The following is a 279,737-nucleotide window of genomic DNA, read 5'->3' on the forward strand; positions in this document are numbered from 1 at the left end:
ACAGATGGAGAATTAACATTTTCTTGTTAATAGGCCTTTTTTTGACTTTTATATTTTGCCATATTTTGACTGTATTTTACGTGCATTTTCTTATAATAAACGTGTTTGCATTGAGACTGCTGTGTGTCAAGCCAATATTTGTACAACCGCTACAAGGCCTCTTGCACTGTTGAAAAACCAACCCGCACTTCCCCCCCAGGTTTACAGTATCACAGGCTTTGTCTGTGAAACAGGTTTATCTCCATGAAACATTCCACCCCCATCCCAACAATTAGTACAGTGATTACAGTAGGTAGCAGTCCACACACAAATGTGAGACAATGGACTTTGATTCACACAGGTTTTCACACAGCTAAACACAACAGTTAAAAACAAGAACACATAAATAGACAAATAAATAGATAAATAAATAAATAAATAAATAACCTTAAATTTGAGCTGGTTCGTTGTCTGTGTGTTTCAAATGAAACTATACGCTATTATAGGCTATTGCTTTAATGGAATGCGGGAGTGCAGTGTGTTAGCTACTAAAATACTTTATTCTGTTCTAGCTTTTTTTTTTTTGGGGGGGGGGGGGGGTGCTGCTGCTGTGTGTTTAGAAGACAATTTTTATGTTGACATTTTCTCAGTTTCTGTTTTCTAATTTTACCAGGCTAATTTATTTTAATTTTTGTGTGTGAAATGATGAAGGTTTTCCCAATGTCCCACTGGGTTGTGTTTTTGCAAATAAAGTGTTGTACGGAAACAAGCTTGTTTCTTTTATTTCTGTTTATTATAGTAACATTTTTATTTGTCTTATATGGCTATTATTAGGAGGGGGGGGTTGATTAAATTTTATGAAGTCGTTGCGGTGCTGTTTGGCTGCCCGGCCTGGCACTGCTGCGAATGCGCATTCACAAACATGTCATGTCGGAGTCAGGCGCGACATAAACTGCAGGCTAGTAGGCTGCTCAGTTAAAAACAACAATAAATATGCTGGTCGGTTACTTATTTTATTTACCCTTCTATATTTTAGAAGCATATTTTTATGTTTACATTTTCTCAGTTTCTGGGATAGTCGGACAAGTGAACATGAAGGAAGAGTAGAGACTTATGGAACCCTGACTGAAGACGTTTGTTTATTCATGTAGCCTAATTAAAAACATTTTCAATGATAGCCTGAGGTGTCTGACTGCTGAATGTAGCCTATTAAAGGCCTTTGGCCTAACTGCAAAGTGCAAACTCAGCAAGCAACAATAAATTAAACAAATAGCCTATAGCAGCATTATTGGGCACCTAAGTAAATACATGCACTGTCTGGCATGCCTAGAATGTCTCTAGAACGTGAAATTAAATAACTTGAAAACTAATAAATGAAGAATCACTTGTAAAAAAATTTTTTAATAAAGTGGCTGGCTGCTCGGTTCTGCCCGTTTTCGTTTAGCATTTATTTGCGTCGGGACTTCACTGCATTGAACTGCTCCGCTGCATGTGCAAAGTTGAAGGCCTCCAAACCCTTTCCACAACTTGCGATCTGCATCAGCCTTGTGACTTCTGCGGGTGGAATGTTTCACCCCTATTAGACCCTACCTGTCTATTGTCTCATGTGGCCAACCTATTGAAATGTAAATAAAGGAACGGGGGCAGTCCCGATGAGAATAGGCCTACAGTAGCCTATATTACAATAGGCTATATATAAAATCTGTGGCTTTCAAGGCTGGTGTGAAAGAGCCTACATAACCAGAGTAGGCCTATATTGTTTGATAAAAATATGTTTTCAGACAATGGGCACGGCGCGCGCGCGCGCACACATACACACACACACACACACACACACACACACACACACACACACACACACACACACACACACACACACACACACACACACACACACACACACACACACAGCTCCCCTACGAGAACCGCAGGCTCTGCGCACGCTGTGCCTGCTGAGCGACATGACGGGCGGCCAGCGTGGCCGAGAACCAGATGACAAATAAATAAAGTAGCTACTCTCACCTCTTGATTAAGGTGTAGGCTATGGGAGTTATTTATTTTATTTATAAAGGATACATGTACAAAGGATACATGTACAAAGGATACTGTTGGCAGAGTACATGAAACATTCCACCCCCCATCGCAAGTGATTTTATTCTGCATGTAGAATATTCAGCAGGAATGCACAAATGTCACACAAAGGAATAATAATAATAATAATTATGACGTGATAAGATCATTCATTTTAGCACCGCGCGCTCCGCTCTCTTCAATGAGGAAATGGAAATCCAGACCTTGTAGAAAAGTGTCGATTTTCGGGGTTAGGGTTGAAAGTAATTCTCTCTCTTTTCAGAGGCACACAATTACTCACATAAGACCCTACATTTAATAGTTAATTTAATAGTTAGTTTGTGGATTTGGTTTCCAGGGACTTTAATCATCAAGGGGAGACAAAACACGATTGATTTCGTAGGCTGAGAGCGAGAGCCTCCCTGCTTGCTGCATATACTGTACTGTAGGTAGTTGTGCACTGCCGCCCCCTAGTGTCCCACTTTGATACCACATACTAACGGCAAACAGAATTAACGCCGCGTTGCGGTAAAAGACGCTTATTGATCCGTCTACCACTGTAACTGCTCCCCCATTAGTCAACTGCTCCCCCATTAGCGTCTGGGGGGAGGTTAGGTTTAGGCGTGGGGGGTGGGAGAGGTTAGGTTTAGGCATGGGGGTGGGAGAGGTTAGGGTTAGGGTCTGGGGGAGGTTAGGTTTAGGCATGGGGGGTGGGAGAGGTTAGGTTTAGGGTTAGGGTCTGGGAGAGGTTAGCTCCTCCAGACCCTAATGGGGGAGCAGTTGACTAATGGGGGAGCACTTAGGCTAATGGGGGAGCAGTTAGGCTAATGGGGGAGCAGTTGCCATAAGCGTCAAAGATTACTTCCATGGGTTTGCATTGAGTTTAGTCGGAAAGCCCAAGTCGTTTCATGTGTCGCTCAAGGGTACCATGTTAGTAACAAGCGACGCACAAGGGACGGGACAAAGCGTCAATATGCTACTCGCTCGGAGTGAGAATGGGTTGAAATAAAGCATCCTTCACCCGCTCGGCCAAACACACTCTTGTCAAGATGACCATCCTGCCCATCTTTGACTATGGCGACACCATCTACAGAATCGCTTCCCAGACCGCCCTTAGGAAACTTGACATGCTCCATCACTCTGCCATCCGTTTTGCCACTAGTGCACCCTTTACCACTCATCACTGTGACCTCTACAATCTGGTCGACTGGACATCTCTTCACACCAGACGGTCTCTTCACTGGCTCCAGCTCATCTATAAAACTATTCTTGGCAAAACTCCTCTCTACCTTAAACACGATTTTTAAACACGATTTCAGACGGCAGCCCGTCTTTATTGTCAAACGAACACTACAACACATGCATGCGGCCACAACACACACTTATGCTGACGGTGGCCGGTGAAATATGTCCTCTGCATTTGACCCATCCAGGCTTGTCCTTTCCTCCGGGGGGCAGGCCAGGAGCAGTGGTCGCTTTTTCTTTCCAGCGCCCGGGGACCATCATTGGACCATCATTGGACCAACTTCAGATGTTGTCATCACTGGTCGGATGACGATCTTCTGCATGTTTTTAGTGGGGGGTTACCGGTATGTACGGAGGAACCCCCTGGGGGGTACGGGGAGAACATGCAAACTCCACACAGAAAGCCCTTTTGACGAGATAGCCCACCTGGGCAGTAGGCACTGAAGATATGGGGGGGTCACAACTCCAGCGCCCACAGCGTCCCAGGCGAGAATCGAACTCAGGACCTTCTAGCTGTGAGGCGACAGCGCTACCGACTGCGCCACCGTACCCCATACCTCTCCTCCCTTCTGCACTTCTCCACTTCCGACTACAACTTAAGGTCCAGCAACTTCATCAGACTCACCATTCCCAAAGTCTGCATCGTCTTTTCTTCAGCAAACGACTGGAACATCCTACAAAACACCCTCAAACTCACTGTCCTCATATCCCTCACTGCTTTTAAGCAAATTCTGCAACAGATCGTAGTCGACTGTTGTACCTGCTGACGGCCTCCCACCCGCACACATACCCCCCACAGTCCCTTCTCCTCTCCCCTTCCCCGCCCCTTTCCCTTTCTCCTCCTCTCTTTCTCTCTCTCTCTCTCTCTCTCTCTCTCTCTTATTATTATTATTGTAATTTGGACTTGTATTATAACATGCTCCTTGCTGCTACTGTAATTTTAACTTGTATGTATATAACCTTGTTTTTATTTTAGCCTCCCACCCCCCTTCCCTCAAAAGGCCATTGCTTTTTGTCAGGCTGCTTTTGTATATAAGAATTTGTTCTTACTTGCTCGCCTGGGTAAATAAAGGTTAAAAAAAAAAAATAATAATAATAATAAGTTCAGTGTTTATGCCTGTGTTGCTTGCTGTCTGTTGTAGTGTAAAATGATCTAAAGGAAGAGCAGGTGGTTACATGAAAGTGAGTGAGAAAAGGAGAAGATACTGAATAGCGACATCACAACAGTATAATCCTAATGTTAATTTAAAATTAAATATTCCTCTAAATATGGCTAAAAGACGTCAAATTTTCTTCGCCGGTGCCCTAGCGGGCAACGCCCACAGTCCCTTCCTTGCAGCACCCCCTACTCAATTGAATTGTACTTCCAGCACAGCTGGACCCAAGACATTCAAATTCCGGTACACCATCGATAATATCATCAGTGACATCATCACCCCCCTGGGGGTTTCCTATAGGAACCCCACACCATAACATGCAATATCCTGGTTGCTGATGTGGTGCCTCCTCTGGTCGTTAAGGGTGCCTGTTCGGAGGGAGGGGAACTCGTTGGAATAGTGTGATCCTCCCACGTGCTATGTCCTACCGGTGAAGCTTCCCCTGTCAGGTGAAAAGAAGCAGCTGGCTAACTGCCCATGTCTCGGAGGAAGCATGGAGCCAGTTTCGGCTCTCCCCAGATCGGCAGAGGGTGGAGCAGCAACCAGGATAAATAAATTAAAATTAGCACTAATGGGGGATACAAATGGGATAAAAAAAATCAGGGGGGAAGGGGGGGGGGATAAATAAAATAAAATAAAATATGACTTTATGTTTCGAATTCTGTAAAAAAAATAAAAAATCAGGCGACCTATTTGAATTCTAGGCGACCCTAAGGTTGGGAACCACGTTGCGATAGATCATGAGATCCTTCTTTATAGGCTGCAAAAATGGGTTGGTCTCTCAGCCACAGCCCTTAACTGGTTCAGAACTGATCTCCACGGCCGTGAATACTGTGTCTTGATCAATGAAATTTCCTCAATGGGAGTCAGCAGTCCTTGTGGTGTCCCTCAGGGATCAATCTTAGGACCCGTCCTATTTAATTTATACTTATTTTCCGCAAATTTAATCTTTACTTTCATTGTTATGCGGATGACACGCAAAGTGACACTCATAGAAGTGCTGACCAGCTGGTTACTGAGCTAACGTTAGCTGCTCCTAAATGCTAACGTTAGTTAGATACTCACTAGCTAATCAACCTGCTGCTTTCCAATGAAACACAAACAACTGAATGTGAGTGGTAGGCTAATGTTACTTGTTTAAAATATGGCTGTTTGGCAGCTGCATGCGACAATTACTGTACTGAAAAACACACACCAAATAGCAAGTGAAGTCAAAGCAGATGTATTTTTTATCCATGTACTATTCATACTGCATGGTTCAAATAAACAATTTGATACTATTTCCAATGTTTGCTGTGCAAAAAGAATTAAACGCAGGTAAGTAAGTAAGTAAGTAAGTAAGTAAAAGTTTATTTATATAGCACTATTCAAGACCATGGTCACAAAGTGCTGTACAATAGAAATACAACATTATTTCAACATGATACAGTACAGTATGAAAAGTACAACAGAATTACAACAAAACAATTTAAAGTGCAGTGTAATCACACCACAGGGACAGAGAAAGCAGCAGAAAAAAGGTGTGTTTTTAGGTGCCTTTTAGAACTGAGGTGGAATTTCTGACGGCAGCGGGAAGCCTGTTCCAGAGTTTGGGGGCCACCGCAGAGAAGGCAAGGTCACCTTTCATTGTCAAATGTGTCCTAGGGACAGAGAGAAGCCCCAGGTTTGATGATCTAAGGGATCTTGCTGGTGTGTGGGGGATTAGCAGGTCGCTAATATAGCTAGGGGCCAGGCCATGTAAGGCCTTGTAAGTAATTAAAAGTATTTTAAAATCAATTCAAAATTTGATGGGTAACCAGTGTAGAGAGGCCAAGACGGGAGTAATGTGGGAGCGGCGTGAAGTCCTGGTGAGCACCCTTGCTGCTGCATTTTGCGCAATCTGCAGGCGATTCAGAGAAGTTTGGGAGAGACAAGTAAATAAGGAATTACAATAGTCAAGGCGGGTAGAAATAAAAGCATGTATAAGCTTTTCCATATCATGGGATTGTAGAATCGGGCGGAGTTTTCGAATGTTCCTTAGCTGAAAATAGCATGCCTGAACCACGGAGTTAAGATGTTTGTCAAATTTTAGGTGTGAATTGAATATGACTCCGAGGTTTCTGGAATGAGAGGTGATGTTACTGGCTAGAGGACCGAGATGTTGACTGATAGAATTGGGCTTATGGTTGGGAGTAATGATGAGGACTTCAGTTTTGTCCGAGTTCAGCTGGAGGAAGTTATGGGCCATCCATGATTGAATAGCGGATAGGCAGTCTTGCAATAGATTGAGGTTATTTTGATGGTTATTTTTAACAGAGATGTACAGCTGTGTGTCGTCTGCGTAACAATGGTAGGAGATATTAAAACTGTGAATTATGTGGCCCAGGGGGAGCATATATAGGCCAAATAAGATAGGCCCCAAAATTGAACCTTGGGTCATCCCACAGGTCAGTGAGGCATTTGAAGACACATGCTCACCAATCGCAACATTAACATTTCTGTCAGACAAGTATGACCTGAAGTCCCAAATAGACAGCGGGTCTGGCTACACATTTTGGTAAATAAACGCCCGGGCTACTATTTATATATATATATATGTATATAAAAAAACTAATATTGAAACTAATACAAACAGAACTAAAACATGTTAAACATGTTTTTAATAATAAAAACTAAAGTGACATGTGCAAACCCACTCTAGAAACTAAGTCAAACTGAACTAAACTAAATTCAAAACAAACGTGTGTGTGTGTGTGTGTGTGTGTGTGTGTGTGTGTGTGTGTGTGTGTGTGTGTGTGTGTGTGTGTGTGTGTGTGTGCGTGCGCGCGTGCGTGCGTGTGCTGTCCCAGTGGCATCAGGGAATAGAAGAGGTGATTGTTTGGAGCCTGGAGTCTCAGGAGTCAAACACCGACTGGTGTCACGCAGCCGCCATCACTCTACTGTCTATTGTTACACTGACACACACACACACACACACACATACACACACACACACACACACACACACACACACACACTGTCTATGTGTGTGTGGTGTGTCCGGTGTTTGGTTTGCGGTATTCTCTCTCTTCATCCATCCGCTGAGCCATGTCCGCTTGCTCAGTGGAGCAGAAGAGAGAAAGGCAGAGAGAGAGAGAGAGAGAGAGAGAGAGACATAGAGAGAGAGAGAGAGAGAGAGAGAGAGAGAGAGAGAGAGAGAGAGAGAGAGAGAGAGAGAGAGAGAGATATTGAATTCATTGAGAGAAAATAAATTGAAAAAGAAAGAGGTAACTAGAGAGATGGATAGAATCCTCTTGTGTCCAATTTGCTTTATCACATGGCGGCCATATTTGTGGTTGATTCAAGATTCAAGTATGCACGTGTGAAATTATTATGCTGTAGGCTCCGTTACAGACAAGGTACAGTAGGTAAATAGGTGCAAAATTAGAGCAAACACAATCACAACAATGAAACGAAACGAAACAGTTTACGGCAGCTTCTACGGCAGCCGCTGCCTGCCATAAACGGTTCCGTCTGCAGGCGTACAGGCCATTCTGTGCTGAGGCTTTTACATCCCTGATAACTTCTACTAATTTATAATATTTTACAAGTTCTCATTACAGTCTATGCTCGGAAGCAGGAGGATATTTTTCTTTAGAAAAATTTGAGATTCAGCGTTATATTTGAGATTCAGCATTATATTTTGTGGTTATGGCCGAACTGGCTGGTCATAATGGAATAAACACATGTCAACCTTGGAATTTCGGGATATGAAAGGATTCAAAGCAGACGCTGAATCTTCCTTCTAGACAGGATGTAAAAGCCTATGGTATTTATGAAATACATTGTGAGACGTGGTTCTACAATTTACATTATATGCGACAAAAAAAGGTAACGCTAGCTAGCTAATCATGTAGCTAATGTGTTTGCTAACTGTTTTTCAGCTCTCGACCACTGTCAACACAAGCTCCATACAGTTATCCGCTGTTCCTGTTTTATCCAGCATTGAAACAGACTCCGACCGAGATAGGTATGCCTTTTATTATTATTATTATATTATTTGCAATAAGACTATAGCCTATAGCTCCCACTTTCCCTCACATCACACACACAGTATGCAGTTATTAACAACAGTGCTTCTCAAACTTTCTCATGTCAAGGAACCTCAGTCTAAACTGAAAACAAAATATAGACCACAGACCCCATTTGATAAGATTTTGTCCCAGCTGAAGATTTTTGCTTTTAGGGATGTTGTATTAGCCTACAGAAAGTGTAGGCTATGAAACCCATGGCCAAAATTGAATTCTGAAAATACACTAGAACGGGCTAAATTTGCTAAAGCAAATTTGATTGTGTTTGCTGCGGCGCGACGCTCCGCCCCCCTTGCAATGCCCCTGCCCTCGACCCCACCTTTCCATCCAGTATAAATACAGCCCCAATCGCCAATGTGTAGCTAGGACGTCAGGCGGTTCCAAGGGTGTACTAACTGGTTGCTAGGGTGTTTTTGGCTGATTGCTAGGACATTTGTAGATCATTGCTAGGGTGTACTAGTTGTGGGTGGGAAATGGGCGGGCCTATGTGAGTAGAAATGGGAGGAGCCAAGGAAACCAGGGCAGAAAGAATTGTGATCTTAGAAGCTATAGGTTCCAAAGATATGGACCAAAATGTAAAGAGGGCAGCTATAGCGCCACCATGAGGCCAATCGGCCATAGTAGAAGAGTAGTCTATGAGGCTATGTACCCAATTTGGGAACAGTCGCTCTTATGTTTTGTGAGATACAGGTACTTAATTTTGCTATAGCACCCCCTATAGGTGAAATGACACAATTTATTTGTATCAGCTCAGAGTACATACGTGCACACCTGGACCAAGTTTGGTTCGCACCGGACAATGTGGTCCGGATTTATGGCAATTTTTGTGAAATAGGCCCACACCGTAGCGATTATATCGCAACGGTGTGGGCCTATTTCACAAAAACGGCTTTTGGACAAAATTCAAAATGGCGAAAAATCTAGTTAGACGGAAATGGGTGGGGCCTATATCAGCAGATGCGGAATGACCCAAGGACTCCAGAGAAAAAAATAACTTTGATTGTAGACGCTACGGTTCAAAAGCTATTGACCAAGAGGTAAAGAGGGCTGTTATAGCGCCACCTAGTCGTCAACTACTGTAATTTCTCCACCCATAGTAAAAGGCGACTGTGAACCTACCTATCAAGTTTAGTAGTTGCAGGTCTTAAGTTTGGTAGCTGCAAGGTTTCTGAGTTACACATAATTTAATGCGAAAGATTTTGAAAGCCCATTCAAGTGAATGGGGGGAAAAATCACACATTATCGTGAATATTGTGAAAACCATGCAACAAAACTCTTAGCAAAGTCTGAGCACACATGTCATCAATGAGCCACACGTTTTGATGGGTCACATGTCTCTGTAGTGTGAAAACTGTAGGAGAAATGGCAAACACAACTTTTGACCAGAAGAAAGGAGAAGTTTGAGAGATTCCAAAGATTGTGCTTGCTTATCAGCAAGCACAATAATTATTCCCCTTTTTTGTTGGGGACCCCTGAAATCCCCTAAAGGACCCATGCTTTACAGGAGATCTAAGAATCTTCTTCAATAGAACTACCAAAACAAAACTTTTATCATACCACCTTACATTATTTCACCTAAGTTGCCTAAGTTTAAGCTCAAATATAGCCTTCTTCGGCTGTGTCATTTCGGGTTCAACTGCTCCACAGCGCAAGATGTCGGTTTGGTGCTCAGTGGTGCGAGGGTGTACTGCAGTTTACAATTTAGAGCATCGGCTGCGCTTCCTTGAATATCGTGGATATAACACTCGATCCAGTTGCTGCAGTCCTTTTTTTAAAATCCTGTGTAGGCCTATACATTCATCTGCCCATTTATCGATGTGGTCAAATGAAATTGGTGTGACAGAACTCAAACTTTTGGTCTCCTGCTCCATGTTCAGACAGAGATGAGAGTCTCGTTGCGTTCCCAACCAGCGGGTGACGTCATTCCAAGATGGCCGCGCTGTGAATATGGTCTATGCCATCATCAATCAGCATAACATTGGGGAGGCATATGATAACTTCAAATGTTTTTCTTATTCGAAAGTCAAGGTAGACTATTTACAGTATTTGTAAGCTCCAAATCCTCTTATTTCACTCAATGGCTTTTGTGCCCTAAAAAATGCGTGACACCGAAGGCCAAATGGGCTTGCCCCTAAAATGACTCAACTTTGAGGATTCGGACTCTGGGGGGTGTGACCCTGGTGCCCTGGGGGGGTGACCCTGGTGCCCTAGGGGTGTGACCCTGGTGCCCTGGGGGTGTAACCCTGCGGGCCCTAGAGGGTTAACCCCGGTGCCCTGGGGGCTGACTCTGGCACCCTAGAGGGTGTAACCCCGGCGCCCTGGGGGGTGACTCCGGCACCCTGGGGGATGTGACCCCGGCACCCTGGGGGTGTGACCCCGGCGCCCTGGGGGGGTGTAACCCCAGCACCCTGGGGGTGTGACCCCGGCACCCTGGGGGTGTGACCCCGGCACCCTGGGGGTGTGACCCCAGCACCCTGGGTAAATTCCTGCCCTTCCTAACATCATGGACACCTACTGTAATCATCTCTCCTTACTAAATTAGCTCTTTCAGTCCTCAACTCTCCACTCTGCTGCCTGCAGGCTCCAGGCTGCAGAAAAGGGAACCAACACAACTCTAAATATGTACCAGGTCAGAGGGGAGCTTCACTTCAACTTTTTGGAGGAAACAGACAGACCTCACACACACACATACGCACACAAACACACACACACACACACACACACACACACACACACACACACACACACACACACACACACACACACAGAATCACACATTGACACATACACATGCACACGGGCGTGCACTTCCATCCACAGTGATGCTCTGTCTTGACTGAACCCAGATCACTCCGGTTCAGTCCCTGTGTGTGTGTGTGTGTGTGTGTGTGTGTGTGTGTGTGTGTGTGTCTGTGTGTGTGTGTGTGTGTGTGTGTGTGTGTTTGTGTGTTTGTGTGTGTGTGTGTGTGTGTGTGTGTGTGTGTGTGTGTGTGTGTGTGTGTGTGTGTTTGTGTGGCCAGTAACAATCCAGCGATTCTCTCTGCTGCACAAAAGAACAAAATGCCTCCTGTTCAATGGAGAGAATCACACAACGGTGTGTGTGTGTGTGTGTGTGTGTGTGTGTGTGTGTGTGTGTGTGTGTGTGTGTGTGTGTGTGTGTGTGTGTGTGTGTGTCTGTGTTTTCAGCTCAGTTAGTTGTCGGTGGATTTTTAAATTACATCGTTTTGCTGAGTCAAAATACGTTCTTCTCAGAACAACACAAACAAACTGTTTGACTCCTGGGGAGATTTGTAGACTAGCACATGCTTCCCCCGATACATGTGCAGTCGCCAGCCCCTTCTTTTCACATGACAGCGCCACATTCGTCAAATTGTTACATCTTCAAAGATGTGGTCCTCTCTCACACGCCCCACTGCCGAGACACTCATCCACGCCTTCATCTCCTCCCGTCTCAATTATTGTAAATCGCTCCTCCACGGCATCAAGGCAAGCATCATCAACAGACTCCAACTGGTCCAGAAGGCAGCCGCCCAACTTCTCACCCACATCAAATCTTGGCACCACCTCACCCGAGTTTTAAAAGAACTTCACTGGCTTCCCGTCTCATCCCCGATCAACTAAACTCCTCATCATCACATACAAAGCCCTTCATCAACTGGGCCCGCCATATCTCACCGACCTCCTTTCCCCCTCACAACCCTCCCGATCCCTCAGATCCACCTCAGCCGGCCTTCTCTCCACTCCCAAGTCCAACAAACCTCTGCAACTCGGTGGACAGTCTTCTCCCGGGCAGCTCCCAGGCTCTGGAACTTCCTCCCCCAAGATATCAGAGACTCTGTGTCCCTCACAGTCTTTCAATCCCAACTCAAGACCCATGTCTTCTCCAATGCTATCTCTTAGCACCCCCTGCCCCCATCCATCTTTCTGTGTTGTCTGTCCATCATTTGTCTCTCTGTAGTCTCACTAACGCTGCCCCTCAGTGTTAAACGACTTTGGGCCCTATCGTCGCACCCGCGCTAATTAGCGCTGGTCGGTAGTGCAATTGGAGGTATGCCCAAGTCGTCTGCTATTCAACGTGGCCTGCAAAATGCAAAGTGCATGCCAAAATGGGCGTGCTTAAGTACCTGCGCAGGCAAGAATTATGCACAGGTGTGGCTTGTATCTGCGACGATAGGGCCCTTTGTTCTAGAAAAGCTATATAAATGCCATGTACTATTATTATTATTATTAAGTCGGACAGCTATGTTTAGCTACTGTTATGATCATGTAATGTTACAACCAGTTTAATGGTGCAAAAGTCAAGTATAACTTCTTACGTTTCTAGCGGTATATCGTCTTAATCATTTACTTTAGATTCGTCTTTACCAGACTCGGGAAAAGGACGCTATCGCCGTTTATTTAGCATTGCGCTAGGCTGGCCCTGAGTCGGACACCTGACATCATGCTAACGTATAATGCAATTAAGGCATTAACAATCAATTCTCAAGCGTGTCAGACCGGATGTGAGCGACTCAGGATACACGTATGTTACTTTTTTTAGTAATGGTGAGTGAGAACAGTGCAATACCTCAGCAGGCTTGGGGTCTGGAAGGAGTCAGTGGAATGACACGAATGTGTGGATTGCCCCACCCACTCTGCGCTCTGATTGGTGGAACAAACAACATCACTGTTCAGCAACGACCTTGCGATGACCTCACCGTTCTGAAAGGTCAAATGAACATTTAGATTCCGGTCAGCCCAGCTCAGTGTCTCAGCTGACTGGCTGTTTGTCTTTTTGTCTAATGGAATGAAAAGACAATGAGCCAACAAAAAGACAAAAGGACAAAAGGAGAACAAACATCTGACTGTCTGTCTGACTGTCTCTTTCCTGTGTGTGTGTGTGTGTGTGTGTGTGTGTGTGTGTGTGTGTGTGTGTGTGTGTGTGTGTGTGTGTGTGTGTGTGTGTGTGTGTGTGTGTGTGTGTGTGTGTGTGAGGGTGTGTGTGTGTGTGTGTGTGTGTGTGTGTGTGTGTGTGTGTGTGTGTGTGTGTGTGTGTGTGTGTGTGTGTGTGTGTGTGGTGTGTGTGTGTGGGTGTGTGTGTGTGTGTGTCCAGAGCATTATGGGATAGATTCTGTATGGGGTATGGCTGGCTTTCAACATTTTCAAACAACTTTATTCATCCCACAAGGGGCAATTAGTTCGGCTTGTTTTTTGTTGTAATAGTTAGGAATGCTCAGATTGATTGGCCAGCGATCGGAATCGGCCAATTTTCAGCCTAAATCTGAGATCAGAGAATTCTTTATATGTGGTGATTGCCAAAACGAGGAATTTGACTCGTTTTACGTAGGGAAACAGCACTTTCACCAGCTTGGCTTGCTCTCTCTGGATGCTAGGGCAGTTCAACTGCAGCTGGTCCGCAACACAATATGGTCCACAACAGGGCCCCTGAGTGTCTTAAGAATCATTTCCAGAGGAGTGGTGACACTCATGCTCACCACACAAGAGCCAGCTGTTACTGCCTAGTGTGTGTCTACTATGTCTTGGTACTTTTTATATAATTTGATATATTTTATGTAATTTGATCACTTTCAGTATTTTAATATTGTGAATTACTTTGCAGTTTCTATAGTTTCATCATTGATTCCAAGTACCTATGCCTGATCTTTGTTGTTTTGTCTTGTCTGTCAAAGACGCGTTATTTCGAATCGCACATAGGCTCTGCAATAACCATGCCCTGTGCCCGCCTACGCAGCAGTCAAGCGCCGGGATTGGCCAGGTGCCCATGCTCACGTGAGCCAATGGGACGATGATTTATTGACAAGCTCCAGGTGCGCTAGAAGCACACTGACAAGGCCTCAGCCTGCATGCAGCTCGGCGTGCTGCTGCCAACATGATTTCGGTAAAAGGGTAAATGAACAATGTTTTAACTAATTTTTCTTCATCAAAACTTCTTAGCAAAACTAACACAGTTAGATTGTTCTTATAGCGCAACTTTTTTCATCTCGTCTTAATCTGATATTTGAGGCAATAATGATCTTTCTCCTCAGAAAGCCCTGTGAGAAAATCCCATCAACCTGCATCAACCCCAAGAGTAATATCTCTGGTTTTCTTGTTTTGAAGGTCTGCTTTGAATACATAAATTAGCCATTTTCACTTCCCACCTAATTCACCCATTCAGTTTGTGACCATAATTCATTTCAATGTCCGCTCTCAAGAGCAATTCAGTTGGTTAATGAAATCGCTGTCCGCTCTCAAGAGCTATTCAGTTGGTTAATGAAATCGCTGGGCTGCGAGCCCTGCAGTGTTTGTGAGCATGGGCACCTGGCCAATCCCAGCGCTTGACTGCTGCGTAGGCGGGAACAGGGCGTGGTTATTGCGGAGCCTATGTGCGATTCGAAATAATGCGTCAAAGACCAAGGACCACAATGGAAATAGTGTTTTTAACCTTGATGGCATTTCTGAGATGCGTGTCCTCTGTTTTCTTTTTTGTGTTTTCTTTTTTTAACTTTTTTTAGCAGCCTGGCAGTGTTTAGAACCTGAAGGGATGGCAGGTTGCACCTAGCCTGGGTAAACCCAGCCTTCAATGTGACGTCACAGGCTATGCCTGATAGCACATAGAGGTCACATGGAGGATGGGTTTACCCAGGCTAGGCTGCACCCAGCCAACTTTTCAACTCGGTGAATGATGCGGTCGCACTAGGTCGCACTTGAAAATGAGATCTAGGTCTCAAGGTGATTCACCTGTATGAATAAAGGTTAAATAAAAAATAAAATAAATGCGCTGCTCCAGCACCAGCATACCAGATGGTGATGGAGGAGGTGGCGATGGACTGGATGGTGGAGGTGTAGAAAAGTGCCAATTTGGAACCTTGAACTTCCTCAGCCGCCGAAGAAAGTACATCCTCTGTTGTGCCTTCTTGGTGAGAGCTTTAATGTTCGACTCCCATTTCAAGTCCCGGCTGATTGTTGAGCTCAGGAAGCGAAATCACCCAGAGTGATGGGAGGAAGGTGGGGCTGTGTTCCTCCCAGGGGTGGACTGGGACTGAAATTCAACCCTGGAGTTGTAGATGAAGAGGCCTTTTTCCGAGCGAGCAAAGGGCGCCAGGCCAGCCGCCAGGATCGCGCCCTTCGTGCGCTTTGCAATAATTTGAACACAGTTTTTTGTGCTATCTAGAGAATCTGATGATGCCGAATGCCTTCAAGACACTTTAAAATGTTGTGCTGATGCCTGCTTCTTCAGTAGGCACACCACCACTGCACCGAATCCCGTGTTTCCCACAGGATTTGAAGAGATTGTGGTGGGTGGACCCCACAGTGTGAGGCTCACACCTAGGGAGGTCCAGGGGGGGCTGTGCCCCCCGAAAGAAGAGCAAAATGAAAGATATATGAAGAACTACACACATCACATTAATATCCTCTTTACTATGCTGTGGCTTTACAATGATGATCTTTTTTTTGTCTCCCTACTGTATTTATTCTGCATTTCCAAGGGAAAACTCAAGTACACGGGTAACATTTGCACAGGTAGTGCATAGGTTAGATTTGGAAAGTAGTGGGGACATTTAGCAGGGGATTTTAAAGTAAAATGCATCAATCTGGTGCACTTTGAGAGCAAAATGAAGACGCTAGATCTATGAAGAACTACATATCACATTAATTATTAGGCCTATGCTGTGATTTTACAATGATCAAAACTTTTTTGTCTCCTTATATATTCTGCATACAGAATTCAGTCAATTCTCTCTCACTCTTAATTATGAACATTCACATATACAAAAACAAAGACTGAACCGACATATATCTTTGGAGGATTCTCTCCATTTATTTAATGACCAAACACAGCAGCACAGCAGGGAAATCAATGTACAACCTTAGTTATACTGCACTGTAGCTTATATATTCAGAATATCAGAACCACACATGCGCCTATCCCAACGGCAGAAGAACAGCGTAACAGTCCGGCACAGCTGATAAATCAGAGGTGCCAAAATTATTTCGTATGAAGAAGCTAAAATTAATCGGGATGGAGAGCAGTGAGCCAAAAATAAATGTTACATGAAATTACATTAGATTCAAATGTATTATAATTTATAGACAATTTATGTTCTAAATCTAAAATAAATTCTCAAAATAATAAAAACTTTTGGAACTTTTATTAAAAACTTCCAATGTGCCGAATGCTATATTTGAGCTGTGTAGCCGAATGCTATGTATGAGCGATGGTTGGTTACGTAATTTTTTTTTTTTTTTTTTTTTTTTTTTGCGGCCCGGCCCCCTGGCGGCCATTCTGGACATGTCCAGAATCTCCCTATGGCCAGTCCGCCCCTGGTTCCTCCTGTAGTCCACAACCATCTCCACTGTCTTTTGAGCATTGAGCTCCATGTTGTTTTGAGTGCACCAAGCAAATTTCAGGACCTTGAAAGACTGATGGCTGGAGGCGCAGCTGTTGGTGTACAGTGTTTGTTTATTATTGCTTGTTAGTGGTGTTTGTTTTGTTTTGTTTTGTGTGTGTGTGTGTGTGTGTGTGTGTGTGTGTGTGTGTGTGTGTGTGTGTGTGTGTGTGTGTGTGTGTGTGTGCGTGTGCGTGCGTGCGTGTGCGCGTGCGTGTGTGTGCGTGTGTGTGTGTGTGTGTGTCTGTGTGGCAGAGTACATCTCAGTTGAATTGGGTTTGATTCAGCAGAGTGAAATTGCTCAACGGGGATTCTTAATGTGACACACAGACAGACATTGCATCAGTGCTCAGCTCACGTAGGATGACAGCAGCTTAGAGTCTGAACAGAAAACTGAGGACAAAACTTCTCTCTCTCCTCATCCTCTCCGCTCCTCTTTCACCTCTCCCCTCCTATGATGCTTTTCCAGAGGTGGAATCTAATTAATTACAAGTACACATATCGCTGTAATTTAGTACCTTTTTTGTGTACTTGTACTTTTTTGAGTAATTTTTTTACTTTTACAAAAATGATGGTTGTGAGGTTACAGTGACCTTCAACTTTGACGTTTGACCACCAAAATCTAATCTCTTCATTATTGAGTCGACTTGGACATTTGAGCCAAATTTGATGCAATACCGTCAAAGGCGTTCCTGAGATGTCGTGTTAACAAACATCGGACGGACGGATGGACGGATGGACGGACGGACGGACGGACGGACGGACAGACGGACCACCCAAAATCATAACGCTCCAGCCCAGCGGAGGCATAAAAACTTTTAATAGATGTTCATACAGCTCACCCACTGCCTGCAAGACAACGGCACGTATCGAGTTTTAAACAGCAGGCAGATAGCACAACTCTCTCTCTCGTAACGGGACAAGCCCGTCTTTTATTGTCACACGAACACCACAATACATGCATGCGGCCACAACACACTCATTCTGACGGTGGCCGGTGAAAAGTGTCCTCTGCATTTAACCCATCCAGGCATGTCCTTTCCTCCGAGGGGCAGGCCAGGAGCAGTGGTCGCTTTCTCGTACAGCGCCCGGGGACCAACTTCGGATGTTGTCGTCACTGGTCGGATGACGATGACGATCTGATCTTCTGCATGTCTTTAGTGGGGGGGGCATATACGGAGGAACCCCCTGGGGGAGCACGGGGAGAACATGCAAACTCCACACAGAGAGAAAGGCCCTTACGACGAGATACCCCACCTGGGCAGTAGGCACTGAAGATATGGGGGGGAACACAACCACAGCGCCCACAGTGTCCCATGCGAGAATCGAACTCAGGACCTTCTGACTGTGAGGCGACAGCTCTACCACTGAACACTGAACTCGTCACCAACTCCAAGATCCACAGAGTAGTGGATGGAAACGTGCAGAATTTTGTGTTTCCTTTTGCCGATTTCCTGAAAATTCAGTTCAAACTTGCGATACACTTGGATGGAAACGCAACTAGAGAGAGAGACAGTCTGGGTTGAATCCAGACCTCCGTGTTTTCTGAAAGAAGCTTGGACTGAGCCCCCCCCCCTCTGCCTGGTGTCTTTGTCTCTGTCCTTGGCGTCTGGACCAAGTCCTCTGAGCCTCATTCAATAGGAAAGAATAGCAGATTGTCTTCATTAAGGAGGCCTTGTTTCAGGAAGTCCAGAGAGAGAGAGAGAGAGAGAGAGAGAGTGGGTGAAGCAGAATGTTAAGGCGAGGGGGAGTCTTTTGTCTCCGGTGTTTTCCGCCCGGCGACAGCAGATTCATATTCAAATGGAGCTTCTGAATGGACCGTTCACACCTCAGAAAACACACACACACACACACACACACACACACACACACACACACACACACACACACACACACACACACACACACACACACACTGAGCCGGACAGAACGCCCGCCCCCCCCCCCCATGATTAAGGCTAATTACAAAGAGCAGTGACACTGAGAGAAAGGCGCCCCGTCCAGAGTGATGTCATGCAGGAAGAGAGGAGGGCCAATTTTTTTTTACTCTAGATTTGAAAATAAAGCAGCCTGTAAACCCTGTAAAGCAGTGGTTCCCAACATGGGGTCTAGGGAAACCCCAGGCATCCTTGAGGGGGTTCCAGGGTGCCCCAAAAAGTGTTAATTTTCACCATTATTTTTTCAGTTACAAGAAATGAACACATGAGAATGTATAAGTGGTGAAAGTAAAATGTTGTCCATGTGGCGTTAAATCATTAATGTGATTAATTGATTGTCGATTAATCATTAACATCCCCCTAAAATATGGTTCATGTAAGCAAAATCACATTTAATAATCAAATTATCATATTATATAATTACCTGGAAATTATCATGTCACAATACCACTGAAAGATGACAGGCGATAGTACTGAATTATTGCCCAGGTATCCATAGGAAACATACCAATTTCAAATTAAGAGTTGCTCAAATGCCTTTGAAATCTCTATAATGCAAAAAATTGTCTTTGTACCCCACCTAGTGGGAAGCAGGGGAATAGCTTTTTTCCCCCAATAGTTGTATAGCTTTTTATTTCCCCCGTAAGGATTTGAGTGAGTGAGTGAGTGAGTGAGTGAGTGAGTGAGTGAGTGCGTGCGTGCGTGCGTGCGTGTGTGTGTGTGTGTGTTTTGGCTACATGTACACACACACACACACACACACACACACACACACACACACACACACACACACACACACACACGCACACAGCATTTTTGTTGAAATTATTTATTTCATTGGCCTGCAGGGGTCCATAATATTTAGGAGAAGATTCAAGAGATTCAAGATTTTTATTGTCACTCCGTAGTACAAGTACACATGTGAAATTCTTATGCTGTGGGCTCTGTTACAGACAAGGTGCAGTAGGTAAATAGTGCAAAATCACAGCAAACAGCAAATAGCACACAATCTCAACAACAACAATAGGGCAATGTAGTTAAATAAGGCAAACAATGTAAACAGTATTAAATGTATTAAAATAGAATAAGATGGAATAAATATAAAAAGTGTCCAAATGTGCAAATAAGTGTGCAAATGACAATAATCCAGGTGTTTGTGTTGTTTATTGAGGAGCCTCCTAGCCTGCGGAAAGAAACTTTCCCACAGTCTGCAGACGGTTTGTGCGTGCTTTCTGGACCCTGTATCTTCTCCCTGAGGGCAACAGGGAGAACAGGCTGTTGTGGGGGTGGTTTGTGTCCTTGATGATCTTCCGGGAATCCTGAGGCACAGCTGATTGTACAGTTCCTGCAGTTTTGGCAGCTGACATCCTGTCACGTGCTGGGCCACACGCCTCACCCTTCTCAGCACCTTGCGGTCCATGGTGGTACAGTTCCCATACCAGGTAGTGAAACAGCCAGTCAGCAGGCTCTCAATGGTGCCTCTGTAGAAGTCCCTGAGGATTTTGGGCCTCAGGCCAAATTTCTTTAAGCGTCTGAGTCCGTATAGTCGCTCATCAGAAATCAGGGAATGCATGCATGTAGCTAAATATCATTTGCCAAACATGAGAAAATGTCTGAAGTTGGTGGTGGTTGGTAAAAGCTATGATTTTGAAGCCTTAGGTCCAGGATACTAACATCAAATTAAAAAATTCATGATTTTTGTGGTTAATTTGAAAGAGATGGAGGGAAGAGTTACATTTTTTATCAGTCTGAGAATCAGAAGAATCAGAATTATTTTTATTTAATAATAATAATAATAATAATAATAATAATAATAATACATTTATCTTATATAGCGCTTTTCTAAATACTCAAAGTCGCTTTACAGAACACACATAATTAAATACTTTAATTTGATACATTCATGAAAGGTGGGGACAGTAGGTAGGGTGGAGTGAGGTTAGGAGGAGAAGGCAAGGTTGAAGAGGTGGGTTGAAGAGGGCCTGTTTGAAGGATGTTATGGACTTTGATTGATGGATGTGGATGGATGGGGAGAGTGTTCCAGAGGGTGGGTGTGGCAACTGAGAAGGCCCTGTCGCCCCAGGTCCGGAGCTTGGTCCTGGGGATCGTCAAGCAGTTGGTGTCTCCGGACCTGAGGCTGCGGGTGGGGACGTGGCGGGGGAGGAGATCAGAGACGTAGGGGGGGGGCCAGGTTGTTGAGGGCTTTGTAGGTGGTGAGTAGAATTGTGTAGTTGATCCGGTATTTGACTGGGAGCCAGTGGAGGTTGTGGAGGACGGGAGTGATGTGGTCTCGGCGGCGGGTGGAGGTGAGGAGGCGGGCAGCGGAGTTCTGGACGTATTGGAGTTGATGATTGTTGATGATTTTGTGGGGGGAACCATAGAGGATGCTATTGCAGTAGTCGAGTCTGGATGTGATGAGGGCATGGATGAAAGTTTCAGCAGCGGGGAGGGATAGGGAGGGGCGGAGGCGGGCAATGTTCCGGAGGTGAAAGAAAGCAGTTTTGGTGATATGATTTGCATGGGGGAGGAGGGAGAGGGTGGGATCGAGGATGAGAGCGAGGTTGCGGACCTAGGCGGAGGGGGTGATAATGGAGCCGTCGATGGTGAGAGAGAAGTTCTGAGCAGAGCGGGTGAGGGACTTGGGGCCAATGATAAGAAATTCAGATTTATTGCAGTTGAGTTTGAGAAAGTTCTTTTGCATCCAGGTTTTTATGTCACTGAGGCAGGCAGAGAGGGTGGAGTGGGTGGGTGGGGTGATGGTTTTAGAGGACAGGTAAAGTTGAGTGTCATCGGTATAGCAATGGAAACGGAGGCTGTGATGGCGGAGGATCTGACCGAGGGGAAGGATGTAGAGGATGAAGAGTAGGGGACCGAGTACTGAACCTTGGGGGACACCGTGAGTGACGGAGGCAGTGGAGGATTTGCAGTTGTTGGTGGAGATGAATTGGTGACGGTCGGTATTTGCCAAGTGTGGAGAGAATTTAGAAGTTGTAATACCTCCCCCTAGACATAGGGGGCCCTATTTGCTGCTCAAACTGCTCTCTGTCATAGGACCATAGACTGTACATATAAATCTGGACTACATGAGCGTGACGTCACCCATTGGGTTTTGATGGAATGAAATGAGGCTTGAATCCCCGCTTCCTGCTCATCATTGATTGGTTGAATGGATTAATTCTACACGGAAGTACGGGGAGAGAGGGCTGTTAAAACACTAGTAGAAGAAGAAGAAGGAGGAGGGGGCGGCTGCCCCTAGCGGCTGCCGGGGGAGTTTCAGAATTTGTCTCACAGGCTTGAATGACTGCCATCTTGTTCGCTTCTGTTTGCTAGCTTGCTCGCTGGTTGGCTGGTTGCAGTGGTGAAATGGTCCAGGACAACAAATATAATAACTTTTAGTCCGAAGGTATGGGCGAGTAGGAGTCCAGCCAGCCGACCACCGTCTTGTCCGGGGCCTGGCCAAGAGACCATGGTGTGGTGTGAGCCTCCAGCCTGCTAGCTGCTGCTAACCCTCCACAAGGTAAACTGCTATTATACTTATTATATCTCTGGGCAAACTCTAAACTTTATAACTGAGGTGGATTTGATCGCGCAGTTGATGCTCTGCTATGTTGGACTGTTTGAGTGATGCTCATGTTTGTAAGCTAATGCTAGCTCGATTAGCATCGTGCGCTAACGTGTGAGCAAGGGGGTGAGCACCGTTGCTATAGCCTACTTTAACTGAAATTTGGTGGCGTTATGTTATAGTAATTAATATAACACGGTGTCGTTTGTTTCTTCAAGGGATGGCCGCCGGAGTACCATGGTGGAGCAGGAACAGCACAACACAACAGAGGCACATTGTCCCCTGGTCAAATTATTTGTGAAAATGAATGCTACGTTTTGATTCCCATGTGCATATTACTGTGAGAATATTGCTGATCATCAGTTGTTCAACCTAAGATATTGCAATAACATAAGCCAAATGCTGACAGATTTGAGACTTTTGATAGATTTACTTTGAACCATTTGGTATGTATCTGCCACTGTGCTTTTGTCAATAAACATTGCCAACAAAGAACCTTGTTGTGTAGGCTATGTACTGTAAATCATGTACCCGAATATACCGCAAATATCATAGAACGAGCCCATTATAGTTGTCTGGTCAGAGCAGGCAGGTTGTTAATAACATGTGATATAAAGATATTTGATGTCGAGTGAACCAGCTTGGACCAAATGACCAGGAAGAAGAATGAAGATGGAGAACCAACCGTCTGCTTCAAATCAACAAATGATTTATATATATTGAAATATGTGTAATTATCTGTAACAATTCGACATACACAAAGGCTACACCATGCAACATATTTTGATATAATTCAAACTTAAAGAATGGTTAATTTTCCACCATGGTAGGCTGCACTGCTGTGAAATGGTTACCTATATTTGTATCAAGTGTTGCTTGGTAGATTATCTATATATGCCTAATTTACCAGAAGACATATTCGTGCAAGACTTTAGGCTATGTTGAGTTCTATCGATCTGATAAAGTATGTTTTAAAATAAGGATGACAAATTGCTGAGCTTGGCGGATGCCTCAAGACAAGTGTGTATCATTTTTAAATGTCCAATACCATACAGAAAAGCAAATTGAACAAACGACCAACAGCATTCAAGTCTGCAAAAACTTGTGATGTTATGTCACGTTAACATATAACCTTATGACGCTTTGTATAACATATGGGCAGACCATTTAACGTTAGGCTACGTTAGATAACGTTAAATGGTCCGCCATGTTATGAGCGTCACGTTACATGTATGCCATCTATACAGTTATGTGTCTACTAACACTATTAAAATATCATAAAGTAACGCTATTTTCTGATAATTTGCTAAAGTATGACTTGCTATCTGCTAGCATTGTTTGCTAGGTTTTCTTATTCGTGTACTTTCCGCAGACTAGATGCCTTGCGGCACATTGCTGCCTCTAACGGGCGGAAGTATTACTGTTCCACATTTTCCTCGAAATGGGGCTATAATTAAAGAAAACTGAGGCCTTGAGAGCATGAATTGTTTTTTCAGACCATAAACTCATTTGTAAAGTGTTTATTTAAGACATAGACCGAGAGATAAGTTGCCTCGTTTCCCATAGAGTTGAATGGATGTTCCCGCGGGAGTGCTACACAGGCTGCGCCCCCCACTGGCCATTTGAGAGTATGCAACTTCCGCATCGGCCTCAAAAAGAGAGGGTCTGTGATGGGGACTGCATAGGACTTAATTTGTAAGGCTATAAAAGCATGTGGGTGGGGGGAGTTCGTGGTCAATCCCCATAGACAGGACAGGACAGGAGATGGGGGTTGAACCACAGAGCTCTGTGTTACCTTTTTGGCTTTCGGCAGCTTCTCGGCTCCAGACCGTAGTCAGGAACGCGCTGACATATCAATGACTTGGCTCGTGTCAAAGGGGTTAGCCGGTAACCAGCTGCATCCGGACCTCCACTGATGGAACAGAGACTCACGAGATGAGGCGAGGAGTAGCTTTGTGAACACACGAGGCTTTATTTCCATTTATCAGCCTTACTGTACGACAGTTAATCTGGACCCACTTCTACTGGCTACTGTTATTGTAGAGCTACTCGTAGCATGGGCTTCACAGTGCTGCTTCAGACCTAGCGTTAGCTTGTTCTTCATGCTGGACTCATACATACACACACACGTCCTTCTCTCTTGGACGGAGATCTCAACAAACTCCCACAGTGGTACGTCACACACACAAGTCACACCTACAGTATAGTTCTTAAAGGGGCCAGGCCAAGCCTGCAACACTACCCCCACTCTGAATAATTAGTTATCCCATAACATTACTTCAGCACACAGTTACATTCTATCTAGGATGGCATTAGAACATCGTTACACTAAAACATTCCCCATAAAACCCATAATTCCCACAGTCCTTGAAGGGGTCCTCCTGTGGAAAGCAGGTGAAGGCAGAGAGGCAATGTTGATAACATGTCCCTGAAAACTCACATCCTTTATGTAACACCTAAACAGATCTTCAAAAGAGGGTGAAATACGGTTTGCTCGGATCTTGTGTGACATTGCTCTTAAATATATGACTTTGACATGGTATTGAAATTAGGCAGTTACTCAAAAATACAAAAAGCACTCTATACAATATGTAGCTCGAAGGTATCCAGATACTCATCAAAACAGTCAACTAACTAAAGTGGGCCAGTGTAAACTCTAAATAAAGTGCACAGAACATGTACACCAATAAACATTACATTTCTTTTCTCTTTCTTTTTCACATTTCAGGAACTCTTTTTATTCTATTTTATCTTAGTGCATTTTTCTGGAAGTCTTTTGTTTTATGAACTATTTTCTCTCTGAGCAGGGCAGCGCTCGGCTTACACCCTGTCAGGCTAGATTACCCATTCAGTTCTTGCCCAGCGAACAACAAGTTGCTGAAACATGTCCGGTGTCAGGATGATCTGAGGTGGGGTCCCAGCTACTTCTCCATCGGTCTCCTGGTCCCCGGGGGACTCTGGCTCCTTGACTTTCTCCAGAACTGGGGCCTCCACTGGAGCGGCTGCCTGCCGACTCTCGCCTTGCTCTCCTGCACCAGGGTGGGGTGCCCTGCGGTACCGGGGCCGGAATCTGCGGCGCGGTGGCCTCGGCTGGTCGCTCCCTGCTACTCCATTTCTCTGCTCCCCAACTTCACACTCCTGCCGTGGTCTGTGGGGCCTCCGCTGTATGGGCCTCTTCCCTCTCTCTTTGATAGTCTTTATCCTTATAATCCCTGCGCTCTCCAAGGTGGGGCCCTGGCCTTCAGTGGCCCTGTCCTGATCACCGGCCCAGGGGATGCGAGGAAAGAACTGTTGACGGAAATGGCGTTTGTTGGGTGCGTAGTGGCTGCCTTTGACCGGAACACCGCCAGGCCCGGTCACGTTGACCGCCTCTGAGCCCTTGGCTGCTTCAGCCACGTCGAACTCTACGACCTCCCCGTCCCCCACACTGCGGAGGGACTTTCTGGGATTGTTCTTTTTGATGGCGGTCTGATGAACAAACACATCCTCCCCGGTGTCATGTCTGTTGATGAAGCCATATCCGTCACGCACATTGAACCATTTCACCGTCCCTTGAACTCTGGCTGTTGTTTTGGTTGACGGGGAGAGGGGCAGTTTCTCTGTATGTGTCCCACGCCAGAGCAGTTGTGACAAACAACCTCCCCCCAGTTCATTTTTACATGTTTGTTCTTCTTCGGTCGCCACTGCTGCTGCTGCTGAACCTTTGGCGCTGAACCTTTCCGGCGGGTCGATATGACAAACGGCTACTCCCACTGGCTCCTTCCATGCCAGCGCGTTAGCGCTCTCACACGCCGTGACTGTCCCGACTCCCGGTTCGGTATAACTCTGTTGAAACGGCTGCATCCGCCGTGTGACTGCTCTGGCAGCCCTTCTGGTGGTTTCATATCGGTGTGCTATTTCGTGGCTTTTGGCCAAGGTGCGCGGCCGATCCTCTAGTAGCCTGTGCACCATCTCAGCCAGAGCGTATGTGAAGATCTCCACTTTGATGGCGTCCTGCTCTGGCTCCGCCCGGTCAGCAGTGTTGGGGCTAACTCATTACAAAAGTAACATATTACATGTAATATATTACTTTTAACAGTAACTCGGTAATATAACTTATTACTTATAGGATTTCAGTAATATTATACCAGTTACTTTGTCAAGTAACTCAAGTTACAAATTGAGTTACATTTTATTAAATTAAAGCACATGTTTAAAAAAGATGCAATCATTTCCTAATCAAACTGTGTGTTTTTATGCAAATAACCACTACAGATGACAATAAGAAAGGAAAAGAATAACATTTAGAATTTTGGATTGTTTACACTGACTTCAAGGCGGTTGAAATTATTTTTCGGGATGTTCCGGGCGGGCGATGTCATTCTACTGCTGCCGTTGCTTTGGTAAAAGTAATGCAAAAGTAGTGTAATAAGTAACGAGTTACTCTACACAAAAAGTAATATTGTAAAGTAACTTATTACTTTCAAATGAAAGTAACTAGTAATATGTAGTATATTACATTTTGAAAGTAACTTGCCCAACACTGCCGGTCAGCATACACGATGGAAACCTTCTCATAGATATCGTCTCTTAAGGTGTGCAACGCCTCGCCCTGTCCTCTGACCCTCTGTCTGAGTTCGATGCCGATTGCTGCAGCATGCTCAGAACACGGTCCATAGGCGGCGTCTATTTCACTCACAATTCGCTGGTAACTCCATTGAGCAGAGCCGGAGTTTTTATGGATGATTGCGCCCGCTGCACCAGTGAGGCTGAAACTAAGCTGCACGGCCATGGTCTTCTCGGACCAGTGGTTTCCCTCTGCACAGTTTTCAAACTGGTATAGGAACTTTCTCGGGGGGGGTGGGGAGTGCGCTTAGGGGGACTCAAGGGAGTGCAGGGAGCTGAATTCTGTGCAATTTGGCATAGCGCCACCTACTGGCAACACAAAAAGCGCTTTATCTCATCCATTCATCTGATCGACTTCAAACTTCAAACTCTGGGAGTGCGCTTAGGGGGACTCAACGGAGTGCAGGGAACTGAATTCCGTGCAATTTGGCATAGCACCACCTACTGGCAACACAAAAAGCGGTTTATCTCGATAGCCCTTCATCTGATCGACTTCAACCTTGGAGAGTGTGCTGCGGGGAACCTGACATAGAGCAGTGCCAAATTTTGTGCAATTCGGCACAGCGCCACCTACTGGCAACACAAAAAGTGGTTTATCTTGAGAACCGTTCATCCGATTGACTTCAAACTTGGGGAGTGTGCTCATGGGAACTCAAAGTAAGGTGTATTGTCACTAATTTATGATTTCCTGAGTCGCTTGTCCAGCCTGTGTGTGTGTGTGTGTGTGTGTGTGTGAGAGAGAGAGAGAGAGAGAGACAGAGAGAGAGAGAGTGTGTGTGTGTGTGTGTGTGTGTGTGTGTGTCTTTCGCTCTCTCACTGCAAGAGGGGAAACAGAGTATTGGTACAATATGGACAATATGAAACAGAGTGGACTCCCTTCAGTTCACCCTCTGTCTGAAACGCTCTGTTTTAGTCTTCTGCGTTTTGCTATGGCAGGGAACTTTAGTCTTATTTTGCGTTTTGCTGCGGCAGCAGAGATTTTCATCCACCATTTATTTTCCCATACACATTTCGTAAAATGCGTATACAAATAGTTTTACTGGTTCAAACCAAACGGTACAGATATATTTAGAAACAGGAGAGATTGCATAACATTTCACTGGGACCAAAACGTTAAAAAAAATGCGGGTTTAAAGAAAATATTTTTTCGATGTTGTTTCTTTAAGTTTTGGTCTGAGTGCAATTAGGGGTGTGCCACCTTAAGGTCTCATTATGCTTTCCGCATCAGCGAGGAACGCGAGTGTCCGCGCGGAAAAGTGACGTCAAATCAGCAGACACGCCCCTCCGCAAGGCTCCGTGCGGACGGTTTTCGACCGTCCGTGCGCCCGCCGAATTTTGTAACTACGCGGACGCGGACGGGCGGACAAAGTGGAGTTTTCAAGATTCGCGCTCAATTCCGCCTGCAGAAACCCACACAGAGTATACAAGCTCCACACGTTTCCTCGTCGGATTCCGTGTCTCTCATTTCCGTGCGGCCGGCCAAAGCGTCAAGCATAATCCAGGCTTTAGGCACCTCACGATTCGATTCGATTACGATTAAGGGTGGTACGATTAGATTATTAAACGATTATTACGATTATTACGATTAATCACGATTTTCGATGCATCTTTTTCACCAAACAGGATTTTTTTTAAGCAAGGTATATTTGTCAGTATCCATTAATTAAAGTAAACAAACAAATGTACCTCCATTATCTTCAGTTGCGACTGAAGTCCACGCATCACATGTTACAGCCACCCTGCATGCTTTCTTCAGTGATTCCAGTTTCCAGTACTTCGGTTTTGGTCTCGTTTTACAGTTAAGGAACTGCTTTCCGGGCGAAATACCGTATTTTTTGCAAATAAAGCAAAAAAAAAATTGCAAAAAAAAAAAAAAAAAAAAAAATTGCAAATTTTTGCAAATCGATAATCGAACATTGTGAATCGATTTTAATCATCACGTGACTCATCGCGTTGCATCTAAAAAACGATTAATCGGCACACCCCTAAGTGCAATGTTCTATGGTCTCTCTCGATTATAGCGTTAGCTGAACCGTTTGGTTTGAACAAGTAAAACTACTTTTATAAGCATTTTACGAAATGTCTATGGGGAAATAAATGGCAGATGGAAATCTCTGGTACAGTGCTGAAGCAGGAAGCTAACTACAATATCTATCATCTGTCTGTCTGTCTGTCTATCTATCTATCTATCTAACAGAAACAGACATGTGATCTCTGCTTTGGCTACTAAATTTGGTAGTTGTAAAACAATTAGCGTTATATCAACGAGCAAGGGATTGTCAAACGATCATCAATGACAAACGTGACTTGGACGTAACAAGCAAGCTATCAATTGATATATCAACATCCCCCTAGCTGTCAACAGCTCCGCTAGGCCCGGCCTGCGCCGAGGCATTTCCTTCGGCGGCTGGCCGAGCAGGGATTCTCTTACCGTGGCCTGCCCGGGGAGCTTCAGACTAATCAATATCGTCACATTCAAGCCACAACTGAACAAAATAACAGCTAATGTAGCTAGTTAGCTAACTTCCCAAATGCTTGTGACTATAAGCGGGCCTCTCCTAGCAAAGGCGACCAAACAAAAATGAAGACTTGGAGAAGTCAGCAAGTTGGACTAATGTTACAAGTTCTGAAAATGTGTGCCTTCGTCATTCCAGCTATTAACGCGATATCGGTTGTTCATTATGTCTATGAAAGGCAGCTGTGCTATTTTCTTATTTTTTATTTTTTTTATTTAGAAAGTTTCATCTATAAAGGCTAGTTAGGCAATGTTTGTACCTGACATGTTTCGACTGCTGTTCCTGCAGTCTTCATCAGAGGTGTCACGTGATGTTGGTGTGACGTCATCTATGGCGTGGTTATATGGAATTTTTTCTCATCCCACCTGAAGTGATGGGATGACCGTGCCCCCTGGCGTGTGCTGCTAGGCTAACATATAGCAAGTGCTAACGTTACTTAGCTGGTAAGTAACGTTAGCGCTTCCCAGCAGCACATTGGTACACAACCGATGCTGGAATGAGACACACATTTTCAGAACTTACCACTTCAGTCCTACATCCTGGTTCACTTCCAAGTCGTCTCCTTGTTTTTGCGGTCTGGAATCCGTTATTCCATGAGACTACTGTTGTGTTAGTGTTAGTCCCAGACAGCCAGGTTGGAGAGAGCCTGGTGACGCGGGGTTAGGTTGGCAAGGCAACAAGAAAACTCATTGACTTTAAACGACTGGACACTGCTTACAGCTAACGCTACAGCTTTTAACCAGGACTTCTATCAGGAAATACTAGATACTCAGATAAACACAAATAAAGTGAAAGGCAGATACGGCCGAGACGAGTGGAAACTAGCAGCGTTACTGTCGGCAGTGTACTGGAGCAATGTCAAAACAGGGAAGGGAGGGGCGGATGGACGGGTGAAGGCTAGGGCGCGCGCGCGCGGCCGGCCCAGGCTATGCTTGGCATCACCAGGGTAACAAGTCCTACCTGACGTCACCTAGGACTATGGCTCTCGCACAAATCCATCTCCTCTTGTCTACGAGACTTCATGGGAGGGAGGGGGGGGGGGGGGGGGGGGGGTGGGGGTTCATGGGGGTAACATTCAAACACCTTCACCTATTTATTTGAAGCTTAGCCCATGTTTGATATGACCACCCAAAATTGTAACAACATATATATGATACAAAATTAAGAAATGCATAATATGGCCCCTTTAACATTTCTCACATAGTTAGTGAATATCAGAAGGTTTATTTCAGATGTGGAGGAAAATCTGATTTGAAACAACAAATAAATAAAAACTGCTTGCACACTGCAGGTCTCCTTTTAAAATTGTATTGCACCAAACCGAGTTGAGTGACGTTTCGAGCAAAACACCTTCTGTTTTACCTGGTCACTAGTGATGTATGTCACAGGAAGTGTAAACACAATAGACCAAATCACCGTGACGTCACCATGTAAACAAATTTACTTCCGGGTACCACTTGGGGAAGGCGGCAGGTTTAAATGTGCGTGTTGTCATATAAATGCTGTCAAACCCTCTCGTTGTTTTCGGCCGACTACTTTCAATTTAAATGGTTAAACGGTTGGTAAACATGCTTGTCCGACGTATCTAGCCTTTCTTCTGTGTTTGTTTTATGTAGTGTTAGCTAGCTAATAACGTTTGTTTGTCTGTCAAACTCGCTGTTTTTTTGCAGACTTGTTAACGTTACAGACAGAGCTACTAACCTCGCGTCATCAAGTCTACTCTGGTCTGGTCCAACAGGTAAATTAGCTAGTCTGGTCTCCACTAACGTTAGTGAAAGTGTTGTTATGAATGATATTAACTCATTAAGTGCCATAGACGACCTAACTCGTCTTACATAATCCAGCGCTTAAGTGCCAAGGACGGACTAACTCGTCTTACATAAAGATTTTTTTTTTTTGACGGTGGGACATCAATCAACCCCTTTTACATCTTCGAGATAACTATTTGGAGCAAGAGCATGTGTGTAATCTATTTTACCGACCACTAAGTGGCGACAGAGACCGAGAGAAGTCACAGCCACGGGACCCAAAAGCCACAAAAGCAGCCGCCTCCCGCGGAAATGGCTTGGCGATTTTACAGTCAGAAGCCCGGACACACACACACAGAACGGACAGAGATCCCTTCCCCCCAGAGCCGCGCAGCAACGCGCGAACACACACACACACACACACACACACACACACACACACACACACACACACACACACACACCGCGGGAGCAAGCCAGCCATTCAAGGAAATGGCGACGCGATTTTACAGTAATCCATTTCAGACTCGTCTTGCCCGACAGGCAGACAGGCAGGCAGGCAGCAGCAACGCGCTTCTGACACGCCCGCTGTTAGGAGGAAGGAGGAGAAGACACACGGAGGGAGGAGTTTGAATGAGAGGGGTGTTTCCTGTTGTTATGGAGGAAATTACTGTTCAAAACTATTGTTTAGAATGTCTGACGGGATTACTGATGCCAAAAATGAATGGTTAAAGTGACTGTTTCACAAAAAGCCATTTATCTCTGAATAAATTTCCAGACGCTGAAACCATGCTGTACTCAACGGCTAATATCTACATAACTACTAACTCTGCAAACTAACTCTTTTAGACAGAGAAAGCACACATTCTATTAGTTATTTTTAGATGATTGATGTTCATGAATTCTTAACAGAAAAGAATCCTCGGCTGTTCTAAAATGAGCCAGAATCATCAAAAACACCCCTGGCACAACTTACCTACAGGAATGAAAACATGGCTGGCATTCAATGTGTTAAACAACAACACAACAGGGACGAACCATTTTTGTCTTCTTTGTCTGTTTTTGTCTTCAACACGTCAGTTTGTGCCGTCCACTGCCATTATAATGTGTGGACCCAGGGGTACCCGGAAGTAAATGTAAACATCCCCGCTGATTTGGTCTATAGGAAGTATTGGAACATAAGGTGAGAATAGCCTTGTGTGTGTGAGTAATTCACTGATGATGTCATTTATGACATCACAGTGGGACAGACAGGGAAACACTGAGGCCCAGCTCCCATTTATCCACCTTAAAAAATGTGGATGCCAAAAATGCCAAAAATGAATGCCAAAAATAAGGTGGATACCACCTTATTTTTGGCGGCCATTTTTGCCTGATCTGCTGATGGGTGCTTCTTCCGGTGTGATCCTCCCAGCCTTGTTGCTGACAGCTTGACACCCGTCTGGGCGAACGGAGCAAATCACTAATCAGGTCCAGCTTGGCAAAAATCTCGTCGATAAATATCCCTTTAAGAGCGCAGTGCATTCATGGGTAATCGCCTGCTGTGGCCAATATTAACCATTTCGAGTAACACTGTTTCCATACGGATCACCGGCGTTAGTTTGTTGTTTATAACGTGGCTATATTCATAACGTTTTCTATCTCGGATACGTTATTTCGAATCGCACATAGGTTACGCCAAACCCCACATATGTTACGCCTCGAATCCCACATAAGTTACCCTAAAACGCACATACTTTACGCCTCGAATCGCACATAGGTTACGCTAAAACCACCACCGCAAAGCGTGTGGGTTTCAGGACGAAACAGACTCGAGCCACTATACGTCATCTTAAGAGCACAATATTCCTGGAATGCAAGTTTACCTAAACAGTTACATGTCCTCTGCATTCTACATAAAATTAAGATATTACGGGTTGTTTTATTTTGTATGTTACATACTTATTGACCAAGTTATGTTCAATTCAGCCAGGGTACAAGAGACTGAGTGTAGGTGGCCATCTTTTCAAATCAAGTAGAATACATTAGGAAATGGCAAGCTGCAGCAATAGTCACGTTAAACCGGACCTTGTACGCACAATTATTTTTTACAGTGGGGCATTCAAAAATAAGGTGGATATACTGATGATGATGATGAACAATAAAAAAAAAAGTCTAAACAGGAAAGGGGCGTGACTTTGGTACCAAAACAAATGACGTCCACTCAGCTGTGACGTCGTAATTTCCGGTCCCAACAGATAGAGGAAAGAAAGATGGCGGCCGAGTCAGACCGAGAAAGAGAGCCTCCGACCGCTCTGAGCGACGCAGACTTCCTCAGCTTCTCTGCTAAAGACACGGCCGAGGTAAGCACAAGCAGCGCAGCTTAGCTTGACTCGCTCATGTCTGTGTGTGACACCGAGCTGCTGTCAAGCTTTAGCAGCGAGTTAACAGCAGCTAGCCTAGTTGCTAACTAACGGGTTAGATTTGACAGGCAGAAAGCTGCCGTGCTGCTCAGACACTGACACACAATTAAAGTGTTATTATCTGTCTGACATGACATCGAGCAAACCCCTTTACAGGAGCTAGCCTTATGTTAGCTTCGCTTAGCCGTGAGTTTAGGCGGACACATCTGACATACAACAAACAGCAGCTAGCCTTAGCTTAGCTGTTATTATCTATCTGACATCCAGCTGTTATGGAAAGGGAGCTCCTTTAGCCAACCTGTGTCACCATAATACCCAGAGTGCCTTGTGGCACCGAAAAGAAGATAACGTTAGGTGTGTTTACGTTTACGATGGAAAGTGAAGGGAAATGTTTTCTGATAATTAGATCAGTCACCTACAGTTTCCTAAATGCTATTGTAGCATTGTCAGGAACGAGGCGAGAGTCAGGATCTAGTCACCGCACTTTATTCTTTATCACACACAGGTCCGGGGCTACTGTCAGCCGTAGCCCACGCCAAAACAACCCCACAACACACACCAAAACCCCTGCTAGCTTCCTCCTAGCTTCTCCGCTCTTCCCACACACAACCTTCCCTCTCAGGTTCCACACACCAACTCTCCGAGCTGTCCCCCGCTCTCACAGCTCCCCTCCCCCCAGCCAATCACAGGTGAATCCCTCTCTCACCCCCCCCACTGGCTACATGTCGCCTTCACAGACCCCCCGTAACTCCCCATGCACAGAACAGTACAACACACAACAGCAGCACACAAACCCAACCCGTTACACTTCCCCCGCACATCAAAGCTTCTGGCCCACCAGAAGCACACAAGTCCCTCTCCCCCCCCCCCAGTGGGGTCACTCCTCCGCCAGGTGACTCTCCTCAGCCCCCCCCCCCCCCCTGTGTCCCACAGTCATCACACGCACTGCAGTAGTTCCGCACATCCTCCTTGTGTTTGCCCCAGTAGTGTCCCCCACGAACACGGCGGAGCGTCTCCTCATGCCCGCGATGCCCGAGACAGCCGAGGCCCTTGTGCGCCCACCGCAGTACCAGCCCTCGGAGGGAGCTGGGTACAACCGTCTGGAACCCTCTTTTCTCCCCCCTCCCCAAAACTCCATCTTCACTCAGACGCAGCTTCGCAAACATATCCCACAGTCCTTTCGTGGCACCGGAAAACGTGTGAATCTCCTCCACAGGGGGCCGGCGTCCGGCCACCACCCACGTGTACACCGGACCGATATCCGCGTCCTCCGCCTGCCTGCGTTTCCACTCCTCCGCTTCGACCGACCAAATGGCCATGTCGTCCTCGCCCGCCAGGTCCACATCTGAACATTCCCCCTCTTTCTCCGCCTCTCGCCCACGCTCGTCCTCCTGTCCCCCTCCCCCAGGGGGCGGCGTGTTCAGGACAGCAGGGAGAACACAAACGGCCGCGACCACCACCTCGGCTTCCCGTACAGCAACCGTGGGGGGCGTAGCGCAGCTCGGCTGTGCCGGTCCCTCCGGCGTTAGTAGCGACACCTGCTCACTTGGAAATATGAGCGTTGCTCTCCCGATCCTAACAAAGTTCTCTTCCCCCCGGCTTTCCACACTCTCCCCAACCCGTGTCTCTTCCCTGACTTCCACTGTCCCAGTGCAGTCTCTGGCCAAATGTCCAGGCCTCTTACACGACCAGCAGAGTCTCACCTGCCAGCCGCCTGCACGTCTCTCCTCTCCCGCCGTCCTCTGCTCCCCGACAGCCTCCGGACACCCCCTGGCGAGATGCCCGAAGGCTCCGCACGACCAGCAGACACCTGGTCGGCCCCAGTATCGTTGCTCCGCGTACCCCGTCTGTCCCCCGGGACCGCTGCGGCACCACCTCGCCACGTGGCCCGGTTCTCCACAGGTCCAACACACTCTTTGCGGCTCCTCCGTCCGCTTCTCTCCGCGCTGCGCGACTTCCCATAGTAGCTCCATAAGCCCCTCTGCCCAGGCAGGCGTCGCTTCCAACAGCAGTCTGACCTCCTGCATCAAGCGGGCCTCCACGCCGGCAAGTACCGCGCTGAGCTCCTGCTTCAGGCGGCCCTCCATGCTAGCAAGTACCGAGCTAAACTCCGGGGTCGGTAGTTCCTTTTCCCCCCCGTCCACCGACAGGCATTCTTCTCTGCGCACCATTCCACGTGGTCCTTGTAGCAGCTAGCACACAAACAGCTAACTGCTAATGCCAGGTCGCGCTCGAGCCTTCCAGTCGTTAGTTTTTCTTCTGACGCCAGTGTAGCATTGTCAGGAACGAGGCGAGAGTCAGGATCTAGTCACCGCACTTTATTCTTTATCACACACAGGTCCGGGGCTACTGTCAGCCGTAGCCCACGCCAAAACAACCCCACAACACACACCAAAACCCCTGCTAGCTTCCTCCTAGCTTCTCCGCTCTTCCCACACACAACCTTCCCTCTCAGGTTCCACACACCAACTCTCCGAGCTGTCCCCCGCTCTCACAGCTCCCCTCCCCCCAGCCAATCACAGGTGAATCCCTCTCTCACCCCCCCCACTGGCTACTTGTCGCCTTCACAGACCCCCCGTAACTCCCCATGCACAGAACAGTACAACACACAACAGCAGCACACAAACCCAACCCGTTACACTATACAACTTTTTTTTTTTTTTAAGATAAAAATTGAAGGGACATATTTCATATTCCATCTTTTATTTTTGTATGGCTAAAATAAGATTTTACATCAGTAATGTACAACTTAGTTGAGCAATTGTGCGCTGTGCATGCCACTAGAGCAGGCAACGCCACGAATCTAGCGCATCGTTTCCACACTTCAAAACGCAACGCACACACTTCAAAACGCAAAGCTAACGTTAGTTTACATCCATATCGAGTGTGTAGCCTAGCATAACGCTAAGGGTGTATTCACACCTGTAGGTCGTTTGCTTTGTTCCGATTCAGGTACTTAATTGATACAATTGTTGCATTTGTGCTTTGGTTCGTTTGTGTTCACACACAGCCACAAATCAAACGGTCCAAATAGTATTGCCAAGCCTCCTGGATTGGCAAGGAGACACTCGGGATGGAAAAAATAATTCCCAGAGATTTTATATGATTATAAGAATGCCTTTTGTTAGACCTACATTATAGGCTATGTCGGGTGAGTGCTGAGAGAGAGAGGGAGAGAGAGTTATTTATTTATGTAGGCTATGTAAGCCTATGTATTTATTTAGCCTGTTTAGGCTATCGGGAATTTGGAGATAGAAGATCAAAGACCCTCACAACTTCTGCTATTACCATCACAGAGACTTCAGAGGATTAGCCGAGACATAGGCTATATGAACACCTGTCCTGTCAGGAATAAAATATTAATAAATAATTTAATAATAGCCTACGGACATTTCGAGGGAGACATGCAATCAGTCCGATTGTCTGATTGAACCAGACAATCTTATCACAAAGAAGCCTGGCTCTGATTACCACGACTTGTTTTCATTTATTGAATGGAGACCAGAGTTAAGTAGATTTCAAACTGCTGATGTGATGATCCAAAAATCCCCCAAAGTTTATCCATGCAAGTCACAAGTCGCCAAAACAGGATCTGAATGAAGATGTTGTTTTTAAACGATAAAAATGCTCGTTCTTCAGGCCATTACACACAGCTCAGCTGACTACGCAGCTGGTTTATCAAAAAATGCGCACTGTTTCCTGCAGTTGTGGCGGATCGAGGTCGGATCACGTTCTCACCACAAACGAACCACACCAGAGTTTGTTTAAAGCTGACCGAGACCACCCTTTCTTGCTCCAAACGAGATAGGTGTGAATACACCCTAAGTTACAGTAACTTACCGAGCTGAGCCCGCTTCCCCGGCATCATCATTCATGGATCCAATGTGTTTTCATTTGAGGTGTTCACGCATTATTGTGGTACTTCCATGTCATGACAGACTTTGCAGAGTTTGCAGGTAACTTTTTAGTTGTAGTTTTTGTTAATGTGAAGTGCTCTCATACTTTTGATGACCGAACCCGACTGAATGGCTTTCCTCCGCCATGTTTCAAGTTGTTGTTGTTTCTTGGTATGCCCATACAGTTGTGTTGTGGCCGCATGCATGTGTTGTGGTGTTCGTGTGACAATAAAAGACGGGGCTTGTCCCGTTACGAGAGAGAGAGTTTTTACAGAGGAGAAAGTGAGTGACGTAGTAGGCCCCGCAACACGGGGAGTACATATAGCCAGCTCTACGCCGCAGCAATGGTCAGCTGTTTTGAAACAAAACACCTGTCCTGCAAATCAATAATGAAATTTGTTGCCAACTAATTTAATAATAATTTTTTATCGATTAGTTGTTGCAGCCCTAGGCCCAGCCACTAATAACAAACATAACGGACCTACACACTGCCTTGATATGTTCACCGCGTCATCAGAGCTCAGATCAGTACCATTGAATATTAAATATTAGGGGTGTCACAATATATCGTCCCACGAAATTTCGCGATAGTAAAACGTCACGATATGTATCGTTGAGATGAAATCTGATATCGCAAAAAAAAAAAAAAAAAAATTTTTTTTTTTTTTTAAATAGACTAAGAAACGTCTTTGTTTGTTGAAGTTCACTGTGTGGAAAGTAGTTCAGTTGAACAAGTCTCTGAAGAGACACATGAGAAGTTATACAGGAGAGAAACCATTACCGTAAATTCCGGACTATAAGCCGCGGCTTTTTCCCCGTTTTTTGGCCTTTTTTGGCCCCTGCGGCTTATATAACGGTGCGGCTTATCTATGGATTTTTTCAGGAAAAACAAAAAACAAAAACGGAATTCTCTCTTCTTTAGCACTCTTTCTAACTATAAATCCACTTCTGTTTTAATTTCCTCTCTTGCCCTCTTTTCACCACACTGTATGACACTGTATGACACTGTGTGCACTGTAAAAAAGAAACACAGGTGGTGTTGTGTTATGTTGTTTTGTTGAAATGTTAATAAATGGGAGCTTCCTCAAACAGCCATCTCTTTCCCGACAATCCCCTCTGTGCATGAACCCTTACATATGGTAATTAAACATTAAAACACAAAAAAAAAAAAAAAAAAAAAAAAAAATACCATTAAAACACCCGCGGCTTATAGTCCGGTGCGGCTTATATATGTAAAAAACAGTCAACTTTGCAGGTGCGGCTTATACACCGGTGCGGCTTATAGTCCGGAATTTACGGTAAATTGAGTTTCTGGCAAAACTGTTTACTTGACAGGAAAAACTGAAGATGCATAAAAAATAGATTAAGAAAAGTCTTGTTGTTTGAGTTTGAAGAAAAACTGAAGATGCATAATGAGAATTTATACTGCTGAGAAACCTTTTAGTTCAAAGTAAATCTAAGTGACGGTGTAACTCATTCTATTTCAAGATAAGCCTTATCTCCAATCTCATGTTTTTTCTAGTTGTTATTGTAATAACAATTTCCCACAACAGCATGTTTTGTATTTGTGCATTTCAAATAAAATACTACTTTTCCAGTCATATATTGTCATTAGTCAAGTTTAAAAGAATATTGTTAAAATCGTATCGTATCGTATCGTTATCGTGAACCCAGTATCGTGATACGTATCGTATCGTGAACTGAGTGTATCGTGACACCCCTATTAAATATATAAATATAAAATTGATTGATTGAATATTGAATAGATTCTGATCGTCAGTACTACTGACTTGTCTCCCCCCCCCCCCCCCCCCCCCCATAGGCATGGCTTGCAGCCCCGGACCTTCGAGCCCAGGTGTACCAGCACCTGGCGGTGTTTGTGCCCAGGGTGTTCTGCCTGGGGCCCAGCCTGGGCAGCCTGGCTGTGACCCAGAGAGAGGAGCTAGCCACACAGCTGCTGCTGCTAGCCCCGCTCGAGTGGCTGCTGCTGGGTCATGAGCCTAGCGCTGGCCTGGCACACCTCCAGGAGTACAACCAGCAACCCCTGCTCTGTGGTCACGTATTCAAGGTGGGGGAGCCCACCTACAGCTGCAGGTAACACACACACACACACACACACACACACACACACACACACACACACACACACACACACACACACACACACACACACACACACACCTCCCTGCTCTGTGGACATGTGTTCAAGGTGGGAGAACCCACTAGGGGTGTCAAATAGGGCTGCAACTAACGATTATTTTGATAATCGATTAATCGGTCGTTTATTTGTTCAATTAATCGATTAATCGGATTAAAAAATGCACTGATATTGTTTCCATCCGTTTATTGAAAAACAACTTTTTGTTTGTTAACACATTGACTGCCAGCCGTTTTTTTTTTGCTGTAGGTAGCTTTTGCCAAGCCGTTTTTTTGAGGATTCTGGCTCATTTTACAAGAGCCGAGGATTCTTTTCTGCTTGGAGTTTGTCAACACAAAGTTCACAAAAGTACTAATAGAATGTGTGCTTTCTCTGTCTAAAAGAGTTAGTTTGTAGAGTTAGTAGTTATGTAGATATTAGCCGTTGAGTACAGCATGGTTTTAGCGTCTGAGACAGGAAGCTGAGATAATCGCAGTTTTGTGAAATTCAATCAAACAGGCAGAACAGTCACTTTAACCATTTATTTTTGGCATCAGTGAGAGATCAGACATCCAAACAATATAGTTCCGAACGCCCTCTCCTTCAACTCCTCCCTCCGTGGGCGTGTCTAGTGGCTTTCAGCCTGCGTTTGTCACAAGCAAGTGCTCTGCTGCTGGGAGTTTGAGCAGCGTCCCTCCCTGGCAGCGAGTTTGAGCAGCCTCCCTCCCTGGCAGCGAGTGTGGATAGGTCTCACTCGTCTCTTGGGTTTGAGAGCCCCGATGAAGCCCCGTGCGACTCTAGGCTTTATGCTGCCCACACAGTCCATTTCTGGAACCCCCCACCGCAGCAGCGCGAAAGCGTCCCCGCCTACAGTATGAGAATGAGGCTCGTTCGTTTCTGACTGTAAAATCGCCAAGCCATTCCTTGAGAATGGAGGAAGCAGCCGCGGGAGGCGGCTGCTTTTGGTTGACTTTATCTCTGTCGGGAGAGGACCGTCGCCACCTAGCTGGTCGGTAAAATAGATTATACACATTCAATACTTCCAATATCTCCATAGGAGACGCGGGGGGCATTGATCCACGTAGCACCGTCAAAAAAAAAAAATCGATTTTTTTTTTGACGTATTAATACGTCAATGGCAGTGAACCGCTGGATTTTTTTTGACGTATATATACGTCAGTGGCAGTCAACGTGTTAAACAAAAACTCACCGGGCTTTGCTACATCAAATAGCTTTGACAGGGCATGAACGAATACAAAATACATACAAATGTATGGTGTAAGTGCAAAAGATATCTTCATATCTTCTTAAATAAAGTGCTTTAACGCAGTGGTTCTCAACTGGTGTAGCCTCAGGACCCACTATTTTCCTTGTCATGAAGTCGCGACCCAAATTTCGGATTTTTTTTTGAACCACTCAAATTAATTGCACAAAAAATAGCGCATTAATTTAATACACAATGCCTTCATGCACTGTTATAAACTTCAAATGAACAAAAAAGTGCAACAGAAGTGCAACTAGGGCTAAAAACCAATTGAAATAAGGCAGACTTGAATTACAGGCCTATATGTTTTTAAATTTAAACAAGTCAAACTGGTCATGCTCAGAAAGTCTTATTTGAACTGTATGAAATATGAAATAAAATGCAGACTTATCTTGAATTACATGCCTATATGTTTTTAAACAAGTTAATAATAATAATAATAATAATAATAATATTAATAATAATAATAATAATAATAAAACAAGTTAACCTGGTCATGCTAATCCAGTTTCAATAGTCTGAATTTAACTAATATGAAATAAAAAGGAATCACAGGCAGGCTATATGATTTTTAGTTAAACTGGTCATAACTTTTAATTAAACTGGGGCCATGCTAATCCAGTTTCAATCATCTGAATTGAACTAAAATTAAATATGAAATTAAAAGGCAGACTTCTCTTGAATTACAGGCAGAGCATATGCTTCAGCTTGTTAAACAAGTAGAACTGGTCAGGCTAATCCAGTTTCAATAATCTGAATTTAACTCAAATGAAATATGAAAAAAAAACAAAAAAAATAAAACATTTTTTTTTTTTTTTTTTTTTTGCCAAAAAGGCAACGAATTGATAATCAAATTTGTTGCCAACAAATTTAATAATCGATTTTAATCGATTTAATCGATTAGTTGTTGCAGCCCTAGTGTCAAAATTAATCGTATAATCGATGCATCGCGATGCGGATGTGTGAGTCGAATCGAATCGTTGACAGATGAATCGTTGAATCGTTTATGTTAAAATTTCTGTTGACATTCAGATTTTAAAGCACTTTCTAAATAAAAAAGGGACTTGATATTTATCTGACTGCTTGTATTAATTGATGAAAAAGTAGCCATGTGCAGTAATAATACAGAAAATTGAGGATTTGATAGCGATACTGCTATACTGCAAAACTTTGAGCGGTATTGAGATGCATCGTGGAATCGAATCGTTGACAGATGAATCGTAAATCGAATCATGAGGCCAGTGAATATTCACAGCCCTAGAACCCACCTACTAGCCTGGCATTGCCAGACCAATTCACATTGCACTGCATTAGTCTGGATTCTCTCAGTGCAATATTTGCATTTCCAGGGGGAATTACCGCAGTGCAAAATGCCTCAACCAATCAGAGCAACAAAACATGTGACGCAGCACAGAGCTCAACCAATCAGAGCAACAAAACGTGTGACGCAGCACAGAGCTCAACCAATCAGAGCAACAAAACGCGTGACGCAGCACAGAGCTTAACCAATCAGAGCAACAAAACGTGTGACGCAGCACAGTGCGATTGAAAACACATGTAAACACACTCACGTTTTTTAAGCAACTTTATTATCAGTGATCAGTCACTGATCAACTGGTTTGCCAACCACCATGAGAGCGTTACAGCAAGCCGAGGCATATCGTAGCCTGTTGGATAGGGGCACCTAGTGGTGCTGTTTTTAACGTTTTGCCTTTATTTGATAGGACAGTATGTAGACAGGGAAGCAGGGAGAGAGAGAGAGGAGGATATGCAGCAAATGACCGCAGGTTGAATTCGAATCTGGGTCACTGCGTGACGGACTAAGCCCACGTTCACACCATACGCCGAAGCAACGCTCAACCTACGTTGAACCCCACAAGTTTCCTTTTGGCATCCTTGTTAACAGGCGAGGCCGTTCACACCAGCCGCGCGTGCCTTGCTCGTTCAGGATTCAGTCCTATTTTCCAAGTGTGAATCTGCCAGGCATGAAGTCAATGGAAATTGTGGGCAGGGGCAAGGCGCACCGAGCGAGGTGCTGAGGAAAAGAGAGTGCTTCTTGTGTGACCGGTTAAGCGTGGCGTTAAGCAACTTCAGCGTGGCTTTAGCTTCAGTTCTGCTTCTGTTAAAGGCCGGCTTTCCTGATTTTCAACCATATTTGTGTCATTACAATGTCAGTAGTTGGATTAGATAAGCAGCCTTCACCTCCCCTCAATCAACCCTCCTGGCTGATATCCCTTATCTCTCACATATTTTCTGCCCGCTCCGACGCGTTTCACGTCAGAGCGGCCAAGTCCAGCCCTGTGGAAGAGAGCAGCTGTAAACTACAAGTGTTGTGGGGGTGTGCCGCCATGGTTCCGCCTCTAGAGGTCCTCCACGCCCCTTCACAGCTCCTGAAGAAAAACAAAAGGCAGCCATCTTTTTTCACCGCATAGCCTAGGCTAGCTAATGTTAGCTCCCCTAGCTCTTTGCAAAGAACCATATCTCGGGAACGGAAGCAGCTACAGACACGGGACTGGCGGCATTGGAAAGCTCGTCAAATTTTACATCTAGTAGAAGGTGCCTTGAAGTTACGAAATCAACGCTGAGCAATGTACCCATTTTTACATTAAATAGTTACAACATCAGATGCTCATAACTCCTAGGAAAATGCCTTAAACTGCATGAAACTTTTTGTGTGAAGACATCTCCCGACATATATACTTCGGTTTAAATTTGGTGCAATTTGGAGCCAAAAAAAAAAAAATCTTCTTCTTCTTCTACCATTGTTTTATGTCAAAGCCTTCTTCTTCTTCTTCTTCTTCTTTGAGTTTTATGGCGGTTGGCAAACATATATGTGCATTACCGCCACCTACTGGAGTTTGATATCAGCCAAATGCCTGAGGGGTGGGCGTGGAATAGAAGGCCACGAGCCCAGTGCATTGTGGGAAGTGTAGGATTTCTGCTCCCCGCTCCCGCCCCTCCCCTCCACCAGCCCCCCCCCCCCCCACACACACACAGAGTGGATTTTGGTTGATTGCTCAGGCTCTGAACAACCAATTCAAAAAATTTCAACGGATTCCTACTCCTTAGGGGCGTGAGATTTAATATATCTTCATATTCCCCACAGGAAAGCCTTCCTTTAAGCGGCCGGTGTGACCAAAGGGTAAACCTTAGTGGAAAGCGTGAGCCACTGGGCCCCCCTGCCTAGTGGTGCTTTGATGGAAATACATGTTTTGTATAGAGCTGCACCGATCCACATTTTTTCAGTTCCAATCCGATTCCGCTATCTGAATTTGGATATCTGCCGATACGATACTGATTCCCATAGCAGAGCTCTTGGCAACTCTCCCAAGGAGCTGCAGCCTCCATAGTAGCTCGCTCCTACTGCGACATCAGTTAGTCTTTGGTTTCGTATCAATTATCTCATAGCAGTGTTTCCCCTAGAAAAATGTTCAGGCCTGGAGGGATTTCGAAACGTACCCCGACCCGAATGGTGGCGGGCCCTCGCTGGCGACGCTAAACTTTTAGCTAACCTGTTCGCATCTATGTTGGCAATGGCATAGTATCATCATACTATTATGAGATGCGATGCGAACAGTTGTATTATGGGATGTGCGTTTCCCAGGCAACGTCACACGTTGACATGTTTTTGAACAGCACTGCACGCTGGCACAATGCTCCTAAAAGCAAAATGCTTATTGTTTTGAATTATTTGGCATCTTCTATTACTGTCCACTATCAACACCAGTATTGTTGTATTGTAATAATATGTCATAAAGTTTTATTGAAATTTTGGGGAGAGCAGGGGAAAAAAAATCTAACCGCCCCCCCCCCCCCCCCCCCTTTTTTTTTGCAATTATTTACTGGCCTGGCAGGGGCGCTGTTGGCCTGGCGAGCCCGCCAGGCCTGTAGAATGGTAGGGGAAACACTAAATAGCATTAGTTACCTGGCTAATAATATTCCACAATATCCAATTAAACAATTAATAAAGGTCATTTGATATTTAGAAAACAATTGATCCACACAAAATTATTAATTTAACATTTCAACAAATACAGTAAGCAACAATTAAACACCCCTGCGACTAAAATATCTCCAAAAGTAAGAAGGACATGTTGTTGAGTTGGCTAACCGCTAACGTTACTACCTCACTTCTACTACTACTTACTAGCACTGTTTCATGTTATGTTACGGTGGGTTTATGGTCCAGTGCAGGCTATGAATGGAGTCTGGATCGGAATGTGGATCAGCGTCATTAGTCCGATATCCGATATGTGAATTACGTCATATCGGCACCCGATACCGATATCCCATCCCTAGTTTTGAACTGAATGTTGAATATGGGCATGCGCGCTCTGTTGTTGTTGTTGAAGTAGTCTGCTAGCAGCGGTTTGGAAATAAATAACACGTACAATTCCATGATTGACCAATCAGATGAGTATAGAGCCAGAATCACGCCCTCTTCTGGTTTAGGCATACGCACCAAGAGATTTCATTAGTGGTCGGGCCAGCGAAGCGGCAGGGCTACTTATTGTATTTGCCATTATTCTTCTTCTTTTTCTCCCCGGAAGTTGGACTTCCCATGCAGGAAAATAAACCAAACTTTGCACAGTCCCATACCAAACTTAGTCGATGCGAATTTGGCGCCAATAGTCCTGATGGTGGCGCTACAGTGACCGTCTAAAGTTTCAAACTTTGAAAATTCATAACAAATCAGGCATACGTGCTACGGCTTTGCAACTTTCACTGAAATGTGCGCCCAAGTGATGCAATCTATGGCCAATTATGAAGTCTAAAGACCGCAAAACTGTAAAACTAATGAAACCCTACTCCTCACACATTCTTTCTTCAAACGACACCAACCTTCAGCATCTGCATCATTAGACTGTCACACACAAAAAATTCTGACAGATTTTTGATTGATCAAAAATTGAGCCCACAGTACATCAAAATGTTTGACTGTAAACGGAACTGTAAACAGCTACGGGTTAGGGTTAGGGTTAGGGTTACCCTAACCCTACTGCAGATTTTTGCTAAATAAGATTGTGCTGTCACAGTAGTTGAAGTGTGCAAAATGTATCTCAAAAACTGAATATTGGACAGTATTTTGAATTCTGCCCCCATGTATAGCTAAAAAGAGCATCGTAATTGCGCTAATGATGTCGAGCAATGATGTCATCAGTGATGTCATCAATGATGTCATCCTTACTGGGTGAGCAGACTGGGTGGGTGATGTCATAGTTGTTGCTATGTCGTCGGTGATGTCATACTTGCTGCTGTGATGTCATCGGTGATGTCATACATGCCAAAGTATGATCAACAGTGGAAAAAGGAGCTTCTTTTTAGAGAAAAAATTAATGCAGAAGTGTTGGTACACAGGTAACCTGCACAGGTTTACAATACAATGTACAACTTAAAAAAATAGGAGACACGGGAAAGAAAAACGCAATGCGTTTCAACCTCACTGGGTCTTCGTCAGGCTGGAAGTTGAGGTGTCTGTCTGGGTCTTCGTCAGTTCGTCACAGCCTGACGAAGACCCAGTGAGGTTGAAACGCATTGCGTTTTTCTTTCCCGTGTCTCCTATTTTTTGAACATGAATGAACATGACATGCACCCACACAAGGTAGAATGTGTTGCAGTAAACAAAATATATCTGTGTTTTTGTGATGTGTGTGCAGGGAGTGTGCAGCCGACCCAACCTGTGTTCTCTGCATGCAGTGCTTCCTGGGCAGCGTACACAAAGAGCACCGCTACAGGGTGAGTACACAGTACGCACACACGCACACACAGACACCTGACAACTGACTTCCGGGATTTTGTGACATCAAAAAGTAACACTCATTTAATTTGCCCACTTATAGTGCCGCGGCCGCCCTGCCAACTGAATGTGGAAGACCAAACCTTGTCTGTAGTATAGCTGTGTAGAATGGAAACATTTACAGAAAACAATCAACTGCACCAAAGATGGATCTATCCCAACAGATCTCTCATGTTATCAAAATGGCCTAAAGTTAATGAGGGGAGAGACAGAGCACATAGTCCCACAGAGGCAGATAATTAATTGTATTTATTTATTTTTATTTAACCTTTATTTATACAGGGGAGGCCCTTGAGAGCAAGCTCTCATTTTCAAGGGAGCCCTGTTACAATAAGAACAATTACAGTAGTTACATGTTAACAGACAACAGGTAAAACAAACAGGATAAGGTAAAAGTACATCAACCAAAACAAGAGCATTCATTGTGCAGGGTACCCTCAAGGAGTACTCTAAAAGATTCTAAGGGGACTAATTGGTCCAGTTTTAAAGTGTTCTGGAGCGTGTTCCATTTGTCAGGGGCGTAAGAGGAAAAGGCAGTCCTTCCTAGTTCTGTCCTCACAGGTGGTGCAAACAGTCTGATATGTGATTGAGAACGTGTTCGATAACAAACAAGGCTATACGTTGCTATATCAGCCTCTGTTCAGTAGCTTTGTAGCTACCTACTAGCTAACAATGCTAACCGAACATGATGAATGCTGAATTTCACATATTGCTCTAATCAGAGCGAAACATAGATGACACAAACCCATATTAACGTTAAAATTACATAATTAATACATACAATTTTGTGTTAAAACATCAACAAACATCTTTATAATAATTCTGTTATGACCATTAACGATACAAGTCGCCATTTTGATGTGGCTATGACGTCAACTTGGACAAAGCGGAGCACTGAATGATACCCGAAGTTCCGATCTGTAATTCCGACCTGGACGACTGTTCAATACACTTTTCACAGGTCAGAAGTTCAGAACCGATTTTTCCCGGTGGTCCGAGTTGTCATGAATGCGGTATAATGCCTGGGGCTGATGTGAGCTTGACGTTAGGCATATTTACGAATGGTAAATTATCCACACAAGACAATAATGTTATTAGTTGTGGTTCTGGGTGGTAATTAGGGCTGTGGCGATTCACTTATCTCCCGATTCGATACTATCACGATTCTTGGGTGCCGATTCGATTTATATTGCGATTCTTAAGTATTGCGATTCTACGATTATTGCGATTCGATATTACGATTTATTGCGATTTTTGTTTATTTTTTTCTTTTCTTTTCTTTTTTCAGTTTGCTTTTTTACACTAGATTAGAACATGGGAAAAGTTGAATCATACACTAGAGACTGTATATTATATCATGAGTAGGGCTGGGCGATATAGTTAAAAACAGGGGTGGACTGGGATCATAATTCAGGCCGGGCATTAGATACCAAGCAGGCCAGGCCGATATGGGCCGACGCGTGTGAAATTTGGGCCGTTTGAAGCCCAATTTGGGCCGTTTGAAGCCAGATTTGGGCCGTTTGAAGTCCAATTTTACAATGAGATGCACCCGCTTTAACCCTGAAGTGTAATTATTACTTCAGACTAACTAATAAAGTAATAAAACCACTAGTAAACCAGTAGGCGGCGTCTGGCCTGCTGTTCAGTGAGTGGCCTGACTGCAAGCACAATTTTTTTTTTTTTTGCGATTATCGATTCTGGAATAAAAGATCGATTCAAAAAATCGTGACATTAAAAATCGCGATACTTAGGTGAATCGATTTTTCCCCCCACCCCTAGTGGTTAATCGATTATCTATATTAGTTAGCCGCGTTTAGCATCAAGCTAACTTTATAATAGACAGCCTCACAGCACCTAACACAGCAAGCTGACGCTAATGTGCTGTTAGCTGGACGCAACCAAACGGAACAGATCTGTTACAGTCAGTCAACCAGTGTTCCATGACCATAAGTATAACGGTAGTAACGTTAGGCATATTTGCGACTGTTGCATTATCCACACAAGACAGTAATGTTATTAGCGGAGCTTCTGACTGGGTGGTAAATCCATTAGCTCCGCGTTAGCAAGCAGCTAACATTATCTATACACGGTAGGGTGACCAGATCCCAACTAACCAGATGTGGGACAAAGAGTACGTTTGTGTGGGACAATGTGGGATACGTTACCGGTGCATCGAGGTAGTCTAAGATATTGATATAAACGTCTATCTAACTTAAGAAATAAACATTTCCATTCTGCCCCTTAGCTCATAACATACAGTATGCTTTGCCCTCTGGTTGATTCAGTAGCACATAAGAGACTATGCAAATAAAAACTTAACAATATATTTTATTTAAATGCAACTTTCACAACTCTGACCTGATGACCGCTGAAGCCCACGGTCATCCATGGTATTTCCATGATATAATTTTCTTTTGGAAAGGATCTGTGTATATATATATATATATATATATATATATATATATATATATATATATATATATATTTCAAATATATACATACTACTGCATGCGCTGGGACGCGTCATCAGTGATGTTAACTGGGGTCGTGGGGTGTTTCGGGTCTGTCAACATCATACACCCTCGCCCAGTAGACCCAGCCGATTACGACCCCGACCCGCGTCCCAGAAGCAGCCGCTCACGGATCAGCCTTCCTACTCTGTCTGCAACGTTGCCCGCGGAAGGGTTGATCACGCCCAATCCGCTGCAATAGAGTTAGTGCTACACCGCAGTATTGCAAGACCCTTCGGTGCATGGAGGTCTAAGGCCCTGTGGAGTGATTCCAGGCCGGGCACCTCCTTCGTCTCACCAGAACCTCCCGTGGAAAAAGACAATCCTACCATGCCGTACCATGAACAGGGAGGATGCCTCAAGGAGGCCTGTGCGCTGCATGTCATTCGCCTGCGCCGAGCACCTTGCTCTAGCCTGAAGGACCCCAGGCCGCGCCGATGTTTACGCAGATTTTCAGGAGGCTGATCCATAGCATTTGTGGATTTCTCCCTCACGAGAGAGCCAGGCTGGGGTGCTAAAACCCATCCCGTACCGGATGCCGTCTCTCCGACAGTCAACTGTCTCTCCAGCTTGTCACCAAACTATACTTGGTTGTCACCTAGTCTATTCCTAAGTGTCACTGGCCAGGGGGAGCCAGGATTTTAATTTCAAATATATACATACTACTGCATGCGCTGGCCTGGACCTGGGGGGGTCCTTGACCCCCACTTTGAGAACCCCTAACTTAAGAGCGGTGTGTTTTTGTTTTTTTGTCACTGGGTTGTGCAGTGCACACAACCCATCTGACAGAGACTGACAGCTGAAATGGTTTGGGAGTGGTTAATGTGAGTGTTGCACAGTGTGGTAAATGGTAGTTACTTCAGCTGCTGTTACCTTATCTGTGTTTGAATCTTGTTTGGCTTTCAGTAGGAACGTTATCCATAGACTGGAAAGCCTCCTTTTGAGCAATATGTTTCTTGTGAGTCTCGCATTGTTCGTCGTATTCACCTCCATGTGAGACTGAAAACTGACTCGCAAAAAACTCTGAGAATCGCCTTGCACTGGCTTCACCCACGGATAAATAGTTTCCCAGTCCTTGTTGTAGCTGCATCTCCTTTTCTTTGCTGCTGTCGCAGTTTCCTCCCTTTCCTCCTTTTCCTTCATGTTTCATAATATTCCGCGTCAAATCTGCAGCATATTGGCTTGCTGTCGGTGGGCGTACCCTAACGTGCTTTTGATTCCAGCCCCCGTGTACCGCAGTTTGATTGGCATGATGACATCAGACACAGCCCGCCCCCTCCCCTTCTCCACACACAGCCAATTCATAAAACCCACATTTTATGAACGCGCATGTGAAAACTGGAGCCTGCCAATCAAAATGCGGGACAATGTCTCAATTTGCGGGACGTGTGAAAAACCGTGAAAATGCAGGACAGTCCCGCACAAATGGGGACATAATGGTCACCCTAATACACGGTCGAAACAACATTATCACAGCAGCTAATACAACAAGGTCCCTCCATGAACCGGAGACACAGTCCCGACTCTAGTTCCCCCCGATGTCGGTCACATTGCTGCCGTTTGGCCAGACGGGCTTCACTATCTTTCTAATCTTTCTTTCTTTTTCTGTCTCGACTTTTCACTGGACTCTGTCTTGTTGGTTGTTTGCTGACATTCACTGCATTAGCTAGCAAACGTAACGTTAGCCTGTGTTAGCCTTCTTCTTTGTTGGTGTATTTCCAGCCGGAGCCAGTACAAGAGGCAGGTTCATGATAGGGCTGGGCGATATGGCCTCTAAAGAATATCGCCATGTTTTTCGGCTATATCGCGATACACGATATATATCTCGATATTTTTGAAATCTCTCATAAATGCTCAATTTAACCCTTCAGGGTTCATACACATTTTGACCAATGGATTTCCATGACTTTTCCATAAGTTCTTAACCTGTGTTTTATGCACACCTGGGGTAAAAAAGAAGAAGAAAGAAAGGGCAGATGTAGTGAGCAAAGATGGATGATTTAATATTCCATAGCTCTGACCTAAGCAAATCTGACATCACTAGTTCTATAGTGAGGCATGGAAAGCCCCACTATACGCCATCATATCTGTGTCGTTTCACTTTTGACTGAAAAATGATGCCTCTACATCAGCGTTTCTCAACTGGTGGGTCGCGACCCAAAGGTGGGTCGCGGGGCCGTTTTGACTGGGTCGCGGACATTGGCCAATTTTTTTTTTTTTTTTTTTTTTTTTTTTTCCATATTTCATTTGATTTAAATTCAGATTATTGAAACTGGATTAGCCTGACCAGTTTTACTTGTTTAACAAGCTGAAGCATATGCTCTGCCTGTAATTCAAGAGAAGTCTGCCTTTTCATTTCATATTTAATTTTAGTTCAATTCAGATGATTGAAACTGGATTAGCATGGCCCCAGTTTAATTAAAAGTTATGACCAGTTTAACTAAAAAGCATATGTGATTCCTTTTTATTTCATATTAGTTAAATTCAGACTACTGAAACTGGATTAGCATGACCAGGTTAACATGTTTTATTATTATTATTATTATTATTATTATTATGAACTTGTTTAAAAACATATAGGCATGTAATTCAAGATAAGTCTGCCTTTTATTTCATATTTCATAGAGTTCAAATAAGACTTTCTGAGCATGACCAGTTTGACTTGTTTAAATTTAAAAACATATAGGCCTGTAATTCAAGTCTGCCTTATTTCAATTGGTTTTTAGCCCTAGTTGCACTTCTGTTGCACTTTTTTGTTCATTTGAGGTTTATAACAGTGCATGAAGGCATTGTGTATTAAATTAATGCGCTTTTTTTTGTGCAATAAATTTGAGTGGTTTAAAAAAAAATCTGAAATTTGGGTCGCAACTTCATGACAAGGAAAATAGTGGGTCCTGAGGCTACACCAGTTGAGAACCACTGCTCTAGATTAAAGAAAAGACACTATGTGATGTTGACTTTTATGTAGGCTAAATGTGCGCATTCGTTTTCCTTATAGATCATGACTGCCCCGCAGCTAACTATGTTAGCTTCACGTTACCTTGCATGTAACGTTAGCATTAGTTGATTTTGGAGACACAAACCCTGGACGTTTCATTTTGAGTAATGCATGAGGTTCTCTATGGTTTACGCCAGCTCTGGGAGTATGAAGTGCTTTAAATGCGGGGATTTTGGTCACAACAAGCCTGTGGAGCGCTGCCTGCAACTAGGTAGCCACAACCAGCTAGCTAACGCGTTAGACCCCACCACAACAGCTAACGTTAACGCCAAACAAATCCGCTGCCTCCTCCCCACGTTTGGTTTAGCGTAGCGCCAGCTCAGACTTTCCCCTAATCTCAGAAATCTTGCAGGACATGTATTGCAAATTGCAATAGTAGTTTTGTTATAATTTGAAACTGTCAACAGCCACACTGGAGGCGGCCATGTTTTGCCAGCTGCTTGGGTTGGTTGGTGGGGACGGGTGTGTCTGACGCGGTTTGACGCGTTTGATGTATCCATGTGATTCCCCCTCCCTTCCTGAGTGTGACAGAGCTCTCCCTTGAGAGGGAGAGCTGACAAGAGGAAACGTGAAGCGAGTCATGCCGGCGGCTTAAGTTATAAACAATGCGTGACAATTATACTCGAATGTTCGCGATATAGTCATTTCTACATCTCACGTGGCACAAGCCGCGATACCTCGAGTATATTCGATATATCGCCCAGCCCTAGTTCATGAATGCACAGAACGTCACATCTGCCAAATTTTCTGGGAAATCTCTACCCGTGAGGGGCAGAATTCTCCAGCGATATTTGGAATGGGTGAACACAGAGAGACGCGGCTGGGCTAATTTTTTAATGGAGCATTCACTCATTGGTAATAAAAAAAAAACACTTTTTGGACACATTTATTGGACCTTTTAAGTTAGTCACAGGATAGAAAACGAGACACAGACTGGTATTTCCCTCTAGTAAAGTAGGTCATACAAGTCCAGACCATAGGATAACTGTCACTCAGTAAAGAAATAGGAGTCCACTTCCTGTTTTGGTACGGTACTACGGTTGTGTTCACTCTTGATGCATTCCCCCCCCCCACCCCCGGGCACGCCTGAAGTGTTCCCCAGACCATCTTTTCAAGTGGACCCAAGAACAGTTTTCTGTTGCGTGCCCGGGTATGGAATGCAATGTTCACACCAGAGACTTTTCAATATAGACACCTCAACTTCCAGTCACTTCCTGTTTCTGTTTTAGGAGACTGGTCAGCCAAAGAAGTTTCATACAGACAGACAATCACAAGCTGATGACCACGCCCATTTAGGAGACCGGGAAGAGTACCATTTCTTACCATAGGCAGAGACTGGCATGTGGTGTCTCTGTTCACACTCATCAAAGGAACCAGACTTTAGGGTCAGAGTGGGGTCAAGTGTGCTCGGCAAGGGTGCCTGTGTGTGTGTGTGTGTGTGTGTGTGTGTGTGTGTGTGTGTTCTCTCTACTGCTCAGGCTGCTACACAGTGGTCAGAGGCCAACCTGTCATCTGCACCTGACAAACCTGTGTTTATTTATTTGTTTATTTGGAAAGGACAGCATATATTAATGAATATATACCAGAGTTTAGCAAGGATGCTAATTTCCATCCATAGTCCCTGACAGGTAACAAATACAATACAAACAGGTAATAAAAATATACTGCAATAAAAGAAGCACAAGTTAAATAGAAAAAAACAGTATGTTATAAAATAAATTAGAACAATATATCAACAACAAGCAGGAGAAACACAAACCTACGGTAGTTAAAATGGTCCTATTCAGAACTGCCCAAACATGAACCTATTTAGAAATGGTCACAGGTTTGTTTATCCATGAGCCATTTTTGAGTTGAGCTTTAAAAGAAGCAAAAGTTGGCCATTCTTCTAGGTTGTTCCAGCTGATCTGTGTGTGTGTGTGTGTGTGTGTGTGTGTGTGTGTGTGTGTGTGTGTGTGTGTGTGTGTGTGTGCGTGTGCGATCGTCAAGATCTGTGAAAGAAGTTGGCATCTCCTGCAGGCGACATGCAGTATATACAAGCAAGTTTCATTGATTAAAATTTGACTAGGCAGGGTACAACACAACAGTATAAAAACAGTTTTTAAACGGTGATCCTGAAATGCATCAAAACTTTACAGTGATCAATCATCATAGATAAAAGCTATGAATTTAGCAACATAAAGCTTGAGGGGCAATTTAAATAAGGGAAATAAGATAATGTAATTTATAAAACAGTTTAGGAGCGCGAGGAAGAAAAGAGAGTTCATGTCTTTTGGTTCTGCTTGTGGGCACAACGTATTCTCTGCACCGGCGGAGAGAGTAAGTGGAAGTTGAGGCTGGATGTAGGAAACCATGCAAGGGGGAGGAGCTAGCCCTCTAGGCTAGAGACTCTTACAGGGTGGACCCTTCCTTACCCACCGTTAATGTTACGCGGTAAGTAGGGCCAGCTACTGGCAGGTAAATGTTTAGCGCCGACTGGTCTCACCAGGTCGAGCTAGCTCTAGCTACCGCACCGGCTCACCTAGCCTCTTCAGGCTGTTGTCCTCAGCTGAATTAGCCTAAACGGTGTTCTGGTGTAATGACGTTGCGTGGCTTTAGCAGTAGCTAAGAGCTCACTAGTCAGGGGTTTTACATTAGTGAACACTAACACAACACAACACTAACACTTCTTCCATCCTGAGGACCACAGTGGAAATAATAAGTCCTGGACTTTTCTGTGTTTTTATCCTCGAATGTATTGGAATTGCATTACTGTGGCATTCCCTCCCGTATGTGGAAAAGGGGTCTATTTAGGGGTTCAAGGCCCGAAGGGGCTGAAACCCTATTGTTTTTGTGTCGGTTTATTCTTGTTCTTGTTTTCCATCTGCCTCTACGCAAATTCCTGTGAGTTGGTAAATGGTAGAGACCCAAAATTTGGCCCAATGACAGATATTAGGTGCTAGTTTCTGCTCAAGAAATAGTTTTCAAATCGGTCTGAAGGTGGCGCTATAATCAAAGGTTTTACGTTAAAGGACTTAACTTCCACGCCGTTTGTCTGATTTTCAAACGTTTTTTTCCATATGTTCAGGTGAACCTGCTCTACAAATTTGCCTGAAGGACCCTTAAGGTCCATCTGGATTTTTTTTTTATATTTTGAAAAGTTTGGAAAACACATTTTTGACATCTCCTCCTAGATCGTTTGACCGATTTCCACCAAAATCGCCAGGAAGCATCTATGGAGCAAGCTCTACAATCCTGAATGTTGGATTTTTGAAATCTACTTTTGTTTCGGAGTTATTAATCAGTAAATTTGTGAGAGGGCGTGGCCTCTCAGCTAAATTGTCATAACCTCATGACCTCATGATAGTTTCCAAATTGTAACGTTAGTTTCCTACATCTAGCTTTAGTTTCCCACATGTAGCATTAGCTTCCCACATGTAACTTTAGTTTTGCTGCAGCTTTGTCCTCGTTTTTGAGCTGAGTGCTTGAGTAACTAGTGTACATGTCATTATCCCTTATGCAATTTTATTTCATGTTTTACTTCACCAATGGAGTCTACAGCTTCTGGTAACGCTATGCTGTGTTCTCTCTCTCCCTGTCTCTCTCTCTCTTTTCTCTCCATCTCTCTGTCTCTCTCTCGCAGATGACCACGTCAGGAGGCGGTGGGTTCTGTGACTGTGGAGACACGGAGGCCTGGAAGAACGGTCCTTACTGCCAGAGACACGAACCCAACAACACAGATGCAGCCCAGGAGGTCTGTCTCAAATAAAATAAAAATCAGTCCACTTGGACTCAAGGATGAACTGATTACATTTTGGTGGTCAAAGGTCAAGGTCACTGTAACCTGACGAACGCCATTTTCAATTTCGGTAACACCATATCTCAGTAACGCCTTGACGGAATTTCTTCACATTTGGCTCAAACGTCAAAGTCTGGACGGACATGGATGTCGACTGCTCACTTGTTGGCGGAGGCATATATCCGCAGTGCGGTTGTTCTAGTTTCAACGATAGTTCCAGGAAGTGCGTAGCGAGCCGTTTGAATGCATCAAATAAAGCTGATAATAAACAATTTAACTCTTTAAACGTCTTACCCTTTCAAAGTACATAACAACCGGTTAACCCCCCCCCCAAAAAAAGAAAATAAAAAAAATTACAACTCTTATATCTGTATGGCTCTGTTTATCCCTAACAGGACCCTGTAGCTCAGCTGCCAGCGGACATGGTTGCCCGTGGGTACAGTATCTTCTCCATCATCCTGCAGTACGCTGTGGACCTGCTGACCTGGGAGCAGGAGGACACGCCCCCTGCTGGGCTGGAGCCACCGTGAGCTAACACACACAGGCACACTAGAGGTCTTCACAGTTTCTACCCGAACCCTAGATCCGAGACCCGAACCGGAACTCATCCAAATCTGGGTCCACATTTTATTAGTCAGTCGCGTTGGGGTCGGTTCCGGGATGTTCCTAGGTGAGTCCTTTCCCTGTCGATTAAAGGAAAATGTAAATTTAGACTAGTATTTAGGGACACGCATTGCATATTAGGGGAACATCATGACCTGCCTCGCACACAGACAGAGATGGGCGAAAAAAGTATTTTGATACAAATTACAAATACATGCTCAAAAAATTTATCACAATACAAATACAAAATACTGGTCTGAAAAATGTATTTGAAATGCAAATACGTATTTTGTATTTTGAAAATACATAAAGCATTTTATAAAAACCGATAGAGCTGCAATGATTAGTCAATTGATTAATTGCCAAATATTACATTAATTGCCTATTTTGATGATCTATTAATCATTTTGAGCCATTTTTTTAAGGAAAAATTTCCTAATTCTCTGATTCCAGCTTCTCAAATGTGAACATTTTCTGGTTTCTTTAGATGGTAAATTGTCTCTTTAGTCCTCTGTGACAGTATTCTCCTTTGTGTACCCTCGAACACACTACAGTTCTTCCATTTCAGTTTTAGCTGTTATTCAGCAATCAGCACAGCTAATTTCTCCCTCACTTCAGCTGTTAATCACCTTCTGTGAGGGCTTTTGACTTAGAGGCAGCATTTCTACATGTTAACCTTAAGTTTTCGAACTTTGTTTAGCCATAGCTATCTGACATCATAACAATAGGTGGAGATTCTGGAGATGATGCGCCATGGCTGCAGTTATGGAAATCGCCCGCTCCACGGGCTCCCAAAATCGTGACTGACAGACACCGCCCACTGTGCGCCATTGGCTCATACTACATCACAGTTGCTCGAGTGACATCACAGTTGGGCATATATATATACAGTATATATACAGTGTGTATATATATATACAGTATATATACAGCGTGTATACAGTATATATACATTATATATACAGTGTGTATATATACAGTATATACACAGTATATATACCGTATATATACTGTATACACACTGTATATATACCGTATATATACTGTATACACACTGTATATATACTGTATACACACTATATATACCATATACGGTATACTGTGTATACACAGTATATATACAGTATATATACTGTGTATATACAGTATATACACAGCACAGGAGGTTTTTCTAGTGAGGCAAGGGAGGATGGTCCTCCCTTATTTTGTTAGAAGAGATGGGGGATTTTATATAATAATATATATATTTTTAATAAAATATCAATAAAATGTGTTTTTTCTGAATAAAAATCATGCTATTCTTAAAATGCTTCAACAACAGTGACACCTGTAGAGCACTGATGGAGCGGCATGCAGACAGAGTCTGTGCCAGTCTGTCATGCCCTCGGGGGGTAGAGGAGAAAAACATTCTCCCCTAGGCCGTTTGATTCCCATGGTAATTATCTCATGTTAAATATTATTGGTTGAAAACACATGCATTTCACAAGGAACAGTGAAATAATATGTTTTTCAACCAATCATATTTAGCTGCAGCCTAACCCGCCCTCACCAATCAATACCAAACAATTAATTTATTCAACCTAATTGGTTGTTCATTGGATAGATCGGTAAGATTGACATTGTATTGTCCAATGTTGAATGAGTCTCAACGCTGAATCCAGTTCACTACGAGGAAGTGATGACATCAAAATTACAGGAATATATAGATTTACACGACACTGATGACAGTAGCAGCATATTATATTTCCCCCTTATTTTTATTTACTTTTTATCAAGCAGTAACTTAGTTCACAAGCCAGACAGTCGTTGCATTGCATTACGAGCCAAAACGAGTTTCGAGCGGGCGAGCCGCGGTACGGAGTGGAGACCAAGAAAACTGGGATATTTGCAACGTCTCGGCTGCATGCGGTTACACGACAGACGGAATGGATGTGCAAGTAAGTCAAATAATTTCAAGTTATCCGGGCCTTCTAGTAAATTCGGAGTGCAAATGGTCCACCAAGCAACGCTGTTTTTTTTGTATTTATGTTTCATGCTGCATAGCCTATCATTTTTCCTAATAAAAACCGCAACCTTAAACTCCCACATTTTTAAACTGAATTTGGCCCGCACATCCATGGCTGACAGCGAACTCGTTTTTAAAGCGTTTAGTGGTGATCTTTATACCATATGAAAGTAGAAGAAATAAGGAATCGATTGGGACCAAGCATGTCAACCTAGCATGTCGGGAAGGGGGGGGTAAATAACGCTCCAAAGTTGATGAATTGGAATGTAACTAAACTAGTATGTTGAAGTTGTTGCAGCCAGGGGAAGGCACACTCTGGTTCCAGATGCAATAAAGTGTAATTTAAAGCTATTTGACAACAGTTTCGGCCGTAGCCTTTGTCAAGTCTCATACAAACACAGTGCAAGACAGCCATTATAAAGACGGGCTGATTGAATGGACAACACTTGTCCTGTGAAAGCACACCTGCGTGTGATTACAATGACATCATAGGATCAGTCATGCAGTAATAGGCTACATTTAGACAGATTAATCAAAACATTGATGTCACAGGTAGGCTGTATACCATAATATATCATGAAACTATGTGAATAAATAGATTTATATAAATGTAATCACAGCCTAATGCATAGAGATAAATCCTGAAACCTTCTTGCAACAGTTGTAGCCTAAGCCAGTGGTTTTCAAAGTGGGGTCCCCAGCAAAAAGGGGGGATAATCTATTTTCACTATAATTCCATGCCATCCATAAGTAACACAATCGAAGCTAGTGTAGAAGTGAGTAACTAGGCTAATTATAACCATAACAGCACAAATAATTGACAAAAATCTTGAAATAAATATACAGCATTTACTCTGAGAAATGAAATGATGAGAAAAGGAACAATTATTGATGGTTAAAACTAAATAATGACATCACAACAGTCTAATCCTCATGCTAAATTAAAATTAGATATTCCTCTAAATCTGTCTTCAAACTGCAAAAGGGGAAAAAAACACCCAAAAGAGTCTCCTCCCTTGCTTTCTACTGTAGCTCACTAGCCACCACTGATACACAGTATATATACAGTATATATACTGTGTATATACAGTATATATACAGAGTATATACAGTATATATACTGTGTATATACAGTATACAGTATACACAGAGTATATACAGTATATATACTGTGTATATACAGTATATATACTGTGTATATACAGTATATATACAGTATAGTGTATATAGAGTATATATACTGTGTATATAGAGTATATATACAGTATATACACAGTGTATATATACAATACAGTATATATACTGTGTATATACAGTGTATATACAGTATATATACACACTGTTTATATACTGTATATATACGGTGTGTATATATTAGGGATGTTGACGATTAACCGTTAACCGTTTAACCGCCGAGAACGCCTTTGTTCGGTTAAGCATGTCGGTCAAATGGGTAATTTGCATAGGGATGTGGATTTGTGGTTAATTTTAATTTTCTTGGTTAATATACACACTGTATATATACACTATATATATGAATTGCCCCAGGGGGGATAAATAAAGATTTACTCTGCTCTACTATACAGTATACACAGTAAATATATTGTATATATACAATATATATATACACACTATATATACAGTATGTATACCGTGTGTATATACAGTATATATACATTATATATACTGTGTATATACAGTATATATACAGTGTGTATACAGTATATATACAGTATATATACTGTATATATACATACCGTATATGTACTATATACGGTGTATATACACTGTATATACACAGTATATACACAGTATATACACAGTATATATACTGTGTATATACTGTGTATATATACAGTATATACCAGTGGTGGCCGGTGAGCTTGGAAACAGGGGAGGAAGCTAGTGCGGCGACCGAACTAGCTTAGTGCGGCGACCGAACTAGCGTCGCCTTTTTTTTTTTTTTTAATTTGGGCTTTTTATTTTCACGTGTGTGCGCGCGCGCGCATGTGTGTGTGTGTATTTGCCATGTTTCCCATGCTGTCAAGCCTCTTAGCTTTCCACCCAGTGAGGAGCATTGCATTAGCACCCAGTGAGAGGACTACAGGACGGAACAGCACCTGGCACCTGAGGCGGTCCCAGGGAAAATATGACGTCTGCTCTGCTGCTGATACTCTCATCCACAAGCAGTTTTTGCCCAAAACGCCCAAATCTCATTTTAAATTAGCATTAGGATTAGACTGTTGTGATGTCATTATTCAGTTTTAACCATCAATAATTGTTCCTTTTCTCATTATTTCATTTCTCAGAGTAAATACTGTATATTTATTTCGAGATTTTTGTCAATTATTTGTGCTGTTATGGTTATAATTAGCCTAGTTACTCACTTCTACACTATCTTAGATTGTGTTACTTATGGATGGCATGGAATTATAGTGAAAATAGATTATCCCCCCTTTTTGCTGGGGACCCCACTTTGAAAACCACTGGCTTAGGCTAGAACTGTTGCGAGAAGGTTTCAGGATTTATCTCTATGCATTAGGCTGTGATTACTATTTATATAAATCTATTTATTCACATAGATTCATGATATATTATGGTATACAGCCTACCTGTGACATCAATGTTTTGATTAATCTGCGCCAGTACCGAAAATGTAACCTATATTACTGCATGACTCATCCTATGATGTCTCACACTCAGGTGTGCGTTCACAAGACAGGTGTTGTCTATTTAATCAGCTAACCTGTCTTTATAATGGCTGTATTGCACTGTTTGTATGATACTTGACAAAGTCTATGGCCGAAACTGTTGTCAAATAGCGTTAAATTACACTTAATTGCATCTGGAACAAGAGTGTGTCTTCCCGTGCACAGTGCTGCACTACTCGTTTAGTTATCAACTTTGGAGCGTTATTTACCCCCCCTTCCCGACATCCTAGGTTGACATGCTTCATCCCGATCGATTCCTTATTTCTTCTACTTTCATATGATATAAAGATCACCACTCAAGCTTTAAAATTGAGCCCGCTGTCAGCTATCGATTTACAGGCCAAATTCAGTTAAAAAATGTGTGAATTTAAGGTTCGCGGGTTTTAGTATAAGAAATTACAGGATGAAACTTCAATACGACAAAAATAGCGCTGCTCGGTGAACCATTTCCACGCCGAATTTAATAGAAGGTTCGGATAACTTGAAATCAATTGACTTACTTGAATATCCGTGCTGTCTTTAGGGGAAACGCTGCAGTCGAGACGTTGCAAATATTCCAGTTTTCTGACATTGCAAAAAGCCCGTATCGCGCAGCTCAAGTCTCCCCGCAACTCGAAACTCGTTTTGGTGGTAATCCAATATCAACGACTGTCTGGCTTGTGAACACTTACTGATTGATAAAAAAGTAAATAAAAATAAGAGGGAAATATGATATGCTGCTACTGTCTCACAGTAAAAGTCGTAAATCCTTCCTGTCAGGTCAGGCAGTGGATTTCACTTCCTACTTCAGCGTGAGAGACCACAGACCAGGCAGTGGACAATGTCAGGAATCTATCCAACCAACAACCAATTAGATTTCACCTGGTTTCAAAGGGCGTGAGCTGGAAGTGCTTACTTCCAGCTCAATCTGATTGGTTGGAAAACACATCACTCTCACAGTTCTCTGTGAATTGCAAGTGTTTTTCAACCAATCATATTTTTCATTAGATAAATTACCAAATAAATAAACGCCCACAGGGCGAATGTTTTTTTAATCTCCTACTCCATGCCGGGACCAGGGCCAGAGTGACTCGTCTGCATGGGGAGCTATAATGAATGAAAAAATGAGCGTCTGCACATAAGAAGAAACACATTTGATTGATATTTTATTATTAAAAAAAAAATGAAAAATGAAAAATGAAAAAAAAAAAATATATATATTTTTTTTAATATTTTTTTTTTATATAAAATCCCCAATCTAATAGAGGAGGACCATCCTCCTATGCCTCACTGGAAAAACCTCCTCTGGTATATACACAGTATATATACAGTATATGTACACAGTGTATATATACACACACTGTATATATACTGTATATACAGTATATATACACTGTAGATATACTGTGTATATAGAGTATATATACTGTGTATATACTGTACTGTATATATACAGTATATACACTGTATATATACTGTGTATATACTGTATATATTTATATCTTTAAAACTGATTGGATCTCGAAACAGTTTTCGGATCATTAGGGTTCAGGCCCGTCATTTTGTACCTGTGAAGACCTCTTAACACACACATTAACATTACATACAGCCAATAGATACTACTACTACTATACACCATTTATTAACTGCCTGCCTGCCTGTCTGTCTGTCCGCCTTTCTGCCTGCCTGCTTGCCTGTCTGTCTGCCTGTCTGTCTCGTCTGTCTGTCTGTCTGTCTTATCTGTCTGTCTCTCTTGTCTGTCTGTCTGCCTGTCTGTCTCTCTTGTCTGTCTGTCTTGTCTGTCTGTCTCTCTTGTCTGTCTGTCTGCCTGTCTGTCTCTCTTGTCTGTCTGTCTGTCTGTCTCGTCTGTCTGCCTGCCTGTCTGTCTGTACCTCTTGTCTGTCTGTCTGTCTGTCTCTCCACAGGGATAAAGCAGATACGTATTACTGCATGTTGTTTAATGATGAGGTCCACACCTATGAGCAGGTGATCTACACACTGCAGAAAGCCGTCAATTGCAGCCAGAAAGAGGCCGTGAGCTTCGCCACCACCGTGGACCGAGACGTCAGTACCTATACTATATTACTTACTAGTACTATATGTCTGTATGTATATATATGTATGTATATGTATATATGTATGTATATGAATATATGTATATATTATATATGTATATAGCATGCTGGGTGCTGGGCACTATTGTAATATCTCTTGCTAGGCTACTACGAACTACTACTACTAGTAGCTAGGCTACTACAAACTCTTTTTGAGTAAAGGGCTCAAACTGCCTTGTGTGACCAACAGTTTCAACTGTTAACCAGTTTGAGTCATGCTTTTTCCACGCCGGCACCCGTTTTGAAATCCATTAGCCGGTTCGTTCACATTACTGCACAGAAATGCGTCTACCTATGATGACGTTAACCATTGAGCTAATAGTCTAATGGCGGCCGTTATAGACCACTGGTCCGCCCACTGCCGCTCATAGTGCTCTCCCATTGGCTGAAATGCTCTGTCGCTCAATCATCTGCTAATCTGATTGGCCGTAAATGCCGGAATGGATTATGGGATTAGTAGTATCTTCACTCTTATGATATAATAATGTCCACACTCTTGTACCAGCAGCATTTTTTTTCTTTTTGTTTTTCGATGTTTTTTCACCTCTGAATTAGGGATGCACCGATCGATCGGCACGTGACCGGAAATGGCCGATTTTCACGTGATCGGCCCCGACCGGTGACCGGCTCCGGTCAGTCCACATAGCTGATTCTGTGCGCCGGTCGGCTTTCCCCTTTTTTGTTTGGTCAACTACCTGCAGCTGCACGATGCATACATTCGCGTAACATGCGCGCACCCCAAGCAGCCAAAAGGAAACACGCCAGCATGTCGTCCTCATTGTGGAAATTGTACAGTTTGTCACACATGCAAGTCGAAAATAAGCCGTGGAGGATACATTGCCGGGTCCCGCTCGGCTGGAGTCCACTCCAGTCTGAGCGGCTCGCTTCACCTCACCGGCCCCTCTCTCTCCCCGGCCACAGCGCAACACAGCCGACTTGGCGAAGTGAAGGTAGCCTACTATCGAGCCCTGTGTTACATTCCCCGACCAGCTGCAGTCCACATCTCCGCTGCCTGCTGCAGATCAGCTGCTGCTGCTATCTGTCAGTCAGTCACGTTGTAACATGGATAGAGGAGAGGATGACTATTTGTTTCGTATTGCGAATAGAACGACGAACATAATAATAAAACGCATCGGACCAGTGTGCAAGCTTTACTGTGCGTGATGATTTTTTTTTCCGGATGGCGGATTAAAAGAAACAGACTCTGTGTGTAAACTCAACTCAAACTCTTTTCCTTATCTACAGCCAAATCCACAACTGTAGAGTGGGCATGGCTTCGAAGGTCTCTGGGCTCCAGACCTATAGGCTATAAACTCCTTGTCCAAGGATAACATTTTGATGTTTATTTATTTTTATTCTATTTGTTTATTTGGCAGGGACGTACGGTATACAAAAAAAACATTAAACCCCATAGGGGAAGAGATGCTTTGTAACAGATTTAGCCATAGGCTACTTTCCATCTGGAGCCCCTCATGCAAATGATAAGAAATGTGACATGAATCTTAATTTTCTATTAAAGCAAAGTAAAAAAATAATAATCAAAAAATAACCTGTTAATTATTGTTCTTAGAAATGGAATCGGACAAAATCGGTATCGGCAAGTCAGACTATTCAAAAATCGGAAATCGGAATCGGCCAAGAAAATGGCAATCGGTGCATCTCTACTCTGAATCGAATGTTTTATGGTCAGGATTCTTTGGAAGGCCGGTTGGCTTTGTTCAAGGCTTAAAACTCTTTAGATAAGGATTTTCGAAACGTGATTGAGAAAAATGAATGAACGCGAGGTGACGTCACAATGTCGCGTGACTGTTGAGCTCTATACTATCTTACTGTTGTTATGATGCTAATTATGTACATGCTAATTCTACTTGCATTACACTGGTTACTGTTGTTATGATGTATTGCCTGCTAATAGAGTAACGCAGGGATGACGTATTTTTGTAGGCTTAACCAGAAATCGTCGCCATTTTGGTTCATCAGGGAAAAAGTCTATGGCGATTTATGCATAAAATAATGTCTGTGGTTAAGAAGTTTATGATAACACGAATTTGGGTTCAGCAGGATAATCTTCACGAACATTAATCACTTTTATGCTTTTTGAAGCGTTTTCTAAAAAATGTGTAAAAAAACCACATTTACGTTCCAAAAGTCATAAAAGTTATTCACGTTTGTGAAGATGATCCTGCTGAACCCAAATTCACGTTCCCATAAACGTTTGTTAACCACATGCATTTAAGTGAAATCCCCATTCTAAAACCCCATTCACTTTTCCTCTTACGAACCTGGAAGTATACTTCAGGACATATTCCTGCGGTGCTCTATATATGACTGTTTCATTCCGCTGGTATTCATAGCTTTCAAGAGGCGTTACGTGCTGCCGGGAACGCCCACCTGGCGGTCAAAAAAAAAACCTGCGGAGTCGACTAGTTTCTCACGCTGTGTTTGTTTAGCCAAAATGCCGGATACCTGTTGTGCTATCGGTTGCACTAACCGACGAGGAGACACGCCTGGCTTGTGCTTTTACAGAATGCCGTCGGAGAAAGAAAACTCAGAAAGGAGGAGGTTGTGGATTTGTGCGATTAGACGTGGTTCAGTCGCTGGGGAGGGCAAATGGCTTTTTTTCTACCATCAAACTACACACGTTTTTGCGGCCAACATTTCATCAAAGGTGAGCTCAAGTAACGTTAACGGGGTATTTTAATCATTATTGTAACGTTACTTGAGCTTACCTTTGATGAAATGTTGGCCGCAAAGATGTGTGTACAAACGGCTGAACAAACACAGCGTGAGAAACTAGTCGACTCGGGTGGCAGCGGAATGAACAAGTTTTTTTTTTGACCGTCAGGTGGGCATTCCCGGCAGCACGTAACGCCCCTTGAAAGCTATGAATAGGAGGGACGGATACATCGGTATTGTAGATCAAGGGTTCCCAAACCTTTCAGCCCCCGACCCCGAAAAGAATGGTGCAAGAAGCTTGCGACCGCCACTATGCCCGGAGTTGATTGAACCACAAGTTCGTACACAGATGCTGAGAATTTCGTAATCAAAACAAACAAGATGTAACAATTATGGTTAAAATGTGCTCTTTTTAATAGTTTTTAAATTGTATTTCACACATTCTGTAGTTCACACATTCTTTAGGCCAATTTCACGCATTCGAAAAAATCATCTCGCGACCCACCCAGTGGTGTCCCGCAACGCCCCAGGGGGTCCCGACCCCCACTTTGGGAGCCACTGTTGTAGATGTTATGGTTTATGTGAAACCACGCTTCGTAATAGCCTTGTCTCCAGCCTCCAGACCCTTTATGGGTCTGGACGCAAGCCTATCCACTGGCAGTTATTTCAGACAGATACTGTCCCAGATGCCTGATTTGCTGGTTGATGTAGGCGCCGGGACTACAGAGCGCAGGAACAACACGTGAAAATCCATTGGCCGGTTGTTGAGCTGCTTGCGGCTTGCAGCTAACGTATTGAAGGCAAGTGACAAAGCTCGTGTGCGTTTTTGATAACAACGCTCCCGCCATGATGTTGCAGTAGAACGTGTTAAGCTGATTTTCAGTTCGCCATAGCGAGCCAGGCCAAATGTGAAGTCATCGTGCTAGTCGCGTCTGATGCTAGCTAATTGTGGTGCAATTGTGGTATGCCTTCTCTTTGATGATTATCAAATGCTGTTATCCTTTCTTCATGTTATTTGACTCAAAATCATTGTAAATGAGGGTCTCCCTCAATGATTCTCTCGAGTATAAATAAAGATTTAATGAATGAATGAATGAATAAACGTAACGTGTTGTGTTGCAGGGGAGGAAGTCGGTGCGGTACGGGGACAGAGAGTTCTGTGAACAGGCCAAGGCTGTCATCGTGGTGAGTTCACCTGCTCACAGTCTCACACCAGGGGCCTGTACTACAATGCAAGATTAGTGGCTTAGCGAGGTAACTTCAGGTTTAACCCTGGGTTTGCGCGTCTATGATGCTAGTTTCACTTCTTACCAAGATAGGTATCCATTAGGCCTGGGCGATATGGCAATTTTTTTTATCACAATATGTTTTCTTATATCGATCGATGTCGATATTTATCACAATATAAATTTATCAATAATACTAATTGCACATAAAAAACACATGAAGAATTTTAGGGGCACAATTAAAATTCAATGCAGAGCAATATAGAATATTCGATACGACTCTATTAATCTTTGACCGGTTACAATTAAGTTGAATTCAATTCAAAGTATTCTCATGAGAGAGGCTCAATGCAGCTCATTGGCTATTGTTGTCATTAAATGATAACCCTTTATTTAGTCATCTGTTTGTCCATACTATTCACTTATGGCTTTTTAATGTAACTTGATCCATTTGCATTTTCAGCTTATTATAATTGTTCTATGCTTGTTACTTGTTTTCCCTTATACCACTGGTCTTTGGTGTGCTTATTCTGTTGTGTGTATTGCATTATGTTGTTTTAATGCAATGAACGTCTTGGTCCAAGGCTAGGTGTTGATTATGCAGCTATAGTTAGCTGCTGTTGGTTTGATAAAGGAAGCAAAGACTGTTTAAACCATATATGTGTAATGTTATTCGGATAGCTGCTATAGATGGTCTATCTAACAGATAGCATAACGTTAGCAAGATTGTCAAGTATGAAGATATTAACGTTAGCGCGTAACCTAACGTTAGCGTTAGCTAACGCGATGTAGATGCTAATTTGATACCATTCATGACAGCCAGCTACCGCTACCCATAACCAGAACTACTGTCTGCTGCAGCTTTATCTCCCGTGTACAAATCCACAGCCTGACATATTTGAATTCCATCTGTTTTTGCCGGGCCAGGCTCTAACTGGTTAGGAGCCACTCAGCCAGCCGAGCCGACTGCGAGGCTCTGAGCAGAGAAATGGATTCTTCCGCAAACGCGTGCATCACATGGTTTATTTTCCATTGATGCCATTGGTTCCACTCAGTGTTGCCTTCAAATACCCCCCAAAAACGACACGTTATTCACAATAAGCATTGCTGTGCTAAGCTGCGGTCATATTTCTGAGGGGTTTTGAACGCAACACTGAAAATATTTTATCGAAATTACAGCTCATAAATGTATCATCGTTATCGTGGCCGTTTTTTGTGTGAAAATTTTCAACATCGTTTTATCGCCCAGCCCTAGTATCCATACTCATGCTGCACGGCCAACCTGCTCCAGGGCAGGTTAAGTTCAGAGGAAAAGATCAAAACGCATGAAAGACCCACCTTCTGACCAATCAGCTCACTGCAAACAGCGAGTCACCATTCATATACAGTAGGATCCCTATATGAAAAATAGATTGCATTTAAATGAAAATCACAAATGATGGTCTCGACCTAGTTTCAAGATGAAGACCAGACACGCTGCCTCACGCCACACGTAATCTAGAAACATAGCGACCTCAGCATCACATGTAATCCTAGCGCGACAACAAGTGCAGTAATCCCAGAGTGACGCCGTTAATGTCGTCAGGCAGTAGTGACGCACTTGCCTAGGTGACGGCGTTAATGTCGTCAGCGCCGAGGCTATGACGTAGCAGTATTTATAGCCACGCCGAGCCGGGGGGTTTTGCTAAGTCACCGCGCCGGATTGGTCGATCACCCAGCGCCTGCGTAGCGCTGCGGCCACGCCCGGGGGGCGTCGTAAGTCGCCGTGGCGGTGCCGCTGGTCCTCGTCAGCCCACACGGCCTACGTCCGACCAGAGCAGGCCGCCATATCGTCTGCCCAAAGATCTCTCCTCCCCCAGGCGTCACACGGTAAGCACATGGCATCCATTCCTGCATTCCTCGCAATAGCCGTTACTTCGCATTTCATTGGTGGTGGACTCCCCGAATCGGTGTCGATCGAATTGATTAAGCGTTCTGGGTGCCGAGCAGCCCGCAAGTGTTCCGGGTGTCGAGCAGCCCGTAGTCTCCCCACTAATTCAGACCCCAGTGGACTACTCGAAGTGTTCTAGGTGCTGAGCAGCCTGCAAGTGTTCCAGGTGCCGAGCAGCCTGTAGTCAGGGGGGGGGGGCTCAATCCAAATATCAAAACCGAGGGGGCTCAATCCAAATCTCAACACTGAGGCAGCGTCACTAATTCGTCGATCTAATTGATTAAGCGTTCCAGGTGTCGAGCAGCCTGCAAGTGCTCGGCGTTGAACAGCCCGCAACAAATCACTAATTCCGACCACGGTAGACTACTCGAAGTGTTCTAGGTGCCGAGCAGCCTGCAAGTGTTCTAGGTGCCGAGCAGCCTGTAGTCACACCACTAATTCAGACCCCAGCAGACTACTCAAAGTGTTCTAGGGTGCCGAGCAGCCTGCAAGTGTTCCGGGTGCCGAGCAGCCCGTAGTCTCCCCACTAATCCAGACCCCTGGACTACTCAAAGTGTTCTAGGTGCCGAGCAGCCTGCAAGTGTTCCAGGTGCCGAGCAGCCTGTAGTCAGGGGGGGGGCTCAATCCAAATCTCAAAACCGAGGGGGCTCCACCCAAATCTCAACACTGAGGCAGCTTCACTAATTCAGACCTCAATAGACGACTCGAAGTGTTCTAGGTGCCGAGCAGCCTGCAAGTGTTCCAGGTGCCGAGCAGCCTGTAGTCACATAACCAATCCAGCAAGACCTCAGCAGACGACTCGAAGTGTTCTGGGTGCCGAGCAGCCCGCAAGTGTTCTAGGTGCCGAGCAGCCTGTAGTCAGTCAGTTTGGGGGGGGGGTTCAACGCCGAACTATGCCAACGCCGAATTATGCCGTAAGTCGCCGTGCTGCCGAGCCAACCGGCCTGGGGGGTTACGCCGAACTATGCCAACGCCGAATTATGCCGTAAGTCGCCGTGCTGCCGAGCCAACCGGCCGGCGACAAGCGTCGCCTTCCGCCCAGCGCCCCCTGCATCGCGAGGCGAGCAGACCGGTTGGCCTTTCGGGTTTCTCTCTTTTGGGGGGTTCTCCGAGCAGATGCCCTCCCGCCTCAAGAAGAGAGGCATCCTGCCACGGAGTCACTACGCCAAATAATCAGTTGCCATGCTGCCACGCCATCAGAATTAATGCCATACCGCTTCAGGCCATGAATCCTATCATCATGCCATACTTTAATAAAGCTTGCTGATTAACCTTACCCTCTGGTCTCTCATGATTGAAATGATGGTCTCGACCTAGTTTCAAGATGAAGACCAGACACGCTGCCTCACGCCACACGTAATCTAGAAACATAGCGACCTCAGCATCACATGTAATCCTAGCGCGACAACAAGTGCAGTAATCCCAGAGTGACGCCGTTAATGTCGTCAGGCAGTAGTGACGCACTTGCCTAGGTGACGGCGTTAATGTCGTCAGCGCCGAGGCTATGACGTAGCAGTATTTATAGCCACGCCGAGCGCACCACAGTCCCTGTTCCCTGCCCTCTAGCCGCTGCACTAAGCTGATCCAAGCCCTTCTCTGGAAGCCGCGTTTCACCCCACCCACCTCCCCAGTCCACCACCAATGTATTGACTCCCGAAGAATCCCCTACGGGGGGGGGGGGTTCTCCGAGCAGATGCCCTCCCGCCTCAAGAAGAGAGGCATCCTGCCACGGAGTCACTACGCCAAATAATCAGTTGCCATGCTGCCACGCCATCAGAATTAATGCCATACCGCTTCAGGCCATGAATCCTATCGTCATGCCATACTTTAATAAAGCTTGCTGATTAACCTTACCCTCTGGTCTCTCATGATTGAAATAACAATAATAACCATTAACGGTTTGTTGAATTAATCATAGATTGATTGGAGCACTGAAGCCTTGCACTTGTTGTACTTAAAATATATTAAATTAAGCCTACTTACCACACTGGAATATGTTTTTATGCGTCCGCAGGCGATTGCCAGGCCAGAGGCATTATGATATGATATGGTTGTCCGTCCGTTAAAGCGATATCTGAGGAACGCCTTGACGGAATTAAATCAAGTTTGCTTCAAAAGTCGACATGGGTTCAAGGATGAACTGATTTAGATTTTGGTGCTCAAAGTTCAAGGTCACTGTGACCTCACGAACGTCATTTCCAAGATCGTTAACGCGATATCTCAGGAACGCTTTGATGGAATTTCTTCCAATTTGGCTCAAATGTCAACTTGGACTCAAGGATGAACTGATTAGATTTTGGTGGTCAAAGTTCAAGGTCACTGTGACCTCACAAACGCCATTTCCGAGCTCTTAATGCGATATCTCAGGACTGACTGACTGAATTTCATCACATCACATTTTGCTCAAACGTCCACTTGAACTCCAGGAAGAACTCATTACATTTTGGTCAAAGTTCAATGTCACTGTGACCTCACTCACTGTGACCTCACGAACACCATTTTCTGGACAGACATCGATGTCGAGTGCTCACTTGTTGGCGGAGGCATATATCTGTGGTGCACCAAGTGTGTGCAACGGAGCTGAGGCTGATATTGTCATACAGTACATGACAGAAGAATACATCCAAAGCCTACACACAGATGTAATTTATATCTAGGCTACTCGTACCCTATTGATGGGGCAGTAGTATTATAAAAGGCTATTAATTTGCGCATCCACACAAATCGGCAACTTTTTTTGCCACCTGTTCTTCCTGCATTTTGCAGCTGCAACTGTGTTGCTTTTGGCCTATGATGTGATTGAAATATTCATATTTTTTCCAGCATTATAGTTTGTCCTGTATGAAATATGCCACTCTGCTTTCAATGTGTCTACAAACTAGGCTATTTTATCAATGAAAACTATGCCCACAGTGTCAATTCACTTCAGCCGCTTAGTTATTTTATTATTAGGGGTTCAAGCCCCGAAGGGGCTGAAACCCTATTGTTTTTGTGCTGGTTTATTCTTGTCCTTGTTGTCCTTGTTGTTGTTCATCTGCCGTGACGCAAATTCCCGTGAGTTGGTAAATGGCTGAGACCTGAAATTTGGCACAATGACAGATATTGGTAGCTGGTTTCTGCTCAAGAAATGTTTTTTGACCCGACCTGAAGGTGGCGCTATAATTAAAGGTTTTATGTTAAAGGCGATAACTTCCACGCCATTTGTCCGATTTTCAAACTTTCTTTTCCACATGTTCAGGTGAACCTGCTCTACAAACTTGCCATAAGGACCCTAAAGGTCCGTCTGGAAAAATTTTGAGATATTTTGAAAAGTTTGGAAAATACATTTTTGACATCTAACATCTCCTAGACCGTTTGACCGATTTCCACCAAAATCGCCAGGAAGCATCTATGGAGCAAGCTCTACAAATTGGCTTTTTGAAACTTTTGAAATCTACTTTCGTTTCGAAGATATTAACCCTTAAAGTTGCGATAGGGCGTGGCCTCTCAGCTAAATTGTTATAACTTCATGACCGATTAACGAATCTTCACGAAACCTGCTGGAGTTGTTCGGAGATCATCACACACCATGTGTGTCAAATTTTGTCTAATTCGACCAAAAGGGGGCGCCATAAATGGCAGAAATGGGCATGGCCTAACACAGAAAAGGCTGTAACTCTGCACCTGTTTGTCCAATGGTTGCGAAACTTGGCAGATGTATCAAGGGGGATGTCCTAGTCAAAATCAGAAGTTTTGTCATCGTTGGTGAAAGTGGGCGGGTCTATGGTGTAAGCATATAACAGCGGTAAATCAAGTCCATTCGCATAATCGGTTGCAAACTTCTCAGCTTCATCTGGAATGGCATTTCTGGCATGCAATTTCACAATTTGACCAAAAGGGGGCGCCACAGATGTGAAAAGTGGGCGTGGCCTAACACAAAATATGCCATAACTTCACACCCGTTTGAAACTCCCAGGCTGTTTCTCCAAATTTCAAGGAACTTTTTTCCACATGTTCACCTGAACGTGCTCTACAAATTTGCCTCAAGGACTATTAGGTGTTTTGCGCAAGGCTTGAACCCCTGCCATTGCCGCTTGCGGCTATATTTATTAGTATTATTGTTTTAGGGGTTCAAGCCCCGAAGGGCCTAACCCCTAGTGTTTTTGCTCAGATTTTTATGTTTATTATTATTATTTTTCTTTTTCCTCATCAGCTGCGATGCAAATTCCCATGAGTTGTTACATCAGAGACCTGACATTTGGCCCAATGACAGATATTGGTTGTTATTTGATGCTCCAGGAAAAAATTAAAATAAAAATTTGCCCACGGCAGGTACTATAGCAATATTTTGTTTTTAGGTCATTTTAGGTCATTATGACATTATCACCATCACTCTTCCATGTTTTTCTATTGCTGACTTTGCCCAATTGCATGACATTTGCCTGTATGTGAAGTCTTGTTTTGGATGTTAGGGGTTGAGTTTTCTTTTTCTTTTTCTTTTTTTAAGTTTTGGGGGTAAATGGAAATCTGTAGAAAGTCAGAAGAAATAAAACTAACAGTCTCTCTGTCTCTGTCTGTCTGTCTCTCTGTCAGAGGAACACAAGTCGTCAGTCAAAGCCTCTCAGAGTTCAGGTGATGCACTCTTCAGTTGTGGCTCATCAGTGTTTTGCTCTGAAGGCTCTGGGCTGGCTGGGACAGATCCTCAGCTACTCAGGTACAGCTGCTCCTCCTCTCCTCTCCTCTCTGTCTCTCTCTCCTCTCTCTTTTTATGTCTCTCTCCTCTCATCCTCTTTGTCTCCTCTCCTCATCTTTCTCTCCTCCCCTCCCCTCCTCTCCCTCTCTCTTCTTTCTCTTTCTCCTCTCTCCTTTCTCCTCTCAGCAGAGGTGCAGCAGAACTGTTCCGTAAGTCAGTTTTGCTGCTATAATCGTAAGTCGGACAGCTACGGTTAGCTACTGTTAGGACTGTATAATGTTTACAACCAGTTTAATAGTTCAAAAGTCAAGTATCACCTTTCGTTTTATCATTCACTTTATATTTGTCTTTACCAGAGTCATTTAGCATCGCGCTAGGCTAACCCTGAGTTGGTTAGCATGTGTTATGCTAATGAAAATAATGAAGTTAACCCTTTAGAGAATTTTGTTTTTTTTAACCTGGATATCGATACTGATATTAATGTGGGGGGAGGTCTGTGTTTGTGTGTGTCGGGGGGGGTCTGTGTGTGTGTGTGTGTGTGTGGGGGGGGGGGGGTGGTATGAGTCTTGAAACCAGTGATATATATATATATATATATATATATAGTAGGAGTCGGCATTAAAGAGAAAATACCGCCGTTTGCTGTCTTAAAGGAGAATTTCGATTTTTTTTTTACCTGGACCCCTCTCCTCACATTAATTATGATCTGACGACTCACCCAGCGATCTCCGCAGCGTTTCTGGCTGTCCTAGCGTTATTTTGAGATCAATAGCGTCCAAGCCAGTCGCAAAATGGAGCTCCGAGGGGGCCAAGAGACTTGGTGACCGAGATCACGAATGAGGTCATTTGATCCCTGGGAGAGTCCAGGAAACAGCCCGGGGGGAAATATCACTCTGGTGCTTGTTGAGGGATGAGATTATGACGATATGTGGCGAAAACGGGAATAAAAATGGCTATTTACATGCAGGAAAGTCAAGCTGCCACTTGGCCCCCTCGGAGCTCCATTTTACGACTGGCTTGGACGCTATTGATCTCAAAACAACGCTAGGACGGCTAGAAACGCTGTGGAGATCGCTGGGTGAGTCGTCAGATCCTAATTAATGTGAGGAGAGGGGTCCAGGTAAAAAAAAAACGAAATTCTCCTTTAAGACCGCAAACGGTGGTATTTTCTCTTTAATGCCGACTCCTACTATGTATATATATATATATATTTAAGCAATATAGCATGAGAGCAAGTGTGTTGTGGCGAATATATCCCGCTGATAAGCTGTTATCCCACTCGGCCTACGGCCTCGTGGGATAACAGCTTATCAGCGGGATATATGCCACAACACCACGCAGCTCGAGTGCTATATTGCTTTTATAAAACGGTTTCCAAGTATAATAATATAATAATAATAATACTATAAGTCCGACTGGCATGGTATTCTGAGAGTCAGTTGAAACACTACTGTAAGGCGGGACCGCAAGAACGTGCGGGTGATTTGATTGGATCGTTCTGGAGACTGAAGTTGACATTGGCCAATCCTGGCGCTTGCTGAGAAGCTGAGAGCTTTCTGGAAAGCCGACAGGCAGCTCGAGCGCAGCGCTGCATTCTCAGCGCTTGCTGAGAAGCTGAGTGCTTTCTGCAAAGCCCGACACCAACTAACGTTACGGGGTTAAATGCGGGGTTAAATGCGGGGTTAACAGCCTTTTTTTTGCAAAGAAGACATTAGCCCGCATTTATTCTTGTACAAAACATAATTTTCTGCGAAGTATTAGTAAAGTTATAAGCGAAGATCGATTCACAAGGATCTGACAGCTGTCTCCGCCATTTGTTTTTTTTGAAGTAACCAAAGGCTTTTAGTAAGATAGTTGCCATGGCAACCAATAACCCATTTGGAGTGGGTTACTGGATTTATACAATGGCTGTGAACCAATCAGATTGCTTGATTTGAGAGAGCTGTTTTATAAATATATATATATCACTGGTTTCAAGACTCATATCCAACCCCCCCAACCCCCCCCACACACACACACACACAGACAGACTCCCCCCCACATTAATATCAGTATCGATATCCATACCGATATCAAACCTTTCAAACACACCACCACAACAACAACAACAACACAATAGGCAGGAGTCCCACCAAACTAGATTATCAGGCCTCTAGTTAAACAAAAGAACATAACAAAAGGTGTACATAGAAGAGGAGTGAGAGAGACACACCCACCAGGCGAGTGGGAGGAGCATCACAGTGGTAATGTGGAAACAACATGGATGCTACAAAGATGTTTGTGTTATTGCCCAGAGCGTATGACAACACGTTGAAGTGGTTTCCACTTTTTTCTTTGTTAATGTAATAATCTAATCTAATGTGTGTTTATCCACACTGTTCTAACCCAGCTCACTGTGTGTGTGTGTGTGTAGATGGCCTCAGGAGGATCTTGTGTCAGGTGGGTCTGCAGAATGGCCCAGAAGGAGAGAACTCCTCACTGGTCGACACTCTGATGCTCTGTGACTCCAAGATGTGGAAAGGTGACCTGTCACTCTGTCTCTAGCTGTGTTTCCATTACAGTTTTTCGCAAAATAATTGCGATATTTCTACAACTTCGACAAAGTACGGTACAATTGCGACTTGCAGGCGTTTCCATTGAAGTTGAGTTTGGTCTGACGGCGCGCACACCTGAACGCAATTCCCCATTACCAGCAGCTGCCACAGTGATTACGCACGGGGATCTGCCCCATATCCCGTCCCCTGCATGCTCAAATCCAACCAATGGTCAATGCAAATCACAACATGAAGTTACAACGCATATAAACGAGCCTGATTATCAATTCAAAAGAAAATCAGTGGCAACATGTTGCTGGCTGCGGTTAATGCAGTGAGCGCGACAGGCAGAGGAAAAAAGGAAATCAAACTGGTCCGATTTAGAGATGGAGGGGAAAAAGGCTGATTTGGTGCAATAATCAGAATGTCGTATTATAATTATAACATTGCACCTGAAACATGTATTACTCACTGTATTCACTTCAGTCAGCAGCACCGCACTGGTGTGTGCTTTTCATCCCCTCATCTCGCCGCTGTGCCAAATGCGCACACACAGGCAGCCTGTCACCATGGATCGATTTCTGCCATTAAACATGATCTATTTTCCCCGGCTCCGCTTTTGCACAACACTCGTCTTTCTGCTAGGTAGTGTTGCTTCAAAGTTTTCCACTTGCTGCGGAGGTTTTGCCACGGCTTATCGAACCCTTTCTCCCTCATTTTCCTTTCATTTTCCGCTCCTTTTCCAAAGGAGAAGATGGGTCACATGACGTGCAAATGCGGAAAATGTGTTTCCATTACACTTTTGCGATAAACTGCTATATCGACACGTCTGAAAAACCACCTCATGAGAGCGCAAAAACGTTTTGCGATATTTGGGAGGTTTTTTGAAATTTACGTGTTTCCATTACCCGATTTTTATTGCGATATTTAGATTTTGCGCATTTCTGAGGGTAATGGAAACACGACTTCTGTCACCATAGCCTCTTCTAAACATGAAGTCTGGATCATGTCCGGCTAGCCAGAGCAGGATATTTTCCGGTTTTACCTTTCTAGACATGAGCAGTCTGTGTTTAGAAACAGCTGGAAATGGTCCGTATTCTCTCTGCCGGGGGGAGGGGGTGTGGTAGCATGTATCGATAACAAGAAATGTGATATGGAAACAGCTTTAGCGAATCTGTAACCAAACTCCATTCAAAAACATGCCGTATTAACAGAGGATCCATTCCGACCATTCAGGCAATAACGAGGGGTGGCAATGTGCCAAAAATGAGTGCTGGCCTTTGTTACATAAAGCCGCCCAGTCAAAATAGTGGTCGCACCGTCATCAATCACTGTGGGTGATTTATTTTACAAGTGGCATTCAAGTCATATCTGACTAGTTTTCAATTTATTTCTCCCCACAAAAGTTAGGCTAGGCCTATGTCTCGATATAGGCTGTCAGCTCCTCTCATCGACATAACCAAATAGGCTCCTCTCCGCAGCTGTGTTAGCTTGGACGCTCACAGTCACACAACACTGGCTGCCTCAAATGGCTGCCTCACACAATACTTGGCTGCATCCAACTTGAGAAAACTTTTCAGCCCCTCCTGGAGAGAATCTTTCTCAGAAGAGACTAACGTTAGCGACAAATCTGGAGACTTTTTCTGACATGGGAATGATGGGATTAACATTACCAGCAAGCAGCAGTAAAAGCAGGCAATGACGATAGCTGGGTAAGTCCCGCTAGCATCGATGCTAAGTTAGCAAAGTACAGCGAGAGCACAGCTGAAGCACATGGCTATTATTATTAATGTGGATGTTAACGTCCATATTAATTAGCCATGTGCTTGCGCGATGACAATGTGTATTGGCGATGTCAAAGGGTGGCGATTGTCAGTTTACTGTCTCTTCAGGATCTCTGTTAAAAAGGGCTTCTCTCTCTGTCTCTCTCTCTCCCTCTCTCTCAGGAGCAAGGAATGTGTACCACCAGCTGCTGATGAACAGCCTGCTGATGGATTTGAAGTACAAGAAGCTGTTTGCCATCCAGTTCGCCAAGGTAACTGATGCGATGCTGCTCACTGAACAGTAATCCAGGATTTCCCGTCTGGGTGGAAATCGGCTGGTTAGTTGCTAGCTGGATTTCCTGTCTGCCTGGAAACTAGTCTCCTAAAACAGATGCGTTCGCTCCTGCAATTTGCAAATGCTCGCACCAACCCGTCTATACTTCCTGCAGGGGCAAGTTGGTCAAAACGGAAAGGGAACCTTTAGGCGGGACATCCGCTCATTAGTCCAATCAGAGTCCAATAGTTCGCAATGGATATAAGGCAGGTACATCCGCTGAAAGCGGGCACATCTGCTAATTTCTCTAATCACCTGCCTCGGTTTTGTTTACATGTGTCGTGATTGAGCGAATATCATCTAACTTCCTGAAGCATTTTGTTTGTCTCTGGCCAAATTTTAACAGCCTGAAGTACAGACTGTCTCAGGCTTGAAAGACTAGCTGTAAACGGGCTGCTAAATTTCCCGCCCGACTGGTTAGTTTCCCACCCAGCTGGTTAGTTCTCCTGCCTGGCTGGTTAGTCTCCCGCCCGGCTGGTTAATTTTCCATCGGGCTGGTTAGTTTCCCATCAGGCTGGTTAATTTTCCATCGGGCTGGTTAGTTTCCCATCAGGCTGGTTAGTTTTCCATCAGGCTGGTTAGTTTCCCATCAGGCTGGTTAGTTTCCTGTCTAGCTGGAAAATTGCGGATTAGTTTTCCACTTGGCTGGAAACCAGCTTTAAACCGCCTGATTAGATTTGGAGGTGTTGCCCGCCAGCCAACGGGCAACACCCCCAACTCTAAGCAGCTGGTGACCCGGACGTGACTGTCCCCCTCCAGAACTACAGACGCCTCCAGACAGATTTTATGGAGGACGACCACGAGCGAGTAGTGTCAGTGACCTCTCTGTCTGTACAGCTCTTCACCGTCCCCACCATGGTGAGTACTGCTCTCTCTCTTCACCCCTCTCTCTCTCTCTCCTCCTCCTCTGGCTGATAGAACTATGAGCGTTTGCAGAGCGACTATGTGAAAGATGACCATGACCGCGAGTTCTCCATCACTGACCTGTCAGTGCAAATGTTCACCGTCCCCTCGCTGGTGAGTAGGCTTTGTCACTGTCTGTAGATCAATTACATCTATAGATCAGTGGTTCTCCAACTTTTTCACGTAAAGGACCCCTAAACTGACACAAATTAGACCCCATCTGATAAGGTTTTTGCTTTTAGATGTTTTATTACTGAAAGTGTATGAGAACTTTGGCCAAAACGCGCCTACATTCTGTCATTGTGTTACTTGAAAATAAATGATTACCCTTTTTGCTGGGGACCCCCTGGAACCCCCTCAAGGACCCCTGGGGGTCCCGTACCCCACTTTGAGAACCACTGGTATGGATCACCAGGATAAATCTATAGATGCATGCAGGCACAACTCATAGATCTATAGTTATAGGTGCAATGTATACGTTTTCCCCAGACGCTCCAAACTAGAGGCCTTCACGGGTCCAAAATCACGGACCCGGACCCTAATGGACCCGGAGAATTTGTGCCCGAACCCGTAATGGACCCGTCTATTATTAGACATCTGAGACCCGGTCCCGTTCAGAACCGATAAATGTCGGACCCGGACCCGGAGTGGACCCGTCTATTATTACAAATCTGAGACCAGGCCCCGTTCAGATCCGAGAAATACCGAGGCAGAGACTAGTGGTGTCGACGTCAAAGTTGCTTGTTAACTGCTACAAGTTGTATATCAAATGAAACTTTGTGCATCTTTATTAACTAACGTTATAGCATTCTCCCCTGGTTGATGCTGCCTAACGCTAGTTAGATAGTACAGTGGCAGTCTCTCTATGCTACCGCCGTTCCTTCGCCCAAAAACACACACAACAGCGCTAGAAACAATCACATGTTGTGACTTGTGTACTCACCATGCGATCATCGAATAATAATCCAAAAGTACGGGAAACAGTCATCTTCAATTAAATCCATAGCGAGAGGAGCCAGCAAGAGGGTTACCTCTCTGCAATGAAAATCACTTCCTCGTTTGCCTGAGGCACATGTGTGCGCATGTGTACGCATGTGGTCACATGCGCCTCATGTAAACGAGGAAGTAATTTTCATTGCAGATGGGAACGCTCTTTGCTAGTTATTTTCTCTATGGATTTACTTGCAGTTTGTGACAACAAGCCTCACGTGTGCTGTTTTGATGCGTTTCTCTCATGATCAGTGCTGATCGCCGGGTCCACTCGGGTCTTTTTGGACCCGACATTTCACTGTCAGAGCCCCGAGACCCGTCACAATCGCTACCGGAACCGACCCAGACCCGGAGGCACTTCTTTTGAATGGACCCAGACCCGGCCGGGTCCGGGTCGGAACCTCGGGTATTCGGGGGGTCGGGCATACCCGAAGACCTCTACTCCAAACCAATGGGGGCATTTCACCTCCATTTCACCCTCCTCCATAGGAAAACAATGCACTGCACTTTTCTATGCTTTTAGCTAGATTGAGAATTCAAATTAGCCCGACATGGTTTGAAAGCTACTGACAGGCTGGGGTACATCACCTAATCGTACATCATCTATATTAATCACATTAGTAATGTAACTGAGCGATCTGGTGTCGTCTGTTACAGTAATGTTAGCTCAAATGCTAACCATTTAATGTATGTGGATGGAGAATGTTAGTTCCATTAGCACCATGTTCCGGGTCAAATAACACAGGTTTTTGTAGTCTAACCTAGTTTGTTATTGGATTATTCAATCTATCTAACCAAGTAGGTTCCATTTGATAGATTTGGTAGTTTATTCCATGGCAATCTGGGAAACCAGAGTCTATTTTTATTTGAAAAATAGACTCTGTGACAGCCCTACCTTTTTCCCCAGCTTCCTGTACAGAGCGCCTCTCTTGCCACCGTCACTTCCTTTTCCACGTCCGGTTCTTATAAAGTTAACGCAAAAACACACTGCATAGAAGACGTCAACTCGTCTCACAACAACAGTGGAAAATTACTGGAGGTGTAGTTGTGACTAGTAGTATCGCCAAAGTCACGGCACAAATTGCTATTCAGACTGTAAACAGTGGAGCACGGACACGGAACAGGAAGTGTCACCCTTTAACATGCTAGACATACAGTAGGCTTGGGCAATATCCAAAATTTTATATTTAATATTGAGATGTAGTCCTGCCAAAATATTGCAATACATGCCATTATCGGCGGGATGGTGGATTTGAAAGATGTTAATAATTATCATTGCATTTGATGTTTCAGGTCCACATACATTACATAATGATTAGTAGTATGAATACTATGACTAAAGGACAGGGGTTGATATATGCTGTTCACTTCCTTTCTTTAGCAATAAATAGAGAGCCAAAGTTAACCTTTCTCGGGGTACCAGCGTGTGAACAAAATTGAATGGAGTTGAACGGTGAGAGACAATACTTTTTTGATCCTGTTTGAATTGTGCCACGGGGTGCACATGTAAAATTTTGCCAATTTAAAAGATAACTTTTCATGTCAAGAAAATTGCATTTTGTTGTAAGGTTTAGTTTTGTCAATCGACTACATCCTCGTGTCGCACAATATACGTCACACCATCAACAACAAGGACTGGCAGGGGAGATGTCACTTATGTGTGTAGTCTTTCTGATTTATAACTTATAGTGCCACAGTTTTACCACAAACTGCGACTTTCTTGACATGCATACAGTTATCTTTTAAATGGACAAAAGGTACCTTTGTACCCCATGGCACAATTCAAAAAAGTTCATCTCTCGCCGTTCACCCCCATCCATATTTTTTTTCACACACTGGGATCCAGAGAAAGGCGGGAAGTGACGTTCACTTTCGCTCTCTATACAACACTCTGAACAGACCAATAATGTACAGTAAGCTGTGAAATAAGGGTTGGCAGCAGGGAAGACTGTCTGCAAAACTGTCCAAAACATTTAAAACATTTCCAAAAATAAAACAAATACATTGCGATATTCTGCAGATATTGTGATATTCAATATTATCAAAAATCGGCCTAAGCCTACTATACAGCACCTTGTAGCAGTTGTCACTGAGTCAGTGGTTAGATGTTAGTGAAGCCAGTGCAGCGTGGCTTTAGGACTGAATCCCACCGTGTTCCTGTGGTCCATCAAGGTGTGTGTGTACGTCCGCGCACGTGTGTGCACCTGTCTGTGTGTCTCAGGCCCGCATGCTGATGGTAGAGGAGAACCTGATGACCACCATCATCAGGACGTTTGTGGACCACCTCCGTCACCGAGACCTTCAGGGCCGCTTCCAGTTCGATCGCTACACCGCCCAGCAAGCCTTCAAGTTCCGCCGCGTCCAGAGCCTCATCGGAGACCTCAAGTACGGCCTAGTTAGACTAGTTATCATCTAGTTAACATGGTCCAGAGACTCATTGGAGACCTGAAGTACAACCTAGTTAGACTAGTTAACTCATTGAGTGCCAGCCACTTTTGGAGAACAGTGCCAGAGTTTCAGAGCGTTTTCAGTGATTTCTGTTCAGTGCCCACAGAATATTGTGTGATATTACTATGTAAACACCTAACACGCACAAAGAACGAGGAGACTCTATTGTATCATCAGCAAAAAAAAGTTTATTGATACCATTTTCCGTTCTTTAGTTATCAGCCGGAGAAGATAGGTTGTTTTGAGCAAAAAGAGACGTTTCAAATTAGAAGCTGAGATATTCAGCCTTTTGTGAAATGAAGCATTTCAAGCACATTCACTGACTCTGAAGCTAATATTTTCTGATGTGACACCTCAAAAATAATTTCCTTCAATAAAACAGTGAAAACAAAGGAATTTTGTTTGGCCAAATAATATTTTTTAGCTGCAACCAGCAGCGCTGGCCCCTGCGTGCGCAGACCCTACACCTTCTTGCTGGTCTTGATTTACTGCTGGTGGGCATCATATATTCTAGCTTGTTTGCCTGTCTCTGTCCATCGAGCCTGCTGTCTGGGTCTGTGTTTACTGTCAATGGTTGTATGCTGCCCTGTGTGCCCCACCCCCCTCCTCCTCCGTGGGAGTGTCTCTGGTGACTCTGCTGCGTTTGCTCTGCGTTTGCTCTGCACTGAGAAGTGCGCTGCACCCCGCTTTTTCACAGCGTGTCGCCGGCTCCCAGCTGAGAATAATGTAACTTTTCAGAAAGACGCTGGTGTCGGCAACTAAATCATATGGAGGGGCTATCGCAGCGGAGACGGAGGGGCTCAATTGTGGCAGCAGATTGACTGCTGTTCACAGGCACAGCTAACGTTATCCTTCATGCATATCGATGCATACCGATGCCGTTTCCGTTTCCATAACGACTTCTCTGTTTTTTACTCAACTTTCTCTAATCTGGAGAGCACTGTCGCCACCTAATGGGTCGGTAAAATAGGTTATACACATTCAACATGCCCCAAAATTTTACAGGAGATGGATCTGGCTTTGATCCACGTCCCACCGTCAAAAAACGCAATTGACGACAATCGTCGTCATTGGCACTCTACGTTAGTATTCGAATTGACGTCGATTGTCGCCATTGGCACTCAATGAGTTAACATCTAGTTAACATGGTCCAGAGACTCATTGGAGACCTCAAGTACGTCCTAGTTACACTAGTTAAAGGAACACGCCAACATTTTGGGAGATTCGCCTATTTGCTATGAGTGACCTGTCACTCATTCAATTTCAACCCGCCTTAAAAAACCAGCAGTGGCTGTGAAGCGGCACAGACTCACTTATGTAGTATGCGGAGCGCATCAATTCAACGTAATATTTGAGTCTGGAGAGAGACTAACGCGGAAGTAACGTTAAACCCGGCAATGGATTTGCTTCGGAAATGACCATTGTGATTTTGGATTATTATTTCATCACGTGGTGAGACCTCAAGTACGGCTTAGTTAACATCTAGTTAACATAGTCCAGAGTCTCATCGGAAAGCTCAAGTATGGCCTAGTTAACACAATTAACTGGACAAAGAGTGACGTTATGCTGTTATGATGTCTTCACTCCCAGTTTCCTGGAGAATCTCCCATTCAAACTTGCTAAGGATCGCCTCACCTATCTTTCTGACCATACCCAGAGATCCTAAACTAATATTTAAGTTGAATCTTGGTAATTTTGTTTCAAAGCTTAAAGGGATACTCCACTTTTGTGGGAGTCTAGCTCATTTGCCACATCCCCCCCGACATAACCAAGATACACCATGCCTTACAGACACTGTCTGCACAGTTTACAGTGAGCTACAGTCGTGAAGTTAGTAATTATCGCCATAGAATGGAGGCTAATCGTACAGCTGTTAAAAATCCGCCAAAACGCACATCTCACTGCGCCAAAATACATGTTGTGCTTCGGGTACTCACCACATGATGAAATATGAATCCAAAATGCACATAATCTGTCTTTTTGGAAGAAAAAGAGGTCGGCGGCCATGTTTGGAAAGTAGTACCGGCTACCTCTTCACCTCCTTTTCAATTGTGGTTGACGGACATGATCTCTGTTATACGGATGGAGACTCGAGTTCCTGATAACCAACTCACTTAAAACAATTTGAACTATCTGAGACCCGTTTCTAGCCTACCTCGATGATGTTAGGGGCAATGGGTGACAAGCCCGGCTGGTTTCTCATGGACCCCTCGCGTGGGATCCCATGCGTCTCTTATAAGCACATAATCACCTTATGTGGCTGGTAGCACCACGTTGTAATATTGAAGGTTGATGTTTGTATGTTTTTTCTTTCTTTTCTTTTCCTGTGTGGGAGTCCATTTGTCTGTTTTGTTTTGTGTAGGCTACTGTAATTTCTTTTAAATAAAATATTGGAAAGAAGTATGGCCTAGAGTAGACTGACTAGATGACATCTAGTTAACATAGTGCAGAGCCTCATCGGAGACCTCAAGTACGGCCTAGTTAGACTAGTTAACATCTAGTTAATAGTGCAGAGCCTCATCTGATACCTCAAGTATGACCTAGTTAGACTAGTAACTACTAAGTAGATGTTCTGAACATCTAGTTCAGGGGTTTTCAAAGTCTGAGACTGTGGGCCTTCCCCCAGACAAAGCTTGGACATACTGTAGGTTCCCCCATCGCTCAATTCCTGGATGCCTATGATCGTGGGAACAAACTCAACCAAACTACTGCATCTCTGAACTCACTCTTCAACTAAATCACACACACTATTCTATGTGATCTCTTTTGATAACTAATGTAATAATGGATGTGATATTTTTTCACTTTCATTCACTGAGCCTCTCCTGAAACTGCTTGGAGCCCCCCCGGGGAGGCGCTTCTCCCGCTTTGAAAACCTCTGATCTAGTTAATATTGCAGAGCCTCATCGGAGACCTAAAGTACGGACTAGTTAGACTAGTTAAAGCTGAGAGCAGAACGACTTCAGAGTTATGGTAGTTATTGAGGTGAACATGGTTTTATCTGATAGTTATTGATAATGTGTTTTGTGCAGGTACGTGCTGATCAGCCGGCCCACAGAGTGGAGCGACAGACTCCGAGAGAAGTTTCTAGAAGGTCTGGACGCTTTTCTGGAGCTGCTCAAGTGCATGCAGGTACATGAAGAAACCAGGGACGATAATCCATAATGACCTGCTTTCTCATAACTGATACCAATAAGATAACCCATAATTTCACATGTTTGTATTTGAAAAATAAGTTAATAAGCTGTAGTTTCTGGACAGCCGAGGGTCGGAAAGGCTAAGATTCAGTGAGCGAAGATGGCTGAGGTAATATTCCGTAGCTTGGACCTCACCAAATCTAACTGACATGACTATTGTTAACACACACAAAAAGAACACTTCTGACTCTTCAAATTTATTTTTTCTAGTTCATCAATTTCATCAAAAAACTTCACTAACTTACTTTATTTTTTATAGAGCATTTAGCAGTCAAATTAGACATGTCGGTGTATTAAATACATGTTCTTAGTTGTGCATTACTCAATAACATAATAAACAAAGGCTTTTATAGAAGTCGAAGCCTCTGGCTGCTTAGTCAGCAGATAAAACACAATGAGAAAAGACTGATAGTAGACTGGCCCCTATCGCATTTTTATGCTTAAAGGAACACGCCAGCATTTTGGGAGATGGGCCTATTTAGTGCAGGAACCAACACCCACAACATTTTGAGAAACCCCTACCCGGGGTAGAACATGACATGACATTGTTTTTTAATAACTTGGACATGTCCCTTTCACACAAAGGATTGTCATAAATTTTATCTTTACTGCAAACGTCATTAAAGTCATCAATGAAGTGATGCACCACATAGGCAAAAAGTGCAAAAATGCCTCCCCTGAAAGAGAGAATACCAAGTCAATCCCACATAATGTTCTACCTACTGGTTGTATTTACATCATATTTACACTGATGGTCTACAGGTAGTGTCCCTACACTCCAAAGCAACCAGAATGTCAAAATATTGTTCTATTGTGATTCAGCAGTCTTTTATATAAAAAGGCTTTATATTGGCAGAAATATCAAAGTAAATTTTTCTGAGAAATACTCCTAATCCTCATCTAATAATGCTGTAATCAGTACCCAATTATGCTAATAATTCATTTCAGGTAGTTACTGACATTGTCTAATCAAAAACAAAAACTAATAGTTTGTCATTGAGCACTATTATTATTATTCTTTAGCAGTTTAGCAGGACAAATAGTTATAAAGTCTGGAAACGGTATGGATTTCTTTCATTGAAAATGTGTAGGACCCCTACAACTAGCAGGGTTCTATACAAATATCCTCCATAAATAAATAATCTATCGGTACATGCATAATAAACTGCAAATAAGAATACAAACGCAAATCTCTTTCTTAAAAAAAATCCTTCTCAATCTGCTTTCTACAGGTGCTACTACTAAAAGTTGTAGCTGTCTTAAACCCCTTTTAGACTGGTCAAAAATCCCACTAATATCCACAAACTAGTGGCATTTTCGTCAGTCTAAAAGTTCCCAAGCCCGATAGAGCAACCCTGCAAGTGAGGTGGGTTTTTACGCTGCAGCTCTGCTCTGGCTGGCGATATAAATCTTGGCGGTGGTCCAACCCGTGAGTTGCCGGCCCTTTTCCAGCGCGAGTCATTGAGATTCAGTTGTTCCCACATGCTGAAATTTGACTTTCTTGCCGAGAGAAAAGTGTCTCTCGTCGTCATGCACGAGTGCACCCCACAAAGCTCACAGACCAGCCCCAGGCACATAGACTGCGTCAAGCCAGCCAGAATGTAAGTAGGTCGTCCGCTTTAGCTCTTTCAAAATAAATCCCTCGTTGTAACGTTCACATTTTGAGTAATGCTTTACAGCTTCACTATTATGTAATCTTAACATCAAAATCAGTATTTTGATACAATGTTTGCTGCTTCGTTTGTTGAAACACCTTTTTCTCTTCCAACGTGCATCAGTGAGGCTATTTAATTGTTTAAATTACATTAGTTTGACATTTTTATCCGGAAGTTTTAATTTTGTTTTGGCTGGCCTGACACTGGCAGCCGTGAGAGAAGGGAAAAGGGAGGGGGAAGAGACAGCCCGCAGCCGTGGAGAAATGCGGGTTGATAGTGCGATAATAAAAGTTTAAAAGGCTATGCTGCTGCTGCTACCCCCTGCTGCTTTCCTGGGTAACAAAAACACGTGTACTAGTGGGACTTTTGATGTAAAAAATGTATTAGATTGTGTTGCAAAGTTGATTTCTCTACTGTTGACAAAATGTGATATTGTGTCGCTTTGGATAAAAGCATCTTCAAAATGATGTAATGTAAATGACGTAATGCAGTGTGTAGTACACTGTAGAGTGTTTAAATTATGCAGATAGGGTGTTGCTGCAGCTAAAATTGAGTTTGCAATAGAGGTGGCTATGTGAAATGTCACTCAAGGTAGAATTCTGAAGCGTTTTCCACTGGAGATGCACATGGGATGTTGAACTGGTTGACCAGCGAGCCTGGCTGGTTGGCGTCGATGTTGACCACCTAGCTGGCTGAGTGGATGCTGGTGAAGATCCACACTAGACAGAGAGGAGAGAGAACAGAGGTGACAGGCAAAATTTAACTTTTTTGTCCACCGGCCAAATGGCTAGTAATTGTTCAAATTTTACCAGCCACTCAATACATTACCATTGTTTGTTTGTTTTTGCTGGTGATTTTAGCAAGTCTACTACTTGCATATTTTACCAGCATTTGGCTGGTGCTAATGTTGTGCCCTGGTGACATGTTTTGACACAATAGCACAAGGCTGGCTGACTAAATAATTAAACAAGGCTAGATTGAAACCTAGCATATGGCCAGCGCGGAAAAGCATTGACGAGCATGTTGGTTGTAGCAGGCAGCGGGGTTGTTAAACATTTTGCTATATAATTCGAGATTTTCCTTTTCTCTTTTTTGTGCTGCAGATTTCTACTTCTACTTCAAAGAACTTAACATACACCTGTAGATTACTGTCAAAAGTGCCACAACTGGCAATTGTCAGACCATACATTTTACATTCATCTTATTTCGAAAAAGCATTGACAGGAAGTCTTCTCCTGAGACCAGCTACTACCATTTAGATACTGAGAAGAACGTTCTCAATGTTATTATTGTCATACAGAAACATCATTTGTATTGTATAGCTTTGTTTAAATGCTTAGTTTATTGTTTTTAATGTGAAAAATAATAATTTGTCAGTGGCTTCTGTGTGCGCTCTACTTGTGCAGAATCATTCTTTTACTTTAAAAACCATCCACAGTCTAATATTCGCAAGCGCCTGGTAGTATCTTCTTGACGCTGGTCCCAGGGATTCCGTTAGCCGGTAATAGCCGGCTTTGAGCCGGTATTTGTTGCCGTGGGCCGGCAAATTAAAAGGTCGCCAGCTCAAGTGGCCGGCTGAAAATACGCCAGATAAATAAATTCCTTATATAAAATAGCCTAATATTGTGTGGCCTATAACCTAAGTGATGTTGCCAATAAGCTACAACTTAATGTTTTCCGCCCCCTGTATGTTGAGTGTTGGTGAAAAACAAAAATATAGCAGATGCTTTCTTTACTGTAGAGTGCCATTTAAAAGCCGCACAAGCAGCATCAGTCCCGCCGGCCAGCGCTGGACCCGCTGGGAGGAAACACACAGGAGGAAACGTTAGGGTTGTGCTACAACCCAGGTTTTACGAGTGAGAACGAGAGCTCTCACTAGTGCCTACAACACTGCATAGCAGCACTATGGAAGACTGTCATTTTGCTCCAAAATTACTTTTCATTAAAACCGACCACCCAGCCATAGGTGGCGTGGTGCCCCCCTAGGGCTGACTTGGCCACCCACCTCACCCACGTGACTACGTCATGTCCTGTCAGCCCCAGGGTCCGCCACTCATTTCTTCCAGCCAGCTGAGATACGACGCACCCCGTGACGCATCGACGCAGCAAGGCTAGTGAGAGCTCTCGTTCTCACTCGTAAAACCTGGGTTGTAGCACAACCCTAACGTTTTACTTCATTTCGAACTCAAGCTCTCACTAGTGCCTTAATTCAACCGACCTTGCTGCCGGGAGCACCCCACAGGGCGACCCGAAAGGCACCGGTGAACCACGGCCATATGGCAACGTTTATGCCTAACCGTCTGACATATTAGAGTGGCAACGATACTACTTTCTTGCCACCGACAGCACCGCGTGCGCGAACTGCGAACCGGACACGTCGAGACTGTAGTACCTAACAAAAGTGTGATGAGAGGACCATGAGGCCGCGGCACACATGTCCTCCACCGAAACACCACGCAACAACGCAGAGGATGTCGCAACACCTCGCGTAGAATGCGCCTTGATACCCTCCGGGGGAACCTTGCCCACGGCAGAGTATGCCAACGCGATCGCCTCCACTATCCAGTGTGATAGGCGATCCTTGGAGAGGGGTCCACCCCGGGCCTTTTGCCCAAAGCAGACCAACAACTGGTCTGTAACACGTAATGCACGCGTCCTGGCCACATAGGCCGAGAGCGCCCTTACGGGGCACAGCGTATGCAAGCGTCTCTCCTCACCCGAACTGAACGGCGGGGGACAGAATGCTGATACGTCTATGACCATAGACCTATAGCTGGCATAAATATTCTTGGGCTGGTAAGCCGGGTTAGGTCGCAACGTAACCCTGCGGCCATCATCCCCAAAAACCATACAGGCCTGCTGCACCGAGAGGGCGATCAGGTCACTGACTCTCTTTCCTGACGCTAAGGCCAGCAGCAGCGCAGTCTTTAAGGACAGAACCTTTAAATCGGCGGAGTCCAAGGGCTCAAACGGATGACCCGTTAGCCTGTCCAGCACCGTAACCAGGTCCCATTTGGGGAAAACGCACCGTGATGGCGGGCACAGTTTACGCGCCCCCTTCATGAAGCGTGAGACCAAAGGGCAAGCCCCAACGGGGCTCCCTTCAATTCCCATGTGGCAAGCCGAGATCGCGGCTACGTACACCTTAAGCGACTGCGGGGACTGGCCCGCGTCAAGCAGGCTCTGAAGAAAACAGAGAACTGGTCGCACACTGCAGTTCACTGGATCCACACCTTTACTTGTGCACCAACGCGAAAAGACCCGCCACTTGTACGCGTACTGAGTGCGGGTCGAAGCAGCCCTAGCACTCTGAATAGTGCGTACCACATTATCGGGCAAACCCTGTGCTAGCAACTGGTCCCGTTCAGGAGCCAGACTGCTAGCTTCCACCTGCCTGGGGAGGGGTGGAACACCTCCCCCTCCGCCTGGGATAGGAGATCGGTCCTCACCGGCAACGCCCAAGGCGGGCCCTGCGCCAGGGAGACCAGGTCCGCAAACCATGTCTGCCTGGGCCAGAACGGAGCCACTAGAACGAGCCGGAGGCGCTGTTCCTTCACCCTGTCCAGCACCTGACGGATCAGGGGGATCGGTGGAAACGCATAGAGCCCCTCCCGTGGCCACATGTTCGCCAACGCGTCGTGTCCCAACGGGGGATTGTCCTCCTGGATCGAGAACCACAATGGGCAGTGCGTCGCACACCGCGATGCGAAGAGATCGACGCGGGCACGACTGAACCTGGCCCAAATCTGTTCCACCACCTGAGGGTGGAGGCACCACTCCGTATGACGGGGGTAGCCTCGAGACAGCAGGTCGGCGCCGTAATTCAGCCGTCCCGGCAGATAGACCGTCGACACTGACAGGAGACGGGGATACGCCCACAGGTGAATCCCCGCCGCCAACTGGTTCAGCGCCTTCGACCGCACACCGCCCTGTTTGTTCAGGTGGGCGATCGCCGCCATGTTGTCCGAGCGAATCAGCACATGGCGTCCATGTATGATCCGCTGGAAGTGAAGCAGCGCCAGGCGAATCGCCTCCAGCTCTAGCACGTTTATGTGGCGAAGCTCCTGAGCCTCCCACCGGCCGTTTGCCGACAAATGCCCGCACACCGCACCCCAACCCCAGAGGGAGGCGTCGGTGCGAATCACTAACCTGAGCGGGACCGGGCCCAATCGAGTGCCCCTCGAGAGGTAACGGGGGTCCGCCCATATGACCAACGCCTGGCGGGCCTGACCTGTCAGAGGAACCCTGCGATGACGGTCCCTGGCCGGATCCATGCGTAACCCGAGGAACCAGATTTGGAACGGACGCATGTGTAGCCTCCCCAGCGGGAGCACATGCAGTGCCGAGGCCATCAGGCCCAACATGACGGTGCACTGATGCACTGACACCGAGGAGTAAAGACTTAATGTCCTTACTGTCCGCACCGTGCGAGCCTGTCGCTCCGGCGAAAGGCGGGCTTGCATGGCCCTGGAGTTCAACTCGAGCCCCAGGAAGGTAGCTGTCTGCTCTGGGGCGAGGCAACTCTTTTTCCAGTTCACCAAGAACCCTAAGGTTTGTAGGTGATTGGTCACCACCCTGGTATGTTTCGTGGCACCAGCCCTCGAGTCTGCCTCAATAAGAGCGTCGGCAAGATAAAGGAAGATGCAAATCCCCCTCGCGCGGAGGGGGGTCAAGGCCGTCTCCACGCATGCCATGAAGGTTCGCTGGCTCAAAGACATGCCGAAAGGCAAGACACATAACTCGTAAGCCTTCCCTAGGAAGGAGAAGCTCAGGTATTTCCTGTGCCTCTTGACCACGTGGACATGGAAGAATGCATCTTTCAGATCCACGGAAGTAAAGAAGTCCCCCTGTCTCAACGCGTTGAACAGGTGGGAAAAGGAGAGCATTCGGAACGGGAGCTTCCTCAACGTCTTGTTGAGACGCCGAAGGTCCAGAATTGGACGCATGGAGCCGTCCTTTTTGGGCACGACAAAGTACCTGTGGTAGAAACCCGAGCGCACCTCCGCCTCGGGAACCGAGCAGATCGCCCCTTTGGCGAGGAGCGAAATAACCTCCTTGTGGAGTATGTCCATGGACTCCCCTTCCACGACCGTATCGTGGGTCCCGTCGAACCCGGGCGGGGGCCTGGCAAATTGGAGGGCGTATCCCTTCTGGAGGGTACGCCGCAACCATGGGGACGGGGAACACAGACGTTCCCAGGCATCGAGCCTGCTGGACAGAGATGGTCTCTTGAGGCCGAAGGGGGCGGAGCCCGCCCCCTTGGCCATGAGGAAATTGTTGGGTACCGGGTTCTGGCCCGGTATCTTGGTTGGGGAAGAAAATGGGGGGGGGGCAGGGCAGAAAAGGCTATGCCCCCCTGCCGGTTTTTTACGCGGGCTCCGCCTACTGACGTGCCCTGTGAGCGTGTTGAACCGACGAGACCCCCCCGCCGTGCGGCTTTCGCAGGCTGGGGGGACCAAGGAGGCAAGGCTCTCTTTCGACCACCGCGCGCGGACTTCTCCGCTCGTGTGGTCCCCCGGAGAGCTCCCGACCAACAATGTGCGCCTGGCACCAGTGATGGTGGGCTTGTCCTGGGGGCAAGCCCACCGGTGGGTATGAGACCCTGGGAGAGCTCCCGACCGAACTCGGGCCGTGGGCACCGAGGACGGTGGGCTTGTCCCTATAGCTACAAGCCGAAGGCTGGCCCTGAAGCGAAGCCTTGGCGAGCTGCCGTCCCCGCCGGGCGTAAGGCACCGGTGAGTGACGGTTTGGGTAGGCCCTTGCTGAGTCCCGGCCCGAAGTTGAGCGCTGAGCTCCAACGACGGTGGGCTCATAGCCCCCCCCCTTCCCCCGGGAGGAGACTAAGTGTGGGACTGGTCACCCGTTCCCCGGGCACCGCCCCGCTTAGGGGGGCGGGGGCCGCGTACCCTGGCCTGCCGTGGGACCCAGGAGGAGCCCACTGCGGCTGGGTGGGGCGCGTCCAACAGAGGTGCCTTAGGTGGGGCCCGTACCCGTGGGCGTGGGGCGGTACGCGGCGCTGGAGGCCCCGGAGGGTGACTCTGTGAGCGCGAGCTTATCCCCCCCTTCTAACGCTGACCAAGGAGCCATGCCCGCGCAGAGCGGCTTGGCCTCCTGAGGCTTGTCCCATCCCGTCTTCACCGCGCGAACCACGTCTATACAGACGGGTAAGAGGGGCTTCGGGCGGGGCGCCTGTGGTGCCTGGTGCGGCTGGAAGTAACACCCCAGCAGCACTGACTCGGGGGGCGGGGGTGGTTCGGCCCGAGCGATGCCGAGCTTCGCTGCGGCCCTAGCCATCACCCCTTGAAACTGCCTCTGGTAGGGCTCGTTGACGCTCGTCTCTGAGCGGGCCCCTGCCAGAGAGGTGACAGTGGTTGCACCGTCCCAGTCCTCCCCGCCTGACATCTCCTCTTGGGGGGTGTCTAGGGGGGGGGGGGGGGGGGCGACTATGGGGTCGTAAGGGAAGAGCCCACCCCGTTCTAACACGGGATCGATGGGCTCATCCCCCCAACTCAGAACGGAGCTTCGCTGCGTCTGCTGCTCAGGTTGGACGGGAGAGACCTGCTCGTCAGGTATCTCCCCTTCGACCGAATGGTCTGACCCAGCGGTAGCGCCTCCCTCGGGAGGTGCATGGCTGAGGGTTGGTCCCACCTGGACAAAGAGCAAGGCTCTCTCGCGCAGGTCGCCCAGGGCGAAGCCGTTGCAGGTCTGACAGAAGTCAGCCTTCAGCAGGGCATCTGTAGCGTGGTTGTGCCCGAGGCAAAACACACACTCCCTGTGACGGTCGAAACTCGCCAGAGTAGCGTCACAGCTAACACAGGTTCTAACTGTCCCCCCCTTTCTCATGGTAGCCGATCGGTCCATGCGCGAGTTCAGCGAAGCTAACTCGCAACAAGCCCGCCGACTGAACCAGGAATTAGCGGGAGTGCACCGCGTAAGCTTTAACTTTTAACAGTAGCTTACAACGGTGAAGATAGCTGGGATGCTACAAGCTAGTCAAAGCTAACTGCACTAAGCAACTAGCTAACTACCTGTCTAGCGCCACTCCAGCCGGAGTAACGCACGCGCTTTGACAACAAAGCCGGCGCCTAAAACACAAGCACACGGAAGCTAACCACACGGGTGCAAGCTAGGCTATACGCAAGAACCAGGCTAGCTAGCCTATTGTTCTAGTGCTACACTGTAAGCTAACAGCACGTATGCAACCTAGCCTAACAGTTTTGAGCGCGGACCTAAGTCAGCCCTCAAACGATAACGCTGCCCCAGCCGGGGGAGCGAAGCACAGCTACACGGCGGCAGCAATAAACCACTACACGGCGGTAGCAAGCACAGCTACACGGCGGTAGCAATAAACAGTTAACTAAGGAAGATACTCTTAGCTTTTAGATGAGTTGTTCCGACGCCGCCGGTGGAGAGAACAGGATCGGGTCCCCGAAGCCTGCTTTTACCTCGTTCCACGCAAACCTCTTAAGGTGGGCAATAAGACGGAACGAGCCTAGTATCTAAAGCTATGTGAGAGAGCTAACTCAGAGTTAACCGCGGAGCTATCGAAAACACGTCTTCTCAGTGGCTGGAAGAAACGTAGAGTGGCGGATCCTGGGGCTGACAGGACGTGACGTAGTCACGTGGGTGAGGTGGGTGGCCAAGTCAGCCCCAGGGGGGCACCACGCCACCTATGGGTGGGTGGTCGGTTTTAATGAAAAGTAATTTTGGAGCAAAATGACAGTCTTCCATAGTGCTGCTATGCAGCGTTGTAGGCACTAGTGAGAGCTTGAGTTCGAAACAAAGTAAAACCGACATGTCAAAACAGACATCCCTTGCTAGGCCAGTCCTTTTTTTAATCGAGATCATGCAACAAGTAGCCTACTTCAGCCGAGGGTAGCAAGACGGCAGCAAAGAAACAGAAGCGTGTCTGCCGCCGTCAAAAGCGAAAGCGACCCGACGTTAGGCTGTCAATTTAGCGGAGGTCAAATTTTTTGCATTTTGTCGGCCGAATCAATCAATCAATCAATGGCTCGTGCTTGTTGCCCGACGCTCGTATGATGAGGAGATTAATCAAAATGCTTACCACAAATAAAGCCACATGGGAGCCGAGGACGAGTGCAGGAGAGCTGACGCAGGTGCCGCCAGGTGTGGAGTGGGAGAGATTAAGGTGCGTAGCCTATTGCTGGAGATTCAAGTTGTGTGCTGTCTGCACTCTGCACTGACACTGTTGCACTTATTACTTTTAGCTAACGCTATGTTGTTTTTTCATCAAGGCAATGTCCAGAAGATATGGGTTCATGAGTGTCTGCAAATGCAGATAGATACGCTATAGGAGCATGCATGCATCTTGTCTGTTTCAATAACGAAAGCGTCCTTACCGAGAACGATGTGCCGACCAATTCAATATTCTTGCTGCGAAATCGGCCTCTTAATGACAACACTGGAATAAATATGATCGACTATAGAGGCTATAAAGAATAGACTATAGAGAAATAAATTGATTCGTTTATTTAGGAAACAATTATTTTATAACATCCTTTTTTTAATAGTGGCTGGTAAATATTCGATACGGCCGAAATTTTGGAACGTTAGCAGCTGCACTGGCCGTCTAGCGGAATCCCTGGTCCAATGGTTGCTGTAAACATCTCAGCATTTTTCAGCATGTTGAAACGCTGTTTCTCTGCTCTCTGGCCCGCTGTTTTCAGTACAATCCTGCACCGGACAGGCGGACACCGCCGTTTACATGTCTCAGTGGTTGTCATGCACGCACACACTTACATGGTATTTACTCGTTAGCTTAGCTGTCCAGTTAGCTTCCATTTTGGCAGTTTTCTCTGTCTGTTTTCCAATCCAGAGGGCATCCACTTTCTTCACTGGTGGTAGCTCAAACAATGATATGCGGTAGGAAATGGGCGTTTACTTCGATGTGCAAGCGAAACACTGCGGACTGACTGGCTGTTGTCATGCACGAAGTAACAAGAACAAATTTAAGACCTATGTAAACAAAATGCAATACTTTTAAGGCAGTGATCTCTCGCAGCCAAGGCTGCTCCCGGTTGCCAGGCATTTCTGATTGGCTTAGAGTACCGCAGCGTCCCACCCAAAGGCTTGCTGCGTATTCTGATTGGCTGAGTACCACAGCGTCCCACCCAAAGCCTTGCTACGTGTTCTGATTGGCTGAGTACCGCAGCGTCCCACCCAAAGCCTTGCTACGTGTTCTGATTGGCTGAGTACCACAGCGTCCCACCCAAAGCCTTGCTACGTGTTCTGATTGGCTGAGTACCACAGCGTCCCACCCAAAGCCTTGCTACGTGTTCTGATTGGCTGAGTACCGCAGCGTACCACCCAAAGGCTTGCTAGGTGTTCTGATCGGCTGAGTACCGCAGCGTCCCACCCAAAGCCTTGCTACGTGTTCTGATTGGCTGAGTACCACAGCGCCCCACCCAAAGCCTTGCTACGTGTTCTGATTGGCTGAGTACCGCAGCGTCCCACCCAAAGCCTTGCTACGTGTTCTGATTGGCTGAGTACCGCAGCGTCCCACCCAAAGCCTTGCTGCGTGTCCTGGGATTGGCGTGCAGCTCACATCACTCAACAGAAGTGGCACGCAAGGTTTGGCCTGGACAAAGGCAAATGTAGCATTGCGCATTGCTGCACTGGCCCACAAAGGGCTGAGAGAGCGAGTAGAGGCGACAGGGTTTGACACAACACAAAGGACTGGCAGACTACCTTAGCTACGTTACTGTAATATGAATAGTGCAATCTTAAACACATGTGCACATAGCTAGGTGGCCGTCAATCTGGCAATGTTACATGATGATAAAGCTAGGCTAGCTGTCTTGATGAGCGATGTAGGCTCCAGGTTCCAGTGTTGGTCTGGGCTGCTAACGTTATAGGAGCATCTGTCCTGTCTGAATAGCTCTTGGTAACTATCTCCCAAGATCTGATAATACATAAAGTATAATATGTATGTATGCATGTATACTAGAGATGGTATGAAAATTTCACATCACGATTTTCGTGACCAAAATGATCATGGTTATCGTATTATCACGATATTAGTAAAAAATTGCTGAAAATGTTCAAAAAGTACCGTAAATTCCGGACTATAAGACGCACCGGTCTATAAGCCGCGGGACCAAAATTGACTATTTTTTTCTTCTATAAGCCGCACCGGTCTATAAGCCGCGGGTGTTTTGATGTTTAATTACCATATGAAAGGGTTCGTGCACAGAGAGGAATGTCGGGAAAGCGATGGCTGTTTGGGGAAGCTCCCATTTATTAACATTTCAACAAAACAAAACAAAAGTCAGGTCACTAATCCCCAGACAAAATCACACAACAATAGGCTATATGTGCAGCAAACCTGTAACCAGAGAAGTCAAGTCACTAATCCTCGTCTTCCTCTTCTTCCTGCGTACTGAAACCACCAAAGTCCTCATCTTCAGTGTCGGAAACGAACAGGTTCAGGGTGGCTTCGTCAACCACTCTCCTCTCTCCTTCATTGTCACTCAAAACCAACGAACTCCTCTTCATCACTGTCGGCATCGAACAGCCTCTGAAGCCTCTGACGGCCCTCAGCGCCAGCTGTGGCGGCGTCATCCTCTTCATCCCGCAGCAGTCCAGCGTTTTGGAACCCGTTGGTGATTGTGGATGTTTTCACACTCCTATAATATTCCGTGCTGAGACAGTTCCTCCTGCTGCACCGTCCAACGCCTCACCATTGACTCATCGATGCCCAGGTTACGCGCGGCTGCTCTGTTTCCCTCTTTTAATGCGAGATTGACTGCTTTCAACTTGAAAGCTGCGTCGTGTGAATTTCTGCGTACCTTCCCCATGGTAAGTGAGAGTGTTGCTTCTACTGCTCGTTCTCATGCTGTCGAGAACGAGCAAAGCTTTTTTTTGGTGAAAGAATCCTCCAGGGCGCTTCTTGTTAACAGTCCGAGTGAGTGGCAGGTCGAACGTCAAAGGCACTTCATCCATATTTATGATCTGCTCCGGTTCGATGGAATATTCCTTGATCTTCCTTTGTGTGAATTCGCCGAAGTTTGTGATTTTCTCCTGGTAGTCGGGGGAGGGAGTTGATGGCCGAGTGGCCGTTTGCTTACCGTAATTACCATATGTAAGTGGTCACGCACAGAGGGGATTGTCGGGAAAGAGATGGCTGTTTGAGGAAGCTCCCATTTACCGTATTACCGTAACATTTCAACAAAACAACATAACACAACACCACCGTTGTTTATTTTTACAGTGCACACAGTGTCCGCGGTGTGGTGAAAAGAGGGCAAGAGAGGAAATTAAAACAGAAGTGGATTTATAGTTAGAAAGAGTGCTTAAAAAAGAGAGATTTTATTTGTATTTTTTTTTTTTTTTCTGAAAAAATCCATAGATAAGACGCACCGTTATATAAGCCGCAGGGGCCAAAAAACGGGAAAAAAGCCGCGGCTTATAGTCCGGAATTTACGGTACTGAGAGACTCACTGAAATCAGTTTGTTTTATATTGAAAACTCAGACCCAAAAAGGATGAATACACTCACTGAAATCATTTCTCCAAGGCTTTGCATCTGGGAGACTGTTGCCAACTTTGGTTGATGATGGACAGTATTTACCATGTTTTTCAAAGCACTGTAATCACGGTACCACGGTAATCACGGTACCACGGTTTTAATGATAATGAAAATCTGAAATGTCACAACATGTACATGGAGCTTTCTCGCTCTGTGTTTTGTTGACTTTGAACGGCGATATCGATACCGATGCTATTGCACCCAGAGGCGGCACCGTTTCCCCAATAGCAAAACTTGGAAAAGTTGCTGAATGGGGCTTTAAAAGCCTAATGTATACACATACTTACATACCCTTATCTATCTATAGATGGTTTTAACTTGACAACAATATCAAACTGTCACAACCCACCTGAATATCCGGTTTACTTACTGTATACATAGCTGAGTGCAGGCTATGCAGCTCATATTAAATTTTAACGTTAGGTTGTGTATCTAGTTACTATAAGTCACCATGACTAATGGGAGCTTACAGTAACGTTATTCTGGCTAGCTAACGTTCGCCGGCTAACTAGCTAACGCTAGCCAGATTACCTTATAGCAAGTAGACTCACTGGACATTTTTCCTCAATGAAGATTGTTCTATTGGACTATATGAAAGTTACCAAACATACCAATGATGACTTACCATACACGTCATACTTCCACTGACCTGCTGAGGTGCTGCCCCTATCTGCCCCGGTAAACGTTGGCTGTCTGGCAGGCTGCTACTAGCGTTAGGGCCGCAGACAGATGAAACAAAACAAAAAACAAAACATCCGAGCACTCCCTGTAAATACGTCACAGCTTTGGGTTCAAGATATCAAAATAAAAACATAAAAACTAAAACGACCCCAGAAGTCACTGTAGTGTGTAAGTTTATTGTTTTGAAAATCTAGTTCCTACATCATTTTCCTACACATTGACTCACTGGGGTCATATCCGTGTATGCCCGGATTTGGAAGGTACCGTTGCTCTGATCGGCTCCAAACTTTGCCAAAACACTTTTCAAGGGTCTGGCATGAAACCTGTGTGTGGGGCGGGGGGGGGGGGGGATTGCCTCCAAACCTAGGGGAGCCCCCTTACGGGGACCTGACAGAGTGCAATGGCGAGTGTCATGAAATTTGGAAACGTGCATAGTCATAATGCCACCTACTGGCAACACAAAAAGCGGTTTATCTTGAGAAACGTTATCCGATCGACTTCAAACATAGGGAGTGCGCTACTGGCAACCCGACAGTGCCATGCCAATTCAAGATTCAAGATTCAAGATTCAAGATTTTTATTGTCACTCCATGGTACAAGTATCACGTGTGAAATTCTTGTGCTGTGGACTCCGTTTACAACATAGTGCAAATAGTACAAATATAACAGGGCATATGGGTGCAAAAACAACAAGAGACACAACAAGCATAAGGCAGTATAGTGATAAGACAAGTCAGAGACAGTGGCATATTCACTGCACATAGGTGCACGTGTCGGGTGCATACTTTAGACGTGCTTAAACATTAAAAATTCTGCGTATTTGACATACAGGTGCAAATAACATATTCCTTATTAAACATACAATTAAACTCGGCATTTTAAATTCGGCGTATTTGACATACAGGTGCAAATAGCATATTCCTTATTAAACATACAATTAAACGTTAGACATACGTAATGGTAGCAGCTACAGTACGGTACAGTGCGGCTACTACACTATTTGTGTACAGTATGTTAAGGAGTCTCGTGGCCTGCGGGAAGAAACTGTTCCTCAAGCGATTTGTGCGTGCTTTCGGAACCCTGTATCTTCTCCCTGAGGGTAGCAGGGAGAACAGGCTGTTGTGGGGATGGTTTGTGTCTTTGATGATCTTCAGGGACCTCCTGAGGCACCGCTGTTTATACAGGCTGTCAGACACGTGCATAGCAGGGTGGGACTTTCGTCATTTTAGGGGCAAGGCCATCTGGCCTTCGGCATCACACATTTTTTTAGGGCACAAGGCCACATGCCAGGGCACAAAGGCAATTGCTCCATTGACATCATGAAGAGTGATTTTTTTTCTGAAATGTGTGTTAAAATGAGCCAATGACACATCCTTTGCATAGGGCAGGCTACATTAAACTGAGACCACTGACGCTTTTAAAGCAACTGGGAACGGGAAGTGAAGAAGTCATTCAGTAGGAAGGTTTTGTTTGCTAGTGACCTAGCATTTAGCAGGGCCAAGCAAAGAGTTTGCTCCATGGTTAGCCGGACGATTTTAGTTTCACGCACTACTTACTGCAGCCACTTCTGGGGTTACGGCAGCCAATCAGCGTTGAGCAGCAAGCGACTGTCGAGTTGGGATATTTCATCTCGGGCAACGAGCAAATTTTCGCCCTATCGCTCTGTCGCTGTCGCTCGGACGCCCATCGATTTTTCTCCCGGGCGAATATACGCTCAATCGCTCATTTGCATTGACTTTGTATGTAAACTCGATACCAGCAAAAAACTTGTTATAGGTCGATGTGAACGCACCTTTAGGGATCTCAGGGCATCACGGCCAGAGGCAGGGGCAACGCAGGCCATGGCCTGATGGCCTCTGTGTAATTCCCATCCTGGTGCATAGTCATAGTATCACCTACTGGCATCACAAAAAATGGTTTATGTCTAGAACCGTTTGGTCACACGCTGATGACGCATCGTCTCCAGAGTATCCACCCTAGAAATGAGTACGCTAGTACAGTCTATGGTTGATAGAAAGCATCACCCTGTCGGCCTGTCTGTCTCACTCTGTCTCTCTTTCTCTCTCTCTCTCTCTCTCTGTCTCTCTGTCTGCCTGTGTATCTTTCTCTCAGGGCATGGACCCAGTGGTGAGACAGGTGGGGCAGCATATAGAGATGGAGCCTGAGTGGGAGGCGGCCTTCACTCTGCAGATGAAGCTCACGCACATCATCTCCATGCTGCAGGAGTGGTGTGCGACTGACGTGAGACACATACACACACACACACACACACGCATGCATGCAGACACACACGCACTCACACACACGCACACTAGAGCTGGACTCGGGCTGCATTTTTCTGTCTGAACCGGTACTGTGCCGGAGACAGTATTAGTTGAGCCTGGCCCGAGTTCGACAGGCGTTCAGTTTATTCTCTTAACTTTTTTCTTTTTCTTGCAGTGATTGATTCATTGATTTATTTTATTTATGGTTATAGAAGACAACAAAATCCAAGGGATGACATGTAAAAGGGTTAGGGTTATTTTTGTAACTACTGTATTTTGACGTCCTTATCTGTGTATGCACACCTATACCTGGTAACTCTGATTGGATTATTGAATGTAGTTCCGGTTTGATTATATTTATACGCCATTTCCGCCTGACTCAGCACAACGTTGATGAAGGCTACCTGCTGAAATGCGTACGTTGTTGCTGTGCTGTACAATACCTTATTAAACGCGTAAAGGACATTCGTGAGTGCTGGCCTTTTCTCCTTTTTAAACACTTATTTCCAACATGGTCCCTGGTCTTATAAAAACAGGACATACAGTAATACATAACATCATATCAACAATCAAGAATAAATATAACAAGAGATACAAACCAACACAAGTTCAAAAACCATTTCAACAAAAGGCTCAACACATTACTCTAGCTTACTCAGCAAGCATTTTTTCTGAAGGGTTTTAAAACATTCAGATAATTTGCAAGCTTTTAATTAGGAATCTTTTTACTGGATCTGTAGCTTATGTCTACTAACCACTCTGCAATCACGGTAAAACTACTGTATTGGTGTATAAGGCAACTGGCCTGCTTATGTTTTTTCTAGCTGGGAATACTTTGCGTTACGTTGTCGTTCTGCTGTAGTGGGCTGGTGCCAGGACTGCTTGTCCAACAGATCCATGAAATAGTTAATCTGTGCACAGAGTCTCTCTGACAGTGAAATGTCCCAATCAGAAGAGCTTGCTGTCTTATACCCAGAATAGAACCTGTGATTGTCCATGAAGTCAGAGGACTTCAGTTGTCTCTGGATTTTAACCTTCACCCAGTGCACAGATGGCTGGGGAGAATACAATCCTATCTGCTTTCCTCTCTCACACCAAAGTGTCAGATGCACGTACACTGGAGATGACCGATGATGCCTGGGGTGTTATGGCAGAGCTCCTACCTGTGCTGCACTCACTGAAATGTGCTACTACTGCATTGAGTGGAGAATCTGGGGTATCTCTCTCCATTGTTTATGTGCTTACAGCAGCTCTTACTTTATTATAATAAAATTGCCTAGGTGGACGGGCGGGCGGTTGGGCGGTGTCAGTCACGATTTGCATCACGTTTTGTGTCACGAAAGCCGCAGGCCCGATGTCACTTTCGTCGAATAGTTCACATCGAATTTCGATGGGTTCACAACTAATCTTTGTGTCTCTGGCCCCCCTCTACTGTATGTGTGTGTGTGCGCATGTGTCTATCAGGAGTGTGTGTTGATAGAAGCCTATAGGAAGTGCCTGTGTGCGTTGGGGGCATGTCACAGTGGCCTGTCAGACGGAGAGCAGCCAATCAGCTTGAGCCTGGCCGGTCACAGCGTGGACACCTTCAGATACCAAGTGTCTCAAGACAAGGTGTCCATCCACCTGCCTGTCTGTAGGCTGCTGGCAGGTACACACATGCACGCAAGCACACACACACATGCACACACACACACACACACACACACACACACACACACACACACACACACACACACACCTGTCTGTAGGCTGCTGGCAGGTACACACACACACCTGTCTGTAGTCTCCTGGCAGGTACACACACCTGTCTGTAGGCTGCTGGCAGGTACGCACACCTGTCTGTAGGTTCCTGGCAGGTACACACACCTGTCTGTAGGTTCCTGGCAGGTACACACACCTGTCTGTAGGTTCCTGGCAGGTACACACACCTGTCTGTAGGTTCCTGGCAGGTACACACACCTGTCTGTAGGTTCCTGGCAGGTACACACACCTGTCTGTAGGTTCCTGGCAGGTACACACACCTGTCTGTAGGTTCCTGGCAGGTACGCACACCTGTCTGTAGGCTGCTGGCAGGTACACACACCTGTCTGTAGGTTCCTGGCAGGTACGCACACCTGTATGTAGGCTGCTGGCAGGTACACACACCTGTCTGTAGGTTCCTGGCAGGTACGCACACCTGTATGTAGGCTGCTGGCAGGTACACACACCTGTCTGTAGGTTCCTGGCAGGTACGCACACCTGTATGTAGGCTGCTGGCAGGTACGCACACCTGTATGTAGGCTGCTGGCAGGTACACACACCTGTCTGTAGGTTCCTGGCAGGTACACACACCTGTCTGTAGGCTGCTGGCAGGTACACACACCTGTCTGTAGGTTCCTGGCAGGTACGCACACCTGTATGTAGGCTGCTGGCAGGTACGCACACAAACACCTGTATGTAGGCTGCTGGCAGGTACGCACACAAACACCTGTATGTAGGCTGCTGATAGGGACACACGCACATGCCTGTAGGCAGGGCTGGACAGTGCGAGCATTTCACTCGCATTGCTGCTAAAAATAGAACAGTGTGAAATGTAAAATGCAATGGGGGCACATGTGTCAACTTGGAAACATGACCACAGCATAGCAAGGCATTGCTCAATAATGGGTTGTTTTTCAAGTAGGACTTGAAGGCAGCACTACGCGGAACCAATGGTGTCTGTTGAAAAGAAGCATGTGATCCACTCTTCAAGGGACGCCCAGGGCCCTGTTTAGAAGACCGACAGAGCCACACAAAGTGTCTGTAACATTACGTGTTAGCAAGTTAGCTGGCTGGCAAGACAAGAGTCACATAAACAGATGGAATTGAAATGTGTCAGACAGGGATTCTGCTAGGCTTTTTTCTGGCCGGCCAATGCAGCCGGTATCATTTCAGAATTCCGGCCTTATACACGGTTTTCACCAGTGCGCAACCCCACAGCACTTCCTGCAGAAATATTCACTTGACATCGTTACTTTTGTTTTCGCCGCTCAGCTGTATAGACGGTTTTCACGGAATGGTCAGTCCTGCACTTGAATGTTTTTTTTTTTTTTATGTCCATAGCAAACACTGCAACAGGAAGTGAGCGGGGTTCAATTTAGAATGTTTTTGTTGTCAAGTTAAAACAGTCTATAAAATATTTACCGGCCCAGTCAAAATGTATTGAAAAAAGATCCATGTAATCATTTTTTAAATACATAACATATTTTTAGCAAACAAAATCTTCATTTTGAAATCATTTTTGTTGGCGTTTATTTCAAAGTAATTATCTATGCAGTATGCACTGCGGTCTGTGCTTGCAGTGCAAAAGGAGCGAGGTGAGCCTCACCGCTCGTTAATTAATTAATATTCAGATTCAGATTCAGATTCATTTATTTAAAGAATGGGACTTTACACATTAATGAACAGTACAGCCGTACAGTAAATATGCCAGGTTATAGCCCAAGGGCTAGTTTCCACCTGTAGTCCCATGGCAGGTTGATGTAATCATGAAAGCGAAAAAAAAATTAATAGTACAAAAAAGATTAATAGTACAGAAGGTTAGTAAAACCAAAAATGATTAAAACACACACAATTAATAGTACCAAAAAGTTAATAGTACAAAAGGTTAGTAAAACCTAAAATGAATAAAACACACAGAGCATGCAGCAAAACATGGCAGATGATATGTTAAGTATGTTAAGTGTGATCACATTGTTGGTTTGATCTGAGCCATATTTTCAACTGGCCTTTGAAAGTGGCGAGACTAGGGCATTCTCTAATAGAGGGAGGTAGATTATTCCAGAGGGTGCTTCCCATATAGGATAAGTTCTTCTGGCTAATATGGTTCGGCCAAGGCTATGATGCAATCATCCAAGAAATATGTTTTATGGATATAAGGGCGTCTTTACTCGACTTGGTGGCTTTATCAGTGTGCTGTTTCATGGCACTTTGCTGTCCTGTTAAATGAGCAGCTGATGTGTGGTACTGTGCTCAGTAAGTGCAGATGCTTCAGATTGATAGAGTCTTTGGTGAAGCAGTTTTTCTTACCCACCTTTTCACAGATGGTGCAGAACATTTGATATTTTCCGTCCACATTTTCACGTCTAACGCATGAGAACTTCTCCTGCCATTCTGGGTTCAATCTTTTGTCTCGTTTAGCCTTTAGCCTTTAGGAGTAGCAGGAGCGTGACGCTATTCTGTCATCTTTCTGGCCTCGGCTGAAGTACTTGGACCATCATTACGTTTAAAAAAGAACTTGCCAAGCGATGTCTGCTTTGCCATTTCGATCTCGTCAAAGTGCTGTCGGCCGCCCGCGGGACTGTGAATGACGCGCTACAGTTAAAGTGACAGTGTCTGCTAGATTTGACCTTTTTTCACCAAACACTCCACATAACAGCAAGGCAGGAAAAAAAATAGGCTACTATATAAATATAAGTCGATATTTAAGTTGTAGCCTATTGGCAACATCACTTAGGCTATAGATCACACAATATTAGGCTAGTAAGTTTATATAAGGAATTTATTTATTTGGCATATTTCCAACCGGCCAATTGAGCCTGCGACCTGTTAATTTACCCACGGGAACAAATACTGGCTAAAAGCCGGCAATTGCTAACGGAATCCCTGGTGTCAGACGATGGATTTGTACACGGCAGATAAAGCTACAGATGCAGCAGACATTAGTTATGGCTAGCTTTAGCTGGCTTGCATGAATGCCATCGCTGGTTAGCATCTAATGCATTCATCTAATGTTAGCATTAGCAACCCAAACGTTAGTGAGCATCCCTCGCGCTAACGTTATCTTCAAAAATACTTGTTGAAATCTGACTAAGGTTATGCTGTCTTTTAGATAGACCATCTATAGCAGCTGTCTGAATAATGTTACACAGCTGTGGTTTTCAATAGTCTTTACTTCCTTTTTTCAAACTAATAGCAGGTAACATTAGCTGCATATTTAACACCCAGTATGTAACGTTAGTAGTCTGGTAACGCCATATCTCAGTAACACCTTCATGAAATTTCTTCACATTTGGCTCAAACGTCAAAGCCTGGACAGACCTGCATGTTGACTGCTCACCTGTTGGCGGAGGCATATAACCGCGGTGCGGTCATTCTAGTTTGGCCAAGACGTTTCCCCGAAAGGCAGCTGGCCGTCCCCGTTGAGAAGCAGACAGTAGACCTCCAGTTGTACATGGTGCAATAGCTACGAACAGTTACAGAGCGCATCTGGATCCGGAGGACTGTAGGGGCCTGTCGCTGTCCATCTGTGGTGGTGCTGAACCGTTCACCAATCGATGCATGTATACAGTGCCGTGCGCTGTTCTCGGTGCTGAAACATTTGAACAGGACTGGCAGCCTGTTTTTTCATCTTTTTCAGAATAAGCTTGTCTGTAAAGTGGCTTCACTGTATGCTTTCTTGGACATATTACTTGGCTCAATAAATAATAATAATAATGTGTTTTCGGAGAGGATAGGGGATGTATCAGTTATTTTACAGTCGTGACTTTTAAAATGACTATCAGAAGGGCCCACTGAGAATGGTCCGCCCCCTCTGGACTGAGAGTGTAGCTCCGTCCCTGAGGAATGCTCTTTCTGTAATCAGATTGAGACCCTGGCACATTTGTTTGTAGAATGCCCGCGGCTGTCAGCAGCACTTTTTGAACTCCTGGAAAGGTGGTTTCATGGGTTTGGAGAGGGCTTTTATTTTGGGGTGTTTTATTTTTGGCCCTAAATACAGTGCAAAAAAGAAGAGTGTCCATACACTGATGACCTTTCTGTCTGCTTCTGCCAAGTTGGCCATCTGGCTGACACGTAAGCATCGGACTCAGAATGCCGGCTGTCTGGAGCCGGTGTTGGTTCTGAAGGGACTACTGAAGGCCCGTTTGAGGGTGGAGTACGCCTTCTATAAGATGACGGACAATGTGCTGGCTTTCAGCAATGTATGGACGGTTGGGGGGGGGTTTGTGCTCTGTGGGGGGAGGATGAGGAGTTGTTTGTGAACTTCTGAGTGATACAGTTTTTGTGTGTAGTGGATAAAGTTGGTTTGTATTAGGTTTTTAATGGTTTAATAAAGGGAGTTTACCTTCTCTCCTTTTCTACTCTCTCCTTGTCTGTGCTCCTTCTCTCCTCTCCTTGTCTCCACTCCATCTCTTCTCTCCTTGTCTCCTCTCCTTCTCTCCTCTCCTTTCCTCCTCTCCTCTCCTCAGGTCTCCATGTCCTCCTCAGTAAGACGGAACTCGCCTCTCGCTTCCCGGAGCAGCTTCCACTGGTCAGTAACTATAGAGAGAGAGAGAGAGAGAGTGCGCTTGTGTGTGCATGTGCGTTAGGGCTGCCACGATTACTCGACTAGTCGCGATGACGTCGATGACCAAAATCGTGGCCGACATATTTGGTAATAGACGTCATCACATTTTTTTGGGGGGAGCTGAAAAAAAGAAAACATTTGTTTTGTTTCCCCAAAGCTACTGCCGGCGGTGCCAGCTACTCACTGGCTGGCCTGGCCTCCAGGCGTCTCCGTCCTGTCTTTGATGCACATGCGCAGTACCGGTCATCCGGGGAAAACGAGCTTTTCGCCCACAATATTGAAAAAAATTATGTGAAATGCCAAATCTGCAAAGCTGAACTCTCTTATCATGGCAGCATGAGTATGATGCGTGAGCATCTCAAAAGGAAGCACGTTGTGGCGGATGCAGACGATGATGGAGATGAAGCCCCGTCTCGGTAAGCTAATTAGCTTGTTAGCTCACTGCTAACGCTAGCTATTGGCTAACGATATTAACGTTAAAAGCCTTGCTGTAACATTATCATCATAGCGACGTTAAGATCATGTGTTGCTGACGGGAATTCTGGAAACCTCATTTTACTCAGCAGTTTGCACTCTACTTATGACATTTAAAAATGTGTTTGTTTTATTTTATTTTATTTGTTTATTTGGACGGGACAGTGCAAAATTAATGAACACAGAAACCACAGAACAGATAGTAAAACCTGGAACATAGTAAAAGTGTAAAAATTGCCGGATTTAGCACGAGGCTAATTTCCATCCGTTGTCCCCATAAAACATAAAACACAAAAAACATAGAGCGTAAAACGTAGAACATAATAAAAACATACATAGAACATGGGTAGCAGCAGTACACTCTAAAAAACTATGTAAAACATGAGTAGCAACAAAACACTCTAAAATACATGGCAGCAATTACTCTTAGAAAAATAAAAATACATAATAATAATACACACACGGGTTTGATGCCCGAGAAGACTGAAACAATTTATTTTTGTTGATATTTTGGTTGCATACATAGTGAATAGTTTTTGGTTCCATTTCCATTCCGCCTAGTAGTGCCCTAATTTTATTTTTGCATTATTCATTCAACGAATAGGACATTATTTCATTGCACTATACGTTTTCAATTTCAATGTGTACTATTTTGCAGTTTTGCAATTTGCACTATATTACATTTATTACATGCAAGTACATTGATGCCAGAAATAAATATGCTGCTACATGCTAAACTTTAAAGTTCATTAAAAGATTATTTTTGAGTGAATTATCATCTTAATTGTCTTTATTTTTAGTTGGCACATGCCATAAAACAACTTGAAGCTTAATTTAGAAGCTGATGATAGGTAAATCAGAGCGATTGAGTAATTGTGCGATAAGCTGCAATTTATGATCCAATTAGTCGACTAATCGTTATAATAATCGGTGACTAGTCAACTATCAAAATAATCGTTTGTGGCAGCCCTAGTGTGCGTGCGTGTATTCTGATGAAAAATGTACTGTATGTCAAGGCACCTGACTGCTGTTGACAAAATTCACTTATTGTCTCTATGGACACAAGAGTCTGAATGATGTGTGTGTGTGTGTGTGTGTGTGTGTGTGTGTGTGTACACGTGTCCACGTGTCCTCAGGGTGAACTCAGCCCCCCCCTTCTCATTGAGCTCCCTCTGCGCTGCTTGGTGCTCTGTGCCCAGGTGCATGCCGGGATGTGGAGGAGGAACGGCTTCTCATTGATCAACCAGGTGAGCTGTGACATCATCACATCAAAATGAGTTGGGCGCTAATATACCGGGGTATTTGAAAATAGCAGAGGTATCTGTTTACGTCGTCATAACCATCGTAAAAAAAAGTCTGCTGTGCAATGTGTAAAGGATAACCACTCCTAGGTGTGCGTTAAACAATTTTAATGCCCGGCGTCGTTTCCCCTGCGAAGGGCATTAAAATCATTGAACGCACACCAGAGTTGATTATCCCACTTATACCATGGTCATTCGCCAACAATCCTATCTGCTAATACTGTAGGAATGAGAAGTGTCCGTGGATTGTGATTGCCATAATTACCTAATGATGTGATATCATCAGTGATGATGCCATCAGTGATGTCATCCTTCTGTCAACTACAGTGGGCAAGCTCTACCCCTTTCCCATGAGGACGCGGAAGTAACCCCAAAAGCTGTAATCCCTCGAATGGCCACTTGAGGCAGGGCTCAGAAGTCCCCTCGCCCGTTCACCCCCATGTTAAAATGCCTGCCTTTTAACCATCTTTACAGCCTGGCCCTTAACATGGTTTTGGTCTATATAGCTAATTTCACCTTTTCATAACAACTGTGTTTCTTATATAACTCTTATATAACTAAAATAGACGATGGAAAAGGGGGTGATTGACAGGTCGCCTGTCCAGTGATCGCGCAGCTTGCCAATCATGGACCAATAACAGGCGGAACTGCGGCTCTGGGAAACCCCCATCTCATGTGAGCTGCGTAAGGACTCAACCCATTCCCACTCTGCTGACGAAAAATCAAGATTGCGACAGCCAACATTTCAACTCCAAACGGGAGACCAAGATCAATGGGATAGCTCTGTCCATATTATTTAGGTCAGTGGCGTCATATTGTAATCATTATTCAGTTTTAGACCTGGAAGTAGATTACTCCTACTTTATAATTTTTAGATTTGCCAAAAAGCTGTTTTCAAGCAAAAACATTTTTTTATAAAGCACATTTAAAAACTCAAGAGCCAACCAAAGTGCTGTACAGTACAGGGGGACCAGCCGAGCCTGGGAGGAGGATCTTAGAGACCTAGGTGCTGAGTGGGGGGTTAGCAGCTCTGTAATGTATGGGGGTGCTGCACCCGATAAAGCCTTAAAGGCCAGGAGGATTTTAAAGTTGATCCTAAATGGGACTGGGAGGCGGAGCCAGTGTAGGGATGCTAGGACTGGGGTGATGTGCTCTCTTTTTCTGGTGCCGGTAAGAAATCTAGCTGCAGAGTGTTGGACCATTTAGAGGGCGGGACATGGCTGCTTGACTAATGCCGGTGTAGAGAGCATTGCAGTAGTCAAGGCGTGATGTGATGAAAGCATGGGTTACTCTTTCCAGGTCAACGGGTGAAAGAATTGGTTTTATTTTAGAGATGTTTCGCAGTTGGAAAAAGCAGGATTTAACGACAGCATTTACCTGTCGGACTAGCTAGTATCTGTTAACTCCTACTGGCAGTGAGAAACCACTGTCGACATGCTTTTGTTATGCCGACCGGTACAGCCATCGACTCCTCGCAGCATTAACGCTATGAGCATGTAATTGAAGTTGGCCACACTCGCCACAGTGTAGCTGCTGAATGTTGCCAAACTTCATTCATAGTTTACAGTTTAGCAATATTTACAACGGGCCGGCTAACGTTGAACCGGAAGAACAAATACAATTGCGTCTGACAAGGAAGAGAAAAAGTGGGCGGGGCAACATAAGGTGACTACAGTAAAGTTACGGTAATTGAATAACGTGAATAACTTTTATGACTTTTGGAACGTAAATGAGTTTTTTTTAAAACATGATTTTTAGAAAACGCTTCAAAAATCATAAAAGTGATTAATGTTTGTGAAGATTATCCTGCTGAATCTTTTTTTGCGTTTCCATAAACTTGTTAACCACAGACCTTATTTTATGCATTTAAGTGAAATCTCCATTCTAAAACCCCATAGTTTTCCACTGACGAAGCAAAATGGCAGCGATTTATGGTTAAGCCTACAAAAATACGTCATCCCTGCGGTACAAAAAATAAAAGCGATTTTTTTTTCTCTTTTTTCCTGCATTTATTTTTTGTTTTTGCTGAAAGTAAAATGTTTTATGGTCACTCACGATTCTCTGGAAAACTGGTTGGCTTGGTTCAAGCCTTAAAACCCGTTATATAAGGATTTTTCAAAATGTCTATGGAGAAAATGAATAGGGAATTAATTCACTTCTGGGGCAAGAAACATCACATGACTGTTGAGCTCTATTGGGAATGCCTGTTTTGAAGCCAGCCTCAAGTAGCCATTGGAGGAACTGCAGTTTTTGCCACTCCCACGTTGGCTTCATTTTCTAAGACTGAGATTGCTGCTTGACTGTGTGTGCATGTGTTTCAGATCTACTACTACCACAATGTGAAGTGCAGAGTGGAGATGTTTGACAAGGACATCATCATGCTGCAGGTAAGAGCACACTCTACTCTAGAGCAAGAATCTACCTGATTATAAAAGTTACCATATTTCCCCTAATATAATAGGCCCAAGCCTTTATTTAGCTGAACTGCACAGGGTAGCAGGCTTATAGACAGGCCTTCATCCTTCCTTTATATTCAAAGGGAGTAAGTGGGTCCTGTCTGCGTTTTTCGTCTGCAATTTTTGACCCACACATTGTGAGATTTGTGATGATTTTGGTCATAATGATTTCACTGATGTCACAATGTCTGACATCATCAGTGATGTCACTCGAGCACTTGATGATGTCATCAGTGATAGTCACTCGAGCAATTGTGATGTCACTGATGATAATGATAATAATAATAAATATGGGATTTATATAGCGCTTTTCAAGGACTCAAAGACACTTTACACTAAACACTAAAAGGGCGGGCGACAAAGGTGCAACAGACAATGGACAAACACGACACAGACACACAGGGATAGGCAGGGGGAACTTAAGAGAAGGCAGAGGAGACGAGATGGGTCTTGAGGCGGGATTGGAATACAGTGCTCTGATTCTCTAATGTCTGGGGGGAGAGAGTTCCAGAGCTTGGGAGCTGCCCTGCAGAAGGCTCTGTCACCAAAACTGCGGAGGTTGGACTTGGGAGTGGAGAGAAGGCCGGCTGAGGTGGATCTGAGGGACCGGGAGGGTTGGTAGGGGGAGAGGAGGTTGGTGAGATATGGGGGGGCCAGTTAGTGAAGAGCTTTGTATGTGATGATGAGGGTTTTGTAGGTGATCCGGGAGGAGACGGGAAGCCAGTGGAGTTGTTTTAGGACTGGGGTGATGTGGTGCCAGGATTTGGTGTGGGTGAGGAGTCGGGCAGCTGCGTTCTGGACCAGTTGGAGTCTATTGATGAGGGTGGAGTTGATGCCATAGAGAAGTGAGTTGCAGTAGTCGAGACGGGAGGAGATGAAGGCGTGGATGAGTGTTTCGGCAGCAGGATGAGAAAGGGAGGACCGGATCTTGGCAATGTTGCGGAGATGGTAGAATGAAGATTTGACCACTTTGCGGATGTGGGGCTCAAGGGAAAGGGTGGGGTCGAGGATTACACCAAGGTTGCGTGCCTGAGGAGATGGGGAAACGGTGGTGCAGTCGATGGTGAGTGAGGGGTTGTTGAGTTTGCTGAGGGTGGATTTGGAGCCCATGATGAGTAGTTCAGTTTTGTCACTGTTGAATTGTAGAAAGTTATGTTGCATCCAGACTTGTATTGCAGACATACATGAGTTGATATGGGAGAGGGGTGGGTTGTGGGGGGATTTGGTTTTGAGGTAAATCTGGGTGTCATCGGCATAGCAGTGGAAGTTGAAGTGGTGGAGGATCTGACCGAAGTGGAGGATGTAGATGATGAAGAGGAGTGGGCCGAGTACAGAACCTTGAGGGACACCATGTGTGACTGTGGAGGGGGCAGAGGAGTGATTGTGGAGGGAAATTAAATGAGAGCAGTTGGAGAGGTAGGACTGGAGCCAACTGAGTGCGGTGCCTTCGATACCGAGAGCTTTGAGTCTGGACAGCAAGATGGTATGGCTCATGGTATTGAAGGCTGCACTCAGGTCGAGGAGGATGAGAATGTTGAGGGGATCCAGTGTCGGCAGACGTGAGGAGGTCTTTGAAGACTTTGAGGAGTGCAGTTTCTGTGCTGTGGAGTGGGCGAAAACCGGACTGGAGGGATTCAAATAGGTTATTGGAGTGCAGGTGGGTTTGGAGTAGACTGGCGATGAGGCATGATGTCACAGTGTCTATGACATCATCAGTCAATGTGCGGACTCTGCTTATCTCTCACTACTGATCACTCACTGACGTCATCATCAGTGATGCGAAGTTGAGCAATTGTGCACTGAGTGATGTCACTCAAGCACTCCATGATGTGATCAGTGATGGTCAATCGAGCAATTGTGATGTCGTCACTGAGTGATGTCATCAGTAATGCGAAGTTGAGTAATTGTGCACTGCACATGCCAGTAGAGCAGGCATGGCCGCGTAGCAGGGCGGGACATAGCCGGGGGAAAAATACCATCTGGGCAGATAACACCTGTGAGTGACTCGGGCTACTGTACTTATTGTAATAATAATAATATACAGTCAATGTGTACAGCAGAAAACTTTCCAAAACAACTAGAATCAGTGTTGCCAGACATACAATAATTGTCGTATTTGTAAGATAATTATCGTATTTGTACGATAATTTACAACAAGAAACGATAATTTTGACCCTCTGCTCCTTCAGTGCATTTCGGCACTGAAGGAGCAAGAGAGAAATCTGTGCTGCCATTTCCTCCTCCCCAAGGCAACTTTTAGTTTCTGTTTAGTTTGGGCTTTATATATGGTTAATATGGCACTTTTTGCTCTACAAAAACCAGTCTAGATGCAGCTATGTGTGTGGGAAAAACAAAAGAGAATCCTAATTGCTACATAAAAGTCCCACATATGAATGCAAAGTGGTCTCTAACCTGCACCATACTCTTTAAACACACAACACAATACCGGACCGGAGTCCCACTAAACTAGATTTGAAGGCCGCATCGCGGTCTAACCAAAATCCCTGTACAGAAATCACATTGACTCCCCGACGAGGGAACCAAGAAGTACATGACTTCTGGGTTGGCCTACAAAAAGATCTCCCTGCTTCGTTCTTTTTTTGTTGACCACGCCCCCCGCCATTATCGTGGGCTTTGGCTTTTAGACCCGCCCACTCTTAGAGGAAATATGTATGGTATGTGTCCTTCCATGACGAACACATTTGAGAGTGTGTGCGCGTGTGTGGACACGAATGTGTGTGTGTGTATGTGCATGCATGTGTGTGTGCGTGGTTGTGCAGGCCGGAGCGTCCATGATGGATCCGAACCACTTCCTGATGATCGTTCTGAGTCGCTTTGAGCTTTTCCACATCTTCAGCTCCGCAGACTGCAGGAAGAGATACAGAGACGCAAACAAGGTACCGACTCTACTGCCCCCTACTGACTGTACAGCAGACTGCAGGAAGAGATACAGAGACCGCCAACAAGGTACTGACTCTACTGCCCCCTACTGACTGTACAGCAGGGTGCAGGAAGAGATACAGAGATGCCAACAAGGTACTGACTCTACTGTCCCCTACTGACTGCAGAGATACAGAGATGCCAACAAACCACCCCACCTAAATACCGGACAGTCTCTTAGTGGGTAACTTTAATTGGCGCACGTAAGACGTCGGGATGGGCATTTCTAGTGAAAACACTTTTATTTTCGAAAATGTCGATGTCATGTTCTTTCAGTGGTGCAATGCTTGTCTGAATGAGTTACAATCCACAGCAGAAGCAATTTTTTAAACCCCCCCAAAACAACAACAATAACAACAAACAAAACAAAAACATATTGGGTTTATGAACTGCGCCACCTCCCTCCCCAGGCATAAAACAGACAAATGGATCATCTTGAACAGGTTATTCAGTCATAGATAGCTGAAAGAAGGAAATAAAAATGATACTATTATTTCTCTATTCATAATTTTGTATCAATTCAAAAGGTGCTTGTGCGAGTTTATTGTTAGTTTCAGTAACGCTATTACCACCACAAACAACATCAGGGGAAAATGTGCACTGCCGTTGACCTCCACACTAGCCATAAAAAATATTAAAATAAAATAATACTGATGATTTTGAACATTCTGAACATAGAACAGTGAAGGACTGACATGATGAACTTTTTTTTTTTAAACGTTGGGCTTATCATTCATGCCAATAGCCTTACTTCCCCCCAGTTCCCCCCACCACATCTCACGTAGCACGTGTGATCCTCCCACGTGCTACGTCCTGCCGGTGAAGCTCCCCACTGTCAGGCGAAAAGAAGCGGCTGGCAACTGTGCATGTGTCGGAGGAAGCATGGTCCTAGTCTACAGCTCCCCCCTGATCGGCTGAGGGTGGGGCAGAGACCGGGGCAGCAGGGAGGAAAGAATTGGCCAAGTACAATTGGGGAGAAAATTAGGGAAAATTCAGAAAAAGAAAAAAAAAGTTGCATATTATACCTTTAATCTAGAGTTAACGTGCATCCACCTGTCTGTCTCTATCTCCCTCTGTCTGTCAGGACGTGGTGCAGCAGAACAACACACTAATAGAAGAGATGTTGCACCTCATCATCATGGTGGTTGGTGAGTCTCCACATTCAGAACATTCAGATGATTATGGCTCTGATCCAACAGTTCCCAACATGGACTTCAAACAGCACATGCCTTCATGCGTTCTCACACACACCAAATTTCTGGAATGCAGGATGACTCTAGCCTAGAGGAAGCCTTTGTGTCCTTGTACCGTTCTCTATATGGAAATAAATAAATGGTTAAAATGTGTGTGTGTGTGTGTGTGTGTGTGTGTGTGTGCGTGCGCGCGCAGGCGAGCGCTTTGTTGCAGGCGTTGGTCAGGTTGAAGCCTGTGATGAGGTCAGGAGGGAGATCATCCACCAGCTGTCGATCAGACCCATGGCCCACAGCGAGCTGGTGAAGGCTCTGCCCGAGAACGTGAGGCAGCTACCCGTCTGTCTCGTCTTTATGACTTTATTATATTACTTCTTACTGGTTTGTGTGTCTATAAGGTGGTTTGGTACAAACAGGTTCTATACAACCAATCAGCATGTCATCACAACAACAATTAACTTCTGGATGGATGTTGGTGGTGCTACATCAGCGCTACAGTCTAGAATCTAGACTAGATAAACTCATAACAGAAAAGTGCTCAAGGATTTCAGAAAGCTGATGTTGGCAAAGTTTGGGTCAGGAAACCTTACCTAAATGAAGTGAAAGATTTTAGACGAGACGAACAAAAACCCCATAGACTGTATTACTGTCACTCTGGCAAGCACATTACAGTATGTTACGCAACAGCCACGTTGATCACGTTGAAGTCTGTCCCCAGCTCTGTAGATGCAGACAGCCTGTAAGCCTTATCTGTATCCACCGATTCCATTAATATCTAATCCATTATGTGCCAAGCTATATTTGGCATTACAACCCCAAACACCACCCGATTTTGGCATATCACTAATGTGTTTAGTTGACTTGTATTTACCGCTGCTTAAAACGAACCACTCAAGATTCAAGATTCACTTTAATAGCCACAGTACAGTAAGTAATCAGATTACAATTTAATAGCCACAGTAGGTAATCAGATTACACTTTTAACACATTGAGTGCCACAGCGCTTCAGTAAAATTGTCTGGAGCCTGTGCCAGATTCACTTCCATTCAGTTGAAAACAGCTATAGAATTTTTTCTATTAGGGCTATATGGACAGGGCTGGACTCTAATGAAACATTGGACACTCCTGCTTCTTTCAAAGAAGAAATTTTGTTTCTAGACAGTTCCATTATGAAATGACAGCCTCTGAAAGGGTTTTATTTCGTTGAAGCTCGGCTCCCACCTATTGCCATCTCTGCGTGGTACACGCTATCGAATGCTCTTACCTTTTATTACTTTAAAAGTGTCCTTTCCAACCATCCATTAGACCGTTGACAGGATGCAGACTGGACCCTTGGAAAATCCGGGGCGATCCTGACGGTCTCATGGTCTCCGATCCAATAGCAGGAGTAGAGGCGGGCACAAGCCCTCACGCCTGGAATTGGACCGGGAAAACACCACTCTTACCTGCATTCGGCCAAGGACAGACGTGTGAATTATTGCTCCAGATTAGCGTTAGCTTGCCCGACCACTTTCACTTCAACTGCTCCCCGTACATCGGCGTAGCGGACGGGAACCTCGGTCGTTGATTTTCCGGTCTGGAAGGTTACCTTCGCCTGGGCGGTGAAAGCTGGAGGCGACAAAGCTAAGTGCTTTTTTTCACGTGTCGGCGGCTTTTAAGAACAAGCCGGTCCGAGTGTCGTTGTATGCTTGCTAATTGAATTGCTCTGTCTAAGCTAACCTCACGTAGAGATAACTCCGCTACTAGCGTCACGTGTTTCGTAGCTTAGGCTCGTTCTTGTGTTGGTTACAGGTATTAGTCGGCACCATTGCCGACTAGCTTGCTAGAGTTAAGACCCGCTAAAATAGCCTGCCGCCTACGCGCGCTTGGTCTGCCACGTTCAGTGGTTTGTGTTAACTCGCTTGCTTCAGTGTTACCCACAAGGCGAAAAAGAAGAGGATAAATTTAACGTTAACGTTGTTCGCCTGTCACTACCGCGTGTTCTAACAGGATGGCTAGTGTTAACAAGGCGAAGCGCTGTGCGGACAAGTGTGGCGCGTGGCTTTCAGCCAAGGACTCGCACACGCTGTGTGTTGAATGCCTGGGACAGGCCCACGCAGATAGCTGCCTCGGAGATCCGGAGTTTTGCCTCGCCTGTACTGAGATGCCTCGTAGCACTCAAAAATACAGGGCAGACTTCTTCAGAGGCCACGCTGGCGGCGTTGCTGCTGCAGCTGAGCCCAGCCAGAGTCAGACTACCTCTGGGCCTGTTACCTCCGACACCCCGCTGCCTCTCGGACAGCAGCACGTTGACAACTCTCGGGAGGGCTCCCAGCACAGCTCCCAGGAGAGCTCCCCACGTGCTTCTCGTTTGGGTTCACAGCACGGCCACAAGGAGGGTTCCCAGCAGTGCTCCCAGGGAAGCTCCCCACGTGCGTCTCGTTGGGGTTCACAGCATGGCCACAAAGAGGGTTCCCAGCAGCGCTGCCCGCTGAAGCGCCCACGGCAAGATGCGCGGGGTTCCCGGTCGGGTTCGCAGCACAGCTACCAAAGAAAAAAGGTAGGTTCCCAACAGTGCTCCCCGCCGAAGCGCCCGCGGCATGACGCGCGGATTTCCCAACGCGGTTCTCGGTCGGGTTCACAGCACAGCTACCAGGTAGGTTCCCAGCGTGACTTCCCGCCGGGATCACGGCAGTGCGAGCAGTATACCCGGCACAGTTTCCCAGCGGGTTCACAGCACAAGACGGGTTCCCAGCGCGGTCCCCACCCGCGTTCCCCACATGGTTCCCGCTGTTCCCTGCCCCCCTCCCCCAGGTCGGCTGAAGGTGCGGCTAACTCCCGTGTCTCGGAATGGGCTCGCCTTTCCGCCAAGATGGCCGGAGGCGGGGGACCCTGGGATGACTTCCTCGAGATCCACCCAAAACGGGATGATGAGGCCTCCCTGCTGGCCGGCCCGGGTAACCCAGAAAGGGCTCACCCCGGGGGGCTCCCCCCTCCTGACGACATCTCCTCTGAGATCTACCAGAGGGAGTTCAGGGAGGTCGTGGCCAGGGCTGTTTCCGCCCTCGACTGGGACTGGCCTACGCCCCCTACCGTCGAGAAGGACATGTTCACCGCCTCCCACTTCCGCGCCGTTGAGACGCCGCTACGGGGCAGCCTGCCCTTCTGCCCCGACGTGCAGCGTAGGGTTCAGCGATCCTGGACCAAACCCTACTCCTCTGAGGCCCCCATCCGACGCTTTAAGTGCTGGTCTAGCGTCGTGGAAGGGGCCCAATCAGGCTATGAACATCCCCCCCCACTGGAGAAGGCGGTGGCGGACCACCTGCTTCCAGGCCAGAAGAAGGAAGGGAAGCCCTTGCTCCCCTCCCCAGCCTGCAGGGAGACTGCTTCGCTCCTGGAAAAGTCCTATCTGCCGGCCGGCCAGGCGGCCTCCATGGCCAACACCATGGCCTTCCTGCTGAAGTATCATTGCTTCCTGGTAGACCAGGTCCAAGCAGCCCCCGAGCCTGAAATGTTCACTGAGCTACGCCGGGTCTCCGACTACGTCTTCAAGATGCTGGAGTGTGTGTCGGAGGACTCAGGGAGGGTCATGGGATCTTCGGTGGCCGCCTTGCGTCACCTCTGGCTGCAGCTCACCAGCCTGCGTGGCCATGAGAGGACGGACCTCCTCAACGCACCCGTTTGCCCTACCGGGCTCTTCGGTTCAATGGCGGACCTCGCCAGCAGGGCCCAGAGGCGGCGTGAGGACACGGAGGCGGTCGGCAGAGTCCTGCCGCGCAAGACCGGGGCGACCCATCACACAGCGAGGCCACCCCCTGCCCGAGGTCGTTCGACGACGACCCGCGGCAGCCCTGCACGCCGTCCACGGGACAGGCAACCCCAGGGGTGGTCTGGTCCCCCAGCCAACGCAGACAGGAACAGCTCGAATGCCCCAAGGAACGCGGGGCCAACACCTCCCCAGCCAGCCTGGACTGGCGCGGGTCGAGGAAGCCGTGCCCGCCGCAGCAGGGGCTCCCGCCGTAACCCTGACAAGTCGGCCACCGCAACCGGGCCCCGAGGCCCGGCGCGTACCTAGCGGTCCCCCGGGGGGGGGAGGGGCAGCCTCCACGCTGCCAGGACCTGGCGTCCCACAGTGTTGTCGAGCGCCGAAGAGAGCTTTGCTCAGTACGTGTCCCTTGCCGGCGAAAGCTGCGAGGTGCTCGGAGGGCACCTCACCATCTGCAGGCCCCCCTGCTATTCCCCCCCCACAGCTGTCGTCGCACCAGCCGGGCAACGACCTCCTGCGGCCTCCGGGATGCAGCCCCCCCGGGCTGGTCCTGCTGGGGCCGCACACCACGGGCGACGACTCGCCGCAGCCTCCGGGACGCAGCTCCTATGGGCTGGTCCTGCCGGGGCTGCACGCCATGCTGCCACGGCCTCCGGGACGCACCCCCCCTGGGGACGTCCTGCTGGGGCCGTGTGCCGTGGCGCCTCAGGATCATGTGCCAAGGGTAACCCCGACACAGGGCACCAGACCTGCCCTGGCAAACAGCCTCCCCCTGTGGAAGAGGCTGTGCAGACCCACACCGTGGGTGCTGCGAACGCTGGAGAAGGGCTACGCGCTGCAGTTCGCGGCCCCCCCGCCTGCTTTCACGGGCATCCCTGTCTCAGACCTGGCGGATGCGGACTCCATGGCTGTCCTCGGCGAGGAAGTCTCCTCGCTTCTGGCAAAGGGCGCGATACGGCCCGTGCCGGACAAGGACAGGCAGTCCGGGTTCTACCACAGGTACTTCCTGGTGCCCAAGAAGGACGGGTCCTTACGGCCCATCCTCGACCTCAGGCGGCTAAACCCCCTGCTCAGGAAGCTTCCCTTCCGCATGTTGACGCTCCCCACACTGTTCAGAGCGATCAGACCCGGGGACTTCTTCACGTCAGTCGACCTAAAGGACGCCTTCTTCCACGTTCCCATCGTGGAAAGGCACAGGAGGTACCTCCGGTTCTCCTTTCAGGGAGTCTCCTACGAGTACTGCGTACTCCCCTTCGGCCTGTCTCTAAGTCCCAGGACTTTCACAGTCTGCGTCAACACAGCGCTGGCTCCCCTCCGAGAGATGGGGATCCGCGTTTACGTCTACCTCGACGACGTCCTGATAGCGGCGAGCTCGAGCGAGATGGTGTCCGCACACACCGAGGTGCTGACTTCCCACCTCCAGGCCTTGGGGTTCCTTATAAACTGGCGCAAGAGCGCCCTTGTGCCTCAACAGGTCACAACCTTCCTGGGTCTGGAGCTAGACTCCCTTTCAATGCGCGCCCGCCTCTCTCCGGAGAGGCTGGACAACCTTCGGAGGACAGCGGAGACTCGGCGTCGCGCACGCACGATCTCCGTTCACCAGTGCTCCGTGCTACTGGGCCTTATGGCCGCGGCGACCGCGGCAATTCCTCTGGGGCTGCTGCACATGCGCCCCTTCCAAAGGTGGTTCCTCGGTCATCGCTTGGACCCAGCGATACATCGGTCCCGCGTCCTTACGCTGTCGGACCGCGCTCGCCAAGCCTTGGAAGTGTGGACGGACCGCTGTTGGCTCTCAGAGGGCGCCAGACTGGGTCCGGTCCCACTCAGGCGAGTGATTCGGACCGACGCCTCCCTTTGGGGCTGGGGCGCGGTCTTCGAACGCCAGGCTGCAAACGGGCGATGGCAAGCCCAACAGCTTCACCACATAAACATACTAGAGCTGGAGGCAGTTCGCCTCGCTCTTTGGCACTTCCAACATCAGATCATGGGCCACCATGTACTGATACGGTCGGACAACACCGCGACAGTGGCGTACATCAACCGCCAGGGCGGTGTCCGGTCGCTGGCTCTGAACCAGCTGGCTACGGTCATCCACGAGTGGGCCCGTCTCCACCTGCTGTCCCTGTCGGCGGCACACATTCGGGGCCACCTCAACCTGGGAGCGGACCTGCTATCGCGGGGCAACCCGCGCAATTCAGAATGGGTTCTCCACCCACAGGTGGTGGAGCAGATCTGGGCCAGGTTCGGGCAAGCCAGCGTCGATCTCTTCGCCTCGCGGCTCGCACACCATTGCCCCCAGTGGTTTTCCATCCTCGCGGACGATCCACCGTTGGGCCACGACGCGCTGGCGCACGTCTGGCCGAGGGCGGCCCTCTATGCGTTCCCCCCAATCGCACTGATTCCCCAGGTGCTGGCCAGGGTGAGACAGCAAGGGCTACAGCTCATTCTGGTAGCCCCGCACTGGCCGTCGCAGGTCTGGTTTGCGGATCTGATCACTCTGACGAGAGGTCCTCCGTGGCTGCTGCCGCGTCGGAAGGACCTGCTGTCGCAGGCGGGCGGAGAGATACTCCACCCATCCCCACACAAGTGGAAGCTGGCCGCTTGGTCCCTGAACGGGAACGGTTGCTAGCCCAGGGCCTGCCTGCGAACGTGGTGCAAACCATACAGAGTGCTAGAGCCACCTCGACTCGCACTCAGTACACATACAAGTGGCGGTCCTTCTCGCGCTGGTGCGCAGAAAGGAACCTGGACCCGGTGACCTGCGACGTTCGGCCCATTCTCTGCTTCCTCCAGGGTCTGTACGAAGCGGGCCAGTCGCCGCAGTCCCTTAAGGTTTATGTGGCCGCCATCTCGGCCTGCCACATGGACATCGAGGGCAAGACAGTGGGAGGCCTGTCTTTGGTCTCTCGTTTCATGACGGGTGTGCGCAAGCTTCGCCCCCAGACAAGGAACATCTTTCCCAAGTGGGACTTGGTCACGGTCTTGGATGGCCTCTCGAGGCCTCCGTTTGAACCACTCGACGCTGCCGACCTGAAACACCTCTCGCTGAAGACGGCATTGCTTCTCGCTTTGTCTTCCGGCAAGAGAGTGGGAGACTTGATTGCCCTGTCAGTGCAACAATCGTGCATGGTGTTCTCTAACGATGGGCGCAGGGCCACGCTCCGCCCGAACCCTGCTTATCAGCCTAAGTGTATTGGGGCTGGCTTCAGGTCCATGACCATAGACCTGGTCGCGTTTGAGCCTTCCGCCTCTTCTTCGGCGGAAGAGAGGAGACTTCGGTCGCTCTGCCCCGTGCAGGCGCTCCGTGCCTATGTGGCCAAGACGCGTACTTTGCGTACGTCTAACCAGCTTCTGGTGTGCCATGGGGCTAAGGCTCTGGGCAAGCCGTTGTCCAAACAGCGTCTATCGCACTGGATAGTGGAGGCCATTAACTTGGCCTATTCTGCCGCTGGGAAGGTTCCACCGGAAGGAATTAAGGCCCACTCTACTCGGGGCGTGGCTTCTTCCTGGGCGCTGTTGCGCGGTGTGACGGTGGAAGATATGTGCGCAGCCGCGTCATGGTCGACTCACCATACCTTTGTGAGGTTTTATAGTCTGGATGTGGGAGGCACGACATTCGCTCATGCGGTTCTGTCTGCCTCCGCGGACTAGTTGCCTCGCTGACTGCTCCCCAATCCTTATCGGGTTCCCATGCGCTATAAGCCGTGACGGCCCATTTTTCGATCGAGAGTCGCAAGGTCGGGCACTTAGGTGCTCCTTTGCAGCAAGGTCGGTTGTAAGGTGGCAATAGGTGGGAGCCGAGCTTCAACGAAATAAAACTAAGGGGTTGTCCTACAACCCAGGTTTTATGAGTGAAGCGAGGCTCCCACCTCAGGTGCCTTGCTGCCAGTCTGTCTGGTTGTGGCCGAATGCCGGGTGAGTGGTGTTTTCCCGGTCCAATTCCAGGCGTGAGGGCTTGTGCCCGCCTCTACTCCTGCTATTGGATCGGAGACCATGAGACCGTCAGGATCGCCCCGGATTTTCCAAGGGTCCAGTCTGCATCCTGTCAACGGTCTAATGGATGGTTGGAAAGGACACTTTTAAAGTAATAAAAGGTAAGAGCATTCGATAGCGTGTACCACGCAGAGATGGCAATAGGTGGGAGCCTCGCTTCACTCATAAAACCTGGGTTGTAGGACAACCCCTTAGTTTTCTGCTGTCTTTTTTTACTTTTCAAGATAAAGTCACTTTTATGAATACTTTTTGCACTCTAATTTCAAGCACATTCACTGACTCTAGCTAATATTTTCTGATGTAGTGACATGGTGTAGTTCTGTGCAGCCTGCGTGCCCCACCCCCCTCTCCCCCCCTGAGCTGCAAACTCCTCCCCACACGCACACAGTCTATTTTCGCAGCCTCCGTTTTTGCCCCGGGCGGATCCCAGCGCGACAAGGAAATGCCAAACGGGACTGAAGGAAAAGGTTTGGCTGTTCGGCGTCGGGTGCTGCCTTTCTGGCAGGGAATCGTGTGGAGAAACTATATGCAGACAGATAGACAGAAGCAGAGGAGCTCAGTTGTGGGCGCGGATCGCAGCCAACTGTCAGCTGCAGACAGAGCAATCTATATGGCTCTGGCTGCAGCATGCATCGGTGTCTCTTTGATCACGGCTTTCTCCTGCACAAAGTAAAGGATCGAGCGCCAAGGTTTTAGGGTGGCGCAGCTCCCGTGTAGATGTTTAAGGTGGCGCCGTGTGATCCCTTGAAGGGATTCATGCTCACTGGCTGGGTACGACCTTAAACAGCAGAATTATGGAATAATATGAATTATGATTTTAGGACGTCCACAGACGTCCTTGGCACTTCTCGTTACTTTTTTTTAGGACGTCCACAGACGTCCTTAGCACTCAATGTGTTAATAGCCACAGTGAGTAATCCGATTACAAACGAGAATTTGTCTTAGTGCAAGTATGCTACGTAGCGGTCACATCAGTAGTAGAAGACAAATGCTATATACAAAACAATCATAAAAATGTAAAGTACAGGTGTGTTATCCACCCATGAGTATACAAGTCAATATGTTTGTTTACAGAATTATCCACCCAGTGGCCTGTATCACAAAGCTGGATTTCAGCTTAGCGAGGTAACTTCAGGGTTAACCCTAGGTTTTCAGTCTCATGATGGTGGTTTACTTTTTATCGGGGTACGTTGTCATGGTAACTTATGCTACTTATGAACAGCTAACCTTGTCCAAAGCAAGTTATGTTCGAGATTGAGATTGCTGGGCCGCCTCCCGACCAATCAATTCTCTTGGAAAATTGCCGGCCCATACCTAGACGATCCCATTGATATCGGCGCGCAAATTGTTTGACGAGTTCTCAGGATGGAGAGAATATTCCGCGACAGAATCAATCCTTTTGATTTGCCGGACGAGGTACTGTGTGAGAGATACAGATTCTCGTCCGAGGGACTACAGTATATCTGCCAGCTGCTGGAGCCGTATGTCGGCAACATTATGAGTCGCAGTCGGGCTGTAAGGATAAAGAGCACTTACTCCCATGAGCAGACCTCCACCATAAGTGAGACTGCCAAGTGTCCACACCATCTCTTAATACGGGAAATAGAAAAAGTACATAAAATAGTAGGCATAAACTTTATGCCTACTATTTTATGTAGTTTTTACATAAAGTATACCAGCAGCCTCGGTCTCTCTGAGCATGCAGAGAGCGTCTCATCATCAATGGCCTCCACCTGAGTACACAGGACGTGGGAAACGTTTTTTTTATTCCCCCCAATGTCTCGTCAGCAGCAAGGATTGCATGTGGTAACTGGTTGAATTGTTAACTGGTTGAATTGTGGTAACTGGACAGCATTGTCCAGAGAGGACAATGCTGTCCTCTCTGGAGGACAGCAATGTTGAGGGTGGGGGTAGCAGGGTTAGTGTGAGGGTCTCACTATCCACTGTGCAAAAAAATAGGCTACATGTTACTTTCACAGTAAATGGATAATTGTAAATGGAAACAGTGGCTCAATGAAACATACCATGTACAAATGTGGTGCTGTGTGAGCTGCCACCTCCACCAGGGTCTGATGTTACTCCTCCCTCCACACCCTCCATCAAGGTGCCACCTCCACCAGGGTCTGATGTTACTCCCCCCTCCACACCCTCCATTAAGGGACGACACTCATTATTCGACAGGGCAAGTTCTACTGTACTGCAGGAGTGTACTCCTGCGTAGGACCCCCCCACCCCCCCGGCCAGTCTTTTTTAATTCACATTTTTTCCTGTTGGCTGCAAACAATATCAAATCAATTCCATTGTGATCACCATACAACAAAGAGACAGTGTTAAAAATGGAGTACAGCACTGTACTGTAGGCTATATATATGCAGCCTATAAGATATTATAGTAAGCCTATACTGACCACTTCGAATTTTGTTCTTATATTTGTTTTTGACCTGCTCCCAAGTCCGCTTTGCTCCACCGGGGTTGCATCTGAAATAATGGATGAGGACGTTAAAATAATCTAAAAAGCGCAAAAAAATAATAATCAGAAACATAAATTCGGAGTGGGGATTTAATATAACTTACAGAGTCGGCGATTTTTTGCCAGCATTCTTTGCGCCTTCTGGCCGCTGCAACGGTGTTGCTTTTAGCCTGAATAATTGCTTTATATTCTTTGAATTTTTGTAATATCAGGGTTTGCTCCTCCATCGTAAAATACGCTGCTCTCTGCGGCTTCTCCATGGTGCGAGTGGATTGGTTGTATGCAGCAAACACAGCCCTTTTATGTGAACGCGCACTGATCTAGATTCGAAACTCCTGGGTTCACTTAGCGAGTTGATAACCAGCTTCATGAGACCGCTTATCATGATTGTGGAGATCTGGTTAAGTTAAGGTTAAGTGTAACCAGATAATGAAGGGAAAACCCAGGTATGTTTAGAGTTATCCACCCAGGAGTATACAGGTAGTCAATCTGTTTGTTTACAAACAGAGTTATCCACCCAGAGGCCTGTACTACAAAGCAAGATTTAGGTTTATCCTGATAAGTTTGGGTTTAAACCTGGTTTAGCCGTACTACAAAGCAAGTTAACTTCTTACCGACATATATTTCCATAGCAACTTATGCTTCACACTTAACCTGGTCCGCAGCAGGTTAAGTTGCAAGGATAAGATTATACCTTAAATACACCGCCCACGAACCAATCGAATCAGCAGTTTGGAAAAATGGCCAACCCCTTTCTGGACGAGTTTCCCATCTAGGAAGGAGCACGAATTGTAATGTTGAATTAATCAAGGACTAAAGCCTTGCACTTGTTGGCTATTTTAATTAAGCCCTACTTACCACTTTGGAATATGTTTTTATATATTCATTTTTGTGCTCTCAAGTAACCTAGATACGTTGTTTGACCCCGCTGATCGATTGCAGCTGAATAGTGAGTGGAGAAATATCACTAAACCGGCATAAAAAGGTTACATAAACGTCTCCAAAGCGCACGGTGCCGTGTGCGCAACGGTGCTGAGACTGACTTTGGGTTGGAATGAAATGGTCATACATGCTAGAATAGCCTACTAGATCTAGGCACAAGCTCCAGTGCACGGGCATTTTCATGTGCACGAGCTCTCGGCTTGATTAGAAAAACCTGGTTCCAGTTAACGAGTGGCAATCGACGTTCGTAGTACAAGTTAACTACAATCGAGCTTATCTGGTTTAGACAAACCAGATCAAGGGACAGATCCTGGATCTTCTTATACAACATTCGTGGTATAGGGCTCAGGAGTATACAGCTAGTCAATCTGTTTGGCATAAAAAGGTTACATAAACGTCTCCAAAGCGCACGGTGCCGTGTGCGTAACGGTGCTGAGACTGACTTTGGGTTGGAATGAAATGGTCATACATGCTAGAATAGCCTACTAGATCTAAGCAATTTAATATGGGATCACCTGCACACAGGCGATCCCATATTAAGATGATTCATATCTAGGCTACTCCTGCATTTTGCAGCTGCAACTGTGTTGCTTTTGGCCTGTATGATGTGATTGAACTTCATATTTCCAGCATCATTATATGAAATATGGAGATATGCGACTCTGCTGACAATAGCCTATATATGTGACCACAAAATAGGCTATTTTTTATAAATGAAATCTATGCCCGCACGTACCGTGTCGATTCAGTTCAGAAGCATATTTTTATTTTATTATCATTCTTTTTTTATTGATTAGCCTATAGGAACTATTCAATCAGTGCGACTAAACACGTCATGAGATCATTATTATTCATTGAGCCTAAATGGTCTATACATACGGATTTTGGACTGAGATAGATTACACATTGCTTCCACAAAAGACATGCCGGTTTTATTGAGTTTATTGAGAGGGTGAATTGAGCTGCTGTAGATAGCCTACGTGGAGGTAGAAACCGCTCTTCAAAGAAATTACTGGTGTGGATAAAAGTGGTCACTTGAGACAGTCATTCGGGAACAGTAATAATATCCAACACAAATTTTTATTTGCGGTTTCATTCAATGAGGAAATAGGCGTGTCTGGCGCTGTAGGAGTTGGAGCAGTCCATATTGCATTGTGATTGGCAGTTGTTAAAAACCACGCCTCTTTTGCGGGCACAAGCTCCAGTGCACGGGCATTTTCATGTGCACGAGCTCTCGGCTTGATTAGAAAAACCTGGTTCCAGTTAACGAGTGGCAATCGACGTTCGTAGTACAAGTTAACTACAATCGAGCTTATCTGGTTTAGACAAACCAGATCAAGGGACAGATCCTGGATCTTCTTATACAACATTCGTGGTATAGGGCTCAGGAGTATACAGCTAGTCAATCTGTTTGTTTACAAACATTCCCATTAATTAATTCTATATAAATGTGTGTTTGCAGGAGAACAAGGAGACCGGCCTGGAGAGAGTCATTGACACTGTCGCTTCATTCAAGTCAGTCTGTTTCCTGCAGCACTTCCACCTTAAATGCTTCCACCTTAAAACACTTCCACATTAAAACACCTCCCACCTTACCTGTGTGTGTGTGTGTTTTGCAGGAAGCCTGGTGTGACAGGCAGAGGTTTGTATGAGCTCAGACCAGAGTGGTACAAACACTTCAACCTCTATTTCCACCACTACTCCAGAGCTGACCAGTCCAAGGTACTATCTTTCACTCACTCACTCACTCACTCTCACACACACACACACACACACACACACACACACACACACACACACACACACACACACACACACACACACACACACACACACACACACAGTAAGGTCTTGTAGTAAAATCTCAATTAAGTCTTATACTGTAGTAAAGTCTCAGTAAACTTTAAAATTTGTATAGTAAATTCTTATAGCGAAGACTTGTAGTAAAGTCCCAGAAATTCTCTGTAAATTCTCATAGTTGTCTCATAGTAAACTCAAAAATTCTTACAGTAAATTCTCATAGTAAAGTCTAAAGAATTATCAGTAAATTCTCATAGTAGTATACTGGTAAACTCAAAAATACTTACAGTAAATTGTCATAGTAAAGTCTTACACTAAAGTCTAAAAGATTATCAGTAAAGTCTCAGTAAACTTAAAAATGCTCATAGTAAATTATCTTAGTAAAGTCTTGTAGTAAACTCAAAAATTCTCATTACTTTATCATAGTAAAGTCTTATAATAAACTCAAAAATTCTCATAGTAGTCTCTAGGGCTGTCAGTCTTCCTCTATAATCCAATTCTTATTTTAAAATTAAATTTTTATTCAAATTTTAATGAATTTTTAATGCTCAAATTTAGCCTATTTCTCTGTACAGAGGCTTAAGCCTAATGCAAGTCAATTCTCATAGTAAAGTCTCATAGTAAACTCCAAAATTCCCATGGTAAATTCTCATAGTAAAGTCTTATAGTAAACTCATAGTACTCTCATAGTAAACTCCAAAATGATTATGTAAATTACATAGTAAAGTATCATACAAAACTAAAACAAATCTTAGTAGTCTTATAGTAAAGTCTCAAAAAGTCTGTTAATGAAGTCTCATAGTAAAGTATCTACTGTAATGAATGAACTTCGATAAGACAGACACATCGAGCACATTGTGAGTGTGGGTTCAGAGTGAATGGGAGGTTGTCATAGTAAGCATCGTCATGGTATTTGTTTGTGGGATCAGACTGTGATGTTGTCATGTAGAACTGTGCGGTGTGAGCATTGTCATGGTAACTGTGACGTCGTCATGTTGAGCTGTGCGGCGTGAGTGTCATGGTAACTGTGTGTGGTGTACCTTTAGGCTGAGGAGGCCCAGAGGAAGCTGAGGAGACAGAGTGGAGAAGACACAGGTAGGAGACACACACACACAAGGCCCTTTCAGTCATGAACTCTGAATCAGCTCAGGGTTGCTTGACCTGAGCCTGACCCGGGCATTACGTGAAATGCACCCTTTCAGACATGAGGCATGTTGCTTTCACACATGTGGAGCACCTCCGGGTGTAGAGTAGAGTTGGCTAAACATCTTGCAGACAGGCACCCCGACCTGTTCAAAGAGTTTAAAGACCGACAGGTTAGCGAACGTGAACGATAAACATACATGCCCTCAAATAAGTCCAACGAGTATTGTGTGACAAGCGAACTTGTTTCACTGAAAAAGTTTGCTTGTCACAATAGCCTACTCGTTTACAGTGAAACACGAGGCAATGTGCTCGAGCACAGATCTCTGCCAAGGAGCAAGTCATGACATGTAACGTTTAGGGGAGGGGACATCAGATGACTGCATACGTACCATGTACAATATTTAATAACACTATGGCCCTCAATGCCAGTGTTATTAAAGCTTTTACATGGTAAGCAGTCATCTGATGTCACCTATCCTAATATTTACAATAATCCCAATTATTAATGATATAGGAATTCATTGTAAAAAAAAAAAACACCTAGCCTACATGTATGGGGGGGGGGGTACACCACATAATAAGCCTACATTTCAATAGCCTACATTTATGTGTGAAAATAATATATATTATTCGATTAACCATAAATCTGGCACTTCATGTTAATGAGGCTTAAACCCAGGATTATTAACCCACATAGGCTACACTACAGCACAGGCACACTACAGTTGATGTGCACTAAAGTAGACTGAACACAAATGACTCAATACACCTTGGCAGAGTTCTGCACTTTACTGAGCACATTTTCTCATTTTCTATTTAGATTTTTTTTTTAATTGAGTAAATTAGATATAAAAATGACAATGATATCAAACTGAAAATGTTTTGTCCCCTCTATTTATTCCACTACTTTTCCTGATGTTTTAGTTTTTTGCCGTGGTATCGTTTCAGTATCGGTATCGAGATACTTAGGCAGGTATCGGTATCGAACTCATAATTTTGGTATCGTGACATCCCTAGTAGGGATATGCCTGTGTGGACAATTGGAGTCATTAGTACTGTATCTTCAGTCAATCTTGAAAATCTTACAAGTAACATCAAATAGTATGGTTTGAATAGTGAAGATGTAGGCCTATCAGGGCAGAAATTAATGGACAGAATGTACTTTACCTTTCACCATCATTTCAGGGTACAGGTCTAAAACTGCTAATAATAATAAAAGCGACATTCCATCACTTTTTACTGATGTGTGCTGGCGTTGATTAGGCCATGTTATCTATAGCAGCTAACGTAGCATGCATGCTTTTGTTGTCAAAACAACAGAAGCCTGGACAACGTTAGCTACTGTATGAGGCATCTAATGTTTTCTGTAGGTACAGCCAGCTATGTACAGTATGGGGGATGTCGAGATTGACTCAAGGTAATGTTATTAATGATATTGTGATTATTGTAAAGTTAGTAATTGAGCTAACAGCCTAATATTACTGTGGGCACGCTAAGCTAAGTAATGCTAGCTCACTTAGCACAGTCTCCGAAGCCAGATGACGGTCAGACCCAAACCCAAGCAGTAACAGGGTTCATTGGACGCATCTCTGTGTGCTGTTACCGCTGCTTGTGTTTATCGGTACCATGTGGAACCGCCGACCGGGACCAAGCAAGCAAATTACCGCTTGAAACATGAAGCAAGCACTGCTAAACACTGGGAAGAAAGCTTAACGCTTCGTTCACACAGGGCACCTACGCCTTGCCTTGCCTCAACCCACGCCTACGCCTACATACCTTGAGCTGGGCGTGAACCTATCACATGCTTTTGCGATCACACTGGACGCCTATTCCACGCTGAACCTGCGAGTCACAAGCGCCTCTCCTCTCTCCCGAGTGTTTTTTTTGTCACGTGTGGTCCCGAATTATCATGGGTAGGTAAAATAAATCTGATATATTTAATGTGCTATTGATGCTGAATATGTATAACCAGGTCTCCTTCTTGGGTCACTGTTGTCATAGAGAACTGGATGCTGTACTAAGTGGATTCACTTTTCATTGTCCATCTTGCTTCTTCGGTCGCTATTCTCTCTCCTGAAGATTTGTTTACCGACGGGGAGAAAGCCCCACGTGATAGCCACCCGTCAATCACTCTCTCTCTCTCTCTCTCTGCTCAACACTGTTGTAGTAACACCATTTTATTTTGAAATTCAGTTGACTTTACCATTTCCCACGGATATTGTCGCGTTTTTCCTTCATGGCTTGACAGAAAAAGTCTGCCTTCACGCGCCTAGTCGGCTTGAAAATAGAACTCACGCCTAAACGATAAAATCGGCGCAGCTCAGGCGAGGCGTGGGTGCACGCAAGGTTCACGTTGAGGCGCCCTGTGTACACAGCCTCATTGACGTAGGCGTAGGCAAGGCTTGGGTGCTGTGTGTGAACGTAGCCTAAGGCCAGATGGGAAAGAAGAACAAAATGAAATGTGAGTTCACATGACCGGCTGGTTTACCAGGCTAGGTCACCTCTAGATAACTCCTGAATTCCAGGGCATGTCTGAAAGGGGCTATAGAGAGACTACAGGAAGCTAGGCGACGTTACCTTAAAAATAAAAGCATTAACTTATTACTGGGTAAAGAAAAAAGTCGACTTTTCGAATTAGAGATATTCCTCCAATTTGTCTGTGTTCTATGTGTTGTGTATTTTGGATCACACACACACACGCGCACACACACACACACACACACACACACACACAAAACATTGCAATGTGCATCAATAAGGCTATTACTTTAAGGTTCTGACCAGAAGTTTCCGTTTTAATCCGGCTGACTTGAATCTGCTCAGAGTTGGTGCGGACATTTGTGGCTCCAGTCTGCACGTGAATCGTTATCACAAACACTGTGTATAAACACTGAATCAAAGGCAAGAACGCAACCACAGTTTGCCGTTTTATGCACAGACCATTTTCGTCTAGACGTGGCCTTACAGTAGGCTGCTAATGTTCTGATGTGTGTGTGTGTTTCTGTGTGTGTGTTTGTGGTGTGTGTGTGTGTGTGTCTCTCTCTCAGCCCTCCCCCCCCCGGCCCTCCCCCCCCTCTGCCCCCTCTTTGGCAGCCTGGTGAAGGTGTTGCAGTCTGACGTCTTGCTGGCCGTGCAGGGAGCCGTGCTGCAGTGGGCCGTGGAGCCCAGCGGGGGGGGCTGGAGTGAGTCCATGCTGCAGAGGGTAAGCGTTGCAGAATTCTCCTAAACAATTGAAGTGGATGGTGACCAACCTTCAAATGGAAAACCCCCCAAAACAAAACAAAAATCCATACTGCTCATCTGGCGTAATCCAAGTCTCCACAAGCCCTGAGATGCCAAGTTGACTTGAAAAGACGTCATTAACACCCAGTCATTTACACGGTGCTCCAACAAGGTTACTGTAGCCTGCTACAGTAACTACATCTCACCTTCCACTACCATCCACACTAATACGTTTTGATTTTATTGCTGCATTCCTTTATGGTTGGAGGTGGGAAACGCGTCATCTCCGTGCATTCGAGCTTCAAGTCGCAAAACCATGGATGCTAGTAGCATCAGCTAACTACTGTGTTGGTATGTTGATTGGTATGAAAACATACTGTTGTTGAAAACAAAAGTGTTTTAAATGAATACAGTCTTATTTGTATGTCTCCGCTGGCGATAGCCGTGGCCAGAGGCATTATGTTTTCGGGTTGTCCGTCTGTACGTCCGTATGTCCCTAGGTCTGTCCGATGCTCGTTAACGCGATATCTCAGGAACTCCTTGAGGGAATTTGTTCAAATTTGGCTTAAACATCAACTTGGACTCAATGATGAACTGATTAGATGTTGGTAGTCAAAGTTGAAGGTCACTATGACCTCAAGACCGCCCATTTCATGCTCGTTAAAGCGATATATCAGGAACGCCTTGACAGAATTTCTTCAAATTTGGCCCAAATGTCCACTTGGACGGAAAGATGAACTGATTACATTTTGGTGGTGAAAGATCACATTTCAAGGTCACTGTGACTGCATGTCCGTCCATTCCATCAAGGAACGGGCGTGGGGCTAGGTAAAAGAGAGCAAAGCTAGGGATAGGAAGGTCTTAAAGAGTTGGGATTCGAGGGGTGGGTAGGACCATTTTCCATGTTGAAAATGATTAGCCGTGTTGTTGAGGTATCCAAACATTCTCTAAAGTGCTATATGGCTGAATGTCCACACCATTGCGTCTGGATGTAGACTGCGACTTGTTTGCCGGTATTTCTGATTTTGACCATATATGATGTGGGTGGCCATGTTGGAATTACTTCAAATGACGCGCTGGGAGCAACTAGGTTTTGAGAAATCATACCTGAGTTTGCGAGTAGGAACTCAGAGTTGACGCACCATTTTATTAGTTTTTTCCTAGTAGCAATTTGCGACCTCCGAGTTATAACCGAATGCAGCATAAAACATACAGTTTTTGGTATGTGTACACCTAATTATTGGTATATATTATGTGATATATATTTATATTAATATATCGTCGCTGTTGTGCCAGGACCTCGAATCTCCCTTTTTATGCCTCCGCCGGCGATAGCCAGGCCGGAGGCATTATGGATCCGGGTTGTCCGTCCGTACGGCCGTCCGTACGGCCGTCCGTCCGTACGTGGTTCGTTAACGCGATATCTGAGGAACGCCTGGACAGAATTTCATCAAATTTGCCTCAAACATCGACTTAGACTCAAGGATGATCTGATTAGATTTTGGTGGTCAAAGGTCAAAGGTCAAGGTCACTGTGACCACTCGAACACCATTTTCAAGCTTGTTAACGCGATATCTCAGGACTGCCTTGACGGAATTTAATCAAACTTGTCTCTATCATCGACTTGGACTCAAGGATGAACTGATTACATTTTGGTGGTCAAAGGTCAAGGTCACTGTGACCTCTCAAACGCCATTTTTAAGCTTGTTAACGTGATATCTCAGGAATGCCTTGACGGAATTTAATCAAACTTGTCTCAAACATCGACTTGGACTCAAGGATGAACTGATTAGATTTTGGTGGTCAAAGGTCAAAGCTCAAGGTGAGCTCTCGAACGCCATTTTCAAGCTTGTTAACGCGATATCTCAGGAATGCCTTGACGGAATTTAATCAAACTTGTCTCAAACATCGACTTGGACTCAAGGATGAACTGATTACATTTTGGTGGTCAAAGTTCAAGCTCACTGTGACCTCTCACACACCCAATTTCTAAGCTCTGTAACGCAACATCACAGGAGCGCCTTGACGGAATCTCTTCCAATTTGCCTCAAATGGCGATTTGGACTCCAGAATGAACTAATGCGGAGGCATAAGTCCGCGTTGCGGTTGTTCTAGTTTCACTTTTTTACTTTTTGTCATAAATCAGTGTCATTGGTCATCCTTCACGTCTCTGTGTGGTTTTTACAAAATGCAATTAATGGAAAAGCATTAAAACGAGCTTGTGAGTAAATCTCGTAAAGCCATTCGCCCTCAATCTGTCAGTCAAACCTCGAAATTCGTCCCCTACCTCCGTCTGTAGCCCCCCACGCAGGACAATAAACCCGCAAAAGTCACACGACAGACGTGCTATGTATTTCTCATATCTAATCCTGGCTTCCTCTGACGTTAATAGATCAATCAAATGTTTTCCAGTTATTCCTAGGCTGCAAACTTGTTTTAACATGCAAATCGGAGTGTTTTCTGACGAGAATAAAGTAACGTTAATGCTACGTTATGTCAGACTGTTCTCATCCCAATGCCAAAGCCCCCACCTCGGCCATGAGAGGCGAGGGGGACTGCTGCTGCGCGCGCCCCCGCGGCCCGGCGCTTGGGGCTCGTGCATGAGCCTGACTGGCCGGGAGAGAGTGCTTCCAAGTCGGACTGATAATATAAACATAATTTGAGCTTATCCAGGTAAGATATTAATAAAGTAATGACACATTCAGCGGGAAACTAACTATAATTAAGCCATGTGCCAACTTTGACGACGTTTGGTTCAGTATTTTAAGAGCAAACAGGTTTTTTTAACTTCCTGAAAAGTTGCTGTTTTGGAGATTCGAGGTCCTGGAACGACAGCGACGATATTTATAATATTGCTACGTTTACACGTAGCGTCCACACTACTCTGGCCTTTTCCAACCCCTAAAGAGACTTTGGACTGTGTGTGTGTGTGTGTGTGTGTGTGTGTGTGTGTGTGTGTGTGTGTGTGCACACGCGTGCACATGTATAGGTGCTCCACCTGGTGGGCATGGCTCTGCTGGAGGAGCAGCAGCAGCTGGAGAACAGCAACGGAGACGACGACGTCACATTCCACTACACCAGCAAGATCACACGTCAGTACATTACATTACGTCATTTGGCTTACAATATTACATTTTGTCAACAGTAGAGAAATAAACTTTGCAACACAGTCTGACAGCTACAACTTTGAAGGAAGAGAGTAGCACCTCTAGAAAGTAGATCGAGAAGGAATCTTTTTTTTTAGAAAGAAATACTAGTTTAAGATGGGCCCAGCAGGTGTGTTTTTAGTTTTCGCCAAAAGATGGGCACTGATTCGGCCATCCTGACCGAAGGGGGGAGCTAGATTACAAGGGTTACTACACGTGTAGGTACCATGTCTACGGGACCTAAGAGTAGATGTTACAACAGGAATGGGAAAAAGACATAGTGAGCAGGGAGTTAGTCAAAGAGAAGTAACAAAAAAGACAACCCCTATTCTCTGGCATACCCTCGATGGACTCCCACACATAGACTCCCTATAGTGGGGCGGGCATAGCTCAATATATGAGACCAATCATTCATTTTGTGATAAATGCACCAAATTTTGCAGATGTGTTCAGAGATATATTCTGAACAAAACTAGATATTGGGGCATCGAAAATTTGCCCCCTGGTGGCCGTGACAGACATTTTTCAAAATGGCCACCATCAATTTGTCAATATTTCCTATTCCATTCGTCCCACATGAAATACCAGACATAATATAAATCCTAGTAAGCCTGAGAACCAAATAAAAATAGTCTTTCAAAATTATAGGGATTTTTACAAAGTAATTGGTAATTTCATTATATTATGTGTGTACATTATAGGCCTATTAGTGTGGCTATTGTTCATTTTGTGATAAAAGTGCCACATTTGGCACAGAAATAGCTTAATTATGTAGAAGGCATCTGGATATTGGGGCATTGCAGATTGGCATTTCTATGACCATTTTCCAAAATGGCCACCAGCCGTAGCTCAACATATGAGACCAATCGTTCATTTTGTGATCCAAGCACCACATTTTGCAGATATGTTCATATATTCTGAACAAAACTGGATATTGGGGTATCGCAAATTTGCCCCCTGGTGGCCGTGGCATACATTTTTCAAAATGGCCACCATCGATTTGTCAACATTTCCTATCCCATTGGACCCACATGCAATACCAGATATAATATACATCCTAGTAAGCCTGAGAACCAAATAAAAATACTAATTCAAAATTATATGGACTTTTATGAAGTAATTGGTCATTTCATTCTATTATGTGTGTACATATAGGTTAGCTGGTTAGCTATGCTGCCCCACTACTAGTCTTTGTGCCCAGAGGCTGCCGCTCTAGACTGAATGTGGCATAGGAATAAGTACCATTTGAACCGATACCGGTACCTGGACTTCGATACGGTACCGAAAATGGTACCTTTTTCTGTATTTTACACACTGTAATAACAAACCTGTACAGTTGTACAAAAAAAGTCCAAACTTCTCAATTTCAACAACTTTATTTCGAACATTTCGAACATCCCTACCTCCCAGTTCAATGAACTAGGAGCAATGAACTACTCAGAACATTATTATGTAGCACCCTCCTTCCCTCCCTCTTCCCTCCCAAACCAAGAGTTGTAGCATGCTAGCAGCAAGGTTAGTTTAGTGGGGTTGGGGAAAATGGGGGGAATAGTACTTAGAAAAACAAATAAAAAATATAGCCGCAAGCGGCGATGGGCGGGGTTCAAGCCTTGCGCAGATGACAAAGCTTCTGATTCTGACTAGGACATCCTCCTTGATATATCTGACAAATTTTGCGATCATTGGACAAACAGGTGTGGAGTTACAGCCTTTTTTATGTTAAGCCACGCCCATTTCTGGCGTTTATGGCGCCCCCTTTTGGTCGAATTGCACAACATTTGACACACATGGTCTAGGATGGTCTCCGAAGACCTCCTGCAAGTTTCGTGAAGATTCCTTAACACATTGAGTGCCAAGGACGTCTCTGGACGTCCTAAAAAAATGTAACGAGGAGTGCCAAGGACGTCTGTGGACGTCCTAAAATCATAATTCATATTATTCCATAATTCTGCTGTTTAAGGTCGTACCTAGCCAGTGAGCATGAATCCCTTCAAGGGATCACACGGCGCCATCTTAAACATCGTCACGGGAGCTGCGCCACCCACCTCAGATCCTTGACTTTGTGCAGGAGACAGCAGGGAAAGACGTGATCAAAGTGGAAACCGATGCATGCTTCAGCCAGAGCCGTATAGATTGCTCTGTCTGCAGCGGAGCGGACAGTTGGCTCGGCTGCATCCGTGCCCACAACTGAGCTCTTCTGCTTATATCTATCTTCTATCTATCTGTTTCTCCACACGATTCCCTGCCAGAAAGCCAGCACCCGAAGCCGAACGGCCAAGCCCTTTTCGTTCAGTCGCCTTTGGCATTTCCTTGTTGCGCTAGGATCCGTCCGGGGCAAAAACGGAGTCAGACTCTGTGCGTGTGGGGAGGAGCCCGCAGCTCAGAGGTGGAGAGGGGGGGAGGGGGGGGGAAGGGGGGAGGGGGGAACAGGCTGCACAGAAACCACACCACGCCACCACATCAGAAAACACCAGCCAGAGTCAGTGAATGTGCTCGAAATTAGAGTGCAAAAAGTATTCATAAAAGTCACTACGGTATATCTTGAAAAGTAAAAAAAAACGTCAGAAAACCCTTGAAAGTGCACTTCTTACAGAGGCTGTTATTTCATAATGGAACTGTCTAGAAACAAAATTTCTTCTTTGGAAGAAGCAGGAGTGTTCAATGTTTCATTAGAGTCCAGCCCTCTCAATATAGCCCTAATAGAAAAAATTCTATAGCTGTTTTCAACTGAATGGAAGTGAATCTGGCACAGGCTCCAGACAATTTTACTGAAGCGCTGTGGCACTCAATGTGTTAATCGGTCATGAAGTGAGGACAATTTAGCTGTGAGGCCACGCCCTCTCACAACTTTAACGATCAATATCTCCGAAACTAAAGTAGATTTCAAAAATCCACCAATCACGATTGTAGAGCTTGCTCCAAAGATGCTTCCTGGAGATTCTAGTGCAAATCGGTCCAACGGTCTAGGAGGAGATGCAAAAAATGTGTTTTCCAAACTTTTCCAAATATCTCAAAAACTTTCCAGGCGGACATTGAGGGTCCTTATGGCAAATTTGTAGAGCAGGTCCACCTGAACATCTGGAAAAAAAAAGTTTGAAAATCGGACCAACGGCGTGGAAGTTATGGCCTTTAACACTTTCAGTGCCACGGCCCTTGGGCAAAAGGTTGCTTGCTGTGCCACATAGGCCGCAATGCATTTTAAAACAGTCATATAATTTTTTTAATAATTACTATGTAAACACTGAACACGCACACATAACGATGAGACTCTCTTCTATCACCTGCAAAAAAAAGTTTATTGATCCCATTTTCCGTTCTTTAGTTATGAGCCGGAGAAGATAGCTTGATTGAAGCAAAAACATCCCTTTTTTTCTACGAGCTGAGATAATGAGCCTTTTGTGAAATTAAACATTTCAAGCACATCACTGACTCTGAAGCTAATTTTCTGATGTCTGGGTCTGTCTGGGTGAAGTGTATGCTGCTCTGCGTGCTCCCCCCCCCCCCCCCCTCAACTGCACACGCCTCCTGGGTGTGTCTTATGTGTCTGGTGGCTCTCAGTCTCTGCTGAGTTTGCTGCGCACACACAGTGACACAGCGACATTCAGCTTTTTGGTTCCGCGTGTGTTTGTCACGGGCTGGCATGCTTACAGTTCGGAATAATAAGGCTGATTATGTGAATGTGCTGTTGCAGCGTACATGGAGGTGCTCAGTTGTGACAGCGGATGCTGCTGCTGGGGGCACAGCTGGCGTTGTGCTCGTTTATGGAGGCACGTCGATGCATACGGACGGATGCGATGCGATTTCCTCATTTTCCCCAGTGACTATTTCTGTGTGTTTGGCTCCTTTTTCTCTGATCAGGAGAGTGCTGTCGCCACCTAATGGGTTTGTAAAATAGGTTATCGACCTCCAATAGCTACAATATTGTTAGAGGCGACGTAAGAAGCTTAGATCGACACCCCCCCGTCAAAAAAACAATTTGGAGTTATGACGCCATTTGGCGTCGCTGGCACTGTACGGTAAATTTCTAATGACGCCATATGGCGTCGCTGGCACTGAACGTGTTAACGTAAAACCTTCGATTATAGCGCCACCTTCAGGCCGATTCGAAAAATCTTTTTTGAGCACCTACCAGCCAACAATATCTGTCATTGGGCCAAGTTTCAGGTCTCTACCATTTACCAACTCACGGGAATTTGCGTTGGGGCAGATGAACAACAAGAAGAAGAATAATAATAATAAACCGGCACAAAAACAATAGGGTTTCAGCCCCTTCAGGGCTTGAACCCCTAATGAAACATGGAGGACAGGGTAAAAAAAATAATATTGTATTTATTCTACAACTTAAAGTCGAACTGAACCCATTCGTCGCGTGCGTCGGAGTCCATTTCAGACTGAAAACATAATTTGTCTCAGATGACAGGTTGAGAGGCGGGTCATAGTATCATGTCGATGGTTTTATTTGACAATTCTGGGGACTGGATTGGGCTTTGGCCAATCCTGGCGTGTTCCGCCTCCAAATCAAGTGGGATTCAGCGTGTTGTGGCGCTCTCCTCGGGAAGAGCCTGCTGACGCGAGGTTAGTGGCTGAGTGGAGCTCAGCGAGCCGCAGGCAGCCAGCTGCCTTCAAGTTGCCGAGCGGAGAGTGCAGCCCGTCGGCCTGGAATCTCCGAGGTGCGACCCCTGACAACCAGGCTCTCGGAGGAGCGCGCCATTATTGCTATTGTAGTAAATAATATTCCTGGAATGCAAGTTTTAACACGGCAGTTACGGTACATTTCTTTGCATTCTTAGACATTACCGTTTGATTTACTTTGCATAATTGGTCAAGTTAGTAGTTAGTTTATGGGCTAGAAATTCTGCCAGATGACATTTTCCCCTTCATTTGGAAGAGAAAATTATCCTGAAATGAAGATGTGATTGACAGCTGCCATGTCGTGATATGATTGGTTGAAATGGGGTATACATTTGATAGTACTAGGTGACGTCAGCAAACTGTAGATTACTGTTATGAATGAAATCTTGAAAAATGATGATGTGAAAAAGTGTGAAAAACTAAAGAAATTAGATTTTTGTGATTTTTCTTTTACATACATTATTAAATAGGTGCACTGAATACCCATGTATTTGAACTAAAAGAAAGTAAAAAAAGTCATTTTTGGGTTCAGCTCGACTATAAAGTATAAAACAAACTACTCCAGCAATGAACTAGGATCAATGAACTACTCAGAACATTATTATGTAGCAGCACCCACACAAAATAAAAAGCCCTCCTTCCCTCCCTCTCCCCTCCCAAACCATGTGTTGTAGACAGTAGCAGCAAGATTACTTAGTTTAGTGTGGTTGGGGAAAATAGTAATTAGAAAAACAAATTAAAAATGGACCGTGTAAAAAAAGTTTGTAAATTAAAAAGCTGTATCTATTTTACAATTTAAAGTATAAAACAATCTACTAGCAATGAACTACTCTAATAAACTACAAATTCTAGCAGCTCTTTTTCAGAAAGTTTAACTTGTCCACTAGCAATGCAACTAAAACTGTAGCTCTACTTTAGCAGTTCTTTTTGAGAAAGATCAACATGTCCACTCTCTCAGGTAAGAGTCGAGCCAGTTCGACACTTGCTGTTGAGAACACCCCCTCTGAGGGTGTAGAAGAGGCCTGGACACAAGTTTGCCAGCATTGGCATCTGGTCCCTCTTCTGCCACCACCACAGAACGGGATTCACTCAAGTCAGGACTCCTGTACATCCTTCTTGGCCTTTTCATTGATTGAGGGGCCACTGGTGTCCACCACAGCTTCCAGCAGGGCCTGGTCTTCCTCTTCAAAGAGCTCGCCAAGTGCTGAAAGTTTCTTCTTCTTATGGAATGGTAGCTGAAAATAGAAAAAGGTGTCATGATTCATCAAGAATTATTCATGTTATCAATAGAACAACAAGTGTCAGTGCTATGCACATCTTACGCGAGCTGCTGCTGCTCCTGCAGACTCCTCCTCTTCTTCCTCCTGAACTTTGGCTTTGAATTAAGGATCCGGGGCAGTAGCCTCCTCAAGGAACCGTTGGAGGTCACAATTTGCTTCATCCTAACAAGATTAAACATTTTTAAAATGCATTGCAATGCATTTTAAATGCAATAATTCTTAGGTGGCAGCACGGACACTAGTGAGTAGTGAATGTCTGAACTAAATTATTATGAACTACATACTGTACAGTGTAGTGTGGGGAGAGGTCTGCCCAGATCTTCTCCTTGATGGCTCGCTTGAAGGCAGAATCATCGCCATTCACCTTCAGGGACCATGTTGGAAATAAATGTTCACACTTTTACATGTTTTCCCTTTGGGATACAAGAACAACCAACTCACCAAAGCTGCTACTACAATCTAAAGTGTTCTGACCAGACAGAGAAGCAGAGCAGGCAGGTCTCTAAACTGAAAAAGATGTGACACACATGCACACAGACACGGACATGCACAAACACCCACCATACACATACAAACAAGGGATGTCGACGGTTAACCGTTAACCGTTTAACCGCCGACAACGTCATTGGTCGGTTAAGCATGTCGGTCAAACGGTTAATTTGCATATTAAATTGGCATACAACGTGTTGCCAATATGGTGTTTTTTTTCCTCCTTCGCGGTAAGCAATGTTAACAAGTAGTTACTGTAACAGCAGGATATAGGAATTAAAAGCTCCTGCCAGAACAACATTAATTTAGAGAAAGGCTTTTCCAAATGTTTGAGAGAAAAGCAGTGTGCAGCACTGACTTCTCTCTGTCTCTCTCACTGTCCGCTCCACACATGCGCCACAGCCCCGCCCCTCTCTGCTTTGACCAGACAGACGCCCTGCCTGCCCTGTGCAGACTACAGCCAGCCAGTCACTCTGCTGCTTCTGTGTTCCAGCCGCTGTCATGAAACGGGTTTTCAGTTTGGTCAGGACAGGAGCCCATGGCCTGAAACCCGACACCTTGCTCACCTCACAGCGTTCAGCATGCACTGCGCACGTCTGTGTCGGGAGTCAAACCTGATGGAACGTGCACATGACTTTTTCTTCACTGGCTCATTCGGTTTCACTCTCTCTCCCTCCCTCTCTGCATGTTCATCATGCACACGCATGCATATGCTCGCACTCAATGATCAAACAGTATTTTTTTACCGTGTTACAAAAATGCAGACATGCGTCTAATTGACGATTGAAAAGTAACAATTAACGTTAGTCTTTACTGTCCAACACAGAGCAGTTCGGAGAAATTGTTTCACAACGAGAGACGGATTGTTTGTAGACTGCATTCATTGACACTTTCAAAGCCGGTGTGAAAGCAGCTACTGACAGCTGCATGCGGACTCGTCTTCATAATGACTGTTAACACAGAGAGCATATAGCCCTCGTTGCGTGCGTGAAGACAGAGGGAGAAGGAGTGAGACCAAAAGCAGGTATTATATATTGCTAAAAGGAGAAGATACTGTAGTGATGCACGCTTTGTCAGTGCGCCCTGCAGCCCCTGGGCTGTCGTCCGCTCAAACAGTACTTCACGGAGCGGCTGCGTGTCAATTGACATGTCCTTAATATGCAAAGCGTGCAGCTCTAAGCAGTATTGCCTATCGGAGGAATGTTTTTGTTTAGATGGCTGGAGGATTTAACTTGTCTTCTCGTTTTGTTAATGTGTTTTCTTCTGCTTGTAGATGTAAAATAAATGCTTTCTAATGAAAAAAAATCAAGCATTTGTTGTGTTAATGGTTTAATGGCGCACAGACAGTCAAAATGCACATTTTAATCTTCTCGGTTAACCGACAATTGTCGGCTAATGAGGGTCGGTTGTCGGTCAAAGAAAATTATGATTTTCGACATCCCTAATAGTATTAGGGATGTCGAAAATACAAACACACTCCCACAATCAAAAACATGTATGTTAGGGTTAATACTCCTGTCAAAGACATGTCTGTTAGGGTTGATCCTTTTGTCAAACACATATATGTTAGGTTTAACACTCCTGTAAAAGACATGTATGTTAGGGTTAATAATCCTGTCAAAGACATGCATGTTAGGGTTAATACTCCTGTCAAATATGTGTGTGAGTAGGAACTCCGAGTTGACACACAGTTCTATTTGGTTTTTCCTAGTAGCAAGTGTGAATTTGTTACCTCAGAGTTATAACCGAATGCAGCATAAAACGTGTGTGTGTGTGTGTCAGGTCCAGGAGAAGCTCCCAGTACATCAGGAAGTGTTCTGGCTCTACTGGAAAGTCTGCAGAACGCTCCACACCTGGAGGTCCACAAAGACATGATCACCTGGATCCTCAAGGTACACACACAAAACACCTCTGCAATTCTGTGCTCCTCTACAAGTCTGTATGGCCCTCTAGAAGTCTGTGCACTAGAAGTCTGTGTGCTCCTCTAGAAGTCTGTGCACACCTCTAGAAGTCTGTGTGCTCCTCTAGAAGTCTGTGCACTCCTCTAGAAGTCTGTGTGCTCCTCTAGAAGTCTGTGCACTCCTCTAGAAGTCTGTGCGCCCCTCTAGAAGTCTGTGCACTCCTCTAGAAGTCTGTGCACTCCTCTAGAAGTCTGTGCGCTCCTCTAGAAGTCTGTGTGCTCGTCTAGAAGTCTGTGTGCCCCTCTAGAAGTCTGTGTGCTCCTCTAGAAATCTGTGTGCCCCTCTAGAAGTCTGTGCACTCCTCTAGAAGTCTGTGTGCCCCTCTAGAAGTCTGTGCACTCCTCTAGAAGTCTGTGCACTCCTCTAGAAGTATGTGTGCCCCTCTAGAAGTCTGTGTGCTCCTCTAGAAGTCTGTGTGCCCCTCTAGAAGTCTGTGCGCTCCTCTAGAAGTCTGTGCGCTCCTCTAGAAGTCTGTGCGCTCCTCTAGAAGTATGTGCGCTTCTCTAGAAGGCTGTGCGCTCCTCTAGAAGTCTGTGCACTCCTCTAGAAGTCTGTGTGCTCCTCTAGAAGTCCATGTGCTCCTCTACATGTCTGTGTGCTCCTCTAGAGGTCTGTGTAGTCAAACGTGTGTGTGTGTGTGTGTGTGTGTGTGTGTGTGTGTGTGTGTGTGTGTGTGTGTGCGCATGTGTGCTTAGACGGTGGCGAACATCAAAACCATGAGGGAACGAACCACCTCCACCTCCAGTGCCTCCACCAGCCAGGGACAAGGCCCGGAGGATGTAAGACACACACACACACACACACACACACACACAACCTAGATTGTGTATCCTATATCCAAAAAACATCCACCAGAAAAAAGAAAAGTGTGTTTCTATTAGAGCTGACACCTTCTGGTCTGGTTGTTTGGTCAATACCCTCCAGTCCGACCAAATTGTCATTCGGTCAGACAATAGAGAAAGTGCTCTAAGTGGAGCACTTTCTAATCATTGCTATACCTCTCCCCATTTTGGTCACAATGGCGTCAATGTGATCAGACCATGATAATAGTCCATCCAACATAAGACCCAGTAGTTTTGTCTTTTTGACCTGTTCTATTACCATCCTCGACATCGACATGCAGCTTTGGGTCAGCAATAAGCATACTTCTTGAGCCAAAAACAATACTTTTAGTTTTGGTAATGTTCAGGACTAGCTTGTTATTTTTTAACCCAATTAGACACTCTGTCTAGGTCATGATTCAGGATGCTTACTAGTTCATTTTTAGTTAAAGCAGTGCTATACAGTGTCGTGTCATCTGCATACATTACCACGTTGGAATACTCAGTTGCTAGAGGCAGATCATTTGTGAAAATAGAAAAGAGTAAGGGAGTGCTGTTCTACTAAATCCATATTTGTTTAGTTTATTAATCATTATCAGCACCAGTGGCTCCTGCATTACATTACTGGCTTTCCTTGGGAAGCTAAGCAGGTCTGGCCTAGGATACTCCTTGGATGGGAGACTGGTGCTGGAAGTGGTGTTGTAAGACCAGTAGGAGGTGCTCTTCCCCTCTGGTCCGAATGGTCTGATGAATAATCTGATCTGATGAATAATCTCCCCAATGCCCCAGGGCAGAGACAGGGACTCTGTCCTGTGAGTGAGCACCGTCCTTCGGACGAGACGTTAAACCGAGGTCCTGACTCTCTGTGGTCATTAAAGATCCCATCGGCGCTCTTCGTAGGGAGTAGAGTAGGGGTGTAACCCCGGTGCCCTGGCTAAATTCCCAAACAGGCCTTCTTTCAATCATGGCCACCTAATCATCTCTCGTTACTTAATTGGTACATTCAGTGCTCAACTCTCTACCGTGACAGCTGATGTGTGGGGAGCGTTCTGGCGCAAACTGGCTGCTGTGCATCACCCAGGTGGATGAGTTGAGTTCCCTCCCCCTCCCTCCCCTGATATGTGAAGCGAGTGTCTTGAAAGGCGCTATATAAATCCAATCAATGAATTATGTCGTGATCTATTACATCAAATGCGGCACTGAAGTGCCTACTTTTTTCTTGTTCGCTTCAGCTAATCCTCAGTAAGATGGGCTATTGCAGTCGCTGTAGAGTGATTTACTCTCTATGTGTGCCAGGAATTTGTGATCAATTTATTCCGGGTGAAATAATCGTGGATTTGCTTGAAAACTATTTCCCCCAACAATTTGCTCAAGACAGGAAGTATGCTTATTGAATGAGTGTTAGTACCTGTGAAGGCTGATTTTTTTTATCCTTTGGTATTGGAGTCATCTTTGCCTCTTTCCAAACCTTTGGGCAAACCCCATACATTCAGCATTTATTAAAGATGTGACAAAATGGAACAGATGAGTAGAAGCAATTATATACCAGCGGGTTTCTCATTTGACAGACAACAGCCTTTCCATCTCAGGGGTGTCAACCTGCACACAATCAAATTGTCAGTTTTTATCCTTCATCGTAGTGTGCATGGGGAGGAGCCATCAGTTCTTTCTGAGATTATCAACCGTGCTCATGAAGTAATTATTGAAATAATAGACAATCTCAACTGGTTTAGTTAAGAAAGTACAATTAGTTTCTATAGATGAGTTTGCCTGATGTGATGACCTTCCCATTATTCCATTCAATGTTTTCCATAGTTTTTCCCCATCATTTTTTGAATCGTTGATTTTACTCTGGTAATGTTCTTTCTTTTTACTTCTATTCAGTTGGGTTACCTGATTTCTAATTTACAGTATTTTTTCCTATCAGATAGTAAACCAGATGTTTCAACCACTTTTTTAGTCTCATTTTGTTGTGCTATGAGATTTAGGGTTAGGGTAGTATTTAAATCACGACTGATCCATGGGGCGCATTTTGCCCGTACAGTTGTTTTTTTCAGAGGTGCATGTTTGTCAGCAATTTGCATAAATAATCTCATGAATATACTCAGTGCCAAATCCGGGTCCTCCTCAGGACAGTTAACATTTCTCACATCCTCCATAAAAGATTCTTGCTGGAAGTGCTTGTAAAACCTTTTGTCTATAATCCTACTGGCTGCTTTAAGGACCTTAGTTTTACTTTAAGTTATGATCACTAAAACCAAGAGCTATTAATACTGCTTTAGAGCAGTGTTCAGGACAGCGACAGTAGGCCTGGGCGATATGGCAATTTTTTTTATCACGATATGTTTTCTTATATCGATCGATGTCGATATATATCACGATATAAATTTATTAATAATACTAATTGCACATAAAAAGCACGTGAAGAATTTTAGGGGCACAATTAAAATTCAATGCAGAGCGATATAGAATGTATTCGATACGACTATTAATCTCTGACCGGTTACAATTAAGTTGAATTCAATTCAAAGTATTCTCATGAGAGAGGCTCAATGCAGCTCATTGGCTATTGTTGTCATTAAATGATAACCCTTTATTTAGTCATCTGTTTGTCCATATTATTCACTTATGGCTTTTTAATGTAACTTGATCCATTTGCATTTTCAGCTTATTATAATTGTTCTATGCTTGTTACTTGTTTTCCCTTATACCACTGGTCTTTGGTGTGCTTATTCTGTTGTGTGTATTACATTATGTTGTTTTAGTGCAATGAACGTCTTGGTCCAAGGCTAGGTGTTGATTATGCAGCTATAGTTAGCTGCTGTTGGTTTGATAAAGGAAGCAAAGACTGTTTAAACCATAGATGTGTAATATTATTCGGATAGCTGCTATAGATGGTCTATCTAACAGATAGCATAACGTTAGCAAGATTGTCAAGTATGAAGATATTAACGTTAGCACGTAAGCTAACGTTAGCGTTAGCTAACGCGATGTAGATGCTAATTTGATACCATTCATGACAGCCAGCTACCGCTACCCATAACCAGAACTACTGTCTGCTGCAGCTTTATCTCCCGTGTACAAATCCACGGCCTGACATATTTTAATTCCATCTGTTTTTGCCGGGCCAGGCTCTAACTGGTTAGGAGCCACTCAGCCAGCCGAGCCGACTGCGAGGCTCTGAGCAGAGAAATTGATTCTTCCGCAAACGCGTGCATCACATGGTTTATTTTCCATTGATGCCATTGGTTCCACTCAGTGTTGCCTTCAAATACCCCCCAAAAACGACACGTTATTCACAATAAGCATTGCTGTGCTAAGCTGCGGTCATGTTTCTGAGGGGTTTTGAACGCAACACTGAAAATATTTATCGAAATTACAGCTCATAAATTTATCATCGTTATCGTGGCCGTTTTTTTCGTGAAAATTTTCGACATCGTTTTATCGCCCAGCCCTAAGCGACAGACACAAATACAACAGAGACGCGCTAATCAAGATCAAGAATGCACGGAATTACCCCAACCGAAACTGGCAAGCTCCCGACCTCACTGAATTTCCTGAACTTATAAAACATCAACGGAAAAGAGGAAGAAGAGGAGGAATACTCGCCCGCCTAAGGAGACGCACTAACAAGCCACCGTTACCCAGCGTCCTCCTAGCGAATGTACAATCTCTAGAGAATAAAATGTGCGAGCTGAGAGCGCGAGCACAATTCCAAAAAGACATGGCGCGCTGTAACGTTCTGTGTCGGACTGAAACCTGGCTCACACCTGAGACAACGGACCATGCCATCACTATACCAGGTTTCAGCGTCCACAGAGACGCAGAACGATCCGGTAAGAAAAAAGGCGGAGGCGTTTGTCTAATGATAAATGAAAACTGGTGTGTAAACATCACTAACATTGGGAAATACTGCTCAGCAGACCTGGAGTATGTAATGTTGCAATGCGTGCCACACTACAGCCCGAGGGAGTTTACATCAGTCACCGTCATTGGTGTGTACATACCTCCCCAGGCGAATGTCACTATCGCACTGAAGGAGTTGCAACGTGCGATTAGCACACAAGAGACAAAACAACCAGAAATGGCGCTGGTCTGGGGACTTTAACAGGGCAAACCTGAGAGGGAGAATGCCCACGCTTCACCAGCACATCCACTTCCACACCCGAGGCAAAAACACACTGGATCCAATGTTACACAAATATCCGCCATGGTTACAAGGCCATACCCCTTGACAAAATTCACTAGCTTCGCGGTGACTGGCATCTTTCTCAGCAACAGTTGTCTTCTGACAGAAAGGTTGTTGGTGGAGGAATCTGTCAAGCAGCAAAATCTTCCCCATCCCTGCTGTCACTCACCGACCGAGGCATTTCTTTAGCCTTCATAAGGATAATTGTGCGGGAGACTGAGGTGACGTGCCCGCATGCTATGGATCGCATGTCGCAATATCGCTCTGAAAATGTGATGTTGCAAATGCAAGTAAAATAAATGAATAAAAATACCCGGCATCAAATTGAGACCCGCATTTATTTACAAAATATGTATCCAGACCCCGCGTCTATATGGGACCTGTGGCAATTTGGGACTCGGCTTTTAATTGAAGTTTTATGGTATACCAGCACACATTACACATTATATCTGTGTCTCTATTTGAGCTGTCGGTTTCACCTAAAAATCAAAAGGAGCTATTGACTGAAATGAGTTGCCAGTGACCCCAGTAGCAGGTTACTGGTGTTAGTGGTGTTAACTGACCTTCATCTGTCTCCTCCCAGTCCTCCCAGCTCCTCAGGGGGGATGTCCTCAGTATGCGTTGGTCCCAGGCGTTCGGGCGGGGCCGAGCGGCGTCACGTGACCTGCATCCTGTGTCAGGAGGAGCAGGAGGTCAGAGGTGACGGCAGGGCCATGGTGCTGGCTGCCTTCGTCCAGAGGTCCACCGTGCTGTCCAAGAACCGCCAGAGAGTGCCCCCACAGGCTGGTCAGCTATAACACCTCAGCAACTCTCTCTGATCAGCTGTGATATTAACATTAGTCGGGGCTCCCTGGGGCGTCCGGGTAGAGTAGATGTAAAAGCACCGCGGAGACCTGGGTTCAAGTTCCGGCAGCAGTACTTCCGGCTTGGTCAGACGTTCCTACAGACATAATTGGTCATGTCTGAGAAGACACAAGAAGTCGTGGGAAGTCGTAGCGCCTGCTATGGTCACCTGTTTGGGGCGGAGTTGAACTGGGGGGAATAGCGTGATCCTCCCACGCACTACGTCCTGCGGGTCAGGTGAAAAGAAGCGGCTGGCGACTGCACATGTATCTGAGGAAGCCTGTGCTAGTCTACAACTCTCCCAAGATAGGCAGAGGGGGTGGAGCAATGACCGGGACAGCAGGGAAAATTTGACAAGTACTATAGACCCTTTTCACAGCAGCCATTTTGTGTCTCAAAGGCAGGGTAAAGAGAGGTGCAACCAAAACATTAATCAGGGCCTCGGCACTGGAAGACCTAAATGGAATGGAAGTTGGAATTTACCCTGCCTCTGAGACATAAAATCGCTGCTGTGTAAAGGGCCTATCGGGGGGAATCAAGGCCTTGAAGGTTTTTGAAAATAGTCATTGAAAGTGCTTGAATTTATATATTTTGTGCAAGAATAGTAATTGAAGTTCTTTTGATATTTTCTTACTTAACGTTAGTGAATAGGTTTAACACGGCACAGTTGAGAAGTGTTGACACATTCAAGCCTCTCTCTTTAATAGTTGACTCTGAGCTTCTGTAAAGCTGCTAGTTCTCATTAGAATCATTCACAGTGTTATAACAGTGATTAACCTTGATCCCTGTCTCAAATTACGCTGTGTTGGGTCCTTGAATTTGAGGGAATTGGGCCTGGAAAGTCCTTGAATTAGATGTTTAAGAAGGTGTGTGAAGTGTAACCCTGAGCACTGCAGTAATAAGAATATTGACTAGCTCTATCTACTACAGTATATGAATGATTATTGGTGATGTTTATTAGTGATGATAACCCTAAAGTTATAGTCACGCATCCACTGATCCATTGGGCTGTTTTGGAACGTCAACATTCTGGGCATGTCAGAAGAGACCCTCCTCCACTTTGATTGGCTAAACAGGCGGTGAAAAATCCATCCTTCCAAATCCTGTCCATCAGAAACATTTAGAAATCTGACAGAGATGGACGCATGATCAGCGCTGAAATGAACAGAGATGGACAAAGGATCAGTGTGGCCGTGGCTTATGTCTGTATATTATTAGTATTGATCCATGTGTGTGTGTGTGTGTGTTTCAGAGCATCACGACCCTCTGTTCATGCATCCTGACCTGGCATTTGGCACGCACACGGCGAGCTGTGGACACATCATGCATGCCACCTGCTGGCAGAGGTAACACACTGCAGCTCAAACACACTGCAACTCCTTAACCAGTCCAACCATGGACCATGAAGTAGAGCCCTGCATTCTGACTTCAACGTCACTAGGTAGGGTCCGGGTCGGGCCCGGGCCTCCCTTCCCCCCTATTTTTTTTCTTTCTCTGTGTATAGCCTTGGGACATAAATAGCCTTTCATAATATCATAGGCAGGCATACCAATCAAATAAACTCATTTAAGAAGTTAACGATTTGATTATAAAACGAAATAAATATACATGTATAGTTTTAGGCTATACAATCGACACTGTCTGTCTGCCTGCCTGGCTCATGCCGCAGCATCTGGGAGCTGAGTCTACTTTCATGCAAGCAGCTCTGGCCTCATTTCCTGGACTATAACGTTGCTGTTTCTAATCTCTTCTTGAGAAAATGGATTCTACTCGTTTGTGGCGATGCTTTTGATCAAACACACGGCATGCTTTCTCTTTGCATGTCATCTAAACTTGTTGTGGGGAAGTTTCACTTTCAGCGCAAGGCGAGCGCAGCATCAATTACAGTAAGCTGCCGCCAGCAGCACGGCGGCGGCCCGTCTGGACGATCTTATATAATGTCGCCAATAATGTTGGATTTAACCTCTCTGGGTAAGTATTGAGTTTAGCTTATTGTTCTCTAAACAATTTGCACTGCATTAATATAGGCTACCAGCATAGCGCTTGTGTCTGTGTCCATTTTTTGGGAGTGAATAGCCTATCTGCGACTGTTGCCAAGCTCTCTCCAATCAGATAATCTATCTCCAACATATATTTTAGCCACATTGATTCATGACGTATCCTCTATTTTCTTACCTGACATGGTGATAAATGACTACAATAAGCAAACCATTATTATAGAGTCGATTTACATGGCTAAAATACTGAACAGACAGATACGTGCTGTCAATTAAATCATAGGCTACTTGCTACTTGTATCTCCAGATTTGAGGCTCAGATTCCTGTAAAATAAAATATTTCTGATAAACTGTTTGAACTGACACATCTAATACTGGTAATGCTTAAGATGTGTTTTGTAATGGTGTTGATATAATAAGCTACTCGAAATTGATAAAAACACATTGGGTTTTGTTATTTCAAAAAGAAATTGGGCTTCATGACGGGCTCGGGCTCAGAATTCTCATAAGCCTTATGGCCTTGTATTGACTTCATGCCTGGCAGCTTCATGCTTCACGCTTGGAAAATAGAACAGAATCCTGAGCGATCGCTTCAGCACAGCTTCAGCATGGCTTGAGCGTGGCATGTGTGCTGCTGGTGTGAACAGTCTCGCCTGTTAACAAGGACGCCGAAATGAAACTGCGTGGCTTCAGCGTGGTTTGAGCGTTGCTTCGGCGTATGGTGTGAACGAGGGCTTATGGCCCGTGACGGGCCTGGCTTGATTGTCTCGTGCCCGGGTTTGGGCTCGGGCTTCAGTTTGATGCCCATGCAGGGCTCTACCATGAAGGTTCACCAGTTGAACATTGGAGATCCACAAGTCCAACCATGCTCCTGGTTCAAGGAAGTCCAAGGAGCCCCAACAGTCCCATGGGTAGACTCTTGTACCTCCTTGGATCATGGGTAGACTCTTGTACCTCCTTGGATCATGGGTAGACTCTTGTACCATTTTTTTCAAGTTTTTGTCTGAGTGTTTTATGAAATGTAGATGGAAAAAAGAATGGCAAACAAATGGCTCTGGTGCGTATGCCTAAACCAGAAGTGGATGTGACTTTTGCTTTCTATTGGTAAATGTTAGAACCACCTGACAAGAGAAATACACTTACTGTGTGTGTGTGTGTGTGTGTGTGTGTGTGTGTGTGTGTGTGTGTGTGTGCGCGCGCGTGCAGGTACTTTGAGGCGGTGCAGCTGAAGGAGCAGCGGCGGCAGCAGCGTCTGCGAGTTCACACGAGCTATGACGTGACGGAGGGAGAGTTCCTCTGTCCCCTGTGCCAGTGTCTGTCCAACACTGTCATACCACTGCTACCTAACACACACACAGCACACAGGTACTAACACACACACACACAAATGGAAACGACTACCGTAAATTCCGGACTATAAGCCGCGGCTTTTTTCCCGTTTTTTGGCCCCTGCGGCTTATATAACGGTGCGTCTTATCTATGGATTTTTTCAGAAAAAAAAAAAAAAAATCTCTCTTTTTTAGCACTCTTTCTAACTATAAATCCACTTCTGTTTTAATTTCCTCTCTTGCCCTCTTTTCACCACACCGCGGACACTGTGTGCACTGTAAAAATAAACAACGGTGGTGTTGTGTTATGTTGTTTTGTTGAAATGTTACGGTAATACGGTAAATGGGAGCTTCCTCAAACAGCCATCTCTTTCCCGACAATCCCCTCTGTGCGTGACCACTTACATATGGTAATTACGGTAAGCAAACGGCCACAAGCCCATCAACTCCCTCCCCCGACTACCAGGAGAAAATCACAAACTTCGGCGAATTCACACAAAGGAAGATCAAGGAATATTCCATCGAACCGGAGCAGATCATAAATATGGATGAAGTGCCTTTGACGTTCGACCTGCCACTCACTCGGACTGTTAACAAGAAGCGCCCTGGAGGATTCTTTCACCAAAAAAAAGCTTTGCTCGTTCTCGACAGCATGAGAACGAGCAGTAGATGATCATGAGGTGGTTTTTCAGACGTGTCGATATAGCAGTTTATCGCAAAAGTGTAATGGAAACACATTTTTCGCATTTGCACGTCATGTGACCCATATTATCCCTTGGAAAAGGAGCGGAAAATAAGTTTGGTAAGTAAGGTTCGATAGCCGTGTCAAAACCTCCGCAGCAAGTGGAAAACTTTGAAGCAACGCTACCTAGCAGAAAGACGAGTGTTGTGCAAAAGCGTAGCCGGGCAAATTAGATAATGTTTAATGGCAGAAATCGGTCCATGGTGACAGCAGGCTGCCTGTGTGCGCGCATTTGGCACAGCGGCGAGATGAGAGGATGAAAAGCACACACTGGTGCGGTGGTGCTGTCTGAAGTGAATACAGTGACTGTGAGTAGGCTAATACATTGCACACGTTTCAGGTGCAATTATAGAACCAAATCAGCCTTTTCCCCCCTCCATCTCTAAATCGGACCAGTTGTAGGCTATTAGGCTACCTTTTTTCCTCTGCCTGTCGCGCTGACTGCATTCACGCAGCCAGCAACATTTTGCGACTCATTTTCTTTTGAATTGATAATCAGGCTCGTTTATATGCATTGTAACTTCATGTTGGGATTTCCATTGACCATTGGTTGGATTTGAGCATGCAGGGGACGGGATATGGGGCAGATCCCCGTGCGTAATCACTGTGGCAGCTGCTGCAACGGGGAATCACTCAAACGCAACTTCAATGGAAACGCCTACAAGTCGCAATTGTACATTGTCGAAGTTGTAGAAATATCGCAATTCTTTTGCGAAAAACTGTAATGGAAACACAGCTATAGATGAAGAGGAGTTCGTTGGTTTTGAGTGACAATGAAGGAGAGAGGAGAGTGGTTGACGAAGCCACCCTGAACCTGTTCGTTTCCGACACTGAAGATGAGGACTTTGGTGGTTTCAGTACGCAGGAAGAAGAGGAAGACGAGCATTAGTGACTTGACTTCTCTGGTTACAGGTTTGCTGCACATATAGCCTATTGTTGTGTGATTTTGTCTGGGGATTAGTGACCTGACTTTTGTTTTGTTTTGTTGAAATGTTAATAAATGGGAGCTTCCCCAAACAGCCATCGCTTTCCCGACATTCCTCTCTGTGCACGAACCCTTTCATATGGTAATTAAACATCAAAACACCCGCGGCTTATAGACCGGTGCGGCTTATAGAAGAAAAAAATAGTCAATTTTGGTCCCGCGGCTTATACACCGGTGCGTCTTATAGTCCGGAATTTACGGTATATACATGAGTATTATTCTCCGGGGTTTACTGTGGGACAGAGAAAATGAGCGTATGAAGAGGCGAGAGGAGAGAGAGAAAAAGGAGCACAGCACAGCGCTGTTGACGAGAGTAGAAATCCTCCGTGTTGACACAGTGCAAGCTTCCCTGCTCCTCTCGCTGCTCTCTCTCTTTCCTCGCCTGTTCACGCCCATTTTCTCTGTCCGGAGAGTCATTTCCATGTTGCCAAACACTATTGACAGTTTGAGCCTTCCCGCAGATGGCAAAACAAGCAGTTTTATTAGCGAATGTGTATTGACGATGCGGTGCGATTTGCCCTGTGTAGTTACACTGATAGTTGTTTGGGCACATTGCTCGAGCTGTAAGCAAGCCTATCTCGGTGATTACTCGACCAATTTGAAAAAAAGATGTCACGATGAGTCCCTTAGACACATGCAGTGTGGAAAATAGGGTCCAGGGTTGAAAAAAAACGAAATTCTCCTTTAAGACCAGTCGTAAGACCAGTTGGTGCAACTGGCCCCTGGTGATTCCCACCCCTACATAATACACACATAGCAGTGTTTCCCCTAGAAAACATTTCAGGCGTGGAGGGATTTCAAAACTTACCTCGACCGCAAGGGGGGGGGACCAGATTTGGAGAATATTAACATTAGGATTAGACTGTTGTGATGTCATAGAGAGGCAAAGTGGAATGTCACTTCCTGCTTCAGCACTGTACCAGAGATTTTCATGCGCCATTTATTTTCCCATAGACATTTTGTAAAATGCTTAGAAAATAGTTGTACTCCGTCGAACCAAACGGTTCAGCTAACGCTATAATCGGGAGAGACCATAGAACATTTCACTCGGACCAAAACTTAAAAAAACAACATCGAAAAAATATTTTCTTTAAGCCCGCATTTTGGTCCCAGTGAAATGTTATGGGATCTCTCCGGTTTCTAAATATATCTGTACCGTTTGGTTTGAACCAGTAAACTATTTTTATAAGCATTTTACGAAATGTGTATGGGAAAATAAATGGTGGATGAAAATCTCTGGTACAGTGCTGAAGCAGGAAGTAGGCGGTCACTTTGCCTCTCCATTATTCATTCATATTCATTCATATTAGTCATTTATGTCATTGCGTTCAAATTCTTGTTCACTCAAGACTTAAAACAAAGTGATCACAAGGAGGATGACTTAATAATAAAGTGCTTTTATTGTTGAATAGAAGCTGTGTAACTTATTGCAAAACATTCATGGAGAAAAGGATGACACATACCAGGCAGACACAAAACCACTTAGCAATCATTCTGTCACCTAAAAGTGACTAGTTTTCACCACTGACACTATACAGTAGCACATGAACACAGTGTGCATGAATCATTGCTGCACTCTATCCTCCTTGGCTTTTTGTCAAATGTGACCGCAGCAGCACTGCCCAGATGATGAGAAAAGGAGTGCAGGGCTCATTCTCTCTTCTTAGGCGGTGTGCACATACGACGTGTGTGTACTCCGTCGAACCAAACGGTTCAGCTAACGCTATAATCGGGAGAGACCATAGAACATTTCACTCGGACCAAAACTTAAAAAAACAACATCGAAAAAATATTTTCTTTAAGCCCGCATTTTGGTCCCAGTGAAATGTTATGGGATCTCTCCGGTTTCTAAATATATCTGTACCGTTTGGTTTGAACCAGTAAACTATTTTTATAAGCATTTTACGAAATGTGTATGGGAAAATAAATGGTGGATGAAAATCTCTGGTACAGTGCTGAAGCAGGAAGTAGGCGGTCACTTTGCCTCTCCATTATTCATTCATATTCATTCATATTAGTCATTTATGTCATTGCGTTCAAATTCTTGTTCACTCAAGACTTAAAACAAAGTGATCACAAGGAGGATGACTTAATAATAAAGTGCTTTTATTGTTGAATAGAAGCTGTGTAACTTATTGCAAAACATTCATGGAGAAAAGGATGACACATACCAGGCAGACACAAAACCACTTAGCAATCATTCTGTCACCTAAAAGTGACTAGTTTTCACCACTGACACTATACAGTAGCACATGAACACAGTGTGCATGAATCATTGCTGCACTCTATCCTCCTTGGCTTTTTGTCAAATGTGACCGCAGCAGCACTGCCCAGATGATGAGAAAAGGAGTGCAGGGCTCATTCTCTCTTCTTAGGCGGTGTGCACATACGACGTGTGTGAACACTTTGGAAATCATGTCGAGAGCGCTTCCATTGCGCACAAAACACGGAGCTGTTTTTTGTGCTTTTTTTTTTGTTTTCCCCTGCAGTTGCGTGCAGTACAGTTCAGGACACAACGATCACACGGGCGGTAGCCAGCTGGTTTCATCTGTTTGATGTTTTTGACTGTGAACATGAAAGCCAGATTATTGGCAATTCTGGCAGCAGTGAAGGTTGAAGATCCCTCTGGGAGGAGAAGAGGTAGGAGGAGTGAAAAGATGAGCAGCGCGCTTTTCCTCCAAATGTTACACCCAGATCGCTCCACCAAAAAAACTAGACGCCACCAGCGCTTAAATGCCAGGTGCGTTCCTTGAAAGAGCGCGCTTACATAGAGAATGAATTGCAGAAAGGGGCTGGCAGCTCAAATAACCGCGTTGTACAGTATGTGCACAGCCCCTTAGTAATGTGATGTTACCGCAACAGCGATCATTAAGGCAGTGTGGATTATTATAACGACTGGACACGTGGAAATATCCAGTAAGCCTGCTTGTTGCAGACATGGGGGGGGTGGTTCATGTGTGAACACAGCATATAAAATGGAAGCTACACATTTCTATTTGTTTAGAAATGATGTGATTGGAACTTACCACGTGTAGTTTGGTACAGCCACGGACTATATTTTGGATTTTTCAACCAGTCTGGGTCCCAGCCAAATTTTCGATGTTCTACATTATTTTTTCTGACTGGTCCAGCTTCATTCGGACCATCAACATCCACAGCATCCACGTTGATAGCGGCTTCAACCGAGTCTGCCCCTCGTCCATCTGCTCAGTCATTGAACGTCTTTGCACGAATGACGTTCAATGACTGAGGCCCAAATCGGATTTCAGAATATCTGCTTCCATGTTCTTTTTTCCTGTGTCCACATTCATAATACATGTCCAACTTGTACCAGGCAGTCTTGACTGAAGACACGATAAGACACTAACAATATTTAACATCATGTTCAGTACTTCAGACTCATAGCACTCATTTCAATCTGTCATGTTTTCTTTTATTACATTTTAAGCTTGTCGTTGTCGCCATCGCCGTCTGAATGTCGGCCATCTTGTCTCTGCAGTGTGGATCATCCTAGTCTGGAGTCTTGGTTGAAGACGACCAATCAGCAGATAGCAGCCCTACACTACGCCCACAGGAAACACACTGACAGTCAGTCCTTGTCCTCTTCCTGTTTCAGCACCACCTGTCAATCATTCAGGGCAGAGCTATACTTTCTGTTGGCTCTGCGATGGCATGCGTTTTATGTGTCCGTTTCTTGTGTCCATTTGGAGTGCGGGTCGTGCACTACACTCCAAACGGCCGCAGGAGACACGAGGCAGCCATCATGCACACACAAGGTTCAGAGCAAGTATAGCTCTGCCCTTAGAGATGATGGGAACCTACGGTAATTATGAGCTGTCAGTCAAAAGCTTTCAGTAGTATTACAGTGGTTCTTAACTGTGTGTGTGTGTGTGTGTGTGTGTGTGTGTGTGTGTGTGTGTGTGTGTGTGTGTGTGTGTGCGCGTGTGTGCGCAGCTGCAGATAAAGACAGCGAGGACTCTCCTGCTCCAGAAGGTTTCAGAGTGGACTTCACTCCACCGTGAGTCTATGTGAATGTGATCTATGACTTTAGACCATTGACTGTAAATAAAATTGCTGACGTGTCTCCACTTCCTCCCACTATGCAAAAGTGAAGCCAAAACATCTTGTTTCAGCGAGCAACCATTATACTTGTGTGATGTCATTCGGACGGGGAGTCTGTGCAGTTGAGTTGGGACACGCCCCCTCAGCCATGCCGCCGTCTGTCGGAGGTTTGAGAGTGGCTGTCACAGCTCTCAATCATGACATCATACTGGGAGTATGACGATTTTGATATTGTCAAATAGCTACTTCAAAACAAACGTATCAGTAAAATGAGCACTTGGAACATCCATCAGTGTGATAAGAACTACCTAACACTGCATGAAAAACCTGCTTTCTGGTAGGGCTGGGCGATAAAATGATCTCGATAAATTTCATCATAAAATCTTCCACGATATCGATGATAAAATTATGAGCTGTAATTTCGATAGTCATTTTTTTAACCAATCCCACAGCAGAGAAACAAGTGCATGCTTCCACAATTTCGGCTCATTCTCCCACTCACAGTCACAACTCATTCTGGCCGCACATTGCAGCTCTCCAATATCCAGCTCCTAGCAGTCTGCTAAATGAGGAAATTAGCAGTCCAAGCAAAACCGAGGGTCGTTGTACTCTAAAAACTGCCCTGGATCAGTTTACTGAGTTTATCAGTCAGTTGTCTGTCTGACAAAGCACAGACCAACGTTAGGTGCAAAATATGTCGGCAGCCAGTCCTCAGCATTACGGGAAACACCACCAGTGGCACGAGAGCATGAGTTTACGTTAGCATGCTACCGCTAGCCTCCCTGCAACTAGCTGGACCCAGGACGACATCATGGGGACTTGGCGAGGACCGGCATGGTGTTCATCACAACAGACAGCAGCCCTAAACAACTGGACACGAATCAGTGTTTTGGTCACCGGCGGCTCCACCTATCCATTGGTAAGCTATTAGCGTTAACTCAAACATTTGTAGTAGGCCTAGTGTTACATAGATTATAATTTGTCGTGTTGCCCACGGCAAATGAATGATGACAATGAATGACAAATGACGATTCAGATGTGAAGTGGGAGACCGACACCATATTTTAATAAAAGGTTCTGCAAGCAAACATGGGATATTGTTTTAGATGAGCCCACATACAGAAGCTGAGGTAGGTTATCATAACATAACATACGATACGTTCTAGTATGCAAAGCCTGTGAATGATTTCCCTGTATTGCTGCCTACTGCTGGCTAAAATTGATATAAAATGTATATTCTTTGTTGGTTTTCATTCTCTTCTACTGAACATGTAGGCATTCTGATGTTAACTTAAGCAATACTGCCTCCTAGTGGCCGCATTTAGACATGTTTCCAAATTATTGGTGCATAAAATCAAACCGATCAGAGGTGTAGTGCTATCTTGAGAAGTGAGGGAACGCACCTATTTGCGGAACACCCCCCTCCCCCAGCACACGCACAGGTCCCCCCGCACGCACACACACTACACTGACACACACACATAATTTATTGTGTCCTCTAGACACTGCAGAAGTAGCCCATGACAGAGTCAGTTATCACAAACAGCTAAGCTAAACAAGTCTCAAGCATCACGCAAGTTGCACAAGGCTGCATAATTGATCATTTGGCACGGCGGCTGGCATTTTTAGCAAGTAACTTACCATTTTGTGGCGAATTCTGGCGTTGCAAATTGCAATCTGGTGATTAACGCTAACTTTTGATTAGCGTTAATTGAAAATAAATCTCGGTAATGTAACGTGCACTCCATAGTAAAATGTACACCGCTTGCGCATGTGCAGAAACTGAGAAACCGGACCGGTGTGCTTCCGTGTGTAGCTGATTTGGCCCAGGGGGCGTGTGCCTGCCTGGTGCCAAAACAGCTTTTAACATTGTTTCTAAATGATTGTAAACGTACCTTTTTCGCAACTGGTCCGAAAAATGAAAGGATGTTTGGCTGCCTTTTCATCTTTACTTGTTATCTCGTCAGGTACTGGGAGAAAAAAAACATTTTGATGCTTAAAATGCCACTACTAGCTAGTTAAGGTGGACCGGTGGAGTGTTTCCCTCTTCCTTCAAGCCAGAGTTGATACCATGTGAATCATTCAGCCCACCTTAAATTTAAGGTGGAACGTTTCCTTCTTCCTTCAAGCCACGACTCACGAGTTGATGCCATGTGAATCATTCAGCCCACCTTAAATATAGACGAATGACAACTTTGTCCAGATTCACTCGTTTTATTGGCTCCACATACACACACACGTTGACACACACAAAACACTGCTTGGAGAAGTATGGGAACGCCGTTCCCACGCGTTCTGCCGGGACTACACCACTGAAACCGATCAATAGTAAATGCTACATAAATGCATTTCTAACTATTGTAAACAACATACACAACGTTTTTAGCCCAAACAAGTTTACATAAAACAAATACAACATGGGGGTCACGTCAAAAGATGGTGGGGCGAGTGCTGGAACCGAACAGATGTGTTTTGTCACCTATCAATTCTGACAATAAATATATAAACCATAATTAACATTCTGGTTTCTTTGGGGTCTAAGTTAGAATACTCATCTTAAAACTGTAAATTGAACATTATTGTTATTAATGAATATTTATCGTGATAAATATCGACATCGATCAATATAAGAAAACATATCGTGATAAATGTTTTGGCCATATCGCCCAGCCCTACTTTCCGGGCAAGTAAATGACCGCATAGGGACTCAATATGCGGACACTGCAGAAACATGCGGTGACAGCTGCTATCCGTAGGGACCGCCACTCGTGTTTCTTGAAGAAATTGTTTTTTCATTGTTCACAGTAGTACACCATAGCGTATACTATCCATTCCATATAAAATGAAGATGTTTTGGGGTCATTAAATAACATTAATCTTGTTAAATAAAACTTGAGTTGTTTTACTGCTGGAAATGAGCTGAACAAAGGGGTCAGTCTTGTATTGGCTTTTGTTTACATTCCTGAAACAACGTGGACACGCAGAATTCACAAGGAATGCCAGCTGTAACTTTGGTGTTTCCCGTGAGATAATCTTGTTGGATTAAGTAAGATTCTTTAAACTTTATCTGCGAGTGCAGTCTGGGCGCAGAAGACAGACAACATTATGGGAATTACTGATGACTGCAGCAGTGTGAAGCACTGCCTGGCTTTTCCTCTTTGGTGAGTTTGTATTTAATCATGAGTATGAGTATTTAATCAAGTTTTGTTTCTGTTTTAGGACTGTGCGAGCATCTAGTTATGGATAGATGTGTGTTTTAGCCATAGACTGTATAATATAAATGTTTTCGCACGTTTTGACGTTTTGAGAGTAACAAAGAATATTGAAGGAAAGAAGCCAGTTCCAGCGCTGCCGCCATTTTGGCCCGAAAATAGCCTCTTTTGCGTGGTGTCTCCAAAATGGCGCGTCTCTTGTGTGTGATTGTCCCTCGCCAGCGCTTCTTATCAATAAGTTCTTTGGCGGGACATAAACCATAGCCTATAGATTACTCGCCTATTTTCAGATCAACTGTAACAATCAATGAGAGGAAACACAGTGGTTAAACTACCCACCTCTGTATTTACTGCTAGCATACCCCCATCACAACCATCTCTTGTTGAGAACAAAATAAAACTTCAGTGTGCTAGCGAGGCCTGCTAGCCACAGTGTGTGTGTGTGTGTGTGTGTGTGTGTGTGTGTGTCTGTCTGTCTGTCTGTCGTGTTTGCTTATCTGCTGCTTGCTAGTTAACTAGCTTGAGTTGAAGCAGTCTGAAACCAATGTCTTTGTGTTTTTTATTTTTGTTCAGCAACTTCTGAACTCCCTTATCAAATCCTTATTCATATTATATCCTATTATTATTATTATTATTATATGAATGAATGAATGAAACCTTTATTGCCCCTCAGGGAATTTGCTCTGCACAAGGAGCCCAAAAAGAACATAAAAGGCACAGATGTAATAATAATTACAATAATCCAGATGAGAAGTGACAAAAGCATGGATGCCTCAAAATTAGACCACGAGTACCCCATTTGATAAGATTTTTGCTTTCAGATGTTTTATTACAGAAAGTGTATGAAGCCCATCACCAAAACAGTCATACATTCTATCATTGTCTTACTTGCGGACTGTCTTCCAGTGTGTCAGTGGAGTGACTGTGATCAGCTATTGTTCACTCCTCCATTACCTGGCTGCCTCAGGTGTGAAAAACTTCTCCAACTTTGAGGGCCGATTTCTCAGCTTCTTACTTTCCAGAGTGTGAACAATCAAATAAGCATATCTCCTTCAATGTTTTTCAGATTACAATGTGTGACACATCATTTGAAAGCTTACAGTCTGCCATTTCAGAATCTGTAAAAAACTGAAAAATGACCTCGGCCTAGTTGTGGGTCAAAACGCCAGCAGCACCTATGTGGTACTGTCCCCCACTTTGCCAAAAAGTGCCACAAAGACCTGCAAAGTGGATCTCTTTGCAGTTGTGAAAAGTCCCGGAAAGTAGGTTTTTCGTGCAGTGTAAAATGACAGAAATCGTCTTTGGGGGGAAATGATCTGACGTGTACGTTTGGCTCATGTCCCATCCGTTAACCTGGAGTGGAGCTTATGACCTACTGCAGCCAGCCACCATGGGGCGATTGAGATGTGTTGGCTTCACCTTCGGCGAACTGACATGATGTCCTATATACACTGTACAGTCGATGCTTCAGAGTGTCAGTGTGATGTCAGCGTGGGAGTGGTGACATCACTGTGATGTTACTGTGATGTTATCATTCAGGAACCCGTTCTCCAGCAGCATCAGAGAGATGATCACGACCTTCGGCACCTCCACCTATAAGGTCGGCCTGAAGACCAACCCCAACGAGCAGGACCCCCGGGTGCCCCTGGTAACCTGGGCCAGCACAGCCTACACCATCCAGGCTATAGGTGCGTGCACACACACACACACACAGAGAGAGAGTTACACACACACAGAGCCCTGCACTGGCCTAAAATTTAGGCCCTAGCCTAGCCCGGCTCGTGCCCTAATTGTTTATTTAAAGTGTAACTTACCTCCAAAACACTTTTTTTCAGCTTTTAACCAATATATATGACTTTTGGGGTGGTGTGTGAAGAATTCTGTTCAGAATTTCCACATTTGAGACCAAACTGTTACCATTGTACCATTTGTATAATTTTCAGCCGCATAAGTGACCTCTATGGGTTCAACACTGCTTTTTTTTTTGCCCTCAAAACTGCACAAAATGTAGTACAACCTGACATCACGTTGTACCCAAAGACTATGGGATTTCAAGATAGTAACTCCCTTACTCCCCCTTCCCCGGCTCCTCACAACTCCAAGCCTATTCCCATGATGTCACAAGCATTTTCCTACCAATATGCCGCTACAATACACACAGCTCATTGGCTGTTTGTGTCACTTGACCTGTTAATCACCTGTTCATTGATTACAATCACCTGTTATTTTCCTACCAAGATGGCCATGTGGTGATGTAACATAAATTAATATGTTGTAAATCATTCCCAACCTTGTTCATACTAAGGAGCCCTAATTTAGTTCACATTGTGGCCATGGACCCCCAATATGATGAGATTTGGTTTCTCCGATGCAAATCTGTTTATTTTTTTTATTTTTTATGTAGCCTAGATATGATTTTTGCAACCAACTTGCAGAGAGATGTGTGGCACAGCAGTGAGTGTGTGTTGTTCGGACTATTTGTCAGTTAATGGATGCTGCTGCTGCTGCTGTATATTTAGACATGCTTCTGGTGTCCGCGGTGAGCCTCCAGACACACTGACACTTAGACGCACCAAAGCACAGACACACATAGCCTACAGACTTTTAAAAGTGAGCCTCCCCCCACACAGCGACTTTCATCCTCGCAGTCATCTCCGCAAACAAGCCAAACGAAAACAAAACAAAAAAGAAGAAAATAAATTATTTTGAAAGGAACAAGGACATGCGGCTCCTTCCCACAGCATTATTGAGGACTGGAACAAGGAAATGCATGGCAGAGAGATCGCTGCCTGCTGGAGCTGAATCTGTCTGGGCTGCCCATACTGCATATTATTGTTTGAACAGTGAAGAGAGTGGATGTCCTCTGGAAAACAGACAGAGAAAACTGCCAAAGCGACGGTGAAACCAGCATTAAGTTAACGGTAATGGAATGAGGAGCCCATTGCCTGTTTCATATAGACCAGTAACGTTAGCTTAGCTGTCCAGTTAGCTTCCAATGCCGAAGTGACAGTGGACAGCTAAGGCTTAGCTGTTAACGTTAGGCTAACGTAGGCCTGGGCGATATGGCAATTTTTTTTATCACGATATGGTTTCTTATATCGATCGATGTCAATATTTATCACGATATAAATTTATCAATAACACTAATTGCACATAAAAAGCACATGAAGAATTTTAGGGGCACAATTAAAATTCAATGCAGAGCGATATAGAATGTATAAGATACGACTCTATTAATCTCTGACCGGTTACAATTAAGTTGAATTCAATTCAAAGTATTCTCATGAGAGAGGCTCAATGCAGCTCAATGGCTATTGTTGTCATTAAATGATAACCCTATATTTAGTCATCTGTTTGTCCATACTATTCACTTATGGCTTTTTAATGTAACTTGATCCATTTGCATTTTCATCTTATTATAATTGTTCTATGCTTGTTACTTGTTTTCCCTTATACCACTGGTCTTTGGTGTGCTTATTCTGTTGTGTGTATTGCATTATGTTGTTTTAATCATTAAAACAACATAATGCAACGTTACGTTCATTGCATTAATTACGTTCATTGCATTAAATTAATGCAATGAACGTCTTGGTCCAAGGCTAGGTGTTGATTATGCAGCTATAGTTAGCTGCTGTTGGTTTGATAAAGGAAGCAAAGACTGTTTAAACCATAGATGTGTAATGTTATTCGGATAGCTGCTATAGATGGTCTAACAGATAGCATAACGTTAGCAAGATTGTCAAGTATGAAGATATTAACGTTAGCGCGTAAGCTAACGTTAGCGTTAGCTAACGCGATGTAGATGCTAATTTGATAGCATTCATGACAGCCAGCTACCGCTACCCATAACCAGAACTACTGTCTGCTGCAGCTTTATCTCCCGTGTACAAATCAATTCCATCTGTTTATGTTACTCTTGCCAGGCCAGGCTCTAACTGGTTAGTAACAGCAACTCAACTCAGCCAGCCGACTGCGAGGCCCCGTTCCAATACCCATACTTGTACTTCTTTCTTGTAGTATGTACTGCCGCTGCCCTCACAAAGTATGGATTGTAGTGTGCAGCATGCATGCAAAATGCATACTATTGGGACACACTACATCTGTCGTCACGTGAGCTTCCTGAACTCCGACCTCTTGCTCACTTCCGCCGACGTCCGCAGCGCCACATTTGAGTGTTTTTTTTTTTTTTTTTTTTTTTCAATAAACAAAGTCTGGCAGTAACAAACAGTACATTATACAAAAAATTCAGACTAAACATTTACAAAATTGGAACAGACAATCAAATAAACAAAATCAAATAAATAAAGCAAAAACATTAAGTCAGAGATCTAAACAGGAATCAAGATATGCATGTTTTGGTACACACCATGCTTGTTTGGTTTTAACATATTTCAAGGCTTTCTTAAAGTTAATTATCTCATTCATGAACACGCAGCTCAGTCAGTGCGACGTAACTCCAGTAGGTGGCGGTAATGCACAAAAAGTTGTTTGCCAACCGCCATAAAACATTAGAAGAAGAAGAAGAAGACATAACTTCCTGCTGCGCAAAGGATTGTGGGGAAGTTTGGCTGAAGCAGCATGCATCGATGCATACTCCGAAATAGGAGCTGATGTAGTACAACATCCTGGTACTCTTGGCATACTGCATCTGACATACTATGTATTGGGACATACTAAATCTTTTTTTGCCTACTAAATAGTATGGAAGTATGGGTATTGGAACGGGGCCCGAGGCTCTGAGCAGAAGGGATTCTTCCGCAAACGCGTGCATCACATGGTTTATTTTCCATTGATGCCATTGGTTCCACTCGGTGTTGCCTTCAAATACCCCAAAAAAACGACACGTTATTCACAATAAGCATTGCTGTGCTAAGCTGCGGTCATGTTTCTGAGGGGTTTTGAACGCAACACTGAAAATATTTTTATCGAAATTACAGCTCATAAATTTATCATCGTTATCGTGGCCGTTTTTTCCGTGAAAATTTTCAACATCGTTTTATCGCCCAGCCCTAAGCTAACGTTAACTGTAGTAAATGTTAGTCAGCACCGAGTAAATACAAGTGTGTGCGCGCATGACAGCCACCGGCGGTGTCCGCCTGTCCGCTGCAGTGTAGTGTGAGTGTAGTGAAAACAGCATGTTTCTGTATGACAATAACATTGAGAACGTTCTTCTCAGTATCTAAATGGTAGCTGGGCTCAGGAGAAGACTTCCTGTCAATGTTTTTTTTTTTATAAGATGAATTTAAAATGTATGGTCTGACAATTGCCAGTTGTGGCACTTTTGACAGTAATCTACAGGTGTATTTTAAGTTATTTGAAGTATAAGTAGAAATCAGCAGCACACACAAAAGAAAAAGGAAAATCTTTAATTAATCTTTTTATTATAATTATTTAGCAAAATGTGAATCAGGATTTTCAACTAGAGAAAACGCACTTGCATGTGACGATGCCAGACCAAGAATAGCCAAATCCACAACTGTGGAGTGGGCGGGACTTCGAAGGTCTGGAGCCAGACTACCCCCACTTCTGTGATGACATGACAATTTATTAACTTTATCTTAATGGGTTTGATTTAGACAAAAATCTGAAGAAAACAACTCAAAAGAACTTTGAACATCACCGGACAGCCCTCCACATTAACACATTGAATGCCAGCCATGTTTTCATTCCTGTAGGTAAGTTGTGCCAGGGGTGTTTTTGACGATTCTGGCTCATTTTAGAACAGCCGAGGATTCTTTTCTGTTAAGAATTCATGAACACCAATCATCTAAAAATAACTAATAGAATGTGTGCTTTCTCTGTCTAAAAGAGTTAGTTTGCAGAGTTAGTAGTTATGTAGATATTAGCCGTTGAGTACAGCATGGTTTCAGCGTCTGGAAATTTATTCAGAGATAAATGGCTTTTTGTGAAACAGTCACTTTAACCATTCATTTTTGGCATCAGTAAGACCGTCAGACATTCTAAACAATAGTTTTGAACAGTAATTTCCTCCATAACAACAGGAAACACCCCTCTCATTCAAACTCCTCCCTCCGTGTGTCTTCTCCTCCTTCCTCCTGGCTCTAACAGCGGGCGTGTCAGAAGCGCGTTGCTGCTGCTGCCTGCCTGCCTGTCTGCGTGCGGCCGCTCTCGGGCAAGACGAGTCTGAAATGGATTACTGTCAAATCGCCTCGCCATTTCCTTGAATGGCTTGCTCCCGCGGTGTGTGTGTGTGTGTGTGTGTGTGTGTGTGTGTGTTCGCGCGTTGCTCCGCGGCTCCGGGGCGGAGGGGATCTCTGTCCGTTCTGTGTGTGTGTCTCCGGGCTTCTGACTGTAAAATCGCCAAGCCATTTCCGCGGGAGGAGGCTGCTTTTGGTCCACGGGTCCGTGGCTGTGGCTTCTATCTGTCTCTGTCGCCACTTAGTGGTCGGTAAAATAGATTACACACATTGTCTTGCTCCAATAGTTATCTCGAAGATGTAAAAGGGGTTGATTGATGTCCCACCGTCAAAAAAAAAAAATGTTTATGTAAGACGAGTTAGCTCGTCCTTGGCACTCAAGCGCTGGATTATGTAAAACGAGTTAGGTCGTCTATGGCACTTAATGAGTTAACAATGCTGCTCCAACCAACAGGCTCCTCAACGCTTTTCTGCACTGGCCATATGCTAGGTTTCAACCTAGCCTTATTTATTGACACCATCCATTCAATACAAGCACATGACACAGGGTAACTAGCCAGGTTGTGTTTAAAGTTGCATGTGTGTGTTTGTGCGCAGAGCGCCTCCTGGTGGACGAGGACAAGCCGCTGTTTGGAAGTTTACCCTGCAGACAGGTCAGTGCTCTGAGGCTGCTGAGAGAGAGAACTTTAGAATGAAAGAACCCTGTAGCACCTGTCGGGGTTTCCCACCTTTTTTTGCTTGTGACCCAAAAATCACAAAAATCTAGGGACCCAAGACACTTTTTGACCAGCGCAAGCGGGCGCTATATCTGGCTTTATCCAGTCCAATTTGCCTGCAGATTTGAGTGCCGATGCTCGTGAATGCTTTATCGCGCTGGCCATATGCTAGGTTCTGACCTAGCCTTGTTTTTTTTTTGCTAAAATTAATTTAATAGTTTGTAATACTATTTGTACTGTATTTGTACTCCATTCTGAGATTAAAGAATTCTGACTTTAATCTTAGAATTTTGCCATTAAACTCATGGGCGCCGGAAGCAGGGGGACATGGGGACATTTTGTCCCCCTTAAAATTTTGTCCCCCTAAAAAAAAAAATCAAAATCAAAATCTGAGGGGGCAACTGCCCCTGACGCTTAGAGCCCACTTTACACTGTTTACACAGCCTGTGATGCTTGTTAAAGCCGTGATCGTTGTGGCATTATTACACCTGAGAGTCAGACAGACCCGGACTCTGTACTGCACTCACTAATGCACTTTAGGATGGCTTGAATGTGTTGTCATTGGCTGCTGCTATAATCGTATATGGTTATTGTTATTTTATTTTTGTGTTGAGATGACAAGTTTTGCACTGTGTTTCAAAGTGATAATAATAATAATAAGTTCAGTGTTTCTGCCTGTTGCTGTCTGTTGTAGTGTAATTGTAAAATGACCTAAAGGGAGAGCAGGTCACCAAGTGAGTGAGAAAAGGAGAAAATACTGAATAATGACATCACTACAGTATAATCCTAATGTTAATTTCAAATGAGATATTCCTCTAAATATGGCTAAAAATCATCCAAACGTCCAAAAAAAAGTCAATCTTTCTTGAAAAAGTAAAAAAAAAAAAAAAAAGTCCCCCTAATTGCAAACTCGTTCCAGCGCCACTGGAATTCTGACTTTAATCTGATAATTCTGACTAATCACAGAATTCTGACATTATTCTCAGAATTGTGACTTTATTCTCAGAATTCTGACTTAAAGGTACTATCCGTAAGTTTGGCTGGAAAATAAACGTTCACAAAGTGTTTTCTATGACCAATGAGTGAATGCGCCGTTCTGTAACTTAAAAAATGAGCCCAGCCGCGTCTCTCTGCCTTCACCCATTGCAAAGATATTGCAGGATTTTCTACTCGTCGCTGGTCAAGTTTTCCCGGCAAATTTGGCAGATGTGACGTTCTGCACGTTCACGAGCCTGCCTCTTGTCCTCATGGCCGGAAATATACCAACGAAGAAGATGGCTAACAGGAAGTGGCTAACATTACGTTCGTCGCTAGCTGCCAGCAAAAACAAACTACAACACAGACTCCAGCAAAAAGTCCACACAAAAAGAAATAAATATTTATCTAGTGAAGCCCGTCTGGCCAGACGGCAGCAATGTGACCGACATCGAGGGGAAACTAGAGTCGAGGCTGTGTTTTCAGTTCATGGAGGGACCTTGTTGCTTGTAGCTGCTGTAATGTTGTTTTGGCCGATAACGTTAGCTGCTTGCTAATGGATTTACCACCTGGTCAGAAACTCCGCTAATAACATTACCGTCTTGTAGGGTTGCCAACCGTCCCTTAAAATACGGAATCGTGTTCCGTTTTGAACTGATACGGGACGCGCTTTGTCCCTTATTCCAGAGACACTGCAGTACAAAGCTATTTGAGCGAGTAAACTCTCCGAGCGGAGTCTCCACTCAGTCCGCTGGCACTGCTGCCTCTATGTTATGTAGTCGGTGTCATGTTTAGGGCTGCCCTCCACCAAAGATGATCCTGGTCGACCAGAAATCGACCACAGCTCCGACCAATCGATTGGTCAAAACGGGGTCTAAAAATATATATATATATTGTTGCAGTGTACTTTTTTCTTTTCATTTTTTGCAGTGTACTTTTTTTTCTGATTTTGTGCAGTGCACTGACTGAGCACACTATACCCGATAGCTGATCATTATAAATAAAAGCTATTTGCAGCGTTGTAACATTACCGGAATGGACTGACTGATCAGCCTGCCATGCAACACCTGGCCACCTGCTCAGTTCAGAGAAAGCCTGTGCAATGGTTATGTAACGTTAGCACACGTCGCATGGTTAATTAGTTGGTAGAAATAACAGCTAGACAGCTTTTGCGATTTATTCCAGTAACATCTTATAACAGCCTGTCTAACATTACCGGAGTTGGAGTGTATGTACCAACTGTGAACTGTGAGTGAATGCGGCTGGACGTCCAGTCTCACTGATGACTCAGTCTCATCTCATAAGGTGCGTAATGCGCTCGTGTCCATTGTTTGCGCTGATAGCTGAGCCATTAATTGTTAATTCCATGGCTCTGCTGGTTCCTCTCCTTTCTGCTAGCTGTGGTTGCCTGTCTCCAGCCTGGATCACTCCCTTTGTGCTTCTAGAAAAGGTCCGTGTTGCAACTTGCTTCCGCGGCACGCTACTTCATTCCGGATCGCTTTTATTTTTATGAAATTTAATTTCTCATATGAAATTATTAACACCAGCGATTGTTCGACCAACGTGAATCTCGTCGACCAAGAGCACGTCGACCAAACAATCGACCAATCGACGTGGAGGGGGCAGCCCTAGTCATGTTACAGCAGCCTGAGCGAGAGGCTGTGGACAATGCGCAGGACACAGGGAGCACTAAAAAAAATTCCTCACTCACCAGGCATCACAATGCCATTGTTTTTTCACATTGCCAATATATTTAGATGTGATAATAAAGGCTTCGAGAGCCTGGTTTAGGTACCTTGAAAATGCTTGAATTTTACTCTCAAAAGCTGTACAAACCCTGCTTACAACAGTAGGCGATTGCAGCTGTAAGACTTGTTACAGTAATCAGAGATATCCTTAGTCTAATCCATACTTTTCAATAACCTAATTATTCAGAAGATTTAATCTGAAATGTAAAATGTTTTGCACTAATGATGTAAACTCTTGCAGGTCTGTACTATTCAAAAGAATAGCTATGTGAAATTGCTGTTTGCACTGTTGAAAGAAATTTCTTGAATGAGTAGGCTACATGCCAATAAAGTGTTCAGCATGAAATAGCAGATATCAAACCGAAACGAGAAACGAGAAATTAAACTAAAGCTACAAAACAGCCTCCAGCCTTTGTTCACTCACAAACATGCTTGTTTGAAGGGGACAAGGAAGAAAGGGGGGTGAAGTGAGATCCGCCCACCCCGACGTACTACAGCCGCACGACAATACGGCTCGACGGATTGTATCTGAATGTGGCCTTAAGCCGTCTTTGGTTGCTATCTGATCGATTGGTGCAGAATAAACATGTCAATTCCTAAATCATAGCTTCAAAACTGTACGTGATTATAAGGCATACGATGCAGCTCCCTGAGTGGAGTCCAGCTTGCTGTTTGCAGGCACACTGCAAAAGGCCCCTCCCCCATCTCTCCAATGTGAGATAGAGCATGTTTGTGTGGTGGAGTGAGGTTGACACTGAATGGGGAGAGGGAGCGGTGCAGAATGGTGAAATGCAGGGATTAAAAGTTTTTCTACATCAGTATATACAGTAAATGTGAGCTGGGGCTCTGTCTCTCTGTTTCTCTGTCTCTGTCCCACTGTCTCTCACTGTGATGTCATAAATCTCACTGTGACATCATCTGTGATGTCATAAATCCCACTGTGACATCATCAGTGATGTCATAAATCCCAGTGATGTCATAAATCCCACAGACATCATCAGTGATGTCATAAATCCCACTGATGACATCATCGGTGATGCTGGTCTCATTGGCCACACAGCAGCCGAGTTGCGGGCAAGGCCGTGTAGCGGCCGAGCTGCGAATGCGAGCTGCAGGGGCAGCTCAGTGAGCTGCAGGACGGGCGAGCCTAGGAATCGAGCGTGCGAGATTCCTAGTGTTGTAAAAGCACAAATAAATAAACACACACAGTACACCTCCAAACCATGGAGGTATAAGCTCCAAACACCTCGCAAAATGCTCCTGTTTGCTGCAGGCTGCAAGGGTTTTTTCTTAAGCCCTGGACTGAGAGGCACGCACCACTGTCTTTTATTTTATGTCTTAAAAAAATAATTAACCAGTTAGTTACCGCCAATGGGTGTGAGGCCACTGTCGGCTAATCGAAAGTAAAATTAACCAAACACTGACATCCCTGACCCTAAGCGGAGTGTATTAACTGTGTGTGTGCGTGTGTGTGCGTGTGTGTGACTCTCAGGATGACTGTCTCAGCTCCCTGGCCAGGTTCGGCTCTGCCTGCTGGACTGCAGCTCCACTCTCCACAGTACACACACACTTCACCAGACTGTTCGCAGGTACTCACACAAACACACACACACACAGATGTATTTATGCTACAAGGTACAAATTACAGTCAGACATTCGGAGTCAGTCAGATAGAAAAGTGCCTAATTGCAGTAATTGGCAACCACATTGTTGCAAACAAACATGATGCTAACACACAGGATGCTAAGACACAGGATGCTAATACACAGGATGATAGCAGTAGTGGGTGTAAAGCTAACAGACAGTATCCACTTTATCTATCTATCCTATAATGCCAGCAGTATCTGTCTGTCCTTCGTGTATCTCGAGAACCGTTGGTCAGACCAACTTCAAACTTGAGGAGTGCGATGCCCAGTTTTCGTGCTGCTGGGAACTCGCCGTATTGCAGTCCCGACTTTCATGCAAGTCAACATAGCACCACCGACTGGCAACACAAAAATAGGTTTATCTCGAGAACCATTCGCCTGATTGACTTCAAACTTGGGGAGTGCACTGTTCGGAGCCCAAAGGAGTGCGGTGCCGCATTTAATCTAATTTGGATACACGCATAGTCATAGTGCCACATACTGGCAACTAGGGCTGCTCGATTAATCAAATTTTAATCTAGATTACGATTTGGGCTGTCCACGATTATGAAAACAAGATAATCGACATCAAACGATTTTGCGGCTCTTGTCTCTCTCGTTCTGTCTTGTGTTGTAAATCAAGCGCACCCCTTCCTTTGCTCGGCCCCTCCTCCAAAGCCCAAAGCACACCAGCTCGAGTTGTGACTGTCGTGTGAAGAGCCACTGCACGTTTCTCCTCCCCGCTTATTTCACAGAAAGAGAGCCGCTGGTCGAGAAGAGAGGTGAAACAATGTATGTGGGGTGGAAACACTATGGTTTCGCCGAGTTTAAAGGTCCTTACACTGCGCATATCTTGCACTGTTTGTTCCAAGTCTGTGCCTGTGATTGACAGGTGGGTCAAAACTCGCATCGCAATTCCGTGCTGTATATTCGCATCGCTCTTGATGTGTAACTGATGTGTAACTTACACATCAAGAGCGATGCGAATATACAGCACGGAATTGCGAGTTTTGACCCACCTGTCAAGATATGCGCGGTCGTGGCAGCACCCCGCAACACGACCTCTCCCTCTGTTTAATCACTTGAAATCCACTCACAAAGTGGTCTATGACCAAGAAATAACGCTAAATGAACAAAAAGACAAAGCCCCATCTAGTTACTCCTGCCACAACACAGTCATCGATTCAGGACACTTTACAATGCGACCGCATTGATATGATGCATGAATATGCATTCAACAGCTAACGATCTCACAGATAAACATTAACAATAGCCTATTATGAACCTAAACGTAAGTCGCTTTGGATAAAACCATCTGCCAAATGAGTAATTTAATGTAATGTAAACGAACGTTACTCAATAGCGTTCTCATTTGGTTAGATTTTAGGTTTAAGGACTACTAGTTCAGATGTTTACCAACATATTGAATGTAGATTAATAGTTGCAGTTGGTTGTGGCAGTTCACTGCAACATAGTAGGCCTGCATATACTGTATATTTATTTTAGTTTTTATTTTATTTCTAAATCTTTGCACTTTTATTATTTATTTTCACTTATTTATTTATTTTCAATTATATCTAAAATCCAAAGACATCCAATGTTAAAAAGAAAAGCCAGTGTCAATGTTCAATAAATACATGATGTTCTCAATGTCAATGAGTAATCGTGTTAAATAATCGTGATCTCAATATCAATCAAAATAATCGTGATTATGATTTTTGCCATAAGATTTTGAATAATGAAAATATATGCCTCGAAAAATAGTCTTATTTGAAATACACAAAATGCAAAACAAATGCTGTTGTTGGAAATTGTTACAATAACTAGAAAACAACATGGAAGATGAGGCTTATCTTGCAATATAATGTGTCACACTGTCACAAACTAACCGTTTGTTACATGGTAGGCCTAAAAGAAAAATAAACTATACAATCTATATCTTAAATAACTTATGCAGGCAACGAGCTGTGTATTGTGTAGGCTAGTACTATCTTCATATTTAATTGTCACCCTCTTAAGAGGATGATTCCTCTTCAATTAATTAATGTTGAGCATTGCGCAGCGTTAATTGACTATTGAAACGTATCAAGTTGAAGTTACTCGTACAATTAGACATGGTAATCGTAACGTACAATTAGAAATTGTTTCGGGAGTACAGAGCTGCATCATGTTGTGCCCGTGGAAACAATGGCACGAACTAGTTCATTTCAGACTACTGTAGGTCTAGTCTTTAGATATGAGGGGAGACATCTCGCCTGCCACTTGGACCGGCGGGGTCTCCCTGTCAGAGTGTCCGTCCGTGCAGGCAGACACACACAGCCAGTGCGCTGCTGTCATCCACTGAAACACGCGGTCCACATGGGGATAACCGCACGGGGATAACCGCATGGGGAAACGTGAATAAGTGTTGCGCAAACTTCGCCAACAATGCATTAATCTATAAATAGCGCATTTAATCTTGTCGGTTATTTAATGAGCGTCGGTTTAGTCCCCATTTCAAGCAAAGCAATGAAAAGATAGAGAGAGAATACAGATCAGTGCCCGCCCGTCAGTGCAGCATGTTCAGAGGTTCTTTTTCTTGGGTTATAGTTTTTCATCTCCACGATATCGTCACGTTTTTTTTGTTTTTTTTTACTCTTTATTTTGTCAATTTTCCAAAATAGACAAAGACAGACAGGTATACAGAAATAGAAACAAAAAACAATCATGCAAGTACAAATGGGGCAGCGAACATGAGGTCTTGCTAGAGAGAGGTATTCCAGGTGCAGATCTTCTTATATTAGTAACTTTGTTATTTCAAGTATGGAAGAGAGAGGAAAGAATGTTGGATGGAAGCGAGAGGGCAAAGAGAGAGATACAATTAAAAATAAATAAAGAACCCTAGCCAGTCTCAGATTCCTGCAGGTAACAGTCCCATTGTATCCAGAGGTTTTCCCCCTTGTCTTTCTGGAGGCGGAGAATGAATGTCATCTTTTCCATAAGATGTATATGGTTGACGATTCCTACGAAAAGTCCAGCAGTAGGAGGGCTTCTCTGGAGCCAACACCTGGTCATAGCTTTTTTACATGCAACCAATAATATTTTCAGGAGATAGGTGTCACTTTTACATAAACCATCAGGCATGATTCCGAAGTACAGTGTGATATCGTCACGTTTTGATATCGCGAAATTTCATGGGACATTGATATCGCGAAATTTCGTGGGACGAAATATCATGACATCCCTAGCAGTTACCAATGATAGCAGATACTGAACAATACCTCACTAGCTGCTTAGCCCTTCTCTTAAGTCCATGGCACACCAATAAAACATTATACAACAAACACAGATGTTTGTTTGTGTGCCATGACTGTCTGTCCTTGTTTGGAGATGTTTGGTCAGATTCCACATGTTCAATCCTTGTTTGTCTGTGTTTTATCAAACATTATCCACAGTTGTTGGATAATGTTTGATTGGTGTGCCAAGGGCTTTAGGGAGACCAGCCATCTGAAGTCCTCTCGCAACCAGCTTGTGCACATGACCCAGGCTACCAAATTTGACCCAGGCTACCAAATATGAAAACTAGAATTGTACACCTGTAGCCTAGATGTGAAATGGGCACAGACGGGCAACAAAACAAGGTGTGTGTGTGTGTGTGTGTGTGTGTGTGTGTGTGTGTGTGTGTGTGTAGCTCTGGTTCCAGACCCCCAGGTAGAAAACACCCCATGCATCCTGGATGTGGACATGTTCCACCTGCTGGTGAGTTTAACAACTTTGTCACTTTACATTTATTCGCCTTACTTTCAGTTTATCCAACTTACGGTACATTCAGTTAACATTATTTATTCAACTTGCATTCAGTTAACATTATTTATTCAACTTGCATTCAGTTAACATTATTTATTCAACTTACATTCAGTTAACATTATTTATTCAACTTGCATTCAGTTAAAGGATGGCTTTCCCGTGGGGAATATGAATATATATTAAATCTCACGCCCCTAAGGTTGTCGAATCCGTTGAAATTTTTGAAATTGCTTCTTCACAGCCAAAGATATCAACAGAAATCCACTCTGTGTGGGGGGGGGGCTGGTGGGGGGGAGGTGCGGGTGCGGGGACTCGAAATCCTACATTTCCCACAATGCACTGGGCTCGCGTGGCCTTCGTTTCCATGCCCACCCCTCAGGCATTTGGCTGATATCAAACTCCAGTAGGTGGCGGTAATGCACATATATGTTTGCCAACCGCCATAAAACTCAAAGAAGAAGAAGAAGAAGGCTTCGACAATAATACACTATTAGGACTTTCACACCGGCAGGGCTCCGTGCCGGTTCCGGTTCCAGAACCCTAATCTGAACTGGCTGACGCGTTCAGACCGAAAAAATAATTGGTTCGGAACCTGAAAAGTTGGTTCTCAGCGGAACCAAAAAATAGTTGGTTTTCCTTGGGAACCGTGACATCATCAGTGGGCGTGTCTCATTCTATGCTGTGAAAACGAGCAGGAAGGAGAAGAAGGCAGTGACAACACAGAGAAAAATAATTTGCAGTGGTCTCCTGAGGAAACCAAATGTTTAGTGGCGATTTGGGCATCTACCGAATCTCAAGAAAAGCTAGAAAGCAGTACAAGAAAGAGCAAGTCATATGCCGAACTTGCAGAAGAGAGGGCCAAGGCTGGGTTCACTCGAACGCCAGACCAAATAATTAATAAACTTAAAAAAATAAAAAATAAACTGAAGAAGGACTACCGAATAATGTCCTCCCACTTTGGTTCCGCTTAAACTGGTGTGAACACGGGCTGGTTCGCCAGAAAGCACCAAGGTTCTGAGACTCCAGAACGGAGCCGGAGCCAGAACCAGAACCGTGTCTGTCTGAAAGCGCTATAGGAGAAGAAGAAAAAATCGAAAATAAAATTGCCTCCAAATTGCACCAAATTTAAACCGAAGTATATATGTCGGGAGATGTCTTCACACAAAAAAATTCATGCATTTTAAGGCATTTTCGTAGGAGTTACGCGCATCTGATGTTGTAACTATTTTCTGTAATAATGTGTAAAAACGGGTACATTGCTCAGCGTTGATTTTGTTACTTCAACGCACCTACTACTAGATGTAAAATTTGACGAGCTTTCCAATGCCGCCAGTCCCGTGTCTGTTAGTGCTTCCGTTCCCGAGATATGGTCTCTTTGCAAGGAGCTATGGAAAGCTAACCTAGCTACAGCAGGCTAGGTGGTGGAAAAAGATGGCTGCCTTTTGCTTTTGTTCAAGACCTCTGAAGGGGTGTGGAGGACCTCTAGAGGCGGGACCATGGCTCACAACAATTGTAGTTCATAGGTCCTCGACTTCCGCAAGGCTGGCCCTGTCGCTCTGACGCGTTTTGTGTCAGAGCGACATGGAAATAATGTGAGAGATGCTTGATATCTCTGGCTGTAAACAACCAATTTCAAAAATTTCAACGGATTCGAAAACCTTAGGGGCGTGAGATTAAATATATATTCATATTCCCTTTAACATTATTTATTCAACTTAGATTCAGTTAACATTATTTATTCAACTTGCATTCAGTTAACATTATTTATTCAACTTAGATTCAGTTAACATTATTTATTCAACTTACATTCAGTTAACATTATTTATTCAACTTGCATTCAGTTAACATTATTTATTCAACTTACATTCAGTTAACATTATTTATTCAACTTGCATTCAGTTAACATTATTTATTCAACTTACATTCAGTTAACATTATTTATTCAACTTGCATTCAGTTAACATTATTTATTCAACTTAGATTCAGTTAACATTATTTATTCAACTTAGATTCAGTTAACATTATTTATTCAACTTACATTCAGTTAATATTATTTATTCAACTTACATTCAGTTAACATTATTTATTCAACTTGCATTCAGTTAACATTATTTATTCAACTTACATTCAGTTAACATTATTTATTCAACTTGCATTCAGTTAACATTATTTATTCAACTTAGATTCAGTTACCATTATTTATTCAACTCACATTCAGTTAAAGCAGCTACGAGCAACTTTTTAGATTGTTATTAAACAGTATAAATTTAATATCAATGCATCACATCTTACCTCTAATAGTCGACGAGACCAACGCAGAGTAGTCTCGCTTGAACCCCGAGTGAATCGGCCAGTGTTAGTCTGTCTGTAGCCAGGGCAGATCAGGAAGTGAAATGAAACGGTTTGCAGCAGCCACTTCGGCCATAACCACAAAATAACTTCCAAAAAACCTGTTAGAATATAACGAGAGATGTTCCCGAGAGTATGCGTGGCGTTCACATTGTTTATGTTATGTTGCTAGGCAGCGCAAACGGCGTAGGCAGGCAGCTGCGTTTCACTTCCGGGTTTCACTTCCGCGTTTCACTTCCGCGTTTCACTTCCGGGTTACCCGGTCCGGTCTCTCTAGAGAGCCCCCTGTTGACGCGAGTTTAGACAGACACAGAGTTATTAATCACCTAAGGGAGCAATCTCAGATACACACGGCTTTGGTCTCAGCTACTATTATAGGTAAGATGTGATGCATCAATATTGTAATTATACTGTTTAATAACAATCGAAAAAGTTGCTCGTAGCTGCTTTAACATTATTTATTAAACTTACATTTAGAGTAGATGATTTTGTGTTTTTTTTATAACAAATCACTAATCTTTAAGCATATAATATTGTAATAACAAACCTCTCTCTCTGTCTCTCTGTCTCTGCAGGTATACAGTGTTTTATCCTACAGGTCAGTCCACTGTCTGGACCAATCAGGGCGGACTGTGGTTGACTCCGGCCACCTCCACCTCCTTCACCTAGTCACTGTGGCTCACCTGGTTCAGATCCTGCTGACGTCCACCCCGGGTATGACACACATACGCACGCGCACACACACACACACACACACACACACACACACACACACACACACACACACACACACACACACACACACTCAAGACAGACAAGTCTGTCATGTTCGATAAGGTTACAGGAAGGCTAAGGGTGTATTCACCTGTAACTCGTTTGCTTTGTTCTGATTCAGGGGCTTAATTGATACAATTGTTGCATTTGTGCCTTGGTTGGTTTGTGTTCACACAGCCACAAATCAAATGGTCCAAATAGGATTGCCAAACCTCCTGGATTGGCCAGGAGACTCCGGTAATAAAAGCCTCCCGGGATGGGGGGAAAAAATATTTTTATATGATTATAAGAATGTGTGTGCCTACATTACAGGATTACATTAAAGCACTGAAGGATGGAGAGTGGAAGCTTGAGGGAGTGACTGTAAAAATATGTAATGGCTGTTCAAGACTGATATAATCTTACAGAATGTTTTCTGAAATATAATGGCTGTTCAAGACTGTTAAAAATGTATTTATGTATGTATGTATGTATTTTTTTATAAGAGGGGAGATTGTTAAGATGACTTTTGTTGGCGCCTCTATAGTCTTTACGTTAGCCATCATCATCCTGTTCTGGAGGCCGCGCACCGTGATGATGTGTTTGTTGTGTGCTGACAGCAGCTGTGTTGTCATGCTGTTGAGAGCGGTAAAGTAAACAAACTAATATTAAACAGACAACGTGTCATTATTGAAATCCGAAATGCAGGGTGGCAGAGGAAACTCTCTCTGTGTGTGTGTGTGTGTGTGTGTGTGTGTGTGTGTGTGTGTGTGTGTGTGTGTGACGTTCAAGTATGATTGTGTAGCTGCCACCGACAACATCCCATCTCCAGGCTCACATTGAAGCATGTTTCTCGGTTAATAAACAAGCCACTTCTGTCTGTCTGCCTGTCTGTCTTTCTGCCTGTCTGTCTCTCTGTAGAGGAGGTGTGTATGGATCATGACAGCGGGGGATCAGAGGAGGAGGAGTTGACCTTTCTGCTGTATAACACACTGAGGAAACACCTGGACAGGTAAACACACACACGCACGCATCATGTTATTCTTATGTAATTAAGTAGTTTCTGTGGTGATGGGCGGACTGAAACAGTGTTTTGAAAGCTTCAGCACGAGTCACATGACCTCAGCAAACCATTATGTATAGATAGATGGTTTTAACTTGTTTGAACTTGGCAACATAAACATTCTAAATTGTCCCTAGCTAACTTCCTGTTGCAGTGTTTGCTAATACAACAGCTGACAGGAAATAAGCTAGGTTTCAAATGAAGCATTAAGCCCCAAGAGGCCATGGTTTACAGTGATTTTACATGCGTGCCTTGGACACCTCTTAGCCGTTGTAAAGTCACTGTAAACCAGCCTCACACAATCTTAGTTCAAATTGGCTCAGTGGGTGGCGGTGTTGGCGGCGGCGGTGTCTGTCATGATTGTGATGTCATCAGTGATGTCACTTGAGCAATTGTTATGGAGAATTCCGTTTTTTTACACCCCGCACCTTATTTCCAGCTCAAAACGATGTTTTACTCACCCAGATAACTTTGGTATCATTCGGATCCCCATAGAAGATATTCTGCTCAGAGTAGATTCCTGAAACAGGCCAAAACGGGCGAAAATGGGGCATACGAAGTACACACTGTAACTAACATATTTTCTGCAACGTAGCGGTTCATATCCTCATAATATTGTCCATAAATGAACGTGAATCCGTCTATTCTCCTCCGGACATCCTCGGGCAGCCTCGGTTTCCTCATCCGGGGTCTGAATATTGAAGTAGTTCCTTACCTCACTGTGGTATTCCTTATTATCCTGTATTTTAATTGTGTGTTTAAACAAATGTATAAAGACAAGTTTGTGACATAACTGGCTTTGGTCTAGATATGAACTTAGTAATAATGCTCTTCTAATTTAAGGATGAAATCACCCCTCACAATGAAATAGTCTGGCTATATTACACATTTCCTGAATCCTTAGTGCTGTCAGCATTCCAGTTTTTGTGTTTCATGTCTCTGATGTTCCTTGATCCCACAGAGCTAAAAGAAAGTATACAATTTAGGCGAAACTCGTCGAAAAATGTCATTGATGGTTTGAAGAGCTCAAGTGACCTCTTTGTCACAAAAAGTTCACAACTGGCCTTACATGAAAGCTAAGAAGGTCCCCTTTAAAATAGGACCAAACCCCGCCCAAAAAGTATAAAACATTGAAAATTGTCCTGACCAGTAGCCTAAACCAGGATATGCACCAGCATCTAAAATGCATTTTACTTCAGGGTTGGTTAACTTCACAAGCTACCACTCAGGAACAGTGGCGTGCCTGACCAAGTTGGTGCCCTAGGCAAGATTTTTGCTGGTGCCCCCCCCCCCCAAAGAAAATATAATAAAAATTATATCGCAGCTAATTCCACCACAAATACTTAAACAGTCACACAAACTGACGTCATGTCACTGCTAAAACTACACAAACTGATGTCATGTCACTGCTAAAACTGCTGCCTGCAGTGCAGGCTCAGAATCGCCCTTCCCCCACTCTGGGAAATTGCTCCGAGCAGGTAGAAGGGGGCGCTGCCGCGCAGGGGGTGGGGTGGTATGGATTAGGGACCATGGTGAAAGTGCTGCAGCCAGGCCCGTAGCCAGGTTATGAGGAATACCGAGGTCGTTTTAGCGCGGCGTGGGGGGCCCAGGGATAGAAAATTTTGTCCATTTTAAAGTAAAATGCTTCAATCTTGTGCACTTTGAGAGCAAAATTAAGAGGCTAGATCTATAAAGAACTACAGACATCATGTTAGATTAATATCCTCTTTAACTGTGCTGTTGCTTTAAAATGATACAAAAAATAAATGTCTCCCCATATAATATAATTTATATTCTGCATACAGGTCACATGGCAGAATACTGCTCAATTAAATAGAATGGCCCATCTACACAAACATCACTTACAGGGTAGTTACTTACCCATTCACTTCAATAGAACTGTCCCCAAAGTCTAGCCCCAATCTAGCCTCAATGCAAAATCTGAATGTTGTGAGTTATCTTTCTTCCTTCTATAGCACACAGAGAGGAAGCAAACTGTTGCATTTCTGATCTAAACTGTCACATTAAAACATCAATGACAGATGAATAGATAGGCCCGGGGCTATTTTTCCTTTTTTTTGGGGGGGGGATACCGAGGCCATGACCTCGGTGTCCTCAATGGTAGCTACGGGCCTGGCTGCAGCCCATTCAGGCAGCCAGAAAGCCAGAATTAGAAAAATTATTTCACTATTATTTAAAGACTTAAGACCTTGTTGTGCTTATTTTTTGTCTACTATTGCAAAATAATAGTAGGCCTATTATCATGAAAAAGTATTTGTAAAAAAAAAAAAAAAAAATTACCCTCTCTGGCGCCCCTAACGGCTCAAGCGCCCTTAGCATTTGCCTAGTTCGCCTAATGGACGGCACGCCACTGCTCAGGAATGGCTATCATACCAAAATATTATCTACCGACATGTATCTTATCAAAAATTATACACAAGATTTACCACCTTGAGTGGTACAGACAAGTGAAATTTTGAGCTCTGGCCCATGGACTAAAACGGGAGAAGTCTTTACAATGAGATGAGCCCAGCTGAATAACTTTTCCTGGCAAATGTAATCACGATGATCAGTGACTAGTTTGACGGCTGCATCTGACTGAGTTAAATGAAGAACCTGCACTGTCAGGGCAGCTGAGGAGCTGTCAGGGCAGCTGAGGAGCTGGTATGTTCTTTGCGGTGGAGAGAGAGAAAGAGAGAAAAGTGCGAGAAACAGACACAATCAGGGGATGGGGGAAAAAGGGGAAGGGAGAAACCTGGAGAAAAACAGGTATACTGTGTCACCGTAACACCTGTGTTATCACCATAATCAACCTTTTTTCAGTGGATATCTTAGTTACAACTAGATTGAACTAACAAGGGACAGTTTGTGTTTATATGTGGCGTGTGGAGGTTGGCTGGTGGGGGTAAATGGTCTCAGACAGGGAGGAGAGGTGACCAAGCCCATTTAGGAGACCAGAAGAGTTCCCATTTGTAGAGAGATGCCTGTAATGAGGCATCTCTGTGTATAAAGTAGAAGTATCTCTGTCATCGGTTATTGGAGCACAGAGCAAAAAGGGGGCGGGACTTAGGAAAGGTCATTTGATTTCTACCATTAATGGGTGTGTGTGTGTGTGTGTGTGTGTCAGTGTGTGTGTGTCTGGCTGTGCGTGGTCTGTGTGTATGTGTGACCGTGTGTTACCGGCACGGTCCTCTGGGTGGCAGCTGTGGCGTTGTGTTAAAGATGGAATCCTGCCCTTCCTCCGCTCGGCCGCGCTCTTCTTCACCCACCTCAACTCTGCATTGCCCCCTGCTGAGCTGCAAGGTACACAGATACACACATACACTCTCTCACACAGACACACACGCACAACCTCAACTCTGCCATGCACCCTGCTCAGCTGCAAGGTACACACACACACAGATACACTTGTGTATGAATATACACAGGGCTTAAAGCAGTGGTTCCCAAACTTAGGGTCGCCTGGAATTTATTGTTTTCTTCTTCTTTTTTTCTTTTTTCTTTTTACACCACACACAATTTATTACCGAAGATAATTACGGTCACTTGCGTTTTTTGTTTTGAGTTTAAAGTGATCATCTCTAAGATTTCAGTTTTGTTCTCTTGGGTGACACCTATGGCGGTGGTTGGTAATTGCATGTGAGATCCAAACAGTGTAATGTCACATAATGTCACTTGGACATTGGCCTCAATCAACATTGTGAGTGACTCTTTTTTTTTTTTTAGATGAAAATCTTTTAGATTATAACTTTAAATCAGGATTCTGAGAATAAAGTCAGAATTTTTAGATTAAAGGCAAAATTCTCAGATTAAAGTCATTATTCTGCGGGGGAAAGAAGCAGTAGCGGCCGGCCACTAGAGGGCGACTGGGCGCCGCCCCACCTACTGTCCACTTGTCTATCCACATGAAAGAGGGGAAAATAAAACGTTATATATATATATATTTTTTTTTTATTAATGAGCGAGGTGAATATTAGATAGTGAGTATATAATCTGCAATAAATATGTAGATTCACAATTATCTCCATGTGTACTGTTTTTGGGTCAATATTTTCTTGCACCGAATTGCCACGGACGCCGTCCGGGGACTTCCGGTTTACTTCCGGTTTCCACCAGTGCAGATCATTAGAGTATCAGGATCTGTGAAGTTGCACATGCGATGTTCACTCTCAAAAACAAAGAGATTTGGGAGGGCTCTGGGCGCACGTATCTAGCGACCGGGTGGATTTTCTTTTTTTCTTTTTTTTTTTTTTCAACAATATAGATGTACAAAATATGTCAGACAGACAATAACACATCACCATACTTAAGAGCTATAAACAAACAGAAATGAATAAGACAGAACAATACAATACAATAATTAATGTTTACAAAGACAACTTGACATAAAAATAAGGACAGACAAAATTACATTAGCAAAAATCAATTTACAGGGGTTACATCAAATATGTTTCGGTAATATTCTAAGAACCTGTTGCTTTTTTATTGTTTACAAGAGCAAGCGAATTAAGCAATAAGTTGAACTCAATCAAAAAGATGGGGAAAGCCGGCCAAGTACCTAAAAACTTCTGTTTATGAATAAAGAATTTTCCAAATAAAATAAATTACAACATAGCTTAGAGATTTGTTACTTGTATTGTCATAATAACAAATAACATCTTTAAGAGTAAAACAGTGGGTAACATTAGTGAGATTCAAAACATGAGAATTTAAATCAGACCAGAATCGCATTGTTATATTACATTGGAAAAAAAGATGGATCCAAGTTTCATCAGCTTGTCCACAAAAGGAGCAAGAGCTATCAACATCCACATATCTGCAGATTATAGAATTTGCTGGATAGATTTTATGTAAAATTTTGAAATGACTTTGTTAGAAATACCAAACTTGTGAGGTAGAAGCCATGCTTTTTCCCAGTGTATATCTTCGATGTGTGAGTTCCGAAAAAACTTTCCTCTTGGGGTTATTTTGTTTTTACTTTGAAAAATGTTACGAATATGTTTATTATCACATTTCTTATCCCTTATGTTGATGCCATTCAAAAGCAAAATAGATGGTACCGCTGGGGTGTTATCTCCACCAACAGATAAGTGACTTTTGATAAGTTTGTTAGGTGAGTAATTACATGTTAAAACAAAGGGAAGACCACCAATTTTCTCAAATATATGGTTGGGGATGAAGAACCACAAAGAATCTGGGTTTCCCAGACATCTTTTAAGCCAATTAATTTTAAAAGTGTTTAAAGTGTCATGAAAATGTAAGACCTCTAGACCGCCATCTGCCCTGCTGTTAGAAAGTACTGCCTTTTTAAGCTTGTGAGTTTTGTTTTTCCAGATGAAATTAAGAAATAACTTATTGATTTCCGTAGCTGTGGGCTCATTAACAAAAAGAGAAAGAGAAGGGTAAACAAAGCGAGAAAGGCCCTCGGCCTTAGATAAAAGAACCCTGCCATATAATGTTAAGTCTCTTTGAAGCCAGAGGTTAAAGACATTCTTGGTTTTCTTAATCCTTCCATTAAAGTTCAGTTGCTGTCTCGCTACAAGGTTTTTAGTCATATAGATGCCCAAGTACTTAACTGTGTTCTTTACAGGAATATTTTCTATCAATGTATCTTCACAATCATGTAAGGGCAACAACTCACATTTAGATACATTGAGCCTCAGACCTGAAGCTAATGAAAACTGCTCAACTAGATTAATAGCTTTCCGCAACTGATCTTTATCTTGTAAGAAAATAGTTGTCATCAGCAAGTTGTGAATTTTTTATTTCCTTGTTAAATATAGTGATGCCTTTAAACTCTGGATCATGTGCAATATTTGTAGATAATAATTCAACAACTAAAATAAATAAAAAAGGAGAAAAAGGACAGCCTTGTCTAACGCCGCGTTTTATATCAAATCTTTGGGAAGTATTGAAGTTAAGTACTACTATTGATTCCTTTATAAAACATCTCAATAGTGGGACCGGGTGGAGGTGGGGTCAGGTAGAGTGAGTGTCGTGACGTAGGCTAGGCTACGTAGATGGGTAGCGACCATAGGGTAGCGACGCAGTATATACTGTATAAACACTAGTAGCAGTCCCACGCCGACGGCTTTGCAGCACGCGCGTGAAGCAAAGAAGTTTGTTTTCAACTGCCATAAAACACAAAAGACGTTTTGCAAGAATGGAGAAAGAAAATTCTGTGAAGTCACTCAAAACGACACCGTTTGAGAGACGGAATTTACAGGAGAAGCATCGAGTGAAAGAGCTTGGACCGGATCACCCTGAGCTCGCCATTAAACAACAGGCTACAGACAGAGGAAGAAAATACACTCGTTTCTAGTAGCTAGTAACGTCCGTTACTACTTGCTTGATTTAGGGCTGGAGTGGACGATAATTCAATAGCCTATTATTGTTGTCTGTCAGTGGAATCATCGTGATGATATGAAGTTATTTTAATAGTGACATTTTTGCTGTCTAAATTGATGATGACAAGCAAATGTTACTTAAAAACTGATCAAATGAGGTATGGCAGGAATATTATTTGAAAATATAAGGTTTGTTTGACATCACCATTCAGTTCAATGAGATGAACACTGATTTTGCATACGTGACATATGATATTGATATTGAGAATAATCCTTATGATTATCATATTGATTTCAACCCCATTGTCCAGGCCTATAGCGCCCTCCCTGGACAAAAATGCATCAGCCGCTATTGGAAAGAAGCATAATGTGACATCACTGACGATATTATCGATGGCCTACTGAAATTTGAAATGTCTTGGGTCCCTAGATTTTTGTGACGTCAAAATAGGGTCACAAGCCAAAAAAGCTTGGGAACTCCTGGCTTAAAGTATGCCGGATTTCCGATCTATGACCATTTTACCGATGGTACGAGTGTAACGCAACTACCACTCTCAACCCAACCAACGAGTACAGCCAATCAGAGGCAGAGTATGGAGGGTCTTGCCAAGAAGTGTGGTAGCGTGATGTAGACAGGCATGGATAGGCATGGATAGAGGAAACTGCTGAAGGGAAGCCCTTCGGCACATTTGGTGCCACAAATGGAGGGAGCCGGATGGGGGCGTTAGTCCCTTATACAGGGCCAGGTCAGTGTTTAAATGACTTTTTAAAGCAGTTCTACTGTAAGTGCGAGGTCTCTTTGTTTCAGAGGTTTGTTTCAGAAGTTTGTTTCAGAAGAGTTTAGAATTCTCACAGGTGAGTGTGTCCTTTAGTTCCTCTAGATACAGTGTCCACTTCTGCCATCCACAAACAAATCTTCACTCAAACCTAATACAGAAGTCAACCTTTAGTAGATGTAATTTTAAGGAGAAGTCAACCTTTAGTAGATGTAATTTTAAGGATAAGTCAACCTTTAGTAGATGTCATTTTAAGGATTTTAAATTGAAAAATGCTAAATTGAACTTTTTTTGTAAAAAAAAAAAAAAAACATTTGTATAGACACCTTAAAACATGTGGGGAGGGGATCTTTAAATAAAGTTAAATAAAACTCTCTCGTAACGGGACAAGCCCGTCTTTTATTGTCACACGTGCATGCGGCCACAACACACTCATGCTGACGGTGGCCGGTGAAAAGTGTCCTCTGCATTTAACCCATCCAGGCATGTCCTTTCCTCCGAGGGGCAGGCCAGGAGCAGTGGTCGCTTTCTCGTACAGCGCCCGGGGACCAACTTCGGATGTTGTCGTCACTGGTCGGATGACGATGACGATCTGATATTCTGCATGTTTTTAGTGGGGGGGTTATATACGGAGGAACTCCCTGGGGGAGCACGGGGAGAACATGCAAACTCCACACAGAGAGAAAGGCCCTTACGACGAGATACCCCACCTGGGCAGTATGGGCACTGCAGTAGGCACTGAAGATATGGGGGGGAACACAACCACAGCGCCCACAGTGTCCCAGGTGAGAATTAAACTCAGGACCAGGAGGCGACAGCTCTACCACTGAACCACCGTGCTGACCACTGTGCTGACTTAACCTGTTGTTTTTAATTGTGGCGGCCATGTTAGCAGATCAGAGCAATGGCTCGGCTCCCGCTTGGTTTACTGGAAGCCAGCTATATATATATATATATATATTTAGAACACGGCTCTCTTGAATACTCGATTCTGATTGGTCAATCAACAAGATTCACCGGTCATTATTTCTCGACAACCGACCGCTGCTCTGCTGCTGGTTATACTGATTAATCCAGCTGTGTCAACACTCACGACAATGATTAGGCACACCTGGATTAATCAGTTGATAAGAGCCTTTTGTCAGTACACAGACGCAGAACTAATTAGGCCAACCAGTTGCAGCTGTGGTGTCTTGTGTGGCAATTACGAATGAAACTGCTTTGTCGTTGAAAACGCTATTAAAAAATCTATTTGAATAATTATTTTTGTCAGATTATTGAATGATTTAGTTGTAGGCCATGTTCTGCGCGTCGGGCTCAATCATTCACCTGTCGGTCATTATTTCCCCAGTAATCACCAGCTCACTATACATTATCCCTTACATATATATATATATATATACCGGTATATATATATTAGGGCTGTCAAACAATACATTTTCTTAATCGCGATTAATCTTGCGATTAACTATAGTTAATCGCAATTAATCTTCCGATTAACTATAGTTAATCACGATTAATCACATCTTTGTATTGCATGTTTAAAATGCCATTATTTTGCATTTCAAAGCATTTTTTATTCAATATTAATAATTCTTACCAGTGTGTCGTCATTGGGAATCAAATGAATGCAAATAAATGTGCTTTGTGATCTTGAATTTTAGATTTATTTTCAATTCATTAGAAGTGCAATGTAGACCAGGCCAGATTTTAGCCTGCTACATTAGGGTGGGCTGGTAGGGGGCAACTTTGGCAGTAGGTTGTCAGAGGTTGTGGGTTCGGGGATGGGGATTAAGTTGCATTATATTCTAATGAGTTAAGTGTACTGTGGTGTAGCACTAACTATTGCAGCGGATTGGTCGTGATCAACCCTTCCGTGGGCAACATTGCAGACAGAGTAGGAAGGCTGATCCGTGAGTTGCTGCTTCTGGGACGCGGGTCGGGGTCTTAATCAGCCTCGGCTGGGTCTACTGGGCGAGGGTGTATGATGTTGATAGACCCGAAACACCTTACGACCCCAGTTAACATCACTGATGACGCGTCCCAGCGCATGCTGTAGTATGTATATTTGAAACATAATGGTACACTAAATTGTTCCAGTAGGAGTCAGCCACCTACTTGTGACAGGTTGACAGATATGGGAAGATGTCATTATAATGTTTATGTTTACTATGGGGGACCAACAACTTTTATTTACCTTATTGCACTACTGACAGATAATTTTATAATTTTACTAGTTTCAAATATTTGGGTTTTCAGGATGATATAACTTGTGGCAGAACATCAATTTTGGTTTATTTGGTAAACGTGGAACTGTATTCCTTCTGGTTTTCTTAATTGTTCATGATTTTGTGGAATTGCTGCTATTAACTTGTTTACTTTTGCTACTAAACCAACATCAGGACATCCAAGCAAGTTCTGACAGAGAGCAATGCCATTGGACCGCATTGGACAAATACATTTGCATATTTCTCCCAGCATGGATTGTTCCTTCCAAACTTTTGACAAGAAAGTAACCACATTAAATAAGTGGTGGGTGGAAATAATCATTAGCCTATTCTTAGTTAAACATGCAGTTTTGGAACATTCAATAAAGACAAATAAAAAATAGACTATGACTCGACATAGGGTTGGGTATTGGCAAGGATCTCACGATATGATACATATCACGATACTTGGGTCACGATACGATTGTATCACGATATATTGCGATGCGATACATATTGCGATATATTGCGATATTCTACAGAATTTACTCAAAATTAAATAATAGAGCTAAAGATACAACACACTGTGTACCACCCAGGTAGTGGAATAATATGTACATCACTTTTTTGATAAGTTAGTGGACAAATTTAGTCAAAACTACTGAGTGTTACTGAACGCATCGATTTGGGAAATATCGATACAGTATCGATTAGGGGTGGGAATCACCAGACGCAGAGGCCTCGCATGGCCTGCAACAAAAAAAAAAAAAAATCGTCCAAGTATCGATACAGTATCGGGAAATAAAATATCGCGATATATTGCTGTATCAATTATATTGCCCAGCCCTAACTCGACACCCTAAGTGATACACACATGTTGTGAGAGAGGTATATACAGTATACCCATCACACCAATATCCGTTTCAGTGTAGAATGGTTAGTTCCTTGCTCTGCTCTCCCGCAAGAGTGCAACGGACAATCAACCATGTCCATGTATCACCCCATATCGTGTAGCGAATCTGTGTTTTCCAAGTACGGGTGCTCGAAGGGACAAAATAGCGGTATGCGAAAAATAACGCATAACGTTATGGATATATATATATACACACATATATATGAATACAGTATGTATGTATGTATATATATATTATATAAATTTGTTGTGATATTTCGCTGTATCATTTTCTTTTGTACAGCTGTGTGTTCGGTGACACAATAAGAAAAATACATATGCCCTTTATTTTCAATATAATGTTACAGCATCTACTTTTCAGTGTGTTCAGTAACACAGTGTGCAGCTGTACACATTTGCAAAATACCATTCTAATAAAAAAAATACATATTTCAGGATAAATGTCAAGATGTGGCATCACAATATGGTATCACGATATAGTGCCAGGCATATCAATAATGTATCGCAAGAGGAAGTATCACAATATTTCGATATTTTGTCCCACTCCTAGTCAAGAACTGTCTGTATGCCTGGGAAAATCTGTTTTTAATGTTCAGTGTGTACCTGCCAATCATCTCACATGTTCTGATGTCTGTGGCTGTGAAGAAAAATCTTCCTCTAACCCAGAGCTTTCCTATGCAGGGCCAAAAATCTATCTGGATGGAGGGCAATGGGACAATTTTATTTTATTTTTTATGTTATGTGAAATTACATTATATCAAAATTATATTTAATAAAAACACTACCGTAAATTCCGGACTATAAGCCGCGGCTTTTTTCCCGTTTTTTGGCCTTTTTTGGCCCCTGCGGCTTATATAACGGTGCGGCTTATCTATGGATTTTTTTCCAAAAAAAAAAAAAAAAATCTCTCTTTTTTAGCACTCTTTCTAACTATAAATCCACTTCTGTTTTAATTTCCTCTCTTGCCCTCTTTTCACCACACCGCGGACACTGTGTGCACTGTAAAAAACAACACAGGTGGTGTTGTGTTATGTTGTTTTGTTGAAATGTTAATAAATGGGAGCTTCCTCAAACAGCCATCTCTTTCCCGACAATCCCCTCTGTGCATGAACCCTTACATATGGTAATTAAACATTAAAACACAATAAAAAAAAAAAAAAAATACCATTAAAACACCCGCGGCTTATAGTCCGGTGCGGCTTATATATGTAAAAAACAGTCAACTTTGCAGGTGCGGCTTATACTCCGGTGCGGCTTATAGTGCGGAATTTACGGTACTCTTTTATCTGTTTTAACAGTAATTTTAAGTTATTATTATTATTATTATTATTATTAATAATAATAATAATAATAAAGCATAAACATAATAGGGAAATACAACTTTCTGACAGAAATTGCATGCAACTCAAGGTGCGTAACCCTAACCCTACCCATAGAATCCATTCTCATTCACATATCTTGAGGTCAGAGGTCAAGGGACCCCTTTGAAAAATGGCCATGACAGTTTTTTCCCTCGCCAAAATGTAGCCTAACTTTGTGTATGAAAATGTGTATGAACTCTGGTAGTATTTAACGTGTGTGTGTGTGTGTTGCAGTGTCAGGTCCTGGCCAGTGGGAGGCGCTGTGCAGCTTCCTCGCTCTGCCCTCCAACCTGCTGCAGCTCTACCAGAGTCAACACACACTGCTGGAGCCGCTGCTGCAAGGGTACACACACACACACACACACAAGTCAGCTTTATTGTAAGTTGGATCGTTTGACGGTTTTGAGTCAGGGATGGGATCATTTTTTGGATAATTTTTTTTTTACGTATAAAAAGTTGCTACTTTTTTCAATCTTTATTGAAAACAACTTCAAATATACAAACCGTTCAGACAGTGCTCAGCATAAAGGTATACAAACTTGGGTGGGTGCACTTTGAGAGCAGAATTAAGAGGCTAGATCTATGACGAACTACACACATCCAGTGTACTTTGTGTCAAAGATCACAGAACTTAAATATAAACAGTGCTCAGGGCTCCAGACTAACTTTTTGGTTGCACCAGTGTGCCTACATTTTTCGGTGTACCCAAATTTTTCACCATGCCTTTTGGCACTGCAATAATACATTTTAAGTGTTACTGTACCTTCTTTGTCATTTTGTATACATATTGGTAATTACTCAAACTAAAAAAAAGTATTGCAGCATTTATGAACTGGGTGTCTGTGGTGTGATTATCACTTAAACATTTTACTATGCAACTATTTAGTTCAAAAAAACATAATTATACAAAAGTGTCTCCCCAAAACGATCACTTCTGGCCCATATAATAGTGTGGCCATGTTTTTATGCCTCCGCCGGCGATAGCCAGGCGGGAGGCATTATGGATCCGGGTTGTCCGTCCGTACGTACGTATGTCCGTCCGTACGATGTTCGTTAACGCGATATCTGAGGAACGCCTTGACGGAATTTCAACAAATTTGCCTCAAACATCGACTTAGACTCAAGTCAAGTCAAGTCAAGTTTATTTATATAGCCCTAATTCACAAGCATGTCTCAGAGGGCTTCACAGAAAGTATGTCTAGCTAATTCTAGCTGACACAACAGTAACAAGAATATACAGAATAAAGATAACATTTGAACAATTGATAATATAGGAAATATAGGAATGAGGGGAGAGCAGAGGAGAGCGCAGGAGAAGGGAGAATAGCAGGGGGAATGTGAGAGAGTGATGAGGTGGGGAGGGAATGGGAGATGTTGGAGGGTATAGGAGGTGGGGAAGGAGCAAGAGGAGAGAGCAGGAGAGGGGAATCTAATCAGACTCAAGGATGATCTGATTAGATTTTGGTGGTCAAGGTCACTGTGACCTCTCGAACGCCATTTTCAAGCTTGTGAACGCGATATCTCAGGAATGCCTTGACGGAATTTAATCAAACTTGTCTCAAACATCGACTTGGACTCAAGGATGAACTGATTAGATTTTGGTGGTCAAAGGTCAAGGTCACTGTGACCTCTCAAACACCATTTTCCTGCTTGTTAACGCGATATCTCACGAATGCCTTGACGTAATTTCATCAAATTTGCCTCAAACATCGACTTGGACTCAAGGATGAACTGATTGGATTTTGGTGGTCAAAGGCCAAGGTCACTGTGACCTCTCGATCGCCATTTTCAAGCTTGTTAGCGCAACATCTCAGAAATGCCTTGACGGAGTTTCATCAAATTTGCCTCAAACATCGACTTGGATTCAAGGATGAAATGATTAGATTTTCGTGGTCAAAGGTCAAGGTCACTGTGACCTGACGAATGCCATTCCCAAGTTCGTTAAAGCGATATCTCAAGAACGGCTTGATGGAATTTCTGCTAATTTGGCTCAAATGTCGACTTGGGCGCAAGGATGAAAGGATTACATTTTGGTGATCAAAGGTCAAGGTCACTGTGACCTCCAACTCCATTTTCAAGCTTGTTAATGCCATATCTCAGGATTGCCTTGATGGAATTTCATCAAATTTGCCTCAAACATTAACTTGGCCTCAAGGATGAACTGGTTACATTTTGGTGGTCAAACTTCAAGGTCACTGTGACCTCACGAACGCCATTCCCAAGTTGGTTAACGCAATATCTCAAGAACGGCTTGATAGAATTTCTTCTGATTTGGCTCAAACATCGACTTGGACGCAATGATGAACTGATTCCATTTTGATTATCAAAGGTCAAGGTCACTGTGACCTCTCGAATGCCATTTTCAAGCTTGTCAATGCGATATCTTGGGAATGTCTTGATGGAATTTCTTCGAATTTGCCTCAAACGTCGACTTGGACTCAAGGATGAACTGATTACATTTTGGTGGTCAAAGTTCAAGGTCACTGTGACCTCACACACCCAATTTCCAAGCTCGGTAACACAACATCTCAGGAGCGCCTTGACGGAATTTCTTCCAATTTGCCTCAAATGGCGATTTGGACTCAAGAATTAACTAATGGCGGAGGCATAAGTCCGCATTGCGGTCGTTCTAGTTCAATCTGCAATGCAAAGCATTTTGGTAAAGAAACCGCGTCACTGGGTGGCAACGGCAATGGAACCCTATGGAGCCCAAGTGGCGTGAGGCTTGTGTGTCTGACATTATGTAAAGTCATTGCATAAATGTGTTTTTATTGAAGTAGTTTTGAGCCCCTGTCATTCAGAGGCTGTTGCATCACCCTACCTGTGCAGTGGGGGAGAAGAAAAGGTAGTGAGAGAAAACTATTTCAATCAGGAGAGGCCAGTTGGTAGGATTAGACAAACTTTATTTAGCAATCGGCATGCATGGCAAATACTTTGGCGCTTGACTCCATTGGCCAGTGGCGCTGCTCTTGAGGCAAGAGGAGGGCACCTGCATAGGCTAGGAGATCCCCCCCCCCGTGGGGGATCAGGAGTCAAGACTCGTTGGTGGCGGACTGGGAAGGTGGGTGGGGCAAAACAACGCTTCGGAGGCCGGCTTCAAGGGAGATGGACTGCCGTGAGCTGCTGCTGCTATGATCGGCCAGAGAGAGAGAGGTGACGTAGAACCCTTGCTATATATATGAGGATTAACTGACGTCATATTTGACGTCATAGCAGACGTCATACTAGGACTTTTGACTGACCACGTTATGCTAGAACTTGACTGTCGTCAGGGGATGATCGGATTATGCGTGAGTGGCCTTCTGCTTGAACTATGGTCTGGAGACCTCACTTCAATCAGGAGAGGCCAGTTGGTAGGATTAGACAAACTTTATTTAGCAATCGGCATGCATGGCAAATACTTTGGCGCTTGACTCCATTGGCCAGTGGCGCTGCTCTTGAGGCAAGAGGAGGGCACCTGCATAGGCTAGGAGATCCCCCAAAAGGAAGATCTGATTACCGGAGGTTAATTGAGATCTGCAGGCGCCAGTAGTTGATTGCACTTTTCCGGCCTTCGACCTTTTTAGCGACTTACAGCTATTTGCGGCTGGCGCTCCCAACTTGGTCGGGCCTTCGATCTTGCTTTTCCTGCCTTCGACCTTTTTAGCGACTTACAGCTATTTGCGGCTGGCGCTCCCAACTCGGTCGGGCACCTCGCGATAGCGCTTCCCAGCTTGGCCTACCTGGCCGCCTTGGCGCTTCGCGATTGTACTTTTCCGGCCTTCGACCTTTTTAGCGACTTACAAGCTATTTGCGGCTGGCGCTCCCAACTCGGTCGGGCCTTTGATCTTGGTACGTACTTTTCCTGCCTTCGACCTTTTTAGCGACTTACAAGCTATTTGCGGCTGGCGCTCCCAACTCGGTCGGGCACCTCGCGATAGCGCTTCCCAGCTTGGCTCACCTGGCCGCCTTGGCGCTTCGCGATTGTACTTTTCCGGCCTTCGACCTTTTTAGCGACTTACAAGCTATTTGCGGCTGGCGCTCCCAACTCGGTCGGGCCTTTGATCTTGGTACACTAATGTTTGACTTGGCGCTTCCCGGCTTGGCCTACTTGGCCGCCTTGGCGCGACTACCCTGACTTTCTCCGACTCTCTCTTTCTCTATCCCATTCTGCCCAAACAAATATTCACTGCGCCGGCTCCCCTACCAAACTCACACATGTGAAATCTCCCAGCATGCATTGAGGCGAATACATTTAGACAAGAAATAGCAACCAAATCAGCCTAAATAGGCTAAGTGGTAGATAGAAATAATATTTATGTTAACACAACATGCAATTCTAGAACATTTCAATATTGGACAAAATAAAACCTAAAAATCAAAACACAACCCTATGTGAAACATATATGTAATCCAGGTAGAATTGGAGCCGTCGCAAATACAACATGATATAGACGAGTGACAGCTGTAACACAGTTCTACTGTGATGTCCTGTGATGTCCGCTCCAGCAAGACTTGGCTTACTTCACACATACTTTTACAATAAAAACACATTTATGCAATGACTTTACATAATGTAGGCTATATTTATGTGCATCATTTAGCTTGTGCAGCCGGTAGTCTACAAATTATAAAACTACCTGCCCTGAATGAGCCGAGTGGGGGTGCTTGTTCACTATTGTGAAAGTTATGTGTTTACAACATAAAGATCATGGAATTGGATGCTATCAGGAATGTCACCGATTGAAACTCACTCACCTTGAATTATTGTAATGTTACAAGTCACGATGTCTGTCTTTGGGTTGCTTCAAAGTTGGAAATGTTTACTAGTCCTTTGGAATGGATAAAAACTGCAACCGCAGTGGCACAGGCTGGCACAGCCTGTAGAGACTGCTCACACGTGCCACCTGGCGGCTCTTTTGCGCACTGCAGCTGCTGGTGAAAAAGGGAGGGGGGGAAATCACCCTAATTACTCCGGGAGGCCGCAGCAGGCCGCTGCACCGCCGCAGCGTCGTGTCTCCCTGTACTGTATATACAGACCTCTGTATGCAACACAATCAATGACAGCTAAGGCATTCTGATAGACTAGAGTAGCACCATGTAGGAAGTAGTTTGAGAAGGAATAAGTAACATGTAGCATTAGTAAGTTTGAGAAGGATTTTTGTTTTTTTTATTAAAAGATGTTAGTTCAAGAAGGGCCCAGGTGTAGCCTGAAAAGGTGAGTTTTTAGTTTCCGCCCAAAGATTGGCAGAGATTCGGCTGTTCTGGCCGAAGGGGGGAGCTCATTCCAGGAACAAGAAGAGTCGCGATCGCAACGAATATAATGTATTGGTGTGTTCCTTTATCGCAAAATAAGTGGGATGTGGAGGCTAAAGGACGTCACATCTGTTTTGTTAGCGTTCCATTTGCAGAAAACTGGAGCTGGGAAGTTCACTGTTGCGAGTCAGCTCTTGATCAGATCCAGTCGCTAGCCATTGTTAGCAATAACAGTTGATAACAAGGCATTTCGCTGCATTTTGTGCATACAAACACTGCAGCAACATGTCCACACAGATAGAAGTTAGGCAGTGCTGTGTGTACAGCTGATTTAATGAGACACAAACAAGACAGAAGTGCTGAAGTCGGGGCTGCTGAGGCTCCTACGAGTTTGGAATTGGAAATACCAGCTCTAGTGATGTCACCGTCCCAGCTCATGACCTTTGAACCGTAAAATTACCAGTTCCGTTATAAAGGAATGCACGATATTAGGGATGCACGATATGGATTTTTTTCAACCGATGCGATAATTGATAAATATCTGCTTCTCCTGGCCGATAACCGATAATTATTATAATAAATATATATATATAATATATATATTTTTTAGTTTTTAACCTGTATTTTATGCACACCTGGGGTTAAAAGAAAAGGCAGATGTAGTGAGCATAGCTCTGACCTAACCAAATCTAACTGACATCACTGTGAACACAAAACAAAGAAAACTTCTGATATAATATGATTGTTTTTTATAAAGTATCACTCAATTATAGTCAATACAAAAATAAAGGCTTTTATAGATCGGAAAGCTGAGCTTAGTCCGCAGATAAAACACAATGACAAAAGGCATAGTAATTTAGACTCTTATTGTCATGTTACTGATCTGTTCAAATGTTGCATTGGTGCCAGTTCTTAGTGAATGGTAGCCTGGGCCCAATGAATGGGGCAGGCAATATAAACCATCTGTGTCGTTTCACTTTTTACTGAAAAATGCTGCCACCAGATGAAATAAAAGACACTATGTGATGTTGACTGATGCTTTTTATGTAGCCTAATGTGCGTGACTGTGCCTTTGTTTTCCTTATTATTGGCTCTGTTAGATGGCTCTGTCCAGCAGCTGCAGTAGCTAGCTCAACTCTAAAGTCCCTTTGTTATAGTGGGACTCCCGGCTAGCGCGGTTAGCTTAACATTTGCGTCTTATTTTTTGGAGTTAAATACACAATCCCTGGATGTTTCATTTCGGGTAAAGGGGTTTCCATTAGTTTCTATATGTTTACACCGGCTCTGTGAGTATGAAGTGCTTTTGCAGGGCTGTTTGATCACAGAAGAATTGAGGTAAAGCGCACAACTCCTTATATGAAAAACAGACCGGGTGCCTGGATAATGGATAACAATGAAAAAGAAGAGCCAGCACTCACGGTAGGCTAATTGAAAAACAGCCTTTTATTGGGCAGTGAAAAAATTGGACGTTTCGGCGTAAAGCCTTTGTCAACAATGAGAAAAGAGACACTTTCAGAAATATATATACACACATACATCAAGGAGGGTACCAATCATTACGCAGGGCAGTAATGGGAGAATGCAAGGCACCTGTAGTGCACCCAAGGGTGTGGCCGTCAGGGCCGTGTGCAAAGAGAAGTTGTGCAATCCTAGACGTAAGGAAGGAAGTGATTGATGACAGACAGGCAAATCTACCATAAGTCAAGAGCCAAATAGCCTACATCACCGCACAATCACTGTTTGATCACAAGCAATGTGTCTGCCAAGCCTGAAGTGTAGGCCGCGCTACGAGCTAACGCTGAGCTAATGCTCACGCTAACACTCTAACAACAGCTAACGTAAACAACAAACAAATCCGCTGAATCATCGCCAGCTTTGGTTTAACGTAATGCCAGCTTAGACGTTTCCCCTCCTCTCGGAACCCGTGTGGGACATGGATTGCAAATTACAATAGCGTTGTGATCATCTGAAAACTGTGAAAAACAACAACATACTGGCAGCAGCCATGTTTGGCTGCCGTCGCAGCTGTGATGTCACGAGCGTGCGACAACAATAGCTCCGCTTCCGAGGCAAAAACAGACCCTGATTATCGGCTGTTAATTTATCGGAAAAAGGAATAATAAATAATAACGCAAAATGGCCATATCGGCCGATAATTTATCGGTCCGATAATTATCGTGCATCCCTACACGATATATAGCGGAAACCCTGGATCAGGGATCACCTGGGGTCCGCTGCAGCACTAGAGTCAGCAGGCGAAACTGAACCAGGATCAGGTGGGGAATCCGACTCGGTCCATTAGTAAGATAGTCACACTGTAACATTGACTTTGTGCCACTAGGGGGGCGGCATTGACAATGGTGTGTGTGTGCTATTCCACCTCCTGCAGATGGTGCCGGCAGCCAGGGGTGAGACGGGCTCTGCAGGGAGATGGGCCTGTCATCAGGTCAGACCCACAGACACACACACACACACAGATCTGTCTCACTCCTCCTCCAGGATACATGTTAAACGGGTTGAATGTGTTTATCTGGTCTATAGTATTATCTAGGGGTGTGACGATACACTCAGCTCACGATACACAATATTGGGTTCACCATAATGATATGATAGGATATTTTAACTTTCTTTCTTTTTTTACAAAACTTGAATAATGAATATATATGACTGGAAAATTGTTGTTTTATCCGAAATACACAACATGCAAAACAAATGCTGTTGTTTGAAATTGTTATAATAACTAGAAAACAACATGGGAAATAAGGCTCATCTTGCAATAGAATGTGTCACACAACTTCTACATTGAACTAAAAGGTTTCTCAACACTGTCAACAGTGAATTCTCAAATGCATCTTCAGTTTCCTTTCAAGAGATAACTCTTGTTGTGATTTGGCACTATATAAATATAAAATTGATTGAAATTGATGGACTGTGTCTGTCTTTAGGTTCCCCAGAGAGTCCAACCAGCTGATCGACCTGCCGGAAGACTACAGTTCCCTGATCAACCAGGCCTCCAGCTTCACGTCAGTACACAGACACACACACAAACACACACACACACAACTGTCACCGTCTTCCCCATAACCCTGGTGGTTCTCCTGGCGAGCAGAAGTGTACACAGACAGCTGTGACAACACTTGTACTACTGTAGCTTCTGGAGTCTGCTTAGAGGACAGGTTCCACACATCCACAGTAGATCGGAGTCTGAAGCAAATATATGCGTAACATTAATGTAAACATTGCCATCTAATGAAATAAACTGATAGGGAGAGACAGAAGACATCGCTAACTAAGCTATCACTAACTGCAAAGCTAAGTAACTAGCAGATCGGGAAAGCATATAATCAACTGTGGGATTAGCGAGAAAGTCGAGAGAGCTATGAGTGCTAGAAGAAGAAGAACTTGAGGAACAAACGCGTCTTTATTAGTCACACGACAACCCAACACACGCATGTGGCCAACCACACACACACGACCAGATACACACACACACACACACACACACACACACATACGTAGGGTGGCCATCCATCCCCCTTTCGGGCGGACATTCCGGTGTTAAAATGCCGTATCCGTCCACCGGCACAGCCTTGAGACGGGCGCACATTTGTCCTCCTTTTGAGATCTTCGCAAAAAAAGAAGGATAAGACATCACTCATGTAAGACATCGACATCACTCACGTCTTTGGGGCCAGTTCTATTGAACTTGAGTGATGTCTTATTCTTTTTTAGGGTGCTTGGTACAAGGAAATAGAGCTCGACAGTCACGTGACATCTCTTGCCCCGGAAGTGAATTTCCCATTCATCCATAGAAAATTTGGGGGCGGGGGGGAAGGGGGGGTTGGTTACTCATATAACTTGACCTACTGAATCGTGAGTGACCATTAAACCTTTCAGTTGGAGCAAAAACAAAAAATAACAATGGGGAAAAACAGTTGGAATTCGATTTTTTGTTTTTCCTCCAGCTCTTTTTTATGGTCACTCATGATTCAGTAGGTTACGGGTTGGCTTGGTTCCAGCCTTAAAACTTGTTATATAAGGATTTTTCTAAATGTCTGTGTGCTGCCCTTGGTATATGTGCTGTATATAACTTGACAGTCAGATAAACGCCTCCCTGACATCAAGACTCTGAAGACAGTTGGTAGCATATGTCCACAGGTTTATTGACATCGCCAGGAAAGGGTGAAACTAAAACACACAAAAAGCATAATCACAATATGCTTGCTTTTTATACAATGTAAATATACACAATGTACTGTAAATATACTCAAATGAATTAAATTGCCTTGTTTTTACTGCTATACATTTTTTACGTATTTATTGCATATTTAACGATAATGTTCCAGTCTCATCATATTTTTTTAACATCATATTTTAACATGTCATCAACTATTCATATTTATTCTCTCCTATGAATTTCAATGACTCAAGTGTACAGCAGTCATTAGCAATAGTAACTCAATGGACTTCTTGCACCAAAGTTCACCAAACTTAACATTGTTACAAAAATAATGACCTGCAATTGTAAATAATAATAAAACAAAGTCATACATACCAACGATGCTATCAAAGGGCAAAGATGTATGCAGATATCACTGGAAGTTCACTGAACCAAACAAAAGTAGCAGCTTTCTGTGCCATGCGCCTTACTTCCTGATTACTGGTCACATGACATGAAAGGATTCTAGCTTCCTGTGACTCTTAAAGGGACCACGACATAATACAGCAAACATGAAACTAAACAAGGCTTGTAGCTTATATTAACTTAATTGTAACAAAACACTCCCCGCCTGGCGTGACTACACGCCACTCAACAAATCCAAGACAGCTTAAGCCTCTGGGGGGAGTAGAAGCACTATCTCTGCAACAGGCCTATGAAAAAGTTTAGTCCCTCCTCCTCTAGTGACCTTTACCTCGACCTTGCGCACCTTCCCATCTTTGCTAGGGAAGGTCTGAGTTATCAGTCCAAGAGGCCAATCATTTCTTGGTACTTGGCTGTCCTTGAGGAGAACAACACTTCCTGGGTTGACGTTTGGATGACTGGACTGCCACTTCTTGCGTGCCTGTATTGTTGGGAGGAACTGCTTCCGCCATCTGTCCCAGAAGGTGTTGGACAGGTGCTGAACCTGCCGCCACTGGTGCTTGTAGAGGTCAGAAACTAGGAGCAGAAAGAATGTTCACCTTTTGCGTGAGAAGAGCAGCTGGACTCAGTATGAAGGAGTCATCAGTGTCGGTGGTCACAGGACCAAGAGGCCTGCCATTGATGATGGCTGCTACTTCTGCCATGAAAGTCACCAGCACTTCATGGGTGAGTTTGTCTTTCAGCTGGAGGAACATGGAATCCAGGATTCTCCTTGCAAGACCAATCATCCTTTCCCATGTTCCACCAAAATGGGAAGCATGCGGAGGGTTAAAGGTCCAAGAGCAACCTTGGTCTGTCAGGTAACTCTTCACAGTTGTGTTGTCAATGTTTGAAGGCATCTTCAACTCCTTGCAGGCACCAACAAAGTTGGTGCCACGGTCCGAACGGATGTGCTTGACAGAACCGCGCACAGCAAGAAAGCGCCTGAGCGCGTTGATGAAGCTTGATGTGTCAAGAGATTCTATTACTTCAATATGAACCGCTCTTACGCTCATACATGTAAAGATTACGGCCCACCGTTTACTGTGTGAAAGGCCTCCTCTTGTTCGTCGCGAAGGCATACTCCAAGGGCCAAATACATCTAGCCCAACATTTGTGAATGGAGGGTCTGTTAACACATTGAGTGCCAAGGACGTCTCTGGACGTCCTAAAAAAATGTAACGAGGAGTGCCAAGGACGTCTGTGGACGTCCTAAAATCATAATTCATATTATTCCATAATTCTGCTGTTTAAGGTCGTACCTAGCCAGTGAGCATGAATCCCTTCAAGGGATCACACGGCGCCACCTTAAACATCGTCACGGGAGCTGCGCCACCCACCTCAGATCCTTTACTTTGTGCATGAGACAGCAGGGAAAGACGTGATCAAAGAGGAAACCGATGCATGCTTCAGCCAGAGCCGTATATATTGCTCTGTCTGCAGCGGAGAGTGGGCTCGGCTGCATCCGCGCTCACAACTGAGCTCTTATGCTTCTATCTATCTCCACACGATTCACTGCCAGAAAGCCAGCATCCGAAGCCGAACGGCCAAGCCTTTTCGTTCAGTCGCGTTTTGGCATTTCCTTGATGCGCGCTGGGATCCGTCCGGGGCAAAAACGGAGTCGAGAAAACAAACTCTGTGCGTGTGGGGAGGAGCCCGCAGCTCGGAGGTGGAGGGGGGGGGGGGGGGGGGGCTGCACAGAAACCACACCACGCCACCACATCAGAAAACACCAGCCAGAGTCAGTGAATGTGCTCGAAATTAGAGTGCAAAAGGTATTCATAAAAGTGACTATATCTTGGAAAGTAAAAAAAAACGACAGAAAACCCTTGAAAGTGCACTTTTTTCAGAGGCTGTCATTTCATAATGGAACTGTCTAGAAACAAAATTTCTTCTTTGGAAGAAGCAGGAGTGTTCAATGTTTCATTAAAGTCCAGCCCTGTTAATATAGCCCTAATAGAAAAAATTCTATAGCTGTTTTCAACTGAATGGAAGTGAATCTGGCACAGGCTGCAGACAATTTTACTGAAGCGCTGTGGCACTCAATGTGTTAAGGGACGATCTGCTGGAAGACTGGCCATCTTTTGAATGATAGGTGGAGCTCTAAGCCTTCTGCAGGTTATACATTGGTGGATGATGCTGCTCACTTTTCTCTTGCCTCCAACTATCCAAAAACCTGCTGTACGAACAGCCCCTTCTGTAAACAGACGACCTTGATGTTGGATTTGTTCATGGTGATGCTTCACGATTAAAGCTGCAATGTGATGTTTGCCAGGAATAATCAATGGAGTCTTTTCAATCTGATCAAAGTCTGCATTGTGGAGGCGGCCTCCGACTCTCAGCAGGCCGTGCGCATCAATGAAGGGATCCAGATTTTTGGGAGGACTACTTTTAGGGATCTGCTCGTGCTTTTGGATGCATTTGATCTCTTGACTGTAGACTTCCTCCTGTACTGCTTGAATGATTATATTCGAAGCTTGATCACATTCTTCAACAGTGTATTCTGTTTTGCAGTAATGCCAGCCCTTACAAGGGCTGTTCTTCATTGAGGTTTTGTTGAAAAGACGGGCTATGTGTATGAAACGAGTAATGGCCCGAGTTAGTGACTTCCAGGATGAGAACTTTAAGAACCGCTGGGAACCAAGCTGCTTGGAGGATGTTGTAGTGCTCAAAGTGGACATTAGAGGATGGATGTCTGGGTCTGAACTCGGATCTACAAGATCGTAGATGCTCTCAGAGTTACTTGTCTCCGGTCTGTGCAGAGATTTGGGTCCACTGAGCCAGTTTGTGTCTTTCAAATGACCTGCCATCACAGAACGTGTAGCGTGGTCCGCAGGGTTCTGATCGGTTGGCACGTAACACCATTGGTCTGGATGGGAGGACCTTCGGATACGTTGTACCCGGTTACTTACATACACGTAGAAGCACCTGGTTTCATTAGAAATGTAGCCAAGGACTACCTTGCTGTCTGAGTGGAAAGTTGTAGCATCGAGCTGGAGGTCTAGTTCTGCCGAGATTAGGTCTGCTAAGTCCACGGCAAGAACAGCTGCACAAAGTTCTAGTCTTGGTATTGTTTGCTCAGGATGAGGGGTCAGCTTGGCTTTGCCCATTACAAATCCCACATGGTTATTTCCAGCAGCGTCAGTTACTTTTAGATATGCCACTGCTCCAATAGCTTTGGTTGATGCGTCAGAGAACACGCACAATTCTCTTCTGCTAGCTGCTGAGGGTGAAGTTGTCGTGTAGGGTCTGGGGATAGAAAGATGAGACAGTTCTTTCAAAGAAGCTCTCCAAGACGTCCACGCTTCCTCCATGTCTTGGGGCAATGGAGAGTCCCAGTCACCGTTCTCAGCCGTGAGTTCTCTCAGAATAGCCTTGCCTTGTATTGTAACCGGTGCTACAAACCCCAAAGGGTCATAGAGGCTATTGATCGTAGATAAGATGCCCCGACGAGTGTAGGGTTTTATCTCATCGGAGACACTGAAGTGGAAGCAGTCTGTCTGGAGGTCCCAATTGAGTCCAAGACTGCGCTGCATTGGCAGCAGGTCTGCATTGAGGTCCAGGTCTTTAAGGTCACTTGCATGATCTTCAGCCGGAAAGGCCTCCATGACCTCTTTGTTGTTTGCTGCAATCTTGTGCAGCCTTAGGTTTGATTTGGAGAGGACATCCCATGTCTTTTTTAGCAGGTTGACAGCAGCTTTGACTGTAGGTAGGGACTTCAACCCATCATCGACATAGAAGTCACGCATCACAAAACGTTTGACATCAGGGTCAACGTGAAGCTCGCAGGCCTGAACAGATTGGTGCAGTCCATGAATAGCCACTGTGGGTGAAGGGCTATTTCCGAAGACGTGGACCCTCATACGATACTCCACAATGTCTTTGGAGAGGTCATTGTCTTGAAACCAAAGAAAACGTAGGAAGTTCCTGTCGTTTTCCTCTACCAAAAAACAATAGAACATCTGTTCTATGTCCGCTGTAAAGGCAATTGCTTCCTTTCTAAAGCGCATCAGTACTCCGAGCAGTGTGTTGTTCAGGTCAGGCCCAGTCAATAGCACGTTATTGAGCGACACATTGTTGTACTGTGCGCTGGAATCGAACACCACTCGAATTTTCTTAGGTTTCTTTGGATGGTACACGCCAAATATTGGCAAGTACCACCGCTCTTCTTCCTCCCTGAGAGGAGGGGCTGGCTCAGCATGGCCATTTTTAAACATCTTGTCCATGAAAATGAGAAAGTGGTCTCTCATTTCAGGCTTCTTCTCAAGGTTGCGCCTGAGAGACATGAGACAAGTCAGTGCCTGGGGCCTGTTGTTGGGGAGCCGTTGACGTGGGCACTTAAAGGGTAATGGTGCTACCCAACTGTTGTTTGCATCTTTCTGTAGTCCCTCTTCCATTATTTTCATGAAAAGAGCATCCTGAATAGAGGGAGCCATTTTGTTGTCCTCTTTGGTTTGCTTAAACACAGTACATCCTAGGTGTTCAGCATCACAGTCTGATATCTCCTCAGAATGTGTTGGAGGATGATGTGTGAGCTGGATGTCGCTGTATTTTTCCTTGACATGGAACACATTGGGGCACGGATTGAAGAGAGTAGGGCGTCCTCGCTCCGTGGTGTTCGTGTAGAAGGCACTGACTGTTAGCGGTTTGTGGATGCTGCCTAGACATACATTGCCTACGATGACCCATCCCAGATCCAACTTCTGAGCATAAGGTAGATTGTGAGGGCCATTCACTTGCTTGCGGACCTTATGTACTCTGATAACATCTCGACCTAAGAGAAGCATAATTGAGGCCTGTGGGTCGATGTCTGGGATGAGATGCGCAACTGAATTTAGGTGTGCATGATGAAGTGCCACATTGGGAGTTGTAATCTCATCTCTGTTATTTGGAATGTCATCACATTCTGATGAGACTGGGTAGTGGGTGCAGACAGTTCCATCCAGAGACTCCACGTTGTATCCACTAGCCCTTCTTCCTGCTGACTCCTTTACTCCAGCACACGTTTTCAATGAGTAAGGAGCACTTGGACTTTGGTCATTGAAGACTTCGAAAAACTGTGAACGAACTAGTGATCTGTTGCTCTGCTCGTCCAGAACCACATACATCTTCACTGCCTTGTCTCTGTGGCCAGCTGGATGTATCTTTACAAGGCATATTTTAGAGCAAGATCGGTCTGTCATATCTCCACCACAGACTTCTGTCCAGGGTGCGGGTCCGGGGTGAAGTGCCGTGTGGTGTCTGTCACTTTTGCATTCATAACATTGAACATTAAATTTACAGTTCTTTGCGATGTGTGAGGATGACGCACAACACTTGAAGCAGACATTGTTCTCTTTTAAAAATGTCTTGCGCTCTCAGGGCTCGACGTTAACTTTTAAAAGTGTTTGCCAGAGGGGCAACCTGGCAAGAGCTTTTGGTTGCCTGAAGAAAAATATGGTTGCCCAATTTTAGTCGCCTTATATTTTGAGTAATTAAGATACTATGCAGTCATAAGCCGGCTTAATAATGACGATGTGACAGAAAAGTAAGTATAATAGTCTATAGTATAGTATAATAGGCCTATTCAGTGTGCGCACTGGGTGTAGTAGTAGTAATAATGATAATAATAATAATAATAAATTTGTGTAATTTCGTTTTCTAAACAAATCTTATTTTTTGTTTTTATAATGCATTTGCACTGAAAGGATTTGTTTAACTAATATTTGTGAACTTTAATTTTCATATATTTTTTTTTAACAGTTGTTCATATTGTGCTTAATTTATTAATTAAAAGCGTTATTGATAATGAAGTAGCTGGAATCAGTATCTGCCGATCACCGATATAACCGATCACCGCGTCGATTGAAGCCTTCTTTTTAGCATGTAGCATTATTATTATTATTATTTTATTATTATTATTATTTTTATTACACTCTCTCTTAAAGACCATTTCAATATTAATCTGAATTGAAGGAGCAACCATTCAGACAGAGGACACAACCTATGTAACAGGGATGCTTTTAGGACCCTGGGGAGTCGTAGAAGCCGGACAGCATCTCCAGCTGTGTTGACTTAGTAATTATCCACAAGCGCACGCGCTCTCTCTCTCCCTCTCTCTCTCTCTCTCTCTCTCTCTCTCTCTCTTGCTCATTGACGCAGCTGCCTGCTGCACAGTCCGTGGAGTTTACAACTCGGACTCTTCTTGGACAGTTCTTCTTATTTCGGGAATTTCAGAATGAGCTGGGCCTCAGCCCTCATGCACACTGCAACTTCAAGATCCATGGCACAAAGAGAGAGAGAGAGAGACTGAGCAGGTGTGTTGTCGGGAGCCGGGAGGGAGGGAGAAAGAGTGAAGTCTGTGAAAGCGGCTACGTAGTCTTCTGTCTCTCCCTCCCTCTCCCTCCCTCCTTCACTCTGTCTCTCCCTCCCCCCGGCTCCCTCATACACACACCTGCTTCGTTCAAAGTGAAGTCTGTCTCTCCGAGAGACAGAGAGGAGTTTAGTCATTTTAGGTGCGCACAGTTAATTGTCTGGAATGTATAGTTAATTGTCTGGAATGCATCTGATCGGCCTGCTTTGATCGGCTATTTTGAGAATGTGATCAAAGCCGATAGAGGCCAAATCGATTGCGGAGCATCTCTAAATAAAATGTCACATATATGTCACTCACAACAAGTATTAAAACATATTTATTTGGTGTATATTTTGCTGTTTGCTGCTGTACATATGTTTTTGCATGTTAAATCGTGGTTGCCCCTGGGGCAACCAAAGGCCAAGAAATGGTTGCCCTATTTTTTTTTTGGTTGCCCGGGGCAACCGGGCAGCCGTTAACTCATTGAGTGCCAGCCACTTTTGGAGAACGGACGCTCCCAGTGCCAGAGTTTCAGAGCGTTTTCAGTGATTTCTCGAGGCCCACAGAATATTGTGTGATATTACCATGTAAACACCGAACACGCAAAAAGAACAAAGAGACTCTATTGTATCATCAGCAAAAAAAAGTTTATTGATACCATTTTCCGTTCTTTAGTTATCAGCCGGAGAAGATAGGTCAAAAACAGCAAATACAGGCATTTCTATCTAGAAGCTGAGATATTCAGCCTTTTGTGAAATGCAGCATTTCAAGCACATTCACTGACTCTAGCTAATATTTTCTGATGTAGTGACGTGGTGTAGTTGTGTGCTGCCCTGGGTGCCCCACCCCCCTCTCCCCCCCTCAGCTACAAACTCCTCCCCACACTAGTAACACACAGCCTCACGCACCCAGCGTCTATTTTCGGAGTGCTTTTTGTGCGCCGCCTCCCAGGCAGCGCGACAAGGAAATGCCAAGCCGGACTGCAGGGAAAGGGTTGGCACTTCGGCGTCGGGTGCTGCCTTTCTGGCGGCTAATCGTGTGAAGAAACTATGCAGACAGACAGACAGAGGCAGAGGAGCTCAGTTGTGTGCGCGGATTGACTGCTGTTGCCAGGCACCGTCAGTTGCAGCCAGAGCAATCTACATGGCTCTGGGCTGCAGCATGAGCGCTTTCTCTTTGATCAGGGGGCTTTTTCAGGCTATATTTCGGACATTTCTCTAATCTGGAGAGCACTGTCGCCACCTGATGAGTCCGTAAAATAGGTTATACAGCTTCAATAGCTACAATATTTGTACAGGAGATGCCTGATGCTTTGATCCACGTCCCACCGTCAAAAAACGCAATTGACGAACATACTCGTCCTTGGCACTCTACGTTACTAAACGAAATGACGAACATACTCGTCCATGGCACTCAATGAGTTAATGTCGAGCCCTGGCTCTTCAATGGGCTTTTCTCTGAATGCGCGGCATTTGCGTAGAGGGTGCGGTTTTTTGTGAATGGGACACAATTTTTCACAGTCATCATATCTCTTTGAGGGCCCACCAGGATCAGAGATGGCTTTTGGAAATATCTCAGTTTTGTGTACAGAGACCTCTCATTGTCTGTTTGGCTTCCAAGCTGTTTTTTCGATTCTGGGAAGCATGTCTGTATGAGAGGCGAAGTCGAAGCTTGGGTCATTTTTAATGCTGGCTTCCTGGCTGACAAAGTCTACAAAGCAGGCAAAGGGAGGATATGGAACATGATTTTGCCGTTTGTAGCATGCACCAACCGATGCCCATTTTTCCTGGAGACCAAACGGGAGCTTCTGCACTATTGGATTGACGCCTCTTGCTGTGTCAAGGAAAGAGAGGCCCGGGAGGTCTCCTTCGGCTTTGGCTGACTCGAGTTCCATGAGAAGATCACTCAACTTTGTTAATTTAGAATAATCTCGATTTGTTATTCTTGGAAAGGCGTCGATACATTTGAAGAGAGCGTCTTCTATCACTTCTGCTGAGCCGTAACATTGTTCAAGTCTGCTCCATATCATTGCCAGTCCTGCTGGATGATTGATGTGTATTGCTCTTATCTGCTCGACATGTTCTGCCGACTCTTTGCCGAGCCACTTAAACAGAAGATCCATCTCTTCACTTGCTGTTAAGTCCAGACCTTCGGTTGCGTTCTGAAAAGAACGTTTCCAGGCTCTGTAGTTCTGAGGTCTGTCATTAAATTGAAGTAAGCCTGTTGCCACAAGCTCACGACGAGCAAAGTATCGCACAAAATCTTTTATGTTGGAGTTGTCATTATTGGAGTTTGGAGACATGGGATAGGGTGTAGTAGCAGCAGCACGATCATTGCTGTTTTGAGGCCTGGGATCCTGCTCAGTAGTAGCATTGTAGTTATCAAACCTAACTTTGCGTGCATTTCTATAGATGCTTCTAACTTGGCTTTTTCTAGCTTTAGGCTTATTTCCTCTTCGGCGTAAGCAAGACGTGCCCTTGCAGCTTCTGCTTTCGCTCTTGCTTTGGCTGCCGCGGACCCAGTTGACGATGCTCTTGAGGATTGGGAAACGCGGGACCGCGTCTTTAATGTAGATGCTTCATCGGACATGGCGTAGTCTGGTTGTGTATCTCTCTAGACACTGCTGTGATAGTCATCCACTGGCTGCGTGTGATGACGTTGTTAGTAGCGTCTGCCAGCTTGCACTGCGTTATCCTGCCCGCTAGAAAGCCGTTGTTTCACTGTGCTGCCCTTGGTATATGTGCTGTATATAACTTGACAGTCAGATAAACGCCTCCCTGACATCAAGACTCTGAAGACAGTTGGTAGCATATGTCCACAGGTTTATTGACATCGCCAGGAAAGGGTGAAACTAAAACACACAAAAAGCATAATCACAATATGCTTGCTTTTTATACAATGTAAATATACACAATGTACTGTAAATATACTCAAATGAATTAAATTGCCTTGTTTTTACTGCTATACATTTTTAACGTATTTATTGCATATTTAACGATAATGTTGCAGTCTCATCATATTTTTTTAACATCATATTTTAACATCTCATCAACTATTTATTCATATTAATTCTCTCCTATGAATTTCAATGACTCAAGTGTACAGCAGTCATTAGCAATAGTAACTCGATGGACTTCTTGCACCAAAGTTCACCAAACTTAACATTGTTACAAAGATAATGACCTGCAATTGTAAATAATAATAAAACAAAGTCATACATACCAACGATGCTATCAAAGGGCAAAGATGTATGCAGATGTCACTGGAAGTTTACTGAACCAAACAAAAGTAGCAGCTTTCTGTGCCATGCGCCTTACTTCCTGATTACTGGTCACATGACATGACAGGATTCTAGCTTCCTGTGACTCTTAAAGGGACCACGACATAATACAGCAAACATGAAACTAAACGAGGCTTGTAGCTTATATTAACTTAATTGTAACAAAACAGTCTGATAAAATTAGGGATGCTCCGATCCACGTTTTTCGCCTCCGATACCGATTCCGATATGTGGGGGTCCTGTATCGGCTGATACCGAGTACCGATCCGATACCAGTGCTTGACATTAACGGCTGTCCAGTTGCCCTTGGCAACCATCAAAAAGAAATTGGCCTGTGGTTGCCTCAGTGGCAACCAAATTTTAACATATAAACAATAGGGACAGCAAACAGCAACATGTGCACCCCAAAATAAACATGTTTCTAATATTCCTAAAACCCTAAATCGATATTAATAAGATGACATCACAGATCACACACAGACTCTCTCTCATCTCCGTCAACTGGCATGGGTTGGTGGTACAATATGGAAATGATTCCTGTCAGAGAATCCTTTGTTGTTTGAAGTTTGATTATTTTCATGAACTGAGTGAACATACAGATATTACAGGGTCTGAAATAAACATAAGCTAATAAATGGTCTTGAGTTTAATGTAGCCTAAATCCAAATATAACAAATATGATGGTTATTTCTGTTATACAATAGCTAAGTACACTGTGTATTGAGATAAGTAACTAACTTTACCTATTTTTTTTTAGCACATATTAACTCATTCTCTGCCAGGGTCATTTCGGTCTGTGTGCTCCCAGTGCCAGGATTTTGAGCATATTTCCTGATCTTCCAGGACCCACAGAATATTCTATGCTAGGAATAAAATTACACAACATATCTCACAATAAAGCAGAGACTCTATTCTTACCCCTTGTAAAAAACTGAAACTCTCCCATGTTTCCTTGTTTAGTTACAAGCAGTGGAAGTTAGCTTGTTTTCACTAAAAATGCCCTCCTTCGGAAGGGAAATATGAGAAAAATAGGTTTTTAGTTTAGGACACCGTTTCAAGCAGAACTCTCTTTTGAGCCTCTCTCTCTCTCTCTCTCTCTCTCTCTCTCTCTCTCTCTCTCTCTCTCTCTCTCTCTCTCTCTCTCTCTCTCTCTCTCTCTCTCTCGAGTCTCACACACACGCACACAGGAATCACAGGCAGCTGCTCAATGGCCGCAAATGCTGCTCAATGCACAAATGGCCGCTCATGATCGTCACTCACTAACGGACTCTGTTTACTGCTAAATGGGTGACTATACTATAAATACTAAACGTGATTTAGCGGGTTTCTTTCATCAGTTTGACTTGAAACAATGTCACAGGCTGGGAAAGGGTCTGATCTAATGTAAACAAGCAAAACATGAAAGTACGTCCGAGTACGTCCTTGGCACAGAACGCCATTGTAAAAAGTACGTCCGAGTACGTCTTTGGCAGAGAATGAGTTAACAGATTGTCTTAAGGGAGAGTAATAAACATTTCAACTGTCTCCATACACCAATAAAGCCATACAGAATTAGGCTACTATTATTAGCACACAATAATCAACATTAGCCTGACCAGCACTGATAATAACGTAAGGTAACTTCATCTGAAAAGTAGGGTACTTAAACCGTCAGTCAATTGAGCAAGACGTCGGCAAGTAGGCTATGCTAAACAAACAGAATGAGGTAGAATTATTCACAACAGAAATATCACAGCTTACATGTAGGCTATGTCCTCACGCAAACTTCAGGGTTATAGATAGACAGTCCTTATTATTGTCTCTGGACAGCGTTTCACCACATACGAGCATGCAACAGCTGCTGCTCGTTAAAGATCGTTAACTAGCTGCGGAGTTGGAGTTGCTCTTAATCAAGCAGGGCTGCGGCAGGGAGATGAGAGAGGGAGAGAGAGGGTCCGTGTGTGATGTCACCTTATCAACTGGGCAGCTGTTAATGTCGAGCCCTGTGTCAAACTGGTTGGTGTAGCTAGCGTGAAATACCTCCAAATAGGTGATCCTTTGGCGGTTATGGAGGCAGCAGATTTCTCTATTTTCAATTTTCAAGCCTACATCAGCTTGTTTGGAAACAGCCAGGCAGGCGTGCTGAGCATGTTGCTAGTGTATGACGTCACACGCTGCACACATAGAATTAGAGTGAATAGAATGGCCCCTATGGATCGGTCTATGGATCGGGCCATTTGCCACCGATACCCGATCTAGAATTTTGTGCTATATCGGGGCCGATACCAGTATCGGATCGGCGCATCCCTAGATAAAATCAATGGGAAACTCACTTCCGGCCGGGCAAGATACTGTATGTCACGTGAATGCTGCTTAGTTTCACATATGGATTAACTAGCCAGCCAGTAGCCAGCCAGCTAACTTTGCTTTGTGTACTTTCTTCACTGAGACAGAAACGAAAATGTAAAGACTGGGAAGGGAAGGACAAGATGATGAGACAGAGAAAAAAGAGAGAGGTGCAGAGGCTGCACTGTTTAGCACATTATAGGATCACTAGCATTATAATGTCACTGCTCAACAAAAACAATGTAAGCTAATTACCACATCAGAGATGTTCTTTGGTAGTTATCGCTACAGTTACAGGCTCAATTTAACAACACAAGTCAAGTCAAGTTTATTTGTATAGCACATTTCATACACAGAGGCAATTCAAGGTGCTTCACATAAAATGGTTGACACAAGAAAATAAAAGAATAAAAGGATAAAATATACATTTAAAAGCATCACAACAGAGAAAGAGCATAAAAAGTGCATTAAGCGACAGGCGCAGCAGTTAAAAATGTCCATAACCTTTATAATAGTTGGACTGTAACCTTTATAGGCCACACACATCTCCTAAAAAACAGCTGTCACCAGGTAAAAGCGACGGTAAACATACAAGTCTTTAATCTATTTTTAAAAGTAAGTAAAGTTGGGGCAGATCTGAGGTCTTCAGGCAGTTTGTTCCAGCTAGCAGAAGCGTAGTGGGTGAATGCGGCCTTCCCATGCTTTGATTTGATCCTAGGGACAGTTAGTAAGCCAGACCCTGCTGACCTGAGAGGTCTATAGTCTAGCAGCAAGTCCTCAAAAAAGGCTTTAGTGTTTGAGATACCCCTACCCGAGGTAGAACAAATGACAACAATGATTTTTCTGATCTTTAGGGTCTCCCATTAATGAAATTGATTGTTGTCAAAAAAAAAATGGGGGAAAAAATGTTTTTTTGGCTGTTCTTTAGAACTACCCCAATCCCTGAAAAAGAGCCAAATTACCGTAAATTCCGGACTATAAGCCGCACCGGTGTATAAGCCGCACCTGCAAAGTTGACTATTTTTTTCTTATATAAGCCGCACCGGACTATAAGCCGCGGGTGTTTTAATGGTATTTTTTTTTTATTTATTTTTTTTGTGTTTTAATGTTTAACTCATTGAATGCCATGGACGTCCTTCGACGTCCAATTAAATAGTGACGTAGAGTGCCACGGACGTCCTTCGACGTCCAATGCGTTTTTTGACGGTGGGACGTCGATCAAAGCCTTCCGCAGCTCCTGTACAACTATAGTAGCTATTGGAGGTCTATAACCTATTTTACAGAACCCTTAGGTGGCGACAGTGCTCTCCAGATTACAGAAATGTCAGGAATACACAGCCTAAAATAGCCTTGATGAAAGAGAACCCGCTCATGCTGCACTCCAGAGCCATGTAGATTGTTCTGGCTGCAACTGACGGGGGCTGCGAACACAGTCAATCCGCGCACACAACTGAGTCCTTCTGCCTCTGTCTGTCTGTCAGCATAGTTTCTCCACATGATTAGCCGCTAGAAAAGCAGCAGCGCGACACTGAAAAGCCAAACCTTTCACTGCAGTCCGCGTGTGGCTTCTCCATGTTGCGCTGCCTGGGAGGCGGCGCTTCCCAGGCTTCCTAGACGCTTGGTGCGAGGCTGTGTGTTACTAGTGTGGGGAGGAGTTTTCAGCTGAGGGGGGGGAGGGGGGGTGGGGCACGCAGGGCAGGACACAACTACACCACATCACTACATCAGAAAATATTACCGTATCTAGAGTCAGTGAATGTGCTTGAAATGCTGCATTTCACAAAAGGCTGAATATCTCAGCTTATAATTTGAAATGCCTGAAAACGCTGAAAACAACCTATCTTCTCCGGCTCATAACTAAAGAACGGAAAATGGTATCAATAAACTTTTTTTTGCTGATGATACAATAGAGTCTCCTTGTTCTTTTTGCGTGTTCGGTGTTTACATAGTAATATCACACAATATTCTGTGGGCCTCGAGAAATCACTGAAAACGCTCTGAAAACTCTGGCACTGGGAGCGTCCGTTCTCCAAAAGTGGCTGGCACTCAATGAGTTAATTACCATATGTAAGGGTTCATGCACAGAGGGGATTGTCGGGAAAGAGATGGCTGTTTGAGGAAGCTCCCATTTATTAACATTTCAACAAAACAACATAACACAACACCACCTGTGTTGTTTTTTACAGTGCACACAGTGTCATACAGTGTCATACAGTGTGGTGAAAAGAGGGCAAGAGAGGAAATTAAAACTTATTATAGTTATATAGGATTTATAGTTAGAAAGAGTGCTAAAAAAGAGAGATTTTTTTTTTTTTTTTTTTTTTTTTTGTGAAAAAATCCATAGATAAGCCGCACCGTTATATAAGCCGCAGGGGCCAAAAAAGGCCAAAAAACGGGGAAAAAGGTGCGGCTTATAGTCCGGAATTTACGGTAGGCCAGTCCGAATAGGGGAAAGGTGACAAAAAAGCCAATAACTTGAGAATGCTCACTCTTTTGCTAGACTACTAGACGGTTCGTAGCGTGGGAGCAATTCAGCGATGTACTTTGGGCCTAGGCCGTTAAGTGATTTGTAGACTAGTAACAGTATTTTAAAATCTATTCTATGACACACGGGCAACCAGTGTAAGGACTTGAGGACTGAAGTACGGTAATATGATCAGCTTTCTTAGTCCTTGTTAGAACCCTAGCAGCAGCATTCTGAATGAGCTGGAGTTGCCTAAGTTCTTTTTTGGAGAGACCAGAGAAAAGGCTATTACAGTAGTCTAAGCTACTTTAGATGAAGGCGTGAATTAGTTTTTCTAGATCCTGTATGGACATGTAGCCCCCCAGCAAGCACGGACAGACCCGGACGAATCGAGAGAGCCCAATCGGGGCCAGCTCAAAACAGTCATATCACGACGAGTCAGATCTGGCCCAGATTATCACTGTATAATCACTATTCAACTAATTTCACTCACCAGTCAACACTGAAATATCCATGAGGATAACTAGATGGTTGCAATCAATCACGTATTTCTCAGCCTGGGCTATTTATTTATCCAAAATCCGAGTGATCAGCACTTGCATATGGACAATCTGCGCTGATTAACAAACTGTTCATTCGTGGAGGTGGAACTATGAGGAGATGAATTGTGGGGGAATCCTGCAATTGTCTGCAATGTGTTTCGGGTTCTTTTTACACAGATTGTAGACGGTTACACTGTGATGTCCGATCCACAAAGACTTGACACCAACGTTTTAAATATAAAACAAGTTTCTGCCATAATCCTACGGTATAGGCTATATTCGTGTCTCGTATAGCCTGGGTAAACAAACGTTATAGGCTGGTGGTGACACTTGTCAATTTTGAGGGAACCCTCAATGATTCTTCGAGATTAAGGTTTGAATTAAATTAGCATTCGTTTTTATTAAAACTGTCCCAACTCCATGGATGTTATACCGGTATAAAAAGAACAAGGGGTCCATATTTTGAAATGGTAGGCTATATTACTCCAACGTACAGCAGATTATTTCAGCAAACAGGTAGCGTAGTGGTAGAATAGCCGTCCCGTAAATTGTAGATCCCGAGTTCAAATCCCACACAGGGTACTATTATATTTTTTGAAAATGTAGCATACATTTTTAATCTGGACATAATTATAGCTTTATGTATAAAGCTGCTGAATATACACTGTGTACATAGCAGAATAACTGAACATGCCCATTCATGGTAACGGTCATATTTCGACCTCAGCTTGACGTTCCCGCGTAGATGTCTAAATCATCCCCAAACCGGCTGTGATTTGGCCACGTCCTGGACGTCACTGAAAGATGTCATCACAACGTTATCATGACGTAATTTTTCTTGCTGGCCCCTAATTCTTGCTATATTTTTAAGATGATAAAAAGCTGATAGACTTAATGTGGGAGTTAAAGTTGAGATCAGAATCAATAATAACGCCAAGATTTTTAACTTGATCCTTTGGCTTCAGGGATAGAGAGTCAAGGCGTGCAGTGATTTTAAGCCTTTGTTCTTTGGGACCGAAGACGATCACCTCTGTTTTGTCTTTGTTTAGCTGGAGGAAATGCTGGCACATCCAGTTATTTATTTGGTCAATGAGGTCACCTGAGGAAAGAGTTATATACAGCTGAGTGTCGTCTGCATAGTTATCATAAGCTATTTTGTTTTTTTGCATAAATAGGCCTAGAGGGAGTATATAATGGTTGAATAGAACGGGCCCCATAATTAGGGATGTTCGATATTGGCTTTTTTACCGATATTCGATATCCGATAATGTCCAACTCTTAATTTCCGATACCGATATCAACCGATATCAACCGATACCGATATAAGTGGGGCTTTTTTTCCACCAAAATTTCACGTAACAAGTTACATAATGTAGCTTAATGTAGCTGAAGAGTTTAATATATAATATGCATGTTGTGTTAAAGTTGTAAGTGTTAGAGAAGCGAGCTTGTGACCAGAAGGTCGTCGGTTCAATCCCCGGGACCGGCAGGATAAATCTGGGTGGGGAAAGTGAAAAGGCAGCGCCCCTCCCTCATTACCACCACTGAGGTGCCCTTGAGCAAGGCCCTTAACCCCAACCGCTCCAGTGGAGCTGCTCAGTGGCCAACAGATCAGACTGTGGTTGTACTGGTCAGCTTCCAGGTATGAATGTGTGTGTGAATGTGAACAGGGCACTCCTGAAAAAGAGAGCATTGCTCTCAGTGAGACTCCCCCTGTATTTAAAAAAAAAAAAAAAAAAATCGGCATGAAAACCGATACCGATATTTTCCGATATCGATTTTTTTATGCTAATATCGGCCGATAATATCGGTAGGCCGATAATATCGGTAGGCCGATAATATCGGACATCCCTACCCATAATGGATCCTTGAGGCACCCCACATGTCATAGTAGTTAGGTCAGATGAGTAATTGCCAATGGAAACTAAGTACTTCCTGTCTTGGAGATAGGACCTGAACCACTGGAGGACCATACCCCATAGCCCAACACAGTTTTCCAGCCTGTCCAATAATATTGAGTGGTCAACGGTGTCAAACGCAGCGCTAAGATCCAATACCACTAGAATCGATTTTTTTTCTTGAGTCTGAGTTCATTCTAATGTCATTTATGACTTTAGTAAGTGCGGTTTCGGTGCTGTGATGGGGGCGGAAGCCTGATTGGAGTTTATCTAGGAGATTGTTTGAGGTTAGGAATCTATTGAGTTGCAGGTAAACAACATTTTCAATTATTTTGCCTATAAAGGCAAAATTATACAAAATTAAACAATTAGATTAGACAGATAGACAGATTGTCTGTAGTTGGGGGTAACTCATTACAAAAGTAACATATTACATGTAATATATTACTTTTAGCAGTAACTCAGTAATATAACTTATTACTTAAAGGATTTCAGTAATATTATATCAGTTACTTTGTCAAGTAACTCAAGTTACAAATTGAGTTACATTTTATTAAATCAAAGCACATATTTAAAAAAGATACAATAATTTCCTAATCAAACTGTGTGTTTTTATGCAAATAACCACTATAGATGACAATAACAAAGGCAATGGCAGGGGTTCAAGCCTTGCGCAAATTGAACACCTAATAGTCCTTGAGGCAAATTTGTAGAGTAGGTTCAGGTGAACATGTGGAAAGAAGTTGCTTGAAAATTGAAGAAACAGCCCGGGAGTTACAAATGGGTGTGAAGTTATAGCATATTTTGTGTTAAGCCACGCCCACTTTTCAGATCTGTGGCGCCCCCTTTTGGTCAAATTGCGAAATAGCATGCCAGAATTGCCATTCCAGATAAAGCTGAGAAGTTTGCAACTGATGATGCGAATGGACTTGATTTACGGCTATTACATGCTTAGACCATAGACCCTGCCCAATTTCACCAATGATGACAAAACTTCTGATTTTGACTAGGACATCCTCCTTGATATATCTGCCAAGTTTCGCGATCATTGGACAAACAGGTGCGGAGTTACGGCCTTTTTTGTGTTAAGCCATGCCCATTTCTGGGGTTTATGGCGCCCCCTTTTGGTCGAATCGCATGCATGGTCTATGATGGTCCCCGAACATCTCCAGCAAGTTTCGTGGAGATTCGTTCATCTCTCATGAAGTTATGACAATTTAGCTGTGAGGCCACGCCCTCTCACAACTTTAACGATCAATATCTCCGAAACTAAGGTAGATTTCAAAAATCCAAAAATCACGATTGTAGAGCTTGCTCCCTAGATGCTTCCTGGCGATTTTGGTGTAAATCTGTCCAACGGTCTAGGAGATGTCAAAAATGTGTTTTCCAAACTTTTCCAAATATCTCAAAAATTTTCCAGGCGGTCCTTGAGGCAAATTTGTAGAGCAGGTTCACCTGAACATCTGGAAAAAAAAGTTTGAAAATCGGACCCACGGCGTGGAAGTTATGGCCTTTAACGTAAAACCGTCGATTATAGCACCACCTTCAGGCCGATTAAAAAAATCTTTCTTGAGCAGCTACCAGCCAACAATATCTGTCATTGGGCCAAATTTCAGGTCTCTGCCATTTACCAACTCACGGGAATTTGCGTTGAGGCAGATGAACAAGAACGACAAGAATAATAAACCGGCACAAAAACAATAGGGTTTCAGCCCCTTCAGGGCTTGAACCCCTAATAATAACATTTAGAACTTTGTATTTTTTACACTGACTTCAAGGTGGTTAAAATTATTTTTCGGGATGGTTCCGGGGCGGCAATGTCATTCTGCTGCTGCTGTTGTTTTGGTAAAAGTAATGCAAAAGTAGTGTAATAAGTAACGAGTTACTCTACACAGAAAGTAACATTGTAAAGTAACTTATTACTTTCAAATGAAAGTAACTAGTAATATGTAGTATATTACATTTTGAAAGTAACTTGCCCAACACTGGTAGTTACTGATTACTGATGTATCACAAACATAATTATAGTGTGATATATGTGACCTGCTCTATAAAAGTCAGTCACATTGACCCCAAAATACATTTTGAGTTTTCACTGTTGGAAAGGGGAGAATGTAAGCTTTGTGGGGATATCAATATTATCTTTGTAGTCCAAAGATTGAGGCAGATACACCCCTTTATGTCTTGACTGTTTCCAAACTATGTTTTTGAGAAAAACAGCCTCAAAGTTTGACGTCAATTCTGAGACATCAACATATTTTCTTGAAGTTGTCAGCATGTGCATGCATGCCCACACGCCACGTCGGATTTGGCTGTAAATTTGTATGGCGGTGTGTTATGATTCTGGGAAGGTCATGGGAATGTCATGGAAACCAGTAAAAAGAAATAGTCCGCACAATGGAATAAATGGCTGCCGGTCAGTTTAATAACGTTTCGACCAAGAGATCTTCATCAGGATGCTGATGAATCTCAATCTGACAGACAGGCAGACATACAGACTGTCACTGGACCTCACAGCCTGCCAATAAAACTTCCCTGACAGATGAAAATAAACACTTTTCCCCAGTTTTTCCCCCACACAAATGCACCAGCTCAAAATCCAAAGTGAACGGTGATCAAGCTATAGTATGCAGAAAATGTTCATTCATAATTTTAAGTGACAAGGGGGGGAGAGAGAGAGACTGGGCAGACGGGTTGCCATGTTCGTTATCGAGCAGATCTTTAAGAGGTTAAAACGTTACATAAACAGCCCAAACTAGTCTAAAATAACAAACCAATAGCAAAACTCCACAGTACAACCCTGACAAACCTTAGAAACAGTGTTTTAAACCGTAGAGTAGTAATAATATAGCCTACCATCTACAAGTACTACTTACAAAGCCGGCAGCGTGGGGAGCACGAGGCAGCAGCAGTCAGAGAGTGAGAACGCAGAGAGCAGCAGGCTGTGTCAGCGCGGTATAGTTTCAGTTTTGTCACCCTACCTTCAAGAGCTTTTAAAAGTATATTTAGTGGTCAAATTTCACAATAATATTTACACAAAATGAAAGCCAAGGCTTTATTTTACTATAATTTGATGAAACCCCAAAACAGCAGAAATAAATATTTTCTGATAAAATCGTGTTTCACCACAAACGGGGCAGTGCGACAAGCGACTGATTTGGTCAGAGCAGGTCACATATATACAGTAGTATTATTGTATAAATGTTGTATTATTATTACACACATTTTTCTTATGTTTATGTACCGTTTGCGACATCTGTGATTCAAATCCAAAATGATGCAAACTCAACCACAAAGATGAAATGGAGATTGGAATAATGTAGGGATGCACGATATATCGGCAACGACAATCATATCGGTATCGGCCGATGTTGGTCATTTTTTAACATATCGGTCATATCGGTATCGGTCAGATGTTGCAATGTTAATATCGGTTATCATTATCAGCCAAATTCTTCACATTGTTTTTTTTGTTTTTTAATAATGCAGTAAATCTATGATTTATGGGCTTTTCCAAAGGCTTTGCAAATAAAGAAATGCATAACTTTTTCAAATTCAGTGTTAACATGTGTTTTTCAGTATGTACAAAATGTGATGATCATAAAAATGTGGTTTTATACAGATCATATCGACATCGGTAAATATCGGTTATCGGCCATAACAGCAATGTTAACACATTCACTGCCAGACGTTTTTTTTTTTACTGTAGTTAGCTTCTGCCAGAGGGTTTTTTTGAGGATTCTGGCTCATCTTTCAAGACCCGAGGATTCTTTTCTGCTAAGATTTTGTGAACACACAATATCTCAAAAGAACTAATAGAATGTGTGCTTTCTCTGTCTAAAAGAGTTAGTTTGTAGAGTTAGTAGTTATGTAAGCATTAGCAGTTGAATACAGCATGGTTTCAGCGTCAGAAAAATTATTCAGAGATAAACGGCTTTTTGTGAAATTCGATAGAACAGTCACTTTAACCATTCATTTTTGGCATCAGTAAGAGTCAGACATCTAAACAATAGTTTTGAACAGTAATTTCCTCCATAACAGCAGGAAACCCCCCTCTGCTTCCAACTCCTCCCTCCGTGTGTGTTCTCCTCCTGCCTCCCTGGCTCTCCAGCGGGCGTGTCACAACGAAGTTGCTGCTGCCTGGCTGCTGCCTGTTTGCGCGGCCGCTGTTTGAGGAAGTCTGGGTGGACTCGCTCGTTTCGTGGAGTTTTGGTTGAGAGCTTTGATGCGATTCTGGTCATATTTATGCTGCGTGTTTCAAAGTGTGCATCCAATCTATTCTTGGAACCCCCCACCGTTGCCACCGCTGTGCATCAGCGCGAAAGTGAAAGCGTTTTCGCCATCAATTTTACAGTATGAGAACGGCTTCCTCGCGCTTTTCCCTCCAGTTTTGGGTCGCCTCTTTCTACTGTGGAGAGACATGTCGACACTCAGTGGGTCGGTAAAATAGATTATACACATTCAATCCCTCCAATTCTGGTGTAGGAGACGTAAAAGGGTTAGATCAACGTCCCACCGTCAAAAAAAAAAAAATCGATTTTTTTTTTACGTGTTAACACGTCGTTGGCAGTCAACAGCTGGATTCTGAAAACGTGTTAACACGTCATTGGCAGTGAACGTGTTAATATCGGTTATCGGCATCGGCCAAAATTTTCATATCGGTGCATCCCTAGAATAATGACACAACATACAAGCTGCTGTGTGTCTGCACGTGCGTGCGTGTTAAAGAGGCACTAAGCTAAGAAGACTTGATGCACTTTGTTGTAGGCTACATTGTTTCATAGTTGTAACATTTTGTGAAACGGACACTACAATCCATAGTTCCTGCGTTTTGCCTTTTTGAGGGTATTTTTTCTAATTCAATTACACAGATATCATTGTTGCACAGATGTATCGTATAGATTAGAGGTTTTCAAAGTGGGAGGCGGGCGTCCTCAGGGGGCTCCAAGCAATTTCAGGGGAGGCTCAGAGAATGGAAGTGATACAGTAGTTTGGGGGAATTTTACAGTTTTTCCTAATTTCCACACCTGCACGCATGCAGACCGTGGCCAGTGAAATATTGTCTCTGCATTTATCCCACCCAGGCTTTCCCTTCCTCCGGGGGGCAGCCAGGAGCAGTGGGAGCTTTCTTGTGCTTGAGCAGAACTAGTGTAAATTGAAATGCACAGTGGCTAATTAGCTGCTGTAATGAAGAATAGAGCTAAATTAACCGTGTTGAGGATGTTGGGAGGGAATGGGTTGAATCCTTGTGCAGCTCACGTGATATGGGGGATTCCCAGAGCTGCAGCTCCGCCTGCTATTGGTCCGTGATCGGCAAGCTGCGCAATCACTGGACAGGTGATTTGTCAATCGCCCCCTTTTCTATTATCTATTTTACTCCAAACGGGTGAGTTATATAAAAAAAATTGCCCCCCTACAGGTGTTATGAAAAGGTGAAATTAGCTATATAGACCAAAACCGTGTTTCGCCCCTCACTGGAAAGATGTTTAATCCTGTTACAAAGTCAGGCATTTTAACATGGGGGGGGGTGCCAACTGCCCCCGATGCCTAGTGGCCATTCGAGGAACTACAGCATTTCAATTCACTTCCATCAGAGGGAAGCCGGGGGGATTGGCCACTGGTAACGGCCACCGTAGCAGCACTCAGCCAGGGACTTGTGAGTATCCCCACACCTGCCTTGTGCCTCACACCTTGCGCAACTCCAGATTAGAAGTCATCCATCCGCCCAAGATTCAAGATTCAAGTTTATTATTTGTCCCCGAAGGGCAATTTGTGTGCAGCAGATATAAAAAGCATAGCGAATACATGAAAAAACAAAACATGAACAAATTAAAACAAACATGGAGCATGGCAGCAGTTTTCCAGCAGAAAAAGGATCAAGTAAACACAGGATAAAAGTAAAATAAAAACAAAATAAAAACACACCTCAAGGGATCTGTACGATGTACTTAAAAGTAGTAAAGACACGTACAATGTACTTAAAAGTAGTAAAAGACACGTACATGAACTTAAAAGTAATAAGAGTCCAGGACTATTTGAGCTCACATAAATAGGTAGGTAAAAAATAAATAAAGATATATCTCGAATATAAAATATATAAAGAATATTTGTAGCAGCAATACCTACCTAAGAAGAGAGACAAGGAGAGAGAGTGCATCATCTCCTCCGCCCAGCAGCGTTTAAGCTGCACGAGAGACAGAGAAAAGAGAGCGAGACAGAGAGAGAGAGAGAGTGCACTATCTCCTCCTCTCAGCAGCATTTAAAGCTGTGATGGAAACAGGAACGAAAGACAATTTATATCTGTTTTTCGTAGCCCTCGGAACCTTTAGCCGAAGGCCCGAAGGGAGCAGCACATACTCTGGGCAGAGAGGATGAGTATCGTCCATGCGAATGGACATGGCCTTTTTAAGCACCTGTTTGTTAAAAATGTGGTCCAGGCTACTAAAATTTACTCCGGCTATTTTAGATGCCGCTCTCACGATCCTCCCGAGAGAGGTTCTCCCTTGAATACCAAGGTTTCCATACCAACAGATAATAGAGAATGAGATTACAGACTCGATATAGGCACAATAAAATAGTTTCATCAGAGTCCTGTCAACCTGGAATCTAGCAAGCTTCCTTAGGCAAAAAAGACGTTGTTGACCTTTTTTGCACAGCATTTCACAGTTTAGATCGAACTTCAACTTGCTGTCAAAAATAGTGCCAAGATATTTATAATTGGTCACCAAGTCTACTGGTTGCCCATGGACAACACTGTTCTGGGGAACTGGGGAGGATCGTCTAAAATCAACACAGATCTCTTTAGTCTTTGAGACGTTAAGTTGGAGGAAGGCTTCTTCACACCAGGACAGAAAATCATTTAAAACCTGGCCATGACCGACCTCATCCCCATCAAGCAGGCTGACAATAATGGAATCATCAGCGTACTTGATGATGAATCTGTCGGCATGACGGCTAAAACAGTCATTTGTATACAGAATATACAAGAAGGCAGACAAAACACACCCTTGTGGTGAGCCGGTCGAGGATGTTAAGAAGCTGGACAGAGTTCCGTTTACTCTTACTTGTTGTGATCTATTTGTAAGGAAGTCCAAGATCCATCCAACAAGACCTGCGTCTAAGCAAAAAAGGCGTACAAGTTTCTCAACCAAAATGTGAGGCTGGATCGTGTTGAACGCTGAAGAAAAATCTACAAAAAGCAGCCTGGCGTGGTTCCCACTGCCTTCTAAGTGCTTACAGACAAGGTTGAGTAGGGTAGCTGTGGCGTCTTGTACACCTCTCTGTGCTCTATACGCAAACTGAAAGGGGTCGAGCATGTGCTCAGTTTTTGCTAGGAGCTCTGCTTTAACTAGCTTTTCAAATTGCTTCATACCCAGAGCCAGAGCTCAGCCTCCCGCACACCTTCAGGCTCCTTTTCCCCCAGAGAGGTGATGTTTCATGTCCCCAAAGCCAGCCTCTGCTGTCTGGGTCTGCTCCCCCTGATGGTGGGTCTGTGGGATGGAGAAGTGTCCATGTTTCTTATTTGGGTGATGCCTAACCGGGCTCTGTGGCTAGCCCTGCAACCTGTCTGTAACCTGCATGTCTGTCTATCTATAACCTGTCTGTAGGTGTCCTCGGTCTGGAGCAGATAAGTCCAGAGCTCCCACCCTCTGTCTGGTCTGTGGAGAGATGCTCTGCTCTCAGAGTTACTGCTGTCAGACGGAGGTGGAGGGAGAAGACGTAGGAGCTTGCACCGCCCACAGTGCCACCTGTGGAGCAGGCCTGGGACTGTTTCTCAGGTACTGCACCTACTACTCTATTACTGCACCCAATACTCTATCTGCTATCTATTTACACACACACACACACACACACTAGGGTGACCACATCCCAGCAAACCAAATGTGGGACACGTTACCAATGCTCAGTAGGGCACTTGCCACTCACCTGGAGCTACAAGCCCAGTACACAATCGAGGTGAGAAATCCCTTCCAGCCGCTTGAAATAGAGGAGAATGCCACTGACTGCTACCAGCGCTTCATAGAGGCCAACACCGAAGCTATGAAGTGTCTGCCAAAGAGAGGAAACATTAAGACGACCCTCATCTCTCAACATCTAGATGTCGTTGCGGCACAAAGCACTATTAATGAGTGCTAGAGAGAGTCTGGCAGGAGCATGTCAGTAGAGCACTGAAATAAGATCAAAGCTGCCAAGTCCAACCTCTATACCATCTACGATCCGCTCAAGGAGGAAGAGTCCAAAACCGACAACTACCGCGGCATCACCCTTACCTGTAGTCTGGCCAAACTTTACAACAGGCTTATCCTTAACAGGATAAGGGAGGCCATCGACCCCAGACTCAGGCCCAATCAAAATGGTTTCCCGGAGAAACGCACCACAGTTTTGCAGATCCTTGCTCTACGAAGCATCATAGAGGAGGGGAAAAAAGAACAACCTGCCAGCTGTATTGACATTCATCGACTTCTAGAAGGCATTCGACTCCGTACACCGGGGGAAATGCTAAAAATCCTGAAGGCTTATGGAATCCCCCCTCGTCGTCTTGGAGCCATAGAGGCCACCTACAATAACCCAACAGCATGTGTTGTCTCCCCAGCTGGTGAGACAGAAACCTTTGAGTTGTTTGCAGGAGTCCTGCAAGGCAACACTCTAGCTCCCTTCATCTTCATCATGGTCCATGAATAGGCCCTCCGGCAACCTGTCAAGGACCATGAAGACTTGGGATTCACCATCACACCAAGGAAGTCCAGAAGAGTTGGCCCAGTACAGCTAACTGATCTGGACTTTGCAGACGATATCGCCTTAATGTGAGACGAAATAGCAGATGCTCAAGAACTTCTGCCAAGAGTGGAGACAGAGTGTGCGTCCGTGTAGTGTAGCGGTAGATTCCCTGCCTACCAACACAAGTTTTACCTCCGGCTTGGTCGGGCGTCCATACAGGCACGATTGGCTGTCTGTAGGTGGGAAGTCAGATTAGGGTTATGTGTCTTGATTGCTGCACGAGCGCCTCCTGTCCAGGGCAGAAGGGAACTGGTGGGAATAGCGTGATCCTCCCACGTGCTACGTCCTGCCGGTGAAGCTCCCCGCTGTCAGGGGAAAAGAAGCAGCTGGCAACTGCGCATGTGTTGGAGGAAGCATGGTGCTAGTCTACGGCTCTCCCCAGATCGGCAGAGGGGGGGCAGCAAGGGGAAATCGGCCAAGTACAATTAAGGAGAAAATGGGGGGGGGGGTGCAATAAAGTGCAATAAGGTAGGACTGCACCTTAATGCCAAGAAAACTGAATACATGGCCAACAACACACTGGACCATGCCCCTTTGAGGACCGTCCCTCATGAAAAAGTACTACTGAATCACTACTCATCACTACTACACAATATCTACACAAAACCTACTGTTCCACTACTTTATTGCTATTGAGATGTGTAGTGATTTTAGTAGTAATGAGTAGAGAATTGGCCCCTTTCACTACTGGTGATTACTACATAATGACTATTTAAATCACTGCATGATTACTACTTAATTACTTCTGTCTCACTATTTAGCTTTTGGGAAATGACTATACAAACACTAGTCATCCCTTCACATTTATTATTGAATTACCACACAATATTTACACATTTACTGCTCTATGCCTTCACAATCCCTATAGAATTACTACATCCTTCTGTATGTGTAGTGTTTTATCACTACTGATCACTATTGGGTTTCTTCTCATTTCTACACAAACCCTTTAGAATTACTATTGAATCACTGCATGATTATTACTTAATTACTTCTGTCTTACTATTTAGCTTTTGGGAAATGACTACATAAAAACTATTAATTCCTTCACATTTATTATTTAATAGGGTTGTGGCGATTCACTTATCTCCCGATTCGATACTATCACGATTCTTGGGTGCCGATTCGATTTATATTGCGATTCTTAAGTATTGCGATTCTACGATTATTGCGATTCGATATTACGATTTATTGCGATTTTTGTTTATTTTTTTCTTTTCTTTTTTCAGTTTGTTTGCTTTTTTACACTAGATTAGAACATGGGAAAAGTTGAATCATACACTAGAGACTGTATATTATATATCATGAGTAGGGCTGGGCGATATAGTTAAAAACAGGGGCGGACTGGGATCATAATTCAGGCCGGGCATTAGATACCAAGCAGGCCAGGCCGATATGGGCCAACGCGCGTGAAATTTGGGCCGTTTGAAGCCAGATTTGGGCCGTTTGAAGTCCAATTTTACAATGAGATGCACCCACTTTAACCCTGAAGTGTACCGGTAATTATTACTTCAGACTAACTAATAAAGTACATAAAACCACTAGTAAACCAGTAGGCGGCGCCTAGCCTGCTGTTCAGTGAGTGGCCTGACTGCAAGCACCCAAATTTTTTTTTTTTTTTTTTTTTTTGCGATTATCGATTCTGGAATAAAAGATCGATCCAAAAAGTCGTGACATTAAAAATTGCGATACTTAGGTGAATCGATTTTTTCCCCCACCCCTATTATTTAATTACTACACAATGCTTGCACATTTACTGCTCTATGCCTTCACAATCCCTATAGAATTACTACATGCTTCTGTATGTGTAGTGTTTTAGCACTACTGATCACTATTGGGTTTCTTCTCATTTCTACACAAACCCTTTAGAATTACTATTGAAAACTGACACATTTGCTACTACCGTAGTTGCCTATTCACTATCATGCTATATTATCATGCATATAAATTATTCTTATCAAACAAGAATGAGCATACACAAGCATTATTTCAAATACATTTATTAAATTGACTGAATTTTGTCTTACATGTATTTACACTTTAACAAATCATGTATAGCATTACTTATCTTATTTTAATTTAACTTTGTCTTGACGATCTTCAGAACATCTTTTTTGCTGCAGCTATTCCCCATCATGTAACCTATGACAAATGCACAGAACAGCCACCTGTATGTGGGAATATACCAACAGTATATCCAACAATATCTGATAGTGTAGAAAAGGTAAATTTGGTGAAGTGAACACAGGCTAACATTAGCTTTAGCTAGCTAAAACACCATGCTAGACTTGATTGTGGTTTAGGAAAATGCCTTCTACTTACAGTTATTGTGTCATCGCTATCACAGTTGGATTCACTGTATTGAGTCTCTTTCTTGCTCAAACTGCTCTGCTTGACATCTCTATTTAGTTTACAGCATTGAAAAAGAAACATTTAGCAGTTGTCATGAACTCTGTCTAGTTTGGTCTTGTAATTTCCTTGTGTGCTGCTTCCCTCCACACCTGTCCTCAATGTTGCCTCGTTAGCCCTGCATGTGTATTGTTACTGTAGTGTTGTGACTACATATTCACTATACAAGCAAGTCGTAGAACCTCTATATGATTACTATTAGGCCGGGAGCCAGCCCCACTCCTCACTATCTTTTCTGCTACCTTTTTTTCACTATGATTTCCTGTTATCTTATACCTTGGGCCATCTCAAGGTGTAGGGACACCGTTCAGCTCGGGGCCGTTTGGTCTCAGGGGCCCAAAACCATGACAAAAATCATGTACCGGTAAATGCAAATAATAAGGTACTGCAATGGCATAAATAGTCATGCATACATGAAATTTTGCAGGAAGTATGCTGGAACATAGGGGGAAGTAGCAAAATAAGGTGCTGGGGCTTGCTGCAATTCTATTTTAAAATTTCACCCACAAAAATACAAAAGAATACTGTCTGTTTTACAAATTCTCCTCAAAAATCATTATTTTCCAGCACTTTATAGTGAACTTCCTCACTTGTATTTAGAAAACTGCCCCCAAGTTCATAAGCTTCAATTTGGGCACAAGAGGAACTTCCTACCTCAAAAATTACACTTGCTGTGGCCACAATTCTGCACTATACCTCAAATCAGAGAAAACAGCATTTTCAGTCACTGCAGTCGTCCAGGTGATGTGGAAAGGATGTTCACTTTTTCATAAAAGCATGAAACTTGGTCTACTTGTACAGTTTGGGGCTCTGAACATTTTCAGAAAGAGAGCCATCTTGCCAATGGCATTTGTTGGGCAATTTGCATAATTCGCATCATTAGCATTAACATTCTCACATATTCATACTCAAATTTCAGCAACTGATTGTGCAATTTGGACAATATTGGAGTGGTTTTGGGGTTATTGGGGATACTTTTATTTATTTAGTTTTTGGGCCCCTGAGACCAAACGGCCCCAAGTTGAACGGTATCCCTACACCTTGAGATGGCCCAAGATATAAGATAACATGTAGCAGAAAACATCCTGAGGAGTGGGGCTGGCTCCCGGCCTATATTTAAATGCCTGTGTAGTGAAGCAGCAGTGTTTTAACAGCTTTTTTACTACTAACACCAAGTAGCAAACTTCTCTGCTTGATTACTACTGAAAACACTACTGTTTTGTTGCAGAACCATTCCTACATGTCACTACATAGCACACACCTAAATGTGTGCAGTAGTGGTACTGCACACATTTTTGTGTAGTGATTCAATCGTACTTTTTCATGAGGGGTGGAAGGAGCCCCATTCATGTGAGTCTACATGTATGACTTTAAATATCTCCATGCACGCATGGAGAGCTCAGAGGGAGAGGATAAAGGTGTGACGAGCGCTCGTGTGGAAGGCGCTCAACGACACCAGGAGGATCTGGACCTCAAATCTATCCCGGGGGCTCAAGAAGAAGATCTTTGTCGCTACCATAGCGACCATACTGCTCTATGGGTGCGAGACATGGACCCTCTCCAAGGCCACATCAATATCTAGCGATGGATGCTACACACAGATGCTGCGAATGGCATTTAACATTTTCTGGAAACAGCAAATGATACATCTATGATACATCTCACCAGTCAAATAAGAGACAGGTGACTACAGCTAGCCGGCCACTGCAGGAGACACCGTGAACTGCCGAGTCATTTTGTGCGAACCAACTCATGGAAAGATGAACCCTGGGAGACCGCTTAAGACCATGGTCAACACCCTAAAAGAGGACTGTGGATGCTGTGACAACTGGGTAGCTGCGGACCGTGATGAGACGTGTGGAAGGTCCGACATCATGCCCGACGGTGGTCATCCTGGCCTAGTCGACGCAGTGAATGAGTGGGAAAGGGCATGAAAATGCTGTGCATTCCCACACAAAGTGGGACATCTGGTCACCCTAACACACACAAGCACACACATGCGGACACATGGGAGAAATCCCCATCAAATATGATGTTTATTGAGCTTAAAAACACAACTACCACAGCTTCTACTACTACTACGACCACACTTATTTTGAGAGCTGAAAACTAGCGAGTGTTGTTGACTAGGTATGTGTGTTGTTTGTCTGTTGTTGTGTGCGTGTGTAGGGTGAGAGAGAGCCAGGTGTTGTTCCTAGCTGGTAAAACAAAGGGCTGTTTCTACCCCCCTCCCTACCTGGATGACTATGGAGAGACCGACCAGGGCCTCAGGTGGGTCAGTTAAACATTAAAAAAAATGGAAGCTAATTTTACTTTAAATGTGAAAATATATTTATAAGAAATGCCAGAAAGCACTGACTGAAACCAATCTATGCTATCACATCTTTGTATGCCTCCGCCGGGGGACAGCTGGGCCGTAGGCATTCTATTTTCGGGTTGTCTGGGTAATTTTTCAGTTGAATTCTGGGTAGACAACATCATCACTGATGATGTCATCAGTGATGTCATAAGGGAGCACTACACACACACACTGATTATGTCATCAGTGATGTAATTTCCTTGTCTGTGCACGTGGCCAATAAAGCTGATTCTGATAAGGGAGTACACACAAGGAGGCATTGTGGCATGACTGATGATGTCATCAGTGATGTCATAAGACTGATCACACACAATGATGATTGTGACAAAACTGATGTCATAAGACTGATGATGTCATTAGTGATGTCATAAGGGGCACACACACACCCGCGCGCATGTAAACTTAAGGCCAATAATATTTTGTGAGCAACACACATACCTGCACGTGCCAATAGGGTAGGCGAGGCCACGCAGCGGCCGAGCTGCGTATGCGAGCTGCAGGGCCAGCAGCGTGCGAGATCTTTAGTATAATAAAGATTGTTGAGTGAACATGAACTGAAGCTTGGACGAGAGGTAGACATGGAGATGGAAAAACAACCGACCAGCAGCCTTCAAATCTCAGAATTCATTCACATTGAAATGAAATGTGGTTATCTGTAACAATTCGGCATACAGTACATTAAATACACCATGCAACATGTATTTAAATATAATTCAAACTTTAAGAATGCTTCCTTTCCCATGTTTTAATGTTATACCGTGGTGGGCTGTACTGTACTGTAATAAGCTGTGAAAAAGTTAAAATGTATTGTGTCAAGTGCTGCTTGGTGGATTATCTATATGCCGAATTTACCAGAAGACCCAAACAATTTGCGCAAGATCTTAAGCTATGTTCTATCGATAAAGTACATTTTCCAATAATCAATGACACATTAAATTACTTTTTTTTTATATAACTTTCTTTATTGGAAGAATAGTACTGTAGACAGGTCATAGTGCAAAGGAAAAATAAGTCCCACCCCTTCCCAAGGAGAGATACATTTATGAGTTAATATTAACAAGAATACAGTGCAGAGAGTTCCCCAAACTTCTGACCAGCCAGATATCTTACCAGAGCAGCCAGTAGTTGTGGCGGGATAATGCCGGCGCCGGCGAATTTTTGGCCCCTTGAAACCAGATTAGAGGACCATTTACATTAAGATTAGACTGTTTTTCAGTCTTAACCATCAATTTGCTGAGTGAGTGGCACTGCTCTTGCCCAGATGTAGCCATATAGGTAAAACACTAATATTTTCTGACTCACCTCCACATCACCACCACCTGCTGATGTCTATATCATTATTCACTCATTTGCAGTTGATATTTAAGACACAAAATTGCTTTACTTAAATTAACATTTATTATATATATATTATTGTGGCAGTGTCTGAAGAGAGATAAAAGTGGCCCTTGAATGTCAATACATACACTTGTAAATAAAATTGGGAAAATTGTATTAATGTATGTATTAATCAATACATGTCAAGTCAATCTTGAGCTTAAATTGTTGCAAAAAAAAACAACGCAGCTAAAAGTAATAACTGCGACAGTCTCAGTGTGCACAGCGCACAACTTGGGCTACACACCTTTCTCTCCCACTCACACCTGCCACCTGCACTTGTGCCAGCTGCGCACCAAAACACACATAACTATTATCTCCTCATATATACTGTATCATACGAGTGTCGGCAACAAGTGCGATTGATTGATTCATTTATTGATTCGCCCGACGTTAGGCTGTCAATTTACCTCCCATTCCAGAGGCACGTTTGGTAGCCTATACGGAAGAGCTAGAATGAAACAGCCTCAGGAAGCACTCATGTTATACTACCGCACTGAACGCACTAACGTTACGAACCAGTTTCAGACTGCTTCCTTGTATATTGTGCGCTGAGATCAGCGCTTCCCAGCACACTCTCAGCGTTTGACAGTCAGAAAAATACGCTAGGTGGACACAGGCGGCTACACACAGTTTTAATATTACATGACGACTATTTTGCGACCCGCCACGTGGCGGACAGATGCCAAATCTAACTCGCCAAAGCTAAAATATGCCCGCCATTGGCGGGTGGCGGGCTCTAATTTTGGGCCCTGTTCACAGCTGCTTTACATTAGGACATCAAAGGGGGGAAAAAAAAGACGATACATGTCAACTCCTCAAAAATCAAATCAATAAATTCCTAGTCGGATCGAGAGAGGCGCCAGACGGTGAAATGTCTGACGACCGGCTCTTGTGGAACTCTCTGACAGTGATGGTGACAAAGTACACGTATGTCAAAATAAATAAGTTTTTTGGGGGGGGCATAAATTCACCAACATGTAAGGGGGAAAAAGGCTCAGTCGTCACAACCAGGCAGAAATACATTACATTACGTCATTTGGCAGACGCTTTTCTCCAAAGCGACTTACAATAACACATTTTTGTCACCAATATAGCAATCAACTATGCAACACAGTCTATGACAACTACAACTTCTGAAGGAACAGTGGTACAAGTTTAGTTCAGGTTAGTTTTTTTTTTTTTTTTTTTTTTTTAAGAGAGAAATAAGTTAGTTCAAGAAGGGCCCATAGAAATAGATGGTTATTTAAAGTGGGGGAGAGGTCAGAGGCTCTATGAAGACCTAAACTTTTCCTAATTTGAATAAAAATGTTAATTGAATTAATAACTATTGGATTTGAGGTAAACTTAGAAGATGTTAGAGGGAGTTGAGAGCAGACCAGGGAGTGAAGGGGGGCAAGTTGTCAGCATTGCTGTTAACCCAGTCTAAAAGACTATGAATATTAGAAGACCAGTAATAGTGTAAGAACACAGATCTCTTAATGCACGGATGTTTCTTACCCCAAAGAAAATACCCTATTAATTGATCAAGTGTTCTAAAAAAAAATCAGTATTCTTAACGAGGACAGGTAAACCTTCAATCAAAAGCTGAGTCCCAGATTGCCGCAGGTCCCATATAGATGCGGGGTGTGACTACATATTTTGTAAATACGGTAAACGCGGGTCTCAATTTGACGTTGGGTATTTTTTATTATTATTTTTTTACTTGCATTTGCGACGTCACACTTGCTGGGCGATATTGTGACCTACGATCCATAGCATACAGGCACGTCACCTCAGTCTCCCGCAAAATGATCCTTATGAAGGCTAAAGAAATGCCTCGGTGAGTGACAGCAGGGACGGGGAAGATTTTGCTGCTAGCGCCGGCTGGCTTGACAGATTCCTCCACCGCAACAACCTTTCTGTCAGAAGACAACTGTTACCCAGAAAGACGCCAGGCACTTCACCGAGAAGCTGGTGAATTTTGTCACAGTTTCAATGCGGTCGTTTCCACCTTCTCATCAATGTGCGCAGCTCCAGGCAGCATACGGCAATTAAGCTGCCTTCACATGATAAGCAATCTTCTCTTCTCTCACAGTGAATTCGAGCGGTGCACAACACCAAGTGCAGCGCTGCCGCATAGAGGAGGCACCGCTCTCCCCGTAGGAAAACAACGGCACAGCGGGCGTAGAGCTGTTTTACCACAGATCATGTGTGGCGGGCGGGGCTTTACTGTCCTGAAAAACACGGTCAAACCACATCTCTATACTGTATTTTTATGCCTCCGCCGGCAATAGCGGAGGCCGGAGGCATTATGGATTCGGGTTATCCGTCCGGACATCTGTACACAGTACACGTGTACAGTACCTGCGCGCCGCGTGGCGTACGTCGTCATAACAACAACACATCGATGTCTCTCAACAGGCCTTGCCTTCTCCTTCGGTACGTACTGCCTCGCTCATCTCATCTGCAGAATGAAATGTTCAACAGCTTTCTGCCTCATCTGCTGCTCATTTTGGGCACATTCTTGTTAAATAATTAGTTGATAGTAACACCAAAGTAAAACCAGAAATCCCAATATCGTAGGTGGTGTTGCTCCATGGTTTGTGTTTTGTGGATTCACTTGTGTTGTTCAGTCAGCCCTCAGCCAGGCAAGAAGCCTGCTGAAGAGGAGATATTTCTCCTCTATATTCTGTCCAATAGACGAGTGACTGTTTCGACCATGTGACATTGTTCAGAAACTTGGTGCGCTTGTGACAAATTGCTGTGTGAAAGTGAACCAGACCAAATGAATCGCACCGAGTCCACCAGCTTATACAGTATGTGAAAGCGACCTAAGAGCTTTGACTACAGAGCCTCCACTTCTCACAAGCATCTATAGCAGGTGGGCCTCCCCAGGGGGGCTGCAAGCAGTTTCAGGGGAGGCTCAGTGAATGGAAGTGAAAAAATATTACATTTAGTTATCAAATGGAGATCTCATAGAATAGCCGTGTGTGATTTGGTTAAAGAGATAGTTCAGAGATGCAGTCGTTTTGGGCAATTGACTGTTTTTTCCACTTTCCCAGAGTCACAAATGTGTAGTCTGATGTATGTCAAACTTCATCAGGCTATCTTGGCCCAGTTGTTGAGTCTATGGGATCAAATAACGTAGTCATGATCCCATAGGCATCCAGATATTGAGCATGGGGGGCTCTTCCAAGCTTTGTCTGGGGGAGGCACACAGTCTCCGACTTTGAAAACCCCTTGTAAAGGTACAGGACGGGTCAATAAAGTGTTAATATTGTGTGTGTGTGTGTGTGTGTGTGTGTGTGTGTGTGTGTGTGTGTGTGTGTGTGTGTGTGTGTAGGAGGGGTAACCCCCTGCACCTGTGTGTGGAGCGTTACAGGAAGATCCAGCGTCTGTGGCGTCAGCACGGCATCACCGAGGAGATCGGCCACGCCCAGGAAGCCAATCAGACACTGGTGGGCATTGACTGGCAGCACCTGTGAGTCAGTCAGATGACTGGCAGCACCTGTGACAGGCAGGCCACGCCCCCTCTGGCCCCGCTTCAGGGATTTTTTTTCAGGGTTTTCGGGTGTTTTTGTTTTTAGTTTTCAGGTGTTTTTCCTGACTCCGCACCTCCTCATCTCCCTGAGGGCCGGAGTCATGTGAGTGCATGTTGTTTTCGTTATGTTGTGCTCTTCAGGTAGCCTATTAAAACCATCCTCATCATGTCACCTCACTTCCTGTTTCGCTCTACATATCAGCCTGGACTTCCAGCCATCCACAGTGATTTCAGTGGGCGGGACTACTTGCCTTGACAGACAACTCCTTCAGCTATTCAGCGTCGCCAAATCCAATCCAAATCCAGTCTGGAGAACAAAAGTTTTTACAAAACAATTAACAAAGGTTTATGAAACAGTGAAGTTTGTGTTCAGCAAGATAATCTTCACAAATACTTCAAAAGTCATAAAAGTTGTCCTCATTTGTAAAGATGATCTTGCTGAACACAAAGTTTGCTCTTTCATAAATGTTTGTTAACCACATACCTTATTTCCATTGACTTATAGGGCCCTATCGTGCGCCTGGTGCAAGGGCAAGTGTTGTCATTGCTAGTTTCTAGCACTCAAAATCACTTTTTTTCTTTTAATCACCACTGGGTCAGTACACCAAAGGACGTGTTTCAGCGTCTCAGTGGTAATTTATTAATTTTGTATTTATTTGTATTTATAAATACAGCCCATGCTCGAGGAGCATGCGCTGTACTGATGACTGCACACAGTGCGTGCGCCTTAGGCAAACGAGGAAGTAACTTTGGTCACAGAAGGAACCCTCTTTGTTAGTTCTGGCTATGGATTTACTTTGAAAATTACTGTTTCCAGTAACATTGGATTATTATTTCATCGCGTGGTAAGTACACGAGTCACAACATGTACATGTGAGTGTTTCTGGCGCTGTTGGAATCTGTATTTTGGGCAACTGAACAGGGATATGCAGCAATACCATAGACTGCCACCATTGTAGTGCTAAGCTATTAGCAGTGAGGGCTGTACCGCAGTTTGTACTGCACGCACAGTGAAGATAAAGGCATCCACATTCTGCATTTGATATCGGCAATATGACAAATAGGCGAATCTCCAAAAATGTTGTCGTATGCCTTTTAAACTTGGGAACCTGAACGGGCATGACTAGCTGAGTTTGCCTACAACAATTCTTCATCCCTGCGGTACTCTTTAACTGCACTTATGGCTGTGTTTACTCTACTAACGTTACCGCTCGTTACTTCCAGAGACGCCATTACTGTTGTGCCAGCCACGTCCCTGATTTTCCGCTTACATTGTCAACTACGAGGCAAGTCCCTGATTGGCCCCTTACGCTGTCAATGACGACACAGTCCCTGATTGGCCCCTGCACTTGGCTGGGGGCGGGCAGGAGGCCAGACTGATTGGCAGAATGTAACAGGATGTGAGGTCACGTGATCAGCGTTCTTCTTCTCTGTTTGAATCTAAAGTCTTCATGAAAGCTTCCTCTGCTGCTCTCATTAAATTAAATCTGTTCTTTGTGTCTGAAGCACAAGGTGTGTGTGTTCGTTTGCGTGTGCGTGTGTCCCCAGTTCAGCAGCTCCCCCCAGCTGTTCAACATGTTTTATGTTTTGGCTTGAGCGTTATCCAAATTATGTTGAGATGTTGTCCAATAATATCAGATAAAATAAAATAAATCACAACATATTAATTATGATAATCCCCACTTAAAAAAATAAGATTGGAAAATTTACATAACGATCATTTTTAGTTTTGTTTTAGTTTTTTACTGCCCTACCACTAGTAAATTATAGGTTCGAGCAATTGTGATAAGCGATATTTGATACTGCAGAAATATGTATATTATATATATATTTATAATATATATATATATTTGTGCCACATCATGATTACTGATAATATTGAATAACTGCCCAAGCCTACCTGAGTTCAGGCATTTCCGCTCGGCCGCTGCCGATCAATTGTTATCAATAATTATTATTGATATTGAAAAAGCCGTCTTCTCCAGACATCATAGAAACATATTGAACCTTGTTCAGGTCAGGTACAGATCTTCCCATAGAAAGCAGCGTAGACCTAATCGATCCTTCAATCAATATCTGTCCCAGTGCTTGGTGTGTTTCTGGTTCTACAAACGGTAGGAACCAAACGGGGACAACACACGTATTTCCTAATCTGTAACAATATACAACATGTTGTTGGGCTAGCTACAGTAACATGTTGAAGTTGGCCCATCCCATGGGAGTTACGTGACTCCCTCTACTGTGCTTGAGCTTTCTGTTCATGGTCCTCTAGCGTCATATAGTGTTCAATTGTGCTCAGTCCAATGTAATCAGTCTAACTGGATCATATCAGACCGGTCAAGCTTCTTGTTTTGTTTTCACGCTGTACTTAAAGCTGCATTCAGCAATGTTTTTGTGTTAAAATAAGTGTTAAATGGCTCTATATTCTGACAGCAATCACTGACAGTGTTTGGTCAGTAACTTGGAACTCCCAACCCCCCGCTGTCCTCTGTCTCTCTCCTGTATCCCTGCATACAGGGTGGACGTATCACTGCAACCGTATCTCGTAGAGACTCACGGTTGGTGCCGTTTGATTCGGGGTGAGAAAATACATATAGTCCTGACCTTCCATTTCCCAGAAAATGTAAACATTTCTCTGATTGGATAAAAATGTGGCGTCGACCTCCCACTATCCAATCAGATAAATGTTTACATTTTCTGGGAAACAGAAGGTCAGATCGCGATGCCTAATAAGGAACTATAGTATGTTTTCACCCCGAATCCAACGTCGCCACCCGTGAGTCTCTACGCGTTACGGTTGTGGAGATAAGTCAGGGCTACAGGAGAGAAATAGAGGACAGCAGGGGGTTGGGAGTTCCAAGTTACTGAACAAACTATTTCAGTCATTGCTGTCAGAATATAGAGCCATTTAACGTTTATTTTAACACAAAACAACACTGAATGTAGCTTTAAATGTCTCCCTACCTGTGTTTGGGATTGGTTGCTTGGTTTGAGAGCTGTGTGATGTCACTTCCTGTTTAAATGAGTTGTATTTTTTATTTTTTATAAGGCTTTATGTTTGTGCTGAAACATCCACACACACACAGAGCTGTGTGCAGGTTGGTCGTCATGGCAGCATGTGGCCTCACACAATATCATGATCACGTCTGACTTGTTAATATGTGAATTGTTGTATAAATGAAACATTGTATCATATTGTAAAAGAATAATAAAACAAATAAAAACGTTAAAAGGTGTTTTTCTGTTTTTCCCCCTTTGAAGAGTCAACGCTCAGATCTTCTGTCCAGTAGGGCTGTCACTTTTTCCAAAAATCAAGTTCCAACGAATTTGGATAGTACGCGATTTGTTCAAATAATTCAAACTTTATATACCCCCCAAATGTATTAACCCTTGTACCCTCCTGGTCCAGCTGATGGACTTTCTTAACATTCGCGTTGCTGCCATTTGGTGATTTTTGGGCTCAGGGCTCTGACAGTGATTTATTTTTGCTTTATTTTTTAAATTCATCGTCCCACCACTAGAAAAATTCACCCTGGCACCCTATAGTGAATGGAATAACCTTGGCCCTCAGGTACAGCAGCCTGTTATACTTAGTTTTCATTATAACATCCTTTTTGAGACCTCCAGGATTGGTGGAGTCACATGGCCTCAAAGTCCATTGCATAGTTTTCCCATTGGTTTCAATGTTAATTTATCCCACAAAAACATTTGTTTTCCGACTTCCAGGTATTTCCCCGTGGCGTCGCCTGCCCTATTGGCACGCGTGTGTGTGTTGCTCACAAAATAAATTACATGCACGTGGGTATGTGTGTGCCCCTTAAGTTTACATCAGTGCCTATGACATCATCAGTGATGTCATAAGATGATTTTGCTCTTATGACATCACTGATGACATCACTGATGTCACAATGCCTCCTATGACATCACCAGTGGGACAAAAATGGAAACAAACAACATTGTCCACTTACTCCCTTTTATAATAGATTACTAACTTGGCTATTAAACTTATTGTGAATCGTCAATCTTATGTTTTCTCTTGTGAGCTATACATATCTTTTAATGTGCCTCTGATAACTTGCGTTGTCTTATTGGATGAACGTTATTTTGTTAACCACCATTCATCAACATTAACAGTGGCACTGGCAGTGTTTGTTGTTTTGTTTGTTTATTTTATTAGGCTATACAGTAGGGTAAACAGTTTTTGGGAGCCAGCTTTTGTGTGGGTGTTGATAGAATATATAGAAATTAAATTGTCACGTGACCCAGAAGCAAGATGGCTGCTTGAAGCGTTTCTCCTCCCCAAACGCATTTAATTTTCCTCCTCAAAGTTGTATTTCATGACAAACGATGCCGAACAAAAAAAAGGCTGAAAAAAATAAGCAGTCGGAGAAAGAGGGCAGCGAATTTCCAATTTTTTCAACAACTCGTTCACAGGCTGACAAGAAAAAAGCCCTGTTGCTGGAGTGTGCCACTGAGGCCTACAAAAGCCTGCAGGCGGATAGGTGCACCTCTCCGCAATTGAATGAATCTATGATGGAACAGATTTTATCAGAAATCAGAGCAGTGGGTTCGCGTTTGGACGGCATGGATGAATCGGTTGGTTCTCGTTTGGACGGCATAGATGGTGCATTGAAAGACATTAAGTCCTCAATTTCCTCTGTGGAAGGCTCTATTGCAACCTTAACCGGCCGGGTGGTTGAAACTGAGAAGAGGCTGGATGAAGCAGAAAATAGAATATCCGCCACTGAGGACGGGTATAATTCTCAAAGCAAGCAGCTTTCTGCAATGCAGAAAACAACGGATCAACTACGTTTGAAAATTGACGACTTGGAGAACCGTGGTCGGCGCAAAAATATCAAGATCGTTAACCTACCCGAACGAGCTGAGGGCAGCGTCCCACTCATTAAGTTCATTCAGGATATGCTTCCTCTCTGGCTGGAGCTCCCTGCAGAAGCTCTCCCGCTGGACATTGAACGCGCTCACAGATCATTTGCCCCTGTCCCAGGCCCTAATGGCTCTCCGAGAAGCATACTGGTACGCTTTTTGCGTTATTCTCAAAAAGATGCTGTTCTGAGAGCCGCAATGAAGAAGCGCGATGTCTCTCACGACGGCTCACGCCTCCGGTTCTACTCTGATCTTTCTACTGCGGTGAAGCCAGCCTACTCACGCTGTTGCCTCGTCAAGCCAGCCGCTCCTACATTTCAAGGGCGCCCTTATTGCAGACCTTACGGTAAATACACCGCGCGTTGACCAACTTCAGGGTTTCAAAATAAAATGTCAGGTTTTTGAAAGGCAATAACAGAGATGTGTCGAATTGTCGATGATTTTACCAGCCAGCCAGTGTATTCTACACTGATTTTGAGTCATTAGGTCACATGACCTGGAAGGTATTCAGCCGTAAATGCTTATTTTTCAATAAAGAAAATAATATGAAATATATGGAGTATTAAACTCCAATAAAAATAGGTGTGTCCTAACCAGGCTGTGCAGTAATGCCATTCTACATTGATTTCGAGTCATTAGGTCATATGACCTGGGAGTTATTGAGCCGAAAAGCCACATTTTTCCATAAAAAAATGAATTATGAAATTTGGGGAGTATTAAACTCCAATAAAAGAAGGTGTGTCCTAACCAGGCAGTGTAGTAATGTCATTCTACATTGACTTTGAGTCATTAGGTCATATGACCTGGGAGTTATTGAGCCGAAAAGCCACATTTTTCCATAAAAAAATGAATTATGAAATTTGGGGAGTATTAAACTCCAATAAAAAAAGGTGTGTCCTAACCAGGCAGTGTAGTAATGTCATTCTACATTGACTTTGAGTCATTAGCTCATATGACCTGGGAGTTATTGAGCCGAAAAGCCACATTTTTCAGAAAATGCATGTTTCCATAAAGAAATTAATCATGAAATATGGGGAGTATTACACTCCAATAAAAAAAGGTGTGTCCTAACCAGGCAGTCTAGTAATATGATTCTACATTGATTTTGAGTCATTCGGTCACATGACCTGGGAGTTATTGAGCCGAAAAGGCGAATTTTTCAGAAAATGCATGTTTCCATAAAGAAATTAATCATGAAATATGGGGAGTATTAAACTCCAATAAAAAAAGGTGTGTCCTAACCAGGCAGTCTAGTAATATGATTCTACATTGATTTTGAGTCATTCAGTCATATGACCTGGGAGTTATTGAGCCGAAAAGCCACATTTTTCCATAAAAAAATGAATTATGAAATTTGGGAAGTATTAAACTCCAATAAAAGAAGGTGTGTCCTAACCAGGCAGTGTAGTAATGTCATTCTACATTGACTTTGAGTCATTAGCTCATATGACCTGGGAGTTATTGAGCCGAAAAGCCACATTTTTCCATAAAAAAATGAATTATGAAATTTGGGGAGTATTAAACTCCAATAAAAAAAGGTGTGTCCTAACCAGGCAGTGTAGTAATGTCATTCTACATTGACTTTGAGTCATTAGCTCATATGACCTGGGAGTTATTGAGCCGAAAAGCCACATTTTTCCATAAAAAAATGAATTATGAAATTTGGGGAGTATTAAAATCCAATAAAAAAAGGTGTGTCCTAACCAGGCAGTGTAGTAATGTCATTCTACATTGACTTTGAGTCATTAGCTCATATGACCTGGGAGTTATTGAGCCGAAAAGCCACATTTTTCCATAAAAAAATGAATTATGAAATTTGGGGAGTATTAAACTCCAATAAAAGAAGGTGTGTCCTAACCAGGCAGTGTAGTAATGTCATTCTACATTGACTTTGAGTCATTAGGTCATATGACCTGGGAGTTATTGAGCCGAAAAGCCACATTTTTCCATAAAAAAATGAATTATGAAATTTGGGGAGTATTAAACTCCAATAAAAAAAGGTGTGTCCTAACCAGGCAGTGTAGTAATGTCATTCTACATTGACTTTGAGTCATTAGCTCATATGACCTGGGAGTTATTGAGCCGAAAAGCCACATTTTTCCATAAAAAAATGAATTATGAAATTTGGGGAGTATTAAACTCCAATAAAAAAAGGTGTGTCCTAACCAGGCAGTGTAGTAATGTCATTCTACATTGACTTTGAGTCATTAGCTCATATGACCTGGGAGTTATTGAGCCGAAAAGCCACATTTTTCAGAAAATGCATGTTTCCATAAAGAAATTAATCATGAAATATGGGGAGTATTACACTCCAATAAAAAAAGGTGTGTCCTAACCAGGCAGTCTAGTAATATGATTCTACATTGACTTTGAGTCATTCGGTCATATGACCTGGGAGTTATTGAGCCGAAAAGCCACATTTTTCCATAAAAAAATGAATTATGAAATTTGGGGAGTATTAAACTCCAATAAAAGAAGGTGTGTCCTAACCAGGCAGTGTAGTAATGTCATTCTACATTGACTTTGAGTCATTAGCTCATATGACCTGGGAGTTATTGAGCCGAAAAGCCACATTTTTCCATAAAAAAATGAATTATGAAATTTGGGGAGTATTAAACTCCAATAAAAGAAGGTGTGTCCTAACCAGGCAGTGTAGTAATGTCATTCTACATTGACTTTGAGTCATTAGCTCATATGACCTGGGAGTTATTGAGCCGAAAAGCCACATTTTTCCATAAAAAAATGAATTATGACATTTGGGGAGTATTAAACTCCAATAAAAAAAGGTGTGTCCTAACCAGGCAGTGTAGTAATGTCATTCTACATTGACTTTGAGTCATTAGCTCATATGACCTGGGAGTTATTAAGCCGAAAAGCCACATTTTTCAGAAAATGCATGTTTCCATAAAGAAATTAATCATGAAATATGGGGAGTATTACACTCCAATAAAAAAAGGTGTGTCCTAACCAGGCAGTCTAGTAATATGATTCTACATTGACTTTGAGTCATTTGGTCATATGACCTGGGAGTTATTGAGCCGAAAAGCCACATTTTTCCATAAAAAAATGAATTATGAAATTTGGGGAGTATTAAACTCCAATAAAAGAAGGTGTGTCCTAACCAGGCAGTGTAGTAATGTCATTCTACATTGACTTTGAGTCATTAGCTCATATGACCTGGGAGTTATTGAGCCGAAAAGCCACATTTTTCCATAAAAAAATGAATTATGAAATTTGGGGAGTGTTAAACTCCAATAAAAGAAGGTGTGTCCTAACCAGGCAGTGTAGTAATGTCATTCTACATTGACTTTGAGTCATTAGCTCATATGACCTGGGAGTTATTGAGCCGAAAAGCCACATTTTTCCATAAAAAAATGAATTATGAAATTTGGGGAGTATTAAACTCCAATAAAAAAAGGTGTGTCCTAACCAGGCAGTGTAGTAATGTCATTCTACATTGACTTTGAGTCATTAGCTCATATGACCTGGGAGTTATTGAGCCGAAAAGCCACATTTTTCAGAAAATGCATGTTTCCATAAAGAAATTAATCATGAAATATGGGGAGTATTACACTCCAATAAAAAAAGGTGTGTCCTAACCAGGCAGTCTAGTAATATGATTCTACATTGATTTTGAGTCATTCGGTCACATGACCTGGGAGTTATTGAGCCGAAAAGCCACATTTTTCCATAAAAAAATGAATTATGAAATTTGGGGAGTATTAAACTCCAATAAAAAAAGGTGTGTCCTAACCAGGCAGTGTAGTAATGTCATTCTACATTGACTTTGAGTCATTAGGTCATATGACCTGGGAGTTATTGAGCCGAAAAGCCACATTTTTCCATAAAAAAATGAATTATGAAATTTGGGGAGTATTAAACTCCAATAAAAAAAGGTGTGTCCTAACCAGGCAGTCTAGTAATATGATTCTACATTGATTTTGAGTCATTCGGTCACATGACCTGGGAGTTATTGAGCCGAAAAGGCGAATTTTTCAGAAAATGCTTGTTTCCATAAAGAAATGAATCATGAAATATGGGGAGTATTAAACTCCAATAAAAAAAGGTGTGTCCTAACCAGGCAGTGTAGTAATGTCATTCTACATTGACTTTGAGTCATTAGGTCATATGACCTGGGAATTATTGAGCCGAAAAGGCGAATTTTTCCATAAAAAAATGAATTATGAAATTTGGACAGTATTAAACTCCAATAAAAAAAGGTGTGTCCTAACCAGGCAGTGTAGTACGGTAATGTCATTCTACATTGACTTTGAGTCATTAGCTCATATGACCTGGGAGTTATTGAGCCGAAAATGCTAATTTTTCCATTAAAAAATCCATATAAAATATAGGAAGTATTAAACTCCAATAAAAATAGCTGGGTCCTAACCAGGCAGTGTAGTAATGTGACTCTACACTGATTTTGAGTCATTAGGTCATATGACCTGGGAGTTATTGAGCCGAAAAGGCAAATTTTTCAGAAAATGCATGTTTCCATAAAGAAATGAATTATGAAATATGGGGAGTATTAAACTCCAATGAAAAAAGGTGTGTCCTAACCAGGCAGTGTAGTAATGTCATTCTATATTGACTTTGAGTCATTAGGTCATATGACCTGGGAGTTATTGAGCCAAAAAGGCTCACTTTTCTGAAAATGCGTATTTTTCCATAAAAAATATAATATGAGGAGTATTAACTATTTTCTTAGAAGGGAAGGCAGAAGATTCTAGGGCTGATATCTCCAAAACCCATACAACTATTGACAGGGAAAAGAAATTAACATCACACCAGCTCATTTTATACAATTAGCTAGTTAAAGTGCTACTATACATTTTCAGTTAGCATACACTTTAATAGATTTAATAGATGCATAGACACATTTCACTGGTGACTTCTAGCCTACATTTTATAATTCATCTTGACCATCTTGAAACAGCTCACAATGCTAGGATAAGGCCTCGCTGTCACAGGCTATGTGGTAATCAAAACATACAGAAGTGCGTATGCCCTGCTTTATTGTCATAACAATCAACTTCTTTAATAATAACTGCATTCATAGTTATACAGATCATCTCTCAGTCACAGGTCAAAATAACCTCATGTCTCATCACATTGCCCTGTGTACAGTGCCATCTTAGAATAACAAATGTAATCTCTGATCTGGGCACTATCGTAACAGAATAACAAAATGTAATCTCTGTTCAACTGAATCACTATAAACGTGTAGGACTGGCTGGTCCTTTTCATGTAAGCCTGTATGTCCACCCGTGGTATGTACAGGAGTGCATCTCCTTGGCCAGGATCTCTGTTTCAACTGAATATATGTCATATCATAGACTCAGCCCTCAGTCTTAATCCGTTTCACTCCTGTAAGACTGAGAATATTACTATTTAAATCTTTGCATAACGTTAGGTGGCGCTGTTGGAAGCCTTGCATCGGAGAACCAATCATGAGTGTTGTGGGCGGGCCTGCTTTCTGTGGGCAGTTCTCATGCAGAACCGGTGTCTCGCAAAACATCGCCGCGTTTGCGGAGAAACATATTAATCACTTAGAAACAAACATAACCTGTTAATAGGACGTGTTTCATCCGGCCCCGGCGGCTAGAGGTCTTTTCCCCAGCGATAAACCCGACTCCCGAGGCTAACGTTACTGAGCCTGCTGATGACTCACAGTAGCAAGCGGACCACTTCCGGGTAGGAAACATTATTTTAAAATAAACAACAGCTATAAATTTTGTTTGGAGCATATCAGCTTCATGCTCTGTGTTAGGACTATGATAAATGGCATTGCCGCTACCAAATAAAATTCTAATAATAAATGTAGGCGTGTCTGCTGCCGGCCGTTCTCGCCGGGCTCTGACAGACAGTTTCTGACAATGAAATTCCCAGACGTTTGGTGGCGCAGCTCTAGTCATATCACAAAAGTTCTTTTGACTCCGGCTCCCTTTTACTCAAGACTTCCATTTTTGAGTGTTTTGCTGTTCATGATTAATTTCTTTATGGAAACATGCATTTTCTGAAAAATTCGCCTTTTCGGCTCAATAACTCCCAGGTCATGTGACCGAATGACTCAAAATCAATGTAGAATCATATTACTAGACTGCCTGGTTAGGACACCCCTTTTTTATTGGAGTTTAATACTCCCCAAATTTCATTTTTCATTTTTTTATGGAAAAATGTGGCTTTTCGGCTCAATAACTCCCAGGTCATATGACCTAATGACTCAAAGTAAATGTAGAATGACATTACTACACTGCCTGGTTAGGACACACCTTTTTTTATTGGAGTTTAATACTCCCCAAATTTCATAATTCATTTTTTTATGGAAAAATGTGGCTTTTCGGCTCAATAACTCCCAGGTCATGTGACCGAATGACTCAAAATCAATGTAGAATCATATTACTAGACTGCCTGGTTAGGACACACCTTTTTTTATTGGAGTGTAATACTCCTCATATTTCATGATTAATTTCTTTATGGAAACATGCATTTTCTGAAAAATGTGGCTTTTCGGGTCAATAACTCCCAGGTCATATGAGCTAATGACTCAAAGTCAATGTAGAATGACATTACTACACTGCCTGGTTAGGACACACCTTCTTTTATTGGAGTTTAATACTCCCCAAATTTCATAATTCATTTTTTTATGGAAAAATGTGGCTTTTCGGCTCAATAACTCCCAGGTCATATGAGCTAATGACTCAAAGTCAATGTAGAATGACATTACTACACTGCCTGGTTAGGACACACCTTTTTTCATTGGAGTTTAATACTCCCCATATTTCATGATTAATTTCTTTATGGAAACATGCATTTTCTGAAAAATTCGCCTTTTCGGCTCAATAACTTCCAGGTCATATGACCGAATGACTCAAAATCAATGTAGAATCATATTACTAGACTGCCTGGTTAGGACACACCTTTTTTTATTGGAGTTTAATACTCCCCATATTTCATGATTAATTTCTTTATGGAAACATGCATTTTCTGAAAAATTCGCCTTTTCGGCTCAATAACTCCCAGGTCATGTGACCGAATGACTCAAAATCAATGTAGAATCATATTACTAGACTGCCTGGTTAGGACACACCTTTTTTTATTGGAGTGTAATACTCCCCATATTTCATGATTAATTTCTTTATGGAAACATGCATTTTCTGAAAAATGTGGCTTTTCGGGTCAATAACTCCCAGGTCATATGAGCTAATGACTCAAAGTCAATGTAGAATGACATTACTACACTGCCTGGTTAGGACACACCTTTTTTTATTGGAGTTTAATACTCCCCAAATTTCATAATTCATTTTTTTATGGAAAAATGTGGCTTTTCGGCTCAATAACTCCCAGGTCATATGAGCTAATGACTCAAAGTCAATGTAGAATGACATTACTACACTGCCTGGTTAGGACACACCTTCTTTTATTGGAGTTTAAGACTCCCCAAATTTCATAATTCATTTTTTTATGGAAAAATGTGGCTTTTCGGCTCAATAACTCCCAGGTCATATGAGCTAATGACTCAAAGTCAATGTAGAATGACATTACTACACTGCCTGGTTAGGACACACCTTCTTTTATTGGAGTTTAATACTCCCCAAATTTCATAATTCATTTTTTTATGGAAAAATGTGGCTTTTCGGCTCAATAACTCCCAGGTCATATGACCAAATGACTCAAAGTCAATGTAGAATCATATTACTAGACTGCCTGGTTAGGACACACCTTTTTTTATTGGAGTGTAATACTCCCCATATTTCATGATTAATTTCTTCATGGAAACATGCATTTTCTGAAAAATGTGGCTTTTCGGCTCAATAACTCCCAGGTCATATGAGGTAATGACTCAAAGTCAATGTAGAATGACATTACTACACTGCCTGGTTAGGACACACCTTTTTTTATTGGAGTTTAATACTCCCCAAATTTCATAATTCATTTTTTTATGGAAAAATGTGGCTTTTCGGCTCAATAACTCCCAGGTCTTATGACCTAATGACTCAAAGTCAATGTAGAATGACATTACTACACTGCCTGGTTAGGACACACCTTCTTTTATTGGAGTTTAATACTCCCCAAATTTCATAATTCATTTTTTTATGGAAAAATGTGGCTTTTCGGCTCAATAACTCCCAGGTCATATGAGCTAATGACTCAAAGTCAATGTAGAATGACATTACTACACTGCCTGGTTAGGACACACCTTCTTTTATTGGAGTTTAATACTCCCCAAATTTCATAATTCATTTTTTTATGGAAAAATGTGGCTTTTCGGCTCAATAACTCCCAGGTCATATGAGCTAATGACTCAAAGTCAATGTAGAATGACATTACTACACTGCCTGGTTAGGACACACCTTCTTTTATTGGAGTTTAATACTCCCCAAATTTCATAATTCATTTTTTTATGGAAAAATGTGGCTTTTCGGCTCAATAACTCCCAGGTCATATGAGCTAATGACTCAAAGTCAATGTAGAATGACATTACTACACTGCCTGGTTAGGACACACCTTCTTTTATTGGAGTTTAATACTCCCCAAATTTCATAATTCATTTTTTTATGGAAAAATGTGGCTTTTCGGCTCAATAACTCCCAGGTCATATGAGCTAATGACTCAAGGTCAATGTAGAATGACATTACTACACTGCCTGGTTAGGACACACCTTCTTTTATTGGAGTTTAATACTCCCCAAATTTCATAATTCATTTTTTTATGGAAAAATGTGGCTTTTCGGCTCAATAACTCCCAGGTCATATGAGCTAATGACTCAAGGTCAATGTAGAATGACATTACTACACTGCCTGGTTAGGACACACCTTCTTTTATTGGAGTTTAATACTCCCCAAATTTCATAATTCATTTTTTTATGGAAAAATGTGGCTTTTCGGCTCAATAACTCCCAGGTCATATGAGCTAATGACTCAAAGTCAATGTAGAATGACATTACTACACTGCCTGGTTAGGACACACCTTCTTTTATTGGAGTTTAATACTCCCCAAATTTCATAATTCATTTTTTTATGGAAAAATGTGGCTTTTCGGCTCAATAACTCCCAGGTCATATGACCGAATGACTCAAAGTCAATGTAGAATGACATTACTACACTGCCTGGTTAGGACACACCTTCTTTTATTGGAGTTTAATACTCCCCAAATTTCATAATTCATTTTTTTATGGAAAAATGTGGCTTTTCAGCTCAATAACTCCCAGGTCATATGACCTAATGACTCGAAATCAATGTAGAATGGCATTACTGCACAGCCTGGTTAGGACACACCTATTTTTATTGGAGTTTAATACTCCATATATTTCATATTATTTTCTTTATCGAAAAATAAGCATTTACGGCTGAATACCTTCCAGGTCATGTGACCTAATGACTCAAAATCAGTGTAGAATACACTGGCTGGCTGGTAAAATCATCGACAATTCGACACATCTCTGTTATTGCCTTTCAAATACCTGACATTTTATTTTGAAACCCTGAAGTTGGTCAACGCGCGGTGTATTTACCGTAAGGTCTGCAATAAGGGCGCCCTTGAAATGTAGGAGCGGCTGGCTTGACGAGGCAACAGCGTGAGTAGGCTGGCTTCACCGCAGTATCTTTCTGCTGATGTCCTACGAAGGAGACGTGAGTTTGATACAGTGGGAAAAGCCATGGCCCTACGTAACATATACAGGGGATTCGCATATCCAGCCCGACTCAGGTGTCTGCATGATGGGAAACTACACCTGTTTGATGATCCTGAATCTGCAAGAACCTTCATGGAAACATTGAAGTGACTCGTCGCTGGAATAATTACTGGAGGAGAAATAACACTGTTCCCGTCTGTTTTCCCCGTATGTATTCACAAATGTAGGCTTCTTACTTCTAGTAACACAGACTCTTTGACTGTAATAGCCTACATCTACTCACGGCAGCTGTAGCCTACAGGAGGCTGCCATATACAGTAGCTGGTCATGTCTGTATGGCTAGTTGAAGAAATAACTCAAGGACTAATTATTTTCATTTTCTTTTCTTTTTTTTCTTTTCTCCTATTTCTTTTGGCTGGTCAGTCATATCTCTTTGCCCAGCTTAAGGTATGGATTCACGTTTAGAGGCTGGACCTATGACTGGCCATGTTAAATATTTAGTCAGAGTAATTTGATTTATGGGCAACTTTATCTGTGTGTGTGTGTGTGTGTGTGTGTGTGTGTGTGTGTGTGCGCGTGGGGGGGGGGGGGGGTGCCCGTAGCCTACCCTAACTGCTATTATTCAATCTCTGTGATCAGTCTTTTGAGCTGCGGGCGTGTGACTGTGTGTGTGTGGGGGGGGGGCATAGCCTACCCTAACTGTTATCATTCAATCTTTGTGATCAGTCTTGTGAGCTACGGGTGTGTGTGTGTGCGTGTAGGGGGACGGGGGGGTCGCGGTGTGTGTAGCCTAAAGTATCTGCAGCTGCTATTCAATCTTTGGCCAGTTTTGTGGGCTGCACAGCTGGCCTCATTGGACTAAGTTTAATGTGTGTGTTTTTTTTCCCCTTTCTCTTTTCTTATCCCCACTTCTTCTCTAGTCAGTATAAACACTTTACCTTTATGGTTTCGTTTGCAGGCTGGACATGATGTTGACTAGGTCACTATGGTTGCCCATGGCTAAATGATTAAACTTTATTTTTTTATACATTTTTTGTTTTTTTTGTTTGTTTGATTTTATTATCTATATAGCCTATATATTTGCGTCCTCTCTAGCCTAAATTAATTCTTCATCTCTGTGATCATATTTGTAGGCTGGACATATACTGCTGGCCTTATTGTGGTCAGCTACAGTTAAATGTCAGTATTAATACTCAGTTAGATGCTAGCCTCTGTGGTCAGGCCTGCTGCCCTTGTGAGGTAGGGACATCTTCTTTTGTTTTGTTTCTGATTTTTATATTCATCTTTTTTTTTTTTTTTTTTTTTCATTTTCCCCATTTACTTGACGGGACAACATATTGAACTATGAACAGTGCGTTTGGGGTGGTGATAAGGGCACAAGCTACCATGCTGATATTGTGGTCAGTCGTAATTGGGACTGTTTGGTGACTGTTATGTTTGTGTGGTACCCTGTCTTTGGGCGTCAGGGTTGGGGAGGGAGGTTGTTGTGGTTATTGTTGTCTTTGTTGTCGTTGTTTGCTTGTTTTTTGTTTTGTTTTGTTTCTTTAGTAACAGGGTCTCATAGAAGCTGTATACTCTCAGCCAGCATTTTCATTATTGAACTATTTTGCTCACACTGTTCTCTCTATGTCAGACTCATTTAAATTTGTTACACTGAACGTTCAAGGGATTGGTCATGTAATTAAGAGGAAAAAAATTCTAACTTCTTTAAAAAAACAGAAAGTGGCTTTTGCTTTACTTCAGGAAACACGATTGTCTAGTGAAGAGCACTTAAAACTTAAAACAGATTGGGTCGGCCAAATCTATTTTTCTTCTTATAACTCAAATAAAAGAGGCACGGCAATCCTTATAAATAAGAATATTCCATTTATACTTGAAAAAGAAGAGCACGACCCAGAAGGTAGATTCATTTTGATTGCAGGCTCTATTCTCGGCCAGCATATTACTATCTTAAATGTATATGCTCCTAATGTGGACTCTCCTCAATTTATGTCACAGATGGTTTTGCTCTTTAACCAACATTGTAAAGGTCTTGGCCTCTTAGCTGGTGATTTTAATTGTATAATGAATATCAATCTAGATAAGTCCTCCACCACACCTCTGACCAACTCAAGATCCTCTCGTACTCTGAACAATATGTGCAAAGACACAGGCCTATTAGATGTATGGAGAGAGCTGCATCCCACAGTCAGGGACTATACATTTTACTCTAATCCTCATAAATCTTATTCCAGACTGGATTATTTTTTTATTCCCAGTAATTATATACACACAGTGAGCTCCTGTCAGATAGGCTCTATTGTGTTATCTGATCACGCTCCAGTGTATATGGAGATTAATCTTGGGATCACAATTCCCAGATCCTCACATTGGAAATTTAATTCCTCTTTCCTGAATAATGTGGACTTCTGTTCATTTGTCAGAGAAAAACTTTCACATTTCTGGCAAGATAATCAATTCTCACCTGTCTCTCCTGCAACTATGTGGGATGTAGCTAAAGCCACTTTACGTGGACATCTTATTTCTTATACATCCCTACAGAAAAAAATCTTAGCAAAAAAACGGAAAGATCTTGAGGAGGAGGTGATGCATTTAGAGCAGCTACATAAGAGGTCTCCCACTGAAAATAATTGGAACTTATTGATTAATGCAAAAACAAGGCTCAATTTAGACCATACTTGTCATATTAATAAGTTAATGCTCTTCACTAAACAAAAACATCATGAGTTTGGTAACAAGTCCAGTCGTTTACTTGCTTATCAGTTAAAAAAAGAATGTAACGATCGGGCGATAAAATCTGCTAGGACAACTCAGGGTTCGCTTACTTGTGACCCTCTTCTGATAAATAACACCTTCAGGGACTTTTATAAGACTCTTTACACTTCTCAGTGCACAGGTTCACTCTCTGACATTGGTTCCTACCTAGATAGAATCACTCTGCCTACTGCCACAGAGGAGGATCGTTTATTTATGAATGTGTCTTTTAGTCAAGAAGAGGTATGGGAAACTATTCAATCTATGCCCTCTGGAAAAGCACCAGGCCTTGATGGGTATCCGCTTGAGTTTTACAAGGCATTTTGGCCTGCGATTTGTCCGATCCTGATGCCTGTACTTAAAAACCTGTCTGATGGAATTCTGCCAGATACATGGAAGATGGCTTCTATTAGTTTAATTTTAAAGAAAGATAAAAATCCTCTTGATTGTTCATCTTTCCGCCCAATCAGTTTACTTAATGTGGACTTTAAAATAGTAGCCAAACTACTAGCTCGCAGATTAGAAAGATTACTTCCTCACCTTATTAAACCAGACCAGACAGGTTTTGTTAAGTCCAGATATGGTGCTGATAATCTGAGGCGAGTTTTTAACATTGTACACCATCTTAATACTCTTAAACACCCAGCTTTGATCGTTTCCCTTGATGCAGAAAAAGCATTCGATCGAGTAGAGTGGCCGTTTTTATTTTCTGTTTTGGAAAAGTTTAACCTGGGCTCTAACTTCATTTCCTTAGTTAAACTCCTATACTCCGATCCATTGGCAGCTGTTAACACAAATGGACTGTTGTCTGAGAAATTTTCAGTAGGCAGGGGGTGCAGACAGGGATGTCCTTTATCCCCTCTTTTATTTTCATTAGTTATTGAACCCCTAGCAGAGTCCCTCAGATCCGATAACAATATTTGTGGTGTAAGAGTAGGTGAGGTAGAGCATTGTATCTCGTTATACGCTGATGATGTTCTCTTATACTTGACCAATCCTGAGACCTCGATCCCCATAGTTCTGGATTCCATCGCTTGTTATAGTAAGCTATCAGGCTATAAAATTAATTTAGATAAATCAATGGCAATGCCTTTAAACATTTCCTCTAAGGCCGACATTTTTGTGCATTTTCCTTTTCATTGGTCAGAGAAAGGTTTTAAATATTTGGGTATTTTAGTTACTCCTGACCTCACAGATTTATTCAATGCTAATTATCCACCTCTGATTAAGAAAATCAAAGAAGACTTGGTTAAATGGTCGACTTTACCAACTTCCTTTTTTGGGAGAATCAATGCCATAAGGATGAACATTCTTCCCCGTCTGAACTACTTGTTTCAGAGCCTTCCCTGTTTTTTGTCTTCTACCTTTTTTAAAAGACTTAATCATCATATTTCTAAATATATATGGAAATACAAAAAGCCAAGAATCAAGTTTTCTACGCTTACTAAATCAAAAGACTGGGGCGGAGCTTCACTGCCAAATCTCCAGCTTTATTACTGGTCAGCTCAAATTAAAAATATGTCAAATTGGTTTTTGGACAGGCATGACTCTTTATGGACTAGTATTGAATCATATGCTTGCCATCCAAGACTGCTGAAGTCACTCCCTTTTATCTATAATTTCGATCAGGTGGAGTCTCTATCAAGTAATATGATTGTATATAATACACTTTTAGTTTGGAGAGATGTGAGAAAATACTTAAATATTCCTAAATGTATTTCTCTTTGGTCCCCTATTGCTCTCAACCCTGACATTCCCCCACAAATGGGAAATATTGGCCTCTTGACTTGGCTCTCAAAGGGCCTCTTTGATTTTTCTGGTCTTTTTTCACAGAACAATATAAAATCGTTTGAACAAATTAGAATTGGTTTTGACTTACCCAATAGGGATCTTTATAAATTTTTACAAATAAGACACTTTACACAGTCGCTCCTGAGGGAAAGAAAATTACGTCTGGAATTGTCAGAGATTGAGAAGTGCCTTATCTCAGCTGATGGCTCTAAAGGCAAAATTTCATATATATATGCTCTTCTATCGATGGCCAGCTCATCCTCATTTGACGTTTTGAAGCCTGTCTGGGAACATGATCTTGGGACCACGTTCAGCACAGAGAGCTGGTCAGCAATCTGCAATAAGATCTTTCCTAAATGTACTCCTCTTAGTGTATCTGAACAAAATTATAAGTTCTTTAATAGAATTTATCTCACCCCTGTTCGCCTCCAGAAAATGTTCCCAGACACTTCCAATTTGTGTTTTAAATGTAAAGCTCATCTAGGGACTCTTACCCATTTATTTTGGTTTTGTGACAAGATTCAAAGTTACTGGAGAGATGTCCACTCTATTATTCAAAACATTATAGGAAAACAATTTACTATGAGTTCAGTCTTGTATCTTTTGAATTATGACTCAGTTACGAATTTTGATAAAGATACAGAGTCTCTGTTAAATGTTTTATTTTATTTAGCAAAAAAATGCATATTACTATTATGGTCTACTCCTCAAGTACCTTCTGTAAATATGTGGCTGTCACAGGTCTCAATATTCTTACCTCTGGAAAAACTGACTTATGACCTACATCAGAAATCTGACACTTTTCAGAGAATATGGTCACCCCTGTGTTCATATCTAGAGAGATTCTGACTGAGACACTTCTACCTTTGTACTTGACCCTGTATACTCTGTTCATTTAGTCTGTTATATCGTGTGTGTGTTTTTTGTGTGTGAGAGAGAGAGAGATTTTTTTTCTTTTTATCTTCTCTTGTTTATTATAGCGGAGCCGTGTCGACCGTTAAAGGCACTGTCACGTGCCCCAGTTATGTGTAACATATAACTCGGTTCTGTTGTCAACTCACTTTCCTTTCACTGTTGATGTCGCTTGTTTCATGTGCTTGTTTTGTCTTGTATCCTTTTTATTCAAAATAAAAAATGTTAATAATAAAAAAAAAAAGAAATTAAATTGAGAGTGGGACAGACAGAGTCAGAGAAACAGACAGACAGAGCCCTAGCTCCAATTTATATACTGATGATTGTATTGTATTGTATTGTATTAATGTCATTGCAGCTTTTTTTAACCTCTATCAGGGAACCCAATAATTGGAGCTGATTGTATTGCTATGTTAAAAGCTCACCCACTTGTGTCTCATGTCAGCCAGGTCGAGTGAGCATCACCAGAGGTCGGAGAGAGAAAGGAGAGCACGGAACAGGAGGACATAGATCACTTTGCCCTCAGCTTAGAGTCATTGTTTGAAAGTATTTCTCAGGTTTCCTCTCTTAGGTTGCATTCCGTTCCACATGGTACATAAACAGTATTCCCTGTTCAGAGAATGTCGGTTAAGTTAAGGGAACTTTCCTCAACAAAATTCCTCCAGTCAGTACACCCTGCAATGTCACCAATGCAGACATTCCTCCCTGCATTACCCTGGTAAACAGAACCGGCTGCTACTACCGACAGCATCGAGCATTGGCACTGCTAAGGTTTGTTGTAATATTGAAGTTACACGGCTAACTGTATGCTAGTCAAACCAACATTCGTTTAGCTTGCAAAAGCTAACCGTAAATTTCCCCTAGAGTAGTGCTTCCCAAACTGGGGTATGCCCCTAGGGCTACTTGAGAGAAAGGGGAAAATGGAAAAATTTAATAAATCATGAAAGTAAATGAAACATTAAAATAAATCGGCTCAGGAGGCACTAACTGCTACTCTTTCACTCAAATTATTATTTTGTAATGTTATATTCGTCAGAAGGTGGGTTATCATTTATTCATTGCATCATTATGCTATAGTTTTCTCTTGCCATTTTCTAAGCATGTAGTCGGGTAAAGGGGTACTTGGATTCGGAAATCAGGGAAAGGGGGTACTGAAGCCCTAGAGTATTTGCTTTATAGATTATTTCAGCATTGTTGTTTTTAGGTAGCCTAACTTATATAATAATAATCCTTACAGATATATGTACGCTTTTATTTATATGCGCCAATATTTGTTTTCAGCCTATTATTTTCAGTCGGCGGTATGACTGATGGGAAATCTTGCTTGTCAACTGGGTGAAGTTGAACCCTTGTTCAGTTCTTCCCTACACAATTCGCAGTCCACTGAGCTGGGAAGTATTTGCCAATTAGAACGCATGATTCCCTCTAACTCAGGCTTTAGTGTTTTAGGGAGTGGCACGGTTGGTAAATTCAGGGGAGCGTGAAGATGGGTGCGGGGTCTTGAAAAGTATCAAAAGTTGATACATGTAGGGAAAATGAAGCCCCTTAAAAAGTATTAATCACCATTTGATGAGGTACCTTTACTAAATATTGTAGCTATTGTGCTGACTGTGTTAAATGGGTAGCCTATATGATATTGTCTCATATCGATCACAGACCCCAGAATTGAATCGAAATCATCTTGTGGCAGACTTGGTGATATCCGCAAATATTGTATTGTTGTCCAAATAATCTAGGCTATCGTATCGTGATGACACTTGTGATTTACACCCCTATCGCTGATTTTACGAAAGTGGCATTGAGGTCTTCAAATATATTGAGAGAGTCTTAAAAAGGTTTTAAAAGGTATTTAATTTAACTCCAGGATTTCTGCATAGCATATACCCTGGTGTGTGAGCGATTGTGGTCTCAGTCTGGGGCCAAAATGCCAGGGCCGATGTTTTGCCCAGTCCATCCCTGGCCTGACCTGGCCTGCGTCACCAGCTAAGCTACTTCTTTAAGCTGCTTATTCTTTATCCTCAGCTGCTGCTTCTGCTGACTCTCAACCTTCTTCACGTCAACGACTCTAATCTAGTCCACATTAGACCACTGACCTAAAAATATAGACAGAGCTATCCCATTGATTTTGGGGTCCCGCTTTGAGTTGAAACGTTGGCCGTCGCCATCTTGATTTTTCATCATCCGAGTGGGAGGGAATGGGTTGACAGCTCCGCCTGCTATTGGTCTCTGATTGGCAAGCTGCACGATCACTGGACAGGCGACCTGTCAATCACTCCCTTTTCTATCGTCTATTTTACTCAAAACGGGCAAGTTATATAAGAAATGTTATGAAAAGGTGGAATTAGCTATATAGACCAAAAACGTGTTCAGATGCTGTGGGGCATTTTAACATGGGGGTGAACGGGAACGAGGGGACTTCTGAGCCCTGCCTCAACTGGCCATTCGAGGAATTACAGCTTTCGGGGTTACTTGACCGTCCTCGTGGGAAAGGGGCAGAGCTTGCCCACTGCATTAGACAGACCCTAATCTAGTCCACATTATGGACACAGACCCCCTAATCTAGTCCACATTATGGACACAGACCCTAATCTAGTCCACATTAGGGATACACAGACCCTCATTTGTTGAGAATCAAATCTGAGAATATTTTATTGTCAGATGTGGTTGATTCCAGAACTCCATGACTGTCTGTATTGTACCTCTGAAACCCATGAAGGACCCCTGGAGGTCCCTACGTTGAGAACTATTCTATTCTAGAATGCTGTGCCTAACTTTTTAGTTCTCCTCACCTATCCATCTATCCTATTGTCTTCATTCTTTGTCACTCTTTCAACTTCATTACAAGTTGTAGAACTTTAAAAGGATTATGGATTAGCAGTGAAAATTAATCATTCTGTACACATTCACATCATAACGGAGTAATGAAATTGGCCAAATATAAACCTGCAAATCTTTTATCGAGGGGGCTTGGAATTAACTTTTTTTTTAATGAACAAATGATGGACACAAGTATTACTTTATATTTAAAGGAGAATTTCGTTTTTTTTTAACCTGCAGCCCTCTCCTCACATTAATTATGATCTGACTCACCCAGTGATCTCCGCAGCGTTTTTGTCCGTCCTAGGCGTTGTTGTGATCAAAATAGTGTGCAAGCCAGTCCTAGAATGTAGCTCCGTGGGGGCCAAGTGGCAGCGTGTTTTCCTCCATCTAAATAGACAGTTTTATTCCCGTTTTCAGATCCCTAAAGAACCAGCAGACTGCTATTGTCCCCCGGGCTCTTTACAGCAGTAAAGAGCGCTGAGCGGTAGTTGTTACAGGCATGCCAGGAATCCCAGGCATCCCATTTCCGCCTGTCGGGTCAGTGAGACTTTCCTGACGAGAGTTGTGTCTCACTGACCCGACAGGCAAAAATGGGATGCCTGCAACCACCAGTGAAAAGAGCCCGGGGCAGAATTGCAGTCTGATCGTTCCTTAGGGAACAGTTTATGACGATATGTGTCGAAAACGGGAATAAAACTGTCTATTTAGATGGAGGAAAACACGCTGCCACTTGGCCCCCACGGAGCTAAATTCTAGGACTGGCTTGCACACTATTTCGATCACAGCAACGCCTAGGACGGACAAAAACGCTGCGGAGATCACTGGGTGAGTCGTCAGATCATAATTAATGTGAGGAGAGGGGTCCAGGTTAAAAAAAAACGAAATTCTCTTTTAATCTCTCAAGACAGATTTTAGATTTGCATGAAAATCTGTTAGCATGGTCAAAGCAAATCCGGATAGCAACTTGAGAAAGAACGCTAACAAAAAGCTTGTCTGTTAGCTCAGACAGTTCGTCTGTTAGCTCCACATTTCTTTTGCAGTGCTGTTGCTGGTCAGACTTTAAACAACGGTCGGTAAAACTAGCATAAAGGGGCGTGACCGAGAGCCTCAGCGTTACATCCTAACTCCTAATTACTAACCAAGTGTCTTTGAAAACCACATCACGTAATGGAAACGTGGTTAGGAATTGGGAGGAATTATGTTGTATTTGTTTGACAATTGGAACGCAGCCCCAGAGCTTTAGAACGCAGCCCCAGAGGTTTGGAACTCAGCCCAAGAGGTTTTGATACTCAGTCCCAGAGGTTTGGAAAGCAGCCCTAGAGGGTTGGAACACAGCCCCAGAGGGTTGGCGTTGGTGTTGAGAAGACTTCATAGTGTGCAGTTTGATAAATGACCAGTCAGACTCGATGTCACTCACAATCTCTTTATAGTGTTTTCTTACACGGAGCAGCTACAAGCTCCAACCAACCCACAACAACTGAATGAAAACATTACAACTCTCTGTGGTACAAAGGAAAAAAATACAAATAAACTGGTAACTTAAAGTGATTCTCCTCTCTTAGCGTTAGTCTTACTCTACAGGATCTGACCATGACTGATGGACAGTGATGGACTCAACTCTCTCTGTGATGTAGCTTCTCCTGAAATCTCTTTTCTGAAGCTAAATATGAAGTTTCACATCCGACTGTCAGGAATCGTACTGTGTTTTATTTGAGTAGAAAACTTAGAAAACTGGGGGAGGGGGCTGGGGGGGTCTTGTAGTACAGGTGCTAGTGGTATTAGTACTACAGGTAGTACTTGGAGTTACTTGTGTGTCTTTGAGAGCAATATTTTCCACACTGCAATCAAAAAAAGTATTGCAAGTAAAACAAATTTGTGATTAAAAATGTATTAATGCGAAATCAAAACCTTTGTGACTCTGATAGTTGTGTTTGTCATTGGAATGAATCTCATGTGTGGGACCTCGGAGTGACAGCTTGGCAAACAACAATTTTGGATTTGCAAACAAAGTTTTTTTATTCACAAGCAATACTTTTGGATTCACACACATTTTAATCACAAATGTATTTTACTTGCAATAAAACATGTTTTGATTACAGTGTTAATAATTAATAATTTTGCTCTAAAATCTATTTTTTGATTGCTATTCTATTTGGTTGCATGGTAATGACACACAAGTAACTCCATCGTATTAGTAGTGGTGGTAGTGGGCGGGGGAACTGGAATTTATACAGGTCAAGACCCCGATCTCTACAACTGTCCAGTTGTAAGCTGCCAATAGGGTGCCAAGCCACACCCTCTTTGGGGTTCTGCATGGGACCTAAGCGTTTCGGATAAATAAAATAGTAAAATAGTTTTACTTGCTCAAATGATTCAGCTATATTTAGAATCAGGGGAGACCATAGAACATTTCACTCAGACCAAAACCCTGATTTTTTATTTATTTTGTACTAGTGAAATGTTCTATGTTCTCTGCTGATTCAGAATATATCTGAATCATTTGAAGTAAAACTTTCTATGAAGATTCTTCGAAACGTCTATGGAAAGATGAATGGGGAATGAAATCATTCAGGTCCCATGCTGAACCCGGAAGAGGGCATGCCTTTGGCTCTCTATATAACCCTAGACCCTCCAATCCCAGAGGTTCTCCACACATTCTCCGGAGGTTCTCCAGATGTTCACCACCTTGTTGGAGGTATGTCAGTCCGACTGGTCGTCTCTGGTCTGCAGTGGCTGGTCAGACTGAAGACCCGGGCCGGACATCCCGAAGTGGACTCAGATGTTTGAGAACCGTCTATTTCCAGTTCCACGGAACATCTCAGCTGGGACGACTGACATGAAGACTCTTATCAGGCCTGATGGTGCCGGGGCCCCCGACTCAGAGCATTGATGGGGGAGGGGGGGGGTTCAATATTTTGTATAACTTTAATCCCAATCCAGGTGTATTATATACAACAGGTTTCTCTGTCATCTCGGAACAAAGCATTCCACCTTTTTAAAAATAGACTCTGTTTAACATATTTACAGAATTCTTATGGACAATATAGACAATCACTTTTTTAATTAATTTAATTGTTCACTTTTTAAATGATTGTGTGAATGTGTGTTGAAGTGTGTGTGTGTTTCCTGTGATTATACATATTATGATCACGTGTGTGTGTTGTTGGATTTGGAGATCTCTCTCCTCTCACTCTCCCTGTTCTCTGTGAGAGCTGGGGGCAGGGCCTCAGGTGGCTGGCTCCTCCCCCCCCTCCTCTACCTGCCCGCCCCTCCCCAGCTTGCTCTTCAGTTTGCTCAGAAGGTCGGAGAAGGTCTCCTTCACGCCTTTCTCCAGCAGCCAGCCCTCACTCTCGCTCTCCGGGTTCTCCGGGTCGGCCATGGACTCCAGAGCCGTGGTCAAGTACTTCAGCCCAGCCATGTCCAATGCCTGGAACACAGCATTATGATGCGGTGAGGTCCAGTGTTGGGCTACTTTTCAAAATGTAATATACTATACCGTATCACTAGTTACTTTCATTTGAAAGTAATAAGTTACTTTAAATCTGCAAATTCTCTGAATAGTTTTTAAAACCTGCTGCGTAAGCTACAGTAATATGGTGCAAAACCTTCTTTGACTGGTTGGACTTGTGTTGGTTTGTATCTTTTTATTATTATTCTTGATTGTTTCTAATGTGTATTATTGTAAAATGGGATCCCTTTTCTGTTTGCCTATCAGCCGAGACCTCAGGTCTGCAATGGAAATACGTTTAACGACTTTATTGTGATATCCTGGTGAATTATTTTATACTGTATGCTTGTTGGTGTATTGTATTTTTTTATTTGTCAAATAAATGCAATCAATCAATCATGTCAGTCTAAAGCCCATGGCAGACCAATCAAATGTTATGCAACAACTGCCAACGGCAGTGCCCAGGGCCGTAACCAGGGTTCCGAAATAGGGGAGGTCCAGCAAGGGGAGGCGGATTCGGTGGCGCCCACAAGGGCGCCGCCGGAAAAAAATTGAGGGTTTTTTCCCCCCTTTTTTAGCCATATTTAGAGTAATATATCATTTTAAATCAACATTAGGATTATACTGTTGTGATGTCATTATTCAGTATATTCTCTTTCATGTCACCACCTGCTCAGCTCTCCTGTCAACATAATTGTAACTAACAAACACAAACTGTTTTAGCCAAATTCATATCAAAATGACACCTACAAACACAGGTACACAACCCAAGCCGTACACAACACACAAAGTCATCATCGATAATAAAAAAAAACATACAGAGGGACATTTATTTATTCCTGATAGGAACGATTGAAAAATAAAATAAAATATATTATGTTGTTTTTAACTTTACACCACCTCTTTTTGTTACTTATTGGGTCATGAAACTGAAACCATGCATATAGCCACCTGCATACCTGACTTCGGGAGCTTGGCAATTGGCATCATGCATGATTAGCCAGTAGCATCCCAACGTGTCACACAGGTAACATTACTTAAGAGACAGACTAGACACTTACTTTCTTGGTTGTTGCTAAAAAATCTGTCAGTGTCACTCACTGTCTGTCGTTCACTCGCTCACTGTCTCGCAGCTCGCTCACCTTCAATTATCTCGCCAGGCAGACAGACAGTCATCACTCACCACCATGCTGCTGCTCTCTCGGAATCAAGTTACCGCGGACGCGGCGTCAGATGACTTCCTGCCTGACCTGCCTTTCGTTTCAAAATAAAAGCGATCCCGTGTTTTTTTTTCCCTCTGAAATATTAGGGGAGGTCCGGACCTCCCCGTCCTCATAGCTAGTTACGGCCATGGCAGTGCCATGGACTAAACACAGACAAACAAGGATTGAACATGTGGGATCTGACCAAACATCTCCAAAAAGGGACAGACAGCCATGGCACACTAAACAAATATCTGTGTTTGTTGTAGAATGTTTGATTGGTGTGCCATGGGCTTAAGGGCATTCGAGCAGGAAATCACTGGTCCTGATCCAGTCAGTTTAACGTGTTGTTTTGACCCAGATACCAGCTGTTCATCACAGCAACCATGTCCTGGGGTCTTCTCACATTGGAGCCTGTTGCTGCTGCTGCCACTACTACTACTGAGACACATAGAATAGAATAGGCAAAAGGCTTGGGTTCCTTCCCAAGAAAAAAGGGTTATTTAAAGGGATATAGTTCACATTTTTGGAACCCTAGCCCTATAGGACGAATCAGCGTAACATCACGACAACAAAAAAATACTTCCGGGTGCCACTGCAGCAGAAACTAGAGGGCACTCAGTAGACTGCATACCTCCGCCACAGCATTACTTCATTGCCACACCCCCTGTTGGCCAGTGGGCTTGGAAAGTTAATCAGATCTAAGTTAGCCCATGACCAGCCTTTCTGCCAAGTTTCGTGCAAGTCCGCTCATAACCTTTTGAGATATCCTGCTGACAGACAGACAGACAAACAGGCATTGGTCTCATGATTCTAAATATAGCTGAATCTCTTTGTTCGACCAAGTAAATGTATTTTCATAAGCATTTTACGAAATGTCCATGGCAGATGAAATCCCTTGGTTCATATGCTGAACCCTGGAAGTGGGTGTGACTTTCGCTCTCTACATTATACCTGTGTATCACGTAGACTGACTGGCCACTGTAGAAGCCCTAAATCTAATCTGTCACTAATCAATTATTGTGTTAACCTGCTGATTAGCTGCAGGTCTGCCATGATTATCGTCCTCTAAATCAGAAGATTAAGAACAGGCAACTTATCCTGCGCCCACGTCAGACCAGAACTGGCCACCTTCAAACATTCCTGTTTCAAGCTAAGAACTGGCAGCCTTCAAACATTCCTGTTTCAAGCTAAGAACTGGCAACCTTCAAACATACCTGTTTCAAGCTAGCAAGTTTAAACGGCGGGAAGCAAGAATCAGCTGTTACTTCAGTGTGTTCCTACCAAGCGAGTACCTTAAACCTGCATTCTTTCTAATGGCCAGCAGGGGGCGACTCCACTGATTGCAAAAATAAATCTGATTATATAGAAGTGAATGGGGAGGCCGCACACAGTAGCTCCCGTTTGCAGATGTATTACCCGTGACGTTTCGAGCTTCAGACATCGATGTCTGAAGAAGAGCGTGAATAATAATTATTATTAATAAATGAATTAATAAAGGAATAAATCTGCAAACGGGAGCTACAGTGTGCGGCCTCTCCTTTCTCTCTCACTGCTGTTTTTATTGGGCCCAGCACCTGCCTTGAAGACTGGTTTTTGGATGTGCGTGTCTCTTTCACTGTTTTATATAAGTTAATGGGAAAATGCCCCTACTTTTCACTTGATTTAGGACCTCAGTAAACACTTTCCTAATGAGTTTAATGTCTCAATCGCTAGTTTCAACTTTTCTTCAATACAGCATGATGTTCATTTTAGTAAATTATGGTCCCATATAGAGTCAAATAGACGATAAAGCAGACTTTGCATTGGGGCGTGATTGACAGGTCGCCTGTCCAGTGATCGCACAGCTTGCAGATCACGGACCAATAGCAGACAGAGCTGCTGCTTTGTCTCACGGTAGCTGCTTCTGGCTCCAAAAACGGTAAACTTGGCGACGCCCAAACTTTTGGCTTCAAACCAGGACTCCACAAACTAAAGGGTGATGTCATGGTCGTGATGTCGGTCGCTTTTGATACAATGTTTATATATATATATATATATATATATATATACATACATACATACATACATACATACATACATATATACACACACATTATATACATACATCTATGTTGGTTGAAGAATGTTTGATTGGTGTGCCATGGGCTTTACTGTACCTCCAGGATGATGGTGAGGACGATGAGAGCTCCACATGTGTTCATGATGCCTCCATAGTAGGACAGCAGAGCGGTCCTACAGCCCTGTGTCCAGATGTTGAGCTCCTCCAGGCGGTGGTCGTAGTCGTAGTGGGCGGAGTTGTTGGTCAGGTGGTGCTGTATGCAGGGCCGTGGGGAGCCGGGGTTACAGCAGCTGAACGGAACGCTGTCCATCAGAAACTTCCCCTCCACATTACTCAGGACGCGGCTAAAGGAGAGCACACAGTCAGAGGGATTCAGTTCTGCCAAGTGTTTACTTGTTCATTTTATTTATTTGCACACAATAAAAACAGAAACATAAAAAAAAGAAAATGCAGGAAAATAATGTGCAGGTAGAGGCCAGAAAATCTGGAAGGGCTTATTCAGGGTCTCTACCTCAGAAAACCAAATAATAATAACTATAATCGATACAAAGTATTAGGGGTGTCACGATATTTCGTCGCACGATATATCGCGATATCGAAACGTCACGATATGCATATCGTCAGAAAAAAATTATATCGAAAAAATAAAAACATTTTTTTTTTTGCTCCTGAATAATAATAGAACAAATTTAGCAGAATCTACATGCATGAGTGAGGGGGTAGACTACTACTGGCATGGCAAAACAGCTCAAGGGGTACATAAGATTACATAAGTTTAGGGACCATTGAGCATGAGTTATTTAAGAAATAGATTGTATACTTTATTTTTCTTTCACCATGCAACAAACATTTAGTTTGTGACAGTGTGACACATTATATTGCAAGAGAAGCATTATCTTCCATGTTGTTTTATAGTTATTATAATAACAATTTCCAAAAACAGCATTTGTTTTGTATTTTGTGTATTTCAAATGAAAGACTATTTTTCCAGTATTTTCCCAGGGCTCCCTTGAAAAGAGGTTTTGATTTCAACGGGACTCACATGGTTAAATAAATGATAAATAAATACATAAAAATTATTTACTTTTGTTAACACATTCACTGCCAGCCGTTTTTTTTTTTACTGTAGGTAGCTTCTGCCAGAGGGTTTTTTTGAGGATTCTGGCTCATCTTTCAAGACCCGAGGATTCTTTTCTGCTAAGATTTTGTGAACACAAAATATCTCAAAAGAACTAATAGAATGTGTGCTTTCTCTGTCTAAAAGAGTTAGTTTGTAGAGTTAGTAGTTATGTAGGCATAGCACTTGAATACAGCATGGTTTCAGCGTCTGAAAATCTAAGCTGAGATAAATAGCTTTTTGTGAAATTCGATAGAACAGTCACTTTAACCATTCATTTTTGGCATTAGTAAGACGTCAGACATCTAAACAATAGTTTTGAACAGTAATTTCCTCCATAACAGCAGGAAACACCCCTCTCCTTCAAACTCCTCCCTCCGTGTGTGTTCTTCTTGGCTGCAGCGGGCGTGTCACAAGCTCGTTTCTGTTGCTGCTGTAACCTCGCGTCACCAGTCTCACTGCTTTGCTGCTGCTCCTGTCTGCTGGCGGCCGCTGGGCAAGTCTGGATGGGCTCGCTCGTTTCTTGGGGTTCTGAGAGCTTTGATGAAGCTTTTGCGATTCTGGTCTTATTTATGCTGCGTGTTTCAAAGTGTGTTCCACCCGTAATCTATTATGCAAATTTGCAAAACCCCACCGCCAGCTCCCAAGCGCGAAAGCGTTTTCGCCAATCCATTTTCATGAGAATGGCTTCCTCACACTGCTTTTTGCTTGCCTTCCTCTAGTCAGGAGAGCACTGTCGCCACTTAGTGGGTCGGTGGAATGGGTTGTACACGTTCGGTGGCTCCAATATTTTTATAGGAGACGTGGGGGGCATTGATCCACGTCCCACCGTCAAAATTTTTTTTTTTTTTTTTTTGACGACTCAACTCGTCATTGGCAGTCAACCGTTGGATTTTTTTTGACGAGTCAACTCGCCATTGGCAGTGAACGTGTTAAAAAGAATATTGTTAAAATATTGTATCGTATCGTTATCGTGAACCCAATATCGTGTATCGTATCGTATCGTGAAATTAGTGTATCGTGACACCCCTACAAAGTATACAATACAACAGAAAAAAGGAGACAACACAAAGAAGACAAGACAAAACAAATAGACAAGAAAAGAAAATGAACAGTTAAAAAAAACAAAAAAGGGAAAAAAGCAATCAAAATAAGTGAGTAGACAATTAAAATGGCAATGTGAGGTGTATTCAGAGAGATTCTAAGTTGAGATTTTAAAGAGTTACAAGATGATGCGTGTTTAGCAATATTTATGTGTTCCATAATATGGCACCTCTGTAGCATATTGAAAATTGGTTTTAGTAGTGAGACAGTATGGGGGGGTGAAGGTGATCTGTGTGTGTTGTATTATGTGTATGTATGTTAGAATTATGTTGAAAGTATAACCTACATGGTGCAGGGAGAGAGACGTGTGTGTGTATATTTACAGAAAAGAGTGCATAGCTGGAGTGTGTTGATGTCATGTATGTGTTTTTTTTTAAGAAGAGCTGATGGTTTGTATCTGATAGAAAATGTAACCAACCTAACAATCCTTTTTTGTATGATGTGAATTCTGTGAAGACTGGAGATATATGTACTTGCCCATAATATTTCCATACAATAGACACAATTAAACTGTAATAAAGGGTTAATCGACATGAATGATTAACCAAACTAGATACTTTTTTTCTGATGATACCAATTGACTTCATGCTATTACAAGATGAATGTGGTTGTAGTCAAGTCACTACATCTCGAGTCCAAGTCGAGCCTCAAGTCCCCAGTGTTTGAGTCCGAGTCACCAAAGAAGAGTCTGAGTCGAGTCCCCATTACCTCAGTCCAAGTCTGAATCCACATTCAGGTGGAACACGCCTGCCTGTCGCCCTGGCCTTGCACAATATTTAACACTAGAATGGCCACGGTGGTCATTTAACTTTGTAAAAATAGCTTTGTAAAAAATACAATGTTGGTTGGTGGTACCTGACTTTACCTAAAAGTGTCTGTATTTGAATTTAAAATAGTTTTTATATAAATTACACAAAAGACAAAGAAAACATGATAATTTTGACCTAGAATGGCCATAGGCGGTCATTTTGACCTCACTGAATTTCCCACGGTTCCAGACCTATTTATTTTTAGTCAATCTTTTCACATTTTAGTGTTATTTTATGTATTGCGTTAAATGCATTAATCTCTCAATTGGGTATTTATCATGAGAGATTATAGAGTTTGCATTCTCGCGGTAAAAATGACCACTAGTAGTCAGGGGCGGACTGGGATCATAATTCAGGCCGGGCATTTCTACCAAGCAGGCCAGGCCAATACGGGCTGACGCACGCTCGCCGCCGCCCAATTTGGTTAGTTTGAAGCAAGATTTAGTGAATATAATGCTAACGCGATGATACATGTTACCTATTTGTTCACTAATAGAAACATCAACATTGCCTAGATAACTGCAAGTATAATATGAAGAAGTAAAGCCAAAAACATGCCTCTGTACAAACGCTTCACAGCAAACTTTATTTAAGGAAGAGTGATCAGATCGTGCATACTGCGTTATATCATCATGTGTCTGTTTGTGTGACTCACCTCGAGTGGCCTGGGCTGGGACGAGTCTGACTGACAAGTTAACTCATTCCTGCCTGCCTGTCTGCTGGCTGCTATCCACGCAAATAGGAACACTACTGGCCTCAGTGGCCTGCCTGGCCTGCTGTTCAGTGAGTGGCCTGACTGCGGGCACAATATATAGGCTATATGTTCAGTGAGTGGCCTGACTGTGGGCACACACCATTTTTTTTTTTTTTTTTCAGGCCAGGCCACCGGGCATTTGCCCGACGTGCCCGATTATGCAGTCCGCGCCTGCTAGTAGTTATAAGGTCTGTGGTTAACGAACATTTACAAGCGGATTACTCGTCCCTGTGTGACTGGCCATTTACTCAGGCCTCACTCATGGAGTTGGCATGCAGCCTCTCCTCTCTCCCTCCCGTGGGTTTTCATAGTCCTCTTCAGTGACTGTGTGTTGCTCCACTCATGGTGTTGAACCTGTGTTGAGGCATTTCGGCCTGCTCTAATTAGCCATTTTTGCCCATTCAGTCGAGACTACCTATTTCAAAAATACAGCATCGTTAGGTCACCCGCAGGGGTGCTCTTTTACACTTCCTGAAAGATTCAGCGTGATCGCCCGTAACATGGCATAGCTGTGGCCGAACACAATTATGCTCACATACACTCACTCACAGACACTTTGCATTCTTATTCTAGGATGAAACGGAGACCTTTGTGTTCAGCAAGATCATCTTTACAAATGAGGACCACTTTGATGATTTTTGAAGCGTGGATGAGATTGCAGAAAATTGCGATCGCCAGAAAATGTTTCAAAAGTCATACAAAATGGTCCTCATTTGTAAAGGTGATCTTGCTGAACACAAAGGTATCAGTTTCATCAGCAATAGTTAACCACAAACCTTATTTCAGACATCTAACCAAAATCCCCATACAAAAATCCCATTGAATTCCAGATGAGGCAACCAGTCGATGCTAACTTCCTGGTTTTCGGACTCATTCCTGCTGCACTCATGAGAAATATCTATACTATAATTTGACTATCGTCTGTCTCTCTCTCTCTCTGTCTCTCTGTCTGTCCTTCGCGTATCTCCAGAACCGTTGGTTGGATCGACTTGAAACTCGGGGGGTGCGCTGATGGCGACCGGACGGAGGGCGGTGCCCTGTTTCCGTGCGATTCGGATGCGAAACACGTTCGATATTTGAATATTTGTCTTCAGTTCTGCTCCTTCAGTTCTGCTTCTTCAGCCCTAAGCCGCAGCTTTAATTAGGGCCGTTCACACCTACTGAGAGAGTAAACAGAGGAACGACCCTGTGTTTAGGGGGGGGCAGCATCTCTCCTCAGGTTCCAATTAAGAGCAGAGGGTGAAGAAATCTCCTCCTATATATGTGCCTGTCCAAATATGCATTTACAAGTCTGTCATGAATAAAATCAAGGGGAAATCTAGAGCTCAGTTTTTTATGTGGCTATGACGGTAGGCTATAATGAGTCACGCATTCAGAAATAATATCCTCTAGGGCAGGGATACTCAACTTGCTTTGCCCGGGGGCCACTTTTGTGAAATGATAGGAGGCCAGGGGCCAGTTAATAAACAAACAATATACATTTTTCTGTAGCGGATTGTAGTTTTTTGGGGTGTCAGCCGGAGTTTAGTCTGACAATGTTGTGCACACCGGATAGTTAGGTGAAGTTAAGAACATACATAAGTGCCTGGGTAGCGAGCAGACGGCGGTATTTGACAATTTAACTGGAGCTCAGCCAAACTTTATTTCACATTAGTTATTATTGTGAATTAGATTCTAATTCACAATGAAAACTAACGTGAAATTATTAGGAAATGGTCGGGGGGCCACTCTGCACCCTGTCGCGGGCCGCATCTGGCCCCCTGGCCGCAAGTTGAGTATCACTGCTCTAGGGTCACGCCACTTCCGGGAACCCCCATCCTGTGTAAGTAGGGTTGGGAGTGTGCCCTATTGTGCAGTGCAGTGCCCTGTTTTCGTGCAATTCGGCATAGCGCCACGCCACCTACTGGCAACATAAAAAATGCTGTTTATCTCAAGAACCGTTCGTCCGATCGACTTCAACTTTGGGGAGTGCGCTTACGGGGACTCAAGGGAGTGCAGGGAGCTGAATTCCGTGCAATTTGGCATTGCGCCACCTACTGGCAACACAAAAAGCGCTTTATCTCCATAGCCATTCATCTGATCGACTTCAAACTTGGAGTGTGCTGCTGGGAACCTGACATAGAACAGTGCAGAATGTTGTGCAATTCGGCACAGCGCCACCTACTGGAAACACAAAAAGTGGTTTATCTTGAGAACCATTCGTCCGATCGACTTCAAACCTGGGGAGTGCGCTGCTCGGACCCCGATGGTGTGCAGTGCCGCATTTCATGCAATTTGGACTTATTCCAGGACTGTTTGTATGTATTTTCTTTGCATATCTCGAGAACCATTTGTTGGATCGACTTCAAACTTGCGCTTAGGGGGACCTGACAGAGTGCAGTGTATGTGCGGGGGGGGGGAGCGCCCACGGGGTGGTGCATGGGGGAACGGGCACTGCACTAGTTCTCTTAATGCCAATTATCTGAGAGAGTGATAGTGCATACACGCCATCTATACACACACGCAAACACGCCATCTATACACGCAAACACGCCATTTATACACACAAACACGCCATCTATACACACAAACACGTCATCTATATACACAAACACGCCATCTATACAGGTAAAGGTAAAGGTAAAGTCCCACTGATTGTCACACGTGAAATTTGTTCTCCGCATTTGACCCATCCCCTGGGGGAGCGGTGAGCGGCAGCGTGCGCCGCGCTCGGGAATCACATGGTGATCTAACCCCCCAATTCCAACCCTTTGATGCTGAGTGCCAAGCAGGGAGGCAAATGGGTCCCATTTTTATAGTCTTTGGTATGACTCGGCCAGGGATCGAACTCACGACCTCCCAGTCTCAGGGCGGACACTCAGACCACAAGGCCACTGAGCACAAGGCACACGAACACACCATCTATACACACGAACACACCATCTACAGTATACACACAAACACGTCATCTATATACACAAACACGCCATCTATACACACGAACACACCATCTATACACGCAAACACGCCATCTATACACACGAACACACCATCTATACACACGAACACACCATCTATACACACAAACACGTCATCTATACACACAAACACGCCATCTATACACACAAACACACCATCTATACACACAAACACACCATCTATACACAAACACACCATCTATACACATAAACACGGCATCTATATACACAAACACGCCATCTATACACACGAACACACCATCTATATACACAAACACACCATCTATATACACGCCATCTATATACACAAACACGCCATCTATACACACAAACACGCCATCTATACAAGCAAACACGCCATACACAAACACAGCATCTATATACACAAACACGCCATCTATACACACAAACACACCATCTATACACACAAAAATTTGAAAATTAGCCCCGAGCCCCTCCTGCTATTTAGCTTAGGACATTTTCTTTTTTACCTTTTTTACCCAGAAAGTCCCATTGAGATAAGAAATCTATTTTACAAGAGAGAGTTGGCCAAAGTAGCAGCTGTATAGAAACACATTATGTGTAATTAAAACTTCTACAACATGAATACAGAACCCACAATGAAACAGAAGAGCAGCTCTTTAAAGACAAAGCAACCACATGCCTCTGTCAGCACATTCTTTATGATGCCCTTAATCAATGGAGATAAATGTGTCTAATTTTAGATCATTTTGCAGATGATTCCAAAACTGTTTCCCCAGATGCCTGCCATTTATTTCCCTGCATTCACGTGTTTTTACATCCACCTGTCTTTTCACCGCCATGTGGTGGGGCTCTTGGCCACCTCATGAACTGCTACTAGGCATCTTGCGTGCTACGCACACTTGATTCCTAGGCTCACTCTTATGACATCACTGATGGTGTCACAAGTTCTCATCACTGACAACATTGTGACACCATCAGTGATGTCACAATGCACCCTATGACATCATCAGTGGACCTATGACATCATCAGTGATGTCACAAATGCCTGTGACATCATCAGTGGATGTCAAAAGCACTGATGATGTCATAGGCATTGTGACATCATCAGTGATGTCATAGGCATTGTGACATCTCAGTGATGTCAAAGGCATTGTGACATCATCGCCTATTTCACATCCCACCTCAAACAGCCATTTTGTGTGTCTAAAAAGCAGGAAGCTTACCTACTGACACAGATTAAAGTTCCTGTTGACTTTCACACTTGCCTGGACTCTGGACACAAAATGGCTCCTTGAGGTGGAATGTGAAATAGGCATTTAGAGCAGGCGATTGTGCGCTGCGCATGCCAATAGAGCAGGTGAGGCCACACAGCAGCCGAGCTGTGGGCGAGCTCGCGCAGCGGGCGAGCCTAGGGTTTCGGTGGGGCCAATACCCTAGTCATACAAAACCAGCATGCATTCTCCGCAAAAATCTCCCTTCATGGAGGAAGCTCATAAAACACATCAAGCCTGGTGCCTCAAACTCAGCTTCCCCCCCGATCTCCACGCGCTGTCACACGGGCTCGTCACTCTGAAGGATTCCTTTCACCAGAAGCTGGTAAACACACACAAATCACTTCTGTCAGTTAGATTAGTAATCCGCTTTGTGAACCCTCACAGTGTACATTTCAGCCGTCAAATATGCCCCCAGACCTCCACACATAGAACTCCAGAACCCCCAGCCCCATGGTCAAGATGAGAGTGTGAACCACCCCATCTACTCTCTAGTGCTGGTTGAATCTCTCCCTCACTCCACTGCACAAAAAGGCATTTTTCTCAGCTTTCTGGTGAGAGGCGTTCCGGTGAAAATGCCCTACATTCAAGTGTCGATAACTAAAGAATGGAAGAAGACTAGGGCTGTCCGATATTATCGGCCTACCGATATTATCGGCCGATATTAGCATTAAAAAATCGATATCGGAAAATATCGGTATCGGTTTTCATGCCGATTTTTTTTTTTTTTTTTAAATACAGGGGTGTCTCACTGAGAGCAATGCTCTCATTTTCAGGGGTGCCCTGTTCACATTCACACACACATTCATACCTGGAAGCTGACCAGTACAACCACAGTCTGATCTGTTGGCCACTGAGCAGCTCCACTGGAGCGGTTGGGGTTAAGGGCCTTGCTCAAGGGCACCTCAGTGGTGGTAATGAGGGAGGGGCAAGCGCTGCCTTTTCACTTTCCCCACCCAGATTTATCCTGCCAGGTCCCGGGGATTGAACCGACAACCTTCTGGTCACAAGCTCGCTTCTCTAACACTTACAACTTTAACACAACATGCATATTATATATTAAACTCTTCAGCTAGATTAAGCTACATTATGTAACTTGTTATGTGAAATTTTGGTGGAAAAAAAGCCCGCTTATATCGGTATCGGTTGATATCGGTTGATATCGGTATCAGAAATTAACTCATTGAGTGCCAGCCACTTTTGGAGAACGGACAAGTGCCAGAGTTTCAGAGCGTTTTCAGTGATTTCTCGAGGCCCACAGAATATTGTGTGATATTACTATGTAAACACTGAACACGCACAAAGAACGATGAGACTCTCTTCTATCATCTGCAAAAAAAGTTTATTGATCCCATTTTCCGTTCTTTAGTTATGAGCCGGAGAAGATAGCTTGATTTAACCAAAAACAGCAATTTTTTTCTAGAAGCTGAGATAATGAGCCTTTTGTGAAATTAAACATTTCAAGCACATCACTGACTCTGAAGCTAATATTTTCTAATGTAGTCACACCTCAAAAGTAATTTCCTTCAATAAAACATTGAAGGCCAGGGAATTTTGTTTGGCAGAATAATATTTTTTAGCTGCAACCAGCAGCGCTGGCCCCTGCGTGCGCTGCTGGTTGCAGCTTCTTGCTGGTCTTGATTTGCTGCTGGTGGGCATCGGATATTCTGGCTTGCGTTTGCCAATCCTGTCCTGCTGTCTGGGTCTGTCTGGGTCAGTGTTGTGTGCTGCTCTGCGTGCCCCCCCCCCCTCCCACCCCTCAACTGCACACTCCTCCTCCGTATGGGAGTGTCTCTGGTGGCTCTCTGCTGAGTTTGCTGTGCACAGTGAAGGGTGCGCGACATCCAGCTTTTTTACAGCGTTCCGCGTGTGTTTGTCACCGGCTCCTATGCTTCCAGTTGAGAATAATAACAACTCCACGGCTGATCATGCGGATGGGCTGTCGCAGCGGACACGGAGGAGCTCAATTGTGGGAGCAGATTGGCTGCTGCAGGCACAGCTAACGTTATGCTTCAGCATATGGATGCATATGGATGCATACGGATGCGATGCGATTTCCGTTTCCCCAACGACTTCTTCTTTGTTTTTTCATCGCCTTTCTGTAATCTGGAGAGCACTGTCGCCACCTAAGGGTTCTGTAAAATAGGTTACACACATTCAATAGCTCCCATATTGTAAGAGGCGATGTAAGAGGCTTAGATCCACGTCCCACCGTCAAAAAACGCAATTGACGACTTTAGTCGTCTTTGGCACTCTACGTCACTAAAGCAATTGACGACTAAAGTCGTCATTGGCACTCAATGAGTTAAGAGTTGGACATTATCGGATATCGGATATCGGTAAAAAAGCCAATATCGAACATCCCTAAAGAAGACAGAAACAAACTTTTT

At 43.9% G+C, this 279,737-nt stretch overlaps 2 protein-coding genes across 2 annotated transcripts in view; one reads left to right on the top strand and one right to left on the bottom strand.

The window, feature by feature from the left end:
- Nucleotides 1-33,489: 33,489 nt before the first annotated feature.
- ubr2 (ubiquitin protein ligase E3 component n-recognin 2) lies at nt 33,490-243,075 on the top strand (the record flags this gene model as incomplete). The annotated part of the gene is given in 49 exon segments (XM_083650803.1): nt 33,490-33,579; nt 39,358-39,629; nt 46,594-46,672; nt 55,864-55,974; nt 56,415-56,545; nt 63,243-63,381; nt 67,230-67,292; nt 73,836-73,956; nt 76,349-76,456; nt 78,416-78,504; nt 79,326-79,453; nt 79,455-79,480; nt 79,483-79,583; nt 82,681-82,844; nt 85,940-86,039; nt 102,100-102,228; nt 103,716-103,899; nt 108,458-108,519; nt 110,166-110,276; nt 112,652-112,717; nt 115,567-115,683; nt 116,811-116,874; nt 117,116-117,240; nt 129,529-129,581; nt 129,686-129,788; nt 130,913-130,961; nt 134,060-134,214; nt 137,224-137,326; nt 145,564-145,673; nt 146,438-146,521; nt 151,336-151,420; nt 151,422-151,538; nt 152,848-152,941; nt 154,799-154,957; nt 160,147-160,235; nt 160,602-160,665; nt 165,461-165,609; nt 170,677-170,732; nt 175,011-175,107; nt 178,814-178,881; nt 181,854-181,992; nt 182,953-183,043; nt 186,222-186,397; nt 194,933-195,041; nt 202,323-202,379; nt 202,879-202,956; nt 229,005-229,175; nt 234,754-234,855; nt 239,646-243,075. Coding segments are annotated over 49 exon segments (5,280 nt in total). The 3' UTR covers nt 239,788-243,075.
- Nucleotides 243,076-265,864: 22,789 nt separating this feature from the next.
- prph2b (peripherin 2b (retinal degeneration, slow)) overlaps nt 265,865-279,737 on the bottom strand; it is a gene marked incomplete at both ends in the record, with an annotated part of 20,290 nt that continues 6,417 nt past the window's right edge. Inside the window, 2 exons of the mRNA XM_083650804.1 lie at nt 265,865-266,065; nt 269,448-269,694. Coding sequence (XP_083506930.1) covers nt 265,865-266,065; nt 269,448-269,694 — 448 coding nt within the window. The remainder of the gene's footprint in view (nt 266,066-269,447; nt 269,695-279,737) is intronic.

The sequence above is a fragment of the Poromitra crassiceps genome, assembly GCF_964638095.1.
Source record: "Poromitra crassiceps genome assembly, chromosome: 14".
In the NCBI taxonomy this organism is placed as follows: domain Eukaryota; kingdom Metazoa; phylum Chordata; class Actinopteri; order Beryciformes; family Melamphaidae; genus Poromitra; species Poromitra crassiceps.